Source organism: Hetaerina americana, unplaced genomic scaffold (assembly GCF_022747635.1).
Source record: "Hetaerina americana unplaced genomic scaffold, ioHetAmer1.1.p SCAF_3, whole genome shotgun sequence".
Lineage (NCBI taxonomy): Eukaryota > Metazoa > Arthropoda > Insecta > Odonata > Calopterygidae > Hetaerina > Hetaerina americana.
In genome coordinates, this window is record NW_027286874.1 from 91,611,318 (window position 1) to 91,815,881 (window position 204,564).

General features: G+C 36.8%; 4 protein-coding genes across 4 annotated transcripts; 1 reads left to right on the top strand and 3 right to left on the bottom strand.

Moving 5' to 3' along the window:
- Positions 1-5,526: 5,526 nt before the first annotated feature.
- Positions 5,527-23,020, bottom strand: LOC139690462 (homeobox protein Hmx-like). The gene is made up of 3 exons (XM_071587916.1): positions 22,528-23,020; positions 8,711-8,814; positions 5,527-5,880 (listed from the first exon to the last, which is right to left on the bottom strand). Exons 1-3 carry the CDS (start codon positions 23,018-23,020, stop codon positions 5,527-5,529), a joined length of 951 nt encoding a protein of 316 aa, XP_071444017.1.
- Positions 23,021-49,072: 26,052 nt separating this feature from the next.
- LOC139690706 (chromobox protein homolog 1-like) lies at positions 49,073-71,494 on the bottom strand. Its single transcript, XM_071588214.1, has 6 exons — positions 71,316-71,494; positions 70,513-70,575; positions 60,975-61,134; positions 54,906-55,062; positions 51,485-51,582; positions 49,073-50,062 (listed from the first exon to the last, which is right to left on the bottom strand). Exons 2-6 carry the CDS (start codon positions 70,520-70,522, stop codon positions 49,909-49,911), a joined length of 579 nt encoding a protein of 192 aa, XP_071444315.1. The 5' UTR covers positions 70,523-70,575; positions 71,316-71,494; the 3' UTR covers positions 49,073-49,908.
- A 321-nt stretch (positions 71,495-71,815) lies between these two features.
- On the top strand, positions 71,816-77,793 carry LOC139690248 (heterogeneous nuclear ribonucleoprotein A1, A2/B1 homolog). The gene is made up of 8 exons (XM_071587587.1): positions 71,816-71,986; positions 72,061-72,212; positions 73,591-73,711; positions 73,937-74,147; positions 74,222-74,428; positions 75,294-75,371; positions 75,444-75,702; positions 76,239-77,793. Exons 1-7 carry the CDS (start codon positions 71,966-71,968, stop codon positions 75,662-75,664), a joined length of 1,011 nt encoding a protein of 336 aa, XP_071443688.1. The 5' UTR covers positions 71,816-71,965; the 3' UTR covers positions 75,665-75,702; positions 76,239-77,793.
- A 12,981-nt stretch (positions 77,794-90,774) lies between these two features.
- On the bottom strand, positions 90,775-184,030 carry LOC139690464 (collagen alpha-1(II) chain-like). Its single transcript, XM_071587919.1, has 31 exons — positions 183,721-184,030; positions 164,059-164,148; positions 136,083-136,172; positions 133,344-133,381; positions 132,122-132,202; positions 130,281-130,394; positions 129,277-129,439; positions 127,147-127,271; positions 125,777-125,983; positions 123,111-123,209; positions 122,890-122,998; positions 122,225-122,412; positions 119,197-119,413; positions 117,577-117,827; positions 116,598-116,759; positions 114,846-115,043; positions 113,303-113,356; positions 112,762-112,852; positions 110,985-111,145; positions 109,829-109,928; positions 107,623-107,756; positions 106,132-106,401; positions 105,180-105,395; positions 103,943-104,032; positions 101,634-101,759; positions 101,276-101,348; positions 97,950-98,152; positions 95,721-95,922; positions 94,244-94,416; positions 93,520-93,741; positions 90,775-91,975 (listed from the first exon to the last, which is right to left on the bottom strand). The coding sequence occupies exons 1-31, from the start codon at positions 184,028-184,030 to the stop codon at positions 91,829-91,831; spliced, it is 4,704 nt and encodes a 1,567-aa protein (XP_071444020.1). The 3' UTR covers positions 90,775-91,828.
- Positions 184,031-204,564: the final 20,534 nt, after the last annotated feature.

A 204,564-nucleotide genomic window follows, 5' to 3' on the forward strand; every position in this document is an offset into this window, starting at 1 on the left:
TTTAACAATACAAATTGATGGAAAAAATTTATGAATTAGCATTTGTACCGACTCACGTTAAATGGCATTTTATAGGTAAAAGAGCTTATATACAATGTTTTCACACCATTCCTGAGTTGTATAGAATTCACAATCTCATCGTTAAGTAACACCAAAAGGAGTTAATCGCGTAATATTTAACTGAACACCGTTAGTAAGATTTTAAAAACCTTCTCTCGGAATCTCAGAACAATAACCGTGAGTATCACAGTAGTCTTTTATATAATTAATTCCAGTTCTCCCCTCGATTCCTTGGTGACTCGGTGAACCAAACTTTTGCACAGCATTTTTCCGCTGGATCAGGTTCGCTGGATTTTCTCTTCAGAAAAATCACCACACAAGTAGCAGGGGTATCTCCTAGGTCATCTGATCACGTAATGTTCACCACGAAATACTGTTGCCAGCACCTGTCAAAGACAAAACTGGATGTAAAAATATAAATAATTAACATACCTCATTTTTAGATATAATTTAAATACGGCGGAGATCATTGTGAATAATGATATCCTATTTTTGGATATAGTGAGCACCGCTTTTATTGATTGATAAATTTATTTCCAGACATTAATCAAGTGCACAACCACTTCCTAAAATTCAGAATCGGCGAGGGCCGGTGGAAAATTTAGTCTGCGCCATGCAATCATGTACTATACAAGTGGGCAAATTTATTCTCAACCTATTTACATATGCTAATTGAATGTCTCGTTAAATGAACGAAGTGAATAGACGTAGTTTATATTTAATGTACTCTTTAATAATTTAAATTTTCCAGTCATTATTTCGGAAATCATTAGATTTCCGTTTAGAGAATATCTCAAACAAAGTTTTTATACATTTGTGTCGTCGCTGAAGAGCGTCACACACTCGTACACATAATATTCCGTTATATGGCCAGGTCACCATGGATAATTGTCCTTTATTTAAGAATTTCATACATAACTATATGACAGAATCATTTAAAAATAGACGCTCATTAACCTTACGTAAACGAGCGATCATATTAAGCGAGAGATGGAAAGAGGAAATATAGATATTTTTGGTATATGCAAGGTGAGATGGAAGGATAGCAGGGATTACTGAAGTGATAGTTGTAGAGTAATGAAAGCGGAGAGGACGAGAGCTAGCAAAGGGTTGCAATAATGTTGGATAACAAGGTAGGAAGAAGCATAATTAACATAGAGCACGTAACGGATATAATATTACCTGAAGAGGTAAAAGCAGAACCGACGAACTTGGTCATTGTTCATGTACACATGTCACCAAGCAATCTTGGAAGGAAGAAGTCGGAAGGGTATACGATCAGTAAGGGGATATAAAAGGGTGTGTTCCTGCAGGGAAACGTTGATAGTGATGGCGGATTGGAATGCGACAGTAGGCGAAGGACGAGTTAAGTATGAGGTGAGGAATCATAGTTAAGGTACGAGGAATGACAGTGGGGAGAAAGTAATTGAGTTCTGTAGTAGATACGGGCTAATCATCACTAAACCTTGGTTTAGAACCCACAAAAGGCGTAGGTATTGAAGCATGGAAAATGCTAGATGACTCAGAGAGGTATCACTTAGATTACACATGCATTAGATAGATAGATTATACTTGTAAGAAACAGATTTAGGAAGAGGGCGATTGGCAAGGAAGGAGTATCTGCAGGCTGTAAAAAAATTCATGAGTGAGAGAAAGGAGCTGGCTACTAAGGGATATGAAATCAAATAAAGCAGTGGGGGTAAACAACATTCCTGCGGAGCTACTTAAAAGTTTAGGAAAATGTGGGAGGAAGAGTCTTCATGGAGCGTTTCTGATTTAAGCATTTATGAGAGAGGAATTTGGCCGGAAGACTTTGTCAGATTAGTGTTAATCCTATTCCAAAAAAGGTAAAGGCTACATTATGTAAGGACTACAGGGTTAAATTGATGCGCTAAAAAAGAAGATTAAAAACTATCAGGAAGTAAGAAGGGAAGATCTGTGTTAACAGTAAGAGGTAAGTCGGGTGAGATAATAGTTGAAACAGAAAAGACCCAAGGGAGACGGAAGAAATATATAGAATACTGTGTGGTAAAACACTTAGGCCAAGCTTAGGCATAGAAGGAGAACATGACATAGATGAAGATAGCTTAGGTCCAGACTTACTCGACGATGAGATAGAAGGGGCATTAATGGAGATGAAACTAAATAAGGCCGTGGGGGTGGATAACATTCAAGGAACGAATGTTCATTGACTGTCGGAACAACTAAAAGGTTTAGGAAAATGTGGGAGGAAGAGTCTATATGGACTGATTCGTAGCATCTATGAGGAAGGAATCTGGCCGGAAGACCTTGTGAGATCAGTGTTAGTACCTATTTCGGAAAAAAACATTCGAGAACAACAGAACAATAACTTTGATACCCCACGCTGCTAAAGTTGTTCTCAGGATTGTCAACAAAAGGATAGAGAGTAGGGCAAATGATTACTTAGGGGATGATCAGAGTAGGTTTAGGAAGGGGAGGGACATGCGCGATGCCATTGCAGTAAAGAGATCACCAACCGAGAGAAATATAGAATACAAACAGTACTATTTACCTATTTCGTTGATTTCGAAAGGCGTTAGGTAGAGTGAATTGGGAAAAACTAATGAATATATTGCAGAAAATAGGAATGCATTGGAAAATTCCACATTGCCACCCTCAGCGTCTAGGGAATAATTAGTTCTGCTCAATATCATGCACTTCCACTAACCTCGTGTGATTTGTTGCCAAAACCCTTCCCGCATGACCGCATTAGGATGCCATTAAATAATTTAGTACTCGTTACAATATTGCTTGCTCTACTTTGTCTGTTTTTAAAATTCCCCTTCCATCCCTCGTTTCTCTCTGTGGAGGGATCTCCTACTACCTGCAGCGTTGGGTCATATTCCCTACCTGTGTCTATAGGGGAGGAGAACATTGTATCGCCGAATTGTTCATTGACTGTCCGAACGGTTAAGAATAAACCATGTCCATGTGGTAATGGAATTCCGCCTATTTACTTTTTAAATTCTAGCTGGCACATTATTGGATAAATTTCTACTACATCCCAAGGTGCAACTGCTTGCTAGTTGATAGTATATATATATATATATATATATATATATATATATATATATGTATATATATGTATATATATATATATATAATATATGTATAGATATATATATATATATATATATATATATATATATATATTTGCAAGAATGTATACACCACTGTGGGAGTAAGTTTGCATGGATGTGTTGATTTTGCATGTGATCTTGTTCTCTTTTACGGGTAGCGACCTAACACGTCACACGTCCTTGCGGCGGCATGAGGGGTGTTATGAAGATGTAGATGTAGATTGGAGACTAGTCCGCAACCGACTGGTCAGGTACGAGGGGGGGACGCAGAGTCCGGATGTGTAGTGTTAGGAATAGGTGCTTGGGTTGCCCATTATCACCTGTGATCTTCTACGTGTACGAGCATGAGGAGGAAATAATCAAAGGTGCAATGGAAGAACGGGAAATAGGAATGAAAGTCAGAGGGGAATACATGAAATCAGTTAAGTTTGCTGATGACCAAGCTCTAGTTTTTTAGTCAACCAAGGGGCTATAAGCATTGCTGAGTGAATTAGGAATTCAGTGTGATAGATATGGGATGAGAATCAATATGAATAAAAAAAAGGTTATGCGGTTCCCCAGAATAAGAAAGGTTAAGTTAAACATTAAAATACGAGGGCAAAAACTAGAGCAGGTGGAACAATTTAAGTATCTCAGAAGTGTTTTAGACCGAAATTGTCCGAGTAGTAATGACATAAGGAGAAGAATTGCGTTAGGCAAAGAAGCTTTCATAATGATGAGGGAATTGATGACAGGGACGCTGAGTAAGAATGTTAAGAAAAGGCTAGTTAAAACTTTGACATGGAGCGTAGTTTTGTACAGAAACATGGCGACTGAAGCAGGATGGTAATCGTATGATGGAGGCTTTTGAAATGGGGGCGTGAGGAAGGACGGGGAGTGTAAAGTAGACACAAAGGAAAATAAATGAGGAACTGCCAGGTATCGTGGTGAAGGAGTTAGGAGAAATCATCAGGAATTAGGAAAAATGAATGCAAAGCATATTAATTGGCAGTGGGATGTTGAAGACCAGGAATGAGAATAGATCGGGGGATTTTCAGGCAAACGAACAGGATAGGAGTAATAGGGATTTTGGAAGGAATGAAGAGAGGAAGGAAGTATACTTATTATAAATTGAAGTATACTTATAGTAAATTAAGAGGGACATGCCGTAGAGTAGGATGTTGGATCGGGGTTTGTCAGGAGAATTTTATCGTTGTGTCCATCTAAAACCTACCTCTACCGGTAGAATACCTGTAATAATAATAACTTTGCGGAAATAATACAAGAAAAATGTGAAGTCCATTATGGGGTAGTTTTTTAACCCATAGGTGGCCACTTTGACTTCCGCATTGGTAAAGAATGTTTCGGCTGGTAAACCAGGGGCTAGGCAAAGATTTATAGGGATTCCAGTCAGTATACTGTTCACCATCGCGACACTGCTCTGTACAGTAAAAGAGATAACATTCTTTGAAATTAGGTTAATTATGAAATAAGGACAACATTTGGTTTCTCTATTTAATTCAGTGCATGCATCACTTATTAATTGTCTTGCGAATAATTATAAAGTTTACAGTCTTTTCATTTTAGGAGATGGCAACAGGAAAAAACTGACATAAATGTAATCGATTCCAGCGGTGTAACCAGGAGATGGGGGATGATTAGGCCACCCCTCCCTCATCAGAGGCAAAGAAGAAAGGATGACTCAGTCGACCAATACTGCTGGTGTCATGCTTTGTGTCAAAGCCATTTAAAGCATGGTTTCTGCATTTTCAAACATACACGGTAACTGTAGACATGACACACACAGTATTAATCAACTGGGACAACTATTCTTGTGAAAGTAAATTCTAAAATGGGGGAATGAAGGGGTTGTAGTCCAATCATCTCAAAACTTCCAGTTATTTTGTTGGTTTGTCATTGTGTTTTGAAAAATCCAACAAAAAATGAAACAGCCATTTTACTGTACCTATATATTCATATTATTTTGCACGTTTTTTGTATTCCCGGTTTGAGAACAAATTTAACGTAATAAACAAGCTGTGAGTCACCCCTCCTCAAATGGAGATAGTGAAGACCAGTAGGTGGAGATGAAATAGGATATCAAAACCAAATATGTGAACATACACAACTCACTTGAACCGTTGGACGGGAGAAATAATTTTTTCGGGTGCCGTGCAGCCCCAAAAAAATAATCAGTATTATCCCCACTCGAATTAATTTTCTGCCTACCCCACTGAGCGATTCGAACGTTGAGTGAGCTCTGAACACTTAATTTGAATTTGAAAAAACTCACACGGTCCTTTACCTGCGTTCATACCAAATATTCACATCGCTCACTAACCTTTCATGAATGGCCCGATCCCGCGAAAATTGCGAAGAGCACCCCTCAGTCGGACTGGCCGCCCAGGGTCGCGTCTTCGGACCGTCTTTCCTCCGGAGCCCCTCCGCCGTCGTCGGAGTCGGCGAACAGGAGGCAATGTGGCTGAAGAGAGTGGTGGTGGTGCTGGTGCCTGTGATGTGCCGTCACCTGGTGGTGGGCGTAAATGGGGGCGGCGTAGAGCGCTGCGGCGGCCGCCCCCCTCGCGCCGCCGTGCTGAGAGGCCGCCGCTTTGAGCCGCGACGTCAATTGCTTCTTCCACTTGGTCCTCCGATTCTGGAACCACGTCTTCACTTGAACCTCGGTCAATCCGAGGTCGGCGCTCAGCTGCGTCCTCTTCGCCACACTCAGGTACTTGTCGGCCTGTCAGGCAGCATGGAAGGTAAAGTTTTCGGATTAAGCCAGCAAAAAGTCAATATCGATCACTGTCGATCAATTTGAAATATGAAAATGTGGCTCGCCAATAATAAGCATTAATTGAGCTAAATTAACCCTCACATATCAAATTAACCATCGAGTTGATTTGATAGGTGACGGTAGAGCTATCTTGTACACGTGCAAACAACAAGCCCTTACGGTAAGAGTGGGATTCACGCTCATTAAGGTAGACGAGTCGGTTCATTTTACTGTGCCGACTTAAGTTTTTTATGGAAGATCTGGTACCGGAAAAATCACAGGTCTTGATAGCCAGGGATTCCGAGAAGTCATCCCGATTCGGACCCTGGTCCTCCAGTGAATAGCCGAACGCTCCGTCCACTAGGCCACAAATTGGCTTCAAAATTTCAATACCATTCATATTTTTAAGAACTGTTATTTCAATATTAGTGAGATGCCAATGTTTAAAGCATTCGGCAAAGTCACGAAGACTCAAGGAAAGTTTTTCAGCATTTAACGTGTAAACGGTGGGGTGCCTAGTTAGTCCTGTCAGGTTGAGTTAATATAATTTCTACAGCCTATATTTCTCCTTTGTTCTTGATATTTACTAATATTTCCTAGAAATACGTAGATGTAGTGTAAGCAAACATTTAAGGGGTGGTCGGTCACAACGGTGGTTTTACACTGAGTTTCGGTGGCCAAACTAAGTTTCCTTTAAGTGGCAGCAAATCCCTTTAATTTATATGATCTATGTTCTCTTCCTTATAGCCCTTCTCTTGAGGAATACTTCTCAGTTTTTCTTTAGTCTCCCGGTTGGTAATCATCGACGTTTATTCATCGATGGATATTAATGACGTCGATAATAGTCCAAGATATCAATGAAATTTTATATGAAGATACATCGTAGGATCGTTTATTGGTTTCCTAGTAGCTCAATTTTTAATTATACATTGACATTCCTTTATAATCAGAATCCAGATATATATAAAAATAAACCATTAACACAGTAATCAACCCGCAGTCGGTTTTGTAGGTGCTGGTAGAGTTCACCCAGTACTAAGCGCGTGTGTTTATATTATTATTATGTGTGTATAAAGGATTATATTCTCCTTACGTCCCAACTTGCTTGCCTTACTTGCACGTCCAGCAATGTAGTTTACCTGCTGAAGTGCCAACTTTGCCCTACCTTTTATATTGGACTGTGTATCACACCCCTTAATATTAGAATCAATAACCACCGGGCCTCATGCAAGAATTCTTTCCTGATTGATATGCTCCCTATCCCCAAACACGCCTCCGAACACAAAACTCCCGTTGATAAATGCTATAGTGTATTCATCTTAGCATCCTTCCCATTCTCTGATCCTCCATTGAAACTCAAACAATAGAGCAATCCTTCATCTGGCTCTTGGATTCCTGGAACTGCCCAAGTATTAATATTAGGCATTAATTACCCTGATCTGCACTTATTTTCATCCTCTCTCCACCCCCAACACCTTCCATATTTTCCCTACACTTCTAAAGAACCCCATTTTAACTCTTACCCTCCCAACTCCCCCTCCCAATCCTCGCAAACCTCTCCCCACCTTCTCCTTCCATCCATCGTTTCAGCCCTCGTATTTCCCTCAGTTCTGTCCTTCTCTTCCTTGAGAAAGGTGGCTTGGTTAACCAAAAATTCAAAACCAAGTGAGTTTTGTTTTTTTTTGTTGTGTATTTATGTTTTTGTCTGTGTCCACTAGTGACCAGTGCTAACTTTTATACATTATTTTTTTCCCGTGAGACTTTCAAAAAAGTGTTTGGTTTTGCTCTGGCGCCACCCCGCGACAAAGTTCCTAATAATTCCCCAACTTCCAACCGCCCCCGATGAAAAACTTGTCTACTTATTAGATCTGCTCCCCTCTCCCCACATCCCCTCATTGCCCCTTCTATTCGTTCCCACGCTAATTGCCTCTCAAAAACAATTTATCTTTTGTCATGCAAACAATACACTTCATTTTACATAGGTGAATGCATTACCCCCTTATTTATTCGAATAAACAGTCATCGGTATTCGTACAATTCTGCCTCACCCTCTTCTCATCTTATCCCTACACACGCAAATTCCCACAACCTTTCATTCGACCAGTGTTTTGCTCTAACCATACTAGAATCCCTACCTGATTCAGCCACCAATATAGAGGTGAACTCGTGAATCCACGTATATACTGGCTATCCGATCTTTTGAAATTCCCACCCTTAACTGCAATCTTTAATTTTCCTCCCAGCATTCCCTGCACCTCCCCTCCCCTCCCCAGCCCCTTGACCACTCTCCAAAAATTTTCAGTCTTACCTGAAGAAGGCCTCGGAGAAGGTCGTAAGCTCAAACAATCTACAATGTGAGTGTCCTTTTAAGTGTTACTATTTTATTTGTGTTCTATTGTGCCGTCCAAATATGTGTGAGTGTTTCCGTATAATCGATATATATATATATAATATATATGTATATGTAAACACACACCCACACACATATGCATAATTCAAACGAAGGAGCGAAAGAGCATTGGCTAACAAAAATTTAGAAGTGTAATGATGAAATGAATGAAAAATGTACAAAAAACAGTCAAACGTATTCCGAAATTTTCGGTGGTAAGACAACCTTCCCCTGCGGACAGAAGGAACTACTGTAGTAACCGTGTATGTGTGATGTTATGAACGATTGAACCAGAGTGAAAGAAATATAATGCTTGAGGAAAATTTTGTTACGTCATAATGATCATAGACAAAAGTAATTCTATTCAAGTTTTCAGTCAAACACCAGTATACCAGAAATCCGTCATACTTTGAATTCCGCTTCCAGCCGCTCCAACTGCTTGGCGCTATATGCCTGCCGAGGCTTCCGGTCGACTCCATGCCGTCTGGACCGTTTTACCGGCACTTTCGCTGCTGCGTGAAAAGGTTGAAATTCCAGTTAGAAATGACCCACACAGTGATCACGATAGATTCATAATAAATCATTGCAAGAGGAATTACGAGTAATTTAAACTGTTTCATTTGTTTCAACATTTAGTTTATTTTGTAGACAATGAACCTTAAAATGTTTAGTATTTCAAATTCAAGTTTATTAATCGAAGTCCCGGTAAACACAGCTTCGATTCAGAGTCAATGAAATAGCGATGACTTATGATAAATGTGTCCTTCCCTGAGCATAAAGAGACACAAAGAGACCTAATAAAAAAAACCTAATTTTTTTTAATACTAAATATTTGGATTCATGTCCAGAATAAAATCCACTCTTGCGTCAAATTCAAGTCTTGATTATTTAAATACACCTTCAAAATGTAAGAAAACATCGCGTCAGCGTACCCTTGTTACATCGGCAATTTTAATTCAAACAGTTCAAGAGAACTGATTTGACGAGAAACCATAAAGACATGCATTCTCGCTCACAGCTTTCTTCTTCCTTCGACAGCCATGCAGAATCCCATCTAAAATGTCTTCTGTGACCAGAAATCATTTTAAGTCCGAATAATGACGCAAATGAGTGGATTTCATCTCTTGTCAATCATTCACTCAACTTAATCGCTGTCCGCTCCTTTCACTGGAACGCCCACGAATCACAGAAAAAACTGATTTACGTAAATACCAGCAGAGTGTGTGCTAGCCACAGGTTGCCAAGAGGCATCGCCAGCATTATCGCCCTGGTCCCTTCTTCCGGTAGTGCTCCACTTATAGCAAACCACAGCCATCGGGGAAAATGAGTGTAAGTCTTTAAATGTGAATTACCGTCCCATCACAACATGCACATTCTCTCAGAGGATGTTGTGCATGGTGTGATGAAAATATTATTCCTTAAATCAGCCGTCGTCTCTAATTTTTTACTGCTGTCTCTCCTCCCGATTCAATGCGGAGCTTATATTATTTCGCAAACGAGTACTGTCTGTTTACCGAAAGATTCATGCACATTAACGTTGTAGGCAATTGATAATCAGTACAATAATCTTTCATTAAAAACTTGAATTATTGATGCAAACGAACCAAAATAATGACAAATCAAAAAGAAAAGACCAAAATATGTAAAAGATAATAGTTTGCAAGCTTACATAAAACGAGCATTGACTACTATGATACCAAAGTATATATAAAGATGCTGAGGTATTACCTGCATTATTTAATATTAATACAAACCTTTGAGAGATTTGAATGGAAACATTAACAAGTCGCGGAACCATTAAGCCTAAGCTTTCCTCGCTGTCATTAGTGCAATCTTGTAATCGATTAATTTACAGTTATTTTAATGAGCTACGAGTCTTCAGGTACTCCATTCCCACATCATGTTGTAACTGTGCGACACATTTGCGTTCTGTAGTGGTTAATTTTCAAGAACCGGGCAGCTTACCTTATCACTACACTACTTCCCACTCTTGAATCAATATTTTATGAAATGTCTTTTGAATCTAACTTGGAATTAATACCGTTAATACTAACTTGGAATCAATACTATCTATAATGTATCCTCAGGTCGGCGCTGAATAAACTACCCACGTGCCAGAAATCAAGGCAGGACCAATGTATTTTCCCCTATGAAATCATCAAATGGATAAAGGTGCACCTGTTGTTTTATTTTCTTTGAAGTTAGTATATAAGTAGCAGCACTGTATTCGTACTTATTTTCCGGACGAACCCTGTAAATGAAACTACAAATGTGACTGCGACCTCATTTAAAGGCAAACTCGTTTTTTTCAAAAGCGGGATAAATAATATTTTCCCGAGAGATATAAAAATAAAGGTTTCCTGAAATAAACCAACTTCCTGTATTTACGACATCAACATGTTTGACCTGTATAAGGCTTTTGTATATCATGATAAAATCTTTCAATGGTATTGCTTTTTAATTTCCTTAAAAGCACACATTTTTTTGCATTGGTCAAACGGGTTAGGGTAGGTTTGCCTAACCTTTTTCTATTTTCCATTCCCATTGTTGTTTAGGATGCTTTCTTTATTCATTGCTTGAGATATTGCCATCTTTCTTGTACTGTACATATCCTCTAATTCTGGCTTAGAATGTTATCAACGGCTCCGTGGTACTCCTTCCTTTTCGCTACAGTTACGTCGGCTACATTCTGATAACTTTTCCCATTCCTATTCTCCTAAATATAACATAGTACTAAATCAATACTAAATTGTGATCCGAGTCCATTTGCTCTCGGAACTCTCGAGAGATGTGTACCCACGTCCACTGTGCTGTTTAAACCATACATTAGTTATAGCCAAGTTATTTATACTGCAAAACTCTATGATATAAATACTCTCTTGGCGATCACGATTTTCTCATAATCTGTGCTTTACTACGTATCTCTCACCCGTTTCTTCCTTCACCTACCACCGCATTTCAATGGCTCATCTCTATTAGGTGTTTTCTTCCAGGTATCTGTGCAATCATTACGGGTAACTGATCACATACGCTATTTACTTCTCCTCCTTGTGCCTGCTTGTTGTAGATGTTGCCTGTAGTAAACTGTTGGAGTGAATATTTTGAGGTTTTGAACAATAGTGGTGTGGAGCACAAAGGTGAGACAAATCAATAGAATGGTGAAAAAGACACCAGGGAAGTTGATGCAACCCAAAATGTGATTGTAAAAGCAGTGAGAATTTTTTTAAGTGGATAACTTCAGGTGTATATGGTACACTAAGCAAAATTTTGACGTATATGTGCCATTAAATTATGATTCGTTTTTAAGAATTGTTTATGCTTGCAAACATTAAGCTTTACCAAACGATTGGAATTGTGTGATAATAGTGCGAGGGTTGCCATTTATACCCTTGACAACACTAAGTGATTTAGGAACCACCTAACGTTTCCGTCTGAAAGTTTCACTCTTTTAACGCTAACTTCCTTCAGAACGTTTTGTCGTTTGATCATATTTTTTTATTAAAATAAATTTTGTCTCGGCGAAAAAATGGAGTTCACTCGTGAACATTTTCGTGCGATGATTTAAATGATTGTCGACATGGATTATCAAGACAGGAGTGAATCGATCAACTTACTTCCACTTTTGGCGATGAAGCCCCATCCTTTGGCACTATGAAACGCTGGTATAACGAATTTCATCATGGTCGCCATTCGCTCAGCGACGATGGTCGCGAAGGTCGTCCTAAATCAGTTGTTGTGCCAGAAAACATTGATGCTCTGCAAGAACTAGTAAAGGAAAATTGTCATGTGACTTATCGTGAGATTTACGCATCCTTGGGGATTACTATGAACATCATCAATAAGATACTGCATGAACATTTAGCTAAGAAAAGAATTTGTTCGCGTTGGATCCCACATAATTTGACAAAAGCTCAAAAAGATGCTCGAGGCAATTGGTGCAAAGAAATGCTCAAGAAATACAATCGCGGCGCCTCAAAAGCTGTGTATAACATCTAAACAGGTGACAAATCTTGGATCTATGCGTATGTGCCCGAAACAAAACAGCAATCCACTGTATGGGTCTTCCAAGACGAGCCAAATCCGACAAAAGTGATTCGTGCACGAAGCACATTGAAACAACTTATCGCCTGTTTTTTCGGAATAACTAGACATGTGATTGGCCAAAATGTCGAACTGATGGGTCATCCTCCGCAAAGCCCTGATTTAGCACCAAATGACTTCTTTTTATTCCCGTTCATCAAGAAAAAATTGTGTGGCCAATATTTTTGAAGAAGCCGTTGATGCATTCAAAAAACCATGTTTTGGAGGTACTTCAATCGGTGTGGAAAAAGAGTTACGAAAATTGGTTCGAGCGCATGCAAAAGGGTATTGATTATCATGGAGAATACTTCGAAAAACAATAAAGCCATTTACAACAATAAATTAGTGTCGTTTCATTATTAGGATAAAATATAAATAGCAACCCTCGTACCTCTCTCTGAACGGAAGCAATTTGAGATGGACTATAAATAGTATAGAGTAATGAGTTTTCTGAGTATCCTGGGGAAATAATAAACTTTTCATCAATAATAATAAAAATAATAAAACGTCTTTATTTGGGCGAAATTGAAAGTAGATACGTCATAGTCTCTTCTTCCACCTATCCCCTCGTCATTTGCATGCATAAATACGTAGATGATCGTACAAAAATGCGTGCAGACATTTTAATTGAAATGTCACATAGACCGTAATTGGGTAGAGTGGGAAAGGATAAATTCGCGGAAAAAGTGTAAGGATCGTGGACTGATAACCTTGACAAAAAAACCACCGCAGGAAAACAACCACACAGGAAGGGGGGTGTGAAAAACCTGCGAAACCTACTGAAATAGGACTGTTAGGATACCTACAAGCAGTAAAATCAGTTATATATATATATATATATATATATATATATATATATATATATATATATATATATAAAATATCTTCGAAATGGAACGCTCATCGGCGACACACAAATATATAAAAACACAGATGTAGATTTTTAGAATATAGAGACACAAAGAAAGGACACTCACAATTTGTTATTTTACGTTTCGACAGCACGGCTGTCGTCTTCAGAATGATATATATATATATATATATATATATATATATATATATATATATATATATATATATATATACAGGGTCGCACCCAAAAGTGGTAGGAGTGATTTTCTCTGGCGCGAGCGGAGCGGTGGAGGGGGGTCTGCCTGGCAGGGTAGGGTGGAGGGGGCTCTTAGCAACAGACCAACACCAGCCTCAGTCACCTGCGGGCTGTCGTTGAGTGAGGACACCGTTTTTAGTGAAGCAAGTTTTTTGTCCGCGTCGAAAAACAAAATGAATCTGAATTTAGAGCAACGTTATTCCGTGAAGTTTTGTGCGAAACTCGGGAAGACGGTGACTGAGACCCTCGATATGATCAAGCAGGCTTATGGGGAAACTGCCTTAAGCCGTTCCAAAGTATTTGAGTGGCACAAGTTGTTTAAAGAGGGTAGGGAGCTCGTTGAAGACGACCATCGCTCCGGACGGCCGTCGACGGCAAGAACCGACACGAATGTGGACAGAGTGAGGACACTGCTGAACACAAACCGACGCTTAACCAGTGAAGAAATTGCAGACCAGTTGGGTCTGTCTGCATCCAACGTCCAACGCATTATTTCACAGGATTTGGCCATGCGCAAGGTGTGCGCCAAGATGGTGCCGAAAATTCTGAGTGTCGACCGACAGCTCCTGGCCAAATACGGCGTTGCCACGTTGCCGCACCCGCCCTATTCTCCCGATCTGGCACCACCGGACTTCTTCTTCTTTACCCTGATGAAAAGACAGCTCAAGGGACGACGTTTTGACTCGATAAAGGCCGTTCAAGAGGCTTCGACGAGGGTCATCAACGGCATCCCCAAAGAAAATTTCCAGCGGGCGTACGGGGAATGGGAGCAACGTAATACCAAGTGTGTAGCAGCTCAAGGAGCATACTTTGAAGATTATTAAGTCGATGTAAGTATATCGTCGATACAATTCTTGTAAAAAAATCAGTCCTACCACTTTTGGGTGCGACCCTGTATATGAGAAAATTAAGAAAATGTATTCATTATATTGCAAATTTTTCGTTGCAAGATTACGGAAGGTAGTATTGAGCCAAACTTGGGGAGTGCAATTTGGCTTAGTGACCAGTAGGAGATACATGATTGGTTTGTTTGCACTTCATTACATACGTGAGAAAGACCTTGTTGTATTGCAAACAGATGTTTAAGCGTATAACTGTACGAAACAAATTTTATTTTAAAATTGTTGATTAGGGGAAGGGGCGCGACGTGGTAGAGAGAAGAATGTTGTGGAAGATTTTGATAGTAAACAAAGTAAATGAGTATTAGAATAACATAAAACAAATCATTAAAAAAAATCATTAGTAATATATAAAAATTAATACAACTGACCTGGTTTGAAATGAGGCAATACATAAAACAATGAAGCTTAACGCCATCATAACTCTTCGCTGTTTATATTTATTAATGTGTGAGATATGCATGCATGAATAATTTAGGGGCAAGAATTTGAAACGTTTTTGTAAACCGACGATTACTGGCTGAGAGCCACGAAAACAGGAACTTTACTGAGGGAAGTAATTGAGGGTGAATGCAACTAAAACGAACGTTTATTAGGAGACCTGGAAAACGATTACGTAGGGCACAAAACAGACATATTATTGAAAAAATGGACGATTTTGCAGGTAATCCTGGGCAGTAAATTTGGTAAAAATACCGGATAAAATATAGACATTAAATGGTGCGCGAATGGCTACAATGAGGCTATTGGTAGTTCGTTGAGTGAATCGAAAAATATTTGTCTAAGGCAGCAACAATGATAATAAAAGTGGGTAATTGCCCTAAATTACTGTAAAAAGTTGAATTTTGATAATTCCGAAGATGAACACATGTGCGCCGATTGCGGTGAGTACAGGGTACCCGAGGATTATTTATGGTAAAGATATGAGAGAAAGAGTGTATTGCGAAATAATACTGAATAGAAGCATCCATTATGAACGAATACATATGAGAGAAGTACGCTAGCTGTCTTCATTATGTTGAGAGAATGGGTGAGAGTTGAATCATCAAACGCATTTTTGAGAGAAAAGTAAATGGAATGAGAGGGAGGGTTTGACCGAGAAATACATAGGTGATTGTAATCAAAGATAATTTCAATACAATGAATATTAGAGGACTCAATAATGTAAGAGCATGCCTGAATCAATATATGACAGTGACAGAGGAAAACTTTAAGCGAGTTGACAACATATTGAAAGGGAATAGGTTTCTTGAGGAAACCAAAAAAACAGGAGTGTTGACAGTCAACCACGAAAGAAAATTATGTGAATATTCGAAATGTTGACTATTCTTCCAAACCATATCGTATTATACCAGGTCAGGTTTCCCTTAAATACATTTAGAGATTTGAATTATTTTGAGTTAAAGAATACATTTATCACAATAAAAAAATCATTTGTTTTTAATGGGAAACATTTCCCTTAGAAAGTTTACTCCTTTAGAAAGATTTCGGTATGTAATACATGTTGAGCACGGTAAAATCATGATTGAAATAATTTTAAAGTAATAATCCTTTTGTAATTTAAGTAAGCCAATTAATGTTATCTTAAGCATATATATTGATATGTTTATTGTGAAAAACAAGAAGACCTGCTTGGCAATATTCTATTTATCTACATCAGTTCCCAGAAGTACGGTCTGAAAACTTGCATCACATTTCCCTTGTGTTCGTGTAGTGGGCCGTTAAAATTTTCAATCAGATGATTGCAACGATGTGAAAAGGTATAAAGAACATACACTCGCGCTCTTCAACATTTGTAAGATGCCACATTTACAGGATGATGAGCATAAAAAACGGGTGGATAGAAGGTTAATATATTTTTTTCTTGTTAATCAGTATGGTACAAACCCATCAATATATGATACTGTACTTATTGAATGAAAACTTTCTTCTCCCATAGGAGGCAACTTTCTCAAAGAGTTTTATAAGAACCCCAATCAATCGGTTCTGTGACTATCTGTTATTCAGGCTCAGTTGTATAGCAACTCCAAGATTTGTCCAGGATTTTTTATCATTAATCTTAATCGAATCATAAAATATCTTCATTGTTTACTGCGCCACGAAAATATAGAATATCAACATCCGACAATTCCGCTCAGGCATAAGATAGTACTACCTTTCTCCAGACAGCTCGGAATACCCACATATGCCCTCTTATTTTCACTGCACATCATGTACAGTGAGTATTACCTATGTTCTAGGACTCACCCGACACGAGGAAGTCTCATGGCGATTAAATAGCAACCCTGTGAAGGTTGGCTCATTATCTACTTGCACGCTGGGCCAAAACAATGTTTCTTTGTCTTCACACTTCGAGCGAGTCCACGGTTATTAAATTATTTTTATCCGTGAGTCAAATCAGGATGGGGAAGAAATAGAGTACACAATCACTTAGGAAATAATTGCGGGTGTTCTTGAAAGGGAACATTTGATAGTGATGGGGGATTGGAACGTGACGGTAGGCGAAAGAAAACATGATATTGAGATAAGGGACATAAGAACAAGGAATGATGTTGGGAGAGAGCCATATAGTTCTGGAGGTGACCAGGTTTAATCATATCAAACACTTGTTTTACGTAAACACCACAATAGGCATAAGTATACTTGGAAAATGCCCGGGAATTCAGAAAGATATCATGGCACACATTTAGGAACAGCGTGGTTAATTCACAGAGTATCGCGGGAGCGGATGCGGACGCAGATAGTAATTTTTTAATGATTAAGTGTAATATTGGATTCAAGAGAATAGAACACAAGAGACGGGTGAGGAAATGAAATATGAAAATATTGTCCCTTACAATAAGATAGGAAAATCAGCTGGCTGTAGAGAAAATTTTGGGTGAGGAAAGGGAGCTGAGTGGAGTAGAAGTGGAAACAAACCAAGAAATGGATATCGAAAGCTGCAAACTAAACTGTTAGAAAAATATATAAGGAAAGGTCAAGAAAACAATGGATTACTGACGAATCGATTGGAAATATAGATGGAGGAGGAAAAGGAAGAATATAAAAACGGAGTTAGTAAGAAGGAAGATAAATACCTCAATAAAAAACTGAGGTAGGAAATAAAAAGTGCGAAATAAGCGTTGTGGAAAATCAATGTTAGGAATTGGAGAGCAAACAAAAGAAAGATGAAATTGGTACCCTTTACAGGAAGGTGAAAGCACTGTCAGGATGTAAGAAAAGAAAATCCGCGGAAACAATTGTAGATGAGACAGGGAAAATTGAACCAGGAAAGAATCAAGATGGACGGAAGAAATATATAGAAGAATAATATGGTAAATACATTAGGCCAGCAAGCTTAGATATAGAAAGATACTCGTGATATAATGTAGATGAGGATGACTTAGGGAATGGTGATTAAATAAGGCCGTGGAGGTAGACAACATTTATGCGGGACTACTTGAAAGTTTAGGATAACGCGGATGTCAAAGTTCCTATCGAAAATTTGTTAATATTTATGAGGGAAGAATTTTGCCGGAATATTTCGACAGATTATTGTTAGTTCCAATTCCAAAAAAGGGGAAGGCAGATATATGTGAGAAAAATTAGTTTGATTTCGCAGGTAGCTAAGTAGCCCTCAGTATTTTCAATAATACGATGGTCATCCGGAAAGTAGTACCCGTTCGTGCCGCATGAAGTGCTGACGACGCGAGTAGCCGCTGGACGAGGTCAGATAGCTTCAGTGGCTTGTCTGCCTTCTCTGAGCCAAGTTGCGTGACGCTAGCATTGCCTGGGTTGTTTCTGTGATTGTTTACAATGTTTAAAAAAATTGAGAACGCCGCCAGTTGTGAAGTGAGGGCAGTGATTAAATTCCTCAATGCAAGAAACGTTCGCCCATGTGATATTCATCGCCAATTAAAGGAGGTGTATGGAGACAATGTAATGGACGAGTCGTCTGTTCGGCGGTGGTGTCGCAACTTCAACATGGTAGTAAGGAGAGCAGGGAAAATGATTACTTTGATGATGGTGATCAGTTTGGGTTCAGAAAGGGGAGAGGTACGCGTGATGCCATTGTAGTAATGAGGCAACTAATATATGGGAACATAGAATACAATCAGGATGTATTTTTTTGTTTAGTAGATTTGAAGAAGGCGTCCCATAGATTGAATAGGGTAGAATTAACGGATGCATTGCAGAAAATAGGAACAGATTGAAGACTCGAACCCTATCAAACCTTATTTTTATTGCTCTTCTCGTTACTAGCAAACCGAATCACATGTAGTGAAAAGTATGCATAAATACCATAGTGAATGCAGGTGTAGTTAAAACTACCTCCGTTATGTGAAATATTTAGCATTTTGATTGGTTAATAACATTTTAACAAACTTAATATTAATGTTGCGTTTCCTGCCGCGGAACCAACCTATGCCAGACGCCCTATTGGTGGGTTACAAGGTACCATATAGATCCATAGATGTGTTAGAGTAGCTGAGATAAAAATTTTGAAGCGATGAATGATGCCATCGAAAAACGACGAAAAAATATATTCAATAAAACAAAGTAATTCGAAGAGAGGGGCCTTTTCAGGTTGCTTAGAAGAAGTAGAGGGAAACAAATTTGACACATCCTGAGTAAAGATACTGATAACCTGAAGAGAAGTAAAAATAACGGGGACGAATTAAAGAGGGGGCCTAATGCAAATTACGGGAAGCAGGTAATGGAGGACAAGCGCAAGGATCTGCAGAGGAATGAAGAGATTAGCAGATAAACAGTATAGTTTGGATAGATAAAACAAAGAAATGCTGATTTGAGCCTAAACTTTATGGAAACAAAATCGTATTTAAATATTTAACATTAAAATTAATTTCTTGCAACTATTTCCGTAACACTACATCTGTTAAGTGCAAGCAGAAAAGTCAGGCTGGTATGAGTATTCAGCTGGTAATATCACATTTTAGCGAATCCTTTAATGGTTAAAATGTTGTGTAAAGTAAAACTCAATTATATTTAAAGTAGTAATGAATTAGTTCAGGTATTTCGAATGATTAATTTTTTTAATATTTCGTTGCAATGCATTTTCACAAAGTTTTAATTTCGAAAATTAACCATTAAAATTGTATAATGTCCCTACATCTGTCTATGACGCCTAATACCTCTTAAAGCGGTGTGGTTGAGGCATGGAAACACTCTTTGAGCAATAAAAGACTCATACATTTGATAGCCTTGAAATCGAAGAAAGAGTCTGGATCTTCTTCTAAAAAAACACATTTATGCATTTGGAATGCTTTTAAATTAGAGGCTACTTTTAAAAATGATCCTTACAGGCAGAGGTTTTCACTCCTGAGATATCTGTCGAATTCCGTTAGATTTGGCCAAACATTTTCAGCATTCATGTCTACGGAAGGAGTAACACCGTACTTCACGTGTCAGCATACATTTCTGACTGGGAAGTCCCTAAAGTTCTGAGTAAATTTCCGTCGACGACAAAAGAGGGTTTTAGAGTTTTGAAGTAGAGTTCAAGTAGTATTTTTTATGGGAGTCAACTGACAGCTAAGTTCATTTGCGCCATTAGTAGAGGAAGGGTGGATAGAAACCCGGCGTCGGCATTAGCCTACTCTTATCGAAAGGCGCCAAGGGGTCCGCAGTTTAACGTTCCATCCGACGGACGTCGTACTCACTCAAAGTGCTCTCCACAAATCACTTCAAGTAGGGATATACCACTTATAATATATATGTTTTCTCCAGGATTTGAACCCGGGCCCTCGGTGGGAAGTCTATACGTTAGCCACCGCACCATCTCAATCCCCGAGGTTGAGTTCAAATATTCACGTGGGAGCAGAGGGAACTTTGAGATATTTAAATAGTTGCTAGTATAGTTACAACACTATACAATCATCCGCATGGCTATGAGTGGGACTGGAAAAATCCCTTCGAACTGCACTGAATAGTTTTAACTCAAAGAATTCTAATATCAGGTGAATGAATCATTACTATTAAAATCATCATTATTTTTTTGGAGTAAGGGCTTTTGATGATAAAACAGCACGATAAAGTTATTTGAATCAATGAAATATGAATTTTAAAACTCGAAAAATATGGCTAAATAAAACCAGTCTTTAAATGAAAATTACGAATATGCCGAAATAGTAACTAAATGCAATTCTATGTTATGAAGACGAGGGATAACAGATTACGACTGCATTACACGAAACGCTATTCATTTGAAACAATTGTGTTACCAGGAAAAAGTAAAATGAATCTCAAAAGAACGAGAAAAAGAAAAATTAAGGAATCTTTTGGTGAGGTTTGTACATACGAGGGTCATCCGGAAAGTAGTACCCGTTCGTGCCGCATGAAGTGCTGACGACGCGAGTAGCCGCTGGACGAGGTCAGATAGCTTCAGTGGCTTGTCTGCCTTCTCTGAGCCAAGTTGCGTGACGCTAGCATTGCCTGTGTTGTTTCTGTGATTGTTTACAATGTTTAAAAAAATTGAGAACGCCGCCAGTTGTGAAGTGAGGGCAGTGATTAAATTCCTCAATGCAAGAAACGTTCGCCCATGTGATATTCATCGCCAATTAAAGGAGGTGTATGGAGACAATGTAATGGACGAGTCGTCTGTTCGGCGGTGGTGTCGCAACTTCAACATGGGGAGGGGGAACACACACGACGATGAGCGTTCGGGGAGACCGTCTGTCATTACAGACCAACTGGTGAGCTCAGTTGACGAATTCGTGAGGAACGATCGGCGCGTCACAATTGATGACATCTGTGAGCATTTTCCCAATGTTTCTCGAACAATTGTTCATGAAATTGTTAAACACCATCTGCATTATGCAAAAATTTGTGCAAGATGGGTCCCTCGCGTATCTCAATGAGCTGGCGGCGAAGGACTATGCAGCAGGAATACAGAAACTTGTCACACGTTATGACAAATGCCTTAATTTGCTTGGAGATTATGTTGAGAAGTAGTTTAAAGTATCCTCTTTCAAATAAAATTTTTTATGTTTGTTAATATTTACTTTTGTGTCTTTATTTCACGAACGGGTACTACTTTCCGGATGACCCTCGTATATTCGCAGGTCCCATTGGCATGCTCGCAACGAAAGGTACCTCAGGCCCTAAGCGAAATTTCCCATGAAATAAATTCACGAAATACTTAATGCTTGGCATCATTTTAAGCATGTATCAAATGGAAAATATTCTTGGAGTATCATCTATGCAAAACTGAAGAGGAGACCTGAATTACACAAATCAATGCGTCATTCTTGAGCAAAGAACGCATCCTATGAGATAAGTTGACATTGGAATCCAATTTTCAGCCAAAAGGTATTTGAAACGACATTGAAAACAGTAACCAGTTTTACAGCCTAATATGTGGCTCCCAACAAGTATAAAAATACCTAAATATCAGACTCAGTGTTGGCAAAGGACATATGAATATTGTATATAATATTGACTGACTCGCTAGCCATCCATTCTGTGGCACCTAACTTATTTAAAAACTAAGAATCCAAATCGACTATGAGTGGAAGAGTATTTATCTGGAGTACGGAAAGAGCGTCACAAGACACACACTCATTCAAAACTAGACCAAGATTTTATTTCACCAGCGATTTTACGACTAACATTAAGCAGGAGATCCTTACAATGGTGACGACACGAGACTAATTCAATTGAAATGCATCTATACATTTTGAAGCCTAATGTTATGGAGTCGGCAGCGGTAATACTGCCTCACTAACCCTCGACGTGGGAAAATACGTATGTAATTCAACTAGAGCATGGTTTCAGGTCTGGTAGAATACAGGGCGAGTGGAATTGATGAAAACGAGGCAAACCTCTTCCTTCCACTGGAAAATTTTGGCATCCAAATCAATTTTTACACAAATTTTACACGAATGAAATGCAGCAACTCCTTGTCTGGCCAGTATTCGTAAGACGACAATAATCGATTGTCACCAATTAGTCAAATGAACCGAAATAATCTTACAATGGTGTCTTGGGGGATGTTTTAAATATTCCGATACTCTCATATGGAATAGTAAGTTTTGGCTGACGCCGATGTCTCTGTTCCCTGCTATAATCGAGTCACGCTCAAGCAGCTTCGACTTCATATTATGTGGTGACATTATTCTCCCGGAGTATGGGTAACCACTTACCTCCGAGGCACAGTTGGGACCGATCCAGCCATAGGGGACCAGTCAGGAGGGGCAGTGCCGGCCAGTGAGACAGACCTCGATGGTGGTGCTGCCTCCCGGCATCCGGGTGCTCGAGCGAAGGGGACGCGGAGGCGGGAGGGGGCGCCGAGGGCGGCGCGGTGAACGCGGACGCCAAGGGGTGGTGTTGGTGCTGCAGGTGGCGGGCGTGGTGATGCTGGTGATGGGCTGGGTGCTGCTGGAGGGATCCGGCGGCGAGGAGCACCGCCAGGAGGGAGTGGTCGTACTCCGACGGGGCAGCGAGCCCGGAGGCTCGCAGCCGGTCGACGAGGCCGACGGCGGAGGAGGCCGAGGGCGTGTGGGGCGCGGCGGCGGTGGGCGAGGTGGACGCCGAGGAGGCGAGGATGGAGTCGATGGAGAAAGAGGAGAAGGCGGGGAGGGATGAACGGGTGCCGCAGCGATCGCCGGGCGGCGAGGGTCCACGGGACACGTCCATGGGGGCACGCGTGGGGGCCGGAAGTAATTGCGAGGGAGCGAATACAGCGGAGCGGTGTCGTGAATCGGGGAGGATGGGATCGAGGCGGGTGAGTGGGATCGAGGGGGGTGGGGAGGACGGTGTGGGGGGGGGTGTGGTGGTGGCACGTGGGTCGGGGGGAGGAGGAGGAGGGGGACTGTAAAGGAAGATTTTTAGCCAGGTGAAAGAAAAGGGGAGGGGTGAGAGGATAAATGTGTCGGACGGGTGGGTGTGGGTGTAGGGTGTGGGAATTCGGGGAAAACGATGCAAGTGGTGGTAAGGGGGGAAATGGGGCGAATTTGAGGGTGGTTTACCAGGGATTTTTAAGAAAGAAAGGTTTAGGAAAAGGTTTGAAAGGGGAATGGCGACGGAAGAGCAAGAGAGTGAGTGAATCGCTGGCGGGGGGGTGGGGGAATGGAATGGATCGGGTAGGCGTCGGGGGTGGGGCGATCCGAAGCGCGGAGATAAAGGAAGAAATAAATAGGGTCGCTTATGAAAACGATGCTCTCTTAGACTCAGTGGAGCAAACCAGGGCGAATCGGTCTTCCCCGCCCGTTTTAAAATCCCCATCCCTCCCCGTATCACTCACCCCAAAGCCCAACTGCCCCGTTCACCGGCCGGAACCCTCCTTGCCAGACAGAGAGCCCCGGCATCTCGCCCCACCCCCTTTACCACCTTCCTTTTCGTGTACGCGCTCGAAGGGTTACCCCCCTTCCGCCTTTCTCCTTCCCCTCTTCTTCCACTCACCACCTTCGTCCGACACCTTTCATCCGATAGGCGAATCCGACGGTCCGCGCCCAAATCTCCCCCACCCTCCGTGGTTTTTTCGACGCTGCGTTTCAAGTGGATTTATTTCCGAGGTTTGCACCGCCTGCTCTTCACATCTGGCTCTGTGTACGAATAGAAAGTTTTGTGCTGGACGCTCAAAGGTAGTGCTTTTCTCCTCCGTTTTCAGTGTTTACTGCACAAAACCTATAAGCGCCGTCTTTAGCAACCCCGCGTAATATTGAAGGCAGTATTTATTTATTTATTTATTTAGCCATTAGTCCGAAAACAGCACTCTGGCCTTTACATCGGACTATTAACAAAGAATAACAATGAAGACGATTACAAACACCCAAGCCCTAGGTGGAAGAAAACCCACCCAGGCGGGAATCGAACCCACGACCCATGGATTGGCTGACGAGGACGTTACCCCACCGCCACCGAGGCCGGCTTTCCGGATTAATCTTCCTAAGCAAACAGAAACAATTTGTTTCTGACAGAAGCTTTCTCTAAGTATATTTCTGATGCACATCAGACTATAGTTAATAAACAGGTGCATTTTATGAATTATCATAAGTTTTACATGCCAAGCATACCAACCAACTCGGATAAGGTGAAATAAACCTTTCGTTTCATTCCAGATTTCAAGGGAATTGTGTCGAAAAAGAAATGTTGATGTTTCGTTGTGCTACACTCTGATTATTAAAATTTTTACTTTTAAGAAAAATTAAGAAGTGTTATTAAAAAAAATTATAAGAAGATTTATAAGAAGACTTCAAGCCAGCAGTATGTCATTCGTCATGTGACAATCCCTCGACACGCATTGTGGGACATATCAATCCTTGCGTTTCAAGTGAAAAGGCGTACAACATTGCCGAATTTTGCATCTCAGGGCCTTTGGCCGAATTAATAATTTATTATTTGGCTGAATAATTAATCATTATTTGTGGGTAAAAAGTGCCTACAGCGTATGCCATTTCACTCGACACTAATGGAATGAGAATGTTACCACTGGAATTGGAAGCTTCGTCATTCTCACTCCCTGAAATACTTTAACGTCACCATACGTAGTTACCGAAACCCAATACCCTTATCCACATTATGAAATGCTCAGCCGTCAGGTTACAAAATACTCAGTCAAATTAGACCAAAATCAACGCTCGATACCTATTTTTTTTCATTAATCTTCCGTGGTTATCGTTATGAAAGCCGAGTTCGGTATTCAATGCAACGCATTATTCTCTAAGATAAATACGGTGGAAAAGTACTTCATTGGAAACAATGACAGGAGACGTTCGAATAAAAACACCGCGACGCTGTTAGATGGGCAGTTTTACGCGAGAGACTTAGCGAGTTATCCGAGTCTCGCACACCACATCGGCTTGTTAAAAGACCAACCACCGTGCAGCAGCGCTAAACAGCATGTGGGTCCCAAGGATGGAAGGGGCCGATTTTAGACTAGGGTGATCGAATCCCGTCATCCTGCATACTTCCCCGCATTAAATCATTCACTTGTTTCCACAAGCACTCACGAGCGGTCGATGGGGTATCTAGTGACAGAAGAGAATGAATCTTTGTGCTCGGTGAGGATGTTTTCAATCAATTACGAGCGTTAAAAGAGATTGGCACGTGGTGTGAAAGAGCCACTTAGATTTATGGGAGCGTTTCGCAGCGGTTGAGTGTGGCGTGGGAGAACAGGAGGAGCCAGGGGGAGTGGTGTGTGGGGGGGGGGAAAGGAGTGGAAGAAGGGGGAGAGGCAGGGAGGAGGAGAAGAGGGAGGATGAGTAACAGCGTTGCCAACCGCGAGGGTAACGGCAAAATTTTAGAGAATGAGGGAGTGCGAAGAAATATTTCATCGATGGAGTATTTAGAATCGGATTGAGGTATCCTCATTTATTTGTTTTTTTTATTTACCGTCCGCTTCTCACTTTAATAGTTTATTTTAAAATTGTATATTTTATGTTTTTAATTATTTTTAGTTATTAATAGGGGAGGCATCCGACAACAAGGGTCATTTACGTCATGAGGAACGGGTAGGTAATTTGACAGGGATGGAAGAAACAGGGAATGGATTAAGGGTGGAGAGAAACCCGGCGTCGGCATTAGCCTACTGTTAACGAAAGGCACCAAGGGTTCATACAGTTTAACGTCCCATCCGACGGACGGCGTACTCGACTTGAAATGCTTCCAAAAATATCACCCCAAGTAGGGACCAGGATACAATTGAAAAATCCTGCCATTTACGTGGTTCAAAGCCGGGCTCTGAGAGTGGGAAGCCAATACATTAGCCACAGTAACTTTTAATTATTTTTATTTTGATTAGCTACTACAGCTTTGCAGGTTTCCTGGAAATTCTAACCTTGCCTATGTACTATTAAAAAAACACTAATTTTACACCATTTAACAAAACACTTTACCGGTCTCTATGCTACCACACCATTATTTAAAGCACCAATGTAGTTTTGATTATGTACGGAGTACTTTTGAAAATCATGTGAGAACATCAAAATCGGCCAAGTTTTTCATTAAAAAGTGGAAAATCACAAAAAATTTTTCAATTACGAGTAAATTCCACGGAGCAACAGCGACCACAGTTTATTCTATTGCCTATGTACAGCTTAAATGAAAAGTTCATTTAGTCACTTGGTATCTCTTTTTCAGAGATTGCACACGCCGATGATTTTATTTAGCTGTCATATAGTATAAAATTTCTCTCCCGAACTCGACCGAATTGATGTGGTATCATGTCTGAAAAAATAAGTCTTCTGATTGCAAGAATCGTTGAAGGTAGAAGACACCTTACACATGACCATTCGTACATTCATTTCAAATTAGAGAATATGACTCGAAACTCTCCTTCTTTCGATTTGCACCTTTTGCTATGGCTGAAGGTCGAAATACAGCCTTTTAAAAGTATACTATATAGAGTGATCAGCGAACTAAGTTAACGTGCTAGGCATATTCGAAAAGACCGTTTTTCTATGCATAAATGTTGGTGGGTAAGAAAAAAATTGTATTCATGAAGCGTCATGTATTGATTGTTTTTGAAGGTACTGAAATAATTGTTTTGATTCAGTAGTCGTTTGCCTATCGGTGGATGCAAATAATGTCTGCGAAAATCATTACTCTCACCATTTCCAAGTTCGTGCAATGATTCGATATTTGTGTTAAAAAGGATCAACTGCCAAAATTCATTGGAAGCGGTGCCCAGTTTATGGACGCATAAAAATGAGTGAAGGAAAGCTTAAACAATGGTGTCAAGACTCCAAAAATGGCCGCATAAAATGTCAATGATGAAGAGCAGAGCGGCAGACCCAGTATCCAGAGCGATGAAATCGTTCAGCATGTTGACCAAGAACTTCGTCCTGATCGACGCTAGTGTTCCGGCTGATAACTTTCCTCTTGCCGAACGCACCAGTATTCAAACGATTTTTACAGAAAAGCCCCAATATCATAAATTGTGCGCAAACTGGGTACCGGAAATGCTTACCGACAAAGAAAAAAAAATGTTGAGTGGACGAGCGCTTCTGGACCGCTATTGCCGGTCCCGACCTTATACCTAGCGGCTATTTACTCTTCTTGATCTTGAAACAGTGGCTCGGTAGATAACGATTTGAAGATTATAAGGAACTCTAGACCACCATTGTAAAGTGTTTTAAGACCCAGGCGGCGAACTTCTATGCTAAGGAATTAAATAAGCTGGTGCAGTGTTACGAAAAGTGCTTCGAAGTTAGCAGTGATTATGTAGAAAAGAGAAATAGGTCTGTTGGAAACTAAAACCATCAATATAACTGTTTCTAAAGAATATATATTTTTATTGACCAAACGGCCCTTGCTTTTCGAATATCCCTCGTAATACATAAAAAATAGAGATAAAAACGTACGTTCTCTCAATAAGAAACAGACGCTGCGTGGCTTAAAGTTGTCTGGCTCCAGTGGAGCAGTCATTTGAGGTATGGCGTCATGTTGAAAACATTATTGAGAGAGGCACGTGGAAAAAAATCAATTATTTTCCCCATGATGTTATGGGCAGAAGCAAAGAGAACAAATCCTGACGACTGTGGGACTCAGTCGAGTTTGTCAGGTGTCGTGCCCGATACAGGGAAAGTAAGGCCTCCGGGGTCATAATCCCACTAAATTCTTGCACAACCAAGATTAAAGAGAAGGAAAAGAAGAACCAGAGAGGAACGAAACGTCTAGGACAGGTACACTCAATGTTAGGATAGTGATGACGGGAAGCTATAAAACATCAAGGCAGCAATGGAGGAAGGATGTTAGAGTTGTTATATTTTCATGAGGTGGGATGGAGAGACAGCATGGAATACGGCAGTGATAGCTAAAGAGTAATTTATAGTGGGGCAGGAGAGTCACCGTGCGGTGGCCTTCATACTGGGTTGGAAACTGCGGAGATATACAGTGAGTGTAGAGTAGGTGAGTGATAGAATATTATTGGTGGATATAAAAGCAGATCCGATTAATCTAGTGATAATTCAGATTTACATGCCGACAAGGAGTCATCGGGAGGAAGATTTAGGTGGTTTGTGCGATCATTTTGGAAAAATCAATTGAGAACGTGCAGGGAATGAAGAACCTAATAGTAATGAGGGTATCATTTTCTTGAATGTTATCGCCATTTTTGTGACCGATTTTTAACTTTCGCTAAGTCAACGTTGCTTTCAAAAGCTTATAGAATTTGATAAACTGAGAAAATATTTTGATCAAAAAATAACTACGCGATTGTTTAATAAATAGGCGATTCATTCCTAAAATCGCATATTTTATATTTATACCTGTAAGTCTACGCAGTCTACCAATTTTCTTAACGATTAGAATTATTAGGTCATTAAAAGCGATGAGCTAAGAGTCTAATTATATTAAAAAGGGATGCTTGAAAATGAATTTACCATATTTTCTTTATATGGAGTCCATGTTACGAATTTATCATTTGGTAAGTACTGATTCTGTAGCATCTTAGCAAGAAATCGAAAAACTGCCAGCTTAAAGAAACTGAGCATACTATATATCTTATGAAGTAGATTCTTACCCGTTATTTAAGTCCTCCAGCAATAATTTCGACCGTATTTACGAAATTAAAACAACATTGTTATTTATATAAATTTAATACCGACAGCCTCAGACACTACGGTTATTTTGATGAGTTGTTAGTTACAGTTACTAACGAATATTTTGCCAATAATGATTTACCTTAAATCACAATATTTTTACTTTTGTCCTTTCCGAGGAATTACAACAGCCATTTTCATATAATAATTTTCTAACAAAAAAATAGCTTTTTTTTTACTAAATCATAAATAATATGACAAGAACAGAATAATTTGTCAACATTACGAATGGCACCTTATATTTTGCAGATTAAAAATAATTTCATAGATTATTGTTTGTTTTGTTAATGATTTTTTTTATGTTGAATGCCTTGTGTTAAATCACCCACTGCCACATACTCTAGCGATGACTGTCAGGGTACTATGTAGAGGCATGCTTTGCTGGTTGAATCTCATTTAGAATACGCTGCTAGTATATGGTATCCTGAAGAAGTCGGTTTAATCGCCAAATTAGGTTGCGTGCAACAAAAAGTAGTTACGTTTGTAAAGCGTTATGATGCTTCATAATCAGTCATGAAGTTAGAATTGACAATTCTCATTCATAAAATCAAACGAATTTTTCATCACGCGATGTTACTCAATAAATCAAGGCAAACTTCAAGTAAAACGATAATTTGCTCAGGGGGATTGACGGAATCGAGGCTATTTCGACAAATATCATCTGTAAAAATGCACTACCTAAAGATAAATGTATGTCCAGAAGATAACTGTTTAAAAATAGCCATTTCGTCAATATCCGACCAAATCAACATGGAAAGTAAAGTAATAAACAGTGCCTGTGTTATAAGTGAGAACAATTTCTTAGGCCAGACCCATACTACCTGACGGAATGACCCAAGTGTAGTCAATGGCAGCCATCGCTCTCTCAATAAACAACTTTCAGGGTAACGAGTGTTCAGTAAACACATTTTCTGAAGGAAGCATTTAGAACAAAAATATGAAATATAGCTTCGAATTTCCAGCTGAAACTTCTGCTGGAAGTGTTTTTCTTGTTGTTTTTTCATGAAAGAGTTGTCGTTATTGTCTTTACACGTCTTAAAATTGACTTGCTTCAAATGGTAAAATAGTATTTTACTTAACACCACATTATACACAAAAAGCTACTGCATTTGATTGAGCATAGGAAATTTGTTGAACAACGTCCCACCGGAGAGTAATTATTCATAAACCAATGCCTGCACGAAGGGGCGACTGGCTCGAATTTCCAAAAGGAACTATGATCACCTTAATCATTTATAACCTTCATAAGAATAAAACAGGGAAACTCAAGTGTGTGTGCGAACAGGAGCTAATGACGCTAATCGCCGTGGAACATGGAACATTTTACGAGTCCAATGAAGCAAATCCCTGCGAGCGGTGGTTGGCAATGATGAGGAAGGGCAGAGGAGAAGGGAGCAAATGAAGGGACCTGAGTGGCAGTGGGAATGGAAGGGAAGGGAGCGAGTGAGAGAGTGTGTGAGAGAGAGAGAGGGCGTTGGGGGGAGGTATCCCTGAAATCCATCTTTTGGACGCCGTGTGATAAAAGGTCCCTTAACTCGCCATTATGCCACTCGGGAAAGAGAGAGAGAGAGGGGGGGAGGAGGAGGGGTGAGGCCTCATCATAATTTCCGGCACGAAAACCCATTAGCCACGGTGCGGCGTGCGGTGGGGGTGGAAGGTGGAAGGAGAGGGGATAAACAGATGGAGCGGCGAGGGTGGGCGGGTTCGGAGATGGGGGAAGGAGGGACGGGTGGGAGGCTGCGATGAAATCCTTTCCTTCCTCTTGCTCCCACAAGGCGTGCGTGAGCTCACACCTCCGAACCCACCCTCCCTAACACCCCCACCCTGCACCTCCCCGGCAACCACTTCGCCTTCACCACCCATTCCCCTCGCTTCGCAGTTTCCCGGACGTCACGCGACCGGGGTCTTTCTCTCTCTCTCTCCTCTCCTCCTCTACTGGCGATACGATTTACCGCAGTAGTAGAATTGAATCGATGCCTCGACGTTAGTTTTTAGGTTCCGTTTAAGTAGCCTATAAATGTTCCTTGACATTTAAGACTAGCCGATTAAAACTGTCGATTCTATTAATGAACGGGCTGCAGAGTTACTATAATATACCAAACCTAGGTACGTTTTCCAAGATTATTCGGGTCTCCCACCGGGTCCACGTTCGTAGGTTTGCCGACGTTTCGATGGCCGAGTCGTCCATCGTCATAGGGCATGCCCTGAAGACGATGGACGACTCGGCCATCGAAACGTCGGCAAACCTACGAACGTGGACCCGGTGGGAGACCCGAATAATCTTGGAAAACATTATTCGCCGGGAAAATACCAGATCATTCTTCACAAACCTAGGTACGTTTTTAGCTTCGCCAGCGGTCAACGTGAAGCTAAAGCAGCGGTAACCGGAACACGCGGAAGGGTTTTTGATACCTCGGAAGCTGTATCACTAGCGATGGTGAAAGGAACGCGAATATAATTACGGAATAGTTCAATTAAAGGAAGGATAATACCGGAAGAAAATTATATCAACAACTTTCACCATAATCCAGCAGAAGTGGAGAATCTCTTCATTGTATCGTGGATTTCAAATCGGCTTACTTATACTATTTAGAAGTGTGGGTTGGGAGAAGAATGTAAAACATAAAGTGGATGGTAGGTACTCAGGAAAGGAAACAGTGAGAGTACACACATTAGATTAATTAACAAAGGGAAACAGCGTTGAATTAGCCACGGAGGCTATTATGGAAAATAGAAGGAGAAGTTAAGAGACGAAACAGAGGGTAAGGAAGAACACGATAGTTTGCAGAACGGAGAGGAGACTCTGTAAGGCAATAATTGGTGGAATACGACAAGAAAGGAGGCTGGTGAGCAAGAATAAATGCTCCCAGCAGATAACCACATTTATCATTTAATTAGCTCCGAATGGTACGCGGATGTGTTACAAACACAATGGATAGATCCATAGGATATATGCTATTTAATCCAATCCCAATTTTTATTGTGTTATTTTATCCAATACCAATGCTAAAACAAAAACGAGCATAATAGGTATTTCACGCAATTCGCACCACCCGAGAATCATAGCATTCAAAACCAATAAAACCATTGTTTAAGTTTGCGAAAATGTTTAAACTCTCATTGTTTTTAAAAGAAGATGAAACAGTTAAAACGTTTAGATTACAAATTCACTGCGGACCAAAATCACCGTTGACGCAATTTAGACGACAACTATAAACATTAATTTCGCAATGCATACATATAAGTACGCTTCGAGGAAGTATACTTAGATAAGTATTCTTCCAAATTTTGATGAAGAGATATTCGATGCGAGAATTTTAAACATGAGAAATTCCATGCAGTTAGTGCGCTGCCCTAGAAAAAGGCAAAACACGACATTTTATTTAAGCATCCGATTGATAAAAGTAGCAGAGAAAATGGATTTGTTAAAATTATTAAAATATATCATTTATGATACAAGTCAAAAGTGCTTTGTTGCCGGATAAAAGCATTTGATTTCTTATGTTTATAAACGCGTTTTATGTAAACGATACACACCAAATACGTGTAATATAAACAAATAACGTCCTAATAATTTACATACTGTGCATGATGAAAGGATAACTGAAAACCATTCATCAAACTCCTAGAATCACTATAATCGCATAATAGAAATGATTTTTCAATAACTCACATTCATTGCATTGCAAGATATGGAAAAATATACATTTATAAAGGTAAATCCCAACGTTGCCTTTGATGTCGCCACATACAGGGTCGCACCCAAAAGTGGTAGGACTGATTTTCTCTTCCGCGAACGGAGTGGTGGAGGGGGGTCTGCCTGGCAGGGTAAGGTGGAGGGGGCTCTTAGCAACAGACCGACACCAACCTCAGTCCCCTGCGGGCTGTCGTTGAGTGAGGACACCGTTTTTAGTGAAGCAAGTTTTTTGTCCGCGTCGAAAAACAAAATGAATCTGAATTTAGAGCAACGTTATTCCGTGAAGTTTTGTACGAAACTCGGGAAGACGGCAACTGAGACCCTCGATATGATCAAGAAGGCTTATGGGGACACTGCCTTAAGCCGTTCCACAGTATTTGAGTGGCACAAGTTGTTTAAAGAGGGTAGGGAGCTCGTTGAAGACGGCCATCGCTCCCCCTGATGAAAAGACAGCTAAAGGGACGACGTTTTGACTCGATAAAGGCCGTTCAAGAGGCTTCGACGAGGGTCATCAACGGCATCCCCAAAGAAAATTTCCAGCGGGCGTACGGGGAATGGGAGCAACGTAATACTAAGTGTGTAGCAGCTCAAGGAGCATACTTTGAAGATTATTAAGTCGATGTAAGTATATCATCAATAAAATTCTTGTAAAAAATCAGTCCTACCACTTTTGGGTGTGACCCTGTATCTATAGTAAATATCGAGCATTTCGATGAGTTCAGGCTATCATGTGTCATACGTAAAGACGTGCATGCAACATCTTCAAATTTAGATAACATTTCAAATAGGCATTTCCTATTTAATCTATGTAATTTGTCTACACTACATTCAGCATGTTCGTTCAATTTGTAAGGAATAGGTTTTTACCTATGGAGTGAAATTTAAACTTAAATAGATTAATTAAAGGACGTAAATTTATCGTGTACGCTTTTGAAATGAGATGATTCAGTTTTATGGAATCGATTAAAGCACAGCTTAGTCTTAGTAAAAATAATGTATATGAATCAATATTGGTTGAAACCCCTCCCTTGGACTACAACCTTGACGTGGTGGAAGGGCTTGTGCGTTCCGATGACCCCTAGAGCTGTGCTTTCAAGAGTAATAATAATTGCTCCTGGTAGGGTCACCCATGCCAGATAGGTCGAAGATTAGGAGCCAGACGAAAGGTAGTCCACGCAGCGTCTGTTCCTCAGTGAGGCGGCTGCAATGGCGTCTGACCCCAGTGGGGCGGCCAGTAAGTGATGGTGTCACGTTAAAAACAATATTGAGGAAGGCAACGGGAAACCACCTCAATTATCATTCCCAAGATAAATATCATGGTCACTACAGAGATTTTGAGAACTGGCAACTACGGGGCTCGGCAAAATCGGCCGTGCGTCGTGACCGGTGGCGGGGGAGGCAAGGCTTCCGCGGTAGTCATTCCTCCAAACCCTTGCAAAGGAAAACCGGCAGCAGCAGGACAGAAAACGCAGGAGAAGAAGACCACATTAGTTAGAATAGCAACGTGGAATGTTAGGACAAAGATGAGGACAGGTAAACTGGAGAATATCAAGCGAGAGATGGAAAGGGGTAAAATAGATATTTTAAGTTTATGCGAGGTGAGATAGAAGGATAGCGGGGATTACTGGAGTGATAATTATAGAATATATACAGCGGCGGGGACGAGAGCCAACGAGGGGTTGCCATAGTATTAAATGAAGAGGTAGGAAGAAGCGTAGTCAACATAGAGCAGGTAACGGATAGATTATTACTAATAGAGATAAAAGCAGAACCGACGAACTTGGTTATTATTCAGGTGTACATGCTACCGAGCAACCATAAGGAAGAAGAGGTCGATTGGATATACGATCAGTTAGAGGACATAATCGCGTGTGTTCCCGCATGGAAATATTTGATAGTGATGTGGGATTGGAATGTGACGGTAGGCGAAGGGAGCGATGGTCATAAGGTGGGGGACTATTGTTTATGCTCGAGGAATAATCGCCGGGAGAAAGCAAACGAGTTCTGTAGGAGACAGGGGTTGGTCATCACCAACACTTGGGTTAGACACCATAAAAGGCGTAGGTATACATGGAAAATCTCAGGCAACTGAGAAAGGTATCAGTTAGATTATATTGTTCTTCGTCATAGATTCATGAAGAGTCTGATCAATTCGCACAGCTTCCCGGGAGCGGATGCGGACTCTGGTCACAATTTAGTTCTTATGAAGTGTAGCGTCCGTTTCAACACTTTTCGCAACACTCTCTCCAGAGGATCTCAAATACTTAAGGCGTATTCCAAATGTGACCTAACTAGAAGAAAGTAACACCTCTCTTTAACTTTCTCATTACATTTCCCCACGACCCGTTTAATGAAGCCGAGTTTCCTTAAAGTGGATCCGAATATTGTCTTGATATGTGCTCCCTATGAAAGGGGTGGTGCTTGAACTACCCCCAAACTTTTAACTTGAGCTGCCGTAGTTAGCAATGAAACTTCTCTTATTTTCTTTAATATTGTTGGCCATGTGATCCGTTTGTTGGAAAAAAAATTGCCGGCTAAAATGTTCATTGTTGTTAAGACTCATGTGTAATAATTGCTTTCGATAAAATTTCTAAATTCCGAGCTGCAGTAATCCCGTGGATAGACCTCTGAGCTACTGACTAAAGGGCATGAGTTCGATTCCAGGGGACGCCGCTGGGTAGCCTCAGCTTCTATCTACAAGTTTACTGGCCGCCACCACTTAGGTGGGTAGCAGGAGTGAGTACACTTTACGTATGCGACATTAAAAGTTAGGTCTTTATTAATTTTTAGTTACAATATATTTGTGTACAATTTCTGGCTTAATTTGTACGGTGTGGAATTATGGCCATCGAAGCAAATTATAAGCGTAGATTTGAGGTTTTTAAACTGTTGGTGTAGAGAAGAATAGAAAAGTATAAGTGGCCAAAAAGGAAAACAAACGAGGAAGTCCTAGAAATGATGGGGGTGCAGAAGGGACTACAGGGAGAAATCCAAAGGAGGCAGGAAAGATGGATTCAGAGTTCCCTGCAATCAAATCACATTTATCCAAAGCATTTGCAAAATAGCGTGCTCACATGCGTCACCGTGACAAAGTAACTGCCCAAGCATATCAGAAGGCGCATAGCTAGAATTCAATCCAGTAACAGCTGTATGGTATAAAGGTAGAGAAGTTTAAACTACATCCATTTTTACCACGGTGACAATTTAACAGAAAGTAATCCGACCAAGTAATTGCCGACCCCGGTGGCGGCGTCCTCGTCTGCCATTCCAAGGGTCGCGGGTTCGATTCCCGCCTGGGTGAGTTTTCCTCCACCTAGGGCTTGGGTGTTTGTAAATGTGACTATTGTTATCGTTGTTAGTAGTTCGATGTAAAGGCCAAAATGTGCTGTTTTCGGACTCATACTGAATAAATAAATAAATAAACAAATAAATAATCGATGACGATTAAAGAAAATTGATGACAAGGGTGATTCTTTCAACCTCTCATTTGACTCTACGGAATGGGTAAATCGAAAGTCAAGCCACTGTATCTAGCTAAACTCAGCCCCGACTCGTGCCTGATATGCGGCCGAAATAGATCTATGATTGCGAAGATGGGTTTAGTTATGAGAGATTTGAAGCAACTAGGAACACTGTGTAGTGGGGGAACGATACAGGGAGAGAAAATAGGACAAGTATAGAGAAAATTAGAGGAATACAAAGGGTCTGGTAATCTAATCCGGAGTCTTAGGGTTTCAAATGGACTAATTTGGCTGTCAATGCACTCATGTTATATACCGCCAACGGAATTAATTCATACCATGGGCCTGAATCCGTTATAACTGTTTCTTAAGCTCATGTTCAATATAAACTTATAGGTTAAAGTAATAAGAATCAACCATGTTCTGCGGCTAGATATAACAGAAACTTTGTATTCAATTTGTGGAACAAATTCATTGATACTGTAGGATTGATCTACTAACTTCGTCTCACGAAGCAGTTTTTGAAGCAAATACAAATAAACCGGGGAAAAAAGGCAAAACCATTTTGAAAAAATTCGGAGATTTAAAAACTTGTAATTTTGTGTAAAACCGCTCGCTCTCTCATTTTTCCCGTTAGTCTCGAACACCTTATTAACGTAAAATAATTTGTGCTGGTAAAAGGTTGACAAAATCATTTGACGTTTGTTCCAAAATGTATGGGTAAAGTATTTTATTGATTCACACGGAGAGCGTGGATATTGGATTTAAATCAGCATTTCGACAGGCATATAGCCACCATACTGTTTTAGAGTTTATTGCTCTATAGACTCAGCCGAAACGTTTTATGGCTGTGACCCAACATGACCTTCATATCAAAACAGTAACGAAGTGATAAATATTTCTAATTGCGAGCATAATCAAAGGCATGTCACCGGTGGGAATTTGTGTGTAAGTACCACAATCCTACCGTGGTACGGGGTAATGGCTGGCGTATCGATAGAGTGCCGATTATCTCCCATCGACAGCCACCGCCGCTGTCGCAGTTACCTCACCCTTCCCGTCCGTCATTCCACATCCGCACACCACCAACGGCGTTTGGAAAAGCGGCACTCGGGTTCCCATTGGCTGAGAGCTCGAGTCGCGCGGACCAATGTCGGAGAGCAGAGGCTACGATTGGGTGAGCGGGGCCTCTGGAGAGGAGAAAAGTGCAACAGTAGGACGTCGCCGGGAGGTAAAAGGGGCCGCGTTGGGTGGAAGACGGAGAGGAATCTCGGCGGAGGGGAAGGGAAGCTGAGGGGAGGATGTGTTTGGGTTTGGGGATGCTGTGGTTGAGACGAGAAACCGGGGCGGGAGAGGAAGTGGGGAAGACGTGATGTATGACTACGCCGGGCGTCGAGGGAATCCGGGCATCCGAAACACCTGCGCATTCAGCACCCTCCCCCCCCCCTCCCCAACCCTCCCTCCCCTTTCACCCTCCGCAGGGCCACCATTAGCAGCGAACCCTCGCACGCCACCTCGCCACCCGGCGGTTTCCCACACCACCCCCTCCCCCTTCCGGTCCCCTCTGCCCTTCTCTCGACCCAGGCCCTGTAAAAGATTCCTCCCCGCCGGGATCCCATTCCCCTCCCGTGCGATCCGATCTCAAATGGCTGTTACAACAAATTTAAGCAGTTTGCCGAGCTAAGCGCCTCGTAAAAGATGAAAGCGAGCGATAGAATCTCGTCCCACCCACTGGGTGCTTGGGGGCGGAGTAAAGTAGAGGGGGGGAGTAGGAGGTGTAGGGGAGAAAGGGGGTGAAAGGGGGAGAGGGGCTGTAATTTTGGAGAGGGAAACGTTAGCGGATTGAAGGGGAAGGAGGAGAGGGTTACGGGGGGTCGCCCAACAAGCGCCATAAGACCCGACGACCCCCACGTTCGCTTTTAGCAAATGCTCATTCTCCCATTCTGTTAACGACCGGAACCTTCTCCTTCTCAAATGGGGTGTTTCACACAAAAATCCAATCTAAAATGTCTATGAATATGCATAAAAGCTTGCATTATTCGCCAAGCTAGCGCCCTTGTCGACAGTGAAATAATGCGAATACGTCAATAGGACGGAAAGTTACTACGGTCGACGGGAATACAGATAATAGGCAGACTTAAGTATTCCTATGAAATAATAAAGAAAATTGCCCTGCCGGTCGTTAGCGCAACGCATTAGCATGAATATTGTACTCGATTGGTATTTCTATCCGGATTCAAAAAGTATATTCTAATGAGTGTCTTCAAAAATGTTTACGTATGCAAACTCGAATGATTAACTAACCCATCAATTAATTATCCAGCATCGATCAATAAGTACCTACCACCATAATGTAATTATATTATGTCAGTATGACGGAGACATTTTGAGCTGTAGCCATTAGATTATTCTTAAGTGCCCGTAAATGGTAATGAAGTTAATAAAATATAACCGAAAAGTTTTGCCATGGGTATGATGAGACAATTGTAATGCAGTAGAGCGTCAGTTTTACGAACTTCAGTCATCCAAAACGCAAATCATCCGAACACTCGACTGGCAAAAACATCGCGGAAGAGAGGTGTCTGTCCTTTTGTGTATACCTGGGTCGTTCAATAAGTCCTTCCGCCAATTACGTAAACGAATTATTTGAGTATTTTTTCATTTGTCAACATATTCTAATTTTAACTCTATTAACTTTTCCTAGCGTTTCTCCAAGTTTTTTATGTCGACCAAAAAGTAGGATTTCAGATGGTTCTCAAAATATGCATCTGTAATTCATATGCATCGTAAATTTAGCGGCATAGTGTTTAGCCGCATTACGTAAGATGCGCGCTCATATAAATGTGAATAAATACTCGTGTGTGGATATATATATATATATATATATATATATATATATATATATATATATATATATATATATATATATATATATATATATATATATATATATATATATATATATATATATATATATATATATATATAAGTTTGGAAACAAAAAAGTAACTGTGGGTCAAATCTAGTGAAAACAATGGATGTTGTAATAATTCTAACTTTAATCCTTCGACTTTTTCCGATCATAATTGCACAAGTGTGCACCAGTGTATTGTCTTGATGGTGAAGAATTTTTTCTTTGCCAAGCGAGGACGTTTTTTTCATTGATGTCTCCGACCAACCAGTACAATAACAACGTATATACTCTCCGTTTATCGATTGTCCTTTTTGCTAGTAATCGATGTAGACTACTCCGCATCCTAAAAAACCGTGGTCCTCACCTTGTCAAGCGGTTTCATCATCTTCTTCGAAGTCCGATCGCCGTTAGAATCCCACTGTTTTGACTGTCCCTTTGCCTCTGAATTGTAATGATGTATCCATGTTTCGTCCACAGTTATGTATTCACGTAAACCCTCATCAGGATTGCGATGGGAAAGGACCAAACCAGCCTCCGAATCGACCACACGATTGGGTTTATTCTCCACTGAGAGCAAATGCATACGCGAAGCACCCATCTTGCCGACATGTTTTTCACAGCCAATTTTTCGGGCAAAATTGAAAACATTGTACATTGTGACACGTGCGACTGTGGCCTCGGCTATTTCGTGAACTTTGATTCATCAATCACTGAAAACCATTTCGTCAATTTTGTCAATCATTCCGGGTCCCGAAAGATGTTCATCATTTGTGGATGTACAACCACGTTTAAAGTCCGTCACCCGATTCGAAACAGTCGCAAACACTAGAGTAAATGAGCCATGAACTCAGTTTTGATCACTTACGGTGTTTATTCTTTTAAATAGAAGTGTTTGATCACCACAGAAAAATTATTTTATTCCGGTTTTCTATTTAAATAAATGTCTGATTAATTAATGTCTAATTAATTAGATAACCCTTTCTTGATACTTTCCCATTTTTCTTCGATAGTACTCAGCTCTTTATCATCCTCCATGATTTCCTCTTCAGTATGTTGGTACTCCTTCCTTTTCAATCCATTTAATGCTTCTACATTCCAATTTTACACCCGCCGCCCCTGCTTATCTTTTTGAAACGGACGCTACATTTCATAACAACTAAATTGTGATCAGACTCCGCATCCACCTTCAGGAAGCTGTGCGAATTGATCACACTCTTCATGAATCGGTGCTGAAGAAAAATATACTCTTAACTAATATCTTTCAAAGTCGCCTGGGATTTTCCATGTATACCTACGCCTTTTATGGTGTCTAACCCAGGTGTTGGTGATGACTAACCCCTGTCTCCTACAGAACTCGTTTGCTTTCTCCCGGCGATTATTCCTCGAGCATAAACCATCGTCCCCCACCTTATCACCATCGCTTCCTTCGCCTACCGTCGCATTCCAATCCCCCATCACTATCAAATGTTTTCCTGCAGAAACACACGCGATTATGTCCTCTGATTTATCGTATATCCTATCGACCTCTTCCTTCTTATGGTTACTCGGTGGCATGTATACCTGAATAATGACCAAGTTCGTCGGTTCTGCTTTTATCTCTACTGGTAACATCTATCCATTACCTGTTCTGTTTTTAGTACTCTTCTTCCTACCTCTTTATTTAATACTACGGCAACCCCTCGTTGGCGCTCGTCCCCGCCGCTGTATATATTCTATAATTATCACTCCAGTAATCCCCGCTATCCTTCCATCTAACCTCTCATAGACCTAAAATATCTGTTTCCCCTTTCCATCCCTCGCTCAATATTATCTAATTTGCCTGTTCTCAACATTTTCCTAACATTCCAAGTCCCTATCCTAACTAATTTGGTCTTCTTCGGCCGCGTCTTCTGTCCTGCTGCTGTCAGTTTTCCCTATCAAGGGTTTCGTGAGATGACGACCGCGGAAGCCTTGCCTCTCCCGCTGCCGGGCACTACACACGGCCGATTGGGCCGAGTCCCGTAGTTGCCAGGACTCATGTTGTCCATCGTAAAAGTCTTGGGAATATTAATTGAGATGGTTTCCCGTTGCCGTTGTTTTTAACGTGACGCCATCACTCCATGGCCACCCCCTGGGAACGAACGCCTTTGCAGCTGCCTCACTGAGGAACACACGCTGCGTGGACTACCTTTCGTCTGGCTCCCAACCTTTGACCTATCTGGCACTGGTGATCCCACCAGGAGCAATTATTGTTACTCCTGTCAGCACAGCTGCAGGAGTCATCGGAACGCACAAGCCCTTCCGTCACTTCAAGGTTGTAGTCCATGGGAGGGGTATATACATACAATAAATATAGATATATTATATATATATATATATGTAAACTGACTAAATATATATATATATATATATATATATATATTTCCTAGACCGGGATATATATATATCCCGGTCTAGGAAATATTTTTACACCCGGGATCTGCTGGATTCCGCCTTCCCCACCTCTCCTGTGTTCGTCCTTTGTGTGTGTCCCTATCCCTTATATCTATTTCTATATAAATGAGTATTGAGTATCTGATCGCCGTTTGGCGGGATTTCGTGTTTGAATGTGTATACCATATATACAGGGTTCGTCCGGAAAATAAGTGTACTGACTCCTGGGCTGGGCGCGCCGCTCCAGGCGCGCCCAGCACCGCTCTGACGGGCTGCGATTGGAGGGGGGTATGTTGGCAAGCGACGCTGAAAAAGGCAGTCGGCTCTGAGCTGTGGTGTAGTGAGGAGCTCTGTTAACGCGAACCTCCACGCTCGACCCACGTCACGGAACGCGATGCCGAAGTTTTTGGAGCAGCGTTATTCCATCAAATTTGCGGTAAAGCTTGGGAAATCGTCTACCGAAACTGTCGGTATGATTAACCAGGCTTACGGGGAGTCAGCCATGTCCAGAAACATGATCTTTCGGCGGCACAAGATGTTCGTGGAGGGCAGAGAAGAGGTCGACGACGAGTCTTCGAGAGGTTCCCGATGATGCCTTCGCGGCAGCGTTCCAGGAATGGGAACGCCGCTGGAACAAGTGTATCGACTCACAAGGGTCCTATTTTGAGGAATATTAGCTTAAGATATGTAAAAGTGTAATAAATTTTTTTTCCTGAGCTCAGTACACTTATTTTCCGGACGAACCCTGTAAATGAAACTACAAATGTGACTGCGACCTCATTTAAAGGCAAACTCGTTTTTTTCAAAAGCGGGATAAATAATATTTTCCCGAGAGATATAAAAATAAAGGTTTCCTGAAATAAACCAACTTCCTGTATTTACGACATCAACATGTTTGACCTGTATAAGGCTTTTGTATATCATGATAAAATCTTTCAATGGTATATGACTTTATTTTTCATTTCTATGGTCATTTTCATTCTTTTGTGTCTATATTTTTCAAGTTTTTCTTCAGGGACATTTTTTAAACTAAGAACAAAATATTATTAAAAGTTGCACCAAAAATCACAAATAAAGTCTGAGCAGAAGTTTGGAAAAAGTCAGATTAGCGACATTGAGATGTTAGTGGAACGTATGCTAAACACAATCTGTAGCAGCAGGCATGTAATCTTTGCGGGAATTCGCCATTCCTTTTCACTCTTTAAGCAAAAAAATACTTATCTCATTTTTGGTCAAAATGTTTTGGCGTGTCATAGAAACTACTCGCTGCACGAAGTGCTTGTTGAGCAATGTACCACATTATATGCATTGAGGAAGTATTTTTACAATATATGACATATGCAAAATCTGTCCGGAAAGTTACCAGCCATTTCGAATATCACAATTATGTTCAGCATGACCTTCACAAAACTGAGTAGCCTATCACAGGAGGCCTTACCATGCATGCATGAAAAGTCACACTGCTCTCCAACTCCGTATTCAGCATTGAGACTGCCATTGAGTTAACTTTTACCATCAAATTCACAAGGACTGATAAACTTTATCAGCGAATTTGTATCTAGCTTTGCTTTAAACATGAACATTCATCCACAGTATCCATTCGTATTATTAACAAGGCCTTCAGGGTGGATTCTATGAGCGATGCTCCAATTGAAACGTCTCTGAGATTGCAACGGATAATATCTGCATAAAAGTGGGGCTGCAAAATTCATTCAATGTCTTCTGTCACAAGAACAGAAAGAACTTTGGGCTGCCGGTGCAGGGGACTTGCTCCAAGCCACAAAAAATGGTTCTAACTGAATATGAGCCCTGAAATAAAGATACAAACACCAAAAGAACACAGATTTTAGGTCATTGATGAGATAAAGAAAAATGAGATGAGGGAGCAGATGATCATTCAGAAAAGGGACTTGGCCAATTGTTTTGAAAAATGGAAGAGATGCTGGGATGAGTACTTGTACATATATGGTCCAAATGGGACTAATTGGGCCCCCATTGTTCTAGGTAGGGTATTTTTCTCAAAATATTGTATGGCTTGTTAGTTACCAGACAGACCTCGTATTTCATGATATTGACAAAATGAAAGGTTTTACAATATGCTATCACCCACCAGTAACAAAATTAAGTGTGACTGCTGCTACTCATCTCCTTCCAAAAGAGACCTGTCTCGTCACAATTAAATACATTTTTGGGCCGGTAATCCTTGGAATCTACGTGCTATTAGAAGTCACCAATGAAGTCCTCTCATGCCTTTGACTCAGAACTTCTTGCTTCACCACGCCGTGGATGACGGTTCTTCTTGAACCATGCTTGGCTCCCCTTAAATACTTAGTCGACCGTTGGTTATCCTAACATCTTATGAACAAGGTCGGCGAAAATTTCTTTCCCCTGCTCACAGATTATATTCTTGTTAATGTGGTCGCATGGAAATTGCTTTTCATTCATGCAAACTAGAAGCATCCTTTCAACATCATTGAGATCAAGTAACCGTTGTGTAGATACTCTTTGACACTATTTCACGTATCTATCTCCTTAGCCTTGTTTGTGTTCCTGAAAAGGAGGCTCATTGTTGATGTGCGTACTAGGATCGGCCCTGCTCACACCTTGTCCCTGATTTCCAATGATTTTACCTTTGTTATTTTTTAATTAGCTTTAGTCCGAAAACAGCACATTTTGGCCTTTACATTGAACTTTTGACAATGATAACAATGGTCAAATTATTTTAATACTCTTATGGCTTTCTTCCAGTGGATTTTTCTTCAGGGTCACCTTTAAAAATGTGCACAAAATATTTTTAAACCTTGAAAAAAGAAATCACTAATTTTATGTTTTAACATAAGTGTTTAAATATGAATAAATACCTCTATCTATCTATCTTAAAATATGCATGATCACTAGCAACGCTAAGATGCCAGAGGGAACGAGAGCTAGAGACGAACGGCAGGATCAGGTGCACAATGAATCCTGGAACTCTCCTCTCCTCGTCATACAAAGTCACTTGTTAAACAAGTCATGTACAGGACCAATATTGTTACTCATTATACAAATTGCCCGCTGTGTGAGGTAATTCTAGTTCACTGTAATTTATATCAGGTGAGATATTATATAATAAATTCTCCATATTATTGTATTTCATCAATTGAATTATTAAAATTATTTAGTCATATCCCTCCCAACCTTGAACTGTGTCAGGCTTGTGTTTCCATGACCCATAGAGCTGTGTTGGCAGGAGCAATGATAATTACTCCTGGTAGGGCTATATAGCAAGGTTAAATCACTATCTGGTTGTAAGAAGGGAAGATCTGTGCTAACAGTTAGAGATAAGTCGGGTAAGATAATAGTTGACTCAGAAAAGGTCCAAGAGAAATGGAAGGAAAATACAGAAGAACCATATGGTAAAGTACCGAGGCCAGAAGGTTAAACAATGAAAGAGAACCTGACATAGATGAAGATAGCTTAGGTCCAGGCATACTCGATGATGAGATAGAAAGGGCATTAAGGGAGATTAAATCAAAAGCGGCCATTAGGGTAGACAACATTCCTTCAGAACTGCAAAAAGGTTCAGGCAAATGTGGCAGGAGTCTATATGGACTGATTCAAAGTTTCTAGTAGTAAGGACCCTGTCCGGAACACATAGTGAGATCAATTTTAGTTCATATTCCAAAAAAGGTAAAGGCTACAAAGCAATACGTATGATTTCCCACGCAGCTAAAGTAGTTCTCAGGATCATCAACAATAGGATGGATAGTAAGGGAAATGATGACTTAGGGGATGGTCAGTTTGGTTTTAGGAAGGGGATGGTGGGGGACAGAGAGCCTGAATGGGCAGTATTAGGAAGAGGTGTACGTCTTTACGAGCATTAATAATACAGAAATTACAGCTTGTATCAACTGTGCTGTTCAACGTATATGTGGAGGAAATGATAAATGAGGTATGGGAAGTAGGAATGAAAGTTGCTGGGGAATACATAAAATCAGTCAAATTAGCTGATGACCAAGCTGTAGTTTGTCAGTCAGTCAAAGGATTGCAAGCATTGCTGAGTGAACTGGAAATTCAGTAGAATGAGTAGGCCAAGCTAAACATTAAAATAGGAGGGCAAAAATTAGAGCTGGCCGAACAGTTTACACATATCGGAAGTGTTTAGGACCAACACAGTCAAAGTACGATAGTAGGGACGTAAGGAGAAGAATTGCCTTAGGCAAGGAGGCTTTCACAGGGAGGAGGAAGCTGATGACTGGTACGATGCGTAAAGATACTAAGAAAAGACTTGTCAAAACTCTGATATGGAGCGTAGTTATGTACGGCGCAGAAACATGGGTCACTGAAGCACGAGGATAGGCGGCTTTTGAAATGTGGGTGTGAAGGAGAATGGAGAAGGTGAAATGAACCAAAAGAAAACAAATGAGGAAGATCTAGGTAAGATGGGCAAGAAGAGGGGGGGATTTTAGGTAAACAAGGAAGGGGAAGGAATAGGATAGGGATGTCGTATGGGATGAAGTATGCAGAGATGAAGAGGGGCTTGTTATAGAGTAGGATGATGGGTTGTGTTTTTATAGAGATATTTATCTGGTAGTTAAGTCCATCCAAAAACCTACCTTAACTGGTAGATTACCTCAGAAAAAATAATTCAGTCATATTGTTTTGTACAATTTTGCCAATAATAATTTTCCAAAGGATATAAACAATGGAAATGGTAAAATGAAAAATTTACTTTCTTTCCTTAAATACCAGTTTTATGAATATTTTTCTAAGTAATTCAATCCTAGGATTGGTTTACTGCAGCACATATCTCTCCATTGTAGTGAATTTGAATACAAGACAAGGCTACATATTCTAGCGAGAATAATGTCGTGGTTTCCCATTGCCTTCCACATCACAGTACTGCGGCTGAAAATGTGCACTTCACTCTCGCCCGCAGGTGTGGCAGCTGTTGCCTGGCCGACCCACTTGGTCTGCACCACCAGTGCCTAATGGTGAAACTGCTGCCTTTCACCATGGGTTCAGGAGTCCATTGCAGACAAAATTGTGGAGCCCAAAAATATACTTATTATTTACAATATAACATAATCACAGTACAATATGCCAACTATGATGATAATATGGTAGATGTGTATCGCTCAGTTAATAAAAATGCAAGGGGAAAAGAAATTCTAATTATTTTATGGAGGCAGCAAATTATCAGAGAAGGCCAAGAATGAAAATCTGTAGAAAGATATGGGCTAGGGAAATGAAATTAAAGGGAAAGGCTGTTGAATTTTAGTAAAAAGTACGACTTAAGTTTCAAAACCACTTACAAATTAGGAACACATGGAAGATAATGTATGAAGCAAACAGTAACTACAGCCGTATGAATATTATGGGAAGAATCAACCCAAGCCGTACTCTTACAAATGGGCAAAGGATGGTTGAGGGAAATTAGAGAGGAAAAAGAAATAAATAAATCAAATTAAATGAAAATGAAATAAAATGATACAGAGGAGGTTAGAACAGAAAACGATTACACCAAAATATGATAACAAAAAACTCTGGCTAAGGTGTAACAGATAGCATTGACCCTCACCGCTATCAAGCACTCACCAGTCTGGGGCTTATGAAAGAATTATCTCAGCGTCAGCAGCCCACCAATCACACATAATAAAATAAAATGAATGGAAATTAATCACCCACTCCCTAGCATTGATCCTTGCTAGTCTCAAGCACTCACATCCACTCAGGGCTAGCAAGACTTCTCTCAGCGCCAACGGCCCACCAATCGCACATCATAAAATAAATGCATACTCTCTCTCCAGCTTGATGTACTAAATAGCCTTGATCCTTGCAAGTCGCAGGCATTCACACAACCAGGGCTTTTGAGAAGTTTCCCTCTGCGCCAGTGGCCCGCCACTCACTCACTTGCTTGTGTACGTGGTAAACGCTTCAACCCTTGCAAAACTCACTTGTCTACCGTGGAATCTCTCCCCACGTTAACCTTATGACTTGCACTTTGGGAAGGTATTGGCAAGCTTCTGGGCACATCCCCTACCTCTCCCAATATGAGTCACAGGACTAACATCAGAAGAGATTCGAGAGTAGACTTGAATCAACATTTGTGGCTAGGGGCAAGCCCCTACAACTGCAGCATAAAATTCTTGATGGCGAGATAGAAGGGAAAGCAACATGACAGCTGATGACTATTCAAAATAAGGACTTTGTTAATCGCTTTGAAAAAGGGAAAAGATGCTGGAAAAAGGGCATGAAGTCCCAAGGGGAGTATTTCAAAGGGGTCAAAGGCCTCTTTGTTCTAGCTAGGCTATTTTTCTCAAAATATTACATAACTGGATCCCTTCTGGACAGACCTCATTTAAAATTTGAATAGGATGAAAATAACTTAAGCTTTCCCAATGATAATAATTTCTGCATATGTAAACCCTTAACTTCCAATTTAACATCAAGGCAAATTCATTTCCACTAAGTTCAACAGAAAACCTCAGTGTATAATATCAGAGTGATTCAACATACTATCTAGAAATATGGGGTGTTGACAGGTGAATTTGATTTTTTTTTCTATTTTTCAGAAATTTTTACTTCAATATTTACTGCTTTTTTTTCGTCCGGAGCATTAAATATGAACTACCATTGACCATCTCACCTCAAACGCATAACAATTGTTTCTCATTAAATCAATTTATTTACAAAATTTACAATATATTTATATAGTCATAAAATAATATCATGGAAAAAACCTTTATTCTTAACTTACAGAATGTACTGTAGGCGTATGTATACACCGCATGAGTTCTGTTTGGCCCACTTTTAATTTTTTGCAATTTTAAGATCAAATGAGACCATCAATCTGTAACCCAGAACTTGAACCCAATCATGTTGTGTACACAACTTCCCATTATAACTCCTATACAAAAATCCCACTCAGTCACCATTGGCTATCTTCTGCAGCCAATTCTGATTCAAGCTTGGGCAGCACCTTGTCTGGCCAAGGTGTACAGCCTATCACATTCCTTCAATATGAGGAATACTAGCCTCTGCATAAAATCAAACCCATCAATCATTTATTACCACATATGGCAAAATATGCTATATACACAGTAAAAATGTGCATGACCATTTATTATGAATTTATCGATTCAACTCTTTAACAGTAAATATACCATTTCATTCAACTTAGGAATCCCATACAAGAATGCACTTAACTGTAGGTCAGCTGCATTGTTCCAAATCTCATGACGAACAAAGTGCAAATTCCTAGCTAGGCATATAAACTGTGACTGATGGTTGCTACATCTAACAGCCAATCACACTATCGGAGCTTCAAAACTGTAAAATTAGTATCTTGTAGTGTTAATGGAGATTTTTAATATCAATATTAAGCTGGGATGGTCATACCTTCAACACTTAGAGCAGTAATGAGACAGAGAAGGAAACTATTTTCACCACCCTAACAATAATTGACAAACAAAGTTATTTTAAAACCATATTTTGAAATTAAAAATTGCCAGCAAATAGTGCCTATTGTGAGGAAACAACAATAGCTGTATTTCTCCCTTGCCTATTAAAAGGTCAGTGATGTTCATCAAAAGAGCTACAATATGCAGTGCCTAAAAAGAATATGATTCCTCAATTATAAAAAGTTAATGAGTATAAACTAGAAGGAGAGAGAACACATAATTGGGCTTTCTGACAATATATTTATGAAAATTAAAATATTACATAAAATGCGTCAGAACATGTGCCAACTACCATGTAAAAAATTTTCCATATTTGATTTAAGTGACACAGATGTTAATTTGGCTGTATTAAAAAAATATTACTTTTCAATACAATCCCCAAGCTGTAAATCAACAAGTGTGTCACTTGTGGCATTGGGCCATAAAAACATGAGTCAACGCTACAAATGGTGAATGGCAATTGGTCACAGACCTCAATCCTGGCAAACTAAATGTTACATTGAAAAAAATTAAGTGTGGTTCATACAATATCATAAGCTTCCACTCATAAAAAGAAGATATGAATAAGCACATCATCACATAAACTATCTACCAAAACAATGAGAGAGAGAGGCAGACACCTCTGACTAATGCAGTAACTGCTAAGTCCTTTTTGTAATTTTTAGATGAATAATGAAGAATAATCATAGGGAAGTACCATATAAAATCTTTGCTGACACCTATCACTGAACATGGTGTGAATTGTTTCAAGTTATATGAAAAATCCTAGCCAACCATCTGGCATTTTCAACAATGTTCAGGTAAGGAAAAACATCTAAATCACAATGGGTAGTATGAATAAGTAAAAAAAAAAAATGTACTGAATTATAAATCATAAAAGGCATCTATTTTGAGACTCTTCAGGTCATTTTGATAATCCCTTTTTCAGTCCAATCAAGTTAGATCTACCACTTTCAAGGTCAATGGCTTCTTCCTCGGATGAAACAGGAAATTGTTCACGATTTAAAATCCACAGTGAACTTTTAACAAATAAATCATGGAAAGGTGACAGATTTGTTAATCAGCCTGAGCTTCTTTTGCACCAGACCCATCGTCCTCGTGGGTTGAAGTGTGCCAGGTAAGTCTCTCTTCATAGAACTGGATGACAATTTGCGGGCACCTAACATTTGCCTGACGAGCAGGTACTAAATCTGCTTCATCAGTCCCCTTCCTGTAATTAAGAAAGGGAGGGGGTAAATTTAAAAAAATAGAAATCCTTTAGCAAATCGAACCAAAATCATTATATGGCTACCCAGTAATTATAAAATTTCTGCTGCAGAAATACAATCAAAGTTAAAAATTTACATTTATATATGTGCTCTGCCGATTCAAAAATATTATAGACATAAATTTCAATTTCTGATTCCAGATGCTGAGCTCATCAATTCTTAGAAACATCACTAATCCCAAATAAGGCACTATTTCATATATTTTTAAGGTATCTTTTTTGTAATAAAATAGAATTATCGATTTACTAGGTCCATTTTCTTTGTGCTTCAATGAGCAGATGTAATCACATTATGAATTTACTCAATAACTACAGAATCACAATTACATTTTAAATATTTGTACATTTTGAACCTGGATGTTGCAAAATCCAATCTTGGAATTTTTAGAATTTCAAAGTTAATATCCTTAAGATATTTGGCCATGATACTGTAGGCATTTCAACTTAACTAGGGTGGGATACAATTTAAATATTTCAGTTAACCATTTAGTTAGTTATGCCTTTTTTCATCGTTTCTTGCTTTGTATAATGTGAACCAGCACCAAACATTAAAAAATGATGAAATGTAATAACAAGTAGGTGTTATTTCTTTTTTACATTAATGAACAAAGATCTGTACTCCTAATTTAATCAAAACAATTCCAAGATTACAAAAAGAAATATATTGCATGAAAAATTACAAAGAGACTTTTTTCCTGACACAACTTATGTCCAAATTGGTACACAATTGATTGGCAATGGGCAAATGAAAAATTATATGCTATTGGCAAATTTAAAACTAAGATTTTATTTTTCTGTCATGTAAATAACATTGGTCGAATTACCTTGGTGTTCTAATTTAAAACTTAAACCAATAACACATCATCCACTATCCTTTTCAGGGATCATCATAAGTGTAGGAAATTTGCAAATGTAAAAACCAGAACAAAATAATATTGTGACTACAAATATATTTTAGAGAGAAAAGAAAATTATCTATAGGGCTGAAAAACAAATTTTGAGAATGTAAAAGCAAGGTCTCACTAATAGAAAATGACTTAATTTCCAATAATTGCGAAACAAAATTAAATCAACAACTAATGTAAAACCAATACAGAGGCAACTAACATTTCCAGAAGTTGGTTACCATGTAGTTATTTTTCATACTCTAATGTGGAGGATCCTAAATCTAAGTCTAATATGACAAAGGTTAAATCAATGTATAATACTTTTAAAAATTAGTCAACAACAAAACCTTTAAAAAAAAATGGAAATGAGTGTGCCAATATATCAGTTATTGTGTGCATAAAATCTTTGGAAAAAGTGAGACCTTGCCGAAGTTGTACAATTGTAAACCATGCACATGTTAATAATATTAGGCATTACCACTTCATCAGGAACATAAGCTCTCCACTTGAATCTGTGGCTCCAATTATTTTTTCTGGCTCTAAGGACCTATCAAAACCTCGTGGCTTGTTATCATCCTGCAAAATTAAATATAGCAATTACATATAAATAAATTGTTGTAATCATTTAAACTATTGTAGCATGCGAACCACAAAATTTTTAAACAGGTACTTTAACTAAGTATCCCATTTAAAAGAAAAATTTTCACCTTAAGTTGAGCAGATCCAACATAGGGTCTCTAAGGGGATACAAAACCACATACAATACAGGAAGAATAAATTTGAATGCAAAGTGGTTTTTCAGTGGATGGTTAGGTACCATTTTTTAGATACGCAAAAATGATGGGATAGAAGAAATACACCCCCAACAATTGTTGTCATAGGTGTAAAATATGCCCCCATAGCAACATGGCATAAATGATCACTGCTTATTTGGGTCATGTACTTCCTCTCGAATCGAATCTACCAAACGAATTACAGAACACCCTTGCATCGATTTGGCTGTATGAGGGACTGGCACCCCAGTTGCAGCCATCACACATCTACCTCGACAAGCAATGCAAGGATCACCTAGATTAAATGTATAACTTTAATAAAATCAAAGATATCAACAACTACTGAATGGGTAAAGGAACCCTAAGAATGTCCAGTTTGAAATGTGTCATTTCAAATACCATTAAGGGCCAAGATAATTTTATGTGTAAAGAAGATGATAATGTTTAGGGTGAAGAAGAAGATAATTTTATGAGTGAAGAATAGGATGATGATGCAATAGCTTCAAGAAACATCAATTACCCGCAGTTGATGATGATAACTTCACCGCTAACTTTCAATTGAAGAACTTCATTTTTTTTAAATAAATAAGAGGGGAAATAAAATAGATATAAACTCTACAGAAATTATGGATATGGAAATAATATGAAACATCTATTAGGGGTTGAAGAAAGGTAACGCCTTTAAAATTTGCAATGTAAATGACAATGGCCATATCTTTCTATATTTTATCATGCATCTTTGAAAAGTCATTTTCCATAAAAATACAACTATCATTGTTACCTCCTATTGCCAAGTTTATTTTAGGTTTTTGGTTTTCATGCATTCAAGTACAAAGATATATGCCAAATATTTTTTTAAATAAAATATAATTAAACAACAATGAAGTTTTACAGATTTTTAATGAGTACGATCAGAAGATGACAATATTCATTAAACCGAGTGTATGCTGTCAGCAAAATTGACTGCGGATATATACAAATTGCTTATAAAAAGCAAGCATAATGGTATTTTTCTATGTTACTCCACCAAGTTATGGTCAACTCAGTGAGTCTATCGAAGTATCACCTTGATTAATCCCTTTCATTTAGAACCAGCACCAATTAATAACTAATAATTTTAATATTTATTTCAACTTAGTGAAGATATTGTATTTTTATTAATTTGTTGACTAATAACAGTCAATGACGCCAATATAAATCCCTTATTGGTAATCAAATTTCTAAATTTTTGTTCTTTCACTCAATCATTTAAGATTAAGTCTATTTGTTGAAGATTACAACAAATGAGAATGCAATCCTCATGCTTTCAGGGTGTCCAGTATCAAACATCAAGATATTCCCAGAGTTTTCCAGGGTTTATTTAAGTACACTACATTTCAAAACGAGTGTATTTTTTACTAAACTTGGTAATAATTATAGGCCGCAGAGGGCAGAAATTATCCAGAATGATTTGTACAATTTTTTTCAATATCTTATGAACTGCCCCTTGATGCATACCCAGAACCAATGAAGCCACTATTAGGTGGTGGACCATGCTTCTCTGAGTGATAGCAATAGCCCAACATAGCCAAGTGTGTTTCCCTTTTTGGGTGCACATGGTAGCAGACTACCACTTGATGATGCAATTTGTAACATTCTATTTCAAGTAGCAACCTAATGACTCATATGAAGTCAGCCTAATATCATTGAGCTGACACCATGACCACAAAACAATAGGGAGGTACATTTGCAACCCTTGGTTAAAAAAGAAGTTAAATTACCTGGTTAAACACGAATAATCATGAACATATGAATTTCCTACGTTTTCTGTCATGATACCATGCCACACATTTATGGAGCTGTTTCTTTAAGAAATTTAGGTGGTAAAGTAATGAAATTAGGGTATGAGAAATAAATCATGAGCAAATATGTTGTTAAAATGTTAATTTCTCTGAGAAGTTGACAAAAAGTGTTAAGTTAAATGTATAGACAGCTGTAGTAGAATAGTATCTCTTATTACCATTATGAAATTTTTAATGCTGTAAGGTTTAAGTGGTTTATAATTAGTTCATGCATGACATGAAGGAGGTTCTGTTGCTTTCAATAATTTCCTGCCAATTCTTGAATAGCTTCTTTATTATTTGGAACATTATAATCCCAAGAGAATCTGGCATCATGATTTAATGTCTGTATTTGGTAGAGTAATCTGAAACAGCAGAAATGTAATCTTTCTGGGATTTCCTCATTCCTCTTCACTCATTATGCAAAGAGTTGCTTGTTATGTCTTTTTTGGTCAACATGATTTAGCTGGTCATACAAACTACTCGACACAAAAGGTGCTTGTTAAGAATGTTCCACATTATGTGTGTCAAGGAAGTATTTTTACAATGTGTAACATATGCTAGGTCTGTCCGGAAAGTAACAGCCATTTCGAATATTTCAATTATGTTCAGTATGACCTTCACAAACCTTAGTAGCCAATCACAGGAGACCTTACCACGAATGCATGAAAAGTCACACTGCTCTCCTACTCGATACTCAACATTGAGATTGCCTTGAGTTAACTTTTACCATCATATTCACAAGGACTGATAAACTCCTTGAAAATGCCATTTGTGTGCGAGCTGCAAAATTGATTATGGCCAGGGCGAGAGTAAGGGGAAGATTTAGGTGTTCCAAAAACCATTGTCTCTGAGATTTGAGCAGACAATATCAGCATAAAAGTGGGGCTGCAAAATTCATTCCATGGCTTCTGTCACAAGAACAGAAAGAACTTTGTGCTGCAGTTACAGGGGACTTGCTCAAAGCCACAAAAAAAGGTCCTAACTGAAGTTGAGCCCTGAAATAAAAGCACATAAGCCAAAAGAACACAGATTTTATGTTGTTGATGAGATAAAGAAGAATGAGATGAATTTTTACGTTCACCATTCCTCATTGCCTCACATGAATCAATGGTCTATGAAAAATAGAAACATAACACTTTTCTCATTGGAAATTCCTTATTAGCCCATTAAACTCCTAACCTTCATTTTGAGAAAATCTCACCCTCTTTCCATTTATCCTGAATACAATTGGAATCACTAATTTTGATTCACGGAACACCCTCCAATAAATACTGGAAACATAACAGTGAAAATGCATCCTTACCTCAGCCATATGCTTTTTCTTAGGAGGTTTTTTGTCTTCTACAGTAGTTGGTGCTGGCTGCTTTTTGCCTTTCTTCCCACCTTCCAGCTTTTTCTCAAAGGCAGATATAAGATCTGGGCAGTCAAGATTCTCCATTGGTTCCCATGTGTTATCTTCACTGCATTTAAAAAATAAAACTATTAAAGCAAAGAAACTAAAATGGCCATCAAAATAATGTTTTTAAATTCACCTTTTGAAGCAATTTTTTTCATAAATAGAAAATCAATACCAGAGGAAACATTTTTAAATAGGTAGCTCTAGGATAGGAAATATATGACTAGGTCATAGTTATGGCAATTATAATAAGTCAAGTCCTTAACAAAGCAAATTACAAAGAACATACAAAAATCACAGGGTAACCCCAGTCATACAAGCCTTGACTACGTAAAACCACGATTGCACAAGCAGTCACTGTCTAAGGAGATGCCATTTTGCTTCAAAAGTACCAAACTAAAAAAACACCAGTACATCATCAAAGTGAGTTACCATATTTTCTGGCCCATGAGACTTTTTAGGTAATAATTTACATAAAATACTTGGATCAGATGGGCAAGGACCAAAGGAATTCTTGCATTAAAAATTAGCAGATATATCAACATTACTTCATCGTAGAATCCCAGAAATTTGTCATCACTGCTGCTGAATCATTTACGCAGTTATTTTCACTAGAGTGGTCACATTCCCCTGACACAATGTCACCTTCACTTCCATGTAGTGCATTGCCAATATATTTAAAAAAAGGCATGATAGTATCACTTTTAACTTTCCATTAGGAGTTTTTCAATCACAAACACTAGAAATTGATGGCCGTTCCATTCTTCTCATTGGCGTGATGCCATGTGTAGATAGATGCCTTGCTACCTTTCTTTCAGATTTTAGTGGCAATTTTGGAGCTATTATAGATCTGGTGCAAACGCACAGGCCATTTCTCTTCATGAATCTGTCGCACAATGGCATGTACCAGAAAAATTGGCCATAGACATACCTACACTTTTTCTCTCCTTCCAATTATAATAATTTTTGTCGAAAAATTGATTCTGTTTTACCTGTGATTTATTGGCTAGTTCTTGACGTGTTTCCAAAGCTCCATGTTTACATGTTCGGAAGTATAATTCACAACTTAAATATAAATGCAATACTGTCTGGCATCTTATCTCGACAATCTTCTCTCTTAAGATAGCAAGTGACTATTGACATTTGCACTTAATATGCAATGCTTAGTTTCTGTTATTAATATTACCCAATATTTGTATTAAAAGCAACCACTTTCTATGTCTTTATGACACCCCCATACCAAAAGACACCATTTAAACAATAAAAATATCACGGCATCCTGGGAAGATTGAAAAAGATGAATTTTTTAAACAGACAAATGCCTTGAGTTTAGGAATGCTGGTACAGAAGAAAAAGATAAAGACGCAGAGACTACTTGATTGTATAAACCCAGGGTACAACACACCTTTTTCTCAAATATCATCACCAAAATGGAAGGTGAGCATCTTACCTGAGTTCAAGTCCCTCCCTTCTCTTCAGTCCAAGTGAGTTAACTTCTGTATGCCCTCTTTGCTCTTATAAGAGGGTGATTTGAAAAGTAAGGTCTCCTATTTTTCTTTTCTTGAAAAATCAAATTTATGCCAAACTTTGTGTACATCTCAGGAAAGGCTGAGCATTTAGCTATTTTTCTACATGGTCACCTTGACGATCAATCAGTTTTTGCATCCTTGTAACCAGCTTCTTAAAACCAGCATCGTACCTGTCTCCCACTGCGTCACGAAGCCAACTGACTGCTTCTTGCACTTCCTTGTCTGACTTGAATTTCTGTCCTCCAAGGTGTGTTTTGAGAGCGGGAAACATATGGTAGTCGCTGGGGGTAACGTCCTCATGTATAAGGAGGGTGGTCTAAGATATCCCAGCCGAATTCATTGAGTAGGGGGGTCACTTGATGTGACACATGTAGACATGCATTGTCATGATACAAACACACTCCTTTGGTGAGACACCTTGTTGTAACCGAGGACCTCTGATACAATATTCTGCACGGAGAAGAAGCCACTCTCTTCATTAAGGCCTTCATTTACCTCATGAAGGGTAATTCTCTGGTTATTGCACACCATCTCGTCAATTGAAGCCCCCATTGAATCCGGCAAACTCAGTGTCCTGATCTCTGCTCATCATGGACGTTTTTTTGGCCATCAAAACTCCCTGCACCACTTCCGCATGTTTTTGATGTCCATACATTTCTCACCGTACACTTCCACTAAAAGGCAATTAATTTACATCAGAGAAGCAGTCATCAGGTTGCTTCGCAGTGCAGCAGGAAAAAGATACAATGCCGGTATTAAAAAGCTGCTTACAAGAATGCAAAAAGTGATTGATCGTCAAGGCGACTATGTAGAAAAATAGCTAAATGCTCAACCTTTCCAACTAAGTTCGCAAAGTTGAGAATAAATTTGATTTTTCATGAAAAAAATGAGAGACCTTACTTTTCGAATCACCCTCGTATATATCACAGGGAGATGGGACGGGGGAGCATTTCGTTTCTTGCTTGCCATTCAAGGCCATCAGGCAACTAGCTAGGCATCTAGGCTAGCATCAGGCACATTTGAATCATCTCTGTGATCATTTAAATCTAGTTCTTACAATGCATTGCTGCAAAATGTCACTATTTTTTACAGAAATTGAAAAACTAAAAGATGCAAAAAAATGTTGAAGAAATAAAAATCATGCGGCAGGAAAAATGATTGATGTGCATTGCATAAGGAATTGGAAGAACATAGTTGCAATTCTTAAAGTCAAAAGAACTATTAGGGAAATATCTGCCAATCATTCCATCATTGAGAAGAACCAGAAGAATACATATGGTATAGACAACATTATTGCACAATTCTCAACTTCTTCAGCAGTTCACAATGGTGAGCGGCATTGGCACTGCTGTCATCCTGGTGAGAATAAATGTGAATGTGGAAGGGAATCAAGTGAGTGCGTGATTTGAGAAGGAGCCCACCTTATATGATGTACTGTGATTTCAGAATTGTGATGATAACTAGGTATTTCTTCCGCGGTCAGTAATGCCAAGCTAGCAGAAACCGTTCTTTGGTAATACTTGCAGGTTACATCATGAATAGCAATTATTAAGAGCAACTATCAGGGATACATCATTTTTTTTACATTTAAAAGTGAAGAAAATGCAACGGAGTCCTTAAATTGCCGTGCACTGCATACGTTTTGCAGGTAGCTATATGCCATATTATCGTGTTTCAAACTTTCACAGTGAGTGTTGGGACACAATTATCCAACTTGGATAACACTGGCCAATGTGTCAAGGTCCACAAATATTCACTTGATTAAATAATCATGCACTTAATATTCTATCAACTGATGCTTTGAAACAGAATAAAAATTTACACTCATATTGAAAATCAATGAAACTTAACTAATGAACAAAATCACACAAATCAAGAAAAAAATCAAGCAGACTATTTCAGCAATTTCCCTACCTCTAACTACAAGTTCTTGAAGTGCCCCCGCAATATGTAAATTAAAATTCTTTAAGTAACCTGGGATTAATAATTAAAAACTTGATTGGAACCATACAATAATACACACAGTTAAACCTCAATAAGAGCATAATCCGTTCTGCTACAGTTATGTGTAGAAACATAGGTTTGCTTCGGTATCTTTTTCCAGAAGAGATGCGTCTGGTCACAATTAAAAATATTTTCGGGCCAGTAATCCTTGGGATCTATGTCTCGATAGCATAACTGGCTAAAGCACTCGACAGGACAAGGCGTCCACATTAGAATCCCAGTCAAGGCGAATGATTTTTACACTCTGAAATTGTTGCATCTTATTAACCAAGTCGGCAAAAATTACTTTCCCCTTCACACAAATTATATTCTTGTTAATGGCGTGGCATTGCAATTGCTTTTCATTTATGCAAATGATAAGCAACCTTTCAACCTAATTAATATTGCATAACCATTGCGTAGATACTATTTGTTACTCTATTTGCAGCATCCACCTCCTTAGCCTTGTCCATGTTCTTGAAAAAGAGGCCCATTGTTGATGTGCATACTAGGATCATCCACACTCATATCTTGTTCCTGATTTTCAATTATTTCATCTTTCACTTCTACAGTTACTTTTTATTTTTATTCTTTTATGGCTTTCTTCTTATAAATTTTTCTTAACGGTCAATTTGAAAACTGCACACAAAATATTTTTAAACCTAGCAAAAAGAAATCACTAATATTATGCTTGAACACCATTTTTTTTTAAATGTGTGATCACTAACAATGCTTAGGAGTTCGTGGAACAAGTGCTAGAGAGGTAGCAGTAGCAAGTGAATAATTACCCTGAGAACTCTTCTCTTCTTGTCAATGGTTATGCAAAAAGTCGCTCATTAAGCGACCACTATTTCTGCGGGTAATGCAAATTAGTTGCGGTGTGATGTGCTCCTTAAGCAAAATTCCACTGTACTTGAATTTCTTTTAAGGTTTCATTCAACATTGATCAGTGCTTTTCATAACCAATCTCCAAAAAGTCTTAAAATATACAATTTGGTGGAAATATTGATCCGAAACATTATTTATAAGAATGACACTAATTTATTAAACATGATCAGGGGAGATGCTCTTATAAAAGGTCTTTAGCTAACAGGGGAATTTGGAATGCTTTTTGAAAATTTATTGGTGAATGTAGTCATTGTATTGAGACAATGCTTTATAAAATTTTAGTTCACAGGACACTGATATCAGTTGTAAAACTGAAGGTAATGATTTGGCATAAACGATGTAATTTTCCATTAGTACGAAAAATGGCTGAGGTGAACACACGAATTCTGATTAAGGCATATCATTTGTTGTCTCAGGCGTAACTTTGTGGAATTTGAATAACATATTGAAATGTAATGAAATAATTGACTGTAATTCCACACACTTTATTTAAAAACACGACCCAGGTTTCGACGTTGAACGTCATCATCAGGTCATCATCATTACATAATTTGAGGCTGCGGACTTCATTTGTTTACAATTTGCCAACAAAGCAAAAATTTGTCAAAGGAATACTGATACTGAATTGTCATAAAATGAATTTATGTTAAATAATGTACACAATACATGTTAAATAAGTAATATATTTGAAATAATATAAGTAGTAATAGTTAAATAATGATAATACATGTTTAATAATAAGCCAGTCAAAACTCTCAACTCTTTGTCTATCACAAATTTCTAGGTATAATTTTGAGGGAGGAATTATGATTTATATCTAGGAACCTTTGTATTTAAATCATGCATTAAAACCTAAAAAGAATGAAATAATAAAATTATAGTAGATATATCCTACTATGACATCTTTGAAATCATTGACGTCCAACAATAATTCAGGCCTGATCCAACCTTTAAAGAGTAGAGGTAAAAAATTTTCTTGTGGAACTAAAAAGTTAGTCCTTTCATTTATTTATAATGAATCGGTTCCATAAAGTTACGCCAGAAACCATTAATTAGAGTAAACCCAGCTAAAATTTAGCAGAATTGTATAGGAAGGATTATATTTTATTGAGATATTACATTCACTTGAAATTTATAATTAGATTGATTGAACAATGTTTCAACTCAGTTAAGAAAATATATTAAAATTTGATTTGCCAGAAGGGCTACTTTTACCTTTCAGCAGGAATTCAAACCAATTCTCATTTCATATCTAAGAGCATAGTAAAATAAAGAGCTCATCTAGTGCTGTAATGAAATAAGCATCGTATGCAATATGTAGACTGTAGGGACCCATAACAATAGTCATGAATGCTGGGGTACATTGAAAACTTTTCAGATAAGGCATCCAGGCTTGCACCCAAGATATATTTTTTAAAGATGATTTCAGGTATCTCTGATCTCACACACCATTTAATTTTTCAGTTTTGGAACTGAAACTGATTCTGAAATTGTCTTAAATTTCAGGAAGTTGCCTGTGGTGGGAAGAGAAATGGTACAGGTAAATAATAACTACATATAACATCTATGAACTTACTTGGAATACCCCTTCCACTTTAACAAGTATTCCACCTTGCCATTCTTCACTCGCTTGTCTAAAACCTTTTCTACTGAGAATGTTTCCATGGGCTCATCCTCACCAGCAGCAGATGCAGCATCTAAATCTTTCTGTCGCCTGCTGGTTCCAGATGATGATTCTGTAACAGGAGTAAGATTTCTTAGATCAAGTTTGCTGCATTAGTAAATTTATTGGCTCCATACGTTTTCAGGCAAACTTTTCCTCTTTCCAATTAAAAATAAATATACTCATACATATTTTTTGTCACTTGAAACCATGAACAAAAGGAAACAACTTTTTAATTGGTTATTAAACCTTTAAAAAACTATTTTAATGGCTAATGTTTTATATTTGCACTATCTTTAACTTAAAACCGAATATATCCAATCACGTATGAGAGTAACGAGACAAGTTATCTGACTAACACAGAGATGGCATTCCAATCAATGAAAATTTATGATTTCTGCCTGGATGAATATTTCAATAGTTCATAACACAAGTTTCAACTTGTTCTCCCAAGTAGTTTGTTTACACGTATTGTTGCAGGAAATGCCCTTCGCATTTCATGTTAAAATAGAAAAACTTGAATTTCAAGTGGTTATAAAAATTCTTTGCTTTGGATAGGTAAGGAAATTCATCAAGTTTACAAAAGTGTATGGGGACTCTGCTCCTTCAATATCCACTGTTAAAAAGTGGGCAGCTGAATTAAAATGTGTTCGCACATCCCTCAAAGATGACCCCTTAAGAAAGGCGCACGATATTGTGTTGAACGATTGGAGAGTGAAGGTGAGTGTGATAGCTAAATCCATCGGGATATCGGAGGAAAGAGTGTGAAACATCTAGCACAAAGTAACAAGGATGCAAAAGCTATGCGAAAGGTGGGTGCAGCAGTTGCTGAATGCCGATCAGAAGTAAATGCCCGAATTATTTTTGCAGCAAGGTTTGGACCAATTCAAGAGGGAACCGACCGTTTTTGTGCGGTGATTTGTCACCAAGGGTGAGGTATGGGTCCACCACTACATGCCAGTAATGAAACACCATTCAAAGCAGGGAGTGGAAGCCGGTTGTTCAGCGCCAAAGAAAACGAAGTCGATCCCACCTACCGGAAAGGTCATGGTCAGTGTGTACTGGGATGCAAAAGGGATCCTGTTAATTGATTATCTTGAAAAAGGTGGACCAATTACAGGCAAATATTACCCCAACCTTTTTGACCAGCTGGATACCAAAATTTGCAAGAAGAGGCCTGGCTTTAAGTAGAAAAAAATCATCTTTCACCGAGACAATGCACCTGCTCACAAAGGTGCATAGGCGATGGGAAAATTACGGGATTTTGGTACGATTTACCCGGCCATCCCCTTTATTCTTTTGATTTAGCACCGTCAGATTTCCATCTATTCCCAAGCTTGAAGAAATTTGTTTCTGGGAAGCACTAGCATCCAATAAAGAAGTTGAGAGGGGTGTAGATGAATATTTTCCCAGCCTTCGGACTCTCACTTCTGGGAAGGATTACTGATGTTGGAGAAACACTGGACCAAGTGTGTTGAAGTCATGGGAGATTATGTAAAAATATAAAATCATTTTTCAACAGACAACTGCAGTCTTTCATTGTGAGGCGGAGAACTTTTTTCCTTACCCTCGTCAATGCATTTGTACCCACAACTGCCAATGATTACGTAGAATTAGGAAACATAGTATTCTAAAACATTGAAAAACAATTTTTCAGGAATAAAAACAAGTGATTTTTGTACCACAACATCTGGTTAACACAAGAACAGTATGTGGCTCACTCACTTTTCCTTTCCAATGCATTGATGAAGAAAACATTTTCATAAAAAAAGCATCCTTTTAAATGAAATGTTTTTCTTTACATTCTTACATATCTTTTATTAGAAACTGAAAATATTTAGAGCATTGGTATAGAATAGTAGAAAAGATTTATGATAGTGGCCACACCCATGGTCAACAACATAAACCAAATTAGTCACGCCATCCCTTTCATGTCTAACCTGTTTACAATTGGGTAAATGACTTTAAACATGGCCGTAAATCCACAAATGAACACTGTCCAGGATGTCCACTGGATGTGGCTTCCTCCAAAATGATTGACAAAATCGACCAAATGGTTTTGAGGGATCGAAGAATCAAATCACAAAATAGTTGGAGTCACAGGCACAAGTATCACAAGGTACAAGGGTGGCTATTTATATTTTCAGCCTAATAATGAAAAGACAGTAATTTATTGTTGAAATTGGCGAATTGTTTTCCGAAGATTTCTCCATGATAATCAATAAACTTGAGCTTGCGCTTGAACCAATGTTTTTGACACTTTTTCCACTCTGATTGAGGCATCTCTAAAGCATGGTTTTTTAATGCATCAATGGCTTCTTCAGGCACCAAAAAACATTGGCCACGCAATTTTTACTTGATAACTGGGAATAAAGAAAAGTCATTTGGTGTTAAATCAGGGCTGTACGGAGGATGACCCATCAATTTGACGTTTTGGCCAGTCAAATATGTAGTTGTTTCATCCGATCTGTGAGAGCTTGCATTGTCATGATGAAGAATGATCCTCCACTGCTGCTTCTTTTTCCGTACCTCACCAAGCACTTCTGGCAAATATATGGTCGTGTACCATTCAGAATTCACGGTTTTATGTTGCTCTAATGGTACGATTGCCACATGTCCAGTTATTCCGAAGAAACAGGCGCTCATTTGCTTCGGTGGATTTCATGCATGAATCACTTTTGTTGGATTTGTCTTGTCTTGAAAGCCCCATACAGTGGATTGCTGTTTTGTTTCGGGCTCATACACACAGATCCAAGATTTGTCACCCGTGTAGATGCTATACACAGCTTTTGATGCACCGCGATTGTATTTCTTGAGCATTTCTTAGCACCAATTGACTCGAGCATCTTTTTGAGCTTTTGTCAAATTATGTGGGATCCAACGCGAACAAATGTTTTTCACAGCTAAATGTTCATACAATATCTTATTGATGCCCGTCATAGTAATCCCCAAGGATGCCTCAATCTCACGAAAAGTCACATGACAATTTTCCTTTACTAGTTCTTGCACAGCATCAATGTTTTAAGAATGGGGCTTTATTGCCAAGTGTGGAAATAAGTTGAATTGACGCTCTCCTGTGTTGATAATCCATGTTAAAAATCATAAAAATCATCGCACGCTTGCATTCTGCTTCAATTAGCATTAAAATGCATAAAATCCAAGAATGAAAATTAATAAATTTGGAAAGGATTTAGTTCTTTTACACATTATCTCAACTTAAATCCTCCTGTTACTCCTATAACTGAATCCGGTTTGCTGATATTTTAACTAACTTTTTTATTCCAATCTCATTTGCACCAACATAAAAAATCATCACCATGGACTACAATGTTGATATGGTGATAGGGCTCCCATTTTTCATGACCCATAGATCATTTCTGGTGAGAGCAATAATAATTCCTCCTATTAGTCACCTATGCAAGATGAGCTTACAGGTAGGAGCCAGACGAAAGGCAGTCATGCAGTATATGCTCTTCTGTGAGGTTAACAAAGGGTTTGACTTCAGTTTGGGTTGCCATTTAAGTGATGGTGTCATAATAAAAACTTCGTTGCAATATTCCACAATTAAAACTTTATTTCGACCATGGTTTCGATACACTGTATCATCATCAGAAAGGAGAGTAAATGGTGTAAAATCCCCTTTTCAAACTCTTTGTCCTATAGAATTGCCAACATTCTACCCAAGGATAAATTCAGTGTTTCATTCTACACCCCTTTTTCTATATCCAAAGCACTCAGCTTAAACAAAGACAAATTTGACATCGATAAACAGTGTGGTGTTTATGAATTTAAGTGCCAATGTAATGTGACTTATGTGGGGCAGACGGGACAAAATTTCGCCACAAGCATCAAGGAACATCGGAAATGTTACACGTTAGGCAACACCACATCCATCTTTGCGACCCACCTCTTAAAGAAGAACCATTCCCCTGACTTTGAATTTAAACCGTTGCACATATTCCATAAAAGCAAGAAATTGGACGCTCTCGAGAGTTTAGATATTATCCAACGGAGAAACCAGAAGACAGAGCTCCTTAATGACATTCAGTTCCTCTCTTGCCCCTCCCAACTTTTGTCCATTAACTTCCCTTAGTGCCCTTTATGATGACACCTTTCCCCCCCACCCACGAAGAGTGAGCTACCCACACTTCGGGGGTTCCATTGGTTTTTCCTGCCTTTCTCTTCATGATAAACCCCCCCTTCCCCCCCGCTCTTTCCTCCCCTGCCACCCCTTCTTGTAGCTTGGTATATATATTCCTTCCCCTTGCACTTTTCCTCACCTGATGATGATACAGTGTATCGAAACCAGGGTCGAAATAAAGTTTTAATTGTGGAATATTGCAACAAAGTTTTTATTATGTCTCGATTCCGCAACATCACGCCTGACTCTTCACTTTTCGTTGATGGTGTCATGTTTAAAGTATTATTGAGGAAGACAATGAGAGGAACCTCAACTATTTATCCAATTAAAATATGAATGAAATCAAATTTAAAAAAATACAACGTGACAAGGGTTAGTGACCTGCCCAGTAATGGAGGAGGAAAGCCTCCATGGTCACTATCACACAAAACCCTTGTACACACACGTGGTGGCAACAGAAAATAGGACAAGGGGAAAAATGCCACAGTAAGAATAAGGACTAGGATAAATTCCAAAGAGTTGGTTCAGAGGACAGGAAAGTTAGAATATCAATGGAGATATGAAGAAAGAGAAATAAATATGCTATACCTTTGCAAGGTGAGACGGATAAAGCCAGGATTATGGGAATGGTACTTACAGAACAATTCATAGGTGAGGGGCTGATTGTCAAAATGGGGGTAACCATAGAAATTATTACAAAATTGTGGAGAAGGGCATGAACATGGCATTGGTGACTGAAAAAGATTATTGATTGAAATAAAAGAGGACCCAGTCAATCCAACTGTACATCCCAGATAATCTAATTGTACATGCTGACATCCAGTTGTAGAGAGATATATAATGTTCATGGTAATAGACAACATGATCGTGCATGTACCCGAAAGAAAATATTTGATAAGAATGGGGAAAGGAAAGTGGTGCTATGTGAAAAGATAGAAAGGAGTACAAGGGTGGTCCCATAAGTACCCGGCCTGGCCTAGAGTGGGCAGTAGTTGGATGAAAAATATAACTGTATTAGAAAGTAGGCAACCTATGAAGCATATGATTCAAGTTTGAAGATGCCACGTCGTTTAGTATTTGTTTGGCAGCCATCTATAGAGAATGTTTTCAGTGAATTAGCGAAAATGGAGAAAATTGGTCATCGTTATGTGAAACATTACTTTTATTTGAAAGGCCTCAGCCCAATCAATATAAAAGCTGAACTGGATTCTACTCTGAGTGAGTCTGCTCCTTCGTTTACAACAGTAAACCATTGGGTAGCAGAATTTAAACGAGGCCCTATGAGCTGTCAAGACAAGCATTGCATTGGTCGACTAAATGAGGTGATGACTCCAAAAACGGTAAAGAAAATCCACAAAGTGATACTAGATGATAATCAACTGAAAGTGCACGAGCTAGCAGACATAGCAGGCATTTCAAAAAGTGCGGTACATTACATATTTACTGAAAACTTGGACATGAGAAAGCTGGTTGTCGTTTTAACTATTAAGAGATGCAACAGAAAAAATATTCATTGAAAATTAAGTTTGGATAAGACAGAAAGAATATATAGACAGACTATCATATTTGCTACTGTATGGGATGAACTTTTCTCTCCACAAAATACAGCTAAAATTTGGGATACCTTGTGCACCAATAACCAAAATTATGAGTCGAAATTTGTGTCTGGTTACATTATATACACTTTCAAGAATTTTATTATATTTTGCCTTTTTGCAACAGAGTGGTTTCAAATAAATCTTTTTTGTGATTTTTTTCTGTTCTTTAAAAATAATAAGTAGTGATATATTTTTCACTGCAATCTGAAAATGGGAGTATTCTAGTAAAATTGAGTTTAGATCCAATGATATCAGAAGTTTTCTCAATTTCTACAATGTGTGCATGTGTGTCATTCCATTTGACAAAAGCTGATGAAATCATGTATGTACAGGGTCCGCACAAGTATCGTGACTGGTTCGCTGTAGCCTCAACGGAGCTGATGGATGGGGGTCCGACCGGTCGACTCAGTAGAATAGGACGAAAGGTCTCCATTTAGATAATGGTACTGTGTGAATTCATATTATCTTTAAGAAAATGGTAAAATACAAAAAAAACAGCCACCTTCACCTCATGTCATATTGGTTTGCAGAACATAAGTAATTACAGATCCTAGATGAATCAATGTATTATAATTCAGATTCATGCAAATAGGATTAGTTTGAAGCTACGAAAACTGCTGCGCACCTTAAAAATTAGGCCACTGATACGGCTGCATGGGACATCTCAATGAGAAGCGAATGGTAAGGAAAAAATTAGATGTCAGTTAAGGCCATTGACCCAAAAAGTGGACGTTGTACTGTATTATTTACTGCTTTCCTGGTGCACAATTCAAGAGAAGTCTTTGTAGATCATAACTACACAAAACTGTACAGATTTGCAAATCCTGAAAACCACAGGAGCATGGTGAAAGTAGGGGTGGCACTTTTTAAAAATAAATATATTTCCAGAAATTTCTCCCATAATCAACTGAATGTATGAGTATGTCTACATGTACCATGTGAAATTGCAATATCCTTTCAAAAATTAACAGGAGCCCATAGGCTGAACATCATGAGGTTGTATTAAATGATGATGCAGTGAATTCAGTGAGATCATAGAAGCAGCTAGTACAATTTAGATAAGGTTTCTTTCAAGTTTGAATTCCACTATATTTGAATGCCTGAAACTACGCAATGGCCTGACCACATTATGGACCAGTAACTCAAGAACCAGAACATTGTATCGAGCCATTAGGTAATTAGATATTCATGGACGGTGGAAATAAAACAGTGGGGAAATTATGTAAGATAAATTAAATCATTGTTGAAACCCAAGCCTGGGGGCTAGTGGAGTTGCCATTAGCTAAAAAGGCTGTTGAATATAAATGGGTAACCAAAATAAGAAAAGGTGGCATTCAAAAAATATTTATGTTAAGTAAATGTGTTGAAAGCATAGTGCAAGATAATGTAACCAAATTAGGCCCTGATAAGTTGATTAAATGTTTGAATTTAATGTTTAAAACAAAAACTATACGTTTGCTTTCGAGAATAAGGATTCTAATTAAAGAAGGGTAATGTCGAAGTAATCAAACCTATATGAGGTTTAAATTGCTGCAAACACTGCTTCAAAGTTGACAGCCGGATCAGCTTGTTGTCCACCATGAGCAATCGCGTCACCCATCAACTTATCATGTAAAATATTAATTGCCGTTCCGGTTGACACACCCGTGGCCTCAGCTACTTCTCGCACTTTTGCTCATTGATCAGCGAGAAACATTGCGCGGACTTTTTGAATGATTTCATCGGTAACCACGTCTGCCGGGCATCCTGGTCGCTCCTGATCAAAAACAGATGTTTGCCCCCGTTTAAATTCGTTGAACCAATATCTAACTGTGGTCATAGATAGCGAAGTGTCCCCATAAACAGCATCCAGCTTTGCTTTTATCTCCTCGCATTCCTTCCCATTCAAAAGCAAAAAGCAAATTACCGAACAATACTGCTCCTTTTCCACCTTAGCGAAAATCACATGATTTTCACCAAGATCTTAAATTGCAATTGCTCAGGAACTATTACATTGATCGCCATGAAATGTAGAAATGAATAAATAGAGTTCTCTTCCATACATATTAAGAATTTGAAGGATAAATGCCATTGTAACACAAAAATTTAAAATAGTTTTTCATCAGTATACTTTTGGCTATATTATTGGTGAATCTAAGCTACATATTGGAATCTTGACAAACTGTTAGTTTAGCCATCCTTCTGTAGTATTATTTTCTTTCATTTTCATATTGGGTGTCCACAAAAAAATATCGAGTTTCTACTAGAGTTGCAAGTTTTGACTATCTAGTTTCTACTAGTTTGTAAAGAGTTCGCCTTCCCGAAAAGGGCATTCCTATTACACAATGAGTCATCTTCTCAGCATTTCTTGTGATGACTACGCAGTTCCTTCAAGATAACCTTAGTTTGAATGCGATCATTCATGTGGTCAGACGGAGTGTGTCACAGGGTGTCGTTTCAGTTTTTGTACAAGTTTTATAGATATATAGTGTGGTGAAAACTACCCTTCAATGTATAAAAGAATTATAAATGATGTATGTGAAAGTGACGATAAGCGCATTGAAAAGAAGAGGAAGAAAGATGGTAGCGACGAAATTGTTTCAAAACAAGGCTAGCGTAACTGATTATAATCGAGAAATGGGAGGCGTGGACAAAAAAGACCAGCGGCTGGCATGCTTCCCATTGTTGAGAAAGTTCATGAAAGGATATAAAAATATGTTCTTTTATAGGTTTGATGCAGTTTAATTGTTACACTTTACACTCGAAAGTTAACAATAAAATAAAGAAGAAAAGTATACCTAGTTTTCGTTTGGATGTTGCCAAGGCATAATTGGCAAAGATCACTCGTCCAAATTACAATGTTCGTGGACGACCCTCACATGGTGACATACCAGTCCGATTGTAAACTAAAAATTGGGCTCATTTTCCTGAACATATCCCATCAACAGCAAAGAAACAACATCCGACAAAAAGATGGCATGCATGCTTCAAAAATGTCAGAAGAGAGACAATTTGGCAGTGCAAGCACTGCCAGGTACCTTCACATTTGCCAGTGTTTTGAGAAGTATCATACATTCTCTGATTATTAATTATATTTATGTATATAATATTATGTATTCCAATCTATTGTATAATGTTGTCTTATTTTAAACATAAATATTTCTCAATTTTTAACTTTATGTTGAGATTTTTCAATGACAAATGTAATTTTCTTTTTTGTTAATATTATTATTATTACAGCTGTAGTTAAAAACAATATCTTGATGAAAAAAAGCATTTAACTAGACTTTACAAAATAAAATAATAATAACTATTAATTTCACTATTCTACGTTGATTACCATGCACAAAATATAATTTCATTACCTACCATACCATTTAAAAGAACCACAGACAAAATAAATAAAGAGGATAGGGGCACGATATTCAAAATATAAATTCAGGAGGAAGGGGTTAATTTCAGCCCGATGGACCCTATTAAATTACTATTACATGAAATATTACGTCGTAGTATATCTTCGTTCGGTCAGTGTCCATTCAAACCTACGTTAATCGGCAGACTATAGAAATTGAAAGGAAAAATTGTGCAAACCTAAATAATGCGGGCACACACAAAAAATATATTCCACGTTATATTATTTTGATAAAGGCAATGTTAAACAAACAAGAAAATTACTTGGAATCAAGAAACAGCTGAATAGTGTGGCAAAGAACTGTTGCTTCATTTAACATACCTTTAGACATTGTTATGATGTATGAACTTAAGCGGAGGCTTGGAAGAGGGGCGGCAGAAAAAGCTGAAAATAAAAAGATAAACGTTGAGCAAAGTGTACATTCACATTATGTACCAAATATATGAGTCCCTTTGTCAACATGCCAGGAAAAATTCATATAGAATAAATATTCGAACATTGACCGATATGGTTAATTACACATTTCAATATTTTAAATTTTGGATATTTTCTCCTGCAATGTCGATACTTTGTGGCGAGACCTTCATTATATCCAAATAACATTTAGAAAGAGAACACGCGGATTATATTCCAACCTTATGATTATTCATTTTGAACATTGTTATCATTAATGCCATAGTGACATGTATTAGAGAAAATATCAGGAATAATAAAGTGGCTGAATATACACTAACAGAAATAGTGAAAACTTTCAATCATTTTGAGTCTAGTTTGATAAAATGTTTCCATGGCATTATCTAGATAAATTCCAAAAACAGGTCCCGCCACACATTCCTTAAGTTGCGACATTAGGAATTTAGATTTCTGAAATTGGTCAAACAAACGACAAAATAAAAAAGATTGTCCCTCCTGTCTTTGAACGTAATGACATCTTTCACATATATTACCGAATTAGTAATCTCTGAAAGAAATTGATGCAGCCTGGCGATATGGAATGCCATTTTAAAAAAGTGTAGCATCACATAACTACTGTTTTCATTACCTGCCACAAAGGGAATACAATTTCAGAAAACTGGTCATTCCGATCTTACACCATATTAATTAAACAATTGTTTAATACTCACCCACAAAATTCTATTCAAAAATAAAAGATGAAATTTATGTCCTTGACGGTTTTAGAAGTTTGGCCTTCCACGATTACACAGCTTCTCTAAAGAATGAAGAATATTTGGCATGAAAAAACAGAAACTTTCGGCTCACACGTTCCAATGCCTGCCGACAGCACGCTCCCCGCTACAAAATTGACCAGTGTGTAGGCGCCAAAATGCAATACGATGTTTAAAATAAAATAATCGTATTACCAAACTAAAAATTTCATTCAAATATTTTTTAAGGATTTATTATCAGCATCTTATCACTATTAATGGATAAAATATTCTAAATTGATCTAAGTGACATTGTTTAATGACTATCGCAGTACCAAAAATAAATTTTACCTTATCTATACCATTTACAACCTTGTATCAAATGTAACTAACCCTTATAAATTACCGGATTTTCATTTTGCTTTAAAATTACTAGTTAAATCATGTAAATATTGTCACTATTGAAGTCCAAATAATCATAATCGCGTTGATAATACCTTGAAGTTATGAGGCAGTTTCATCGGCCATTTTGTTTAGTGTGAATCGAGGGCTGTCTGCGTCAGAATTATTGCTCTTGGAAGCTGCGTATTGAGTGCTGCAGGGAGCTAAGATAGTTTTACTAATCAGAAATGGTTAAGACCGAGCAAGACGTAAGTTTTTTTCAATTTCCTAGTTCTCTTGACAGGTAAAAACACGCTCTCATTTAATTCTCTTCTTGTTCTAGAACCGAAATGGGAAATCGGAACCGGAGCAATTCCGGAAGCTATTCATCGGGGGTTTAGATTACCGAACCACAGATGAATCTCTGAAAAAGCATTTCTCTCAATGGGGTGAAATAGTAGATGTGGTTGTAATGAAAGACCCGAAAACCAAAAGGTAAAAACTTGTAAATATTGTCTCATTCAAGTACTCTGCACCCAAGCACTCTGTACCCTGCATTCAAGTGTTCTGCACCCATTCATTGAGACGAATGATCATAGCATCCCATGCGAATTCAAAGTATTGTGATCGCTTTTTGAAATGATCCAGAATTTCATTTCCGCTTTAACATTTCTTGGCATCTGTAGCAAAAGGTGGCAGGAAACCTCTTAGAAAGGTCGTAATGGTTAACATTGAAACTTAGTGTTGTATGTAGTTATATTGATAGTCGTGGATTGTAGTTGTGTATTGATAGATTTTCTATTATTTAAGATAGAATCTCCTTCGTTTACTTATGAAAAAGTTAAACAAGATAGTTTTTCGACTGATTCACCATCGTTGAATTAACGTAGTACAAAATTTTGAGAAGATTACAAATTCAATTCTACAAACCCTATTTCTCGCTCAGTCTTAAAGAGTCAACTTTCTTTCTGGTAATATAAAGAAAGTGCAGAATCAATGGAACAAAACAAGATTGATGCTCCCAGCCCTGATAGGTTTAGAGAAATTTAATTTGTGCATCCTGCTTTCTGTACTGGATTTAGGAATCGTGCCATGTTTGCTGATTTTCGGCCGCATGCTAAAAATGTTTTTCCTCAGTCCTCGTAGTTTAGTTATTTACTCAATTAGATGAAACAATGGAAGAATTCAGTTGAAATTCATCTGGCATACTTTTAATAGCTGCCTGATATTAAATGTAAACCGTCAAATCCTTGACTGAAATTTTCCTGATTTGAAAATAATTTGTCCAATGCGTTTATTTTTTTCCAAATAAATTATTTGAACGCTTCTCTATACGGCTGATCATATGCAAACAGTATTCATCTCTAAATTTCTTTGCATCGTTTAGGTTATTACTAGTAATATGTCTAATACTAATATTACTTGCATGTTACTAACATTTGCACACTATGCTATATCTGGGCTGATACAGCTACTCTTTTAAGGTGTTATTGCCATGATGTTGCAAGTAAATGTAGTTGATAATTGAGTAATTGTGTTAATGGTTAAATAGTCAATGAAAGCTATTGTAATGGCTGAGCATTTTTTTAGACCAGATTTATGGAGTTCATGCTGGTCAACGTAGGAACTGTCAGACAAGTCCTAGTGTTCCTTCATCTGAGTTCATGTAATGTATCCCATTTCTATATGCATGAATAGAGATACCATAGTCCAGAGACCTACCCTTGTGAACCACCATGCCCAGAACTAATATTGTTGACATAATGCCAGACCATTACTCAATAGGTATTAATAGTTCTGTTTGTTGAATATGCTGATGTTTCTGGGAGTGAAAAATATGTTTATTAGAAATTAAATGATATTCCATTTATAGGTCTAGAGGATTTGGATTCATAACTTACTGTCGTTCTCACATGGTTGATGATGCTCAAGCTGCAAGACCTCATCGTGTTGATGGGAGAGTAGTTGAACCCAAGAGAGCAGTGCCACGGCAGGTAAGTCATTATTATAAACTCAAAGGATTAAATTTTTCTCTTATCTTTAAATAGTGTTGGTATGATCCAATTTTTAAGATTATTTAATTCAGCCAAAACTAAAATATCAATGTCATTATCCATGACATTGATGAATATCAATGTATTCATTTGTTGAGTATTACTGCATAGGAATATATTATGGAAGCCTTAAGGTGATTAAATGCATTTTGTTAACACATTCAGGATATTGGTAAGCCAGAATCCGGAGCAACTGTTAAAAAGTTATTTGTAGGTGGATTAAAAGATGACATTTCTGAAAACGACTTGAAGGAATACTTCAAGGAGTTTGGTCATATTACTTCAGTAAGTATAGTCACAGAAAAAGAAACGGGGAAGAAAAGAGGCTTTGCCTTTGTTGAATTTGATGACTATGATCCAGTGGACAAAATTGTGTGTGAGTATTTTAATTTTTTATTGAGGTTTTTCCCTGATATGAATTTCCTATTTAGTGGATTTGATCATTTATAGTGCAACGGAGCCACTCAATTAATAATAGGAGGATTGATGTGAAGAAAGCATTGAGTAAGGCGGAAATGGCAGGCATGCGAAATTCCCCTGGATCACAAAATCAAGGGCCTGCATCGCCTAGAAGTGGGCCATGGGGTGGAAGAGGTGGTGGTGGTGATTGGAATGTTGGAGGTGGACATGGTCATGGCAATGGACATGGCTGGGGAGGTAATGACTTATCCTGTTGTAACTTTCCATTACTTTAGTCTATAGATAAACATGGTAAATTTACAATAACTAAATCCTAGGGAATACTTAAATGGTGTGCACGAACTGCTATGGTCAACCCAACGGTTAGTTTTATGATGAGGCTGAAGGTGAGTAAAATTCTTGTGTATGGGTATGAGGATGAGTTTCTCTCCATGTGGAACCATTTGTTTCCCAGCAAGGTTTGGTATAAGAAAACTCACACGTCATAAGTCTTGATTGTATAATAAGTAAAATTCATCTGTAGCATTTTTCAAGGATATCTCTCTTTCACAACAGGAATAAATGTAAAATAATTGACTTATTTTGATAATTCATTTGCAGGGTAGCCAGTGTCTGTCAATTAGCCTTGAATTTTGTATTTGACAGTAATTTGGCCATTCCATTTCCCCTCATTTATTTCATTCTACTATCACATGGTGGAGCATTAAAACAAAGTTCATAGACAAGGCTCTTCAAAATTTGTTCATTTTGTTCGAGTTTTTATTCCAATGTCAATGCACCACATTGGTTGTGTTAGGTGTCTACAATAAAACCACATGTTGAACAATTATTCCTTATAGTCTTTTAGTAGTGGTACCATTTCACAAATTTTCAATTTTTAAGAAGATGACAAAGCCGAAATTAACCATCCCATTTTCTATAATCATGCTACTCAAATTTTTAAAATATTGTGTTGAAGCTTCCTTTGGTTTAAAATACTACATTAGTAAGGTCACTAAAGAGTAGACCCCTCGGAAACCAAAACTGCTCTTTTTCTGTGATTTTGAGCATTTTTGCTCCTTTGCATTTGTTTCTAATTTTGCAATGCCTTTTTAAATTTTAGGCGATGGCCCTTGGGAAAGCCGGGGTGGTGACTGGAGCAATGAGAGTCCTTGGGGAAATGGTGGTGGTCGTCTAGGGAGTAAGTTCTTTTGTTATTTTAAATTTGCCTTTTAAAAGAAAAAAGATAATTTCTTAATTTTACCATCTCTAGGTGGGGGAAATTGGTGCAATGATGACTTTGGCAGTAATTACCGACAAGGTCATGGTGGTGGGCCACTTAGAGGTGGTCCTGTTGGTGTCCGTGCAGCCCCATATTCTGGGGGACCACGTGACTGGCGTGGGCCAGTGGGAAGACGTGGAGGGGAGCCTGGCCCATATCCACCAATTGGTGGGGGTGGTGGAGGTGGCTATGGAGGCGGCAGAAGGTTCTAAGGTAGAACCAGTATGAACTAACTTATTGTTCCTCTGAGGTATGTATAAAGAGTTTTGCTTCATGAAAGGTAATAACACTCCAAGACTTGTAGGAGTTTTTACACGTGGAAACTATTATAATTTGTAAACACAATTTGTCCATTTTCATGGGATTAGTTTGTGTTATATGGGGTAGTTATACCTAGTTAACATTTGCCAGTAGCCTCAATTAAAATTTGCTCTGCAGTGTTTACCAGTGTTCAATTACTACAAAAATTAAATGCCCTTGATAGCATTTTAATTTTTAATAGATTTGGACAAATATATAACGGATCCCCTCTGGTCAATTTTTAGCGTTAGGTGAAGTTTCAGTGCTGGGAGGAAAAGTCATTTTGGAAGTATTAGTACTGGAATAGTCCTCCCTGCATGGATTAGAATTACTAATTAATTCACATCAGAAATGCGAACAGCTGGTTATTATCGATATCATGTCATTGCCATTTTGGCAGAGATTTTGCAATTGTGTGAAATTATAGTGAATATGGTGCTGCTTTGCTAATTTACTAACCTTTTTTTGTACATTTTTGAACTTTAGGTACCTTTCAATTACTCAATATACAAGAGGGGTCAGGGTGGGCAGGTTAACAAGGAGGGCTAGTCTAACATCAGGATAGCCAGTGAGTGCTAGATACCATGGCGGCGGGCCTGAGACTGGGAGTAGGATCTACCATAGGTGTCTGCCTTAGGAATTGATGAAGATGGGGAGTGGTTAGCGTCTGTTAAAATGTGTAGGAGAATTTCCACAATTTCAACATGGTGCATGATATCTCGTGTGCTTGGACAAGTCATTGTTTTTCATATTCTAAGTTGTCAGTGACGGTAGGGTATTAAGTAGTTATTCTGATTATGAATTCCAAGAAATAATTGTAACAAATGTACACTGTTAGCTACCATGTACCACTATAGCCATACATTTCAAGGAAGTTTTGAAAGGAAATTTAAGTGATTTAACTTTTCCCTGATTTTCTGTATTTATTCAAATACCACATGCATCTAATTTAGCTACCCAAACTTAGTTCAATATACTGTTTGTAAATCATTAAAGGATGCATTTTCATTCTTTTAAACTTGCTGGTAATAACTTTTACTTTTAACAAAGAAAGAAATGCATATACTTGGGTTAGATTAGCAATATTTGTAAATTTTCCATGAAATAGAAGTTTTGAATATTAGTGTTAACTAAAATCATATGCATCTCACTTGTGTGTGTGTGTTTTGATGAGTCTGTGTAGTTTAAGCAATTTATTTTATCGTTCTATATTGCTTTATCAATTTTCATTAGTGCAAACTAGCAATCAATTGAGTGTGATTGGGGAGATATGTGAACAGATGGTAAAATATTAATCACCAGCAGTACCTAGAAACAGGTTGATGTTGTGATGTAAGAAGATTTATGCCAAAACATTCAAATAGTATTTTTGAGTTGATCAACAAGGTAATGTCTCCTGATGTTCAATGAGATGATTATCTAAAAGTTTTGGAATAAGGAAAATGTGGTATTTTAATACATACAATATTGAATTAGGCACAACTACATATTGAAAATGTGAATTATTGTTAGACTTGTTTTGTGATAAACTTTGATTTATCATTTTATACAATAACAGCTTCTCTTATTATCAATCACACTTATGCTGAACATGTAGATCTTACACTGTTGTGTTAATCAACCTTGAGGATGTATGTAAATTTGCATGGATACTTTGTTTTGCAAATTTTTAGTCTGAGCCATTATATAGTGGTAGCAATTTATACCAGATGTACGGACTGGGCCTTTCAATTCCAAATTCATTAATTTTCCCCAGTTAATTGTCACTATTGATAGTTAATATGCCCATCCAGGTTAGTGTCACACTATGTATACTGGAAGATATTGTAATCAAAATGTGGGTATTTGTCACCTTTTAATGGGTTGGAATTGGCTGATGGCCATATTAAAGTATGCTTTTTACGTTCCCTTTGAGGCTTGATATGTGTTTCATGTTGATATGGATATGTATTGTGAAATAACACAGTTACAACATTTGGACCAGCTTTGTAATTGCTTTAGGATAGATTCCATCAATGTAGGAAATAAAATAATTTTTATTTTCCAGCATAAATGTGTTTTAATGTCTGTTTTAATGTAAAATTCTATGAAGCAGTCAATTGATTTTATTCTTTAAATGAAACATGCGCGTCTAGTTTATACTTCTTGTGATGGGGTAATCACTTGAGGGTTTGATTTGAAGGAATGTGAAAGCCTGAATGTTCACCTTGCAGGTAAATGTGATTAGTTGATTTCAAGCAATGGTATGAGAATGTCAGTCAAGGGAATGTTGATGTTATTCAGTTTTTTAGTTTCTCTTTGTAGAGAGAACTGTTAGTGTTTTGTTTTATTGTAGGGAAAGAATTACTGTTTAAAATTTGTAAAATCATAGAGTAATTCAAATTTTTACCTTCAGTGTAAATTGAGGGCCAGGAAGTACTTTTTAATGTAATGGAATTCTGCTAAAAAGGTAGGTAACATTTTAGGTGATTCTAGTAGCAGTTTATGTCAGAAAATTTCTTAGACATTCCAATTTGTCCAAGTTATCATGGCACATTATTAATTTGAACAATCTTAGGTGAATAGATACTAAGAAAAAATGCTGCACATAGTAAAAATCAAATGCGAAATAGACACAGCTTAAATTAGTTTACTCTGGCACAGAATATTGTTGGAGTAATCTTCAAAGAATAAATGATTTGACTTTCCCTTATGTCGTATTTTGTGGGCAGATATCAGTCTTGGGAGAGAAATGCTGAGCAATTATAGTCAGCTCTAATTATTAGCAGTTCAAAAGCCCAAAATGTACGGAGGTAGCTGCAAAAAAGGTTGGGAAAATAGTCAAAAATGGGATGGAAGATGGCGTACCAAGACTTAATTAGTATTATTTTTTGAGAAAGGGCACAGGAATGTCTTCAAATTGCTTTATAACCAAGCCTTGAACATGAATAGGTGAAATTCATTTAAATACCGAAATCAATGGTATTGAAGTGGCGGAAAAAAATAGAACTTTGGTGACGTCAGTTGTTTTATGTCTTAGTACTCATTCAATATCAGCCTAAATTGAAAAAGTGCTGAATAATTCATGACCAATAAAGGCCCATATATTTTGTGAATGGGAGATTAAGTAGAAATATTTCATTCCAAGTTATTAGTCATAATGATGCCCCAAGCTGTAGTTTTCACTATGGTATTCATTGCTGCAATGAAAGAAAAGGAGCATTGAGTTTGTATTGACTACGAAACAAGTCATGCTATTTTATGAGTTCTGTACGGAGGAAATTTTGATCAAGGGATAATGAATTGTACAATATAGTTATCAGGGTTAAAAAAGCATGCCTTTTGTGTATAAAAAATGGGTAAATACTACTGATTTGTAACATTTTCAATTGTTTGATCATCTTCTTGTGGGAGTTGTTTATACTGCGAAGTACAATATGAAATTAATTGAAAATAAGAATATAAACCTAGGACTACTAAATCATGAAAACCATTTGATGGTTAAATGGTATGGTGCAACGGACAAGTTTAGGATTGACAATTTTATCCATCATTGAAGTAAATATTTTCATGCTAGAACATTCTTGTGGGACCCTCCATGATTAGGAGAAACTAGTTAAAAACTGGAAATCCATGAAAATAGTGTGTATACTAATGTTTCTATTGGGTCTTTTGTGATCATATCACCCTCATTACTGAGAGTGAACAGAATACTTTTGTGCCATTGGGATTTTCTTATGTACTGCCAAATGGGCGAATATTAGAAATGCCTCATTTGTCAATCTGCCTTAAAGGTTTGCATTTTAACTGGCCAGCCCGAGTGACATTTTGGGAACATCACTTTAGCAGCTTTGAGTATGAAATCCTTCCATCATTCAAATGACAATAATTGAATAAATCCCCTATCCCTTAATGACAACAGTGGTGAAAATGTTAAATGTCATATTGCCAGGTTTTTCTTGCGACGACTTCATTGGGTAGTTACAAACCTGATACTATTGCTCATTTCAGCCAATGCATGGAAATTCTTGGTTAAAAATACCAAAATTCTGGTACAGACAAGAGATATTGTAATCAGTAGTAGACATAACCATCCCTTATGCTAAAGTATTCTGAATGAACCAGAATATTTTTATGCAAAAATTTTGGCAAGCTTTGAGGCCATTGTCCAGTTTCAAAAAAGACTTGATTACAAGAATTAGGGTCTTTGCCTTGTTACACTATAGGGGGCTTATGTAGTCTTGCTAGTATTTTTACCACATTCTGAAATTCCCTGGAATCAAATTGTCCTACATATTAGAATCTCAGTCTTGATGGTGTATGGGAGTAAGTAATATTACTAATCTGTCTTGAGAGTAATGGAGAATCACTGTTGCATAGAGATTTTAGGTAGTTTAAATAAAATGAAACTCTAGTTTTGTTGAACTAGCGTAATAATTCTAGAACTTCATGATGGTTTTTAAAACTCTCTACCTTATGCTCAACACTATCATTCCTTCACTGATAGGTATTACACTAGTGTCTCTCTTTAAGAGAATTATTCAAGTAGAAAACACACTAGGCAAGGACAGTATTGCCCAATAAGAAAAAAATCAAATTAATCAAAGACCGTAAACTAAAGGGAGGAGAGATAGTGGCTTAGAGGAATAAATATTGATCCTTCTTGCATTGATAGACAAGAGAAAAGTCAAATACTCAATGCATGGAACATACAGTCTGTGGAAGAGATAGTGTGTGGTCTTGAGAGAGAAATATTTTTCAAATTTTGTGGAGGGAGTTGATATAGCTGATCAATATGCAAACATGTACTGTTTTATAAGGAAGACTAAAATGTTAACATGAATTATTTTCCTGGGGCTTGAGAGGTCTTCGTTGCAAATTCTTATATTTCGTGCGAAGTCCTGAAAAAGAAAATAATGAAAACCTGATATCACATTCGAAATTATTAGATAAGTGATTTCGTTGAAGAACTCCGAGGTGGTACTCAAACCTCTAGGGTTAGATTGTTGTTCACAAACCTGAAATTTTTTATGTAAAAAATAAAATAAGGCCATACGGAAAGAAAATATTTCATAAAGTCCTAATCATTTTTGTATCTTTGATGCATAATATATGTAAAAGTAAATAATTTTCTCCTTCCTTATCGGAACAATATTGTCATGACTTCATCATAGTTCACAAATCAAGAAAAAAATAATAATGGCTAAAGGAACAACTTCATGATAATGCACTTAGCAGGTACCTGTGAACCCTGCAAATAAATAATATAATCTATCAAGCTCCTAATGTTGAAAGAAAATATTGTTAACAATGGAAAGAAAGAAAATGATTGGGTCATTTCAGTCTTATTTGTTATTAGGAACCATTGAAACTATCAAATGATTAACTTGATTATTTAAAAAAAAATCTATTATCAACTGCTTGAACGTCTGCCTATTGATAGTGAATTTGAAAGTGACTCTAAGATGTTCATGGACTATGAAATGAGGCTTGTGTTATGCGATGATGATGCTGCCACTCTGATCACAAGAAGCTAATTTAACATTATAGGTACTATGATCAGGATTTACTTTATGGTTGACTGGAGCTGAAGCTTTGCATTAACAGTTGCCATCCTGTGTTACTTCTGTTTCGTGTCATCATGATATTTGTTAGGAAGTAAGTGAGATTAAATGTAAATGGTTATAAATTTTACTTACAAAAATCACTTATCTTGATCAAAACCCCCAAAATTTGAATGTTAAAATTAGAGTGATTGCTATGCAAGAGGCAGCAGAAATGGCAAGACATGCAATGCAAATTGATAAAGGTACAGGTAGAACCTCCTGTTTAGTTAAAACACTGCAGAGAATACTGGGAAGTACATATTAACATGTACAATAGGGTTAACCAGGTTGATGGTCATGAACCACGATTGATCTCATATGAAGGTGGAGGAAACAAGTTTATCCTCGGCCCTCTGTTATAGATCCCTCCTTAATACACATGTGTAATTAGAAAGGTTCTTGGAATGGAATAGAAATAAACAACTTACGTCAGTTTAACTTTTTATTTTTCAATGTAGTCTCCGTGTACACTAATGCACTTGGTCCAGCTATATTCCAATGTCTTGATCCCATCTCAAAAATTAGATTCATTCAGGCCGGCAAAATACCAGTCTACGTAATATGTTAGTTCTTTGTTTGAAGAGAATCTCCGTCCTCTGAGGAAAATTTCAAACCTGGGGAAGAGATGGAAATCTGATGAAGCCAAACCAGGCCAGTAATCGGGTGTGGCAACAATTCGTATCTTAGTTCGCATATTTTTTCCATGGCACTTGTGTGGAGGCATGTTGTATCTTGATTAAAGATGTCTTCCTTTCTTGCTAAACACAATCCTTTTTGTGTATCTTTTGCTGTAGTTGGTCCTGGAGGTTAGTGTAGTATTGCCCAGTAATTGTTTGACCAGTGGAAAGATAATCTATCAGCAGAATCCCTTTCGCATCCCAGGAAACTGATGCCATAACTTTCTGGCCGACCATATTGCCTTTGCTTTCTTTGGTGCAGGTGAATCAACTTGTTCCCACTGCTGTTTTGTCTCTGGGGTATTGAAGTGGACCCAAGTTTCATCTGTGGTCACAAACCAGTGCATAAAATCTTGTTGGTTGCTCTTAAAACAGGTCAAACATTGTTTGGAAATAACCAATCTGATGTGTGATCTTGCATTAAGATTCACGGCACTCATTGGGCAGATAATTTTCTCAAAACCAATTCCATTGCTAAAATATGATATACCTGTTCAGATAACATTCCTTCAGCTTCAGCGATTATCGCATTTTCAATCAGTGATGATCCAGGACAATTTTATGCACTTTTGTAATAATTTCTGTGATAGTTGCACATTTTGGGTGACCCCTAAGAGGATCATCATCTAAGCTGTCTTGACCAAAGTGAAACTTGTTTGTCCACTTGGCAACAGTTAGATGTGTAGGAGCAGTCTCCCGGAGTTTTCTGAAAGTCAGCATGAATTTTCTTTGCTTTCATACCTTTCGTTACATAATACTTAATCAATGCTCGAATCTCAATTTTTTCCATCTTCACAAATCAATTAATGGGAACAACAACAGAAAGGCATCGGCACCACAGATCTCTTCCCAAGGAACTGATGCATTTTGTGGTTACTCATAAAGGGGTACCCATTACTATGTGGGAAAGTTGTTGCGCTAGCGCTGACATTTGGTGGTGATTCTAAGAACCTTTCTAACTACCCTCTTAGAAAGCTATCAGATGCCCATCTGGAATTGCTCTTTTTTTCCACACTATTTGGAGTTGAAATGCGTTTGCAAGAGTTATTTTGTGGTGGAAAATGTAAATAATTCCTTATGATAATTTCTTAGAAGACAACCCTTGGTCTTCAATCAGTCATTAGCAAACTTACTATTCTCAGGAAAGATGTCACATCTTTGATTTTTAAGTCAGCTGAAGTCATTCTTAGTTATTAAAACAATAATGGAGCATCATGATTTGGAGGGCATTACCGCAGTCCCTGGGCAGATTGCTGTATAGAAGTTCATTTAATTTGACACATGTTTTTCCTTAATTCTGTTGTATAAAATTTGTGTGGCCCTCCAGTAATTCTTGCTTAAGAACTTAAAATATATCCTGATTACCTGCATAAATTACTATAATTCATTTTTGAAATCATGTAACCATGCAGATTAATGCATAATGAACTTATCGAGATTGCGTCTTTGGTGAACATGTACTTCCACTATTATAACTTAATTGCTTTATTGAATTTTTTGCCATTAGATAGCTCCTAATGTTATTTGTCCTAGAAGAAAATTGCTCCTAGTTCACACTCAACATTGTTGCTTAATCACTTGCAGTCTATCTTCGCCATTTAACTACGTCATCTGCTTGTAATTATGTTTCGTTCCATCGGATATTTGTTTCAACTACATAAATGAATTGTTTTTTCATAAGCTTTAACTTGACTGCACGGGCAAAATGAAGTATCCATCGGGCTTTTGGTAGTTGTGCTGTCATTCACAGATGTTTTGGGCAAGAATGTTTTTCTCAAGAATTATTTTTACATTTTCAATGATTGCAGGGATGTAAAAATTACAAAGAAAAAATTGCAGCCGAAGTATCATTTAAGAAAATAAAAAGATGTCCTCTTTTTAACCAATCTATTGGGAAGCATGCTCTTAAAGCTATATTGTTTTCTTCTAAGACTGTAAATGTCTCCCATTGGAAGAAGATAAGCAGGAGTGACGAAGTGGAAAAATTCTCCCTTATCAGTTTGATAATAGCTGGAGATAGTAAGTTAAGAACTGAAGCAGTCAGGTAGTATAGTGGATGCTATGTAAACTTGTTGTTCAGCCCATGATGTACCCAGAATGATGAGAATTGTCATGCATAGTATGGTTTTGTGCAGGGGCACACAGACTACCAAGTACAATATATGTTATGATGATGCAGTTAGTTGAAAAATATGCTGCAATATAAAGTTTTATAATGGGAAACAGTGCAAGAAGTCATTTCTTACATACCCTCGGGTAGGTGTCTATATTGCAGAGAATGCACATTCAGAAGTAATTTTATATTTTAAATTCAGATTGGTGAAGAACCACCTAATGCTGTATTGGTCATAACTCCTTATTTGCATTGTAACAATACCTTGAATAAATAAAATTGAATGGACCAATTAAAATGGGATAGAGGTAGAACAGTAATAGACTAATTTGGCCCACAATTAGTAATAGTATTGATCATGATTAAATCTTCCATATCTGCTTATCTTATTGGGCCTATTCAAATTATCATATCTGATAAAATTGGGAATAGGCTGTTTGGAAAAACAAAGCTTTGTGGTATGACCAAAACTTAAAAAAAAATGAAAACCTGCTGTGTAGACAAGGGCATTATATCCTAAAAGAATTGCATCTAAAGATAGATGGTTTAGTTCTAAACAGTACATTATAAGAAAACACATTAGTTGTGGGATTTGTTTTACTAACCCCAATATCAAATGGATTTGATAAAGAGGATTTTCAAGGATAGGCATTCTTGTCATCATCAGTCACCTGCACCAATATCTGCTTTGTCTGATGAAAACTTATGCATGTGAAGAGGCATCATCATCTGTGTTGAAGAGTTGTTTGTGTGATTTTTGCAGGATGCCACTACCAATCATGGGTGGCTACTGTCACATCCTTATGGAGTTCACTAAATATGTCAAGAAAGCAATGCTGCCAACAGCTCCAGTCCATGGTTTTCTGGTTCATTTAAGGTGAGCTTCCCAAGAGTGTGATTAAACCATAAAAACTGTGGAATAAAATCACACTGATTTTGACTGAATGTGGCTTGTTCGTGTATAAACCATGTGGCCATCAATGAATCTGCACCTCGGTTTATTTAACAACTGGATGTTATACCACTTATTCAAGTGCTTAATTCTACTCCTTTCAAATTCTAATACTGATTCTGAAATAATATGCATTTTTGAGTTGGCAGACATAAATTTATCCCATATGCAAGGCATTTTCATAAAATTCCTTTTTGCGAATGGCAAGCTGCTTCATGCCTCCCAGCGTCTCAATGGTTACTAAACTGAATGGATGATGATTCACATGTAGCATTTATTACATGGCATCATTTATCCGTAGGTTTGACTTAGGGGATCATAATTTTAAAACATTGATGTGGACGGAAGTTGATTGTAGATGAAATGCCTCTTGTCCAACTGTAATTGAATAGTATTCAAAAATGTTAGCTCTAGTAATAAACAAAACTACAATGGGTCATCTGCATTCATATGAGAATTAAATGTTCATTTTAATACCGAAATGTACTATTCTGATCAGTAGAAATGTTGGAAATTTCAAAATAACTCCAGCCTTCTCTAACTTTGGCATTAACTCAACTCTCTATATTAACAAAAGGCATTTTAAAATTATTTTTTTTGTTAATCTTCAAGGGAATATCAGTAACCTGGCAGGGTCTGGGTAACTTCCTACTTCCTTCCTACTGCCATAATAAGTATCCACTGATTTGTATTACCTAAATGGCAGCAATAAAAATGCCACAATGTTTCTAAGCAAAATTGACATTCAATTAAATGCTTGGAAAAGTCAATTACTGGTAGGACTCCAAAAGACTAGGCAAGGTAAACTCTCTATTACTACCCAAATAGGTTAGCCATAAAATATGCAGTTCCATTTTTATGAATTCATTTTCTAGTCATGAATCTGCACTATTAGGGAATATGCTGAAATATTTGCTCATCTAAATATAGTAGTGTTCATTGGATTACATGGGGAAATGAGGTGGTATAGGTGATGGCACAAAATGTTGAAAATTAATTTTTATCAATTAAAGCATGAAATAAGAAACCCTCTTAATTGCTGCCCACCATGGAATGGGTACAACATCCAATGAGTCGTAGTAATCAGTTGTTCAAGATATTTCATTGGAAATCCATATGTGGCCAAGAAATCATGTTGAATTAGAAATTTTGAGTGACTTTGGAACCATTTCCGGATTACCTGTGAAAATAAGGTACACTAAATAGTCAAATGATAAATGTGTAATTCATAATTTCTGTAAGAAGCAACTCAGCACCTCAGATGAAAGAAATACTTTCATTCACTTAATGGCACTCAGTTATCTTTAATGTTCAATAGGTACTAATCTTAACTTGGTAAAATGTATGTATGATAATGTTGCATTGTTCAAGCCACCCCTATACACTGTGCAATTGATTTACTTCTTTATTCTTGAGTAAGGGACAGATCACAACTACTGAAATAGAGAAGGTACTGTGGCTAGGACAGTGTGCTCCTAAGAAGTATAAAAATAGCAAAAGGGTCTTAGTGCCTACTCTGTTGATTCCTGTGCCAATTTTGACAGTCTGAACATCACTAATGCGACTCCAAATGGATTAGCTGCCAACTACCACTGTGAACTGGCTTTAATTTTCATTGTTTAAAAAATCTAACCAAAAATCTCACTCTTACCCTTTGTAATGCACATGTAAAAATCTTTAAAGGCCACTGGTAGATGTCTTATGCCCCTGCAGTTTAATGTGTAGGGTTAATATGAACTCATAATGGGTTAGACGACAATATAATGAAAAATGCAATAATGTTGAATTATATCATACATTTTCAAAACACCTTAAGTGTAATGAGAAGCACATTTCAATGTGTCAAATAGTTATGAAGTAACAGGCCTCCAAAGTCTGGTATGCCATTATGCTGCCCAAAATAATATCCTTTCTCATTCTTGAAGCATTAATATTTCTTTTTAGTAACTTAAAAAAGGTTTATGTTCTACATAATGTAGATCAAAACAAGTTATGATTTGCTTGCCATAAAAATCAGATGAGCTGTTTTTGGGATAACATAATTTTTAAAACTGATTGGATAGTCGCAATATGAATGGATGGAATGAATGTGAAGTTTTTTGGCCGTGGCATCCTTTTAGGCTAAACTGCTTTGCCTAAGAGGAAAGTAAAAAAAAATGCTGTCTAAGCAATCACGTTGTACATTTTTTCTGTATTTGGCATTTTCTCTGATCATTCAGTCCTGCTCTTTAAGATGTTCCATGGATTAATGTCACTTCAGGGAATAAGAGCTAGTCCACTTGGGACTCACTTGATTATTGCTGTTTAAAAAAATGAAATCCCAAACATTTCAATGCCATGTGTTTCCATTGAAATTCATTAAAAATTATTGATCAGATTTAATTGAATTCTAATTTGGTGAAATCTACCAGGTTTTTTTAATACACCTAGATGCAATTTCACAAGATTGAGCTTGATACCATGAAATTGACTCAAAATTGGTGTAGTTCAGTGTGCCCTGAGTAGTCGGCCAAGTTTGACCTAGTACCTTAGATTATACTGAAGCAGTCATCTGAATTTGCACCTAGTCCACATTAAGAAACTTGTATTCATCGGAGAAAATATTAGTAGGCAAATGAAAAATCCAAACGGGTCATTTTAAGAAATTATGCACACAATTTTTCTCTGAATGTCAAACTTTTTGCCTGAATATAATACTTTCGTAGCATAATCTTTGGCATCCTATATCTTCCCAATGTCACTTAGCTTTAATGAATTTCTCTATCAGTTAATTGGATTGAAACCATTTTGATAATGAAATGGAAAAAAATGTATTATTAGTTTACAATATATCCGCTGACCCACCATAGTTACATGGATTTTTTAGCACCTATTGTCAGTGCAGTGCATGCTGTATGGTGCCTTTTTCTCTTGCAATACTTTTCAATGATGAATGGCATGTTGCTTGCCACCAGGCACAAAGGATAGATGATGCAGCATGCCTCCTAAACACTGTTTGGAGGTAAGCAGTTGCTGGTGAATATGTTCACTGTAAATTGACTAAAATTAGTGCTCTGGAGTAGCAAGCTACAAAAGAACTTTCAAAACAAATGAATAGCAGCCATGCACACTTTTGAGGCATGGGTCATTGGCATACACCTTGTGCTCATTGTCGGTTATACAGCTCCTTTTGCTTACCAATGACCACCATGGGCATTAAAATGTGCAAATGACATCAGTAATTTAGCATATCCTGCAATATTTTCTTTAATAATCATTATGAGAATGATTTGTTTTACAACTAATTCTAATAACCTTGAATCACAAAATACCATAAGTTTACTGGAATAACAAAATTATCTTATCAAAGTGAGGTAATGCTTTCAAGTGTATGCTTCTGTTGAAAAAAATACCACAACTTGTGGTTGGTGCATAAATTATATAAACCCGATTTTGATGCTTCGTATGCAATAGCCATTACCAAAATGAATCGCATCACCTTCTATTCTGCATATTTTTATTGCAAATGCTTATCACTATTCCTCATATTTATTCATTTTGAAAATTCAATATAATTTTGCCTGAGCTACATGCTACATTATTGCTGTATAAATTAAAAGCTATTATTTTCTTATATAAGCTGTTGGTAAATTTTTAAGCACATCCTTCCATGTTATTTCTAGATGATACAGAATGACATTTCAATGTTCTTCATGTGTATATTGAGTTGATATTGTCAAATATATAACTGCAGTTTCTATTACTATTGGACTGTGTAGATATATTTAATAGTTTTTTTATATGGGTTGACAAATAAATTATTTCAGACCTGCAAGGGGAGTATTCACTATTGCTGTTACTCTCGATTCAGGCAGTATATGAGAGTAGTAAGAAAGGTTCTCAGAATCACCACCAGATATCAGTGCTAGCCTGACAAGTTTCTCGCCCAGTAATAGGTAGTCATTTATGAGTAAACATATTATGCATCAGTGCCTAGGGAAGAGATCTGTAGTGCAATACCTCTCTGTTGTTCACTTGTAGTAATTTCTGAGTGTGGGGAAAATTCAGATTCAAGCAGTGATGAAATACTTTGTGAAGAAAGGAATGAGAGCCTAGGAAATTCATGCCGACTTTCAGAACACTCAGGGGGGATTTTGTTCCCTCATATGCAACTGTTGCCAAGAGGACTAACGAGTTTGATTGGAACAGCTTAGATGATGATCTGCATAGTGGTCAGCCGAAATATGTCACTATCCTAGAAGTTATTGCAAAAGTGCATAAAATGGTCATGGAGGATCACCGACTGTAAGTGCGAGAAATTGCTGAAGCTGTAGGTTGGGGATCAGGATGGCTATCATACTGGCTCCCCCTCAAGAGGGTTCAGGCTCATATCTGGAGTTGGCCAATATTTTTCAGTGGTAAATTGATCCCTACTTATGGTGCTTCGTGGAGACCACTTGAAGTGAGTAAGCTGTCCGTTGGATGAGATGTGTAACTGCGGACCCCTGGGTGCCTTTTGTTAAGAGTAGGCTTATACCAATGCCAGGTTTCTGTCTGCCTTTCCTCCTTTCCCATCCTTCCTTAATGGTTCAAACGATCTCACCTGTTAGTTGCTTCCCTTAAAAACTACTACTACCTACTGCTTGGATGTCACGTTCTGTCTTGCGGATCTTTTCCTTACATGGAAGTCAGGCAAGGGTCGGGAATTAGTAAAATACCACTCCTTTGGTGATCAGAAGGTGATTGAACATTTTATGTTGGTTTTTCTTTATTAATTGATCACCCAAACTGTGTGTATAGTCATTGTGAGCCAAGGCCTAGAAATGTAGCAGTTAGTCTTTATCCATTCAAAACCATTGGTGGCAATAAATTTCAGGTCCTCCAGCTCCTTGTTGAAGTTTTTTGAGCAGATTAGAAGTTTGACAAAGTTGATAGATCAGGTGGAGGGTGGCTTACTTACCAAAAAAGTAATGGACAGAACTACTTTGAATGATGTGTTCAGCAAAAGTAGGTTTCCTGGAGATCCTAAATTCATGTGTTTGGTCAAATATTGAAATGTTTAAATTTAGAATTTAGTTGTTTGCTGCTGATCTGCAAAATTCTGAGGTAAAAGATGGTATTCCCTCTCAAGTTTTAAGTGAAGGTTGAAACCATTAATTTAAACAAAATGGTATTTCATGTAATTGAGGAATACTGAATGTCTCCATATCAAAACTAAATACCATAGATTCTAGCAATATACTGACTCAGTCTCTATTGTTGTAATTCTTTTGTAGTCTATTAATTTAGTTTCATTTGACACTTCCAAAGCAAACACGTTCAATATAAATATATTGTATCATAATTCTGAAATCACCATCAAACTTTGGCCTCAAGTGATTTGTGTACAGTGCGTAATTCATTGACGCTGAAAAGTGAATGAAATTTAATGTAAAAATTAGAATGTTTATGTCATCATTGACACATTAGCTAGCAAAATAGCAGCACTAAGTCAAAAGCGTAGGACTGAGATGGCATTCCCAAAAATAAGGTGATTGGGACAAGACAACTAAATAAGATGTTATTACAATATCTGCTCCGTATTTGCACTGGCTTCAGTCAATGAACAAAAGTATTCTATTTACTTTTTCATGCACACAGACATTCGCTTTAGTATTTTCTTCACTAAATATTTGTGATTGTAAACTTGCCAGGTCAATTTTCCTAGTATTTTTATGGATGGACAAAATGGCATCATGATTTTACTTTCCAAATGCAGAATATTTTTTAATTGTAATTTATTTCAAAACTGGATATTTTAAAGATTTCAATTTTTTGTGCTCATAAATTATAAAATGAGGCTTTATTGTAATGTGATACTTATAATATGACTTCATTAGGTTATCATTGTAAATTCTAGATGGGAAAGCTCAGGTTAGAATATCTCTGATGGCAGTGACGTTTGTCAGTGATGTGAGGTACACGCTTTAAGCATTCAAATGGACACATTATGTCCTTATGTTAATGAACACTTCTTGAGCCAATGCCATTTGATGTAGTCTTATTATGCAATATTATGGAAATTAAAAATGTATCTTGCCACCTTTGAATTGCAAATATAATGGCTACAAATATTTAACCTAGATTATTTTTCTAACCAGGGGCAAATAATTAAATATTTTGACATACATTAAAATATATTGCAATTTTTGGTGTTGAACAATAATTTTGAACATATTCCAATGCATGTGGGCTTATATGTGCACCTTGAGTAAAAGACTGCCCTATTACAAAGACATTCATGATTTGACAATAAGAATGTTTTTCCTATGTGCAGCAATATTCATCAGTAAAAGGCTTGGAAGCTTATTGCTCAAATTAGATTTATTTTTTTAATTATTTTTAAATTCTAGAAATAAATAGAACTGGCATGTACAGCTATAGAGATGAAATGAAGAGTGTATTGTTAACCAATTTTCTAACAAGGTTGACCTAATTGAAGAAAATAACAATTTTATATTCTTTTAGAAAAATGAACAAACTATCGCACATCTTTGGATAAGTCAGGTGTGTCACATTCATTTTTTTCACTGCCAGTGCATTGGCCATGTCCAGACATCTCTCCTTTTCTTTTGGGCAGATATAAAAATGAAATGCATATATCGGTTTCTGGATACCAGCACCAAGTCAGCCTGACTTCATATGCCACCCAATGACATCAAATTGTTTTGACAACTTGAGCAGCACATTGTGCAGTGTTCTGTTTGAAATGAGCTCCTTCCATATTTGAATCACGTAAAACACACTGGTCCTACTTCAATGCGGAAACTCTGACTTTCTTCACCTATGTCTCGCACAGCAACATCCACAACTGGTAGACGGGAGGCTTTGTCTGTTGAATACCTGATGACGGTTTTGGCCCATTCAGGACGCTTGAACTATTTCACAATGAAAAAGAAAGGTAAGAATAAAGCTTTTATATCAAAATAACACAAATCATTGTTAACATATCAGTTCAACTAAATAATAATAATTTTAAAGGGGATAAATACAATTTCTTGTAAAAGTAAATTTCACCATAATTTTAGTAACTATTGAATAACAAATGATTTATAATGACAAAATAAATTATTAATATGGAAATAATATAAAAACTAAAAAGGAATAGTGTGAAGATAACAGAAACATTATAGCATGTAAATACAAATAATTATAATATATAAATAATTAAGTGATGCTAAATTTGTGCTCTTCGTGGAAACCTCAATTTTACATTTTGGTAAAAATCAAGGTGTGGTAGAAATATGTTTTTAGTGTATTTTTAGGTTTTACAAATAAAATAAATCACATTTAATTATTCCTACAGTATTAAGAATATTAACCTATAATTTTTTCACAGAAGCAGGTGCAATAATTTAAAATACTGTTATTTATTCAAACCACCTTCAATGCCTACTTTTTATTGCTAGATTCAACTACAATGAAAGAGTAATGATTTATTTTTTTACCTTAGCTTTTTTCATTCTTCCTATCAAGTGTGGTATCTGTGTATATTTTTGGTGGAATTTTCAGTTTTGTTTCATTTATAGTGTTTTTATTTTCTTTCAACATTTATAAAGCAAATTCCAAAGAAACTGCGGGAGATGCCGCAAAAGTAACTTTTAACAGAGTCATCCGCTTGTGTGCATTTCAATACAACAATTTCAATTTAAATATGATATTGCATGCAACCAAGGACAGTTAAAAGTCATGTCATTAGAAGTAATTTAAGGATACTTCTCCCACCAGAAAAAAAACAAAAACATGGCAATTCCAATAGTTCAGATTGCCATGCTATAAATTCTGGGTTCAAGAATGTAAATTTGAGGTTTCCCTGTATTTATGGAAATACATTTCCATGGAAGAGTTCCTAGCAGTTAAAAAGTATGCACTGTGATTGCAGTATGTAACAATTACTTTTAAAAAAAATCTTTTCTGATAACTCCTAACCCTATGTTGTTCATTATTTTTCTGTATCATAAATGTAAAATGTATTGCAAATAAAGGATTCAAAGTTAAATTAAAGCTTTTTGTCTGTTTCTTACAAGGAAAAGAACCTGCAGTAAAAAAACTGCTCAAATGTATTCTTCATCCAGTTACCTTTCCTTAAAGCAAGGCTAAAACTGTTAATATTGTGTTTTCCTGAAAGTCTTATGTAAAAAAGCCATGTTTTCTACCTTGTGCCTAGATAGCAGAAAACCCCAGCTAAATAGTAGCCATTGCAATAATAATTTGACTGCCGTATTTGAACAAGCATTTTTATAGGAAATATTGTGTGTACCAAAACTTTTCAAATAACTCCTTGCTGCCCTGGGAAAACATAAATGGAGTTTTCAACAAAGTATGCTTAAAAAAAATTTCATTCATTTTTATGTCCCTTGGGTGCACAAAAATGTTAATTATTAAGAGGAATTAAATAACTGAACATAGCCTAGTCACTTACCCTGCATTCATCTTCCAAAACTTCATATCGGAAACGCTGATTTCCACGGGGTGTAATTTCTGCATCATTCCATGCAAGTAACTTCAAACCTTTCCTGTAGCTTCTCTTAATTGAATCAAAGTAACCCACAGAATTCTTGCAATGGTAAGTTATATTCTGTGTTGCACTACTTGACATCAGTTGAAGGAATCCAATTTGGTTGCTGTCAGCTTTATATGTCAACTAAAGGTTGAATAAAAATAGGCAAGTCTTCAAGAAATATCTCATCATTACAAAGAAACTAATAGCATCATTCTCTTCATGTATTTGCCATGATCTTTTATAATTTGCATTCATAAACCAACTGTAACCTACTTTAATGGAAAAATTGTTTTTCAATGATAATATTTGCATTTAAAAAATATTAATGCGTATTATTTTTTGTATACTTATGCTGCTTTAACTTTATGGAAAACATTTCTGAAATCTCTATGGTTGAAATAAGTAAAAATGTGTATTAAAAAATGGTACCGACTATTCTATATTTTATGGCTTGATAATGCCTATGTATATATATATATATTTAATCACCAATTTAATTTTTTTAAATGGGAATTCAATCATTTTCCTTTTGTGGTAGAGCAGAGATTAAAATATAAACAAGACATATATGCATCGTAATAACTATTCTTTTGTACATGAAAATATGAGTATTCACTCCCAACATAGAAAAGGAAAATCTCACCTTCATTCCTCCATCCATTTCTCCTAACCATATTTCTAACTCTTCTCCGACATAAGTTATTTCTTCTGTCTGCTCAGGTTGAGCATAAACACATGTAGAGCGTGTCTTTATATCACAGTGGACAAGGATTGCATCACGGCTATCTCCTTCGTTGGGATCAATCCAGTATTCACCTTGCATATTGAAAAACAAATTTTAATATCCATAGCCTCAATTAATACGCTGGTAAGAGTATGTAGTGGTAAGTATACTAGTAAGGTAAGAGTATGTAGTGGAGGGATCTAAAATCTTGAAATTCATAAAGATATTTTTTTAATTATAGGAAAACAACCATAGTGATGCAAAAAAAAAGTATATTGTCTATAATCAATTTAACCCTCTTGGTAAAAGAACATATTGCCACTTTTAGTCCAATTCAATTACTGAGAACAACACTAAGAATGTACAATGGATTCATAAGCATCACATCCAAAGTTGAACAATTTTTAGGAGTTCTTTGTACAGCTTCTATGTTACCCAACCAATTTATACAAAATGGCTTATATGCATGGCTTAACTAAAGAGAAGTCAAACATTTGTCGCAAAAATATATTCCTTTCCTGTGTAAAGACACTATTAAGATAGAGGGATTTAGTAAAATATGTTCAGCATAAGAGCTCTACAAAAATGTTCTCACGCCATTTATTTAATGGCATACAGGTATGATGTTATGTTTAGTGTCTTATAATTGCTTTATTAAATCAAATAAAGTCCACACTTGGGGGATCTTGATGCCTCGTCTATAACCAAGGTAAGGACAGTAGATCATGAATTAGTCAATTCCTTTAAGCACTTAGGAAATTGTAGAAAATAGTGAAGTATAAGATATGAGATATAGGAAACATTAATGAGAAAATCTGTCCATTATTCTAAAAAGAAGTGCATGGCCATAGGCCATTATGCATTCAAGAATTAGGACATAATAAAAGCAATTGCTGGTGGATCCTTGGGACAGAATAAAAAGGGACGATTCTCAAAGAAGTTAAAATTTAAAAATCTTTAAAATACGAGGAAATGCCCGAGTTATTATAATTATTTTTTAAGTTAATATCTTGAGCGAACAGGGCTCTGGCCATGAGACCTACTTAATTTCTAAATGATATCCATCTTTCTACATAAGTATTACATTCACCAATTTAGAAGGAATTGCTTGGTTTGCAAATTAGTACAGTCCATTATATAAATTTGTTCTTTGCTCAGTGAAAAAAGTTCTAGATTCACACAAAATTCCCATTCTTTCTTTTTATCACAAAGGATAATTGATGGCAATAAAAACATTAAAATTCCAATTGCTCACATGCCTTCAGGTATTTCTCGGGTCGAAAAAGTTTTAATGGTCCACTAGCTCATTAGAAAGGAACTCACTGTCGTGTTGTGGGATTATGACCAAAATAAAAGAAAATTGCTCATTCAAAAGGAGTTAGCCAAAGATATTTACCATTGGGCATTTCAGGATGAGCTGTAGCAAGATCTCTGCATGTCTTTGCTGGTGATTTCTTTTGTCCATCAGGTTTCCTAAAGCGTTCAAATGTAGACTTGAGATGTTCATAAGCTTTAAGAACCACCTCTTGTCTTTCAGAATCACTCAACTCCTTGCCAAATATTCTGATTGGTTCATCACCTATCAATGGGTCTGGTCCCTGCAGAGAAAAAATTTGGCAAGGACAAAGTAAATATATTTGAAAGGAAAAAAATAGAATGTTGTTACTATGGTACATATTCAAAGATTATGAAACAGTAGTCACCCTTTAGTTTGTATGCCTCAGTTGTTGTAATGAGTATTGTTTTTTAGAATTAGTTATAAAACTTGTATTGTTCACTGTTTTGGGATTTTATTATCAATTATATCAATGATACTAAAATCATGGCAAATTATGTCAAGTGACTCCATCAGGATGTATTTAGCAAAAATGGAAGTGCCAACATGAAACAGCATACAAAGAAACTGAAGAGGAATTTTGTGGGGTGGTTTAGGTTCTTCTTATTTGGGGACTTTACCTTAAGTTTGACTGTCATTCAAAAAAAAGTAAAACCAATACATCTACGTTTGACTTAAGTACTTTAATGGCTATTTCATAAATATCATGGAATCTCATCCAAAGTAATATGTGAGGAAGGATATTAAAGCAACTAAGTAAATGCCCACAAATGACTGGCTCATTTAAAGACTTCTCCATAAAAAGTAAGCCCCTCATGGTATTTTCAATGTGGAAGAAACTGGCAATTTTCGCAATCTCTTAACAAACTGCTCTTTGACATGAAGATAGTAAATTGCTGTGGAGGCAACCAAATCATTCAGAGATACCATTATACTTGACTGTGATTTGGATGGGAGCTAGGAGCTTAGAGGGTGTATGATTGGAAAATTCAAGAGCCTCCGGTGTTCTGGTGTTTAAAATGAATTTTCAAAGTTACCATGCACTCACCACAAGAAGATGTGGATTAATGGCAGCACAGTTAGTGCGATTTCAATATGATTTAATTAAAATTTCATTACGCACCCATTTAATGCATATTAAATAATCATGGTAAAAGGTAGCCAACTATGTCCTGGTGTAGGAGATAATAGCTGCCTCTTGCCATTGCTGTTTTCAACCATTCCATGCACTACTCCCTTTGTTGGGATTACTGAATTTTAGCGATAGTTTTAAAATCGTTACATTCAATGTCTTCTATCTCACCAGTATGTTAATGAAAAACCTCTTCTTGCTCACAATAGAACATATTGAATCATCCATTTTTTGTTGAGATTAGCAAAAATTACATGAAAACTTATCAGTAATAATATATATGTAAATTATTTATGGACTGTGCTCCACAAAATGTCTTAATTTATGGTTGCAGTAAACTTCATATGTAGAGTCTTCATTTGTAGTGGTTGACGGACTGAGAAAAGATATTTTTTGTTAATTACTTCTTGTGATTATAAAAAATGGTGATGGTGACACTATAGTGATGATAGTTCATTTTTTGCTACAAGGTGTCACAGAAACTAACATTTTTCTGCAATAGGTAGCAGCCCTAAAGAAATCATCATAGGGAAATTCTATTAATTCCTAAAAAGGCCAACACACAGCACTATTTTAAAGATACCTGTATATCCCTAAAAGTGTGGAAAATCAACACTATTTCATTCCCTTTTTTCCCTACTTTACCTATTCTTTATCATATTCATTTCCTTAAGGGATGTGTTTTCTGATTATGTATTAGTAATGATAACTTTTAGTTCAAAACCTCAAAGCAAATTGCAATTAAAAAAAATTAACTAATCATCCACTTCACCCAAAATCAATGTTCAGTGAAAATGCAATAGCCATATAGTAAACGCCTTGTCCTAGTCAGCTGACAAGTATATTTCATATGAAATGGTACATGTCACTTGTCCATAACATCCAGAAGCATAATTACAACCAGTTTGACTAACTTTTTTTCTTGAAGATTCTCTGGCTGGCCTGTCTGCATTTTAAAATAGGCAGCCAACTGCAAGTCAAACACTCACAGCCTTCACTCAATAAATTCAATATCCCTATTGCTAGGCTTAACATTTTTTTTGTTGACAGAAAAGACTAACTCACGATTTCTATAAATTTTTGGTTTGTGTGTGCATAAGATACAGTCAGTGATTTTTCTCATTGCTGGCAGTAATGAAAAGAATAGGGTTACTTGCCTTGCTCTGTCCTTGACCTTGTCCTAGCAAAGCTGCAATGGCTGCAGCATCATATCCAAGGGTGTCTCCTGGAGGTCCTGGGGGTCCAGGTTGACCTGGAGGTCCAGGATGTCCACTGCGGCCTTCCTCTCCTGGTGGTCCACGGGGACCAGCAGGTCCTGTTGGCCCCACTTGCCCTGGATTCCCATCCCGACCTGGTGTACCTGTATGGTAAAAGAATATTCTTAGTGCATACTGAAATGGAAAAATATGCATGGATGAACTCAGCCATGATTGGCAGGCAAGAGTAGAGGTGACCTAGTATTGACACTATGGCATAGTAAAATTCACATAACAGAGTAGTAGGGCTATTTCTTTTCCCTGCACAGCCAGCAGTTGCCCGGAAAAATCTGGTTACCAAAACACCACATGGCTTTGGCGAAACAGAGTCACCTGAGTAGCACCAAAAAGAGGTCCTCTTTTTCTATCTTTTTTTCCCTTCCCTTTAACCCTTTTCCATAGACATTTTGTCTCTCAAAATGCTCCTTTTTCCTACCCTATTCTCCTTCCTTTACACTATATCCATCTCTGGTGACCAAATAAAAGCATGTACTGATCAAAGATAAATGAATGTGTTGATGATGTCCTGCAGGCAAACCATCGTTGATGGATTCTCCAGCAAGCAAACGACCCTAATGATTTACCATTCATCTTCGTAACCACCTTTCCCTCATCCCAGTTCTCATCCCTACCCACTAAACAATTATTGACCATGAACAACCCACCTTCCTAATTATGAGATAAGTTTGATTCCATTTTCTTTACCATTTATGTTGAATTTGATCTTGTTGATACAAAAGGGGGTCTTTGATTTTTTTCAACTTCAAACAGAATGTACAAAATTGGCAGAGAGGGTATTTGATGAATGATTCTAACAATTATAGAGTTCAAAGGAACTTTAGGAAATGGTACAACCGTAGCTTTAGCAGTCCCCCACTGCTGGGAACAAAATACAAGAACTTAACAGGGTAAAAATCATTTGAATAGGATTCAAACTGGGATATATTCTAGCATGGAAGTAATTGCAGTAATGAGTTTCGCACTTTTAATAATTTTTAAACTGAAATCCTCACTAATTGCATGCACACCAGTGGGTAACTGATAAAATTTCCATAGCAGCTTCTCCTGTAGTTAATTTAAATGAGTTGTATATAAACACCTATGCATTTAAAGTTGGCTTAAAATACATGGACTGTGGTGTAATATGCACAACTATGATTACTTTGTGGCATTGTATGTACATTAATTCATCATAAAATCTTGTTACTCAAAGCCCTTAGAAATTGGTATCTTAAGTGGCTAAAACTTGTAAGGATAGAAAGGGATCTGGATTCGAATCTCAGACATGGTAAATATTTTTTAACCTGTATTTATCACATTTCTATGTTTCCTTCTTTGCAGATCTCAAAATTAAGTAGGATAATTAAATTTTAAATGGATTTGCAATTTGTTGAACTGGACAGTTAATTTCTTCCAAAAGGTAAAAATACATCGCAAAGTTTACAGTGTGACTGACTTCATCCTACTTTATGATGAATATGTACTTCCACACATCCAACATGATCAACATCACTTTAGCCCGTTTCCAATTTTCATACCAGTTTCATGGATAATTTCAAAAGTTCAGTAACATTAAATTGAAGACCAAAATAAAAATATATGTGTAAACCAAATATATATGAGAGAAGAGTAATTGGATTGAGAGGAGGAGGTAGACTGAGAAAGTCAGTGGTATGCAAAGGGGTACCCAAAAATAACCAGAATAGTGCTGCGGTTGGCGGACCTTACGTAGTATGTTTTTCTTCCGCTAGGTAAGCATAGCACAAATTGTTCCAAGTTCTGCACAGGCATTGTTGTCATCTGGGAAGGTTGTGTTCAGTTACCACAATTCGTTTTGTTAAAGCAGTTTCATTCGCTCTTTGTTTTTTGTCATGGTGGATTTAAGTGAACAGCGAGCTGCTGAGAAATTTTGCTTCCTGCTTGGAAAAACGCTGCAGAAATTGTTGTGATATTAAAAACAGCTTACAAGGATTGTGCTGTGGGAAAAACTTGAGCGTATAAACTCTTCTCATTTCAAAGAAGGAGAAAAGTCACTTGACGACAAACCTTGTTCAAGATGTCAGTCAACTTCTAGAATTGATGAAAATGTTGATAAAGTTCATGCAACCATGCTTGTAGACTGATGACAGACTATTGAAGAGATTAGTAAGTTATCTGGAATATCATAGAGCTTGGCTCAGCGAATTTAGTCGAAAGAGTTGAAGATGAGAAGGGTCACTGCCAAATTCGTGCCTCAGGTCCTGACTGAGCAGGAAAAAGAGAATTGTATTTAAACTTGCCGAGCATTGAAAGACCATCTACTAACTGACCCAGATTTTTTTCTAGGGTCCCAAAACCAAACAACAGTCAACCCAGCGGAAGACCTTATTGTCACCTTGCCAAAAAAAACTTCTCAGGTGAAATCAAACCTCAAGACGATACTCATTGGTTTTTTCATTGTGAGAGGGATATTGCGTCCCAAAGTCATCCTACCCAGCCAGACTGTTAATCAGGCTTTCTATTTGGAGGTTTTAAAAAGATTGTGCAACAGTGGGCAGCAAAGAAGGCTTGATATGTGGGAGACAAAGAGCCATCGGCTTATGCAGCCATTTCAGTGCACCAGTTTTTAGCCCAAAACAACATGGCTCCCTTGCCCCATGCCCCTTACTCACTTGCCATCGCTACATGCAATTTCTTCTTGTTTCCTCAAATGAAGAGAGAGGGACATGAAAGGACATTTTGATCGCATGGAAGCAGTGTGGAAAAAAACAAGTCAGGAGCTGTGAGGCATCAAAACAGATGTTTTGATGTAGAAAAATGTTTCCAGGAATGGAATCACAGTTGGACAAATATATTAAGTGTAATGGAGAGTAATTTGAAGGTGATAAGGTTGTTTTGTAAAAAAATTAAATACATAGATTTAAAAAATATGATTCTGGTTATTTTTGGGTACCCCCTTATATGTGTTCAAAGAAACTCACTCTCTTAAGACAAGTAACAGGAACAGAAAAGCATGCATGCAACTATGCATGATTATTACAGAAGTATTGGAAGAATGCAAGAAGGGTAATAAGGATGAACGGTAGTAAAAGTGTGTACATAAGTGTCCCAAAATTACATAAGATTAGATTATTTGGCCATGTTTAGTGTGGAGGTCACATATATATGTCAGTAATTAAAATAAATAGTATATGTTGTTATTAAGATGATCAAGCTTAAAAAAGTAAACCTATATGCTTGGAACTAACCTCTGGAACCTGGCTCTCCATCTTTGCCTGGAGGTCCTTGTGGTCCAGTCATTCCCTTTTCTCCAGGATGTCCCTGTATGTCAAAATGAATTAATGTTATAAATAAATTCTCCAAATGAAATTACACCTTCTTTGAGACATAACATATGGTAAACAAAATAACTTAAAAGTTTTAATATTACTCCTTAAGCTTGATTAATGCAAATTTTTAAATAAAGGCTATTTAATATTTCTTGAACTTTTACATCTTTTCTAAGCAAATAAGCTAAAACTTATGCCTTCATTTTAAAATTAAGTATTAATAATAGTCAAAGTCGATCAATCACAAACTAATTTTTAGCAGTAAAAATGATCTTACCGCTGCACCTGGCAATCCCTGTAGTCCAATAAGACCTCTGTGACCCTTGGCACCCTGCAATCCAGTCTCTCCTTTGTCACCTTTAATGCCATCAGGTCCAGCAGGCCCTGGCTTTCCTCTTGCTCCCTAAGTAGAGAAAAGTAAAATGGAATATTCATTATTTATATAAGAATTTTTATATCATAAATGCCATTGTGATGACATTTGAATTGTAACTCCAATGGAATAGCAAACTTTTAAATACACTACAATAAATGACAAATCTTTGAATGGTGTGCTTAATGCCAAATAGTCTATAGAGACCTGAAAAAAACCAAAACAAGTATTCATCAAAGGGTTAATCATGTGCATGTCTATTTGGAGATTAAAACAATGCAGAATGTAGGGTAGAAAATGAGGGCATTTTAAATCCTGTCGATTTAAAATGTTTCATTAATTACATTGAACATGTAGGTCCTACTTAGAGGCATTCCCATACATTTTGAAGGCTAGGTATATCTATGTGGTTCAATCAGGGTAGCAAATACATAAGATAATTATCAAGAGAATGATAATTTATATGATGTATGCACAATCCATGTAAAATGTATGATTATTAGAAATTTCATACAAAGCAGAGTAAATAAAGGCATTGTAAGAATGTCAATAAATGTAATGACTCAATGTTACTCACTAAGGGGAGGCACAATTTCCATGTTTCCTATTAGAAAAACACAAACCTAAACATATTAAAGCACCTAGCAGTTTCTCTCATTTCTTAAAAGCAGTGAGTGGTGTATTTGTAAAAAAATCCTCTTCAGAACAGATATTAGCTTTACGTCAGATGCAGATGGTGCAGTCCTGGCAAGTCATTCCCATGATCTGAAATGTCCAAGCACCTTTTGCTGCTACAGTATATGCACTGATACCACACAGAATATTTCATTTTTCTAGTACAATGTCATTACTATATTGCAATGAGCCAGAAAAGAATAAATGTACAGGGAACATTGCAATAACTGGTCATATTTTTCATCCCCATTTTGAGGTTCTGCAACTCATTGGCACTAATGTGGCCTAAGGTATAAAGCAATGTTGGAACTACAAAGGTGTTTGTCTTGGGAACCTTTTTAGTATTTTTAATTAACTTTTAAACAAAAAAATTGGTATCAGTGTAATCCTAGAGTGAGTGTAAAAGAGAGATTAACCTTCAGTTGTCCTCTTCTGCTTGGTCATAGAACACAAATTGCTCCAAATGAAGAGCTATATATTGATTGAAATTCTAGAACATTGATTAATTAAACCAAATAATATTTATATCTGCTGTTACCCATTCTCTAAATTCAAATACATATGTATAATGATGATCATTCTGTTTTCTTATGAGGTGCTTCCATCCATGGCACCTCGTGTAGTACAACCTGGATAGACTTAAATTCGCAATTTCAGAATTAAATTCTCTAATAGAAGAATAATAACATCTTAGAGCCTATCATTGCTTGTTTGTTAGCAAATATTGGCAATTCTATAACTTTTTATTAAGATTGGAATTATAAGAAATCAACCATTTATATGCAATAATTGTAAGCACCTTGTGAATGTTTGCAAAATGGTTAAATCCATGCCCTGGAAAATCTTCTGTGAAATTGAAAGGGTCGGCATATGAGATGAGAAAAATCTTAAATTGTCTTACAATAGGGGAATTCAATTATATATTACAGATAGTCCCCAGGTACAGTCAACCCAACTTACATGAAATCAAGACGAAACATTTCTATGACTTCTTTTTTATATAATGAGCCTAGGTCATTGACAATAAGTAAGAAGAATCTTCAAATGTACAATATCAATTTTCGATTTTTCATATCCCTGTTTGATCTCATATATTTTAAATTTGTCATTAAGGTAAGTGAAAATCAACAGGTTAACCAACACAGAACAATCTTTATTTTTATGAGGTAAGCAGAATTACAGGCTAATGGAAGTTTGTAAAATTTAAAGTATTTATTATATTTAATCCTTTAAAATATTCCAGCTTAGAGAGCTAAGCTTAACATAGGAGACATAAATTATGTTTTACATATGAACAGGAAGATGCTCATAGAAGAAATTAATTTTTTTCCAAAAGTGAGACTTGAAAATGAGTGACATTACTTATAATTAAATGAAAATAATGTAGTTAAAACATTCAGTGATATTGTATTGTAACTGCTTATTTTTATGTATGTTGAAGGTATTCCAACACATTAAACTTTTTCAAATGAAATCCGCTCTGGAGAAAAAGTGTGTGAGAACTTTGGAGAAAAAATAATTTTGGTCAATCACTGTACCTGCTGCCCTTCAACACCTTGGGGTCCTGCTTCTCCTCTCAAACCTCTTTCTCCAGTGGATCCAGGAGGGCCAGCTGATCCAGGCAGTCCCTAAGAGATGAAAATGAAGTAGAAAATATGCCATTTAAAAAGAAAGTTGAATTTAAATCATTTATTGCAAAAATCCAGGTCACATTGTATGAAAATAATGAATGTGTGATGATATACATCAATTGGGCCGATAATTAATGGTAAATCTAATTCACATTTTTTGAAATTTAAGAAAAGCCATGATTCACATAAGAAATGGAAATTGCCAAAATTATGATTCATTAAAAAATAATTTTAGCAATGAGATATATAGGCACAATAACTATTTAATTCATGAAGACAATACGTATATCATCCAATGCCCACTGATTGTCATGGCATGGATGTTTTAATGGACTCATTCAATCTAGATCTGGATCAGTTTTCCCTAATAAATCTTATAGCTCTGACCTTGATTTAAGTTCTTGATACCAATTTGTAAGAATTTCAAATATATGTACATTATGGGAGCAGCTCAGATAAGAGAAAATGTACTAAATATCAAATCAAGACGAGACATTTAAAACTTATGAGCAATAAAGATCTGAAATTACCATTTCAAATTTCAGTCAAAAAATATTATGTGGAGGAAATGGTTATCTACAATTTCAAAATAATAAAAAACGGATAGTAGCAATTTTCCACTTGATAATTCTACCTATATATCTATGATATAGTGGAAAATTGTTACTATCTATTCTATATTATGTTCAAATTCCACCACCCCATGCCTGAAACTACTTAATTTCAAAATAATGTTTTCATCATAACTCAAGTTTATTTATTAGAATTAAAGAAACACAAAAACTGATTATATTGTGAGGATTCATAGTTGGGGAGACAGGCTATGTAAATCAGAAAGCATAATTCCCATACTGATCACAGAAAATATTTTGATACTCATAGCCATGAGATATGAACATATGATGTCTTACTTGCCCCACTCATTCTCATACTCTTGCCCAGATTGACCTTCTAAGGTTGACTTTTTACGATTTTATTGAATATTCCTTTCATGGCTCTTTCATAGAAACTGCATAACTATGTGCACAGAGTTATAAATTATAACTTATGCATGCTAATCGCCATTTCTCACATATATCCAGCTGATATGAAGATCATACACCATAAATACCTAAGTATAGGTGCACAATATAAGAAGTCTTACTGGGGGTCCAGGTGTTCCAGGAGGTCCTAATGACCCTGGTGTTCCTATTGGGCCCTTGTCACCTGGACGGCCAGCAATTCCTGGGGGCCCCTGTTTTCCTACAGGCCCTTCTGGTCCTGGCTCACCAAGATTACCAGGCGGACCAGGTGGTCCTACCATTCCATGTGGTCCTGGAGGCCCCTCTGATCCAGGCTTACCTTGTGGTCCAGTTTCACCCTGGAATAATATAAAAAACAAATTTATATATGGTAAAATGAAAACTATATCTGTGTTGCATATTATTTCCAGCAAAAATTACAAAATAAATGTCATGACTGTTCTTTGATAGCTGCATACGTCGAGCATAATTTGTTTTGTTTACTCAATTCCAGTATTTGGATAATTTAGGTATTATTAAGGTCTGAAACAGTTAGTTACAAGGACCATAAAAAGTAATGAATTAATAGTTGGCTTATTCAAATCAGTGAGGCTGTTTTTTCCAACTTAAATCTTTTTATTTTTTGCAATGAACACGATATATAGTTTGAAATGCGTATAGCCTGACTTATGTTTCAAGGTAAGAAAAAGGAAATAGTATGACTTTTGCAATGACATTACATATGTGAATATAAACCTTCTCTGTTGCTTTTTCTATCTAACAATTAGCTATGGGAACTATGGGTAATCAACCAAAGTTACTTTAAAATTATTATGAAAGTTAAATAGAATGAATGATTGAATTAAAGAAACGATGAAGAAAATGCACACTTAGCTAAAGAATACACATGAGGTATACATAAAGGGTCCTAAAAAAATGGCTGTAATAACCAATAAATTTTAAACATATATCTGATCAGCCATTACTTTTAATTATCCACTGGCACCTTCTCCTCAATTACCATGGATATTCAAAATATTCTAACTTTTAACTTAAATTCCTGCTAACCTCTGATAAATTATAATTTATAAATACCTGAGATCCACGAGCACCTCGTAAACCAGAAGGTCCTGATGGACCTGGTAAACCTGGAAGACCACGATCACCAGCAGGTCCTTGTGGTCCAGGCTGACCTGATGGACCTGTGGGTCCCATGGAACCTGCATCACCCTTGGAACCTTCGGGACCTGGGGCTCCTGGCTGACCTGGGGGACCAGGAGCACCAGGTCGCCCAGAATCACCAGGTGATCCCTTTATTCCCGGAAATCCTGATGTTCCTTGAGGTCCTTGAGCACCAGTTAAGCCCTGTTAGGATGATTTTATTTTAATAAATGGCAGAAAACTTAAATACTTACTTCAAGAAGTAAAACTACATTTTATCAAAAGAGCTATGCATATTAATATTGAGTATAGTTTTGTTTGACTTGGAAACTAATAGATTGAGGATAGAGAATAAGTGCAAATTGAAGGCTTTTGAGATGAGGGCTTGGAGAAGAATAGAAAAAATAAAATGGACAGAATATAAAACAGGCAAAGATAAGCTAGAAAAGTAGAGAAAGAAAGAAGGTTATCAGAGGAGAAATTCAAAGATGGCAGTACAAGTGGGTGCAAGAGATATTGAAAGACAATGGGAGGCTAAGTAGACTATAAGAGAGGGGATAATGTGGAAAAGTGAAGTAGGTAGAGGTAAAGAATGGGCGTTTTGAATGGGATTAAGGTAGACAAATAATGTGAAGGTCTAAGGAGTAGTAATTGTAAAATACAGAACGGGTTAAGGAATATTTTGGGTTGTATTAAACAGAGCTTAGAAGTACACTGGTGGGCAATCCTTGGGTCCATCAAAAACTTACCCTAACCCAGTTTACTACTGCCAGCAACATAGGCAAGCAGAAGAGTAGCCTAAATTGCCCCATTTTTAAAATCCTTATATGAATCTAACAACAGTCATAGTAAGTTTTAGCATGTTATTGCTTTCACTGTCCAGGCTTGTAAATATTGGAGCACAGTAGTCCAAATATGCAGTCCAAAGCATAGTAGTCCAACTAATAATATTCAGTTGCATGTACCTATTTTGACTCCAAAAGTTTTCTGTTAGGTACATTTGAGGAGACTGGAAATTTATTTATATCTGCTTTACTATAGTCAGTATTCTAAAAGAAACAACCCAAGATGCATGCACTAGTAAGCTAAGATTGATGCATCTTGAACTTGTTAACTACAGGTAAGTAGGTCATTTTTAGCATCCTTGATATATTCAAATAGACACATTTTATGCATTTCATATTAATGAAAGGAAAAATAGTATTGAAAACATTACGATTACATAAGATACAACATTTCAGAGGATGTATGCATTTGTAATGTGAAAATTCAAACATAAAGTAAATAATGAGCTTCTTTACAGAGCACATCATAAAATGAATTCAGCATCATTTAAACCAATCATAAATTGGGGAATTACCGTAATGAGTTGAAATAGCATTTTTTTTATTCAATACACAAGAAAGTTAGAACATGAATACTTACAGGTGGCCCTGGCTCACCAGGCCTTCCAACTGGGCCCATAAGGCCACTGTCTCCTCGTGGACCTGGCTCACCTCGAGCACCTTTGGCCCCTGTAAGCCCCGTCAAACCTGGAGGTCCTGTGTCACCTGGGCTTCCTGCACAAAAGATATGAATACCACCACAAAATTACATTACCAAATTCATTACTTTCATATTTCAAAATAAATTAATAAAATTTTTACAAAATCAGCCCATGAATTGATTGAAACAAAAATTCTCAAGTTCCTTGAGTCCATTATTTCCAGGTTTCATTACTTGGAAAGCTCCTTACAATATGCTATTCTATCCCAGGATTCTAGTTGATATGTCCTGAATTTTATTTAGTTAACCTGGACTGAGAACAGTTAATCTTCCCGTTGATTCCATAATTTGGTAGTCCCAATTATATTTTACTATATGGCAGAAAATATTTCCAAACATTCATCAAAATATGAAGAAAAATGCAATTAAATCTGTGGAAAGGCATGTAAACCGATGATTATTATGATCATAAATAATTATAATTTTTAAAAATATCAGTAGTTCATGGAAACTTTGTAGATTGGGGGTAAAATCCAGAATGAAAAATGATGGTGAAGACAAATTCCAAGAGGACAAATATTAATGTTGAAGTCAATGCTATATTTCTAAATTTTAAAGAGAGTTTTCTATATTACTTTGACAAAGTTCCAAGTAGGAAGTTGCTCTTTAAGTTAGGAAGCTATGGGATAGACAAGTGTGTGATAAATGGATTAATCAATTATTTATTTGGTTCATTATTGATGGCATATCATCTGACACAGTAAGCATCTCATCAGGTGCCCCACAAGGAAACATTATCGATCCACTATCATTCCTTTTATACTTTAATGACATCAATCCTCAGGTTTCCAGGAAACTTCATCCCTTTGCTGAAAATGCAGTGATAGACAATCATTATCTAATGACCTAAATTTGATCCAAAAGTGGTGCAAGACATGGGAGCTAGAATTAAATTTGAAGAAATATGTTTCAATGAATTTTTGGAGGAAGAGTATTTCATTCAAAAATATTTATAACATAAATGAAAACAATGCAACAAACGTATGCTACAAATGAAGGACATGTCCTGGGAAAAACACAACCGTGAATTTTATGGAATTGTAAATTAAAAGTAAGGGTTCATGAAAAGGATAGTGGGAAATCTAATGAAATAGCAAATGAGCTCTGTTATTTTATGTTCGTTAGATCCCACTTAGAGTATGCAGCAAGTGCATGAAATCCTCATGATGTAGGTTTGGTTTTAGAACTACTTAGATTGTGTGCAACATAGAGCAGAGAGGTTTGTGCAAAGTTGTTATGAACATTGTAGCAGTGTCACAAAACTATCAAAAGAATTAGAATGGAAACCATGTGTTGACCATATGTTCAAATACAGGTTAAATTAACTGTGTACATCTGAGTTAGGTCACTTATCCAAGAATTTTAAAGCCATATTGCAGGTCCCAATTTACAATGGTAAATTAGATCATGTACATAAAAGCAAGGAGATAGGTAGTAGAATTTATAGAGTTAAAATTTCTTCTATCGCTCGTATGATTAGAGATCAAAATTGATATGATTGCAGGCACAAAGAAGAAAATTAACATTGTTTGTGTTTTTATTTTGTTGATATCAATTTTGATATCAATGCCAATAACCCTATTTTTAACAACTTAAATAAACCCATCATAACATTTTTATAGCCTTTATGCTCCATTTTTATAACACTGTGCTCCATTTATGTTCCACTTCCATGAAATTGATTTTATTTATTACTTATTTTGAAAAAAGTGAAAAGTTTTTAAATAGGGTAGTGTACTTGATGCAGTCAGAGGCATTCCCTGAGATGGTAGAGTAGAGACTTTCAATTCTTTTTCAAGTGATTTGAGGGGAAAAGGTAATTTGATATCGTATGCAATATTCTGGATTTTAATGTGAGCATTATAAAATAGGCAACAGTATCAAGACTCAACTTCCTATTGCTAACTCAAAAGTTTTACAATTTATTTTTACAATTGAAGTGTTCACATTATTAGTGAGACAGGCTGAATATTTCATACTGATTTCCTTTAATTTAGTAGGATCAATCATTCACATTTAAGCTAAGTCTTAGATACTTCTCACTACCATCAGAGAGCATACTACTAATGTCTTTCTTTAGACTAACCTGACTGTCCTGGACTACCCTGTTCTCCTTTACTACCAGACATCCCCCTCTCTCCTTTAGATCCAGGAAATCCTGCTGCTCCAGGAAGGCCAGGGAATCCCTGAAAGTAATTTTTGCAAAATTGTATGAGATAGAATTGCATACTTGTTAAAAATACGGCTTCGAAATTTAACAGCATAATCGCCATTATTCCATTCAATATTTTGAAAAATACAGCAATAGCACTCTCTATTATTTATATGCTTTTTGAAAATGTACACCAGCAAGGGGATTATGTTTTTGACTTCCTGTTAATTTTTATCAAGAAGGTATGAAGTGCAATAGTTACAATAGAGAAGCAAAAACATGTTTCAGATCACCACTGCAAATTCTTCTAATCCAAAAAAAATTAATGTCCATTTATCTTGTCATAATTTCAATCAACACATTTTTTTCTTTTCCTTATGCATGTCTCACATTTGAAGTTTTGATAGTTTAGGTATCGCATGTTCATTTGATGGGTTCATCTTCTATGACCTAAGGTTTCATGCTTTACCATGGCTCCTGTTCTGACGGTTTTAATTGTCATTTAAAAGTAATGAGTAGATAAATGAATTTTCGGTGCTTGCGAGAATCCCTTTTGAAGGGATAACCTTGTTAGTCAGCATTACTGTTACCCTCACTCCAACTCTAGTGGATATATTCATAGTACCAACACTCAAAAGTGCAAAAAATGCATTTCAACAAAACATTTTATTTTAAGATATTGGTGATAATTATGATATTGTTTGCAGTTTTCCCATGAATGAAAAGGACAATGCATGCAAAATGCAAACATATGCACAAATTGCAAATACAGAAAAAACACATTCACTTTGATCTGCAGCAGAATGCTGTAGAATATAACATGCAAGACATTGGATGATTATCTTAACATAATGAACATTGCCTAAGACACAATTTAATGTCCTTTGATTGTTTATTTGCAAAGTAAATTGGCAATTGGAGGAACTATGCATGACCCCCACTTTGACTGCTCTCTAACACCAGTGACAATTCACTTGAATGGTTAACATCTGTATAAAAATGGAAATCATAATATTTAATCACAAAGCTTCTGAATTTTTAAAATCCAAATGAATGAATTCAACAATGTTATTTCAGTAGTAGTGCACACCTGAATTCCGGGAGGTCCTGTCATTCCTCGCTCCCCGGGGCTTCCTGGTGCCCCTGCCTCTCCTGGCTGACCAGGAGGACCTGGGTCTCCCCTCTCAGCCGGCTCACCTGGTGGGCCCTGAGCACCTACTGCACCATGAGGTCCTCTTTCCCCTGCCCTTCCTGATCAAGACAAGCATAAAATACTAAATGAAATTGAATTAAGATAAGAAATGAAGAGATGCATTCAAATGGAAAATTGATGCAGCAGAGAATTTGTTTAGCAATATATTAAACATATATTAAAACAAAACTTTACTTGTTATATTCTAAAGAGATAAGCACTAAAAATGCTGTTTTTGACATATCTCCACACTTGCACATTCATTAAGGGTCTGAAGAGTAGAAATGGATGCTTGCTGTCTTTTTCCATCCTGAGGGCTTCTTAGCAAGAACTTAAAAATGTTTTTGCTCTAATCATAATTAGATTGTAATGCCACACCTTCGAATAAGCCCTTGTCTCATGTCCAATATTGTTAATAAAATTCTTGAGGCCTTAAAAATTCATATATTCAATAATAATTTTAAAAGAAAATTATAAATATAACTTTTTAAAATAAATTCAAATAATATAATGGTATTTAAAACCCTTTTTCCAATGTCACCATAAGAAGTCACAGTTAGCCTTGCTATGATAAAATCTCTACCCAACAATGACTTTCTTCAGTCCCGAGAGATTTATTATATCAGGTCTTTACTGTACAATGAAAACAGTGTGCATCCAATTTTTCAAAATACAGTACACTATCGATTATCCGAGTGTGTATTATATGTTTCATGAATTATTACTGCTACTTTCTTCCCATCACTTCGAAATTTTAATAAAATTACAATTGTAAAGATAATTAAATGCTTTGAAACTTTGATATGCATTTGAAAAATACAAGTTTGAAATACTTCTATTCCAGAAATGTTTTTCACTTTGATCACAACAGTAAAAGTTTTCAACAGTAGTTAATGAGTTAATTTAAACATTTATGTACTATCCACACTTTGATGAGGGTAAACAAGAAACTTTGCACTCCCACTAAAAGATTTAATACTTCACACGACCATGGTTTCGATGATGCACAGCATTGAAACCACGGTCGTGTGAAGTATTAAATCTTTATATGGAAGTGCAAACTTTCTCTTTTACCCTCACAATGAAGGAATTCTACAAAGTTAAGCCTGAAACTGTTATGTTTATTTGTACTTTTCAATTATTGTTTCCCTCGCATTCACTAGCCCTGAGAATTCCATATTCTCCTTTATGGTGAGCAATTACACTGTTTTACTATGTAATTGCAACAAATAAGTCATTAACCATCTTCAATGTTTTATTTTAATCAATAAAATATGAAAAATGTGAATCTGAATTTGTGATCCTTATTTTAAATTTATCCTTTGCCAGTCATTAGTTTTTTCCTGACTACGAGATTGGTCTAGCTTTCTGAGGAAAATATGTTATCCTATTCTATTTATGATAATTTTGTGTTTTCATAAATTTATAATGCCAACCTTAAAAAAATGAAATAATGTAATTTCCATTGCTAAAAACTTGAATTAATCACACAGAACGAAAAAGGAGAGTTTCTGTATTGATCTGCTTATTTCACAACCACATTTTCAATGTATTTCGATTATCCAGGTTTTTTGATCATTTGTCAACATAGATAATGGAGAGTTAACTGAACAGTCAGTAATCTTATGCAAGTTATGGTACAATGGTAGCTGGTCATTTGCAAATAAAGCCTTACCAGGGGGTCCTTCTGGACCAGTTGACCCAGGTGAACCACGTTCTCCTTTCTCTCCAGCAGGTCCAGATTGTCCTCGAAGTCCAGGCAATCCCTACGTTTTAAATTAGGTACAGAGAAGTAGAAAGGAATAACTTGTAGCAAGATATATAATGGCTAATCCAAGGGAAATAATAATCTTCTTCCAGAAGATTACAATGCATTCACTCAGTGTACAGCAAAACATTAGGAATTCATTCTTACAAGACTGAGCGGTTTAAAATTTGATATTTTGTAACTATCAGGACTAAGTGAAAGGTAAACAAATTTTACTTATAACTTCAGGTGTTATGTTCAGCTTTTAATTAAAATCAAAGGGGAAAAAGGCATGCATTACATTTCCTTGTATTTATATGTATATTTTTTTCCCTCTCATGCAGCTACAAAGATTTGAGTTTGCATTGTGTACGGTGAACTTTCCTTAAGAAAATTAATTGGTGCAAAAATATTTTTACAATTCATTAAATCAAAATCTTCACTAGATATTTCAGAGAAAGTAACTTACAACCAGTCCGGATGGTCCAGAGTGACCTTTGTCTCCTTTTACACCGGGGGGGCCCTGAAAAAAGATATAAGATGTTCAAATATACAGTAATGGTACAAGAATCAAATGACATGAATTAACATGTGAGATTAAATCATAATATAAAATAGTTTCAAATTTGTAGTGCGTCTATTATAATATTTTCTTTTTTTATTTACCAAATATCTGTACATATCAGTGTACAATAAAGTGCTCATTATCCAATTTCCTCAATATGCAATGGGTAGATTTTTCATCGGTTTCAGCAAGAAATATTCTATACCACTACCACTACTATCCACTTCCATTCCTTCTCTTCACATAAACGTTAGCTGCTAATGGCATCAGAAAAGATTTCTTCTTCCACACACAACAAATTTACTCATGAAACTTATAGCCATACAATGAGTCTTCTACAACAACTCCATATTATTATGACTCAAGTAAGTACTGCATACACTTCTTTAACTGATGGTCTTATTTTGTTTCCTTCAGAAAGATTCTCAAAAAGGAGAGTCAGTGCCTAATTTTGCTAAAAAAAGTTTTTTAAAGCATTGACTATGATGATATATAATCATGATTTAGTGTTTAAAAGCATATATAGAAGCCATTGGGAGTATTTGGGAAGGGAAGCTGGTGACCTTGATTTGTTAGATCTGTGGGAAGAGAGAGGGTCATCGCAGGGAGGATTGATGGCTGGGGTTTTTGAGACCTCTGATAAGACCATATCAAGTAGACTATATATCAGTGCCTGTGAAAGCTGGATGACTATTCTCCTAACCTACCATGTTCTTTTAAGATCAGTATCTTCTTTTAGGAGAGTGGTAACAGGTACTGGCAGATAGCATCCGAAGACTACTCCACCCGATTGCTACGACAGTACTTAGTTTGGGATATAAGCCCAAAACAGTGGGCCTGTTTTCTCCAATTATTGTTGCTCTCCAATATTTTGTGCAATGGGATACATATGGTAAATAATTAAGAAAACTTACTAACCAACCCAGGTTAAAAGGTTAAGAAATGGAATTATGATGAACTTTGCAACATTACATGTGCATAACCCTTCATAGTGATTTTTCAGCGTAAATATGAGGCATGAAAACTGCATGTAATCAACTAGCAATAATTTGAATAAACTTAAATTTTTCAAAATGGTGAATAATTGGAGCAAGGAAATGATGAATTAAAAACCAAATGCATAATTTGCTAAATGATACCTGAGAGATATAATGTGTCCCTGAAAATATGGTCATAATATCCTACAACTCATATCAATCTGAATATTTGTCATTTTCAATTAGTTGCTGGCATCTTCTCCTAAATTACTGTGGATAATCAGCGCTTTACTGTACATGTGACCGTGATTTCAAAGTTAATTGTCAGATTTTTTCAATAAATTACTGATTGATTGCTGATAGTTTTGAAGCATTATTTGGACTTTGAAAATGAGTCACATGTTTAATGTGTTATATTTATCAATAATTTCCATCCAGGTATTCATTAAATACTTTTCATAGCAACTTACAGGAATACCATCAGAGCCAGAGTTTCCAGTTTCACCTCTTTGACCAGGTGGACCAGATACTCCAATCGGTCCTCTCTCACCAGGGAATCCCCTTTCTCCTCGTGGCCCTGTTTGTCCCACCAACCCAACTGGACCTGGAAGGCCTGCCTCACCATCCTTTCCAGGAGATCCTGGATTTCCTGGTGCACCAGGAAGACCCTTTCAAAGAAAATTGAGATGAAAATTAAAGAATGCAATTAACAAAATTTTCTCCAAAAAGGAAGAATAAACTTAAGAAAAAAGTTTGAGGTAGACCTTGAGAAACTAAATACAGTCAAATTTCATATTTGCATTATCAGAATTTATGTTTTCCTGCAATTTAAAATATTTTTATCATGTCCCATACAATTTCCTATTTTTCTTAGATATATGGAACCCTAAATTTGTATGATTTCATTTTCTGTTTTCCCACTACATGCATCACTCAAGTGCTGGATTAAAAATAAATTCTCATTCTAAAATAGTTACTTAAGTACATCGGCCTTTAGGAAAAACATTTATGACTTCGTTTTAACAAATTAATTAAAATAGATGGGCGAGAGCAGTAATTTGGGTGGTTTTAGGGAAGAATTTGAATTTGGTGGGGCAGCACAGAGGGCCAATAGTGATGGAACTTTGAGCAATTTAAACTTATAATCTAAGGCTAGGGAAAAGATGTGTGCCATGAAATGAATACATTGTATGACTAGGAGTTAGCTGAATAATTCATGCATTGAAAGAACACCTGAGGATCACTATTCATATTGTGCATAATTTGAATGAAAATGACTTTGACCCAAGAATGCTAAATAGCAAAAACTAGTAACTTAACAACTGGGATCATTTTGATGGGCTTGACACAACAAATATAACAGTGATGGGTTCCTGAAGAATATGAAGTATTGGAACTTGCTTTACCACATCAAAACTACACTGAATCAAAAATTATTTTATTGTCTTAAAAAAATTTTGAAGTTGGGCAACTATTTGAATTAGTCAAACTGCAAGGAAGCTCAGACTCTCATAAGCTAATTTTTCTCAATTACTTGATTACTTGGGTATGTAAATATTATCCTGTTTGGCAATAGAAAGACATGGCAAAAAAAGAGCAATTTCAACTGAGAAAATTTTCTGTTTCCAAAAATGAATTTACATTTGCATGCATTTTACACTTTTTTCAAAAGGTGCCTAGAAAAGTACAAATGAGGGATTTTACTGAAGATTAGTTGATTTGATTATTTTTCTTGAATTGTATTCAATCACAAGAAACTAGAATGAAAAGGAGGAGCGGGTGAGAAAGACATATTCAAGTCACTAGAAACTAGAATGAAAAGGAGGAGCGGGTGAGAAAGACAATGTATCTGTTGTGGAAGTCTGTGGCCAACTAAGGCTACTGCTGGAAGGGTGAAATATAAAAAAAAAACAAGTTTGTACACTTGTACTACAACTGATTTCATTAAATTCTTTGCTGTAATTAAATATTGCATCATATAATGGTGAGTGATGTTTAGTTTCCCCATGACCGTAAAAATCTTAATCAAGAAATTGATCTTTAAATGAAGGTTGATTGACATCCGATTCATAGGATTTTCCTATTGTGGGTTACATGTCACAAAAAATGACTAATATCATCATCATTTGTTCATCTTGTTCTCATATCTTAAGTGACTAACAGCTACATATTTGTCATGCAATTTCTCCTCTTTTTTTATCTTTCAATAAAACAATGATCACCTGGAAACCTCGTGGACCAGGTTGCCCTGGAGCTCCCCTCTCTCCATTGGGTCCTGCTGGGCCTGGCGGTCCTTGTGGCCCAGATGAGCCCTCCTTTCCTGGGTCTCCTCGAGGTCCTGGCACACCTGAAGGTCCTTGTTCACCATCCTTACCTGATTCACCCTGTGAAGAAAATAACATTATTAGAAGTGCATTTCATAATGAATATAAATAATTATTCTGTAATATTTAATTTTAAGGAAATATCAACCAAATGTTCTGTAATATTATTCTGTAAAAATGTTCTGTTTAATTATATAGTTAATTAAATAGATTGCATAATGAAATTTCCCCACAGTTACCACCTATGTAGAATGAAGAATTGATCTCTGCAGGGAGATGCCTGCCAGTGGGAGGAGCAGTATATTTCAAGCAAAATAAATAATTGAGTGCTCACTAGAAGTTAAAACCAATGGGCGTATATCTTTATTAATTTTAAAAACTTTGTTTGGATTAATATTTTATCATAATTTTTTATGCACTTCATTAGTATATTTTTTTATTTTATTGAAATAAACAAATATTGAGCTAAATTATTTTGAAAGTAATGTATATGAGGAACTGTTATTAAGAATGCGCTATCTCTCAATGGAGAGTCAAGAGGACCAGGACTGAAAATAAGAACAGGCATTGAGATTTGAAACAGTGGAACCTCTCTAATGCACATCAAAATGACAGATGTGGAACTTTCCTAAATGAAGTGTGTCAAATACTGACTTTTCCAGAACACCTGCTAAATTCCCTAAGTTTCCAAGTTGGTGGGCCCAAGGACTTTACACAACATTCAAAATACTAATTGCTCTGAGAAATATATTAATATTAGAAAGCATTAGCCTGTTGTCCATGTAGAGCAAGCACGGCCATCACTCATTATTCAAAATTGGTATGATGTCTTTGTGGAAATTATGTTAGCCCCATAAACATGAAAACGGTCACTTGCCGGGAAACCCTTTTCTCCCTGAAGTCCAATGGGCCCAGGAAGTCCTTGGATGCCTGGAGGTCCCTGCTCTCCTGACTTTCCATCTGCTCCTGGCTGACCTCTTTCACCAGGATTCCCAGTCTTTCCTGCAGTACCTGGTCTTCCAGGCTGGCCTCTCAGTCCCTGTAGACCAGGTGGCCCTGGCCTTCCTGGATCTCCCAGTGCACCCTTGGTGCCCTGTGGGCCTGCAGGACCTCGATCTCCTGATTGACCTGAGAATAACACATTCCTTTAATATGAGCAATCCCACTGAAGGAACAATTTGTACACCGGATCACAATAAATATACCATAATGGAAGCCGCCATTTAAGTCTAGAGTTGGCGATGATTTGACTGGAAATATTGTCAGCATTAATTGATCACTAAATAGCTCTGTTTGCTAAGGATTCTCATGCTGTTTTATAAACATTATTTCTTGGCTGTTTGTAGGTGCTAATATTTTACTGAAAACTACAAAACATTAATTGTGACAAATTTGGCAAATTATTTTCATGGAACCCAAAACAAGTTTCACAAGATGACGGACCAATTCCAATGAAAGTGAAAGAAAAATCCAAAATATCATTTGTGTGATGAGACAATGAAAAGGGCAAAGGGGATAAAAGAAAGGAGGTAGTGAATTGATTGAAGTGCACTTTGAATACCAACTGTTCACATTGCCTTAAAAGAAAGGGCTCCTTGTACACAAGGTAGTGTGGATGGGATGCTGTGTAGAAACAACAGAGTACAGGGAGAGTGAATGAGGGGGAGAAAAGGTCGTTAGGAACCCCTTCTGGAGGGCAGGAGTTGATCATACAGCAGATAATTGTACCACTCTAATTACATGAGCCTTATTTCTTCTTCAAAGTTTTTTTTACCTCCACTCTTCAATCCTTGTGATTAGTCCATTTTAATTTTATTAATACGATTTATGGCTCAATTTACTTAATTTTGTGAACTCATTCATAATCCATAATCTAATTAGACTAAAGCTAAATTCAATCCCTATATGACTCAAATTCTTCCTCATGTTTCACTGGTCTTCACATTCAATGCTATGAAAGCCTCTGATCTACTCGTGCCTCATCACAATGATTACAGCCACCAAAAAAAAAAGGAAGGGATGGATGCATGTTAACCCAAAGATTCCCTTTCTTGAAATAATCATTTCACATAAATGATTATTTTTAATTTCGCCAATTCAGTAGAATAAATTAATACAATAATGAAAATGGAACAATTTTAGTGTGTAAAAATCATGCACCTTGACTGGGATTTGTACCAGGAACCCTAGATGTCCGGCTGAGTGCTTTAGCCAATTAAGCTATCGATGCATCTTCTTACACTCAGAGATTTGGGGGCTTTAAGGGAACAAGAAGTTGTGACAAAATACCGTGCATACAATGTCACAGGCATTCGGAGTCGTGCGTGATGCGTCATGTGGTTAAAGACAACTTTAAACACTGGGGGTTTTTACCTTTGACAAATTCCAAAAAACTTTCCTCTTTGCTTTCCCAGTTTAAACCGTGCTCTCTGACATCCCTCCCCAGTGTGATAACTAAATTCTCAATCCTGAGGAATGTAAGAATCCCAAAAAATACCTTTTGGTCCTGCTGCTCCGTCTGGGCCTGGAAGTCCTCGCCCTCCAGGTGCACCCCTCTCTCCAGCTGGACCAGCAGGTCCAGTGGGTCCTCTCACACCCCTCTTTCCACGCTTGCCTGCAGCTCCTGCTGTCCCAGGAAGGCCTCGGGGACCAAGTGCACCAGATTCTCCCTTAACACCAGCCTCTCCCTTGAACCCACGCTCTCCTGGAAGTCCCTGCACAAATAATGATTTGATATAAAGTCATTTCCATTATATGATGCCAGAAGAATATCAGCATGTAAAAATATGACTGAGGTATGTACAGGACCCAACAGATTCAAAATATATAAACCTTAGGTAGATAGAATATATCTCATAAAGTGATAAAATTTTTCCCACATATATGTAAAATACAATGATGCATTCCATGCCAAAAACATTAATTATATACAAGGTTTATTCAAAGAAAATAATATATACATTGTTTAGGATCAAGAATCATCATATTTTCTTATATCGTGGAATTATATTAATTGGTAGAAAAAAGCAAAGAATTGAAATAATCAGTTTATTATTTATGATAATTTCCTAATTCTTTTTTACCAGAAAGCTGTCTAGAGACACTTGTTTTTGCAGAGGATTCAAATTATTCTAAAAATGAAACACATTAAATAAATTTCTATTGGTGCAAAGCCACTGCCTTATGAGGGTGATGCTTTCTTATGTATGGTATGATGCAACAGTTTCCCATGCCTTTCCATGACCTCCACATCACAATTAGTCTGATCTTCAGGACTTTACACACTCTTGAAGACTTGCAGAGTTTCTGAATGGTAAATAAGCTGGGGTTTAATTTTTAAACTACCACTTGTATTGGCAGCAGCATAAGATGGTCTTTCATTGTCTTGTAGCCAGGCAATACATTCTCCTCAGCTGTTAAATAGGTTTGCTTCACATCTATTCCAGAAGAGATCCATCTTGTCACAATTGAAATATATGAGCATCTTGAAGTCACCAATGAAGTTCTTTTGAGTTTCTGGCTTCACCATGCCTCATAATGATGTGGATGATTTTTCTACTTGTAAACTTCTCTAATCATCCACAGCTTCCCCTAAATACTTCTGCAGTTGATAACCCTGGTGTCTTCCAAATGAGGTTGGCAAAAATCACTTTTCTCTTCTTATGAATAATATTCTCATTTCATTGCATTGAAATTTCTTTTTGCTTATCCATATGAGAAGCAACCTTACAGCATTGTTGAGAATATATAACCATTGCATAGATATTCTGTTCACTCCCTTTATAGCATCTGTCTCCTTAGTCTTGTCCTTGTTCTTGAGGATAATGCAAATCATTGATGCTGACTGATTGTATATGCATGCTAGATCAGCCACGGTCATACCTTGTTCTGGCTTTTCAATGATTTTACTGTCATGATGTCATTTTTATTCTCTTATGGTTATCTTCTTGTGGATTTTATGATTACAAGCTACTTAAGAATGAGCTTTAATGGAAAATATTGGCTGATTTGATTTTTTAACAATTCATCAAACAAGAATCAGTTAATAACAATGTAATGATTCTATGTATTACAAAAATCCATCTTTACTTACCACTAACTAATTGTACATATAATAAAGCAGATACTCAGTTCAAATCCAAAGATTAATGACCAATTTTATTTTAGCTTGACTCAACAAATAAAGAATACTTGCAGAATAATTTAGCCATCATTATTGTGAGCTGCAATAGAAAATCCCGTGAGTTGTCAAGTGTGATTAGGTTTTTATTGGCAAAAAACCATAAGCCAATTGAAATTCATAGGCAACTTTGTGGAGTGTACAGAGATAGAAAAATTAGTAAAAGCAGAGTGAGGCAGTGGTGCATACAGTTACAAAATGGCAGCACCAATTTTCACAAAGAGGACCGCAGCGGTCGGCCTAGCCTTGTGGCAGATGAACTGACAGTGAAAATCAATGAAAAAATTCATGACAATCACAGATTTATGATTATAGATCCCTCACTTTATTTTCCCCTTATTTCACGAAGTTTATGGCATGAAGTTGTGGCGGGGAACCTAGGCTATTACAAGTTTTGTGACAGATTGGTGCCAAAAATCCTGACAAAACCACAAAAAACAGGGCTTGTTGCATTGTTCACTTTCCTCAAATTTTATAACAACGATGGTGATACACTCTTATGTTGAGTCATAACTGTGGATGAGATATTACCACTTCTTTCCAGCGATGAAAACGTGGCTTGCAACACAGCACTTTGACAGTGACACAGGATTGCAAACTGGTGTAAACAAGTGGTTAAAATGTAAGGCAGCAGATTACTTCAGAGATGGATTGAAAAGCTTCTGTATCATTATGATAAATGTCTCAATTTGAATGGCGACTAAGGAGAAAAACAGTTTAAGAATATGTCTTCAAATAAATATAATAAAACTTTGTCTTGCTACTAGGTTCATATTAAAACGTAGGTCACTTTCTGGACCGCCATCATTGAAAATTATTCTCTTGGGTACTGCACTGTATATATACATTGAATTGAAAACTGAATAATGAGACTATAGTTTGACAGATTAACAAAACAGATATACTATAGAACATATTGCATATTTATAGCAAAATAGCAGGCAAAAAATGACCCAGATGCAAGTACATTCTGGCACATTGCAGAAGGATTTTATAAAAAATTATTAAATAAATTGCTGCAAAGAATTAAAATTGTTAAGTGATTTGAACTTAGACATTACTTTAAAATTGCATCATTTCATGCTGTAACTTTGAATTGAAACTTTCCATTGATAATTTCTTCACATTTCTTTACATTCTGTTACCCTAAATAAAAGTGAATCAGAAGTCAGATTCTGTGATCTACAAGCAAAACATTGTTCACATTTTTGCCACCAAAGATTAGCTCTTGATTTCAGCATTCAAATGACTACTCAATATAATATTCTACAAATAAGCATATCAAGAGAGTAAGTCTGACTTGTCAGAGACAAGGTATGATAATGGAAAGCTTGCAAGTACATACAGGACTTCCTTTAGGTCCAGCAGCTCCAGGTCCTCCAGATAAGCCAGGTGGACCCCGGCCTCCTGGAAAGCCAGGAGGTCCAGAAACTCCTGCAGCTCCAGGGCTACCCTTCTCTCCAGGGAAACCATCTTTTCCAGCGGGACCTTGCGGTCCAGACTCTCCGGGTTGTCCAGGCCTTCCAGATTCCCCTATGTAAAGGAAAGAGGCAAAGAAGAGTGGAAAATCAATAAGTGATGCTAGATGTACCATATAATTTAAGGAAACTTGAAACTATCTTTTTTGAAATAGTTATTCATTTCAATTTTCTTACCTCTGTATACACATATGCTTTATTTTGCATAATACCTTAAAGAATCAAACATTGCAGTTCTCATGAGTTTGGAACTTTGGCTGGAATATGAGAAATTCCCATTGGAAACCCCACAGCCTGTTAGAACAACTTTACATTCAATTGAGTTATATTTCAACATTGATATTTCCCTTTGAAAAGAATAACTATAAAACTTAGTAGCAAAATTATGACATTGTATTTGTGGTCATACATTTACAGTACACTCATTATCATATTTATAAAATTTAATGTTGATTTATTTTTGTGGATCACCTTTTGATACAGGCATTAATCATTGTGAAGCTTTGCTGCATAATTTTAAATAAAAATTTACCCCGTGGGCCTTGAAGACCAGGGCTGCCCTTTGGTCCTGTTGCACCTTGGTCTCCCTTATTTCCTGGCCCCCCGGGGAACCCAGGAGGTCCTGGCTTCCCTATTGTACCCTAGATGAAATCATGAGAATATTTTAAAATGAACTGTATTTAATTAACTGCATTTCATTTTTTTCAACAAATAAACAATAATATCAACTCCAGAGGTGATAGTGTTACTTACAGGTGGTCCTGGAGGTCCAGCAATACCATCAATTCCACGAAGACCATGTGGGCCCGGGGGTCCTTCCCTTCCTCGCTCACCTCGTGGACCAGATGGCCCCTGTTACCAGATTCAAATTATTAAAAAGGATCAGTCATGACATGAGATTCCTCAAAAAATATAGATAAGAAAAAGGAAACAACATAGAGGTTTATTCACATTCTGGCTCACAGTTATTGTGACCTCTGTTCTCCTTATCTTTAAACTGATGAGAATGGTTGCCATGCTTGGTAGTAGTAGTAAATTTTCATCACAATGGAGTTTGTTACACATTGTTATTTCTGAGGAAAAACATTCTTACTATACTCCTATCAAACTATATTAACAACAAAAAAGGCAACATTTAAATATTTATAAAACTAATGAAATACCTGTTGCTGCAATAGATTCAGTCAGATTAAATTACTTAATAGCAATTATTGGCTCTCATTGCTCACCTTTTTTAACTATAACTATGACTTTTTGCTGTCAAATGAATGGTAATGATGAGGCATGTGCCCTAGATATTAATGATCTGTCTTAATTTAATTTACTAAATGTGTGTAATCAAAATAAGGTTTAAATTTCTGTATATTTTCCATCAGCAATTTATTTACAGTTTGATAATTGAAAAGACAATCCAGCTTTATATAATCATTATCACATGTTTTCAAGAACAATATGATTGGGGATAGCTGAAATTCCTTTTTTGAACTCAAATTACTTCACCAAAAAATGAATCGAGCCAAGAAATGGAGAAAATTATGGCATTTAAAAATAAAAACTATCAATTTCCATATTTCATTATCATAATTAAAAAAAGTCTATGATTGTCTCATGTTTGCAAAGGATTTTGGGATTCCAGTAAAATGATATGGTAGGAGATCAGTTTACATTTAATGGTTGAGACAGAAACTTAAAACTTTTAATGCAAAAAAAGGTACAACATTCTTCTGGAAGTGTTTGCGCATATGTATCAATTAATGAAAGATTGTCCAGAGCAATTAGGCCCATTCATGCTGTTATATAATGTTAGCCTATATTTAGCAAGACTCTGGGTATAAGTAATAAAGTACTTTTAGAAAAATAAGTAGGTAAAGAAAATAAAAAGTTTCATACCTAGTACAAGAAAATATAGGTAGCATACTGCACATATTTATAAACAGATTGTGCAAAATATGTAAACTAATGACATATATCCTGAACCATTGATTCTCATACAAACTCACTTTTACCAATCTAAGTGGTTCGTTAAACTTAGGTTATCTGCTATAGCTTACACTCTGCTTTCATCTAATAGATAAAAAAAAAACTTCACAAATCTGAGCTATTGTAAAATTGCAGATTCTTAACCCACGGCATTCTGTATTACCCTTCCCTTTGTATACCCAAACTTATTTTATCCAATCAACCAAGGGTTTTTGATTCCTTTGTGTATACTAATCCTATTAGTTCATTTGCTGCTTTTTTATTTTAATTTTTTACACAATTTTTCTCAAATTTTCTCATTTGTTTATCCTCACTTAGATTTTTATGGTTTATCTTCATATTCCATGCTGTTTATACCCATCAATACTTCAGCATTCCATTATTAAAATTTCTCACTCTGCCTAATCATTTTAAAATGTTATATTCCATTTTACAACAACTAATTTATGATCTAAATCTGCATTTGCCCTCAGAAACTTGAGTTCAAAATGCTAATCCTAAAGGTATGCCTAACCATGCTGTAATCCAAGTAGTACCTAACTATTTCTCCTGGCATCCTCCATACACAGTAATGTCTGCTCATTATATTCACACTATTTCTGGTAAAACTCAATTACTTTTTCTGCTCATCATTCTTAAACCATACTCTCCCACATCTTTACTATCTCTCTCTCTCTTCACCTATCATTGTGTTCAAAGTCCCCTCATCATTATGAAGAGCTTCTGAGAGGCACATTCCCAATTATTTCTTATAATTGATGGGGATGGTGATGGTGTTGTGGCTAATGTACTGGATTCCCACCCAGAGGGCCCAGATTTGAATTCCAGTGGCGACAGATATTTTTTCAGTGGCATCCCAATCCCTACTTAAGGTGCTTTGAGGAGGGCACTTTGAGTGAGTGTGGCATCTGTCAGATGGGATGTTAAGCTGCAGACCCTTTGGCACGTTTTGTTAAGAGTAGGCCAATGCTGATGCCAGGTTTCTCTCCACCCTTGGATGGATGGTGTATATATGTACATGCATATGCCATCCTTAATAATTTTTTAATTTGATGTAACATGATTACTTATATGACCACCCCACTGGGATCAGATGCCTTTATAGACAACTCACTGTGGAACGAACTCTATTTGAAATGACTTTCTTTTAGCTGCTATCCTTGAATCTATCTAGCAAGGGTTTATTGCTTCTATCTCCCACAAGGAGCTCTAGAGTTCATTGGAATGGGTAAGCCTTTCATGATGTCAAGGTTGGAGTACACAGGAATGATCTTCAATCTTAAATAATTTATGTGATTTTTAATCAGCTAATATTACTGCCTTTGATCAACAAAAATGTATTAGTAGAAGCATAGTTGGCATTAATTTAAATAACAAAATAATCAACTGGATGAAAAAGGGAGCATTATTTCAAATTCTAGACATTTTAATCCACTTACCATTGGACCAACTGGACCCATTGGCCCTGCTGACCCTGGTGACCCTTTCTCTCCCCCAGGACCTTGTTCTCCTTTGGCTCCATCTATACCAGGGAAACCACGGTGGCCTTTTATTCCAGGTAATCCAGGCATTCCAGGGAGTCCACGGGGACCTGGAGGACCAGCTGTTCCAGGTTGCCCGGCTTCACCATCCTCTCCTGCTTCACCCTGTTAAGTTAAATAGAATACAGAAATATGAAATTTATGCTGATTGCAAAAACATTTACTATGTAATACTGCTGAATTTATTTTTCAAACTTTAAATATAAAATAATCAAGAGGTCTCTGCAGATATATATTGCGTCCTCAGTGAAATCAAATCTGGTTCTCATGAAGAGATATTACTGAGAATCTTTAAAAAAAGTTCAAATAATTTACGAGCAAAGATAAAAAGGGTGTAGCACATCCTTCTCTCCAGGTAAATATTCCTCTTCCCAAACCTGCATAAACAGTGAGTGCAAAAAAGACTTCAATATCAAAAATAATAAAAAATTTTGAAGGAAAGAGACTGTACTTTTATTGCAACAGATGAAATGGTGCAATATAAATGACTCTGCCTTATAATGAAGCCAAAATTCCTCGTAAAGATTGAACAGATAAAATAGGAGTAATTATGGCTCAAAATGACTAATTTTGAAGCAAGATTTTGCCTCTTTTTTCAGTGGTTTACTTGTATATTTCCTTTTCATCAAAGTATGCTTTAGAAGACCTAATAAGCTTTCAAAGAGCTCTCAATGATTCCAAAAATGAACACTAATCATAAATTAATAAAGTACCATGCAATAATCTGCTATTTTTGAATCCATTGCATGTCATTCAATGCCAACTGCTGTTGGCATCGAATGCCACACAAATGAGAATCAGTAAAAAATTTGCCTCTTCACCAGATTTCTCTCAGGATTTCTGAAGCAAGATACTAATTCCATACTAAATACTTGTAGGCCTATCTTGATTTAGCATCATACAATATATGAGGAACTAGACAGAAATTCATCATATTTCAATTTTTCATTGAGATTAAAAGGCAAGCCACCTATTGAAAAAAAAATCACGATAAGTTATTCTCTTTTTGATATGGAAGCTGTCAAGCAGAAATTATGGAAAAGGCTACAAGAGTAGAGCAATGATAAACTTCCTTCTTAAGCTCAACTATGATTGCAAACAATATCTATGGTATCAGATCTTTCTTGGTCATACTTTTGATGAAATTGATTTGAAGAAAATGTAGCTCACAGGATGAAACATATTTGTTCCATAACCATCAGGAGAATCATAAATTTTTAATCATATGCACAGTTAATAATTATTTGAATAACAATTTTGGCACTGACATCTTTCCCAGGAAGTCCAGCTATTCCACGGGGCCCAACAGGCCCAGGTAAACCTGGCGGCCCTGGATCACCTGGTTCTCCTCTAACTCCTTGAAATCCTTGAGGCCCAGATGGTCCTGGGGGTCCTAAATAAAAAAAAATTGTCCTTTTAAGAAGTTTTCAAAATAGTTCTACTAAAATTCACATATTGAAAATGCTAAATAGGGTGTGTATACAAGCACAAAAAACATCCATGGTACCACAATTACTTATTTAATGATATACTATGGTGGTACTAAAGGTACTAAACAATCAGTCTGTCAAACAAGTTAGCACACAAAATGCCTGGATTTATTTTTAGATGCCAATTTTGACAGGGAGGCACAAGTTCATCATTGAGACCCACCTACCTTTTATTATTGGTACTCTGCTATTTATTTTTATTTATTTATTTTATTTTAAAACATTATTCACATACAGCAGCAGCACCAATTTACAGTGAAAAATATAACAAATATGAAAGAGGACAAAATACAATAACAGTATAACAATAAACAATGAGAACCGAACATGGACAGGGGAAAAATTTAATTTGTTGAAAAGGTGGGATAAAGCTTGGGTGGTGAAATTATTGCAGGATCCATTAAAAGGGTGGACAGTGTGAGGGAGTGAATTTAGAAGGGAGGAAAGGCGAAATAAAGGTAAGCGCTTGGTGAGAGATATTCTAGGAATAGGTAGATGGAGTAGGAAGTGGATGCGGGTGGATTGAGTTGGTATCCTGAAGTTGAAGGGACAGAGCAGTTCAGGTCAACCAATAGTAGAGTTTAGGGTTTTGTGGAGGAGTTTTAAATCAGCTTTAAGTCTGCGGTTTTTGGGACTAGAAATGGATAAAGAAGACAGAACAGCATTTGAGGACATATTGTGGAAATGTGGGACTCAGTGCTTGACTATTTTGGCAAAGAAGAAAGAGATGCAATCAAGGGATTTTAGATTAGTTGGGGATGAGGTGGAACAAATTGGGGAGCAATATGATACCATGGGAAGGACAATTGTTGAGAAGTATGAATGGAGAGCTGTTGGATCTTTAATTTCTGTGAAGCGGTAAAGAAGGCCTAATAGGGACATGGCTTTATTTTTTACATTTTGTATGTGGCCGGAGTAATTTATTTTTATGGTCAGTTATAACACCAAGGTCTTTCATGGTTGTTACTCTATTTAAGGGAGTTGAGTTAATTGAGTAGTTGAAAATCAGGGATTTTCTTTTCAGAGTAAGAGTCATGATGTTGCATTTTCCAGGGTTTAAGTTAAGCATCCAGGTATCACACCATAGGTAGGTTTTGGAAATAAGCGGAATAAACAATGATAAATATGTAAATTTTGGCATGGGATGAATAAATATTATTATTAAGGAGACAGCTATCATAATTTTTATTCACAATCAAAGACAAAAGCCCATTCACATGAACATTAGGTAGGAGGCCAATTCTCCCATAATTTGCTTTGGCAAAATTAATAGCCTTCCGATAGTTTTCCTTTGAAGAGGGGAATCTAACTGTCAAAATTTATGGAGATGAACCATCTCCATATAAATTACTTAAAATTATGTGCTTGTCTCTTTTATCTATTCACACTTGTGGTACTTAGAAAATTCCCCTAAAATCTTGTCCAATTCTTCAAATTGACATCCAAATTTTAAGTCCAAACTCAGGGAATATGAAACTAATGCAGATAATGCAACTTGATATACAAGACCTACTGCAATAGTGAAACTGACCGAGATTGATTGTATACCTCAATAAGGAGCACATTAACTAGTACTCCCCACGTTTGTCTAATTTTCGTTCTCATTACCCATTGGATTCATTAACTTTGTTCAGGTCTTTCAAAAAAGTTTAATTAAATCAATTTAATTTTTCAAATTCCATCATCAATGCATAAGAGCTGTATGTATGAGACCATGGTAACACTGGGCACAAATCTGATGCAAGTGGACTAATTGATTCAACTTCCAAAAGTCAAATATGCACACATGAATGGATGAGATTATAGCAGATCCAGATTAGTACTAATTTATATTGATTTTACAGCATTAAATTCAGTCACTTCATATTGTCTTTTACTCATATCCATCATAATGATGAAATGTATCACCTGGAGGTCCTCGTGGACCCACTGGACCCACTTGAGCCTGCAAGTATTGGAAGGGGTCAGGGAATCCTCCTCCCCCACCACCTCCAGTAGGCCCCTTATCACCACCACCACCACCGCCACCCACGGATTGTGAAAGTGCTAGCTGGTGAATGTAACTGCTAACCTGCAAAAAGAATGTCATGAACCACATAAGCTTAAGTAACTACAAATGAAATTGTTGTCCCTACTTCACTATTTCAATTTCTTAACTATTACCAATAGCTTACGATAGAATCTTGATATAACAAGTACGACATATAATAAGAACCTCAATGCAACAAGTAACACACAAGATGGTTTATTTCCTGAGGCTTTATACTATATGTGAAGTAAACTGGGAATAGTGAATAGTCACTCTTGATACACTGACAGTAATTTTTTGATATTGCTGAGTGATTCAATGTCAGCATAAAAATGGGAATTGTCAAATTGCTTTATACTTGATGGACAAATGCATAAATTTTTACCATCTTCACCTGCCTATTCAAATTTTTTGGCAAAAATGTTCTTTTTGGCTAATTTGCTTTTCACAGGGCTTAACTATTGGAGTCAGATTGCAATACCATCGTGAACATAGAACAGTTTTGCATTGAAATTCTGATCATCCACAGAATCTAAATTTTCAATTGATTTTATCTGCAGAGATGACCAAGATGATGAACTGCCCATCATAGAATGAGGAAGAAAAAGAGGAAGTTGGTAGGTTAAATTCAAAAGACAGCCAATTAGATTCAGAGTGGTTGAAGGTATTATTCATAGGTAATGTAATATTAACTATCATAATAGTAGGGAGAATACTAAATAGGCAGGGAAAAGTAAGTGAGAGGCTTTTTAGACAACATGAAGGCAAGTTGGAAGTAGGAAGAACTGAGGAAGAAAATATCATATTTTCCCATCAAATATGAATCTATGCTCACTGAATATGTCCTACTTTTTTGTGCTCAAGAAAATTAACAGATACTTACATCAGGTGCAGGTCCAGGAGGCCCTGGTGGTCCTGGAATGCCTGGAGAACCAGGGGATCCTGGAATTCCCGACTCTCCTGGACGTCCCCGCTCACCAGGATAACCAGATTCACCCTATTAATTTTGAATAACATTTAAAACTAACAGAAGAGTGAAAACTATAGATAAAAGATTTAATTTAATCATTATTAAATTATAATAGACATAGACTGAAGTGGAAGCTTATTACAATAACAATATATTGAGGTAATAAAAATATACACAAAAAATTAGTACCTATTATACAAATATCATGCTGAGTGGAAACTTGATATAATGAGTACAGCATATAAAGAGAATCAGCAGACAAAATATTGTGAAGCTCCTAACTTGGATCAGAAAAGTGGGGCCTGGTTGCCAAACTCCAAACCTGGTCCAAAGAGTATATTTGAAAATATGAAAGTAAAATGTTATGCAAAGGAGATGGTACAGGACCATTCTACAACTTCACTCTTTATGAAGTACTCACTGGATTATGGGCTGTAAAAGTTGATGGAAACAGAGTATTACTGTAATGTTCAAACAAAGTAAACTTTCTGCCATATATTTCCACGTAAAAGAAAAAGATGCTCATGGTATCAAACTATTGTAGTCACCAAGATCAACAGCAAAATATTAATATACATTTTACTACAATATGGCAATGCATACTATGGATATCCTATAATTTCATAAAAATATATGGTATATAATTACATACATAATTTACTGGTTGATATCCTTACACATGTTTATATAATATCAAATACCCATTTGGACAGCTATGATATCATGAAAAGTCATATAAATCAGCTCATATAAGATTATTTAATCACCAGTGGTAATAATGAGGCCTCGTCAATATAGCAAGGGATTTTGTAAGGACTGTGAGTTCTCATCAAATCAAGCTTGGCTGTACATGCATTTGTGAGTAAAAAGAAACCTTCAATATTTGTATACAAAAAATAAATCAATGCTTTCAAATCTGTATCTAAATATTATTATTATGACTTTTTATTTTAAAAACCAAACAATCCAATCTAATGATACAATAACATATGTAATTCATTATTTGACAAAACATATATGAAATATTTTTTAAGGTCCAAGTGCATCATCATAAATTGGCGCCTTCAGACACACCTAGGATTATAAGGGATCAGGACAATTGTCTATCAATCGCTCTTGTAAACTTGTGCAAGTGTAAAAAAAACTTCCCATGTGCAACTGAGCTAAGGGACTCGGAAAAGTAACAAATTATAGGTAGTTAATCATACAGTTGAATTTGAATAACTATAAAATAAATTTACAAATGCCTAGTACAGTTCATTTTTCCAAGAGCTGCTATGCTTAATTTTTATGCATGGTGGGGCGTTAATATAGGTGCAGGTTGGCATATCATGACTTTTCTACTACATCAAAATATCAACAAATAATGGAAATGGCACATCATATGTAATTTCTATTATTAATTTATGTTGCCACAACAATGGTGAACATGTTCCAACTGCTTCCTATTGTTTTATTATAAATTTACGCAAGAATATTTTCTGTATACTGAACCAAGTTTAGCCACCAAATCTTACTTAATCATAAATTTTAATTAACAGATTTTAGCGTTTGATCTTCCTGAATACCATATATATGTATCTTATGATTCATAGTACTCCAAAATTAAAATATGCTGAGCCTTGATGCCTCTTCAAAAATTTATCTATTGAATCCAGCAAAGTAATGAAAATATGAGGTTTTATAATCAAAACTGAGGCAAGATAAGTGTTATAATGATATACAAATTCTTTAAATAATTTTAAATTTCTTACCCTAGGACCAGGGTATGCCACAGCATCCGTGCTAGTACTTTCCACTGCACTGCCAACAGGCTTTGGCTTTGGCTTTTTTACCTGCAAAAAACAGCAAAGAAATTCTCTTAATATTTAAGCAAAAAACAAATTTTCCATTTTCATCAGTTCAAATTTGTTTAAAGATTGGACATATATTGCTATCAACCAAAGGGGAAGTGCAATTTTATGTGCTTGTGATAGGATCCTAAATACCAAAATACTTCTAATACATTTCATACTTCTGTTTTCAGGTACCGAGAAAGTACTGATTTTTTTCCGAATATCATGACATGAATACTTCACAGTTAAATGTTCATCCTTCTTCTTACTTTAATACAACTTCCATTGATATTTTTGACATTTCTTTATTCTGGAATCCTATTAAACAGGCATAAACACTAGCATTAATCCATATATTTATATGAATTGACCGCAGTTATGTTTGTAATAACATACAAGGGCTATCCAGAGAGTAACTACCATTTCTATGTTGGGTAATGGGGAGTGTGAAAAGGACTACAATCCTCCTAGCACAGTGTAGCACAGTGTAGCACAACTCAGTATCCATCAAGCTGTGGCTTTCTGCCTCTGTTGTTTGCTCTATACCTGTCATTCAAAATTTATTCTCAAAGGGATAAACCCAACAACTACAATGCCTGTAGACTTATGGAAAATGTCTATATTCCAAAACTGCATGAGGTTGAAATTCACCATTGACCTTTTGAAGTCTCCAGAATTACCCCATGTTCAGTCATGTCCCTACGTGATATGGCTCACAGTCCTGTGTTTACAAATCAAGTGTGGCCAAATTTTATGATGATGGGATTCAAAGGATAGCAAAATATAACAAAAAATAATTTAATTCCATTTAAGATTAGTTTGAACAATAATGGAAGTGTGAAATTTTGCATGGAACAAAAGAAAAATTTTGTGTTTTATTGCTGACTTTTGACATCAAATGGGATTTACATGCCAAACAGGTCATGGTCATGGTCACAAATATACCAGGCTATAATGGCTGAATTAATAGAATAAACATTATGATTCTACTTTCAAAACATATGAAAGTAAGAAATCATTATTGTTTCAAATGATTCTACTATTTCAAAACTGTACCCCTTTGATGACGATTGTTTTGAGCCCTTCAACTTAGAGATATGATGGTTTATTACATAAATATACATAGGTAATAGGTACTCACTGGTGGTACAGGATCGGGTTCTGGTTGAACTTTATCATCTGAAATAAAAAAGTACATAATAATTACCCTTTTATTATATTAGCAAACAAGTAAACAAACATTGGGTAACCATATAAGTAAGTCATTTAGACTCATAAAATGTTAATTCATTAAAAATGAGATCACAATATAAAAAGAACAGCAATGAATTCACATTTCCATGGCAATATGCAGGACATTTAGGGATATCATCTGTCATTTCATTATTTTACTACATTTAAATTAATATTATAGCCATTTTAAGCCTCCACCTAATGCTATAAAAGAAGTTGAAAAAAATCAGAAGCCTTTGTAGATATAGAAAAGGCACTCGAAAAAGTGTTTAGGCAAGCAGATATGAAGTACTGAGACAGAAGAGTGGTGATGAGCCAGTACAAAGATGAAGTAGCAGTGATGAGGTGTGGTGAACATGAAGAGAAAGCCAGCATCAAGCAAAAGGTCGGACAAGTCAGCTCACATTTAACCTTTTGTTTAACATAAATATTCAGAAAGAATTAGAGGAAATAAGAGAGAAACTAGGAGGAATAGGAGTGCAAATTCAGAGAGAAATAATAGATATTCTTCACCACTGGGACAATATCATGATATTGGCTGAAAATGAGGAGGATTGAAATCCACTCTGAATAAAATGCCAGCCACTGTCACCTCTAGGTACAATGTATCAATAAAGTGAAAAGTTATCCTGGTGAATTAGTAAGGCGCCCAAGCTTCTTGTCCATTGAATATGAGGAGATCTGCAGCCGGAAAACATTTTTTCTGTTTGGTTGCTGCAAAAGCTGGAAGCTTCTGGCAAGTCCAGAAGGAAAACGTTAATTCACACCAATAAAGCAAAAAATGCCTGGAGTCTCAAGAGGAGTCTCTTCACCTTCAACAGTATAAATAAGCATCTTACAGTTTATCTGATGAGATAATTTTTGAAGAGTAGGGTCTGTATAGATATGATACTTCGGGAGATGGAGAGAAAGATGGTGAAGGCTTCTGAGATGTGGTGTCACTGAAATAGTTGAAGATCCCATGGGCAAAAAGAGTAATCAATGAGGAAGTCTTGAAGATGATTGAAGAGATACCACAATTTTGGGTCATTAAGGAGAGCAAGTGGACTGGGTACATTGAGTCATGTATACCTGCTCAAGACAAATAGGAAGGAACTGCACAATGCAAAAATAGGAGGCTACCAGCCAATCTTAGGATTGAAGAAACATGAAGAAGAAAGTAATATAATATCACCAAACCAATAGCATAGTTAATTCATCATGAATATCAGTTGGTCACTAAAAATAAACTGCAAAATATGTGCATGGCTTTTATTAAGTAATCCATATACAATTCCATTGAAGTGACAGAGATTTTTACTTGACCTTACTCCTATAAGTAATGGGCAAAATAATATCCCCAATTTGTTTTTCAACAACTGATAACTTCCAATAAAATACATGGATATGATTTTGGGTTATTAGAGTTGGTATTTTGATTATTATATTGCAAATATTCACAAGTATCTGAAAGTATTTGGACCAACCATCTAAGTGAATCACTTACTCCACAAGGTAACTTTCATTGACAAGAGGTTCTCCATAACCTCTTACTTTAAGTCTCAAGAATATCTGAATTAATCCCTTTGCAGACTGCATGACATAACCTTCACTTTTTTCTTTTTCTCCCAGGGGAGTTATTTTTTCCAATATTCACTTAGATAAACCAATTCATTTGATTACTGGTAACTTTTAGAATTATTATGAATTCCTACAGTCAATATTACTAGTATTCCACAACTGCCATTAAGTTATACGAATAATATATGTGTGTATGTGGATCCTTGCTACTTGTTGTTGGTATAGCATAACTTCTGAGGTGAAAACCTTAATCATTGCAATGTAATTAGTTGGATTTGTTCACAGTGGTAACAGTTGATCAGAAAGATAAAATAAAATTATAACTATGGTATAGATTAATTATTTTAATTAAAGAAAATCATTGTAAAATTAATCCAAATAATTAATCATAAAAATTTACCCAAACTGAAATGCTCAGTAATATTACAGTCAATAAATTATTCTAAACCTTGATTACTGAACCCATATCCCAAAAAAACCATTTTTTGAGCCATAAACACTTCTCTTAAAACAGTAGCACAGTATCTTAATATAAACTATAAGCTTATATGTTAAACAGGCGGAAACATTAAAGACAAATCAATCTATACTATATAATAAAATAAAATAAAGGAGTTTACAACACTTTGTGACAGATCTAGAATCATAATTCATTCTGTATTCAACATGACCTATTAACCTGCTCTTCTTGTGAGTCTGTTTTATTTTTTAAGCTCATTTGCTAAAGGAAAAAAATATATAAACCCCTAGTAAACATCATTTATTCCATTGTTTCTACAGCAAATGGAAACTTCCCTGCTCCTTGTATGGTGGCTATTCATATAACGATTTCTACCGAAATATGAGACTTTGTGACTTCTGATAGCTATTTCCTCATTCTCAATGGCTATTAGCATATTAGCAATAATGAACTTAAAAGGTATTTAGAATGGCACCCATGATTTCCCCCTAAGAGTGAGGGAATGTGTAAACTAACTACCTCAAAGCCAACCCTGTACTATTACATCACATCTGACAGATATGATAAGTCCCAACTGTATTATTAATGATAATTACAGCCTCAGAAGGTATTTAAGCAGGTTCTTACCTGCACATACAGGGCAGCACTGGCCCAATGGAATATACTTTTGAGTCTGGCAATCAATCGCTTCACAAGTTACATCAGCACAGTTACTTCCTGTAAATTATGAAACAAAATAGGAGTGAAAACTTTGAAATTAAAAAAATAAATAAAAATACTCTTCTTTTTGTGTATTACAAATGTCTGGATACAAAAAGCAATTTCATGGCATATCTTTTAATTATAAATTGAGGTGTGACTAATTAGTTCATTCATACAAAAATGGAAATACTAACTTATGGGACTATGTACAAAATTCAAAAGTAGGGCAATTTAAAAGAAGAGTATACAGCATTAGACCATCACTTATCTGGCACTCTTTGGGTAAGAGACCTTAACATTGATTGACCATAAACAATCGCAGCCCCTTTTCTATTGATGTAACCTACATATTCTCTTTCAATGGCATTAGTTTTCTTTTAATACTGTTATCAGTGTTCTATATGCTTTAAAGAATCTTTTTTCTATCCAGAATGATATACTTTAAGTGTGGAGTAGCAATACAGAATTTCCCATGCCAGAGAAATCAATGACAAAAGAAATTTATGTGAAAGGAGAAAAAATAACTAAAATGAAAAGAAGGAGATGAGTTAATTCCTTAAAGAAGTCCTAAGGACTAATTTTACAGTCAACACTAAATGTACATAAATGCTATACTGGTGGTATGTATCACTTTACACTTCTCTTATATTTTTAATTCAAAGTGTTTCACCTATTATTTTGCATGTGTTCCAATTTAAATATATCTTTATTTCACTCATTAGTTTTTCTGAATTTATTTTGGTTACTTAGTAAATAATCTTGGTAGTTATTAAAAATACTCTTTCTAATCAAAAAGCAAAGTTTTCTGTACTTTAGATTAATATTTTACTTGAAAAGTTATTCATACAAAAGCTTCATAAGGAACCATAATGAAGTTTTTTTTTTATTTGCCACATTTCTAAAATTCAAATTAGCGAAAAAAATAACATGGAGAGGGGGTGTTTGTTCTCAAAGCTAAAACCATGGCATGTAATACATCATAATATTTTATTAGCATGCAATTGCAACTAATTCCATATTTTCCAAATGTCAATTCAATATCTGATTGTAATTCTCCAACATTTTTTTATTTCAGAAGCTTATATCTCTTTGTTCTTAAAAATTAATCTTAAACGCTGAAATTTTCCATATGATCAAAAGGGCCCAAATAAGGTGTGTTTGTGTGTATTCCACCGTAGAAAGTGCTTTCTTTGGTATATCATAATTTGGAACTTTTTCATAAAAGCTGTATGCTTCCTATTACCATGATGCAATTTGAAGGGATTCTTCAAGGAGATATCCATTCATGAACTTTGAAGTGACATCACGGGATTGGACCGAGCATATGGAACAACAATCCTGGAGCAAATCCAAAGGTGGAGACAAACTTAAGCCTTCTCTCCTCTCCTACCCACTCTACAACCTTTCTCAAGAAAGGCAGATGTAATAAAATGATACACATTAGGGGATGATAACCTAAATGATTGCCATTATTTTTACCCTCACAGTTCTATTCTCATGATTTTGTGCTTTGAGAAATGCCATTTGTTTTCAGACCTCTGAACTGAGTATGCTTTCAATGAGAATTTTTCTCTCCTGCAATACATTCTTCTTTCCCTTGGTAATTATTTCCATTCATCCAATGCAATGCAATCATATTTCTTACACATACACATAAATTGTGTAAGGACATTCACATTTATTCATTGGCCTACTTTATTTCATGAATCGGATCTAAGTGAAAAATGAGGGACACAGAAGTTTTCATCAACTTGGAACTACAGGCATAAGAATATATGAGCCAGTAAGTGAAAATGGCGGTTATGAAGCAAGGTCAGAGGATAATTCTGCCCAATGATCTCTAAGTTCATTGAGTAGCATGTTGTAATCTGCAAGCAAAAGAAAAAGCCCTAATTGAATGAAACCATTTTCAGGCAGTACCAACTCCTCACTTTGATGCTATCGAGCATGAAATGATTCTCTTTTTGTTTCCATTGTCTTTAGCCACAGTTACAACAATATGGCATGATGTACATGACTCACAAAAGGAATACTGTCACTTTCATGCTCCTAGGACAAGAAATTAGCATTATTTTTGACATGCTGAATGAAAACAAATATTATTGCCCAACTGAGCACCTGGCAGTATGTGAAGTAACACCATCATTCAAAGGAGATGTTATATTTAGACAATACACTCATCTATAAAAACATGAATGTTTTGAAATAAATATTTATAAAATGTATACTATACTGGATACACCGATAACATGAAAAAATATTTAGAGAAAAATCAACTAGGTGACTACACAAATTAGAGCAGCACATGCAACTTAAAGGAAGCTGACTAGGAGACAAAGAAGGAGTTGGAAAATATTATTTATGGAGAACTAATTCTTTTCTCCTACTCTCTTTGATAACCTAAAGATAAAGAAAATTTACTATTGTGTCATTGACTAAACTAATCGAATCACATGCCACATGACTTTGACCACAAGACTCTAAAATTGAAGCACAGTTACTTTCTTACTACAGCTAGGAATACATGACTATGGATTAGAAAGACTAAAGAAGTGCTCATGCTGACAAATGTATGCAATTCACCAGGGGAGCATAACTTTTGCAATAAACAAAAACAACCACTAAAACTGGTTAAAGAAAAGAATTATAACTATTGCATGGGTCACAATTAAACCGACTGTTGTGAGGACTGCCTTTTAATTTAGGGTCATAGTTGTAGAACCATGACTCATCTCCAGTTATTACCTTTTTAAGAAAATCTGGGTCATTGTTTGTGGCTTGGGACAAGTGCCCTACACTGTAACACAAAGTTCTTGATGCTGATGACATAAAAGAGAATACGACAAAGCAACTGATGATCAATCCGAAAAAGGACTTTGACAATTGTTTTGAAAAGTGGAAGAGATGCTGGATAAATATGTGAGATCCCAAGGGGAGTACTTTGAAGGACAAAAAGGCCTCATTGTTCGAGGTAGGCTATTTTCCTCAAATATTGAATTGCTGGATACCTTCTGGACAGATCTCGTATATGGTCAAAGTGCATGAGAGCTGCTTAAAACCTGCTGAGTACAATTTATGTTAGAAATAAGTTTTAAACTTATCACCTGCAGTCTTCATTTTCCAACCATCACCCATCATAATGTTCAAAAAGTATTTTGCTGAGGAAAGGGAGAAATAATAAAGAAAGCACATTGATTTCATGAGGAAAAGGTCACGTATCCAACTCCTTTTTAAGAGATCATTTACTTGTTTTAGAATGTTCCATCAGAGGGAAGTTAGCCATACCTGTGGGTGGATTTTATTGATGATGTCATGGTGAACGCATGATAATATAAGGAAATTGTAGGACTTGGTGACACTTGTGCAGAAGCCACTTTTCAGTGGAAGAGTTCACTGCTTAAAGATTTGCGGGTTTGAAATTCAAAATAGGGGAGAAAGGCAATTGCCATATATGAGCACCAGGGTACCTGTGATGATTATCCTTTGCAGCCAACTTTAAAATTCTCTCTCCTATTTGCTTAACTGTGCAGCCCCATATTTCAAAGTGATTTATATTATAAATGGGTCAGGAAACTCAGTGGGTATTCCCCTGGGACACTGACTGCAAGGCCCAGACTGGATTCCTGGAGATGCCTCTGGCCACTTTCACCTTCACGCAAACTGTAATAATTTTTCAGGAACTAGTTCTTCCTGGAAAATCACAGGCTTTCCTAATACCTATCAAACTAAACTTAGGGTTGATTACTGTGGTGGGGACTACAGTTTAGGGAGACGGAATGGTAGTATACCAGAAAAAAGAAATTACAAGATTGCCTTGTACAACATGGCAGTTATAAATTAACAAACAATTAAGTGGGTCTCATTACAGTCATTTATATCATTTTTTATGATCCACTGATGTAAAATGCAATGCAAATAAATTTAGAAAGTGGTAGTGTAAGTGTAGAAAGGGACATAGAATGAAATTTTACAAGTACATACATCCTAAATTTATTTCTCAAAACTTTATTCAAAGCCACATATCATTTTTAGAGTCCTGTTACAATTCCTTCCCTATGGACTAGAAACTTGATGTCATAGAAAGGGTGAACCACTTAGAATAATGGCTTGCAATGACAATGATATAGAGGACAGAAATCAAAAAGCATAAAGCAGGAAGTGGATTGAGGAAATATACCTGTAGATCTGTTAGGCTTGTGCAAGGTGAGATGGAAGGATATTGGGAATTACTGGAGCAATAGTTATAGAGTAATATAGTATATAGCAGAGGGGTAGATATGGTAATTGTGCTGTAGAAAAAGGTAGGAAGAAGCAAAGAAAATAAGGAGCCGACAAGTGGAAGAATATTATTAGTGGAAGTAAAAGCTGAACCAATGAACTTGGTCACTGTTCAGGTGTACATTTCACCTAGCAATCATTGGGAGGAAAAAGTCAACAGGGTACATGATCAACTATGGGAAATACTTGTTCTTGAAATAATTGCTCCTGGAAGGAAACATTTGATTGTTAGGAACACAACAGTAGGCAAAGGGAGAGATGGTAGTGAGGTAGAGGACTACAGTTTAAGAAAAAGGAATGACTGTAGGAAGAAAGCAATAGAGTTTTGCAGGAGAAAAGAGGTTACTTGGTTTAGACACCACAAAAGGCATAGGAAAATACCAGGTGACTCAGAAAGGTATCAGTTACATTATATTAGGGTTAGGCACAGATTTGTTTTTACTTTACTTCAATATGTAGGAGATAGAGTTTTAAATCAAAATGAATACTTGGTTTGAACACCAAAATAGGCATAGATATTTGCCAAGGGTTCAAAAAGATATCAGTTAGACTACATTATGGTTAGGCACAGATTTAGGAACAGCGTGATTAATTTTCACCGTTTCCTGGGAGTGAATGCCAACTCAGACCATGATTTAAACCTAATGAAGTGTAGTATCTGATTCAGGAGGATAAACCAGGGAAAAATTTTGAGAAAATGGAGCATAGAAGCACTAACCAGGATGAAAAGAAAGGAGAACCAGCTGGCTGTAGAGAATATTATGAGTGAGGATAGGGAGATGGGTACAAGAGAAGAAAAATGAACATATCAATAAAGGGATATCTATAGCTGCAAAAAAACTACAGGAAAAGTAAATAGGAAAGGGACAAAGAAAACATAGATTAAAGATGAGTTGACTAGAGAGATATATGAGAGGTAATAGAAGAATGTGAAAAGAGAATTAGATAGAAGAAAATACACAGAGTTAAACAATAAATTGAGGAATGAAAATAAGAGGAACATGGTGGAAGATGCAGTTGCAAGGATATGGAAAGTTTACAAAGGTAAAGGTAAAATTTTTGCCCTCTATGGGAAGATTAAAGCACTGTCTTTTTTAGGGCTAATTCATAGCATTTAAGAGGGAGGGATTTGGCTAGGAGATTTCATCAGATCTGTTTTAGTTTCCATTGCAAAAAAAGGGAAAGGTAGCTATACATGTGGACTGCAGAACGATAAATTTGATTTTGCATGCAGCTAAAGTTGCACTAATGATCATCAATAAGAGGATGAAGAGGAGGCCATCATTCCTTATGGGATGATTGGTTTGTATTCACAAAGGGATGAGACACACATGATGCCATAGTAGTAACAAAGTTATAAAATACAATCAGGAATTGTTTGTTTCATTGATTTTGAGAAGGCATTTTACAGAATAAATTGAATAGAATTAATAAATTTATTGCAAATATCCTTAACCTTTAGATGCTTCAGACTGCCCAGGTGGGCAAAGCAAATGGAGAATAAAGGTGGTCAGAGCTATGAGAATGAAGGGGTAAGGCAAAGGTGTCCATTATTACCAATTTTTTTCCACTTGAATGCAGAGAAAAAGTAAAAGAGACATGGGAAGAACTGGTGATAGGAATGAAAGCTAGCACAAGATTCATGAAATCAATAAGGTTTATGGATCATCAATGTTTACTTAGCCAGTCAATCATGGAGCTAAAACCATTGCTGATCACACTATAAAACTAGTGTGATAGATATAGAGTGAGAATCAAAGTAAAAAAAAATAAAGGTTATGCAGTTTGTAAGAAAGAGGAAAGCTGAGTTACAAATTTTGATACGAGATTATAGACCAGTATAGATGGAACAGTTTACCTTGCTTACAAATGTTCTAGACCAAAATGGTCCAAGTAGCAGGGACATAAGAAGAAGAATTGCGTTAGGCAAGGATCTTTCAAAAGGAAGAGGGCATTGATGACAGGAACATTGAGTAAGGTTGATTGGGACATGCTCAGTAAAACTTTGATATGGAGCATGGTTTTGTGTGAAGCAGAAGTGTGGTTGTTGAAGCAAGATGATAGGTATGGATTGGAGGTTTTTGAAATATGTGTGGAGAAGGATGTAAAGTGTGAAAAGGACAGAAAGGGAAACAAATAAGGATGTGCCAAGCATGGTGGGGGGAGAAAGAATTGTTGGGAGAAATCCAAAGGAGGTAGGAAAGTTGGAAGCAGAGTAAGTTGGATGGAATGAAGGGAGGAAGGAAATATGTGAAATTGAAGAAGTGTTTATCATAGTGACTTGACATAGTGATGTCAAGTTGTGTTTTGTTAGGATAGGCAAAGAAATATATCATTGTACTTTTGTTCATTCTGTGTTCATCTAAAACCTGCCTGAAATGGTAGCATACCAATAATAATAATATTCTGTGAACTTAAATATTCATTTAAATATAATATATAGAAGCCCAGGAAGATGTTGAAACACAATGACAGAACAGCTGGAAAAAAACGCAACATTTATATCCATTTTGAAACTAATAGAAAGTTTCAAAACTCTAAAGCAATTGCACATTAGTACTTTTGTGAGCTTTAGAATAAGTTGATAAAAAATTGACTTTATATATAACTATCCTAAAGGCATGATATGTCATGATTTGAAAATATTGTCATGAGCAGAGATTATACCAATTAGCTGTACAGCTTCTTCATTGCTAATTTGAGTAATTTAGCAGCTCTTTCTTCCACGATTTCCCCCCTGACCTCTAGACCTTAACCATCTCCTTTTCCCCAGATGATTGCACTTTGCACGGACAAGTGGTACCTAGTTCTGCAATTCCTAGACCACCAACCTGAATAAATAAGTCAACAATCCTCTAAAATACATGACTCATATTTAGTAGGAAACCACATGTAAACAATTAAGATGAAAATTACTAATATTATCAAATCCCTAGTTTTAATCTCTTTAAACATTGCAAAAGCCACAATACTTATTTTAATACGTACAGCCATACCTCATTTCTAAATTCTTCTATTCTAATCCTCTTATCTAATTTCTAATCCTCTTATTCTAAATTCTAAGTCTTTCAAAATTTATAAGGAAAAGTATAAATCTCTAGTAGTAATAGCAATAGTTATTACATGAGGTGACCAACAGTGGATGCTGCAAAATTAAGGATAGGTGGGAAATTTGGAAGAAGTACGATTTTTCATAGAATGCGAGAAGGGTGAAGAGAATCTCAGTGTCAGATATAGCCTACTCTTAATAAATGGTACTAAGGGATCCACAGCCCTTTCGACAAGGATGTACTCCACTTGAAGTGCTCTACACAATGCACTCAAGTAGAGATCAGGTTATCTCTTAAAAAATCTTCTGCTACCACTGGAATACAAATCCAGGCCCTCAAGGTGGGAAGCCTGTACACTATCCGCCACCCTAACTCATACCCCAAAATCATGAGAATAAAATGAAAGTGATAATAGCACTTTAAAAATTATTGGAGTCAGACTGACTTTGTGCATACAGATGTTTAAGCTTCCAACTTCATCAGTTTGTAACATGAATTTGAGCAAAGAAAACAATTAGAAAAATAAATAAATTCAATTGAATCTGCCATGGCTACTTCCAAATAATGACTCACACATTTGCATAGCGCATTAGTTGGAAAAATATATAAGATTTGATTCAAAGATTGCTTCACAGTAATAATATGAAGTGCCTCACATACACTGTATCAAAGCTTCACGTCAGAAGATATTTATCGCAGAACAAGCTAATTTATGTCTATACTGTCTTTGAAGATAATAGTAAGGTTCAATATCATCACAGAAATACATTTCTAAACCTTTCAAATCAAAGTTGTTTAGTTTGTATCGCTTTAACTGATGAATTTTTATGGTACATACAATGCACCCCTATTTCCCTTAATTGAATTATCTCCCTTTACGCACATTTACTGAGGGCAAAGATTCTTTGGAACGCATCCCTTGTGCTAAATGAAGCATAAACATACTTTTATTATTACTATCATTATGTATATCCGACAATAAATGATACATATGGTTGTTGAAGAAAAAGTCTACATTCAGCAGAAATGGGTTGAGGTAAGAAGGCTTTCAAAGCTGGTCAATATTTTAACTTGATCAGTAACAATGTATGCAGTGAGCTTAACTGAAGGCTCATACTGACAATAATGCACAAGAATCTTTATTTCATATTATTAATTTGTCATATGGAATGAGTAGCCACATGTACAATTTGTTTCTCAGATGAATTACCCTGGTATCAAATATCACAGACATCTTTGAAAAATGACATCAGAGTTAACTCATTACTCCTGCATTATTCTATCTGGCTGGATGACCTCATCAATCAGATGACTTGTGGCCAGCCAGATTGAACATTGTCAGAGTAATCCAAAAACCATGGTGTCATCTGCATGTCAGTACAGATACATGTGTTATAAGTCTTTGAGATAAATCTGATAAAGCTATGAGACATATACTCCTTGGTCCCCATGAGATGTCTCAGAGATATTGCACAATTCTTTGACCAAGAGTTTGTGCAAATAGTTTTTTCTCTACTTCCAGATAGTTGGGCTTTGCAGCCTTTGCTATGGCAGACCTTTATAAATCAAGGTTCATAGCCACAAAGACTAAAGCCTGCTAAAAGTGACGGTAAGATATCATGTCAGCCATAAGTCTCATACTTGGCTCTATCCAGATACTCGCAACTCGATTCAATTGGAAGAGGCCAGGTGCTTTACCTTACCCCTAGGGTATACAATTTGGTGAAGGGTAATTAAGTTTTCTTGAAAGAATGTGTAATTTTAAGGAGCAAGCAGTAACCTGCCACCTAATACCAGAGGCATCTGAGGGTTACATTTACTGAAAATCCTCTTTACCATGAAAATTTATTTCCAGAGGGTATTTGCAATCAGGCCACAACACCAAGAAGATCTCAGCAATTTTGCTGTACTCTTCCACCAATGCATAATTATTGTAAGAAAATGAATGATGAAAAACAGAAAAATGTTGCATGTACAGAAAACCTGCCAAACCTAATTAATAGATTTTGATTTTAAATTTTTATTTAATGACTTAGTTCAATGTTTGGACTCTTTGTAGTGCCTACATTTTATCATTTTGCCCATCATCATTATGCTAAAACAATTTTTATCAACAGATAGTGTTCGGAGAAACTAAAATGTTTGAGTCATTTGAGATCCAACTTATAGTTGGAGCAGTATCAGAGATATTTCTGAGACATCAATCAATATTCTGAGAAGTCCTAATGATTTTTGAGGGGCATCATGGAACAATGAGATGTCTCTGAGACCCCTAACTATGCAGTGAGCTTTCTGAGACATCATGGTAATACCTCAGAGGGTTATAGGAATGTCACTGGGACATCCAAAAGATATTTAAGATAACTCTAATATTCCTTTAGCATCCCATTAATGATAACAATTTAATCAATTTTGATTTACAAGGAGTTAGAATATTCCCAGGACCACCTATATATAGCTCAGGGTTGTCATAACCTTTCTATTACTTTGTTTGAATGGTTCATTCAAATACATACTGGTAGGCTTTACATTGATTTTTTCACCCAAATACAAAATATATTAGGTACATGGGTAGCAGATTAAATTTCACCAATTTTGTTTTACCTATCCATTGGATAGAACTTATATGAGTCATTTCATGTTGCTTACAAACATTGGCCTCTTTTAAATAAAAACTGGAGAACAAGCACAAATTATTGAAAAGGATAAATACATAATTTATTTTGGGTACACTGATAAAAGTGAAATTTATATTGTTATCGGTAGCTAAAAATTTAAGTTAGGTGTTGGATAGACCCACAGACTGATACTGTGACATTTCTCTTTCACAGCTGCATTTCATAAATATTCTTCACCTAACACAATGCAACAATAAAGTCTACACTAAAATAAACTTCTTTAATCCCATATACTTTCTGCCAACCTTCATCCCTTCCAACATTCCTATTATTTTCCTCTCCATACCTTATTTGCTAATCACTTTTCCTGCTATCTTAGCTTTCAACATTCAACTACCAATTATAATGCTCAGTATCCATTTTTCCTACCTCCTTTGAATTTCTCCCAAAAACCCTCCCTCCTCCCCTAACATGCCCAGTACTTTTTTGTGGAAAAGGCTCCTCGTTTTTTTTAAGATAAATGGAGAATCTCACACCTTCAAATGTCTTCAAATGAGAGAAGTTCACACTTTCTGTCAACTGCATACATTTTTAATTCATGAATATCATTAATATAGTGAATAAGAGACCAGCCACATAGTCATTGGTGGGTGTGAATCATCTCAAAGGAAACTACTGGGAAAATTCTGTATTGGAGATCCTGAGTTTGTGCACAATATTGCCAATTCATACTTTAATGGAACCAATGTTCATTCTTAACTTTATTGGCATAACTAACTAACCTCTCTATGTAGAAAAAAGGATGCTAAGTCACACCTTAGACCAAACGCGTGAATATCACCTGATCAATTAATTATTAAAGTTCATTATAGTAGCAATTCATGAAATATGAATAATTTTAATTCCAATAAAATTATCATTTATCTAAATTATCAAAGAGTTCATTACCTTTATAATATGTTTAACAGTCTTAGAGAGAAAAAATTATGTTGGATTAAAATAGTAAATATGATCCTCACTCTATAAATGAATACCGATACAAATTTTTCAGTTCCAGCAAAAGCCAGCCTGAGAATGTCTCAGGAGGAAGATCCTTCCAAAACTATTGAAGGATCTTCCATCCCAGCACCCTCATTAAGGGATAGATGGAGGCATTTTCATATCCTGGAAAATGTTTTCTTTTGGCATCCTTATTTCATAACTGCATCATTCTAATTTTTGGAACCTTCAGGCAATTATGTGCCCTAGGCAGTCGCCTACTATAAATTGCACAATAAGCATGATATGGCGATTCCTTGGAATGTTTCCTCACCCTTCAGAACCAGCCCTTAGAGTAGAATGGGTTTATACTAATAGAATTCTTGCGTTTGGCCATTTACATCAGCAGTTTACAAGAGTCAAGTCAATTCCTGATGTGGGTGCAAAATAGGGGCTTTTTCAAGAACTAGTCACATAGAAATGGGTGATTCAAGTCAGAGGATTTTCACCAATGGTTGAATATATGCTAAAGCCAAGATTGTTAGTCTTTGGGATAGAGGACTGATAGCCCTTGGATTGGGGCCATTGCCATTTAGAGAAGGAAAGCCATTGCGCGTAGAAAAATGAAATGAAGGGTCAGTTAGAAGCCCTGTGTAAGTGGAGTGAAGAGTAGCTTCATTAAGCTACTTCCCCAGGTGCACCAAGGAGTGGAGTAATTGTTTTAATATATATCAAATGATTCACTTAGCATGCAGGATGAACAAAGATGGCATAGCGAAGATACTCCAGAACTACAGAAATAAATAATTTCAACTAGCCTCAAATTATTTGCCAATGAGGAACCTTTGATGATCATGCAATAGTGAGCGGTCATTTTAGAAACTGACACCAAAGCAATTGGACACAGACTTGAGAATGAAGCTTTGACAGAACGGCAATTTAAAATTTTGCATTTATAAACTAATACCTATAAGAAAACCAAACCATAAAAATGGCTGAGAAAGAATAGGAGAAGGAGCTTTGACAGAGCTGCATGAACAGTTGATTCTCACAAAAGTTAATAGTGTGGAAAGCTAACAGGATAAAAATCTAATCGCTTGGAAAGCTAAAAGAATAGTTATTAGTTTGTAAAGCTAAAACCATAAAAAAGGCAAAGCATTTAGCACTAAACAAAGTTTTAGTTGTGTAGATAGGGGGGATAATGACAAAAAGACACTGAGAGATGGAGAATAAAAGACAGAGACCTGTACAGCCTTGAATTGTGTGGCACTGGACCCGCCCGAGGGAGCAACTGCAAGTTGTGCATGAATCAGGGTTCCATGTTTCACCATCTTCATGGGAGACACCTTCAAAGGTACAGCGCCACCGGCCCACATTCTCAACATCTTCAACAGCAGCAGCAGCAGCAATTGTCAGTAAGGTTTCAGGGATGACACAAGGGATAAATGAGGGTATGAAGATGTTAGATGAGTATGTTTTCAAAGGAGAAGTTGGGGGGCAGTGAAGGCTGAGTACATATTCTCATGCATACCCATGGTGGGAAGGTGCAATAGACAAATCACTGGACTTCCAAATGTGTATTGCAAACAATTTACCATTGAATCACTAAGGCAATGTATACTTTCTCCAACTGATTACTCCCACAATTATCGAGTTTCCACATCATACCTATCAGTCCTCCACAATGCTAAAGTTCTACATAAAATTTACTTATGCATACATTTTATTGGTGGTCCATTAATATTTTGTGCCAAACCATCCTACAAAAGTAATAACATATGCATTTCAAGACAAAGCCTCAGTAGTTATTGACAAAACAACATATAGCCTTAAGCCAAAACTTGAAATTTCTTTTTTGTTACATGTGCCAAGATGAAAAAAGGAAAAGGATTATAATGCGTGAATACTAGGTACTTAAGACTATTCTGCAAGGAAAACTAATATGGCCAATGGATTTTTATCAATTTAACCCAATAGTTTTCAAAACGTCTGTCATTACATTGACACAGCAATGTCAATATATAAGAGGAGCGATGCATATTGGCATTGAAATCGATAAAGAGCATAATTCTAGGTCTGCCACAATATGAGAGGGGAATTCAAAGATGAAAATAATGCGATAAGAAGCATTAACCTAAATATATAAACAATTAAATAAAGAGCTATTACCATCTATAGTCCATAATTAGAATTAAATTAGTAATTTTCCTCTTTTTTATTTGGTAGTGGCATGACACATTGCACCACACTTCATGCACAAGTGAAAAACGAGCATAATGTTTATATAACTACAGAAGGGGAGGGCATGATGTTGGAAATGAAGGATGCGGACCTGTGTCCCCTGCATACCTTCCCCCTCCTAAGAAGAACAGTAGGTGACAGATAGCTTTGGAAAACTGAAATGAACATGCCTCCAACTTCTCTCTCCCATTTTCCCAACCTTAGCCCCTCCTTTTTGTCTAGCTATATTTATCTCATGCTTTTACTAAGTTGCTCAAATGTCTGAATTTGTTTTCCTGAGTTTTCCAAGTCAATTTTTGAATTAATCATGGGTAAAGTTCTACGCAAATATGATCGAATTTTGGGTTAATATCCAAGGAAAATGTTCACTAATAACTGCTTGCTATTAACATTGTGATACACACTGTTTAGAAAGGAACTAATTAAAGCCAGAAATATTAATTTCAAAGGGCAGATGACGAACACCAGCCTCAACAATTGAGAGAAGTGAAACCTATAGTGATAAGCCAGGGTAGGCTTGCAACTGAATGTTTCAAGTGATCAGTGTGCTTCTTGAGTTTGAGCAGAATCCAATTTCATAAACACTCTCACACAGTGGTGCTCAGTGAAATCAGCATATTCTAGGGTTTATATATTTCTTGTTGCTACCATAACTTTAACTTTATTCTTAAAGATACATGTACTCCATATCAATGCAAATGGCATCAAACTATATTCTTCATTAGGCAACAACAAGTATTGCTAATATATGTAGTTGTTTTCCATGTATTATGATTATGATAAGTGGGGTGGTTTTTTCAAAGTCATTGCGTCATCATAAAAAATCACAATTTCAATAACAAGCAGTCAAAAAATGATTATGAAATATGCAATAATGATTATTGAAAATTAAACAGTTATTGAATGAATAACAGTCAGATGTTTCCAGTAGAACCATGTGTAATATGTTAATTGAAACTGTTATTTCAATACAGTGACGTGCCTCTCATCGAAAGCTCAATTATCAGGTAGGTGGATTATTCATTCTTTCTAGTAATATGCATTCATTCTCCTCCCATTCACTCCTTCTTCACAGATAGCTAGCAGCATATGTTGTGGAATTTCGTTGATTTGAAAATTCATCCTGACATAAAGTAATTTATTCTCATGACTCACATGCATAGAACTTCACTCAAGAAGAACTCATAATGAGTCTTCTAAACAACTGCTCCAATTCAGTAAAACCTATGCAAGTTATACATAAACTGCTTAAAAAAAATTCCAAATATTTATGTTTACTGCAGAAAAATTTTAAAAAGACGGGATGAGGTGCGTAAAATATATGTAAACATAATTTAGAGATATTCATTTAATGTTAATTACATGAGCACAATTTAATTCATGAAGATTCAATCAAATTTTTGACAAAAGCGGAGGTCAGTGGCCTTAATTTGCTAGCTCTAAGAGAGGTGAGAGAAGGATCATAGTAGATGTACTGGGACTGCTGAGACCTCTGACAGGCGGTCTCAAATTATACTGCATAAGTAGAGGGAAGCATTCTTAGCAACAATGTTACCCGCGATTAACTTATTTGGGGAGAGAGGCAGTGGATGCTGACAGATACCATCCTTAAAACTTGTGTGCCGCCGTCTCAAGTCTGAATTAAATGTGATATGCAGTGGGAATATAATTTGCAATAGATATATCTATACATTTTATGTAATGAACACAAGTTTGCGATAAATAATTGAAAGCAATTACTGCCATACTTATGTGAAAGGTAGGGAAATGGTGGTATGAATTTTTTGACTGGTGACATAACATGAATATAAACTTTTGTTGTTGATATTACTGCATAATTATGACATATAAAAACTGCAAGTTACTGGACATCTTTAGCAAGGGTAAATAGAATGAATAAATGGATCAGGAAAATGACAAAGAAAAAATTCACTGATAGATGCAGGCTTTATAATGTGCCACTGGATAAGGTCATAGTAATTAATTAAAAATTGGAAATTTTCCAATCTCCTGATGATGATGTAATTACATGGAAACCAGTCCTAATAAATTTTATTTTGTGGAAAATTGTCAATTTTTAATTAATCATGATATTCCATCATATCACGCCTGAAACGTCTCTTTTTATAAGGTCATAGCAGCCTGGGAATTTGCATGCATCATATTATCCATCGTGATCTTTTTCCCACCAAAACTTCTCAATTATCACAAATAATCAATGTTCTATTGTAAATTAATTACAATCACATTTTTTCTATTGGTAGTTTTAGTTTTTAGGGGAGGTGACCAACAGCTAAGGTCATTTGCACCATAAGGGATGGATAGGAAAGGAAGGGTAGAGAGAAATCTGGCATCAGCATTAGCCTCCTCTTATCGAAAGATGCCAAGGGGTCCACAGTTAAATGTCCCATCCGACGGACTTTGTGTTCACTCAAAGGGCTCTCCACTGAGCACATCAAGTAGGGATTGGGATACCACTAAAATATATCTGTTGTCTCCAGAATTCGAACCCGGGGCCTCTCATTGGGAAGCCCATATGTTAGCCACCACACCATCTTGATTCCCCACATTTTTTGTTTACAGGTAAACGGGTGTTAACAGGACAGTTATAATTACATTCATAACTGATTGTACAATATTTTTGTCCCTTTTAGCAGTCATTTAAGCTGGTTTGTGAAGATGGTTACTCTATTGTATCAGACAGTTTTGTTGTATGTATAGCTGTAATAAACATTAATGGTTTGTAATTAACAGGGAATTAAACTGGAGCCCAATAGTTGAAAAGTACTGTTCCTTAAGATTTTTTAACTGGTTCTAATCACAAACAACCTCAATGATTTGGAGCAAAGGGGAGCAAACCATGGAGCACATGCCATTCAGCAGATCACTACCAAGATCACAGATCAGAGTAAATGCAGAGTAGAATGATTTGTGAGCCAATGCACTGATCCAAGTGAACTGTAAACTCTCTGGAATAATTTCTGAGAAATGTACTGTTGTACTCTGGAGTATTGGGAAGGGTGGATGAATGGGACAAGTAATAATCCATGAAATGTACCGGGAAAATAAAAGGTCTTACACTTGTTTGCATGCATTATTTTTAAAATACTTCCACAACAATAACGGAACATCTTATGCTGAGAACTTACAAATACATGAAAATGTTTCCTACATTTACTTCACTGAAAGGCTGGCTAAGTCATTAGGATTCAGATGTACCCACTTACTTTTATACTTTTTATGCCTAAATGAAAAAGCAAAGAAAAACATGCTAATAAGAATTTTACCGCATAATATCATAATTTCAATTTCCAAACACTTTGTGCAGAAGAAATTGAGGTGGTAATGGATGGGGGAAAACTCCATGAATATTATTGAAGAAATAAAATCTTGGTGAAAAATATATAATTATTTTTGTACTAAACTATCATTTTTTGACTAAAAGACAGTGTATTTTAATTGATTACACTCCTTTTTGGGTTCAAACTAATGATACATTAATTTTTTCCTTTCGTCTCTGCTCATAATCTTTTCTCGCGTTGACACTGCTTTGGTAATAGCATCTTGTCCCAAAGCAAGTCAGTGTGACTACTGACTATTTGAAGGAAGTAAAAAAGAGGAGGGGGGCACAAATGGTGCATTATTGCACATTTATATTTTCCATAGTGAGGCGATGACTAAGACCAACTTGAAAACCATCTGCAATTTAATACTTGGTTGCACTACGATTTTCTGCTAAGCTTCCAGTGATTTTCAACGGCTCTGACTGTGGTTGCTAATGCCAAAAACTCCCTGCTCCAAATTGAAATGCTAAGTCAAAACTCTAAAAGCCAAATAAAGCTTCATGATGATGGTATGTTGACAACTAAAATAGGTTGGCAGAATTAATTGCCTCATACTACTGTAAGTAGTAAAATTAAAGATAAAACCAAGTGATATTTCAAATTAAGTGAAAAGTGTGATTCCTATGAAAGCAACAGTGATTTAGAAGAATGAAGGAATCGGCGCGGGGATGAAGAAATTCCTAATGGCTTAAACTGAATATCATACTGCATTCAATTGTTTCTGGCTCAACCTTGTGGAAATTCATGTTAATGAAATTAAGAATACAAAGTAACTTTCCACTGTTCTTTATTAGCGTACAACCGGTTTCAACGCTCAAGCGTTATCATCAGGTACCTTGAAAGGAAGGTACCTGATGATGACGCTTGAGCGTTGAAACTGGTTGTATGCTAATAAAGAACAGTGGAAAGTTACTTTGTATTCTTAATTTCATTATCATACTGCATGTTATATACTTGCACTTATCCAGCCAAGGCTAAAAGTTTATTTGAGCATTGTAATGCAACAATTTCAAAGTGGAAAAATCATTTGCCATGATCAGGATTCAAACCCAGATGAATAGATATCCATCCAAGTGCTTTAGCCATTTAGTTGCCAATGTATCCTCTTAAACTCAAAAATCTTTGGGGCTTTAAAAGAAAAATATGTTATGATGAAATACAAAACATAAGTACAAAGCCACAGGTATTCATAGTTGTGCACTTTAACGGATGCAGATGACTCCATTAAAAGTTATTGTTGCAGCATCTCCCTCGGTTTCTTATTATTTGAGGACATTAAAGAACAGCAAAATGAAGATTCTCAGAGTGTCCCTTTTTAGAGAAGCTGTTGCTGGTTTGATAGATTTAAAACCAGATTCAATTTTCGTAATGGTAGAGTGCAAGGGAAGTCTGCAAGTGCTGACAAGCAGGCTGCCAGTGATTTCTCAGAGAAATTATTAGAGACAATTGAAATGGGCTCCCGTTCTGAGTAAATACTTAATGTTGATGAGTGGTCTCTATTGGAAAAAGATACCCTCAAGGATATACTAAGTTCTAAGGAAGAAAAATCAATGCCTTAATACATGTATGTTTTCAGGCAAGTATGCATTCTGCAGATCATGTATAACTATGCCAAGAATAGATTGACTTTATTACTTGGGAGAAATTCTGCTGGAACGTTTAAGCTAAAACCAATGTTTGAGGATTAAAAAATGAAAGTGTAAAAGGCACAGTCATGATGGTGGTTAGGAGAAGTAATGCAAGAGCTTGGTTTACCTCTACTTTTATTGAAGACTAGTTTTCCAATTATTTCTTCCCTAATATTCTATGACATCATAAGGATAAAAATCTATCTTTCAAAGCACTGCACATTCTGGAATCACATGACCATAAGCAGTCACTCATTGACATTTGATTGAATATTGAAACGGAATTCTTGCCTCCTAATACAACTCATGGAATAGGGTTGAATTTTGTCATTAAAAATTCATTAATTTAGGCGAACTTTTACTAAAGCAATCTCAGAAACTAGCATTGGAGAAGTTTCTTGTTCTTGTAATAATAATTGGGCAGTCATGGGACAAAACTGAGAATAGCCATCTTAGAGAGGCTTGACAGAAATTGTCTTCAATTGGTGGTTTATTTGGACCAGATAGGCAAATAATTCCACAGAGGATGTTACTTCAACTGAGAATTGACATGGCAAGGAAATTGGACCTTGAAGTTGAACCTAAAGACGTTAAAGAGCTGTTAGATTCTCATGCATAAGAAATTACCATGAAAATCTCCTCAACCCAGTAGGACAGAGGAGAGAAGATGATTTTGATATTGAAGAATTTCCTCCAGTCAAAGCCATTTCAACAGAGACTTGCTGAGACCTTAAATCATTTAGAAGTTATGGCTATTGTTTATAAATTAACACATCAGGGTATGGGATTGAGTTCCTTTCTGTGTTGCCCATGCTTTCCGTGGAACATCTTGTGCCTGAAAAATCATGCAGCTTGGGTGAAACCGAGAGTGCCTACAAAAGTCACCTAGAATTGAACCTGGACCCTACGGTCAGTAGACCAGTGCTCTACTCACTGGACCATAATGTCCCTAATCATTAAAGTATTAAAGTAATTATTCAGTTTTTGTAGTTGTCTAACTGAAAGCTGCACTACCTAAAACATTAATTCGGGGAAGGAGATTCATAAACTTTTCCCCTTCGCTTAGTTCCCATATTCCTAACCTCTGAGTGAGAACCAACTATTCAAGGCAAATTAAATATCAATAACAATATTTTCACAACAATAGAATTTGATGGAAACTATGAAAATGAGAACTAGATTTTTTATGAAAAATGCTCATTTTGTAAAAATTTTTGAAACTTAAAATGAAGTTAGACTAACAATAAGGTGATAGATAGCTGTTTTCATAAACTAATGAAAGTAAACAACAGATATCTCCCCTCATTTGATTCAAAATGTTGTGAATTATTCTGCTGCATAAACAACTATCTACTTCTGCACAGATACATAATTCATCACTTCTCCAATCTATAGGTATCAGGTCAGAGTTGACGATTTCTGGAGGGTAGAACAAAAGTACTTCAACTAAATAATTTGTAATGAATGATGAGCGCTAAATTTAACCAGATATGTATATACAATAATTAGTTGATTCATAATTTGATCTGAGTTTTTGTACATTTTCAATCTTGCCACTAAGGCTAGTACTATTAAGTTTCATTCTATGTAATTGCAGTGCTCTTGTTACCAACACCATTTGCAGAAGTCCCTATCCATCCGGATTTCTGTTCACAGAAAAGTCTCATTATTATATAATCGTCAGATTGCTATGTAAAATTATCGTAAATTGCCAGGGTATCAGGTGGTGCAAGGAATGCTCCTTATATAATAATCCATTTTATCACCAACCTGTGTCCACAGGTGAGCCTGGACTTGGTCGGCGTGTTGATGGTGCAGGGGCACTAGTAGTAGTAGTGACTGAGGAAAAAGTGTAAATATAATATCAATAAATTTCATGCTTATGTCTGGCATTTAGTAGGATACACCAGGAAAGAATAGGAAACATTTTAGCTTGGATAAAGCAACCATACTACATAAATAAGAAGAAAATGCACATTCTTTTCTAATCCATGAACATATTTCACAAGTTTTCCAGTGTGATTGGTGCTATTTCATCTTGATATTCATCCTGCTCTGCTTGAAAAAGTATCGGATAAAATTTTATAGTGCTTATAGTGTTGAGGCTACTGGATATTAGGGTGCACTTTTGATCATTGATGGATGTTGTCAGAACAAATACAGAAAAAAAGACTAATGTTAATTTCAAGATAGAAAAAAATCACAGAAATAATATATTTGGGATACATTTATTTGATATGCATAAATTTTTATGCTTGGCATCAAATTCTGAAGCATGAAAAGCAGTAAAGGAAGCTACACTTGCAATAAGCCCCATTAGGAATCTCCACAATCAGGACTGCTTTTGGAAAATAAATGCACATCTCTATGTTTATGTTAATACTTCCATAGGTTCAATTCATCATTACTCCAGCAGCACTCTCAAATCCTACAATTGTGGGCCAAAGTTTCTTCATTAAAGGTACAAAAAGGATGATTACAGAAGAGTATTCAAGCATCTTTTATTCAAAAATATCATTTAATCACCTCTTGGACATGGATTCCATGATTTAAGCATTTCCCATTTTGTGCATCACTATGAGGTTACATGAAGGCTAACTTGATAACTTTGCAATATTCAAATATTATGATAATTCATAGAAACTACATTGTAAAAATAATTACTACAGTGAGCTTCAATGTGAATACCTCCAGTAGCTGGTTCACTTACTACCTGCAAGCATTTCCATTCATCCAGAAAAATATCTTCCACAATGTCTCTGGAAGTGATCAAGCTGGAATAATGATGTCATATCTGTACCAAGGTATTGTTAAATTGTGAAAAGAATTAATAGTCTCCTAGAAGATTCCTTTGTTAATTATGAAATGCATTAAATAGCTGCACAGGTTAGTTGTGGGAGGCATGGGTTCCGCCCTCACAACTGTTCATATCACAACTGTTCATATAAATATGTAATTTTTTTGAGTTAAATAATCTCTTTTCCAAATCCCAGTACGGCTTTCGATCTGGGAAATCTACAATTTTGGCAGTAGAGTCCATAGTTAATTATGTCATTAATGCATTTGAAGAAAAGGAATCAGTCTCAGTGACACTATGTGATCTTAGTAAGGCCTTCGACTGTGTTAATCATTCAATATTACTAACAAAGCTAGAATATTATGGTATTAAGGGAGTTGCACTGAAACTAATGAAGTCATATTTGGATGATCACCACCAATTGGTTGAACTTGATGGCTGTCGGTCTGCAGCTCTTAAAGTAAAATGTGGTGTACCACAGGGCTCTGTGCTTGGCCCAGTACTTTTAATTATCATGATTAATGATTTGCCCTGTAATATGAAACCTAGATCTGTTTTATATGCTGATGACACTACTTTTGTACAAAAGTGTCAACATCCAGAAGATGCAAAGTTACGATCTAGCCCTACCCAAAAACAGGCTAAGGAATGGTTTGATGTTAATCATTTACAATTAAATACTAACAAAACTCAGCATATTGTGTGCAGTCTTAAATCAAAAACAACTGATATTGAAACTGCTAAAATACTAGGAATTTATATTGATACAAAACTTAATTGGGAGACTCACATCAGTCAGACCTGTAATAAACTTAGTAAAGCTGTTTATATGTTAAGAAAGCTCAACTTTATCATTTCAAATGAGTATCGTTTAACACTTTACCATGCCTTCTTTCAATGTCATTTGAATTATGGTGTTGAGTTATGGGGTCATTCCCCTCATGTTAAACAAATTTTGCTACTGCAAAAGAGAGCTATTCGCTCTCTTGCTAATATACCACCACGTGATTCCTGCAAACCTTTTTTTATTAGGTATAGAATCATGACTGTATTTTGTTTGTATATCTTTAAGGCTCTGATTCATGTGAAAGTTAATCTAGAAACTTACCAATTAAGATCCAACCTCCATAACTATTCCACAAGAGGTAAATCGAATCTAAATACTACTTATTGTAGATTGTCATCAACTTACAACACATTTCACAATATGAACATACGACTGTATAACTATCTGCCTACTCAGTTGAAATCAGATGGTATCCAGAGTTTCAAGAATAGGGTATATACCTGGTTACTTGCTCACCCACTTTACTCATTGGATGAATTCTTTTGTGACAATCTTCATCACATTTAAGAACTTATGTTTATATATTAAGTAATATTATGATTGACGACATTTAATATGGTTGTACCATTTTTAAAATGAATAAAGTATTATTATTATTATTATTATTATTATTATCATGACTGAGACAAGCTAAAAGCCAGTTTAAGTCAACCTACATAGTATTTAAGTAATCAGGTTAGTGTTCTATAAAGTTTCATACACATATGTGTCCTTAAATTGAAATTAAATAATATAGCAAAAATATAATACCTAACTAGTCGATGCCCCCCATCCCATTGTAATCACACATATTCTTCCCAGAAAAATCACTCACAATGTCATTGTTACCATTTTCATCATCATCCATTGCAAAAATTTCCTTGAAAACATCAATTGCTTCATCACTATGACTTTTACCTACAAGTAAACTTTAATCTAAGTCACTCTCATACAGTATTTCTTTCACTTATTCTCTAGACAATACTGTTGAATTTTCTTTGCTTTTTAATGCCATTGGATATGTGGAACCCACTATTGATACAAAATAGCTCATGATGACACTCACCGCTAACTCTGCGAAGGTTATCTTACATCTGATTCTTCAAAATTGTCTCATTGTTAAGAATGAGAAGTGGGCATGCTACATGGCTTATATCTAACTCACTTACTTGTCTCTATCTATATTGTAACTCACTCACTTGTCTCTATTTTCTATATCACTTGTCTCTCATGATTAATAACAAAAATTTAGAGTGTGTGTGACTGGATGGTGGGTGCATTACCCAATGATCTATTGTTCAAATTACACTCTCCTTACATAAACAAATCCTTCACTGTAAGATTGTTTGATAAAATGAAGGTGCTTTCCAAAAAGGTCCCAGAATTTCACACCCAATGACAAGTCAGGAAAAACTAAAGGCAAATTGCTATAATGTATATCTGTAGCTATGGCATTGCAAAAGTAAAATTTGAAAGGGAGATGGTATGCAATAAAATAGATGGATGGAAAGCCAAAAGAGAAATTAAATGAAAATCAAATACAAACTTCCAAATTAGAAATGGAAAAGTTTATGAATTTAATGAAATTCATATCACTATTGGGACATAATAGTCTACTGGGTAGAGCACTGTGTTACTGACCATACGGCCCAAGTTTGATTTCAAGTCACATCTCTGGGCACCCTAAGCTTTACTCAAGCTGTGCAAATTTCTGAATACCATATTTTCCTGGGACACCACAGATGGCAAATGGAAAGGAACTTGTCCTTCTACCCTGACGTGTGAATTTCACGCGATGTTTGGATTGGTATTGGGTGAGCTCCACCACTCACCAATCAAACAAACCTTTTCAGTTGAATACTGTGGTTATGTTAACATCACTATTAAGGGCAATACAAGTAGAAGTATAACTCATGAACTGTTTGAAATTAAGTAAGCATTAATATTCCAATGCATATGGATGTTATGGAAAAATAATGATCAAGGTTATTTAAAATTTTGTGGGTTTAGAAAATGCTAAACATAAGATGTAAAGATCATATCAGATGTCTCTTGATGGTATTCCCTTTCATATATAATGAATGTAAGATGTGCCTGAAGGATTAAAACAGAAGAGACTTGGTTTTTACAGCCACTCATTCTTAAGACCTCTCATTCCTACCCAAATTTAAAGGCCAATCTTTGCTTACTGCTGCACATGATAATTGAAATATTTCATTCTTAAATATATGGTTACCTTCAATGATGGCCATATATTAAAATAAAGAGTGAGTCCTAACTGAGTTCCAACACACTTACAAATGAGTTAACCCCTCCATTCACTGAAAGGATTATCCTAGCAACTAGAGATTTAACTGCATTAGAAATAGGGAAGGGGTTACAATAAGCACAAGCAAGGCAACAAAACTGGACAAAATGACCAAAGAATTGCCTTCAAAGTTTACGCTGACTAAAATTCACTTAAAATAACTCTAATTATTAATTAATTCATGTAAAAAAACTCTATAAAGTAGAATTTGTTGTCTCAGGCGTAACTTTGTGGAATTTGCATAACATATTGAAATGTAATGAAATAATTGACTTTGTAATTCCACACACTTTATTTAAAAAACACGACCCAGGTTTCGACGTTGAACGTCATCATCAGGTGGTCCTCATAGAAGCACGCTGGCTATATATACCTTCTGATCATAGGAGGGGGGGTTGGTCAGAGAGGGAGGCTGGAGGGGTAAAAAGGTTACAATGTAGCTGGGAAGAAAAGAGAATTACATTTTTGATTTAGAAGAGTGGTAGGTCTAGGAGTGGGGAGTGGAAGGGATACAAAATTTCGTTGGCAAGATCATCTTTCCAACGGACACATTTCAAAATTTCTAACTGCTCCAAAGCATCGAGCCTTTGACCTTTTTCTTCAAAATGAATAATTTTTGTCACAAAGTCACTTTTGTGGTCACTTTCGATGAGGTATTTTGCAAAGAGGGATGTTATGTTCTTATTTTTTACACATGTTTGGTGTTCTTTAATCCTTTCTTTAAATTTCCGTCCTGTTTGCCCAATATACTTTGTGCTACAATCCGAGCACTTTAACTCATACACTCCACTCCTCTCGTTTTCGGGGACTTTGTCTTTAGTGTGAGAGATCAGGTTCTTAAGGCATGAACGACTGTAAAAGGCACATCTCCACACTCCTAGACCTACCACTCTTCTAAATCAAAAATGTAATTCTCTTTTCTTCCCAGCTACATTGTAACCTTTTTACCCCTCCAACCTCCCTCTCTGACCAACCCCCCCCTCCTATGATCAAAAGGTATATATAGCCAGCGTGCTTCTATGAGGACCACCTGATGATGACGTTCAACGTCGAAACCTGGGTCGTGTTTTTTAAATAAAGTGTGTGGAATTACAAAGTCAATTATTTCTTTAGATTTCAATATCTATAAAGTAGTTTTTGCTGGAACCATTGTTTAGATTCATATTATCTTTCCATTTGTCTGAAATGCAAATGCATTACATTTATGGTAGACATTTGCTTTTGAGTCATGTTGGCATACCAATAAAATTGTGAAATCCTTCCATGAAGAAAAATTTTTATCCAAGAAATGTCAATTGCTGTCTACACTGGAATAAAAATGTATCATTCAACTATGTCAGCATTCAGCTAAATCATTAGGACCCTAAAAGCAACCAAAGTTACTATCATGAATTTCAACAAGAAGTTTAATGACTGTGCATTCAATTGGAAATCCATTGGAAGAAGCCCATGCATATGCCAAAAGGCAGCAGCATGCTTGAGGGGAGTGCAATTAGAGAAGATGATAGTCAAGCCTAAGAAAAAAGTTAAGAAATTGGCTCATTGGGTTACTTACTGTCATTTCTGACAGTTAAAAAAATAAAAACCCTATAAAATCTGATCTTCACTTTTATGTAGTTTCCCGTTACAGATAGGCACCAACTGCATAGAGCTTACCTGTAATATTACTGAAAGGGGTATCATCAATATATCATTATTGCCAATCATTATATCATTATGTATCTTTCATCCTATTGTCCCAGGTATTTTCATTTTCAGTAGTTAATGAAACAACTGGTTTAAGAAGAACAAGTCTGTGGCAAAAAAATTATTTTTATCACTAAATAAACTTCTAAATAACATGACTTCATGATATGGTGAACGGCCCAATTTGCAAAGGAAAGGTTATAAATAAAAACTCCTCTGAATATCTTCAGGGCAATAATAAGGGAAGACTACATAGATCATAATAACAGTATTAATTTCAAACTAATTATCCTTCACAGGGAAAATAAATGTCCAAGACGTGATTCTTTCATGCAGCTAGAAATTCTTAAAGGTCAAACCTCTTCACTTGAAAATATACTAAATGAGCAATTGTACTCTTTCTGGCCACCCCTAATTAATCTGTTCTCTTCTAAATCCAAGCCATATGCACTACTCCAAACTGTCGTTTACCCCCTGCAATGACAACCCATTACCAGCTCTCACTTCTCAAAACAAATCTCTCCCTTTCTCTCTTCGCTAATGACCCCTACCCTACCACCCTTGCATCCAGTTCTACATAACCATGTGAAAACTTTGTAAAGTTGCCAGATACGATGGCATGCATCAAAACTGGTCACAGTAACGTTATATTTTAAGGAAAAGCAGAAGGTCCCCTTTTCTTAGCATCATGAAGGAGTTCCATCAAGTTATGCCATCCACCATTGCATATATGAAGGTATCTATTACCTCTTCACTTAGTTTGATTAGGGGACGCTACAGAGGAGAATTAAAAAAAGGATAGATTGTTTAAATAAGAATGCTAATATATTCTATTGTTTCAGGCTTCACTTCGTGGAAGTAATTGATATCCATTATTGAAATAGAAAGAAAGACTCGTACTTTTCCACAGATTTTATTATACGGCACGACGCGTTTCACCGACTTGCGGCATCATCAGGTACAAATTTGCAAAACAGACAGAGCAAGCATATATACCCTCAGGACAGAGTGGGGGCGGGGAGGGTTGGAAGGATTTGAGGGGGGTGGGGGCTCGCAGGTGCATTGATGGATTGTTTTGACCATTTCCAGGCTAATTTCTCGGAGAGGAGTGGGGAGGGGTATGGGAATAATTGCTCATTACAAAGTGTCGTGTTGGGGTTCACCAAGTGCCTTCTAATCTCTAATTGCTCGAGAGCGTCCATTTTTAATCCTTTTGGGAGTGTGTGTAATATCTCTGGGACAAAGTCACTGCTGTGGTTGAATTCTAGTAAATGCTTGGCGAAGAGAGAGTTGTTATTCTGATTTTTGTGACACCTAGCGTGTTCCTTGACTCGTAACTTGATATTCCTGCCGGTCTGACCGACATAAACGCTGTTGCAATCCTCACATTTCAGTTTATAAATGCCTGATTTGAGAAGGCTATCCTGGGTGTCTTTTCCATTGGCTAGAAGTTTGGAGAGGGTTATGGGTGGGTAGAAGGCTGCTTTGAGTGAGGTGGGTAGGCATTTGGAAATCCTATATGAAAGATCTCCCAGAAACGGGATCGAGCACCACTTAAAATCTTTAGATACTGCGGGCTGAGATACGAAAATGCTTTTTATGGCCATTGCTTTTTGTTTTTTCCGTAGTAATGTGTCAACTAGTTTGGGGTTGAAACCATTGTTGGTAGCTATATTAGTGATGTTCACGAGTTCAAGTTTGAAGTTTTTGGGGGAAAGGGGGATGTGTAGGAGGCGGTGGATCATGGAGTGGAGGGCTGCGTGTTTGTGAGAAAAGTGGTGTGCGGAATCATTAGAAATTATATGGTCTGTATATGTGGGTTTCCTATAAATTGCAAATTCGTGTCTATTATCCCTAATTGTGATTGTCAAGTCGAGGAAGTTGATGGTGCCGTTGACGTCTTTTTCCATGGAGAAGGAGATATTCCGATGAAGAGTGATGATGAGTAGAGCTTTACATTTCACTGAACCACTCACTAAATATCTATTAGGTTAAATGACCTGCATGCTTTAATGAATCATTACTGATTTATACTTATGATAAATTTCCAATGTAACTTAAGACCTATTTTCCCTCAGTTTATACTTGAATCACCATACTCTTGAAGATAAACAGTGTAAGCATAATTATTTTCTTCCTTATCTTACCAGATTCCTCCTCATCATCTTCATCATCTTCCTCCTCTTCCTCTACTTCTGCTGGCCCTGGATCAGGAACTGCTGGAACCCTCGTGGGAGCTGAGGGAGAGAATGAGAACATTATTAGAGGCAAGCCAACAATGTAACAGGTAAATAATATTATCTAATCATAATTAATTTTCGAGTGAGATGCAATGGAATTTTCAGGCGAGATGTTGTGGAAGTTCGTCATCATGAGAAAAAAACAAATTCCAGTTTTCCACCTGTGGAAAAGTGTAAATTTGCTTTTTCTTATACTGAAAATATAGACTAACATAAGATCTCCCCGGAGTCCATATCACCAGAATAATTAACCCAAAGGTTATTGAGATAGCTTTGGGGAGAGATCACCTCATATTCAACCACATTCCATATGAAAATTGCAAATCAGAGTGGGAACCCAATTAATTAACTTGTGCTGCATCCAATTTCCATCAAGTGCTAGCCAGTACCTACCCACTAAATCACACAGCTTTGGCTAAAAGTGCTCTGAATGCAATGCAAAAAAATTACAACAAAACATCAACAGAGATTTGTACGCTCATGTATGTAATTATATACACATTTTCAGCAATCATACCATATTCTTGATTTTGCATGATGATGTAATTAATCAATTACTGCTTCCATTTGAAAAGAGCATTAATATTTTTATTTTCCTCATACTACTTTTCCACCATTGGAAATTTTATGAAGAATTTATGTAAAGAGTAAAGATGGCTTAATAACTGTCCACTACAAATGATTTGCTATGTTCCTAAAAATTTGCTTAAACATATTACTTAGTTCCCATTTTGTATTATGAAATTTACATAAAAGCTACAAATCATAAAAATTGTTATTCAACGATGACTTCATAATGCAATTGTTTCTGCTATGTTGGTTTTCAGGTTTCTTAGGCGATTCAATTGATGAAGTCACTCCATTGTTCCCCAGCATTGCATTGCCTGCTTTCAACATAACTGCTTCAGCTATCTTACAGGTAGCTTTCTGTCAGAAACCTTTCTTATCTGAAGATGTCAACAGGATGGCTAGAGAAACTGACATTGAAAGCTGACAATGCAAAACAGAGTGTTAGTTAGCAGGGTGATAGTCAAGCAGTTTCAGCAATTAGTAACATGTCAATTACACAAGCACTCTTTGAAGCAGATAAGATGATACATAAGGTATAAGTGACTATTAGCAAATTCAATTGAAAATCATGAAGAAATTATAAAACAAAATTTTATCCTACTACATTATGCAGCCATGTATGCTGAAGTGGGAAAGGGAGGCTTGGATTTCTTATTTCTGATAATTAGATAATGGGAGATTTTTTTGTACTAGAATCTACATTATTATGAATCCTGCCTCACTTACTGCAACATATTCAAATATCTACCAATATAGAACTGAAGGAGTAATTTATGTACCCTTCCAATGTGTTGCATGACATTTGGAATGCCCTTAAGGAGTGGGTAACTAAAAGTTATATTTACTGTAAAAACCATATTTAAAGTATCAGAATTTTGGAAAAATGAGATAAAACTTGTCAATCCTCTGTGTAAGTAAAAAGTAATCTATTTGCTTTATTTATTTAGCATTAATCCAAACAAAGGACTTTTTGGGCTTTACAAGGGGTTTTTGACAATGAATTATTGAATAATAGGCAGAATTCCAAACACCCAAGCCCTAGTTGGAGCATAACCACCAAGGTAGGAATGAAGCCTGCAACCTCTGAGTTGGCCGCCAAGGACATTATCCAGCTGTCACCGGGGCCAGCAATGATTGGTTGTTTTTTCACCAAATATTTGAGTAAAATTGATTTTTATATTTGAGAGGTTAATATTTGTAACACACACCCTCAAAGAGTTCATTGAGGATATAATTGAACACACAATGCCATAGGTATCCAAGCAGTGCCTATGGATTACATGAAACATATTCTGTCAGTACTGTATACATAGTAAGCTCACAAATAAGAAAAGGTTAAACTGGCTCCAAACAAAAATTACCCCGAAGTCCAATTAATATACAATAATATCAAGGCAATAAATGTCCAAACTTAACTTGCGGTCAAAAATCTACTTCCTGAGTAGGTGCCACCTACTTACAAATAGGAGAAATATGAGCCCCAACGTGAATAGACAAAAAATATTTTTTTAAAGTGGGAACAGAGCTTGTTATTGCAGACTGTCTGTTGATGACAACGAGCTATGTCCTAGAGCACAAACTAAGAGAGAAGAGTGTTTTCCAGTCATTGCATTACATAAGTTATTATGTCGGAAATTCTTTGTGTAATTGCAATATCACACCAAATATCATCCGCCAAGAGATCCGCACCATGTATTGGCCCCAATACAAACAATTGTGCACTGCCACACTTCGGCGGTTGAGATTAAAGAAATTATTGTAAACTAAAATGCTCGCCCATGGTAAATAATTACGCAAAATTCTGTATACCAATAAGCTGAACCAGATCTATTAAAAATCTCAACATACCATTACCATACCACTACTACTGCTTCACAGTAACGTTAAGAGATGGTGGGGGTCACACGCATGTGGTTAAACTGACTACGATTTTCAACAACAGCATCATACTTTTTCTCCGATGAGAGAACTCGAAAGGAACCACACTTATGTGAGGAGTACTGCACACTTCTCAAAAACTTACTCAAGAGAAAAACGTCACTATGATATCGCCTTCCAGTGAATTAGCAAAGGTTCTAAGTTGTATTCAACTCTTCCTGGTTAATACAAATGTAATTAATTAGGCACCGTTCGCACGCCTAGTACTCTTTTGTCCAATCTGCATGTTAGATGCTCTTCACTTCTGTATGCACGGCAAGGAACCCTGCAGACGCTTCAGACCTTTTGGATTCCTACTTCGTGTTTTAGAATGCTACGGGTGCTGCCCGACAAATTAATTTTTCGTAATCCACGGGCTGAAATCGGTAAATATGTATACTTTTGTCAACCTATATATCTCAGCGGAATTCATGTGTGTCGATTAGGCGAAGATATGCAGTTACGTTTAATAGCACCGGTTATGTGATAAAGCGTGAGTTCATTTAGTCGACTAACCAAGGCTAGCTGGAATTTCAGTATGAAGGTCAGCTACCTCATGTGTCCGGTAAATAGTTATTTTGCGTTGGATGAAATGGTGAAATGAAATATATGTCAACCCCTAACTTGAATATTCGAAGTAGAATGTTACCTACCCCTCTACTTGTCTAAAAACACTCTTCTGAACGACTTAAAATCTCTCTTCATATGAGTTGGTTCATAGCAGCAGAGGATTTATATGAAATACGGTGGTACCTACCTACTACGATCAAATGTGTAATGTGCCCCGGGTTGGAGGGCACGCCTTATTATGGAATGTAAGCGGGGAAGGGAACTAAGCTCCAATTACAGATATATTAATGGATCTTATGGTAATAAGTTTATTGAATAGTCGATATGAAAAATATGATTTGAAACTAGTTCGAAACAGTTTTTCTAGGTTCACCACAATCCTAGACGGTCAGTGAAGCCATATGTTGGTCGACGCTTCGTCCCTTCAGTGCACCCTTTATGGGAGAGCCCCCTCCAAGTAATTTGGTCGGCGCTCGTGAACATGCTTGTCTTACCTTACAGATAAATGGCAAATTTTACAGTGAAACTATTTGTTTTATTTAGAACGAGTCTAATTTAATAAATGAGGCTATAAAAATTCAAAATTTATGAAAACAATAAAAATTAGCCATAAAAATATATTTATGGATGCTTTTCCTTGACATGAGTGCAAAGAAAGACTGCACATATGTGCATAACTGCAGTCTTTTGCCAGTCAGTTGGACAACGGGTGTATTTCACTGGAGGATTGCTAATCAGTCGGTAAATCGGGAAAGAGTCAGGAATTTATTAGAAAATTTCAATGCATTCCAAACAAATGGGGATAGTGGCCAATTTTTTTCTGTCAGTATTCCAATGTTCTATTCGGAAGTTGATATGGGAATTGGGGATTTCTAATGAGAATGGAGTTCCTTTTAATTGTGAGATCAATTCGTCTTTTGAGTAGGTCACCAGGATCACCCTTTCAGAACCTAGCTAAAGCTTGAACTATTTGTAGTTGGACCGACTTCATCGATACTGTTACCGCGCGAAGCATTCAGGGACGAACCACGAAGAAGACGTAATTTGACCCCACAAACCTGGGGAGAAAATTGGGAAACGGGGTGGCATGCTCGTCGGGAAAAAGTCGGGAAATGGAAATCCATAAAATGTACAGCCACATTGACAGAAGGTGAAATGCCACCTTGGCGCCGTCTTTAGGGGAAATAAATGTAGTTATTAATTATGTCACCTATTCAGTGATATTAAATAAGGAAATCAAGATAAGAAATGCATTGAGGTATGGAATAGAAGGAAGCGACATTATGAAGTGAAATGCGTGAGCATTTATCATAATACGAAGGCGTATCAAGAACATCGTAATTTTACATTGAGCGCTTAGTGCGGTCGCACTATACCACGCAATATTGACGCATGGATATACATTGTACTCGTTTTAATTAATAAGAGTGGGATGGTATGAATTGTTTTAAATATACAATTCATGTCCTATTGCCATAGAGTGAGTACCCAAATTCCTGTTAAGTGAATGTTTAATGTTGGCTAGTTCCCTATGCAATAGCTTTGCCAGCCTTGACAGCAAAAAGCTATATTTAAGCGCATTACGCCATTTTGCTAATTATAGCTGCCAAATCGTTAACTTTTGTAGAATCATTGAGAAATACATCTTTGATTTTGTAATTTTTGTGTTTGTACTCTTTTTGATAATTAAAACCAACGGCTTGGCCCGATTTTTAATGATCAGCCATGAATTATTTAATAATAAGGATTTATTAGGTCAACAGTATGTGTTGGGAAACAAATGCTAGTTCCAAATTTATAATTTTGTGAGGCACTACTATCTTATTTCACCCTGTACCTACAGTTTTTACTTTTTAAACTAAAACTTGAACTAAACTATTTATATCGATGGAATTGTATCACTGCATCAATATAATAGTTGATGTTAAATATGGCAGGCTTTCATCGTGACACGAATTTGGAATGACTACTGGCAGACACGTGGCATTTTCATTTAGTGTGTTACAATGAAGGATCTCAGGTTTTCCCGGCGTATGGTATTCAAGAAGTTCTCTCGGGTTTCCCACCGGGTAAGGTTGCAGTACACCGACGTTTCGAAGGCGATGGCAGAGTCAGCCTTCGAAACGTCGGTGTACTGCAACCTGACCCGGTGGGAAACCCGAGAGAACTTCTTGAATAGTGTGTTACAGTTTTCGTAAACGTTTGTTTCAACAGATTTTGACTAAAGAACCCTAAATATTTCGACAGTTATTCAAAAACCTTTTTATAATGCATGTGTGCGAATACATATACTATCAGAATACATACACATGCTCCTTAGAATGTACCTGCACTTGTTTATGTTGGTTTTGCGAGCGGCTATATTTTTATTTTACGGGTGGTGACCTAACACCCTCCGCCACATACCCCGCCGCCATTGCGGCGGCTTGCGGGGTATTATGTACGTGTGGAAAGTCAAAGCTAAAATTCCGTCGGATAGGATATTACATTGTGGACCCCTTGGTGCCGTTCGTTATGAGTAGCCTAATGCCGACGCTGGATTTTTCTCCGCCCTTCCTCCATTCCCCGAATATCCTACCCCCTACAAAATTACCCATCTATCCCTTCTTGCACAAATTACTTCTGCTGTCGGTCCCCTCCAGTAATAATTACTACTACTTAAATTACCTCCTAGTCGATTTCGGTACCATAAACCTACTTGGTTTCACATAAAACGTAGGTTATTTCAGAATTTCTCTATGGCAGTCTCCAAATTGTAGCATATTCCTTATTTCCATGGACCTCCCAACCACGGAAGATGATCTTGAAGATTCCTTATTATTGATATTTTCATGATCACATTGCTGCTCCAAAAACTAGATGACGTCCAAACGGATTTCGGGGTAACTTTTTTAACTGTGCGCTGTACGCATCAGTTATTCGAAATGTTTCATTCACCGGCATCGACAGAAAGCTTCCCTTAAATGAAAAATTAAATGCTATAAATTGGCTTGTTCATCATAAATATTGTGGACAATTTGATTTCAATCTGATAAAAGCTATTTCGAATCGCTTTTACCTCGTGCTTTTGTTGTAAAGACAATGTGGCCGTCCACTGGTTTATCCCGCACAAATGAGTGATGCAAACTTTTACGGAACAGAATATAGTATAGGCTAACTGGGGTGTGGAATACCCTTCCACACACATTTTGCCCCTTACCACCGATGGGAAACCTAAACGTTTCCATCTTTCACAAAGATTGACCCAAAACATTAACAAAGATTGATCCCACGCCATGGAAACTAAATTTAAAAGCTTAATACTTTTAATACTTTAAAAATTATGGCAAGTAAAATTTGTTATGGGTTTTACGAAAAGCAGTGTACTGAAATACATTACTATCCCGTGTGCCAATACTATCGTGCATCCAATAAGGTTTGCCTTTGCAAACATAACGAAAGGAACGCCATGGAAAATGTGGCAGGGAAGAGTCAAATCCATTTTGAAATTGAGTTTTCCAAGGCTAAATTACGACTTCCAAGAGCAGTAATATTTGGTTATTATTTGCAGATTGGTTTCCAAGTTAACTAATTGTCCATGTTGTTTTCGCAGTGAAGAAGAATGCTTTTGAATGTATTTATATATTTTTTCATTCGTTACGCTTTGTAACCAACGTTTTCTGTATATTCTAAATTCATCACACTTTGTCCATGATGTCAAATGTTTTATTATCATTAAATGAATTGGAGAAATCAGTAACACAGATATAAAATCAAATGACTTATCACAGATATATCGTAACAATAATGATCATGTGAAATTGTAAAACGAAAGTTTTGCTGGCAAAGAACTTTCCTAAGGAGCCTTATTTATTATGAATTACAGATTCAGATGTGATGTTGTGGAACCGTTCCATTATAACAGAAAAATTATTGCAGTCTTCATTTTTATTTATTGGTAAATCCACGGAGAAATCCACTGATAATTGAACATAACATAATTTACATGCATATACACGAGAACTTTTTACCGCATGTAAATTTTTGCTTTAATATATATCGCGTATAGTTGAATTTAGTATTTGCGGGTGGCGCCAACATTCTTGCAAAGGTTAATTGAGATCTGAGTACATGTAGATGTAAGAACTTAACGCAATAAATATAATCACTGCCGTAACCATTGCGATTTCTAAAATATTTTCTATATTATACCTGTCCTTTTGCGATATCAACGCTTTGAAAAAGAACATTGAGGTGAGATTCGGAGGTACACATTTCTAACGCGAATAATTATTACAAGCATTACATCAAATAGTTTATTAGTTGCGGAATTTGATGCCATGTGGTATGTCTAACGTAAAAAGCGTAGGCTTCATAAGTATTTCAATACGAAGAATGTTAAGCCACAGTCCATCAGCCTTACCTTCCTAGTGTTTACTCCCCACACCCTCATAGCTATTCCGTCTGACATCCCTCTTTACTTGGCTTGCATATTTGTCCATTGTGGAGCCCATCAAATTCAATGTGACTCAGCGTATGCCCATCCATGTTGTTCTTCATCTCCTCATGGTATGTGAATAATATATCCTTTCCCCTTATAATAAATTATACATCCTAAAAGACCGGGGACTTCAAATTTCCTCTTATAATATCTGCCCATAATGTCAAATAGATCAATATTCTCTCTCAACCTAAAGCCTTTTAGTCACAAAGTTTTTTTACGAGGGAACAATAGGAACGGGAAACAAGAAAGAATTGTTCAGCCACAATTACAGGAGAAATAAATTGATGAAGAAGAGAAAAGGAAATGAGAGAACGAGAGTGAGATTTTATGGAGAATAGCAACGCAATGATAAATGGATTATGGAATCAGTCCAAATATCAATAATGTTATAGAGATGAAAGCAATATTGGAGGCTTGAAAAAATGAACTTGAAACGCTCTATTTCGCGCACAGAAAGGAAATGATTATGAGCCTTCAGGACAAGATTGGAAAGGAGAACAAACAACACTTGGGTGAAGATCAGTTTGGGTTTAAGGGAGGAGAATGGATGGCGCCATGGTATGAACAAAAATATAAACAGAAAGTCAGATAGAATATAATCAAAGTTTTTCTATTTGCTTTGCAGATTCCGAGATGACGCTCCCCTGGGTAAATTGAACAAAGTTAATAGAAGTTATGCAAAATGGAGTAGACTTAAGGGATATGTATTTCTTGCATTTGTGCATAAGTCAGTCGTCACATGCCCTGGTTTTTATTAAGAGGATCGGATATGGATAAAATTCAGGGAAATACAAGGAAATAGAGAGGCACAATCTCATATACATATAGGTGGACATTTTGTTAAGTAATCTAGCGGTTAAGGTAAGTTTTGGATGACAATTACTACCAAATAAATATTTTGTGACTCCTAACGAAACACAATCCAGCAACCTACTCTACATCAAGTCCCTCTTCATCTCTGAGTACTTCCTTCATCCCGTCCAACATCCCTATCCTGTTCCTGCCCTTTCCTCGTTTGCCTAACATTTTCCCCTCTATTACAGTCTTCAATATTCCACTACCAATCAATACACCCTTCATCCATTTTTCCTGCCTTCTTAGGATTTCTCCCAACAAACCCCTCTCCTAGCCCAACATGCCTAGTACTTCCTCATTTGTTTTCCTTTCGTAGAAATACAGCAGGAAATTGTAAGAAGAGCAAGGCGAAAAGGACGAGAGGGAGATAGGAAATGGTGGGAGAGAAAAGAGGGAGTCGGAGAGCAGATTAAGTCAGATTTTCAGTGATCACGCTTCAGTGAACCAGTGAACCTAGTAGCAATAGCCAATAGCGAGCATGTTACAGACCAGGATGTTTAGGGATGAAATTTGATCAAAATCAAACAAAAATAATCATATTTTAAAGCAATATCAAATAGTTTCCTAACTGTATTTAAAAAAAAATCATTTTTGCCCATCAGAAATCCCTTTGACTGCAGTCCCCGAAGTGGTCACCCCTACCCGGGCTTCGTCTATTCTCACAAAGACTTTTAGCTCAAAATTATCATTATTTTTAACTTCTTAAATAAAAATGGAAAGCGGTTATTCTGATGAATATGAGCCCCGTCCCTCTGTCACTTAGCCTCGGCAGCCATATTTTGGTGAATCTCCTATGCTCGTTATAAAGATGCTGTACTATATAAATGTTTTTAGTTAAAACTTAAGGGGTCTTTAAGTTAGCATTCGGTGGATTTTAGACCGTAATACAGCCCGTGTATGCGGGAGGGGCATTTTTGATTCATTCGGAGTATCAAACGGTTCGGTCAAATTAAGATGGGCGATTTCGTGTAAATAAAGGCAAGCTGAGAAAGGCATGTGAGCCAAATATGTGAACATAGAGAGGTTATGGCACATGTATGGTAGAGTTGAGAGATAGGCTCTGACAAACAAAATTCAGGATTGAAGATTATCCTTGACGAAAAAGCAATAAAAACTAAATGTTAGATATCCATAATTAAGGTTAAGATGTCCCGAGATGTTCCATTTTATAGTTTTACCTTTTTCCGTTTTTAGTTATCTTTGCAAAATAAATACAGTTTTCTTGACAAATTGAGAGTTTCAGCCAGCGATCAATTTGAATTGACCATGGCCATTTAAATTGTATTGGGCATGGTCAACGCCATATAATTCATGCTAACTCACGAACCCCGAGGTCTGAAAACATTCGGCATTCATAGTTAACCCTTTATACCTTATTGGTATATTGGCAGAATTTAATAAAAATACGAGAGCTAAATATTGAAAATTTATAACTATGTAACCACGGTCGGTACTAGAAAAAGGCAATTGCCATATGATTAGTGGAAGCCAAAGAGTAGACAGGGAGGGTGGCCGATCCCCATTAATACTGATAAATGCTAAAATTAAGCCCCCCAAGACATAAGGAATATTTTTTCATGCAAAGTATTCTGGTGAGCGAGAAATAATTATGTACGACAGCCGTAGTGGATGATGGTACGGGGACTTAAGGGCCAAAACTTCATTGAGATTATTGGTTTAATGATCCTCAAGAATAATTTAGGGCCATTAGGGTCCCAAAAGTGAGATAATGAGAAAGTTGTTGCTCTTTAATTCCGCTTTCCCAGTTCCCAGTTAACCACAGCTTGGCAATGCCTACGTCAATAATGAAAGCTAATAAATTAATTTGACGATACCATTCACTGGAAAGTTTTCATTTATTATGACTTTTGATATCGATACTTTTAAGGGAATGCAATACGTTTAATAAATACCAGGCAACCAGTCGTTGTGACTGTGAAGGCGGTTGTGCCCCAATGGTTGCAATTATAAACAAAACGCATTGATAAGAATAACTGAGTTAAAATATTTGGAAAGGTCATATGATCAGCTTTTCCTCGCTCTGTATGATTCTGGCCTACTTTAAAATTGTCATGATCCTCCGAAAAAACAAGAGTAAATCAAGTGTTTTGGGAGCGGCACTCAGAATTGCTTCATAGGGTAGATGAAGATGATGATTAATACGTAAGTTAAATGCTGGTGATGTTATTCTTGCCGAGAGCATTTGATTGTATTTGGTAGAAATGTTTTATTAATCGATAGAAGAAAGACGCGGATATTTGTCCAAAGTTCTTTCACAGTACATTGGAAACATTAAAAAGTTTCTGATATTCATTCGATTTTCCCCTAACTGGAGAAATATCCTAACATTTTCCGGTTTCCACGGTTCTCGGAACGCCTGGCAATGCGAATCTCATTATTAATTTAGCGATTACCCTGGAGCGCATACATCGACGCCGTAGAAACGTACATTTTTATTATTTCAAACTATATGGCTTGTTAAATATTTACAGAGCGCTACCACCTTAATTCGGAACAAGTAGTTTTTCAAGTGTGCGAGATTGCGAGCACCAAAGGTTTAAAAGCAGTCCTAGACACTTTTGCCTTGGCTGCCAAGCCATCCTAATGAAGCGAGTTGAGGTTGGGTCATCTGTTGGCATTAAGGGGGGGCGACGGTTGTGAGTTGAGAGGACGGATGAGCGCGAAGGCAGTTGACAGCAATTGGCACGTAATACGTAAGCCTTGCACTTGGGTCAAAAGTTCCCCCACCCCAGAGGCCATGTAAATGACATGCGGCTTGCAAGACAATCCTGTTCCGCCCTCCACGCTCAAGTGAATGAAAGGACCAATTCTTTAAGACCTGCTTCAGAACTGATCGGCTTTTCCTGGGAGATTTTTTTCTGGTTCTCCTATTATGTGCTACAAATAAAATTATCCCGTGCGGCAATGTGTGTGCATACACTTTCTTCCACTCTGGCTTGATGGCTGGGAAAATATTACACGAGTTCTCATCATACGAGTTATACGTAATACGGTTAATACCATTCAGCAGGAATTATAGGATTCAAATCTATGTATTCCGAATTAACGTATAGTATCAATACTTTTGAAATTTTTATTGATTTGATCCATTGAAGAAAATTCATACTCGATTAGATTGTGAATGTTTGGAATGAATTTTTCGAACAAAAATGAATGTTCAACAATTTTACTGATTACAAGCGTCTCCGATTGCGTTTAAGTATTAGGCATTCACGCGCCAGAGCAAGGAATGCATCCTAGTTGAAAAAATAAAAAGATTGAAAGAAAACAAGCAAAATGTTTTGCCACGTGTGCACTGCGGAAGAAGCTTATATATCACTCCTTTTTCTATAGGCTACTTGAAAATCCTACTTTTCAAAGGAGAAAGCTGAAGCCGATGCATAGCTACCCGTCTACCTTCATATTTATATATATATATATATATATATATATATATATATATATATATATATATAAACTTGGGTGGAGCTGCAGGTGCATTTTGGGCACCTGCAGCTCCACCCAAACTATGTGATTTTTCGGGTACCAGGTCTTCCTCACATAACCGGTACAGGGAAAGGAACTGGCCCCCCTACCCTGATGTGTGAATTTCACACGCCGTCGGGCTTAGTACTGGGTGAACTCTACCATCACCTACTAAACCGACCTTTGCGTTGATTACTGTGTTTATGGTTTATGGTTAGGCGGGAATCGAACCCGCGACCTTTGGCAGGTGAGGGCATTACCCCGCCGCCACCGGGGTCGGCGAAGAACAACATAAACCAAGTGTAAAGGCAAAAAAAATTCGGTCTCCTGGTCAGGGTATGAATTCATATTTGAAAACGCTTGTTATTGTACGAAAAATGCCATCCACATTTAATTTGCAAAGTACTAGGCTTCACAATAATGCATTAAAATTTCAACCAAGAGGGTAGTTATAATCCGATTTCCATTTGGAAACAATACCTAGTTTCCGTAGAATAGATGATAGGAAAGTGATACAGACTTAGCGTTCCACGGAAAATATATTTATTGATCAAATAGTTTCACTGGGCTGTAGAATCTACAGAGTAATGATATTAGCTGATCAATAAATATATTTTCTGATGAGCGAAAAGTCTGAGTTACTTTTCAATCAATGTAACAAAATTCCACGAAGTTTCGGCCTCAACTATCTCTCCACAGAATTGGCCGACTTATGGATTATTTACATTTCTTTAAAAAACAATTCGTATTAATACGATACGAAAATCGTATCCCAAATATGATAAAAGTTGTAATGTTGAATTTGTTTCTTATTCAACATTGGCGGTTATTCTTATTGAAGTCATTGTTATCAATCTATGAGGATAGTATAAAGGAAGCGGTCAAGTAAAAATCTCTAATAAATACAAAATACATCTCATGCGAGAAAGAAAACTCATCCCATATGAATGCCATTCCAATGTCCATTCATTAATGACCGATAGCAATTTCATTGAACCAGAAAGAATCACCCTCTTCAAGTTTTGAATATTGTGTTATTGTTCATGTTTCTGTGGTGTCTTCATTTATATCCAATTATTTCATTGACGAATTCAAAGACGCCCAGTCATTAATCTAAGAATTAAGTAAGCCTCTGGAATCGTGTTTTGATAGCGATAACCTTAATTTTGACCTCAGCTAAAAAAAAATATTTTCTAATTTTATTCATCGTCTCATAATATTATGGAATTGGAAAATATATATTTGAGTGCACAAACATATATTTATTGGAAAAACATTATATGATGAAACTACTCCACGAAATAATGTGTACTCGGTTTTCAATCTGGTCTATGGATTTTTTTCCACTGCTATTATTAAAGATTGAGTAGAATTCCGCTCAAGTTTGCAATGGAAAAATAAAGAAAAAGCATTGGTTTTATCAGTAATAAAGAAATCAAGAGACTTTGCCAGACCTAAAAAGGTCAAGGGACGAATAGAGAACGAGAGTCACGATCCAGTAAGCGAGTAGCCACAAAAACGCGTCTGCGACAGCGAATTCCTTTCTTTGGAACCATTGGATAATTTTTTAGAACGTCCGCTAAGAGGGGTCTGGGTATTGTAGTCAGTGATTAAATGTCCTACCAAATACCGCTCGCGCTCGCTTTGAGGTCCATCCGCAACTAAGGAAAGCCAGTTATTACATAAATGAGAGGTGTGCCCACGCAAAATGCTGTCCTATTTGGTGCTCAAGTCATCCGAATACAAGGCCTCTCAAAAGCGATCTTTTGCCTCGTACAGCCTGGCACGCCTCTTCGTCCCATTAGTAGACAGCGCGCTCTCTCAAGTAGCCTCACAGTGGAGATGATTAGGAACGGAGGTTAGGGATATAGAATCCTAGTCATCATCCAAAACAGTACAGTTAACACAGCCGCAACCTTGAAAAACAAATCGCTAAACTTGAATTTGTATTTCAACGGCGTACGTAGTAAATTATATCATCTTCATGCTGACGTAAGAGAACCGGCCCCAGTGGCGGCAGGGTAACGTCCTCGATGGCTAACTCAGATGCCAACGCGGATTCAATTCCCGCCTAGGTGGATTTTCCTCCGCAATTGACTTATATCTGTCTTTTCTGTCATATTCTTCTTAAAAGTTCGATTTAAAAGATATATATATATATATATATATATATATATATATATATATATATATATATATATATATATGTATATATATATACATATATACATATATATATATATATATATATATATATATATATATAAACTAAAAAATTGGAAGTATTGGTTGATACCCACCGGGAAATAGTGAGAATAGATTATTTAAAGCTGCGTCGAATCTAATGAGTTTCCCTCCTTGAGAGATCTAGGTGAAAGTGACGCTGGACTCTATAATCATCCCCAATTACTGTATTTCCTGGCCTGATAACTCGTACTTCCGTCAGTCTTTGAGTAAGATCACTCAAGTTTTCCATTTTTACTCAGCATCCTGTAAACTTTAATTGACTATAACATTATCTTGCATATCAAATCCTCTAAATTCCAAAATAGTGTCTGCTATACATAATTGTGGGGGGGGGTCAAAAATGATATAAAAAAGTTATTTTTTTTAACACAAATCAAACAAAGCCAATCAGATCATTATATCTTGACCTGTAACCCAGAGACCGCGAGTAAGAGTCCTCTCGACCGTGGATGTTGCCAATAAAATTGGTAGCTATGCCGCTTGGAATTATGATAATGGGGCTACTGGAACTCCAGAGACACACTGACCACCAGAAAACATAATGTAATTACTCCACTTTTTTTATTAAGGCTTGATCCATTAGAAGAGAAAAAAAACAAAAATTTAATTATAACCATTTTGTGATACATTCAGCATCGCCTCACTTCTTTAAGAGGTCTCTGACAGAAATTAGGAATGAATTGCATAACATAATTTTGAATTCCTCATTATTTTGAACAGAAAAAGTTTAACAATCATTTGCTTTAGAAATAATTGAGTCAGAAATTGGTGAATGGTTATTCATTCGCCCATTGAAATAGTTAAAATAAATCTACCATTCACTTTGTCTGTTACTTGATTACACTAGCGGAAAATCTGAAAGAAACAGGTATAGTTTTCGTTCATTTTATATTGCAAATGGTGGAAAGACATCATATATTCAAGTATATGCTTCCTAGAAACCAGATATGTATTTCATTAATGAAATAAGATGACTGTAATCATCAATTTTCATTTGAGTGCATAAATGATTGAAAAAGTACAATACAATTGAGTAATTCAATTATACGTTCTCAACTTAGATTAATTAATAACAGACTTCATTGACATAAGTACTTGACTAACTCAGGAGCAGATGTATTAGATTTTTCCCTTGAATAATGACTCATTTTTTATTAAGGAAGCACATAATTCTGTGTTATTATCTATACCTCTATCCAAGAAAAACTAACGCTATATATTCCAGAACCACGAAAGCTGAGAGCAACCTCGAGACTTAACCGAAAAAGATACGCTGATATTTCATGCTGAAATAAATTTGTAGAAATTTTGAGAAGACAATCATCTCTCCATCAAATATTTGGCTTTGGGAAGAATTACCTACTTCCTCTTCTAAATTATCTTAAATTTAAGGGTATTTTGAATAAATGACGACTATGAGAAAGGAAACCCAGGTTTGGCCATTAAACGTCGAATAGAAGTTAAAAACGGAAGATCGAGGTTGACGAAGCTGATGGAATACTTCCATAATAGCGTTTTATGAACATAAACAATTATATTACAGAAATATTACATTTAAAACAAGTCTATTATGTTACCGAAAATTGTTAGAAATGGATTGCGTGAAACCTACCGTAAGTTAATCAAGTATTAAAGAAATGATAATGCAGACTTTTTATCCACGTATAATGGCATGTTATATACTCGTATATTCAGAAGTGATGTTGTTAACCCAATGCATGGCACATGGGTCTCCGTCTGAATCATTAATCCTTGTCCATCAAAACATTTTGAAATACACCACTCAAAAATTATGAATATTTAATAATTTTAGCACTCGCCGGAGCATTGTAAAATTGTTTATTTTCAGAATTGTTTTTTCAAAGGATTTGGAAACTAAATAGCAGCAATGATACGTGACGGAAAACGTCACTTCAGCACGCTATACTCATTCAGACTAATGAGTGTTAGTTGCTACACACTGGTGGAGATTGAACAAGTATCAATTAACTAGAATGTCACATAAACATAGATCTTCAACCTCATCTATAATCAGTTACGTATATCACCTTGGGTGGGATGATTGCAATTTCCGCATTCTCCTTCAAAACAGGTTGCTTGGCGTAAGATGCTGAACGAATGAAACCAGAAGATTATCCTTCCTGCTTGGTGATTTGTGTATATCGTAGCTTACCCGATCAATATTTTATCGGGAAATCCCTTCATTTTTTTCAAAAAATATTTTCTAGGAGAATTACGACCAATGGGGACAATAAAAATGTGTCTTGAATTTTTGTGGAATAGTACGCTAGATTGTGATTTATTCTGAGGACAGAATTCATAGACATTTAGAATACTAGAATACCGATTAAATATACCTCGCTCAGCCTTTAAGAAGGAGCATTAAAACTGAGCGGGAGGTATGTGGAGACTTGAAAGAGGCTTTATTCAAAACAAATTCGTCATATACTGGATGAAAAAAGATTGAAACGATTGCACCAGCACGAAGTATTATAACATTTTAGATTTACTCCCTCTCGCATAGGTATCAATACCAGGTTTTGTGTAATCATTACCGTGGCCCGAAACATGCCATGGGTGGAGTAATCTCCAATTGAAAATTATCTTATTTCTTGAAAGTCTAATCCTTTGCTCCACTTTGCTCTAATCTCTTCCTTAATTGAGTTCCTTCCATATGAGTGAGTATTCATTTCATTATTGCCTAAGAAATGTTTCAATGAAAAATGCTACTAATTTTAATGACACACAGAAAGTAAGATGCTAATCAAATAATGTGTTTTCAATGGTAATGCAATGCATAAGATACTTCAATTGACATCTTATGGTTATGTGACCCCTAGGATAGTAGACCCCTGGAATAATTTGATAATAATAGGCACCGACTGGCTGTAAATTACCAGGATTGTTGGTTAGGACTTATGCCAGTCCAGAGAGAAAGTCCATTCACGTCGGTCAGCCGGCGTGAATGGACTTTCTGGACTTGGAATGGAAAAAATAATTCTCTGCTGGAAAAGTCTCATTTGGTATAAGTATTGCATTTTTGCAATTTTACGCGGAATTTCGAAAATAACGGCTTTGGCAAGAGAGACAGAATTTTGACAGAGTATTCAAGCAGGCAAGAGTCGACGGAAGTGTTTCTCGTTACTCCCACACTTCTCTCCGATTCCTACTGGTGGGAATTACTCTTCAATTCCAAAATTGAGCACCTATGCTTATAGGTTGTTCATCTTCCGTAATATTTCCCTTCATGCACTGATCCCGCAAAGCTGATAGTTGCCAAAATCTAGATTTACATATCCTGCTCGACAAGGACTATGGTGTATCAATGAGTGAAGATATGTTTTCTTGTCAAATCCAGTGTCGTGCTCACATATCCCGCCTTGCCGTATAGTATTTGATTACACAATTATGTCAAGATGCAAGCACATGATTTGTTTTAAGCTGTTAAATAATGAGGAATTCTCAAAAAAGGAAAGAAGTTGAATACTCCCCGTGACTTTATGTATCCCTTATCGACCCTAAATCCCTATCTTTCGAATTACTTATTCCAACAAAAGCATTATTCCTCCAAACTCTCCACCTTACCGGAGAAAAATAAAAAATATGATCTTTAAAATCCTTTTAACTGAATGGATAATTAGGAACATCGCAATTCCACAGTTTATCCTTTTTCCTCAATATTTATTAATTATATACTCAACGTGAAGTTAGCGTAACGTTACAAAACCCATTTTGAGCATTTATTTTTTTCACAATCTGTTTGTTTGCTACCATTTATAGAACGACCGCGTCGCGTCGGGTCAAGCACTTCCGCGTCTGTCGCCAGCATTTCTCTCCTTACTGACTGATTTATTACAGCTGATTCATGGTCCTTTATTTCCGTCATCCTCCCCTGATCATATTAGTATATCAGAATGGAGTGAACTTACCACTTGACCGCTATATAAAGGCTTATGTATGCCCTTTCACTCTTTGCGTCAAAAAAATCCTCGAATTGCTCTGATCTAACGAAATGAAACAGGACCGACGCCAAAAAGTGGAGTATGAACCGGCATCAACGCCTTCTATACGAATATTAAGGCGAAAAAAAATCCTATACATTTTAGTTTCCTAAATGTGAAATAAATCTTCTCCTATCCACTGAAAAATCGGGTGCTCGATCTTCGTATTTATTCACAAATGCAGGTAGCAGATAGTCGCCGCCGCAGATAAAATCTAGTGAGAGCCATTCGTCTTTAAGGACTTAAGGTGGGGTTTAACTCTGGCCTATTAAACCAAACTTCGGGTTGGTTGCTTTGGTGATAACGGTTATTCTTCAAGAACCCATTTCATCGACGCGAGCCGGATAATTTTACGAAAAGGTTACGAATACAATTGGGGGGTTATCTGAAAATTCAAATGTCTTTATATCACATTTTTTATTCCTCCGGGGCTAATGATAATGATCAAACGATTGGTTTGGTTAACATTCTTAGAAGAAAGTAATGTAAATTTGTACCCAAATATTTTTATTATTTATATTCAACTATTATATAAAGCTTTCTTACCGTTGACTACAACTCTAAATAACAAGAATTATTACGAATTCTAAATAAGCGAATATTGAACAGGGATATTTTTTTCAGGATATGTGAGGAACGGTTGCGTGGTTTATAAATTCATCCTTTTTACTCCTAATAAAACACCTAAATATAAAATAATTAAATATTAGATTTGATGTATAATTAATGTATGTATTAGCATGCTTGAAAAATATTTACTTATTACCAAATAAAATATTACCCTAGACAAAACTTAGTGATTACGATAACAAAATATGCAGTCAATTATAATAATATCACGGTCCAAGCCTGGTACATATTTTAGGAGCAAAATAAAAATGATTCAGTTATGCCTCCGAGTTAAAGAAATTATTTATTTTATAACTATGTATTTATGATATCTATCACTTTAATAGAAAATTTATTATTTCTCAGTGTAGTTCTAATTATCTTAATCCATTATTTTATGCATATAGTAGTTTTAACTTTATTTAACGTGATGGGATATTGATGAGTAAATGTTATCTTTACACCGCATAGCTTCTACTTTCATATTGTTGTAAGACATACTACCGAACTTGGGAAGGAGGTCAGTGTAATTTCAGATTTTCCTGATATATCTATCGTAGCATGAGTTAACCCCCCAATTCGAGACAGGCAAATTTATAGCAGACTGTCCTCTTCACGTACTGCATCTATTAATGCAAAGCTGTAAGTATACTTTATGATTAATCCATGAATCTTTCTAATAAACTTTACCTTTGAGGTAATTATGGATGTTTTCCCTGAGAAAAATACGTTGCAAAATTTCATGCATATCCACAGCAACCCAAATATTAATTGGCTATGGTCCTTTTTCCCCCGGTCGAAAAATATATCGCATTGGTCAGGGTAACTCACCAGGGGCCGGCGTACCTTGGCCGGCTCCGGCCGCAGCCCCCTCTGCTCCCGTCTGTTGTCCATCCTCGTACTCCTCGTAGTACTCTCCGTATTCGTAATCTGGGTATCCGGGGGAATCTCCTTCCGCCTGTCTCTTGTTGTGGATCCTCTGCTGCGCGGCCTTTCCCTGTGGTACCCTAGGCCTTGCCGCCTCCAGTAGCGCTGGCGCGGCCACCAGCAGGGTGAGAAGCAGAAGTCGGGCGCTGCCCATGGCTCCCCAGCCTCCCTGCCTTCCGATATCCCTCGCGTCTGCTCCACGCACGGGCCGCATCTCCGGTCCGTGCAGATACAACCGCCAAGGGGAAGGCGGAGAAAAGGAGGGAGGGTGGGAGGGAGGGTGCAGAGGAATCGAGGGGGGGAGGTGCGGGATGGGGGTGCCGTCGGTCGGTGTGTCACAGGGTGGAAGCAGAAGAAAAAGAAGGGAATTGTGGAGGGGGATAGAGAGATGGGGGGAAGGAGGGTCAATCGGAGTGATGGGGAGTCTTCTATGGGGGGTTGGTTTGGGAGAGGGAGTGGCGGGGGACATCGTCCGGGAGTATATGGGGGAGGAGGGAGGTCATCGTTTTGATGCGTGGGACCTATCTCTGGTGGTGATGCGGTCCACACACTTGCAAGGGAGTGTGACCGCGGAGCGGGGGAGGGATTTAGAGGGTGGGAGGGAGGGCGGGGTCGCGGCGGCTGCTGCCACTGCCGGGAGTGGAAAAACAGAGGCGGAGGCGTCTCTGGAGAAGGCATTTCCTCGGCAGGGCACTCAACTCGGACGCGAGCCGCCCGCGCTGACCCCGGCAGAGGGTGGGGGGAGCGTGTGTGTGTGTCTGTGGGGGGGACGGACTACGTCCGGAGGAGGAGTGGGCCGGGTGTGGGAAGGCGGCAGCGACTCCTCAGGACGGATGGGAGTGGGGGGTGGTGCGAACTGGGAACCAAGGGTTCGCGGGAGGGGTGGGGTAAGGAGGGACTGATTCCCTCTCCGCATTCGCCGCCAGCGTCCAAACGTGGCATTTGTCCTCGGGGCGCGAGGCAGTTGGCGGCTCGACCCCCTTGACCCCCCACCCCCTTACTCTCGCTTCTGCCACTCTGTAATCCAAATATAACTCAAAACACGCTGATTCGAATTAATAAAAGGCTCGGAAGAGAATTGGCCCGGGAATGTCGACCCGGGAATGCGATGCCGTCGAAAATAAGCCAAAAGGTATATCCTTCCTCCTACTCTAGGCGATCGGGAAATGTGAGCGTAACAACAGGCGGAAGGTCTCTTCGAGTGATATCGAAGCGATCGGAGAATGGGGAGGCTTTGGGAGGTCGAAGGACTTCCACGAGCCATGGGCATCCGATGTATATCACCGTGTCCATTAAAATCATTCCAAATTCATTCTGTATGACCAGCTTTCAATTCGATAGCTTTATGTTTAAAGCCTATAAACCTTTTTGTTATAGAGCACAGTATAGTCTTACCCAAAGATGTAATTGAAATCCCTTAATTTAGATTTACCCAGCAGTTTATGAATAAATATGTTATAACCATTTTGTGAATGCAGAGAGCATTGTTTAAAAGTATTTTACGTTCATTTCAAATTTGCACAAAGATTTTGGAGCACTATCCCTTTCCTAGATGATTTCCGTCGACTGTGTTCATTTTATTTTTTATATAATTTAATATCCGTTGTAATCAAATCCATTTAAAGGGATCTAACAAATTACTCTTATTTTGGTAAAGAAGGAATACCTTTTGTCTCATTCTCACAAAAAATTTGATCTTTGGAATGTTGCTTGTTGGGCTTCTGTCTTCCTGGGCCATCGAGTTCATTGCTTCACATTAGTGATTTTCTATTAGAACATTAATTTAGCAAATTGGTCCATACTGGCTAATGATGTCAGTCTAGTGAACATTGGTGCATTTTAAGTATCTCTTCCCCCACCACTTAAAAGAATTTATGATTCACAGGCAAGTTTGAATATGTGATAGAAAAAAAATCGAAGTGGCTCCTCCGAAAGGGTATTTTATTATAATGAATAACGGAATATCCTGAGGACCATGAGTATTAAAAACTGAACATGATTGGGAATTAGAATACCACTTTTCTGATCTCGAAAATTTAAATAGTTGAGTGCCCTCTATAAGTTAAAGCAAAGTCGCCCATAGAAGTCGGCTTACCATATTCTTGTTTGAAGTTATTGTAGATCCTGCGCCAATGAGCTATAACTTCAGCTAAGGTGTCTATGATAAAAATAATCAACAGCGAAGAAATAAATGTAAACAGCTTTATTTTAATTTAGAATTTAAGTAGAAAGTTGAGAAATTGCGGCATGACTAATACAAGATGTATGGATAATAAGTATAGCGGACGCAGAAAATACATAGTAATGTAGAATAATAGCGTTTCGTCGCCATGATTTTATATTAATTCATTAATGTAGTATTGCTAAACAATTTTGTTACTGTCTCTTCGCAGATGAGAAAATGAAGTACCGTATTCTGAGCATCGTTCATGTATAAATTTACATCTCAAATAGCTTGTGGGTGCATTGGAGAGGCCAATGCCAGAGAATCAAGGCCAGATTATTTTTCGGCAGAGATTCAATAAAATCCGCTCAAGCGTCTCTCGGATAGCGATAAAGAGGATTGTATGGTCCATTTCTTTCGTCATATTCACACATGATGGCTGTCTGCCTACGCCTCTCATGGAGTACAGTCGAACCAACCAGGAAGCGGCACATTACATTTTATCTTTGCCATATATTAGTCTAGAATTCGATATTTTGGAGCTGCTAATTAAAATGTTCATAGATAAATTCGATTTTTCTCGAAAAAGTGTCTTTTATTCAATAATATAATTTCAAATAGGAAGATTTATCCGTCCTTCAAACTAGGATAAATATGGAAGAGGTACATTAGTGACCGACAAGCATAACTTGACTCCTCTTGGAATGGTGGAAATTATTTCGACATACGCAGGTATAATGAATTTTAATTGTGAAAATAAATTATATTCCCCCATAGAATTATTTACGTGACCCCCGCAGAATAAGAAGAAGGGTGCGTTTAATAAAGAAACAGAAAATGCAAAATTTTTTTTCTATAATGGGAAGAATCAACCCCAGCCGTACTCTAATGGGGTTGACTCTTCCCATTATATTCATACGGCCGTAGTTACCGTTCGCTATATACATTGTTTTTCTATTTCACTTGGTGCTTTATACTAATTAATTCTTATATTCGACGTGGGAGGTAAAATCATTAAGGGTACTAGCCGGCGTCGAACTCCTATTCACAAATCGCCCCTTATATTGGCTGACTGTCGAAATCATGTTAGAGACCAATTTGAAAGTCCATTTAAGTCAAATATGCCATAACTTGTTGAGTATATTATCAAAAATGTTTAATTTTAAACTCCAATAATGAAAAATAATTTCGTTACAAAATATTTTAGTTTTGAAATAATTACTTAAATTTCAGGCGTTTTTACGGTCTAGTAATCTCTCAAGTTTTACGAAATCAAAATAAATTGCATAATTTCTAATAGTAACACATTATTAGCAAATCGCTGAGTGTAATTATTTCAAGTCACTGCATTAAAATTTTAGAAACTCATACTTACGGTAAATGAGCTTTCGATGAGTAACAATTGAAGAAGCATATTAATAAGTCAATTCATTTGGGCGATGGAACTCGACGATAGGCCTTTTGCAAGGACTTGAATCCCGAAAATTCCGTGGGCGTGGTGAAAATGTTCCACTACCACACCGGATGCTTGACACCGAATGAAGTGAGCGAAAAAATGAGCGCCGACGTTTTAACGATGTTGGCAGGGTGCTCTGGAACGTGGTAGTGACGAATCGGCAAAAAGTGAAATAAAAAAACTGAAACCGAGTGTAAGCACCCGCTGAGTGAATATCGCACGAGGAAAAGGCTCAGGGTTTGAGTGAAGGCTAAGCACCCTGGCGACGGAAGATAAATTCCATCTTCCATGCTCTTCTTGGAAATAATGAACAAAACGAGAAAGAGATAGCTAAAAACGAAGGCATTTCTTTACATATCTGGAAATTGAAACGAGAAATACCTAATTTCTCTTAGCTTCAGCGGATTCAATTAGTCGTACCTCGTTCGAGGAGGTTAAACTTCGACTAGTGATATGTAGATGGTCCATCTATCCACCGTTTGGTGTATTTTTCATAATTCCCGTGTAGCGACGGTCGCTAGTTCACGAAAACTCTCTTTACTGTCCCGCGCCGTATTGTAACTCGGCCTTGAAAATTCTGGCTCCGAAGCGGGATGCTAAAGACGGTGAAGTCTTAACAGGAAAATTCAATTTGACTCGCTTAATGTTGCGCAATTTGTTCGAATTGAAAGAGGACGCTAGAGGCTTCCTGTTCACGAGAATTCGGCAGTTGATCGAAGGCTATATATCATGATGAGACGGAAAGGAAAAAGCGGCAGGCGGCAAAGGAATGACTGAACAAAGAATGGGGAACTGGGGAATGGGTCGACGGTCCAAAATTTGTGGAGGGGTCGCCAACATCACTCATATTTCGTTCACCGAATCTTTGCCATTTAAATTTTAATGAAAACTTGAATTAAGCGATGACGAAATTCCACCTTTACGTCAGTGGTTAAATGGTAGAGAAGGCTGGTAGGAAACGGAGTAATAATGAATTGAAAAATCGTCGGTGATTGGCATTAAACAGCACTATCGATTTAATTCTGACAAGGATTACAATTTCCATCGTGGATTGTAAACAAAGCCCATTTTTGCCTCATAAATGAAATCTTATGGGCTTAAACAAGGAAAAGACAGATGTAGAATTTTAATATAGCGCAAAAATCGTGAAAAACGTGACGCATATGAAAACTTGAACTATGAACAATATTTCAACCCTAGTTCATTTTAATACCATGTAAGTATGATGATTTTTTTACGAAGATTGTCTTATTTAACAGCTTAATATTCCAAATTTTGTATCATCTTCGTGTAAAGAGAATGCAGTTTTACCAAAAATTAAAAAGCTACATTTGAGAGAGGGAACTTACTCGTAAGTAAGCGCACAATACCCTTATATCCTCCATAAGAACGCGGGGCAGATGTAGTTAATACACAACCATAAAAGGAAAACAGGGGAGACAAACCCTATGTTTCATCCCTCCAATGCGCCTTGATTCCGCCACTCATGACGAAATAACATAAGATTCGTAATGTGTTAATAAAAAAATCTTTACTCTTTCAGTCACGCGATTATAATGTTTTTGCAAGCGACGAGGAGAATGCTAAAATAATTTTTGTAGCTAACTCATGAACTCCAAATATAAGAGATGATAAAAGTCTGATGTTTCATGCATAAGATTAAAAAATGCAGATAAGAAGAGCGTCCCACCTAAATGCTTAAGGCACGTATCCATAATTGACCACATTCATCGTCTAATGCTTTGGACCACGGTCCTCTCGCTCATTAGATTTGTGAGCCAACTGGATTCGCCGAAACCTCTACACGAAACTAATGAACCAGCAGGCATGACAATTTTTATGAAAATATAGGAATCAATCGTAGCTTTTCAATTTTGGCTTCCTTATATAAAGAAATTGGTGGAGTGTTTATTATATATTCACGAACACAATCAGTAATTGGACATATTCTTCTATTTGGAAATAATTCATAATACGAACTCGATCATTGTGATTAGCTTAAGACTCGATCATTGTGAAATTTGGGAAAGAGCAAGTTGGGCTCGCACAATTTGTATCGGAACTAATTTTTATAAAAATAATTTAACATACACGGAAGTGCCCGCAATGAACGTTTTGCGGAGAAAATTCGCTCCAAGTTAAGCAATATAGCTTAACTTCATCTCAGACAAAATCCCTTACTGATGTTCTGGAATACATTAATCCATTTCGGTTTCATGCGAAGACATTCCATGGCAGTACTCCACTCGTTAGACAGTAGGTTAAGCTGCCACTCCTTTTGGCGTCTTTCATGAAATTGAGCCCATGACTACCGTACTTCATGTTTCCTGCAGCTTAACTCTCTGAATATTCTCCTTCTTAGTTACGCGACCACCATTATTAACAGGAAAGATGGTGGTAATATCGTGACCCCTAACAATACCTAATAGAATCTATAGTGATTGGATTTTAAACTACAATCAACATGATGTCTTTATTCGCTTCCCTGGCTGAGATCCTGCCTATGGCTATCCCCTTGGGAGCAAGCAATCCGATCTACGCTACTGTTGGGGAGAGAGTGGGAAATTAATTCGACAGTCGTGGCTAGAAGGAATGACGGCATTGGACAGCGAGTATTGTTTTCCTTCCAACATTCCAACATCCCGGCCTTTTCTCCCTCCACTCTCCCCAAACCACCCAGCCTATCTTCATTCCTTCCACCGGACCGTCTGGATCACCATCCCTTTGTTGCATCACCCTTTTACATTTTCTTACATATTTTTCAGAGCAATAGAATGATCCATGGGGAGGTCACATTTGGCATGAGCGTCTCTAACCTTGTTTACTTGGTTAGCGAAGAACTCCTAATCCATGAACCAAGTGGCACTAATATTGGGCATCATTTGATGGCAAGAATAATAAAATTCTTTAGGCTATCTGATCAACCGGTTAAAAAATTAAATAGTAAAGAATGAAACACGAAATTATACCGCACTTACGTAATTAGAATTTAATAAATGTATGATGACAGTCCTACGTTCAGCATGAAATCGAAATAAGTGAGTCACGCTCTAATAGCAATAACACTCGGAACTCTATATGATCATTCATACAGCGAAAAAACTCGAGAAAATAATCCTTTGGCTCCATCGACACCATTTGAAAAGGAAGAGTTGTAATCCCTTCATTTCCCGGGTTCATCATTGCGATGTAATCGGAGTCAGAGGTGTTAAATGAAGTCGATCGTATTAATTCGTATAAGGTGTACATAATACCTGCAACGGGGCAGTCAAGAATTCAATGCATGACTTAAAGAAACATTTACGTATAAGTACCTACCATTGAAACTCTTTGGATTTGTTTTTGGCTTTTTTTTATAAAACTTTTTTGAGCTATGGTAATTATGTCTAAGATATGTGAACAGATAGAGCCGATAAACGGATAGTTGGATTCGATATAACAAGCTCATTGATAGTCCCAGCCATTTTTGAAAATTTGAAATTTTTTTACCGAAATTATATTTATTGAAAGCATGTATATAAATAAATGTACAAATTGTTCAATTGAATTTAAATATTAAAAATTTAACATTTGTTTTACCTCTCTTGATATTTTTTTAAAATTTGGGGAATAATTGGTGACGGCACTTCTCAGTAATTCTTTCAAACGCATGCTAGTTAATACTGATCGGTGTTTGGATTTCACGAATTTTAAAGTGGAATAAAATGATTCACATAGGAATGTTGTTCCAAATATTGAAATAGTTCGACAAGCAACCTTTTTTAATTCAGGATACTTCGATTCTGGTGCAAATTTCCAAAATTCAGTAATCGGCGTCGATTTATATTTTAATTGTAGGCTCGATCTTCTGGCATCTCTATTAATTCTCATTCTCCAGATGCTTTTTGGGTCATAATTATATTGGAAATGGTAAACTCACCTTGAATTATATTAATTTCAAATGGATTCAGAAAAAAATCAAAAGTCGATTTAAAATATTTCAAGTCTTGATATCTATTTTGGAATTCCTTCAGTGTTCCTTCTAGCTTTATTATATACTCGTTGAATTTTTCTCGCTTAATATTGGAACATTTTTTTTAACTAGAGGGAAATGACAACATGTTTAATTTTTAATGTCCTTTTGAAACAGTTTTAATTTAGTTTGAAAACTAAATATACACTGTGAGAGTTCAGATATTATCTTTCCCCTGCAATTGTAAATTCAGTGTTTGCAAATGTTCCATGACATAAGTAAAAAACATTAAGTCTTTTAACCACTCGTCCTCGTCTCATTCTGAATAGGTTGTTTCCTTTTCTTTTATAAATTCAGTTATCGCATCAAACAAATCTACAAATAGATTTAATACGTTGCAGCTAGATAATCATCTAACAATTCAAAAGAAATTAATGTCATTTGGAAGTTCTTCCAAAAGTCCTTTAATTCTTCAAAGAAAGTTTTGAATTGTCGATGATTTTTAGCATTGGTGCGAATTAAATTTACAATGTGTAACACTGTTTCCATAACATCAGGATATTTTAAATATTTTTTAACGAGATGTTCTCGGTGAATTATGCAGTGAATCGGTATGAATTGTGGAATTTGAGAATCATATCTTAAAAGCTCAATAAGACCGAATTTTTTACCCAGTATGGCCGGAGTTGCAATGCTTACAAATTTATTAGGAGACACATCAAAGGTTTTCATAAAGGAATCTAATGCATTTTTAATATCGATACCGCGAGTTGACTCTTGAAGTGCTACTTAATGAATTATTCTTTAACAACGAAGTCAGGTAAAACAAAACGTATGAAAACGGCCAATCGCGGAAGATCTGTGATATCTGTCGATTCGTCATGGGCTAAGCTGAATGCAATACAGTTCTTCAAATAATTTTTTGAAGAGATGTATTAATTGTTGGAATGCGTCGTTTAGTTGTGTGTCTCGAGATGGGAATTTGTGAAACAACTTTGTGCAATGCTGCATTATTTGGATCTAAAACTTTAAGTACATCTTCCAAGTTTTTTAAATTAAACTCTCCCTCTCCATACGAGCGTTTTGCGCGAGCAATATTTCAGGCAATAACAAAACTGGCTTCAGCCGTAATTCCAGATTACAAATTATATCCGTAGCTAGAGTGATACAAATTGGTTCCTCCAGAGCACAATGTCAACTGCCCGTTGCAATGAAAGTTTACAAATCCAAAATCGGTCTAGAGTCAGTCGATAACGCCACTGTTTATGCTCGTTCGCGCAGTTTTCGATGAGTCATATCATCTTAACTTGGACGGAAATGAAATTTGTTACAACGTTGTACTTAGTCTTTCATATTTCTTGTCAGTAATTTAAAAGACATTTTGCAACACATGCGGAGCGACAACAGTTTTTTTAATATAATAACACAAAACTGAAAAGGGAACTCTGGTACATTTATCAAGAGCCACAAATAATCCTTCAAAGAGCCGCATGTTGGTCGCGAGCCGCAGGTTGCTCCCCCTTGCGATATAAGATTAGCGAAGGTACATTTATTTTTCGTTCAAACTTCGGACCGCCTCACCCCTCTCTCTCACAATTGTAATGGCTGCCAAGGTGTTGCGATGCATTGGGATTAGTTACGCATCTGATAAACGAGAACGAAGGGAAGATTAATTCGGAAAATAAGAATTAATTCCATCAATTAAAGTTTTCCCAGATTCGCCCAGCTTTGCCTCATACACTCCATCATGTTATCTTAGATCGAATTTAGTTAAGAAGGTAGTACATATATCACTACTTCCTTTGGACTGTACCAGGATCGGGTTCGGCTCCTGCCCCACCCTGACCGGCCGAGGCCAAAACTTTTCCGAGCCCTAGCCTAACCGGGCCAAATAAATTTTGAAAGACTTTCTAAAATATCCGTATTTCTTCTTCAAGTAAACGACACTTTTACGTCGAGCATATTCTCACTGACAGCTAGTTCGACTGTCCTGCGTTCAGAAAAGCTCAGAACAATGATGCCCATCTAAGGTATCTTTGAGGCCCGATCTGGCCTCTGAAAGATAATTGAAGAAAGGTAGAAAGAAAATTTTATGGCTAGGATATCGTATGGTATTTAAAGATTTCGAAAAGTAATTGCCAGAAAATGGTAATATTTTAACGTAGATAACAACACTATGTAAAATATTCTCCGATTTAAAGTAAGCCATTAAAAATTAAAAAAATAAAGCAATCAAATTTGCAAATCTTTGCCGTGGACACCATAAATCTCCCACCCAACCCATATCCATTGAATGAGGACCAGGCCAAGTTTTCATGTCCCTCTCTCCTCAGTGATTACGTACGGCCAGGCCAAATCCCAATTGCTGACCTCAGGCACCGAGATAATAAATAAAAGGTCTAAATGCTGAATATTTGCGGAACAGTTTATCGCTTCGACCAAGAAATTTCCTGCGTCGTGAATCATAACGAACGGGATCAGTTCTCAGCTTAAAATACGAGGGTCATCCGGAAAGTAGTACCCGTTCGTGAAATAAAGACGCAAAAGTAAATATTAACAAACATAAAAAATTTTATTTGAAAGAGGATACTTTAAACTACTTCTCAACATAATCTCCAAGCAAATTAAGGCATTTGTCATAACGTGTGACAAGTTTCTGTATTCCTGCTGCATAGTCCTTCGCCGCCAGCTCATTGAGATACGCGAGGGACCCATCTTGCACAAATTTTTGCATAATGCAGATGGTGTTTAACAATTTCATGAACAATTGTTCGAGAAACATTGGGAAAATGCTCACAGATGTCATCAATTGTGACGCGCCGATCGTTCCTCACGAATTCGTCAACTGAGCTCACCAGTTGGTCTGTAATGACAGACGGTCTCCCCGAACGCTCATCGTCGTGTGTGTTCCCCCTCCCCATGTTGAAGTTGCGACACCACCGCCGAACAGACGACTCGTCCATTACATTGTCTCCATACACCTCCTTTAATTGGCGATGAATATCACATGGGCGAACGTTTCTTGCATTGAGGATTTTAATCACTGCCCTCACTTCACAACTGGCGGCGTTCTCAATTTTTTTAAACATTGTAAACAATCACAGAAACAACACAGGCAATGCTAGCGTCACGCAACTTGGCTCAGAGAAGGCAGACAAGCCACTGAAGCTATCTGACCTCGTCCAGCGGCTACTCGCGTCGTCAGCACTTCATGCGGCACGAACGGGTACTACTTTCCGGATGACCCTCGTAATACTTGTGATTCTGTGCACATGAACCGTCTCGAAACAGTTTTGTGAGCATAAAACAGTAAAAGTGATTCATAAAACTGTAAAAAAAAGTGATTAACCAATTGAAAATCATAACATTAAATTGCTGTTGCATTAAAAACAAAATAACGGATATTGAATATATGTCTGTTAGTACAAAGGCAGACATAGCAGTTGGAACGGAGAGTTGGCTTACGGGAGATATAGCAAACGATTAAGTTTTTCCTAGCGGTTTCACAGTTTACAGAAGGGGCGGGCATAATAGATGCACGGAGAGAAAAGCGAAGTGTTGGGAAGCAAAGAAGACTGCAGTCGAATCTTAAAAGGATTTAAAAAAGTGACGATATAGTTTATGTGAATACATCCAAACAGAAACTAAAAGAATGTCGTAGTAAAACGACAAGTATCATGCGCACAGCACTACACTCTTTTAAATCTAAAATCCTAACGGAATATCTTGAGGAAAATCCAAAGTCATTCTGGTCTTATGTTAGGGAAAAGCAGGGTAAGCGTCCAACTTAACATTCTTTTAAGGCGGAAAACAGAGAAATTATTAAAGACAGCGTGAAAAAGGCAAATATGTTGAACAAGTTTTTCCAGAGCGTCTACAATAAAGACACAAACGCAGCGAACGATCCTACACACCCACCCGGGGAACATATGAGCGATATAACACTGACCAAGAAGGGATTAGTATCAAAGCAAACAAAGCTGACGACATTGCCCCGATTTTAAAAATTGTTTTTCTGAAATCAATAGAAGAAGGCTCAGTACCTCGCGACTGGAAGTTAGCTCATATAACTCCCTTCTATAAAGACAGCGATAGGGATAAACCAACCAATTACCGACCCAATTCCTTAAATTCGATCTCTTGTAAAATATTAGAACACATTATCGCCAGTAACATTATGAGATTTCTCTCTCAGGTCTCTAAGGGGATTTAGGCTGGGAACCACTTGAAGTGCGGAGAGAACAATCGAGGCTTAGACTTTTAGAAAGGTTCAGAACAAACGAGTTTAACGATGATACCGAAGGAATTATAATGGCCCCGCACTACTTAGGTAGATCAGACCTCAAAGTAAAAATAAGTGAGATAGATTCTAGTACAGATAGATACAAACACTCATTCTTTCCCCGAACAATGAGGAATCATAATAGTAAGAAACCGAAGTAATTTCAGAAACTTTAAAAAAAATTAATTTTCAAGTCGGAACAAAATTAAACATTGCAAAGATATCAGGTATATTTTTTGGTGCATTTGTATGTTAGTTCGTAGTTTGAGTGTTTGTACGTGTGAGCTGTAAGGGTTTTCGCATGAGTGAATCCTATGCTTTGTTTGTGGATTGCATTAATTTATGGCTTTTGCATGCGGTTTTTCTCTTAATTACTGGTGGTGCCCTAACACCCCCCACCACACGCCCTTGCGGCGGCTTGCGCTGGCTACATGTAGATGTAGATGATTTTCTCAGAATACATTTTTCGGTCTAAAAAGTTGGAGAATTCATTTTTTTGGTATCCCATAAATAGGAGAAGTGCACCTTGAATATAAATGAGCATTACGAGTTTAATTAGCTTAAGGGGTTGTGGGTCGATGACGTGTGTTCATTGAAATGTTAGAAGATTTGTACTAATATAAAGACCCTCACTTATTACCGCTACTTCGCCCAATTTACATTAACAGCTTCGCACCACGCGTTATACTACTGCTATCCGCCTTACTTAGGTATATAGCCAATGTTTATTGTAATGTGTAGACATACTGTTAAGTAGTTCTGTCTTCAAAGTTTAAAAATTTTAAAGACTAATATTTAAGCCGTGAGAAGAAAACTTCAGCCTAAGAGAGGCATCATCACGAGTTCATCACCTCAATACTTCAAACTGTTATTTTAGTTCATGACTATAAATTGCAGGGGTCCCTTGGTGAAGTGCCATGCAGAAGGGCGTGCAATGTGGAACAGGGAAATGAAGTCTGTAGTGGCGGTGATACGAGAAGACGGGCCAGAGGATGAGAAAGAACGAGTTATCCTGGCATAAGTTAGGGCTTGGAGAGGATGGGCAAAAGCAAATTGGTTAGCGAGGAGGAAATGAAGGGAGAGTGGATGGTGGGAGGGGAAGGCAGAGTAACCAACGGATGCACGGATGAGAAGAGCGAAGTGTTGGGAAGGTCACAAAAATGTACCACAACTACTGAAAGTTTTCATATCTGCCCTGATTATTTTTCAAGAAGCTCAGAACTGTTTCCTCGATTTAAAAAATTAAACATTTCATTTTCAAATTGATAAGAGCTTCCCGCAGGAAGCTCTTACCAATTTAATGACTTCTGTTGTCTAAACTATTAGTAGTTGAATTTCCAATGTGTTTAATTTATAATAAAGTGCAGTTTGCCGGCAATCATCCATTTATTTGTGAAAAACGTTAAAGGACATCTAAAATGGCATGTTTTGGTGAAATTTGGAACCTCTTCTAAAGAGTGTTTTTATGAAAAACATTATTATTAAGAAAAATTAGTTGTATACCGAATTTCAGGATTTTCACAGAGTTTATTCTGCATTCAAGACATTGCCCCATAACATTTTGGAGTTATATGAGAAGGTCATTTTGCATGAAGAAGGGGAAAAAAGGCGTCGAAATTTCACCTCAGTTACCAGTCTAATACTACATTGAAGTTATTTCGTGTTCAAAATTGTTGGTCGGAAAGATGCAATTTAAAACCACGCCAAGCTAGACTTGTATTTTAGATAACTGCGCTAATATCTTATCATTATGTGGGTTCTAAGGAACAACCATCTAAATAGAGCAAAAAATGCATAAAAAATACCCTCACATAAAAAAATTGTTGTAAACAGCCTAATTCACCTAGTCTTCTCTTCACACTAAAACTTTTATTAGAGGGTTTGGCCAAGCCCATTGCCTCGAAGACAATTAGTTGTTCTGGGTAAGAAAAAATTTACTTCTTTAAAATGTATATTATTTCATAATAATTTCAACTTATTAATAGGATATATTGGTGCTCTGTATGCTTCTGTGATGAATAATGTAGAGAATATACTTTTTTAGCAAAAATTATGAGAATTACATCATTGTTCGACTTTCGTCCACTGACTGTTTTATCGTTCAATTACAGGAGAGATTTTGAATTATCCGGCTTTTCTCTATCTATGGTCTCTTCACATTGGACTAGAATATGGAAATTTTAAAGTTTGTTTTTATAGCTCCACTTATTGTTTATTTCCAGTGTTAAAGAATTTTCGAAACAAATTCATAAATGGCTTGCCTTTTCTCACATAAGTATGACACTAAATAGTGGTATTTAGGGTAGGTGACCGACAGCTGAGGTCATTTGCGCCATTAGGGATGGATAGGAAAGGATGACGGGTGGAGAGGAACCCGGCGACGGCGTTAGCCTGCCTTTTACGAAAGGCGCCAAGGGGTCCGCAGCTTAACGTCCCAGCCGATGGACGGCGCATTCACTCAAAGTGCCTTCACAAAGCACCTCAAGTAGGGATACCGCTCGAGATACCACGGAAAAATATTCAACACTGCCGGGATTTGAACCCGGACCCTCCGGGTGGGAAGCCCGTACGATTGCCACCGTACCATCTCGATCCCTAGTGTGACACTTTTTCCAGGGCACTGCTGTTAAAGGACGTTATTTTCATGAAGTCCAATGAATTTCTTTCCGGTGGAAGACGAATGCCGTACAGTTGTGGATGGTCATTCTTCATGCTTAGCTTACAGGGTCCGTACAAAAAGGTATCAGGACTGGTTCGCTGTAGCCTCAACGGAGCGGTGGTTGGGGGTCCGACCGGTCGGCTTGGTAGACAGGTCCCCCACCACTCAGGCGCACTTTAGTTCAGTCGCATCCGGGCATGCGTTAACGCAGTAGGTGGATTTTTGTGACGTGTGGTTGTTTGTGGTGTCGTCGTACCAGCATGGAGCGCACCGTCGAGCAACGCTACGCTGTAAAGTTTTGCGTTAAACTCGAGAAATCCGCATCGGAGACCCTTGAACTCATTAAACAGGCTTATGGGGATGATGCCTTAAGCCGCACAAGAGTTTTGGAATGGCACAAAATGTTTAAGGGAGGCCAGGAGCTCGTCGAAGACGAGCACCATGTCGGACGCCCGACGACCGCTCGAACCGATGCTCAGTGGCCAAAGTGAAAAACGTTTTGGACTCTGACAGGCGTTGAACCATCGCCCTTATCAGTGAGGAGACCGGCCTTACAGTCGGAAACCTCCACACCATCGTAACAGAGGATCTTGCGATGAGGAACGTGTGCGCAAAGCTGGCGCCGAAAGTCTTGAGCGAGGAACAAAAACTGTCGCGGGTGGAAATTTAGCTACTGACGACATTCGGCGTGGCAACGTTGCCTCACCCCCCCTACGCCCCGGCCTGGCTACACCTGACTTTTTCCGGTTTTCGCGAATTAAAAGGGAGCTCAAAGGATATCGGTTCGACTCCATCGAGGCGGTTCAAGCGGCGACGACAAAGGCTCTCAACAGTATTCCGGAAACAGACTTCTAGCGGCTTTTGACGAAAGGCAGACGCGCCGAACTAAATGTATCGATGCAGGAGGAATGTATTTTGAAGATTATTAAATAATTGAAATGATAACTGCGATAAATTTTGATTTTTGGAACCAGCCCCGATACCTTTTTAGGGACCTTTTGGATATCTTTTGTCAGTATATTCCGGTACTCCGGAAAGGAGGGTGATGTGTAACATTTGCGAAGTTAAAGCTTTTGGAATTCTCTTCCCATCAAATTTCGGCAGCAATGAAGGCGATGCGGAGAAAATAACGGCTCTTGGTCCGCCTCTGATTATCGATAATTTAGCAGCCACGACCCCTAAAGTTGAACTGGAGTTTTCACGGTCGTTGCTTGAATTCCCATTTTGAAGCTTACACGTGCAAAAAACGAAAGAAGCGGAAAAGAGAACGGAAGTAGACAAGCTTTCTCCTGAAAGAGGAAAAGAAGTCCTTAACAGATTTTTTTCCGTTGGTGAGCCATGAACTCCTCGATTCACATTTTAGTTAAAAGGCGGCTTGTTTGAGGCCTGAAGTCACAATAAGAGCATCAATTTCCACTCCATTACTTAATATTATACTCAACTGCACAATTCGGTATGGGAGAGGGCCGTCAGAAAATAGACGAGACGAAGAAAATGTCCAAGAAAGATATTTTAACACTAATTTACTAAAATTCTCAAAACTATTAAAAATTGTTTAGTTCCAATGCCAGTTTCTTACATATTTTTCCCAGAGCTTTCAATGAGTAATCTGTTCGAAAAAAAGAAAGTAGTGCTATTTTCAGGATCTTACACGTGAATTTATGTAATATATTTCCTAGTTTCGTACATCATACTTCATCACGTAATATTTTCAGCAAAATAAATGACCCTGTATTTTGTCGCGAACATTTTGCAAATATCTGATAGGGAAAATGTCAGTCCACAAAAATATGAACCCAAAATGTTCAAATTTTGCGAAGATGATAACACCATCAGGGCTTGAATACTAATCAATTCTCAACTGATTTCGCACTGACTGCGTCTCAAAAAACTCTCAAGGTCACCTCCCCAATAATTTGACCAATAGCTTGCATGAAACTTTGCCCCTTTTATGTGATGAAGTTCATCTTCCAGCGTGCCTATTTGAGAAATCAGAAAACATTTAAAGCGTCAAGGAATACAGTATTCTCCTATATTTATGAGGTATCAAAATATTACACGGCATCCAGGTAACTGATGGGGAATTCGTTCTAATTTTCATTACGTGGGGTACTTGGTATATAATAACAAATATGCTATAAAAATAGGAAATTATTATTGGTCGGGTGAAATATTGGAAAATTCTGCAACATCCAATCGGGTAGGGAGAACATAATGCTGTAATTCTCTTTACATTATCAAAACGGAAAATCAGGGCGCGACAGCTGAAGAGTAGCGGGCAAAATCCCTCTCACGGGTGGAGTCCATTAACTCTTAAAAAATCCGCTACGACGTGGTCGTTCTAGCTGTTTGGGCGGTAGAGTACGAATTCAGTGCTATCTCCCATTTCCGTAGCCTTGTAAAGTGCCCAGCGCGCGAGACCAAAAGTGTGGGCGCGAGAGGGTCCTTGACTAAAGAAATAAAGAGCATTGGCGCTATTGCATGAGACCATTGAGAAGGGGGTTATCACAGCATACTCCCTCCGCCATCTCCCCTCGAACAATGGCCTTCCTTGTTTGTGTTCACGACTTCTTTTTCCCTTCCTCCAAATTCCCCCACACCACGCGCGCATACTTCCAGAATGGTGCGAGAAGAAGCCGACGTCGCTCGTCATTGCTGCCGCGTCTGGGAGGGCTCCTTTGTTCCCCAAGCGAGATAACGGACGCCCAAGTGCCGTCCAGTTCCGCCGATCTTTGGCAGAAAAGCGTAATTGCGACGCCTTTTTTCGAACCAACTCACCCAAGGTTTCTTGTTCTCCTCCTGGTTCGGTTATAATACATTTATTTGCCTTCCGTGGTCAAGACCTCGTGAAGGGCGGGCCCGAAGGAAATCGCAGCAGCAGATGACACTTTACTCTCTTCTTGGAGGAGTAATTCTCTCTGGCCGGATGTATGACAATTGTGGGCGAAAAATGCGACTCAATGCCAATTTGAGAGCATGGCTTGACCCATGAACCACTTGCATTTCACATCCCGGACAATTTTCGGGATGTTCCTCCGCATTAAATGAAACTGATCGAGGTTAACAAGTGCCCAGCCTCTCGTTTTCAAGTTATAATAGGGCCGCAGATTTATGAATCACAAATAATCTCATAAAAACTCTGGAATTATTAACTTAGGCAATGGCATGATTTTAATATTTCTTCACAGTTGTCTACCTGATGATGCCTATGGGTCGAAATTGGTAGTAGTGTAATAAAGTTTTGGTGAAGTTTACTTATTCACTGATCATGAATTTTCACTAAGTAGAGCCTGAAACCATCGAATACCCAATATAAGTTTAATATGAAACATTTCACCCTCAGCTGAAAATTCAGATACAACAAATCAGGGTTATATCATTAGAAAAGAATCTAGTAACATATGCCATCTGTCTTCTCATAAAGTTAGCCAATGGTATAATATAGGATTTGATTTCTTTCTCTCAGATTTCACTGTGATAACAATTGTTTACACCCTTCTCCAAAGTTTGTAATTCAATAATATCTTTAATAATTCATTGAACATGGTAAATCTTTGTCCACAAACAAAATTCAGCCACACCATTAATTTTGTATCAACCTTAATTAAATCAATTCCATAATCTAGCAAATGTACAAGCTTCTTGATCGAATTGTTCCTAATTTAGATGCAAATTTCCCTGATGAAAAATTAGTCTCTGTAACTTGCTCAAATTGATTGATGTCACACTCTCAAGGTGAAATACTATTAAATATTAATTATATCCTTAAGCATCATGTAATCTCCTAAATAAATAATTGAAATTTCACTCTTATATGGAGTAACCACCAATGAATAATATTCATGATTACAAATACAGACACAGCCAGTAGCCAAATGTTCTACCCACCTTGATAACCAAAGGAAATGTAATAATAATAATAGTTTTATTGGTCTAAAGATATGTAAATACATATTAGGACCCATAAAATATAATCAAAATGCAAGATGACTTAATTGGTTGACTATGGGCCTAACCCCAGCTTTATCAAAGCCATTTGATTTTCTGGGTAAACGTCCCTCCTGGGAAACTGAACATGTCAGAAGAATTACCAGACTACCTAGAATGTGTGAATTTTACATGCTATTGCTCAGTGAGCTCTATTATCACCCTTTCAACCAAACGTCATGTTGGCTATGATAGATGGTAAGTGGGATCAAATGAGTTCTCTTAATTTCATGTCAACATATTGAAATGTTGTACATTTAGCCATTGCATGATCATGTTACTATTATAACTGTCTAGGGAAGCTTTTAATTAATTTAACAGTACTGAAATCATAACATAGGAGTGAGAATTTGGTATTCTAAATGCTTGATTCCAGCATTTATACCTCTTGGCCAATTGTCTGCCACCTCATTAAATTTTGACAAGCTCTTTTTGTAATTGCAGAGAGCTATTTAGAAAAGCAGTTCTAAAACATATTCAAATTTAAGACTTTTAATAGACAAAACTCCTAGTATAATGAAGAGTGACATCAATTAGAACAAAACAACTGAGAAGTATCAATTGTAGAAATCTATACCATTGCTATCAGGGTATGTATGCTGTTTTCTTGTAAATGCTACCGAACAGGAAATTCATATTTTTCAATAAAGAGCCATTTTCTATTTACTCTTTCTCAAAGGAAACTTTTGGATTGTTCTTGGGCAGAATGGCAATTCACATTCCAGAAACACAAATGACTTCCTATTTTATTAATATGCAAAATGGAGAAAGTGAAGACTGTTACCTGTCAATAAGAACCAGACTAAATTAAGTAGATTTAAAATGTGATTCATTGCTAAAATGTTTTCTGAAACCTGTTCAACAAAAATTGAATTTTTTTTTGGTTAAATAAGTACTTAACACATTTCCCTGCCCATACGACATTCTGACATATTTTAGCTTTAAAATGTGCTCTAAAATCAGCCTGTTTCTCAGGGGGCCGGAGGTACAAGGGTATAACTTTGACTTATAATATGCAAGCTGTTTAGCCAGAAAAACTTGACATTTTTCCCATATCAGGCATCAAAAATGGTTTCCTTTATTGCAAATTTCAATTAAATTTCAGCCAGTATTTAGCAAAAGAGTTTTAATATTTCTTTGAAAGTACTTCCTAAAAATATTTCACAGATAAATGCCCAGGGATGACACCTCTCTGCTAATACATTGTATGTGTCCCGATTAACGGTATTAAAAAACCTTCACATTCATGTGCTCTTAAAAGTTCAAAGCTTGATGAGCATATTAAGGCCTGGACAATAAATCACAGGAACATTGGGATTATTATTTCCTTAAAAATGATTTTAATTGAAGCAAGAAAATCAGTGACCGGTTGCAGACTTTTCTGCCACCTAATACTAATTCAGAAGATTCTGATTTTCATCAAACTCCTCAAAATTACATTTTAAGAACAAAATGACTCCTCAATAATGTAACGTTCATGTGCCTGAATATCCAATAACGTCTAAGTCACCTTCCTCAAACCCTTCATCAGATGAATAAAATTTTGCCAACTATTCTTAGATGAAAAATCATTGACTCAAAGATTAATTTCTAAACATTATTAGTAAACACCCTTAGGTGTAGCACATACATGTGAACTTCAAGTACATTTCCAAAGAAACTGCGATTTATTTATTTGCCTGAGGATCTGGGTACATTCATGTTCCAAGATATACAGCACGTCAAAGATCTTAACATAAAATACAATACATTGTTACATATTCAGAAACTCATCAATAGTGTAGAATAAGTGTAGCATGAAAAAGTCCCTCACTTTGAATTTAAAGGTGGACATTTTTTCTATGCTCTTGATAACCAGAGGAAGGTTATTATATAATAAGAGTCCCATGTTATGGGGGGAAAAAGTAGACTTGCAAGTTCTGATGAAGTTCACATGTAGATGACTGCAGGTCCTGGTATAATGATTGTGAATGCTATTGTTAGTGGTATATAATGAGATATGGCGTTTAGCATAAACAATAGCACTTAGCATATACACACAGGGAAGAGGGAGAATACAAAGTTTTTTGAAAAGGGGGCCACATGGAGCTCTGAGGGGTGCATTGCACATTAGTCTGAGTATCCTCTTTTGGATTTTAAATACAACATGAGCACAGGGTAATGGACCCCAAAAAAGAATACTAAAAATTACGTGCGCATAAAACTCACCATAATAGATGGACATAAGAACTTCATTATTTACAGTTTA

What these genes read in the sequence shown, in the direction of transcription:
- LOC139690462 (XM_071587916.1), bottom strand. Translation starts at nt 23,020, where the DNA reads ATGGACGTGTCCCGTGGACCCTCGCCGCCCGGCGATCGCTGCGGCACC. An exon ending in GTCCCAACTGTGCCTCGGAG is followed by an intron (nt 8,815 to 22,527) that starts GTAAGTGGTTAC and finishes CTTTTCACGCAG; the next exon opens with CAGCGAAAGTGCCGGTAAAA. An exon ending in GGCTGGAAGCGGAATTCAAA is followed by an intron (nt 5,881 to 8,710) that starts GTATGACGGATT and finishes GCTGCCTGACAG; the next exon opens with GCCGACAAGTACCTGAGTGT.
- LOC139690706 (XM_071588214.1), bottom strand. An exon ending in AAGTGGAAGGGGTATTCCAA is followed by an intron (nt 55,063 to 60,974) that starts GTAAGTTCATAG and finishes TTTTAAATGCAG; the next exon opens with TGAAGATAACACATGGGAAC. An exon ending in CTTATGTTCCTGATGAAGTG is followed by an intron (nt 50,063 to 51,484) that starts GTAATGCCTAAT and finishes TCTTAATTACAG; the next exon opens with GAAGGGGACTGATGAAGCAG.
- LOC139690248 (XM_071587587.1), top strand. Translation starts at nt 71,966, where the DNA reads ATGGTTAAGACCGAGCAAGAC. An exon ending in TGGTTAAGACCGAGCAAGAC is followed by an intron (nt 71,987 to 72,060) that starts GTAAGTTTTTTT and finishes TTCTTGTTCTAG; the next exon opens with AACCGAAATGGGAAATCGGA. An exon ending in AAAGACCCGAAAACCAAAAG is followed by an intron (nt 72,213 to 73,590) that starts GTAAAAACTTGT and finishes TTCCATTTATAG; the next exon opens with GTCTAGAGGATTTGGATTCA.
- LOC139690464 (XM_071587919.1), bottom strand. Translation starts at nt 184,030, where the DNA reads ATGCGGCCCGTGCGTGGAGCAGACGCGAGGGATATCGGAAGGCAGGGA. An exon ending in TGGCATACCCTGGTCCTAGG is followed by an intron (nt 130,395 to 132,121) that starts GTAAGAAATTTA and finishes CAAAATTAATAG; the next exon opens with GGTGAATCTGGTTATCCTGG. An exon ending in CGGAGCAGCAGGACCAAAAG is followed by an intron (nt 117,828 to 119,196) that starts GTATTTTTTGGG and finishes TGTTATTCTCAG; the next exon opens with GTCAATCAGGAGATCGAGGT.